The sequence below is a fragment of the Ptychodera flava genome, chromosome 12 (assembly GCF_041260155.1).
Source record: "Ptychodera flava strain L36383 chromosome 12, AS_Pfla_20210202, whole genome shotgun sequence".
Lineage (NCBI taxonomy): Eukaryota > Metazoa > Hemichordata > Enteropneusta > Ptychoderidae > Ptychodera > Ptychodera flava.
This window is the reverse complement of record NC_091939.1, coordinates 9,561,138-9,804,930: the sequence shown is the minus strand read 5'-3', so window position 1 is coordinate 9,804,930 and position 243,793 is coordinate 9,561,138. Positions and strand designations below refer to the sequence as shown.

The window sequence follows — 243,793 nt, the reverse complement described above, 5'->3', positions numbered from 1 at the left end:
CACGTGAAAAATCAACCGGTGCGGTTTCGCTTTCTCGAGTGCCGTCTGAGCCGACCCGTCGTCTCCTTTCTCAAAGGAGGATGCGTACTTGAAGAGACCTTTCATTTGTGTGAGTTGACTGCGGTTAGGAAATAGCGGGACAGTTTCTCCACCGAGGCCGAGACTTTTGTCACGCTCAAAGCCAAATTCAGAGCTAATCATGACCGTCCCAGATGACTATATCCTGGGAATCTATATTGGTTTGCAAATGCCGCGGAATATGCATGATATCATAAGAACTTGTTGAATTAGCAAAAATAACGTTTAGATCCTATCTATTAAAAAAAAACCCGGTTGACTCCCACATTCAGTCGCATGCACCGCGGAGAAAATTTAAAACCATTTAGTACTTTAGTATTTTTCTGAAAACTATGCAGAAGATTAATTCGAGTGACGATTTTTCAAAATAGTCGTGTACAAACTTATAGTCTCAGTCTGGTCATATTTAAAATATTTAATATTGACTGATTATCTATAGAGATCGTTAAAGAAGGCGTATTTCCAAAGTTCGCGGATAGAAAGCACGAAGTATTTTACAGGGAGAGATCAGAGTTTCTACTGAGCTCCACTGTGAGCAAATAAAATGATTTGTTTCCAGAGTTTTTGCCGTCAATTTTGGTAGAAACGGTAATGTGATCGCTAACTTCTAAAGAGACGGAGCAGGGTCCTCGATCAGAAAATAATTCTGCGGGAAGTCGAACTTTGCTGTAAAAACTTTATTGATTTAATCTTTGATATATAATATACAAGAACATTGATGCTACGCACGAAGGAAGGATAACTATGTCTTTATTTTGTGGGAAGCTGTTTCCTGATGGTGGAAATAAGTTTATTTTGATATGATTATTTGATTTTTTATCTTATTTCAAGGAAGACCAACCTTTTTTACGGAAGCAAGACTCCAAAAGTATAAATAAAAACCTATAACACAAAAATGAAAATGCTAATGAGAATGGAAACATACTTACATGTAAATGATTTATAAAATTTTATAAAATATATTCGAACACAAAACATCTATAATTTTAGATAAGTCCCCCCCCCCCCCCACAAAGCGTCAGAAAATTTCATACGGCAAATAGTTCTTTAACCGGTTCCATGATGCAGTGCGCGCCAGTGTATACAAAGCGTACGTTACGCATAGAACTTTTTAGCCGTAGGTACACGCAGGGTATGTTGCTCATAGAACTCTATGGCAGATTACACCCTGACCTATATGTTCGTCGCTGATGGATAGAATAATACACGGGGCATTATCTGGCATTGCAAATTTGTGCCGTTCTTCAATAACAATTCGTTGTACAACACAAATCAGTATATGTTTTCGTTGTTTTGAGCGTATATACGGTGTTTGATATAGCCACTACAATGCATTGTGGGATAACCGGGAAAGGTCTGTTGGTATAAATGGCAGAACTGCACGATTCGTTCAAAGCGGCTATGCATGGATCTCTGGAAGGAAGAGTCTGTATAGGCGTCTAATTTACTGTATAAAGGTTAAATTTACCGTGTGTTCAGTCTTAAAATTGACTAATTTCTCATATTTCTCCATGGAACATTGTAAGGTCACCAGAGAAATAAGGGCACGGCCGCACCGGACCGTTGTTGATACATTTATAAAATGTGCAGTGTCGACAAAGGCCTCTTTGGTCTACGTAACAAATCACGTGACAAATCACGAGACAGCATCATATCATCCCTTCAGATTTGTCGGAAGAAAAGATATCTTTAAGTTTTGACTTTTTGTAATGATGGTGTTGGGGATGTTCGGCGGATAAATAAGTTGAACTGTACCTGAACAGTCGATCACACAAACGATTTACAATCGCTTAACCCACATCATCGACATATGAATAAAATACAGCAGGTAAAAACTACAGGGAAAGACGATAAGTGATTTTGTAAAATATACTATCGATGAATCACCAAAATAGACTAAAAGAAATGCATAATAATTCATAATACACAGCGTGGCGTCATTCTCCGTGTAGGTTTTGGAGAGTTCAATCGTCTACATTGTAAAATATTCCATATAGGGCCTACTGGAGTTGCAAGCTACCTGCAAACGAAATAAGTTTTTTTTACCTTATTTTTTCCGCCGTTTGTTCGAATTCAATAAGCTTACAGTCTGAAAACTGAAGGGCTCTATTACCGGTTTCTTTCAAGATTTTGTTTGTTTCCAATGTATTGTGTACCCGCTCCTTGGTAACTGGTGTTGAATCTCCGTCGAAATGTCATATGGTGAAGCGTCTTTTAGGTCTTTTCACCCCGAATGAAGCGTGTACCACTCGCCCTAAGATATTTATGCTGGGTCTTGTCACTGTACATTTTATAAATGTATCAACAACGGTCCGGTGCCGTGCCCTAATATTTGATCGACTGATTGTGATACAAAGGAACCTATGGCTTACTAATGCTGTATTGGACTTATCAAGTGGAAGGCGACGAAAACTTTTTTTTTTCACTTAAAAATATAATGCAGATATTTTTTTTCATATTTTTCCCACTATTTTGATCAAAAACTGTAGGCAATGAAATGTTATGTCCACTTGCTCCAAAATTATTATAATAATTACGAAAAAATTCATACAAATTGGCAAAATGTTGCACTAGAATTTTGGCGGGAAATATCATAGCACTCAAAGGGTTAGATTTTCGAGACTCAGCATAAAGCCAATATGTCGACAACTTTCAACAGAGAAGGGAAACTGCGTATGAATGCAAAGAGCAGTGTTCATCGCACCAACTTGTTATTTGACCGGTAGCTGTAACATCCCGAAAATTTCCTCAATCATATCAACCACAGTATGCGCTTAGTGTTCTCCCAAACCATGCTAAAATGTCCCATACTTGGCTTTGACTTACTGTCATATGTAGCAAAACTCTAACAATAGTACCTTCCAAATCTAAAAAATCAAATGAAATATAATATAAATGAAATAACTGAAAATAGAAAACCACGTTTACTGGTGTATACACAAATGCATGAAATACCGAATAGTGATCAAATAGGCATGAAAAGTGTGATGCTTTTTCAGCTTCGCCTGATTGTGCAATTTAATGTCTGTACTGTTATAACATACCTTTAAGATTCAGGACTTGTGCCGTGGAAATACGTATATGGTTGGGCGTGTCACAACAGCGCAAGGCAGGGATGTACAGTTAAGTAAGTTTTTGGCACTTTTAGGTTTCTCGTGTTCCAACTTTCCTGATGAACATAGCCGATAGTCAGCTACCTCACATTGGTCAGTAATGGGTCCAATTCTTAAAAGCTCATCATTTTATATGTGTAGACATGTAGCCAGCTAGAGCTCTTTTTCTCTTTCTGTGGTTTTTTGTCGACAAAATTGAAATGTTTCTCGGCCTGGTGTCAAAGGCCGAGTTGATTCGTGACTCGTGGCCTGACAAAAATAGCCGCAAACATAGCCCCCGGAGCAAGAGGGTGTTTTGATTACGCTACGATATCCCTGGGAAAGCTACCTCAAACAATGCAAGACGCTAACGTGAACAAAACGCAAAAAATGTATGGTCACAAACTTCTTTTGGGAAAGAAGGTAGCCCAGGCAATACACCTCATCTTAAAGTGCGGCTGTTCGATGTCGTGAGATCCGAACCGGATGTATACGGGTGTCGTTCATAAAGTGTAAACAAACAACAAAATTACCCGGAATCGCCTTTTTAATCTGTCAAAATTTCACAGAAGCTCTCTCATTCAAGCCTGTTAATGCATCTAACTTTTATTTGCAAGAAAATGGGAGAAAATCGCACGCGACATAAACTCTCATGGGAAAGGATATTTTGTAAAACCATAGACCCTCGAGAAAAAACGTTTTTCTTGAGGATCTATGGTAAAACCGACCTACAGGAGTCAGGAGGACGCTGGGATACGGTACGGTATATCTTCAGGCCGACTTTTCTGTGGTGGGTCTGAGGTGAAGTGACGTGGCTGTTATCAAGCTATAAAGGTGAAGTACTAGCCATGTGTAGAAAAACGTAGAAATAATAATTGGTCCTAGATTGGCGTCACGTCGAGCTTTCAAACATGCATTCAAAGGTTAAGAGACGTGACGCATCAAAGACAAAACGTTAACTATTAAAAACACTTAAAATCAACTATGTGACAGTTACCGATGGTAGGGTTATTTCAAGAGTCACTGTCCCATTGGATGATTGTGTCAATGCTATCTCGTCCATTCGACAGACCCGATAAACATCACATTAAGATACATAAGTGCATATCGCAATCAGAAATATCCATCCTTTTATGTTTGTCACGTTAACTTTCGGAACGACAACGTTGTTTGTTTTTCATTTATTGCTGTCGTTGTTTGTTTCAACTACAGCTGTAGTGGTGGTCTGTTTGTATTGATTTGTCAATGGACCTTAGATTTATTTCCAGGGTGTATAGTTTGCACTAACTTACTTGTATTTTCATGTTTTTCTTTCGCCTTTTCTATAAACAAAGCTGAGTGATCTCAGAGTCTCTGTGGTTCATGCAGTCCCAATTTTTAAACTCAACGAAAGCGTCTTGCTGATAAACGAATTAACGTTGAGATGTTGGAAAAGTTCACGATTGCCGAGAAGCTTCTATGCAAAGTGACACCCATTGATTTCGCTCAAATATTGTGCGTTGTTTGAGGTGCATCTGAAATTGAGGGGTCACGTAAAACATACCGGAAGCTATTTACAATATGTCAAGACAGGACATGTGCTAGGAGAGGACAAAACAGTCTATGGAGACGACAAAACGCATGGAACACGCCTGGTCGTGGTCAGCGGCAGGTGTTCTGCTCTAAATATTCTAGTAGAGAGGCCAAATACGAAAACTCTTTCAGGATATTGGCAGACAAAATACAAGACAGCGGTACACCTTTGAACTGTTGACGTAAATACTTCGCCGTGTATAGGTGAGCTTCAACCAATCACAGGGGGGTGGGTCGGGGGGCAAGGGGCACTTAATTGTTGTAAAGTTGGTTACCTCCTTTACAAAGCAGATTTAGCCTATAAGGTAACTTTTTTAAATACGCTATTTTATAGCACCAATTCAAAGCTATCAGGGTATAATTTTCTGATAACACTAGGACAACTTTTCAGAGATAAAGTACGATTTATTGGCAAATCTCACATCACACCATAATTACTTGAGTGTCAGGCACAATTTGTTAAAATTTATCGTCACTGGGCGTTCAGAGGAGGTTTAAGTTTTAGAATTTAGTAATAGCGGTGGCTGAGGGTCACATTTTAGAGGATCAGCGTGCCTGCAAGTTCTCATGACCAACCCTCCCATCCTAAGAGTGAGTTACGATATTAACTACCGGTGATGGCCTGTTTTGATTTTCAGAAACACACACACACACCACACACACACACACACACACACACACACTCTCTCTCTCTCTCTCTCTCTCTCTCTCTCTCTCTCTCTCTCTCTCTCTCTCTCTCTCTTCTCTCTCTCTCTCTCTCTCTCTGCAATGCACCATAAACTCTACTTGGTGTTTGTGGTTATTACTGCCAGCGACCCTTTATCAAACATTGTTCATAATGTTTATCGAAATCTCGTCATATAATGTAAACGAAGATAAGAAGAAGAAGAAAAAGAAGAAAACAACAACAACAACAACAAATTACGCAGAACTTGGATACCCTACTGACCCTAATCCCCTTGGGGTCTTTAAAAACTGGATATATGTCAGCAAAATTTGACTACTTCGCTTCAAGATACACAACCACATTCTCGTTCTCTTATCAAATGTAGCAGTGCAGTGTTCTCGACCAGGGAGCAACTGCTACACTGGGTGCTAGGCTAAAATATACCCGAAAAGCGAAATAACTCGCGTTTTACAGTTGTAGGGTCACGTAACACACCAAATAAATGTAACATTAATAATTTTATCCGTTTTTATGAACTATGGATCGATAAAAATACCTAGCGACATGGGCATACAGAAAATAAGGGTATGACTAAATGTTCGATTAAAATACCGCTTTCACTTTCGCACCTTTTGTTAAAATATGTAAATAATAAAACATAATTTCAGAAGATTTACCAATGGATATGGCTATTGGATAGTCTAGCACGTGACGCGTGTATATAAAAGCGAATTTATTTTGTGTGCAAATTATATTCAGGAAACACTTCCAATTTATGGTGGAACTCGACAGAAATATGGACTTTAAGCCTTTTTGCAGAAACTTTGGTGTATCGCACCTAAATCATGTTACAATCAATCAGAGCTGACACCTTAAAAGTGTTGGCACATACTATCCTTACATAATCAAAATAGGTGCATGGCAAGACCCCTCCCTATAAAACGGAAGTTTTGAAGTACCAAACTCCGAAGACAAAATTAGGATTTTGAACCCCCCCAAAAAAAAAAACAAAAAAAAAAAAACAAAAACAAACAAAAAAAACCCAAAAAACAAAACACAACTCTACTCCCACGATAAATTGCTACAATGGGTGGTTTGGTTTTCAAACTATTTCAAAACAAAATCTGGACGGTGTTGATTCTGACATGCACACGCGGTTTCCATGGCATAATCGTAGCACGTGGTTAGTGCCAATTTGCGCACGAATACACAGGCGAACTAGTCTAATAAATATGATATCTATTTCGTAAAAATAATATCATAATTATGAAATATTGATATCCATAAAACCGTGTTAGTATTATATCATGGTCGAGCTTCCTTTCTGCGGAGCACTCGATAAAATCATCGCTCTGAAAGCCGGTGAATTTATGTATCTGTGTATGTTAAACTAGGCCGGGGCGTCCAATATACAGTAGAAGTTTTTTGTTTCACATAATTCATGTACATGTTCAGTGATTTGATCAAGTGTTGCTACCTGTGCTAAGCAGAAAGGAAGCTCAATCATGATGAAATACTTACATCCATATCAATATTTCATAATGACGAACATATTTATTACACTAACTTCTTGTTCTCCTGTGCGAACAGGGGTCGGGTCTGAACCGCAATGAGGTTTGTTCGTCACGCTTGCGGTAACTCATCCCTGCTCAGACTGAAGGGGTTCGTCATAAGCATTTTTCCCTCGAAAGATTGTTTCATATCTTTTAATTTCATTGCCCATACGCTTCTGTTTAGTATACACTACGGGGTGAATTTCGGCATATTTGGTATTCGGTTTCAAAAATACCCTGAAGCGGCGGTCGTAAACCCCTGGTTGTCGCGTGAATGCTGTGTTGGCATTGACTATTTGCGTGACTTCAATCATGCCCTCCTTTGAAAGATGGCATGTAAATCAATTTGTTCCGAAATGAAGCTGATTAGTCCGTGGGCTGGAGGGGCCCACCGTGCACCCCCCCCCCCATAAACCTACTACATGGGTATTTTTTTGTTCTTTGGGATCTGCTGAACTAGAAAAAAGATGTTAACATTGGATATTTTGGGATGCACTACCTGTCTGCACTGGTTTTTGATTTGTATGTACCGCAAAAAATGGCGAAAAATGGGTAGGGGTAGGGGGTACTATATCCTCCCCTAAATTGAGTAAACTAGCATGAAATAGCACAAACCTTACATTTTTGGAAAGCTCAGATAATGCTCTTTCTGAGGAATACCAACTTTAGCAAAATTAATTTGTGTACATAGAATAGGACGACTTTAAAATGAATTTTTTTGACAATTTTGAAATTTTTTACCCAAAATACCATGTAACAATTGTGATTTACTTTTTATTAAGCAAAATTTTCACAACTTTTTGTGTTTAAATTATTCATTTCGACATATTAAACAAGAAAAAAAGTGTTAACATCAGATATTTAACTATACACTACTTCTCTGGTGTCAATTTTGAATTGCGTGTATCTGTATGGGGTGTGCAAAAGCTAGGGGTAGGGGTACAACATTCTTTCCTTGATGAAGTAAACTGGCTTGAAATGCCATATACCTTATAGTTTTAGAAAGCTGAGATACTGGTCTTTCTAAAATGCATAAGATTTTAGTAAAAAAATATGACGTCATAGAATTGGATAACTTTAAATCGTTTTTTTTCTGGTAATTCAGCAATTTTAACCGGAAGAAAATACGATAACTATTGTTTCCTCCAATGAAGCAAATCAAACAGATTTATGGATGTTATTTACTAATTGCAAGTGCTGAAGAAGAAAATAAATGTCAAAATTGGGTATTTACAATGCATTATCGTCTCTACTCACTAAAATGGCAAGTTTTGCTACATTGGTATATCGTGAATGGGCATTTTATTGTTATGCAATGAAATAATGCACAGCCTTAAAAAGAAGACTTGAAAACGCACACATAGTCATATTGACATTTTCTCCTTAAAGTAAATAGATTGTTGATGACTGTCTATTTTTATAATTTACTTTTTAAATATTTTTTTATAAAATAATTTTGATAAGACGTATTTGGAAAATTATCTATGCCTCCTTGTCTTACTTATACAGCAAGCATTACTAACAATCTATTAGGCCGTGGGCTAGAGGGGGCGTCTACGTGCACCCCCCCCCCCCCCCCCCCACCAACCGCACAGGATAACAAACCTGTATTTTTCAGAAGCCTTGGGATCGCTAGAATAAGAAATAGGATTTTAACAGACAAAATATAGGGACTCAATAGCTGTTACGGTCATGTTTTGAAGGGTACCGCAAAATCACGATTTTGTGACCCACACGGATTTTTGTCAAACCTGTCTTCATGTACGTCATCTGCTGAGCTTACTATTTAACGTGACCTGACTTATGGGGTATCATTAGAAAGGTGATTTATTCTTCTTGATAATGGTATATAGCAATATGCAATATCTTCTATAGTTTTCATGAAATAGGGCCATAATTCACCCATACCCCAAAGTTTATGTCGCAAATTACTGTCAAAACTAATCTAAATTCTACCAATTATTTACCTAGACATAATACAAAGGGCAATGCTGTGTATTAACTTTGTGTTATTTGCTACAAGTACATGTTAGAAACCTGAAATAAACGTTTGACAGAAAAAATATTGGGATCCTGTAGCTGTAACAGTCATATTTTGAAGGGTTCCGCTAAATCACAGTATTACTGAATCACATTTGTTTTGTTAAACCTGTCTTCTTGTAAGTGTTCTGCTGAGCTTATTTTGAACATAAAGAAGCATATGCGGTATCATTTGAAAGTTAATTTACTTTTCTTTAAAATGATATATTGCAATATGCAATATCTTCTACATTTTCATGAAATGAGACCAAAACTTATCCCATACCCCAAAGTTTTATGTTCGCAAGTTACAGTCAAAACTAATGTCAAATTCTACCAATTATTTTCTAGAAACTTTACAAAAGGCAATGCTTTGTATAAAATATATTTTATTTGATACAGCGACATGTCAAAAATATGAGTTAGGCTTTTAACAGACAAAATATTGGGATTGAATGACTGTTACTTGCATGATTTGAAGGGTAGAGTATTACCGACTCGCACATGTTTTTGTTAAATGTGTCGTCTTGTAAGTCATCTGCTGAGCTTACATTTTACCATAACCTAGCTTATAGGCTGCCATTAGAAAGGCAATTTATTTGGCTTTAAAATGACATATTGCAACATACAATATCTTTTACAGTTTTCATGAAATAGGACCAAACCTTACCCCATACCCCAAAGTTTTATGTCGTAAATTACAGTCAAAACTAGTATTTAATTTTGAAAAATTCTATAAAAAAAGACAAACTTTGTATGAAACTTATTTTATTTGTTACAGAGACATTTCCAACTATGAAAGATACTATTAACAGGATAATTATTGCGATTTAATAGCTGTTAGCATCATGGTTGAAGGATAGCAGGATATGTTGCTGAAACCCGTGAAATTTTATTACACAGGTTTCCATGAAATTTATCTGCCAAGCTTTATTTTGTCCATAACCCAGATTGTAGGGTATCATTACAAACATTTTATCACTCTTATTTTTAGCATATCATAAAGTGCATTATCATCTTAAGTTGTAATGAAATAGCAAAAACCTCATCACCCCAGCCCTTAGTTTGATTTACAAACTACATCTGTTCTAAAACTTTGCAGTTTGCGAATTTGGGATATGGGGTAAGTTTTGGTCCTATTTCATGAAAACTATTGAAGATATTGCATATTACAATATGTCGATCGCTTTCTGGCAAAAATTGTCTTTCCAATGATAGCCAATAAGATAGGTTAAGGTAAAAAGTAAGCTCAGCAGATGACTTACAAGATGACACATTTAACAAAACACGTACGAGTGGGCAAGACTGTGACTTTACGGTACCCTTCAAAACATGACAGCAGCAACCATTCAATCCCAGTATTTTGTCTGTTAAAAGTCTATCTCATATTTGTGACATGTCTCTGTAGCAAATAAAACAGATTTCATACAAATCATTGTCTTTTGTCATATGACTAGGTAAAAGTTTGGTAGAATTAGAAATCAGTAGTGACAGTAATTTGCAATATAAACTTATGGGTATGGGGTAAGTTTTGGTCTTATTTCATGAAAAGTGTAGAAGATATTGCATATTGCAATATATCATTTTAAAGAAAAGTAAATTAACTTTCAAATGATACCGCATATGCTTCTTTATGTTCAAAATAAGCTCAGCAGAACACTTACAAGAAGACAGGTTTAACAAAAAGAATGTGATTCAGTAATACTGTGATTTAGCGGAACCCTTCAAAATATGACTGTTACAGCTACAGGATCCCAATATTTTTTCTGTCAAACGTTTATTTCAGGTTTCTAACATGTACTTGTAGCAAATAACACAAAGTTAATACACAGCTTTGCCCTTTGTATTATGTCTAGGTAAATAGTTGGCAGAATTTGAGATTAGTTTGACTGTAATTTGGAACATAAAACTTTGGGGTATGGGGTAAGTTGTGGTCCTATTACATGAAAACTGTAAAAGATATTACATATTGCAATATATTATTTTAAAGAAGAGTAAATTAACTTTCTAATGATGCCCAACTTGCCACGTTATGATAAAAAATAAGCTCAGTAGGCGACTTACAAGAAGACAGGTTTAACGAAAATGTATGCAATTGGCAATACTGTGATTTTGCAGTACCATTCAAAATATGACTGTTACAGCTACAGCATCCGGATATTTTTGTGTTAAAAGTTTATTTCAATTTCTAACATGTACCTGTATCAAATAAAACAATTTGATACAAAGCATTGCCTTTTGTATAATGTCTAGGTAAATAATTGGTAGAATTTAAGATTAGTTTTGACAGTAATTTACGACATAAAACTTTGGGTATGGGGTAAGGTTTGGTCCTATTTCATGAAAACTATAGAAGATATTGTATGTTACAATATGTCATTTTAAAGCCAAATAAATTGTCTTTCTAATGGCAGCCTATAAGCTAGGTTATGGTAAATGTAAGCTCAGCAGATGACTTACAAGACGACACATTTAACAAAAACATATGCGAGTCGGTAATACTCTGACTTCACGGTACCCTTCAAATCATGCAAGTAACAGTCATTCAATCCCAATATTTTGTCTGTTAAAAGTCTAACTCATATTTTGACATGTCGCTGTATCAAATAAATATATTTTATACAAAGCATTGCCTTTTGTAAAGTGTCTAGGAAAATAATTGGTAGAATTTGACATTAGTTTTGACTGTAACTTGCGACATAAAACTTTGGGGTATGGATAAGTTTTGGTCTCATTTCATGAAAAGTGTAGAAGATATTGCATATTGCAATATATCATTTTAAAGAAAAGTAAATTAACTTTCAAATGATACCGCATATGCTTCTTTATGTTCAAAATAAGCTCAGCAGAACACTTACAAGAAGACAGGTTAAACAAAAACTAATGTGATTCAGTAATACTGTGATTTAGCGGAACCCTTCAAAATATGACTGTTACAGCTACAGGATCCCAATATTTTTTCTGTCAAACGTTTATTCAGGTTTCTAACATGTACTTGTAGCAAATAACACAAAGTTAATAAACAGCTTTGCCCGTTGTATTATGTCTAGGTAAATAATTGGTAGAATTTAGATTAGTTTTGACAGTAATTTGCGACATAAACTTTGGGGTATGGGATAAATTATGGCCCTATTTCATGAAAACTATAGAAGATATTGCATATTGCTATATACCATTTTCAAGAAGAATAAATCATCTTTCTAATGATACCCCATAAGTCTGGTCACGTTAAATAGTAAGCTCAGCAGATGACGTACATGAAGACAGGTTTGACAAAAATCCGTGGGTCACAAAATCGTGATTTTGCGGTACCCTTCAAAACATGACCGTAACAGCTATTGAGTCCCTATATTTTGTCTGTTAAAATCCTATTTCTTATTCTAGCGATCCCAAGGCTTCTGAAAAATACAGGTTTGTTATCCTGTGCGGTTGGTGGGGGGGGGGGGGAGGTGCACGTAGACGCCCCCTCTAGCCCACGGCCTAATAGATTGTTAGTAATGCTTGCTGTATAAGTAAGACAAGGAGGCATAGATAATTTTCCAAATACGTCTTATCAAAATTATTTTATAAAAAATATTAAAAAGTAAATTATAAAAATAGACAGTCATCAACAATCTATTTACTTTAAGGAGAAAATCTCAATATGACTATGTGTGTGCGTTTTCAAGTCTTCTTTTAAGGCTGTGCATTATTTCATTGCATAACAATAAAATGCCCATTCACGATATACCAATGTAGCAAAACTTGCCATTTTAGTGAGTAGAGACGATAATGCATTGTAAATACCCAATTTTGACATTTATTTTCTTCTTCAGCACATTGCAATTAGTAAATAACATCCATAAATCTGTTTGATTTGCTTCATTGGGAGGAAACAATAGTTATCGTATTTTCTTCCGGTTAAAATTGCTGAATTACCAAAAAAAAACGATTTAAAGTTATCCAATTCTATGACGTCATATTTTTTTAACTAAAATCTTATGCATTTTAGAAAGACCAGTATCTCAGCTTTCTAAAACTATAAGGTATATGGCATTTCAAGCCAGTTTACTTCATCAAGGAAAGAATGTTGTACCCCTACCCCTAGCTTTTGCACACCCCATACAGATACACGCAATTCAAAATTGACACCAGAGAAGTAGTGTATAGTTAAATATCTGATGTTAACACTTTTTTTCTTGTTTAATATGTCGGAATGAATAATTTAAACACAAAAAGTTGTGAAAATTTTGCTTAATAAAAAGTAAATCACAATTGTTACATGGTATTTTGGGTAAAAAATTTCAAAATTGTCAAAAAAAATCATTTTAAAGTCGTCCTATTCTATGTACACAAATTAATTTTGCTAAAGTTGGTATTCCTCAGAAAGAGCATTATCTGAGCTTTCCAAAAATGTAAGGTTTGTGCTATTTCATGCTAGTTTACTCAATTTAGGGGAGGATATAGTACCCCCTACCCCTACCCATTTTTCGCCATTTTTGCGGTACATACAAATCAAAAACCAGTGCAGACAGGTAGTGCATCCCAAAATATCCAATGTTAACATCTTTTTTCTAGTTCAGCAGATCCCAAAGAACAAAAAAATACCCATGTAGTAGGTTTATGGGGGGGGGGTGCACGGTGGGCCCCTCCAGCCCACGGACTAGATGAAAGGCAGCCTCTTTACATCCAGAACAGCAATCTCAATGCCTGGTGATCGCATTAGTTCGCATGAGCTACTGTCGCTTGTTCTCCTTTGAAACTGTCCAGTTATTTGTTCAGAGATGGGGCTAATAAACAAACCTGCCCCTTTAAAGGGGCTGGGGTTTTCAGCCGCTTTATCTCTGAACAAACTGGATGACTGGACACAACTTTTACATGTAAATGAGAAAAAACTCAAAAACAGGCAAATAGTCGACGCGTCAACAAGCACCGTACCAATGCGAGAACCAGGGTTTGACTTCCCCAAAACTCCTTCAAGTCTGCAAGCATATAAACATCTGATTCAAAACAGAGTAAACTGAGTAAATTAAAGAGTAGATCGTGCAGTGAACGCGATGGCCATCGCGTCAGCCAGTATCTGCTGCATACGTCCGAGAAAAGCCAGGCGACTGGGCCTGTTATCTCCCATGGTGAAACCTGTACACTAAAACCCCCTCCCAAGTCGGTAGTAAAACCACATTTTCTCACAGATGATGGGTGCAACCTATAATGTCGGAGGGCTGGAAAATGTTATATTGAAGGCGAGGATGGACTTTTCTGAAAAAAAGTCGCTTCATGCATTGATCAAGAAAATAATCGAATGTCAACAAGGAGAGTTTATAATCTTTCTCTGTCCTTTCAGGCGAACAATACACAAAACTGTTTTCATATTCTTGTAAGTTGCTTGCTTTTCATAAGTATCCATCTCTCAGAACTGCGCAAGATTAATGCAATTTATTAATTTTCATCCCTGTTGCGTGTCGCGTATGTGCAATACTTTGTGTCCTATACTGTAACATATGCTGGGCATTCAACCCCTATCACGACCAGACGATGGTTCGTTCCCATTACAGGTACTCGCAGCGTTGCCTGGATGATCGATCACCTTAGATCGCTTATAAAGGCGCCAAAACCGTGTTCAATACCCTCTTCAGCCAAATTTGGTTCCCGTTGGTTAAACTCTCTATAAGCTTTGTTTCACACTTCTTGTCATCTTTTTTTTTCAGTGGCCAAGACGCAGTACATTTGATAAGCTTAGACTACTTAATTTAGTCGAGACCACTACACATATGCACGCACACATTATGGCACTACATTATAATGAATGTTTGTGAAGACACATATGTGAGATATGCCAGCATATTATTGCAATTATGGCTAGGCTGAAATTTGGCTGTAAAATAATTATAACCATCAGAGCATTTACCAAAGTACGAGAATGCGAACTTTTGATTCGCCATGGGGTAACTAATTAACTTGTTCATGACGAAAACATCGAGAATTGCAACGGGCGAACACAAGGTGAAGATATAATCATAGTTTGTTAGAATACCTGTAATCTTGCTTACAGTCCCGTCAGCAGACAAAACTCCGTTTCGAGGCGGGGATGTGGACGACAGGGCGTGGAAGTTCCCTGGATCCGTTACACAATGAACAAGTGGTCGTGTGACAAAGTGTATAAATATGTGCATGACCGGGAAAGGTAAAACACCACACACCTGGAGGTCTGTGAATTCAAGAGTTTTATTACTACCCAAAAACGACATACCTAGGTATTCATAGCTGAAAACAGACTGTAAACTGTTTGCAAAAAGCCCTCCGAAATGATAAATGTTGGTATTCATAGCTGAAAACCCGGAGTAGGATGTTTGTGCAAAGCCCTCATTCCCCATCTTGTCCATTCAAAACAATACCGCCGCCCCTACAACTGTCCATAAAATTCTCTCTCTTCTGGTGTATCAATATATCTCATTACTGGTAATCCAAAACATCAACCTATTTAATTTTAGATTTCTAGTGCTATTATTATAAATTAATATATAATTTTGGAAAGAATATTAATAATAACCTGGTTACTTTGAGGCTCCGTAAATATTGAACATGCATTTATTTTTAGGGTGGGACGTGCACTGTAAATGTATTTATAACACATCTTTATTATTCATACCTTCTTACTTCGAGATAGATTTAAATATTCCAATTACTTGAAAACAGAGTTTTGATTCTACAGTTAAGTGTACTTGAAAAAGTGGTTTCCCAAAAAGACACTCATTGCATATTTCAACATTTGGGATCACATAAAAACAATTCCTGTGGAAAATTTGTAAGACTGGTGCTGTAGGGTTAAGGGACAGATGATACAGAGCGGGAAATCAATAAAGTAACAGAGTCAACATCAAACAAACAACCAACTTCCATTTATCTATAGGGCAATCTGTCAGCTATATTTAAAGGTATACAGTCACCTGTAATCTAAATATGCCCATATATGGTCAAAGGGGCGTTCCTTGGTATTCAAAATGCCCATGTGAGGGCGCTGTTTTTAAAAAGCAGCCACCCGCTTAAAAGCTGTGATTGGTCAGATTTTCTCTTTCCATGGTAACTGTGGCAAAATTGGAACAGGTGACAGTAAACCTTTAATTCTTTTAACGTAGAATGGCATCTTCATTTAGTTTACATTTGTGGGGGCTCATTTTGAAGCTTACTGAATACATAAAGTTTTCAGTGGCATATTTTTTTGCAAAAATCAAAAATTTAATTTCTCTCGGAGGTGGCCATTTTGAATTTCTAGTAAATATTGGGTAATTCGTTTCACTGGTACCAAATTTTCCAGTATGAACCCTGTTTTTTTTTTTTTCTCCTGATTTCGAAAGGAAATGATGGAAAGTTTCAGTACAGAAAGTTTGAGGGAAAGTTTCAGTCTTTCAATTTCAAAGCATGTACTGCTGGGCATGTTCATTTGCTTGTGAGGAGATACCAGGACAGATTTGATTTTTTTTGGACAAAGACCCGGAAGTTTCATGACAATAGAAATGTTGACAATATTACATCACTGGATGTGGCACAGCTGCAGTGCAATTCTACAACCTGGAAATCGTTCCTCTAAAAGTCACACACAAATAGTGCCATTGCAGTTTTCTATCTGATACAATAATTACAACTTTTTAAAAATTGTGTCCTTTTTTGTGCACTTTTCATGCACATCTGCTTTGTTGCAAAGGGAAATGTTGGACAATCCTAATTTGTTTACACTGTTGAGTCAGACCATTACCACCGGATATGCAAAGGTGACATAGTTGAAAGTACATAATCCTCTTGTAATGCGGGAACTACCTTTGAAGTGGCTTGACAAATGCTGCAAACCACTCCAAACTTTTACAACAGTGAGTCTGAACAGATTGCTGTTCCAGTGACCTTTAACAGGTCTTGAGTAGTCTTGAATAATGTCCTCCATAAAATTAAATTGCTTTTTAATTTTCTGTATAGTCACCGGTACATTGGCTATTATCTGTAAAAACTTGAAATAATCCCAATTCTACTATCCTAATATAGTACGCTCCAAAATACAAGCTGTTTGATACAATATTCAAGTGTGAAATTCAACCTCCTACCCTTTGTACATGAGGATATCTAAAAGAAAAACATTTAAGTAGAATAAAGCAATATGAAGACAAATAAAACCATAAGGCAATACATAGGGTCATTATGACACAAAACAATGGATGCTGCAAATGCATGCATCTTGCTATAAATTGCTTTTTTTCCAACACTGCAGTTGAGGTTTATTGCAGAATTTTTTTTACATTACACGAACACAGCTAATGGCCCTGGCAAGCTTTATCCCGTACATCGTTTGGCAACTTTTCAATAATGGCCTTTCACCTCTAACTCAGAATTTTTCTGAAATTCATATTTTACATTGCATGTAAATGTGACAAGGTTTGTGATCTAACATTAAAATGTGAGGGTGGATTTTACATAGACAATGGGATTTCTTGGTATTGCCAATTACGTGAAGAACAGAGGAGCCGGTGAGTTGTGTCATGGTAAATATACTTCTCCAGGAGAGCTAGGAAAAATGTCACCTTAAAATTCATACTTTTTTAAAACTATTTAAGGTTAGAAATATGGGAAATTCAGTGTACTCTGAAAGTTATAGACTGTGTCACCAGAGGAGATAATGTACTCTACTGTCAACCACCTAACACTGCTGTTCTCAGTGCCTGAGTGAGTTACATGGGTAATACAGTCAAATTCGTGTACGTGTGTGGATATCAACTCCATATTTCAGATGGTGTCTAAATATGCTCCTCAATCCCCTGCAGTAGAAACAAAAACTTTTCTTATTACTGCCCTTCCAGATCAAAGCTAAGCTATCTATAACATTGCTAATGACCTTCATATCCTGAGTAAGTAAAAGTGAAGTACTACATTTCACTGTTCACATATAGTTTTCTTATTAATCGTTTGTAACCTAGGGAGTCATTAGGGTTGGGGCCAGTATAGAGTACATAGCTAGGGGTCCCCCAAACCCCCTTTTTGTACAATAGCTTGTATCTAAGGGTTGGCGTTCAAGGGTCTTTCAATGCTTAGTGAACAAGTATTTGTTCCTCAGAAGTCGTATCAAAATTGTAGTCCTTTTGAGTCATTTACAGAGTCTGCAAAGAAACCACTTACTTACAGTCAACCAGACTTGACATATGCTGAAAGTGCCTTGCGTTCATTTAGGATCAGAATGTGTAATATACACAAATGGCTGCTATCGGCCATTAGGCACCGAAGGAGACAAATTTTGTTTGTCTGGCAATGCTAGTAACGAACAGAACAAACAAGATGATGTTTCCTGTCCTAAAATGTTCATGTTCAATGAGTGAATTTTTCACTCTGCCCCAAGAACTCCTAACTCTGACAATACACATGTAATTGGCACTCAGGATTGGCAGTATCACTACTGCACATGCTCAGAGCCATCATATCATGGGGAACCTCATAAATCTTTCATAGAAGAATTCTCTTGGAAGAAAAGAACAGTAATCAACCCCAAGAATAAAGATGTAGAAAAAGTTATTTGTATTAAAAGCGTAGAACAGGGGCCTGGAGCACCTTTATTTCTCTCCTTTTCTAAATTGGCACTACGTATGTATGTGCAGATTGGCAGCAAAGTAGCAGGATCTTCACAGATCCTGGACATCAGGTAAATTTGGGGTGGATGTTTGTGACTTGAGTCCTGGGCTGGATGGTACGCTGCTTGCTGGTGAACTGCCGTACAGGGAGGAGACGGGACTGCTTGCACAGGTACGGTGTAACGCTTGAACTTGATTGTCAACTTGCCTATTGAGAGAGAGGACGGAGGAACGAAAGACATCAGTAAGAGCAGCGTCAAAAATGAGAAGCATTTTGAACTGTGCAGCTACTATCTGCGATTTGCAAGAATTAAGGATGTGTAGCAAACATGACATCCTACCAAAACATTGACTGAAATTTTTAAAATGCTCCATGCATTTTTCACTGTCATCACGCGTGAATATGCTTCACCAAGAAGAGGCTAGGCTCCACTCAGCAAATATGAACTCACAAATTGTACGCATAGATCACTGCGCATTATTCACACTGAGACACCAAACTGCTAAAATGTTGTAGTAACACTGACAGACAGGGAGAGACAAAGATGTTGTTATATTTAGAAGAACATCACACAGTCTATTGATGATGAGTACAATTGAGAACTACAGCTATGTGAGAGAGAGAGAGAGAGAGAGAGAGAGAGAGAATCTTTTGTCTTGGTACATAGCTAACTCTACAATTAAGACCAGTCAGAGTTGAATGGAGGAAACATCTGGAATGTTCACATTCATTCATCACTGAAACCAGATTAAACCTCCAAGCATGCAATGCTGAAACACCACTCTCGCTTTACAGATGCAGTACTGTACCAACACTCCATTCTCTTTGACCTTGGGCAAGCTAGGTCATGCCATCCTTTAAAACCACCACCAGAATTGATACACTGTCGCTTTTCAGTTCTCAAGTAAAGTTGCAAATTTAGGTTGCTGGTTGGGATTCTCCATGCTCACTGTACCATTCATACTCTACCAGTGGAAGATGTGTCAAAGTCTTTTGTGCCTCACAGACAAATTATTCAGACTTTCAAACTTTTGCAATACTTTTCTGGTGTACCCCTTGTGGGGGCTCTTTTTAAACCTCTTGGAGTAAGAAAATTTTTTACGGTCTCAGCCTTTCTAAAGTCACAAATTTTATTTTTTCCCACATAGTTAACACAGGGGTGGCAGCGATTTTGAATTTTGGATATCGGTAAATGTTAGGTAATTTCGTTCTATAGTACCAAACTTTGCCGCTGATTTTTATTCTTGATTTGGTATGAGAATTTTTGAAAGTTTCATTAAGGAAAGTTTTGAGCAAAAGTTTAAAGTCTTTAAGTTAGATGATGCATGCTATCTTAACAGGCTGTGTTGTCCACATCCTGCCGTTACTAGCTCACTTGCACTGTTTGAAGCATTCACCTTTCCTTCCCTCCCTCACCACCTTCCCAGTGACTGTGTGATAGTAGTCTAATTTTTGTCATCAGTAAATGACAGGCTGTGCCTGCAACCCTTTGCTTAGGAGCCTATCCAGTCCCCATTCTGAAAAAGGTCTGTGGAGTTATGGAGAAATGCCAAAAGTCTACCACTTTTACTTTTTCAAAGAGAGGGATGGCATTGACTGTTGATGACTAGCTGAAAGGGAGAATTTGAAGAATCAGTTTCACTCGAAAAATTTCAGGCAAATCTTTGTCCACTTTCCGACCAAACCAACCCAGACTTTGCACATCATCGGTGTGATCTGACATTTTACTTCTGGCAATCAAAATTCTGCATTTATAAAGTTGAAATTAGCAAAAAAATATTTCACAGGATGAAACGCCTTTAGCTCACGTGACATGTCACTGCCATGCTTAACCAATGATAGCATTATACCTTGTAAAGCTGTATTTTCAAAATGAGCTAAATTTCAAAGAGGTCTTCTTGGGTGATGTATTCACAACTTGGTGTTAGGTCTTGTATCAACATTTCAGAAAGAATGAAAACTTAACCTTCTCCAAAGCCAAAGGACGGTAATGTATCAATTGGTTGAAGGCCTTTCAATGCGTTTGGTGACAACGGTAACATGCAAACACACCTACGAGTACTAGACCTCTTGACATTTTCAGAGTAACAATGTTGCATTTGTTATCAAGGAGGCGGGCCTGATTCAAGTGGATAATTTACACCATGCCTCATAAAACACTGCCCCTATGCAGTGAAATTCAAGCACTCTCCACCTATTGACACACACCGATACAGATCATCTCTGTACTAAGACATGCGGCGAATAAATGTGAACCAGACTCAGATGCTGCCTCATACCATCCCATCCATGCAGCCCTTGTCTTTTTATTGTTTGAACAGGAACGCATTAAATGAAACTTACCAATTTCAGTTTGTCAGATTTTGTTCAAATTTGAAATGACATTCAAGAGTTTCATGGTTCCTGGGATGGATACAAGAATCAGTAATTTTTAAAAGAGTCTCCTAAAAATCTCACCAGAGTTTTTTTAAATAAGTCATTAGGCAGACTTCAATATTTCCTGTCAATCCTTTCACTGTTATTCAAATTCATTTTCCTCAATGAAATCTCAGATGATATTTTAATTACATTTTTCATTCCTATTTCGCACCTCTCTCCAGATGAGACACAGAAAAGAGATGTAAATAAAAAACATTGGCTGGAACAAATAGCAATTCAGCCTTGACAGAAACACACACAGAAAGAGGTGAGCATTCATGTGTTTACAGTTGAACAATAACCACTGTTAGAACGATGCAAAGACTAATGCCATGTTGGCAGAGTAGTACCCTAAGACAGACTCTTTTATATTCAGTAAAACCACTCATTATAGGGGTTGCAATCAGCTTTACTGAGACAAACCACACATGCTGGACCTATTGTCAGCGCATGATAAATGATAATGTTTTCTCATGTAGACTTTTGAAAAAGGAACAACATGTTGTTGGCACTACATCCATCACTTTTTCTTGTCTCAAACTCAAAAGGAAAATTGAGAGAACAGGGTTGGGAGGAAACGGAGACACATAATCTTTTCACTCACTTCCAGGACTGTGATGAGGTTTGTACGACATTGGTGTGTTCGTCCATCTGGCTTTGTAACAGGGACATCTGGTCCTTCAAAGAGCTCAGGCAACTTTTCAGAGCTAGAAGCGGCCTGGAAGAATACATGAAACAAAATGCACATTTTATTCCTGGCGCAATATTTAGTACTATACCCAAGTTCAAGCACTATAAGAAAGCTGCTGGGGATGTTCTCACATTCAAATGCAATTACCGTAATAATCAGCAAGGGCAATGCACACTTTCTTGAGCTATGTGAGAGGTCAGAAATCGATAGTCTGCGCCCCCAATCTGCGCTAGCGCATTTCAATCTGCGCTATTGATCTGCGCTCCCATTCTGCGCTATCAATCTGCGCTCTCGAACTCTCAGGGTACAGATAATGTATAGTGAGTAGAATTCAAAGAATATCCAAGGTAAAAGGGACAACATATTAATTATTGTTTTGAAAACTTGTATTTTTGTCCATTACTTGTTCCGAACGACTTTGCTCAAACTGTCTATAGTTAACTTTGTGGTAGATGGTTTGTTGCGTTATAAGTGTGTCCGCACAGTAGGTCAACCTAATGTCCCAAAATAAAAATACATGGTTGAATGCAAGTTTTTTCACTGGCTAACTAATTTTTCTCACTAAGATCTGCTTTACCTCAGTCAGAAAAGATCGGACTGAAAAGTTTCCGAGTTTGCCGAATCGGCACAACATCTTGCTGAGACACGCGAAGACAGAATTTGACTGTCGTGTCTGTTTTCAAAATATCTTCGCACAGACGTACGCATGAACTGTGTTCAGAAAGGTAGAACACGGTGGGACTAAGCTGTGGTCACTGAAAAGCTAGAATTGTCATTGTGGAACATAAAAAACAAAATTAAATGTCATCGTTGACGTGTCATAATGTTGAAAATCCAGTTCCAAAATGACTGTAATAAGTCACCAAAGCATCGGGAAAGTCAACTGCACAACCTAACCGACGGATCGGGTATTTCCCCATGAAGGAGCGACTTTGTACAATTTTTAAATATTGGTTATTTACTGTCCAGTATCGAAGTTTGACGTCCCATATATTTCTGTTATAGATAGATATATATTTCTGTTATAGATAACAGACTTGGAATAAATGTTGAGTCCCATATCAATACTAGACGTCACCACAACGACGTACCTTGTATCTGGGCACGCTGGGTCTGCGTGATCGTCGATTATCCGATTTTTATCGGCGATGTTGGGACTCTAATACCGAGACTACACTTGTCAAATCGCTGGTAATTCTATCCGATATTAAAATATCTGAGATTTCACCCATGAATAGATCTGGCTCAGCCCGGCGGCGTTGTCAGTCTCACTCTAACTTTGATACAAGCACTGTACGAAAAGTCACATTTGTCATATGCTTTACCTGGGTGATACAAGACTTGTCAAAACGCAGGTAAGTATATCCATGCAATGTAGGTGCTACTGGAGATTTCATGCTGGTTCAGCCCGACGTCGTCAGTCTGATTTTATTTACAATACTAGACAATACTAAAGACTTGTCAAATCACGGGTAAATATGCGATATATCAGAGATTTCCCCTCTTCTCATATCTGACTCAACAATCCTAATTTCCTGAAAATATCCGATATCACATAAAAGTGCAATGTCGCAGTATCCTAGTGTCTACGGGCTCAATTTGAAAATTAAAAGCTAAACACCAAGGGTGTAAAACATTTTAGTGGGCACTCTCGCCATACTACCAGCGGTAGCGAAGACAAATTACATGGTGTCCTTGTATGATTGCCTCGTTACGTCGTGTGCACTGTTGACAGTACAGTGGTCATGACTTTCTCTACCGCGAGTTCCACATATTGTCCATTTATAGCATGTAATATTTCACGCAGGAACCTGTCTGAAGGGGCTTCGCTACACTTCAGCGAGATTTTTCCAATCATAACTTAGTCAAAGGGGGCTTTTTAAACCTCCATGTTTTAAAATGAATCAAGTTTGCCTTAAAGTTGCATGCTCTCTATTTTCGAATTGAACGTGCCCTGTCGTACAACCGTTTTCCTTGATATAAGGTTGTAGCTAGTATTGGTAAAAAGAAGTCGAGTGCAACCGCCCAAAACCCAGAGTCATGTTTTGGCTAGAGTTGGATAGTTCGTCTTCACATCTGTAGAAAAATTTGCAGTAATCTCGAACGAATCTATTTAGTTTTCACCACTCAAATTAACTGTTTTATTGGCTTAGCTACTGTAATAGTGATAGTTAGGTTGAAAATGAGCTGATAGAGATGCTCAGCTTGTGAAATTATTGAAATTTAATACCGGGACATGCTCGTGAGGGATTGTGACTAAAGAAAGATTTACGGAGTAACCATTGTTTACAAGAGCGGAACTTCAATCGCAATGTTTGTGCTTGTTAGTTCAATCGTTCCGTATGAACATGGTTTCAACAATCGAAAGAGAAGGAGCACATACATTTATGAGAGAGTGTGTGTCTATGGGATTATAGTACGTAATTTATTATCTTTGCAGACGTGACACCACCTTGCCTTGATTATATCGGGACAGGTTGACGCGGTGACAAGGGAGTACATTGTCGTTTCTGACCTCCTCGCATGATATAAACATAAAGCTAGAACGGATGTCATAATTTGTTGATCAATGCCATCTACGATCATACATGAAAACAAGGGAGAAGCATTGAAAGTGCCACAAAAATTATGCAGTTTTAGTCGTGGGTCGTCCTTGTGGACAATTGAAAAAATTACTTACAGCTCGAACCAACCACTGAAGTTGAAATGACTGGTACAAATCAGAGTGTTCCAAGTTCACGGGCATTCACTTCTTGCATGATAGGACTACATGTAAATTGCCTTCTTGTGATCGGACTACGACATGCAAATCTTGAAAAATCGCAAACATCTCGAAAAATATATCTATCATTGTTTTTACTTGTCTTCTGCGATGTGTTATGGCATCAACTTACCTAATCATCACTGTCATAGTATCAGTTTCTTTGACATCATCACATCTCTCAGATTAGTGCATCTTTATTTGAGAAATTCATTGAAACCTCAATCGGAGTCAAACTCACAAGGTTAGCACTCGGTCAGAGAAACAATATTTATAGTGACAGGCCAGGCATTGTATTGCGTTATGTGAAACAGAAAGACATGATTTACATTTCCCTTTACGATTTTCGCGATTTTGTGCACAATTACTGTGAATTATTTACTTCCTGATCAGTACATAAACAGATAGCCATTGTGTCACGTCATCTACAGGTCACCGACCGCAGACGCGTGTATTCAGCTAGCTTGACGTCAATGGACGTAACTTGTCAATCATCATCACGGACATTGCGAACAGGCTAACGTCAGAATTGTCGAGCTCAAACGTTTTCTCTGAACATGAACAGAAATGCTCAATATCGACAGAAAAATCGTAAAAAAGTTTTTAAATAGTGACGGTAACCCAGCCCAAAAGTTTGTATCCACTTGCGCTTCCGTAGGCCATCCTACAGATCCTACAAACTGTTTCAATCAATGTCGCAAGGTTGCTGCAGTGCTGGTAGCAACTTGAAGCCTTGCCACTCCCTCTGCTGTGCGTTGTTGGGCTGTCGACTAAGTCGTCGTCGACTTGTAGCAAGGTCTACCATAATTGTAAGCGTACTTGACTTTGCGCTTACTACATGAACTTGATCATTGCTCAAGCTTTTTATATGAGAAAGAAAATTCATCGAATGTCTTCTTCATAGCCCTAGGATCCATGAGACTATAACTTCATGTCGTGCTTGATTCGGAATTGCATTCGATCGTACATAAAGATTACTCAATAACCAGTCTTCCTGACACTGAGACGGTATGGTGTACAAGTGTCAGTATGCTGTACAAAAATACAAATCTATTTCAACACTAGACCATGCCATGTCTTATCATCTAGCTGGCAGCTATATCACGGCAGTGTCATAAATGCCACCGTAATGACTAAAATCAAAACATTCATGGATCGATAGCGCAGAATAGGAGCGCAGATTGAAATGCGCTAGCGCAGATTGGGGGCGCAGACTGTCGATTTCTGACCTCTCACATACCTGCTTTCTTGGTTGGTCTAGTCGTGGTCCCTCAGGGGATTGTGCACAGGCTCAGTAATTCCTAAGAGATCAATCATGGCCTTCACAAGGCAAGAAACCTGCACTTTGTTACAAGGGATGCCCAAATAAACTATTATGAAGTCAATGGTGCCTGTGTGTAGTTTATATTTTTATGGCTTTTAAATTTCGCTGAGGGTCATTTTTTCATTTCCCTTATTTTTCATGTGCTCATTCATCAATTTACTTTACTGCCAGTTGCACAGTAAGGTATCAGTGCATACACCATTTGTTCACACCACCATTTCACGTTCCTCCACCCTACTGGAAATGGTATCAACCAAAGGTAGTCTTGTCAAGCCCTTGCAAAAATGTCATCAAACTAGAGAGTTGACAAAAATGTCTGGTCTGAAATAATCTAGCTTTGGCTGAATGGCAAATCCACCAGAAAAGTTGTGAAGGAATCAACAGTTGCCAATTTTTGAAAATATTCAAGAAAACTTGACCTTTTTTACAGGGAGATTGCTGGTGACAGAGTTCAATATGTTAATATAGTCTCACCGCCCAATCCCCTGCGAGTGCATTTTTTTCAACGAAATTGGCACAACCAAGCAATTGGACATTTGAACACAGCAGAGTTGGCAAGATTGTTTTTTGAAGTGCAAAGATATTCATCTGATGTCAATTTGACTCTTAACCATTTCACCCCCAGTTCCCTGTATACAGGTCCAACTTTACCATAGAAAACAATGGATTTGGGACAAACCATGGTGGTGAAAGGGTTAAGGGGGCGCTGCACAGTGTATTTTGATCCAAAATCACTTTTTTGCAAATATTCATTCAATTTTAATTAATTTTTTGACCCAAGATTAAAATATTTGTAGGGTTTACCTTCAGGAGATTGCTGGTGACAGAGTTCAAATGTTAATATAGTCTCACCGCCCAATCCCCTGCAAGTGCATTTTTTTCAACGAAATTGGCACAACCAAGCAATTGGACATTTGAACACAGCAGAGTTGGCAAGATTGTTTTTTGAAGTGCAAAGATATTCGTCTGATGTCAATTTGACTCTTAACCATTTTACCCCAGTTCCCTGTATACAGGTCCAACTTTACCATAGAAAACAATGGATTTGGGACAAACCATGGTGGTGAAAGGGTTAAGGGGGCGCTGCACCCAACACAGTGTATTTTGATCTAAAATCACTTTTTTGCAAATATTCATTCAATTTTAATTAATTTTTTGACCCAAGATTAAAATATTTGTAGGGTTTACCTTTGAGTTTCTACAGTAATCTTAAGTTACGTGATACAGAAGTGGTAATTTACGCAAATTTATGCAAGTCACCCAATTTTCTGGCTTCTCTTTTCTCCCAATTTCAATATTTCCAAAGAATTTAACTCCAATCTGGCTGAGTCAAATTTTCTCAAATTTTCACACCTATGTTCTTTTAATGCTATAAAAAAATGACTATTTTATTGGCAATAAAGTTCTTACATTTTGAATAAGAGCCATTTTAATTTTGCTAATCTTGATTTTAATAACTTTTTTGAGTGTCAGTCTTTCATTCCATGCCATTTTAGAATGAGGATAGACAATAAGTGTTTTTTTCTACACATACTCTTCTTTCAAATAAAATATTATATTTCAGAAAATAGTGTCAAGTTTTTTACTTAAATTAAGTTTCATCATTAATACCAAACTTGAGGGTTTTTACCCCAAATATACACCCCTTCATCCTTCGAGTAAACTATTGCTATGATATTAAACTTTAGATTCTCTGCTGTTTTAAATTATACAGTATGAGAGGGTTTCCTTGTCATCTAAGATGAGAAATATTCCTTTGAAAAACACTGTTGGCAACATGCAGCTGCACCTTAATTTGTTGCACAGTGCTTTGTGACTGTAACACTTCAAAGTTTTAGACAGGCCTTCAAATGGACTGGAAATGCTGCTCTTCTTTGAAGAAACCCTTGAAGCTTGATCCAGAAGATGGCAGCAATTTCAGTTTTGTTCGACACTTCAGAATCCAACTTACTTGCTGTCATCTTTGCTTGTGATGAGCTGGTCAGTGTTGATTGCTTGCAGGGCTGTTTCAGCTGTCAAGGTCAACTCCGGCACGGGGACATCAGGTGTTGCTTTCTCCTGTCCATCATGCTGCATTTCCTGGTTGCTGGTTTGTGGCAAATGGCTCTGTGTGCCAGTGCTCACATGGTCCACACTAGACTGACTATGCAGCTGGGATTTCAACATCTAGGAAATAATAGAGCTCTATAATTCAATTTTGCTCTCAAAGTGCATTTCGACATGGTACGATGATGTTACATCACAGGGCTTATCACTGAGGTATTACAGCAAACACTACAGCTAGGTATGAAGTTTTCTGATTGATTTTGTTAACAAAACTCACATAGGATGAAGGGTTCTCCAGGAGGGCATGTGAGGGGTGGGCCTCCCCTCTGTTTTTGGAGCATTCTATTCATATGTTAATGACAATACTAAAGAGTGCATTTTCACCATAAAAGCATATGTAAATTATGCGGTGTTCTGTAAATTGATCACATCTCTGTTTGTCAAGCTGTGAAGAACATTGTACCCTGCTGATGTGCAGCGTGCTCGGAAGGTTACATCTGATTGGTCGATTGTCACTATTCACAGCAACTTAGGGAGTCTTTTTGTATAATTTAATTATAACAGTAAGATTCAGCCACCCAATCGGATATCAGCTTCTGAGACGCTGCACATCACCCCATTGTACAGGATGCATATCGGAGCAGAGCTCATCCATTTGCATAACTTTTTCTCTGGAGTTCTATTTTTGTTCTCCAAGAATATCTCACTCCAGTCTAAGCTGTATGTGGCTGTTTATTTGTCTGTAGTGCACAAATATATGTCCACTGTGTGTAGGTCAGTCAGTCTTTCAATGGTGTCATCAGTACTGACCATCTGCCTGTAAGCCCCTGCCTGTCATGTCTGCCCGCACATGCGTATGCCTATTTCTCTGTACATTCTTGTTTGTCTGCCTGCATGTGTCAATCTCATTGTCTGAATGTTGATCTGTGTGACAGTATGTTCCTGCATGTCAGGCTGGCTAGTGGTACCTGTTAGTCAGTCTATTGGTATGTGGCTGGCCACCTATCTTTCTGTATTTTAATACTACAGAACCTGTGATGTATGCATTGTGAATATACACGTTGCTAATTTGCCAGTGCCAAACTTGTAAGCAAGAGTGTACACCGAATTATGCTGACATGGCTGTTAATGGCAATCTAAAGAATGAAAATTCCAGGATATCATTGCAGCTTGAAAGACTCATAGGGTTAGCATTTTGCTTTACAGCATGTAATGTTTTTATGATCATGCCTTCTGAAGGCTTTGTAAAACTGTAACTTTAACCCTTTGAGTCCCAAAGTCAAATTTTGTCGCTTTTATAAAATGTAATGCAGACAATTTTTTTTTCAGATCCCCAAAATTTTGATAAAAAACTGTAGCCAATAACAAGTCATGTCCATTTGGTCAAAAATTATCATACAGAAAAATTCATAGAAAATTGGAAAACTGATTCAAAAAATTTTGGTGGGAAAAATTACAGCACTCAAAGGGTTAAGACATTCCATATGTACCCTGTGCTTTGAGGTAATAAAACTTAAAAGCAATGTAGGGTGGCTGGTGCAAACCCATGTAAACAGGAAATAAAATCATGAATGTGTAACTGTACTGCTTGAGATAAGACTTTGAGAAGTGAATCAGAGATTGCAAGGTTGATATGTGTATCATAAAGTTTAGAAAGAGTGGGTCATAACAGTTTCAAGAGTATTCTTGAATAGATGTCACCTTGATACTTTAAGGCAGAATGCTCTTCAGGAGCATATATTCAGACTCTCAAACTTTTACAATTCTTTTCTGATCTACAACTTGTTGGCACTCATTTTTAAGTCTTTGTGTACAAAAAAATTTTCACCATCTTGGTTTTTCGAAGTCAATTTTAATTTTTCTCCATGGAGATAACACAGGAATGGCGGCCATTTTGCATTTAAAATATGGTGAATCGTTGGCAATTTGTTTCTCCAGAACCAAAGTTTGCACAGTGACCCCCGATTTATAATATTGATTTTGAGAGAGAATGGTTTAAAGATCCCTTGAGGAAAATTTGAGCAAAAGTTTGAGTCTTTCATTTTCGAGGCGCATGCTACCTTAAGGAAGTGAAACCTTGCACATAAGTCACTAGCTGAACACAGAATCCTGCCACATGTTTATAAAGTGCGTATATGCTAGACACCTGGTTCTTTTCCAATAACCTGTCTGAAAGAACACCTGGCAAACTGTAAACGACATAAAAACCCAACCACTCTTCAAACTGATAACATTTTCCTAACTTATTCACCCTGGGGAGGTTATTCTTGTTTAAAGGTCAAACCATTTCCCCTACCTGTTAATGAGGGGCTTGCTTTCAAGATTCAGGTCAATGAAAGTGATTTATCCAATGGGAGTGTTTCATTGTGACAAATTTCACAGCATTGGTGTACAGGTATTGAAAAGTTTTGCTTTGCTTGCGTACAGCTGTGGACCACTTCACAAGTTATGGCGCTATAAAGACATTTTATTCAGAGGTCTGACAATGAAGACAGTTAAACACATATCATGTAGAATGTTTCATCTGGACTGAAGGCATTGATTACTGTTCATGATACCGAGCATCCCTAATTTCCTGTAACTCCCCTTAGGTCAAACCCCTCAAGTGAAATGTAGAGAATGGGATGAAAAGCTTGGGCGGTTGTGCACATGTGAATTACGGTACTATGCGCCTCGAAAGTAAAAGATTTAAGACTTTTGCTCAAACTTTCCAATGAAACTTTCACCATCCTCTCACCAAATCAAGAATAAAAGTCAGGGGTTACTGTGCAAAGCATTGTACAGGAGAAATAAATTACCCAACTGTTACCGATATTTGAAAATTCAAATGGCCGTCATTCCTGAGTTAACTCTATGGTGAAAAATAAATTTTTTGATTTCCAAAAATACGACGATGAAAATTTTTCTTACTGTAATGTGACCTTACAAGTGATAGATCAGAAAAGAATTTAAGATTTGAGTATGAATATCTGCCCTGAGGAGCATTACACAAAGAAGCAAGGATATTTGCTTGGCATACTTTATTCTGTTGTACTGTGGCCTTCAGGATGCCCTTCAGCTCTGTCATCTTGGCCTGGAACATGAACTTCTCTTTACGTGTGCTGGACAGCTCATGACGCAGTGATTCCAACTCGGTTTGGAGGTCTGAAAAGACAAAAAAAAAAATATTGAAAAAAAATTATTTTCATTTTGTCAATTGGGATTGAATACTGCACAGAAATGGTAGGCTGAAAATGTCCATTCTCTGATTCCACCTGGTTTCTTGTTTTGCATCTACAAATGTTTTGCTTATCAACTGATAAAAAAACGATAAGAATTGTGATAAAATTTAGAGAAAGATTACACACACAAGGCCAATAAAGAGTATGAAAATAAATATGTCAAAAATATGCCTCAAAGATTGCCAGGTGTGACGTGAGAACATGTATCTCTGTTGAAAACTTGGCCCTATCGAGCAATGTAAACATGATTTATTTGGTAAAGTCACTTCAGAGGGTTATTTGAAAGCTCATGAAAGCAGTATGTTTGCTATAAACACTATTTAAATTCAGATTTTCCCTCTAATCTTATAGCTCTTAACTTTTGTGAGTGGAAAACATTGATTCTAATCTTGTCACAGTAAGTAGCCAAGTTGTAAGATAAGTAAACAGTGTACCATATCGTACTCCCTGGATGTGAGGCTATGAATATATGATAAGACTTTCCTCACAGCACCTTTGAGGTGAAATCAATGACCTACGCAGGATGGGCGATGACGGTTACAAGGGCTTGTTACCGTGGTAATCAAAACAGACTGTACAGAAATGGCAATTAATTATCTGTATTGAGTGATGATTGCTTGCACAGCTGTCAGGATTACATTTGTGAGTCACATCAAGAGGGTGTGGTGGAGCTCAAAAAGGCCCGTCTCCAAATGATTTTTAGCAATGAATAGAGTTGAAAGAAAAAAACCTCATCACATCACTGCAACCAGGGTAAACACACCACTTTGGCCTGTGGGCTACAATCCAATGGTGAGAACAATATCATGAAATTTGATGAGCTAGTTTCACTATGACATCTGAAGAGTGTTTGCCCCCCCAAAAATGAATGGAAATTGAACATGAATAGCTACTACAAGATGAATTCCTTTTCTTCTCAATTCACACATGCGCATCATTTCACACAAGGAGCGTTAAATGTCAGCAGATAACTGAATCGGACTACAAGAGTAACTGGACAAACAGATTGAGCAAACACAAGATTCGATTTAGAATAGCTCTCTCCACACACCATTTTCTTGATCTTCCTATTCACACACATGCATGTCCCCGACTCAAGTAGCATTATATGTTTGCAAATAATGTATCTGCATCACATCAGAAGCGGAACAAAAAATTAAACAAACAAAAGGCTTGATTTTGACAAGTCCACAATTGGCATTTTCGTTTGCTTCCCTATTCCCTCTTGGTTGTTGACAAATACACACAAAGCCATAAGCTCAAATACCTGGGCAATCAATTAGTTCTGCTTTTACGGTTTGGCATGACATGGTTAGCTTTGAAAGAAATTTGTACGCATTTTGAATGTAACAATCCTCATGCCAGTAATCCAATTGTCAACGCTGTAGTCTGCTCTCGCAAGTACCAAAAAACCCCCTCAGATGTTAAAAGCTGCCATGTACTGGACAGCTTTAACAATAGCTTGCTATAGCATGATTTTTCACTACCTCACAATTTAAAATAAATTCAAATTACACATCTTCAGGTCTGACTTTCTGGCCACTTCCCTGAATTACCCCTATACTATATTGGGGGGGGGGGGGTTTCAGGTCTGGTTAAAGTTATTTCACTTGGAAATGTAATTTTGCTATGACGATCACAAGAACACGCTGATACAAGTTTGTTCCTATTTGCTGGCTGATGTTCCATGTTCTTACAGTACATCTGTGACTCAGACAGGCCTCATGGAGACAATATCAGGATTAGCATGCATTTGTTGAATCAGTTGAAGCATGAAGCAGGTTATGGAAATATAGGTTCATTACCCACGCACTTGAAGCAATGCATAGATATATTATAAGACAGCGCACACACACCTTAATGCTAAATGTATACTTCATGTCTGAATGTTACAGTCTAGACTGGAAGTCACTCCTTTCTTCAATGCTCTTGGAAGCTTACAAACACCTCAGTGAAAAATTTTAAATTTCTGAAATTTTATACTTCTGAATACAACAGCTCTTCTCTCTATTATCAATAGAATACAGGGTCACTGTGCGAAGTGTGGGATTAGAGATATGCAAATTGCCACAAATTTACAGATGGTTGAAATTAGAACTACCAGTAACTGCCTTCCTTGAAGTTAACTCTAAGATCAATTAAAAAATATGTATATTTCCAGTAACCAAACTACCCTAACAAACCCCACCAACCCTACATATTTTTTTCGCATTTCAAAAAAATTTCGAGTAAATTTTGCCATATTTTATGGGTCTCAGCAAACAAAGAGAAAAAATTCCTCAGACCAAAGCTAATTTTTTAAGGAAACACACAATTATTTTATTTGGCCTAATGGAAGAATTAAATTTCAGATTTTCAAAAGAAGGAAAACAAAGATTTTGAAAAGTTAGTTTTCTCAACAGGTTTGAAAATGAGTCAACAATTGACAAGTGAAGCATTAAAACATTTTGACAATAGTAATACTTGTTCACTTCGTCACATTCTGACAGGCATGAAGATGTTAATTCCCTTGCAATCACAGATTGAATCCTCATAGAAATCGGTATAAAATTTATTAGCAGTTCTTTGACAAAATTAAATTTTTCAAATTTTCAGTAAAATTTAACATTACAATCACGCAAGTGATAGTTACACCTCATGTTAACTCACTTACAGTTCTTCTACATTCAATTGTGTCCTTCCTGCTCAAATTTAAAAATACAGTTTATGATGTTACCGGATATATGTTAGTTGTGGGTTTGCTATTCAATGGTGGATACGTATGGATTGACTTAGCCTGTAATCCTTTTGAAGGTATATCGGATGGAAAATACACGATAGTGTTTGGCAACCCTGAACAGTGGCTCGAAAATCCGAAGTATTCACGGATTCTCCAAAACAAAACATACCAGGAAAATGTGATTGGAATAGTTGTTGACGAAGCACATAAGACGAAGTGTAATAAAGGGAAAGTGGCTTCACACATCAGCCATCTCGTCTTGTATGTGCTTTGGTGTGTTTAGTGTCTGAGTTGTGTTTTGGCTGTTAGTGTGGAAATTAACAAGCGAGTCGTTAATTTTAAAATAAGCCATGGCGAGACGTGGGCATAGTCAGATGTGTCCTTGACAGCGGTGACTCTTTTTTCATCCCCACGTTTCGAAACCAGAGCGGTCTCTTCCTCAGTCGCCTAAGATATGTGTATATCTTTTTTGTTTTATGTCATGTCGATATTGTTGATCTCCTGTTCTTCTAGCAGTGAAGCCAGAATGCTTATGTTTGGATCGTAATGTGTTCGTTCGTTCATTGACTTGTTTCTAATGCAATGGACTTTAGTGTGTCGCTGATGTTCGTATTTCTTTTGCATGCGATGATCAATTGTTTAGGGAATAAATTCCTTAACGTTTCGTCCTTTTCTATATGCTCCCAGTTTTCACACAGAGCTAGTTTGATAGCTTGTGTCTTTATGTATGGGCTATATCTTGTTGTGAACACAAGTGTGTTTTTCGTTCTGTTTTTTGTTCGCTGGTGTTGTAATTGCGTAATTCTGGTGGCGAACTTTGTTTGTGATGTAATTCTAGAGATTTCATCCTGTTTGTAGCCACGTTCAACTAATCTTGCATTGAATGAATTGACTTTAGCACTAAAGTCATTCTCATTGTTGCAAGTTCTGATGTACCTTAGTGTTTCGCCTTTGATCAGGCCTTTAAAGGTAGATTTTGGGTGGCATGATGTTCTATGTAGGAATTGAAACGTATCTGTGGTTTTCGTGTGCATTCTTATGTCCAGTATTTTCTCAATGTTATGTCGTTGACCTTTGTATAACCACTGGATCGAGCTTTCAAACGAAAATTACCGGGGTTTTCGTCAGACACGATGTCATCTTGCAGCCACTGCAACCACTCGTGTTTTTTATTCAAATTCATTTTCATGATTTTTAAACGTCTGTTTTTAATTAGTTAATCAAAGAGCCGATTGTCCAGATAACATCATAGTGGCATCTTGCGGATGTCGACAAATGCCGAATCTCGCTGATAACATCAGCAGTAAACGACGTCACTTCCAAATTCTGTCCTAGCCAGCTCGTTATTCTATCGTAGTTTTGCCTTTCTATCTCGAAACATTCAAAACATATATAGGTGAGTTTGTCTGCAACACGCAACACTGTAATTCTTAATGTTGAGCGCGATAGAAAAATCGTTCAGTCGATGTGGACATGTTCTGTTGACATGTGCGAAATTGCCGCGACGAAAACTAGCCACAGACTGTGCCGTAATTGGGCATTATGAATATTAATGAGCTCTGCCCAGCCAAGTCATAGGCCAATCATGAGAAGGTCATTTTCAGTGATTGACTTGGCAAGGGACGCTAGTGACGTCACGGTCTCAGCTGGCAACCATTGACATTCAAATGAGCAGTTTTTACGATGCAGCTCGAAAAACTGCTCACGAGGCTAGACGGTAGTGGGTACGGAGGTACGGAGGCAAGCGGACGGAAAAGGAATCTAGGCTAGATTGATTGACTGTGAACTGCTATGCCTAGGTAGACTATCCTGAAGATACTATGCAGGAGATATGAACACAGGGGTACGAAGGTGTTAAGGAAGTATATGCCTTGAAGGTGAAAGACTTAAACCTTTGTGTAACACTTTCACCACCATGGTTTGTACCAATCCAATTCTTTCCTATGGTAAAGTTAGACAGGTACAGAGGGAAATGGGGTGAAAGAGTTAAACTTTCCTAAATGAAACTTTCAACCATTCTCTCACTCAAAATAAACAATAAAAATCTGTACCTCTCAATCTTTCAACCCACAATTTTCCTCAAATGAAAAGGCACGTAAAAGAAAATACAACTCACCAAACTGAAGAGGTAAAAATGTCAGTGAGAATGTGTTACTCTCTGGTGCCAATGAGATCCAAGTGAACTCAGAGAAGGCACTAACAGCTATAACCCACAGTAAAAGTGATAAGAATTTAAGTCATTAACCCCTCTTGTGATTGTAGAGAAACCACAATGCTTCTACATACGAGTGTTTCAAATAATATGTCTTCTGGGCACATGCCATAATATGAAGGTCAAGAATGCTTTTCACATATCATATTTTCAGGATTGAAACTCCAAGGAAGTTTGGAAAGCTTTGCTGATTTTGCATGACTACAACCCCACACTACATGGGAAACAGGGTTGACAGGTGCTAAAATTTTCAAGGACTTTTTGAAGTCCAAAATAACATTGTCCAGATATCATTTTGATCATTTTGAAAATAGAGTATTTTTACACATCATTTTCTGCATCAATTTTATGATATCATGACTGATCATCAAGTCATTATGAAAATTGTGGGTAGATTATCAATTTTTCAAGTCTTTCCAGGACATCAAATTCATTGTCACGAACTTTCCACAAGGCTTGAAATTCAAAGCCTTTCTTTAATAGATCGTACGGACAGACGCTGCTGGAGAAGTGCAATACTTTGAAAAGATGCCTAGCCTTGCAGACGCCTACTGCTTTATCCTCTTATATCACGCTTGGCTGCATAGCACAGACACCATGCATTGGAACTCAAAGGTGAAGCCACTTTGTTCTCAGTTTGTTCTCGGAAGCGGTGACCAGTACATATACCAAGGGATACATGACAGCCATTACCAAAAATACCCACCAACTGTGATTCATTATGAACTACAACTTTGCATGCATGGAGGCATATGTCTGCTTCCTAATAAAATGCCTGACTTAAGGATGTACGATCGGAAAAAGTAATGTCAATTTTTTCAAATGGGGATTTTTGAATACCTACATATGTGAATAGTCCAAAACTGGGAAAAAAAGATGGGGTCACCGCGCTTGTTTTTTTACAAAATGACATTAAAAATTCACGGTTTTTCACAAAATCACTAAAAATCAATAAAACAGGTCATCATTTTCATATTTATATCATGATTGCATTTTTCACGTTTACACTGTAAAAGAATAAAGAAATTATAAACCTAAGCTACTTTGAAGATTTTACTTACATTAAAATTGAGTTAAAAAGTCATCATATTTATTTTTTAACCAAAATTGCAACAAATATGCCCCAAATTTTAGGAATGGGAGAGGGTAATTTATCAATTATTGATAGTTTCTACTAATGTCAATTTTCTCAAACTTTGCCAAATAATAGCTCTTTTTGTGAATTTTTCAAAACCACATTTTGTTTAGTAGGTCACCGAGCTCGATTTTTCACAATTGTGCAAAATCCATGCTCTCCCGGGTTCGTCGCGCGAGGGCGCTCTTCAAATGCTGCTGACCTGCAGCGGCTACCTGCAGTGGCCTTGTACGTCCGTTCCAGGCATGGTCATGATTCAAGCCTACCTGTAAACTTCAATGAGAGGGAAATGACAGAACAAAGCAAAGACTTGTAGGTTCTTCTACTTTTTAGAGTCTATATATTAATACAGCATACAAAAAATGACGTCATATTTATTGCCGTGACGCTTATCGGTGGGGATTAGGTTGACTTCGCTGCAGGCTAAGTAAGTTGTCACACTACGTGGAGCCAGGAGCCGAGGCCGTTAACTTGGCGTTTCTCCAATACACGATGACAATCGTAAAGGCAAGCCCACAACTGACACAAGTGTCAGGCTAGTTCACTCAAATCGACAATGTGACGGCCATTCTTCCATTCTCAGGTAGGTCTAGCCTACTAGCGACACAATCATTGGAATTAGGCCTAAACCACGACCTGCTCTTGTATAGCGAATCAGACGTCACACTTCAGATTTACGGCTTACGCCATACAGGTTACGGACATTTTTTTCCTCTTTGCTGAATTCTCGTACCTTCCAGCGTGTTTTGAGGGCACGCTGAACATTTTCTTGGCGCGACTTTCCTTTACCTGCAGACGACATTTTGTACAACGCAAAAACGTTCGGAACGTCACTATGCGCGCGTGGTTACTATGGATACATTTCTGCGCGGAAATCGGCGCAGTACGCTTATATTTTTCCGATCGTACATCCTTAACAAACAGTTCACTGAACTGGAACACTGTATCAATCAAATTGGGATTCAGTAGAGCTTTCTAACTCCCCTGAAATAGAACATCAAACATTTTTTCTAGTATTACAAATCACAAACTTAGGGAGTCAATTTTCTTCATTCTGAAAGAGAGTGATTTTCCATGTCATGATCACTTGAGTTCAGTTTATGCTATTTTCAAACCTCAATTTTACACAAACGTACAATGCACACATATTGAGACCATAAACAAATTATGACATCTGGTATGTAAGCAGATAGAAAGCTGGAAATAACACTGTACCACGTAACTTTATAGCAAACTTACTGATATATTGTATGAGACTCTCAGAGGAATTTGTTTCCTATGAATGCTAAACCTTCTCACAACACAAGTCCATGTACTTTTTGAATACCTAAACAACTCAACATCAAGTACGGTAAATTGCAGACTTCAGCTTGCCACTGGCGATGACATTGACATTGTGAGTTGTATGCAATGGATTCATTTCTCACAGCAGAGGCTCCACTCATGTATATTATTTTGATGCTACATTGTAAACAAGTTTGTTTTGCATGTCACATTAACCTCTTGCTCATGGCTTAAGTAGGTTTAATGTACTCAAACTCATACATCAGTCTGATGTGGGCGATTTAAATTTAAATGTTATGGTAAACCTGTGGTATCCCTTGTACATTTCAAAAAAAAAAAAAAATTTGCAAGAACTTCACATATTAAACGTAAGAATGAGCAGCGCAGTTGAAAATTAGTTTTGAAACGCTACCCTATTAACGATGGCGTGGAAAACCCAGGAGCAGTGTTGGATGGGCTGTGTGTTTTAAAACATGTTTGAACTTCAGCAACAATTAGTTCATTTTCCAAAGTTGAACTCTTTTGAGAAAAACATGACAAGTCAAAGAGCAAATACTGCTTTTTGTGATCACTGCCAATAAATCTGGGGCGGCACATTACATGTACGAAGTATTTTGATGAAGGATGGTGAAGCAACCACAAGAATATCACAAAGTGGCTACATTGTTTTTCTTGGATATAGTCATTACCAGCAATACGCGTCCATCAATACAAAAAACCTGCAGGATTTGTTTTGATTCCCCTAGGGCAGAAAAGTCAGAGATCTGTCAAAAATAAGATTAGAGCTACTATTGTAATGGTCATACTCTATGAAAATTGGAGGACCTTGAAAGCTTTATGTATGTCCGTAACTTAAAGCCACAGAGGAATCACTAAATTACATGGAAATATATAAATGTACAATTTCCTGCACCTTTTTCTGGCATCCTTGGTTTACAAAACAGGTTTTATACGGTAAATAACTAGTTTATAGATATCAATTTCATTCTAAACACCAAATTTCATTATTATATACTTTTTTGGCACGGCTAGTATAAATATACATCCTCAAATAACCAAGTTCGTCGTATAATTATTCACAGAGATATCTTGTACAGTACTTCAAATTCAGGTCAGATTATGAACCCATCTGTATTCTCTTCAGTATGAATACATAATACACTAGTTAGTAGTTGGCAATTGGCAGCTTAAGTGACGTTAAAAAACTGGTACAGGTCTATGTTTTGAATCACATTTCAACGTTGGCAGTACCACAGGATTCCCCCATCCCTTTGTCACTACCCTTCTTTGAACAAACTGCATTTAAAAATTTCCTTTCTAAATCTTCAGAAGAGTAATACCTACATTGTATTTAATTCACTGACAGGTTTTGGCGTGGGTGGAGAAGTTCCTTTGCGGTTGGAAATGCCGAAGGGCAAACATGTTATTTCAAAATGAAACCACAATTTTTTGTCAAAGGAAGGATTTTTTCAATGACAATTTTAAGTTTTGTGGGCGCTATTCTTGCCTTGAAGGACTTGTTAATCAATCTAGATAAACATATTCAGGTTTTCTGTTCACAAAATCTGCATTTATCAAAAATAGAAAAAACACCATTTGACGATTGTACATGTTTACTTGCCTTCCAAAGGTTGTATGTGTATGCGTTTGAATGCACGAGCCACAGTTCAGATAAAACAATACACAATTTTAACAAGCCACAATTACCATCTTCTTTATTGTCAAATCTGTGTATAGTGGTCACACAAGGGACCGAGAAAACATGATCACAGTATTGAGGTGGCCTTTCCATAGAGGGTGGGTGAGGCATTACTTTCAGTGTAGGTAATTTGCCGAGTGGTATAGTAGGTAAAGATAATAGCAATAATAAAGCATTTAATTTCAGAAAGAATTTAATGCAGATATAAAATCATTCAGAAATTTTTTAAAGACTTCATACAAAGTTAGATATGCTGACCATTATACACAGGTTTTGTACCAAATTGGGAGCGATTACATGCGGTCACTATCCACACAAGAGAGGTGGTTGTTCTGTAGAGGGCCTTTAACATGCAAATTGTTTACAGGACTGCCACAAGATGACCACTAATGGGAGGTGACTGCTCTGTAAGGGGTGACCACTACGACAAGTTTGACTGTATTTACTGATTTGGAAAAATGTTTAAAGGAAATCCCATGAAATAGCATATGATAACTTTTGCAATGGTTTTACGATTTATTGCAGAGAAATCTTATCAAGCCTCTTTCCACCCAATCATGCATTCCATAATGTTGTTTGAGTGACAAGCTGTAGCTGGCATGAGTCCAGTGGATATGACGTTCTACAGTGCAGCAACTGTATACGGTATGCTGTTTCTATTATACATTGTGAGACAGCCTCATGAAATATTGAAAAATATTATTGAAAGTTGCAGTTAATTATCTATTTGAATCAGACTTGAATCATTGAAAAGAGAATTAGATTTACCGAAATTAACATTCATTGTTTGTCTCTCTCCAGCGATGTATATTTCCTTATTTTCCATTGTCATAAAATTATCAGATATGATTAGTAAAAGCAGTTAACCTCACCGCATCCGTTGTTTCACAAGAAAAGTTTGGGAAACACTGATTTTTTCTCCCACTCTACTTGTATATAATTATGTACATGTAGACTTTGAAGGGGTAAAATATAACTTCAAAGCTTCCAGAACAGCAATGATATTCCAAGCAATAAAGCCCACTGCAATCATAGACCCTCGAGAAAGTTTTTCTTGAGGGTCAATGCTGCAATCTACGAGGTATGTAAGACCCCAAAAATTGACAAAGTGAGCGTCAAAGTGCTCGATCGAGCACTTTGTGGAAAATGGCAAACTGAGCGTCAAACTGAGCGTCAAACTGAGCGATCGAGCACTTTGTGGAAAATGTCAAACTGAGCGTCAAAGTGAGCGTCAAAGTGAACATGATGGCGCCTCCAACGATAGGATGTGGTATAATTAATTTTGCCATCAGCTGTGAGATCGCGTCCCGCCAGGTCGATGTTTACATTCACTATGGCGTTACCCAATGAGTCGTCAATCCCGCAAAATGATTTGGTATGAGTTGACATTCCCTGTTACTGTTGCCCTGTTTCAGGTAGATAATCTTTCCGAACAGATTTCGCTTCAAGGCCATGACAATTATCATTTTTATACCTCTGCCTCGCTTACCGCCAGGATTACCGCTGCTCAGAGACTGAATATTCATGAAAAGTCATTTACCACAGACTGGAAGTGAATCATTCACACCTCTTCTACTCCTAACGATCGCGGAAATACCGCAGGCACAGCGCTAAATGGCATGAACGGCTACAGTTTGCAGTATTTTTTTGAGAGAGAGAGAGAGAGAGAGAGAGAGAGAGAGAGAGAGAGAGAGAGCGTGTACATCTACGTCTTGGTCAAATAAACTAGTACGTTGTCACTGTTGGGGAAGCTTATGTTCAGTTCTCTTCCATCTGTAAAATATTGCAAACTAAATACCGAACAAAAGGTGCATTTCACGAACACCCCCTAACATGCTTAGGTGTAATCGATGTCAAAAAAATAGTTGACAATTTATCAGATGTAAAGTTCAAGTTAATTACGACATCCAAATTTTGTTCAATTTGTGCGAGATCGGGAAGTAAAACTCTGGTCATACATCGGTAGAGCCATTCCATGATAGCAAATATCGACATCGCGTCTGGGGACAATTTGTCGTGTCTATTTTTATCTATATTTGATAGCAGCATGAATGTCCTTGTACTCAATAAAGAAGGCACTGAAATTACCAGTTAAAATTGGCTAACTGCTACGATGGGTTGCGACGTTTTAGCCACATCGTTCACCCACAACTACGTAACAGCCTATCACCAACCCGACATGCGAACAACCGGGTAGGCGAAGTTTATTCCTTAAATTTATGCCATTTTGATATTTATATGCCTACAGACTTGGAGCAATTCTACGATCAAGTTTATCATCACTTCATAAACACGTTCAATAAAGAAAGCATTCTGCTATAAAGTTCGTGTCAATAAATAAGCTGCTGGTATAATTGTTTTGAAGTCCGAAGCTCTGCATTCAAGATTACAGAGTGGTAGGTATTCTTTGAACTTTGAGCTAACAGAACGATGAATGTAAGCAAGGAATAAACTAGAAATATTTATGTGTTTATCACACGACACCTATGTTAATGTCTTGTGTTGATAGCATTGTAGTTTTTTACAGAGTGATAGAGATATTGCAAATCTAGTTGGCGCGATCACTATGAAATAATCAAGAAAAATATAAATTGACCGACATATCGACGTAGTTTACGGCTCTGCACGCATCGATATTACCATAGTCGCGACGGGGCCCGGGATATGTGCCGCTACGGACCACGCTTCTCTAGATAAAAATCACTCTGCATTTTGATGATTTTGAATGAATGTGTCTGTGGACTATTGTAGCTGCACAGTAAAATTTCTCAGATCATTTCTGCGCTGATCGCCATAAAATGCCGACGTTTTGTCAAGCGACGCCGCTCACCGGCACCATTTTTGTATATCCATGACGGCGATTTTTCCCAACAAAATTTTTGAGGGACATTTTACCAATTTTCATGAATCTTCCTGTCATTTTTTATAATTATACACTGTTTAAGTGTATGAAGAGAGTGTACGCGTTAGCATATGGCCGGCAGTTGTATCGGGCCAAGTGTCCTTGTAGCGTTTCTTATGACATCTACGTTACGCTTGAAACATTAACAACAACACAACAGTTATGTTCGTTGAATTTTATTGGTCAACAACAACAAAAACACGACTAATAAACATAAACAACAATACAAACAACAACAACAACAACAACAACAACAACCAGACTTCTGGGTTCCCTATGCTCAGAGGGTTGAGCCCACTGCAGCACTGAAAATTCCATGAACTTGATTTGTTTGAAGTCCTGTCAGGGTGGCTAAACTTGACTGACATACAGTTCGCGTACGTTCAATAATGATTCTACATAAATCAGACTTGTTATCCCAAGACTCTTGATGTTGAAAGGTCAATTTAGACGTTGCCTGAATAAACACATTGTCTGGAAATCGTTTGCTGAACGTGACACTCTATGCGATGATCGTTTTTTGGACGTGGGATTCTGTGCATGTGATGACCGAGATTTTCTATCCATTTGACATCACGATTGCCGAACAATGTCTTATCATGACAAATGTTTCAGAATTAAAGCAATGTGAAAGAACATCTTTCACCCGAAAAAGTGAAAGTTACAGTAATTTTTTCGGCTTCAGGCGTAAGCTTATGATCGGCTCAAAACTTTTCAGTCTCGGTCAACCCATAGAGAATGACGTATATTTGACCTCGCTCTGCCTGCCATTTGTCTACTCACATACATGCACACTACAGATAGTGATTGACATATATTGCTCCATCGAGGTCCGTCGACTGCAGGACCTTGACTCCTATCTCTTATTCTTTTTGACTACGAAGAGTAAACTGTAATTAACTGTAATTATGACACCAATATTGCGCGCATCATTGTAAACACGTTTTTATTAGCCAACTGGCAAATCGTGTACTATCCAGTACGCGCTAACTGAGCACCCATGCAAGCTATATTTCGCATATTCGCTACATTTTAGCACTCAGTTCTTCTTTTTTTCGCCCAGTTTGACGCTTACTTTGTATCAAACGCTGTTTGACACTCACTTTGTCAGTTTCCAACGCTCAGTTTGACGCTCAGTTCGACGCTCACTTTGCCATTTCCAACGCTCAGTTCGACGCTCACTTTGTCATTGTCCACGCTCAGTTTGACGCTCACTTTGTCTTTTGCCACGCTCAGTTCGACGCTCACTTTGTCGAATTTGGGACCCTTACATACCTGAATCTACACAATAATACTATCCCCATTCAAACATACTGAAGCCAGTTTCCTAGCTGTTTCTATTGTAAATTTAACAGTAAACCTGACATCCCTTGGGGCTGAACCCCTGAACTCCTTGACTAGTGTCATGAAACTCACCTGCAGGGCACTGCTTCTCGAGGGTCTATGCTGCAATCTACACAACAATACTCTCCCCCATTCAAATATAATGAAGCCAGTTTCCTAGCTGTTCCTATTGTAAATTTAACAGTAAACGTGACATCCCTTGGGGCTGGACCCCGGAACTCTTTGACTAGTGTCATGAAACTCACCTGCAGGGCACTGCGAATGCCATCCACTTCAATTTGCTGTCTCTTTTCAGCCAATGACAGCTGTTCACGCAGTGCCTCCACCTCGTGTTGAAATTGCTCATTCTCCCATGACAGTGTCTAAAGAATACAAAATACAAATGCAAAATGAAAATGTGAGTCACTAGTTTACCGTAAATCCTCTGATAGAAAGAGGTATCACTCCACTTGCAAATTACAAAATCATTGATGACAAGCTGTGATCAACTCTACATCTTTAGGTTACTGACTGTGTAACTTTCTATCTAGCTGAAATGTCTTTTTATGGTACATTCTTATTAGAGGTACTATGGGCCTCAAACATGCAAAACTTTTGCTAAAACTTTTCCTAAGTGAAACCTTTAACTGTTCTCTCACCAAATCAAGTACAAAAATCAAGGATCACAGCACAAAGTTTGGTACTAGAGAAACAAAGTACCTGACATTTACCGTTATTTGAAACCTAAAATGGCTGCCATCCCTGTGTTAACTCTACAAGGAATAACAGCATTTCGATTTTGAAAAAGAGTATGACGGTGAAAATTGTTCTTGCTTTATGAGCTTTAAAAATGAGCCCCCCACCAGTGGTAGATCAGAAAATAATTGTAAAAGTTTGAGTCTGAATGTCTCTGAGAGCATTTTAGCTTCACAGACACGGTAACATCTAGTTTGTCTATCTTCGCTTTGACAGATGAATAGGTTGGCTTTATTTACATCAAACAACTATTGCAGTGACGAACTCACAAATGCCCCCTGTTCTGAACTACACTTAATTTGCAGCAGTTCTGAATTTATTAAAAAATTGTGGTGATTTTTTTGGAGTTGGCTTTATATCAGTCTGGTGATACGCCAAATAGGATTTTATAATTTTCTTTTTAGACATGTGTTGAAATCATCAGTTTGTAGCACCAAAGACAGTCAGTCTTCCAAGCCACTGTTTACTGTGGCACTTTACTAGGACGGCACAGTAAATTCATATGGACCCAAACAACAGTGGCAAATAACAAGCAGATGTCCAGGCAGTTAAATTTGACGAGTTGCTTGCCTGAGAAAAACGATAACTGCCCTGTTAAGAATGTTATGCATACACTCCCCTAGTACATTAACCTCTGACTCAGCAAATCAAAGCTTACAATTGCTGTGGCTTGCCCGTTAGGCAGGTTAACTGTAAACATTTCCACCTGCCTGGCTACAAATGTACTTGCCCTGGACAGGTGTTCATTTCTTACTCTGCCTACAACCATTTTGAGAACTGAAAGTGTTTGAGAAAACATGCAGGAATCATCTTGAAATAGTGCTTGATAGAACTGTTTTCTCTCGCTTTCTTTTGTCAGACTACTGAAAAGCAAGGTGCAGTAATATCTGGACACCAGTGGACAGTCATTTGACCATACCAAATAAACAGGTTCTGTTGAACCATAGACAGCAGAGGGGGAACCCCCTCTACTGTCTGTGGTTGAACTGAAAGGGCAAAGTCACCCAAATTATTTGCTTTTGACGTCCCTATTCAGGGTACATTCACCATAAGGGCACAATTTTAATCTTCTAGAGTGGCTACTTCCTGACAATGATGCTTCAAGGTCACTGCCTTGTTTATCACCTGGTCTGTGCGAGCACAGCATTTTTTATATAGCTCTGTTTTTAGAATGCTGCCACTTTGAGAATTACAAACACACTGTCACCTAACATATTACATGATACAGTTTTTATGCATTTATTTGCTGTATGATATTCAGTGATACTCCGATAAACTGATGCTGGAGTGGCAAGTCATTGCTTTGAAAACATGCGTGGGTTGGCTGACATTTGCTGAACTTTTCATAGACAAAAATACACATCAACATTCATGAATGTCAACAAGCAGGAGCAAATACTCTGATCACGACAGAAATGGTCACAAAAGGTACACAATACAGAACAGACTGACAACGTCAATTGCTTATTCCTCTCATGGCTAGCTGTGTAATTGACTGGAAGAAAATCCCTTATGCTGGTACTATGAATGAATTTTCAGTGGATCTTAATGCTTAGCGAGTAAAAGCAAAGTCCTCCAGAAGCACATTTCAATGAAATTAAAATTCATATCACCTTCTATAGAGCTATTTGGGAGCATAACGATATATGAAGTTTCGATCACGGCAAGAAAAAATTGGCAAATTTTCATATGACAGAATGAATTTTTCATGTTTATTTTCCTACTGTCAGTTCATTTATCATTGCTGGTTCTATTCATGTGCAGCAATACAGCGAAAATTCCTCACCAGACAATCTGACCTATCCTGAGAGGTCACCAGATCAGACACCCCAGCTACATACAGCGAGTAAGATCACAGGTAATATAGTGCCCTCAAAGTCATAGTCTTTGAAAAGCACTGATCACACAACTTCAACAGAAGCTTTATAAGCCAAGGGGATAATTACAAACAGTATCATTGATGGTGGATATAGATTACCTGCATCTGGTTGTGCAGTACAGGGTCCTGTGCTTCCTTCTCTTCCAGTTGTCTCTTCATTCTGTCAACCTGTAAGCGGCTTCCCTTGAGATGCAGTTGGAGTTGTTCCTTCTCAGCTCTCTGCTGTCTCTCACCCTGCACATTGGCAAAAAAGTAAGGGATAATGGCTGAGACATCACCGGCAATGGTGCAAATATCCTGAAACAAAGGCCTTCTTCTGTTGAATTGTATGGGAAACTGGATGGAAACATGGTTACCCTTGTGGCGGTTCTCTAAAATGATGTTCAAAGCCTGACCTACAAAACTTACTTCCATGTGTGTATACAAATTTAGCACACTACATCAGATGTTAACTCAAACTGTGCCAAATGCTTGCCAAAAGACAGAGACTAATTGTTGACGAAAAGTCCATTTGGAAATTTTCCCAAGTGTTGACCAAACTTGCTGTGTTGTGGTTTGAAAAATTTATCCAATGAACCGGTCATTGTCTTGTACAAGTCTTGATAACAATCCTCCAGTGAAACTGACAATAGGATAGTCGCTGGATGATTCAATTGGTGAATGTGTCACGTTGGATTCTGAATGAAAAAAAAGGCAGAAAACCTATGCTCAAAATTCTAACCTCTCTTGCTTTCACAATGTTGTCCTTGGTGTTTTGCAGTTCTTTGGTCTTGGAGTCAAGCTCTAGCTGTAACTGTTCCAAGTCTGCGGTCATTGCCTGCGCCTGCCTCTGATATTTGTTCTTCTCATCAATTTCTACATTCATCTGTGGAGAATAAGTCATACATTGGTTTTCATTTCAATAAAAATAAAGGAACTTAGTGTTCCCGAAATGGATGTTGCTCACAGTATAATATACATGTTGGTGGGAAACGTTCTGAGCAGGAAAACATGGAAAGTCTTTAGGAATTAAGATATGGAAAGTTCACAGGGTTACATCACTATAATTAAAGTCAACTGGGTAGAAAAATGCAGTGCTGAACACTGTTACAAATTGCATCACTCATAGAGTAAGAACAGAGCAAGTTTTTCACTGCCAAACCACACTCACAAGATTTCATCAGAACTTCATGCATGGCTGTACAGTTAAGTCAAACAGGCACATTTAGTCTTAACTTCACAACTTTAAGGCTTACGACTGACTCTAGGTCTTCATGTACAACTAACTTTTCATACCTTTTTTTCAATTTTTTTATACTCTAACTCCCTTCCTCATCCAGCTTAAGAAAGCTTTCTTACCTTTCTTTTGTACTCCAAAGCACCAGATCTCTCTTTCTCCAACTCCTCCTTTAATTCATCCAGTCTCTCGTACATTTTTCTCTCCTCTTCCTCTTTTTCCTGTTTTAGAGTTTCCAGCTGGCAGGCCACTTCAGTGAGTGAGGACTCCCTCCTAGCCAGTGCCGTTTCCAGCACTGACGTGTGGTGCTTCAGAGCATCATGGCTTTGCTTGACACCTATAAGCCCACAAACATCAGAGACGATACTGCAGTTACTGCACTGTTGTAACCACCATGGCCATCAGTGATTGTGAGAAATACTTATTGGACGATGCACAATGACAGGTGAACAGGTCATTTGCCACAATTCTTGACGAGAAATGTCCCAATTACTCATATCGATAATCCCATTACACAAGAGCAAGTGATCATACATTACTTACTTGATGTACTTAATGATGCATTGGTACAGGAAAGAAAATACATTTACCAATGTACACAAACAAACTATGTAGACAAAGAGTATTACATAATTTGTTGGACTTGTCTATCTTTCACTTGCACTCATACAAACTTTGATATACATTTATTGTAAAGTTAAGATCAGTTCTGACATTTAGTTTGCAGTCAGCAGCTAGCGCATGTAATTTTAACAATGTCTCCAGAATAACAAATATCTATTCACATGAGTTTGTTATGGATTAACCCTTTGAGTGATTTAATGTTTTCCCACCAAAACTTTAGGGCAACATTTCACCAATTTTTGTTAATTTACTGTAATTTTTACGGTAATTTTGGACCAAGAGGACATCACATTTCATTGACTAAAGTTTTTGATCAAAATTTTGTCAAAACTCTGAAAAAAATAGACTTGAGTATATTTTATAAAGGTGACAATAGTTGACTTGGTGCTCAAAGGGTTAAAGATGATACAGAAAATACACAAGAGTCTTACCAGCCAACCTTCCACGTTCTCTTTCTAATTCCAATGCCATTTTCCTGTTGAAATCCTCGGCTCGTTTCTGGTGTTCGCTCTGTTCTCTTGCAGTCTGCAGATCTCTCTCCAGCCTGGCAATCTTACTGCTGTATTCATTGGTGTCATCCACCATCCTGACTTGCAGCTCATGCAGCTCTGTTTCCAGAGTCTGCTTCCTGATATACACGGTTTCCAGTTCCACCTTCAGGGACTGGACCTCGGCTTCCAGCATTTCCTGCTTGTCGGCCTTTGCACTCTGCACCTGGCTGTGCACACTCTGCAGCTCCAGCTCTGCTCTCTGCTTGTTCTCCATGGCCTCTTTCAGTTTCTTGGTCAGCGTGCTGACAGTGGAGTCGTATGACTTCTGCTTCTCTCTGAGCTCCTTCTGTGCATTGTTGAGATCTGCGTTGAGACGGAGCAGCCGTGCTTTCTGGTCGGCGATCTCTCTGTGTGAGCTGCTCTGCTGCTCTGCCAGTGTCTGCTTCAGGTAGTTGTTCTCCTCAATCAGAATGGCGTATGTCTCCCTCTCTGCACTCATCATTTCAATCTGTCCCTCAAGGTGTGCCTTTCCTTCCAACGCTGCCTGCAGCTCTGACTTCAGGTCGGAAATTCCATCCTGTGTTCTCAGCAGCTCCTTTTCCAGGCTTTCCTTCTCCAGCTGCGCTGCCTGGTAGTTGTTTTCCAGATGCTGGATCCTCTTCCCCATGGCTGTCACTTCCGCTTCAAGCGAACCCTTGCTATTCTTCAGCTCTTCAACCAGCTTGCTCTTTCCCTGTACATCCACACTGTAACTGTGAGCTGTCTTCTTCTGTTCAGCTAACTGCTGCTTGGCCTCCTCAAATCTGACTATGGTCTCTTGCTTCTCTCTCTCCACTTCCTCCAACCGTGTCACCTTCACTTGTAGTTCTTGTTTCATCTGTTTGAAACTCTTCTCCACTTTCACCATATCTGTCTGTAGATTCTGACAGGCTAAATCAAACGATCTCTTCTCTTCGTTTGCGGTGGCCAGGGCTGTCTCCAGTGCTATCTTCTCCTCCTTCAGTTGCTGTACCAGCTCATCCTGACTGGAGGTCTCCGTTCGCATTTCCCTCAACTTGACCTCGAGATCCACACATTTGGTTTCCAGTGACTCTATCTGGTGGTCCCTAGAAGTGATTGATTCCTGAAAGACAAAAAAAGTTGAATCATGGTCTCAACACTAAAGCTGTGGAATCGACTGTTGACATATTGAGGAATTAACATTCTACGGAAAGTTTTTGATAGGATTGTTTTGCAACATAAAATCAAAACAGTTGTTCCTTACCTGTGCTAGTGTCAATCGCTTGACAAGTTCTTTCTTTTCTTCTTCCAACACAGCTAGCGCTGCTTCTTTCACATACAATGCTCTGTTTGTTTTCTCCAGTTGCTGTTCCAATTGGACTGATGTCGTAATCAGGTTTGTTAGTTGGTTTTTGTCTTCCTCCACTTTCATCATCTTCAAACTGACAGCTTCTTCTGCTGCCTGTCTCTCTCGTTGCATTTGCTCAAAGGCCGCTTCTCGGTTCAACATATCCGTCTCAATGGCCTCTAGGTGCCTGGCCAACATTTCCTTTTCCTGCAGCGCCCTCTGTTGTGTCTCAGTGAGTTGCTGCCTGATTCGCGCATTCTCGGTTTTCAGGTTCTCGATCTTTGTTCCCTGTGTTACTGCATTGGTGCGTGCCTTGGCCAGGTCCTGTTGTAGCTTTCCCTTGGCTTCCTGGGCCTGCTGCAGCTGATCTTGGAACCACTCCTTGGTGTTCACCAGCGCCTGCATGTCAGTTTCCAGTGAGGCAATTTCACCAGCCGACTGCGACGACTCTTGTTGAGCTGCCGCAAGCTCATGCTGTAGTGTGGCAATCTTTTCTTTCAGCATGGAAACGGACGTCTCTTTGGTTGTGATATTGATCCGTAGCTGTTCTAATTTCTGGAAAAGCTTCTCATTGGCCTCCTGTGCTGACTTGATCTCTGCCGTCAGTTTTCTGATGCTGCTGTCCTTATTTTCCAGGTTGCTCTGAAGTTCCAATACCTTCTGCTGAAGCTGAGCTCTGTTCTGTTTCAGAGTTTCTAAGTCTACAGCAAGGGCTGATCTCTCATGGGCTGCATTTTCGGCTGACGAGCTTTGATTTCGAAGCTGTACTTTGAGAGCTGCGACTTGACTCTGGAGCTCGGCTCTCTCCTTGATGGCTCCTTCTGCCTCGGATGTCAGAGTTTCTAGTTGTCCCTCCAGCATGGCCTTCTCTCGCATCAGGGTGTATGTGTCTTGACTGTGATTTTCAAATCCACTTCCACTGTGAAATGGATGGACACTCTTGCCAGGTTTAGTGTTCTGTACACTCGGAAAAAGTCGCTGTCCAGGGACGACGTGTCCAGGTCCATGACTGTGTCTGAAGCCAGATCGCTGCTGTGACCTTGGAGTTGACATAGCACCATCACCTGGGTGAGAGCTGGTTTCAGAGTGGTCTGGAGTGTTGGCTTGGTTCAGATCGATTCCTGAATCACTGTGGCTTTCATTGTGTGGTACTTCTGGTTGCCATCCATTACTGACACTACTGGGTGTCTCTCACTACTCTCACTGTCTCCGGCTGATAGTCTGTCTGCTTCATTTTGTGGAAGACTCATTGGATACTGCCCCTCTTCTTTGTTCCCTCGCCATGAGAAAATCGAACTGAAGAATGACCCTGACCGAGATTTGCTGTCTGACTTGGGTGAGTGAGGGGCACTGCCTGCAATACTGCTATCTCTAGAGGGCGCAGTTGACCCTACCTGGCTGCCAGCATCGCTGGTATTGGACATAGTTTCTAAAGCCTGATTAAGATTGGTGATCTCCGTGGATTTGAGGCGTTTCTTGTGAGACTTTTTCGACTTCTTGGAAGACTTTTCAGTAGAATCTTTACCTCCACTGATTATACTGTCTTTGACGCTCTTTGTCGCAATGATGGATTCGACAGGACTGCGGTAGAGAGCACCGCTACTCTCCTCATGTTGTTGAAACCTTGATCCCATGGCGGACATGACAGCAAGCCCAGTGTTCTGACCAATTAACGTTGTTGGTGTTGGTTTCATGGTGGCAGGGGCTGCTTTTGGCGTCGTCCGTCCACTTGCTTGCCCTTCCTCCTTGGTCGGATTGTTCTGGTTACTTGCTTCAAGCTGTGATTTTGATGGTGTCTGCATCATCTTGTTGCTGGCTGCATTTGTTGATAAAACCCCTTTCCCTGGAGAGACGTCGTGTTGCATCTGTAAAGGTCTGAATGATTCCGGTGCAGGTAATTTGGTTGGCGGCTCATGGACACTACCGACCAACTGTGAACAGAACGGTTGTATGAATAATGGTAACTATTAATGGTATGGACTGGAAATTGGCATGTTACTACAACTGCATGTCTTGAAAGCACAGCGAGTCGGGTAAATGAGGGTTACATGCAAAGATAATATTGAGAGATGATATTGTGAAGCAATGTGTGCAATTTTGCTTTCTTTCCATTTTAACTTTTTGTTGCTTGTAGCAAGTGTATGTAACAATCTTTCATGCAGCATCGAGATTGCTATCACTTTTGGTACCAACGGTGGGACAGTTTCTCACAATGTTTGTTATACAGCTGTATAGGGAGTCTACAACAATTTCACAGTGTGGAACATTTTCATCTAATCATTTGTTGATGGATACACTATCACTGGTCTTCACTATGGTGCTCTAGGATGACTGGTGAGTCTTTCACAAAATGAGGTTTTCTGCGGAATACAAATTTTCTCATAGCTGACTTGAGAATATATTTAATAAAAGTTATTTCATACAGAGGCCAGTTTTTTCTCAAAATGGTACCTCATTATTGCTTGTCCTGCTATCAGCTTCAGCCACTGTCTGTGTGTCTCCTATCAGCTGCTGCTGTTGTGGTTCCTGTCCTTGCAGTGACTGTCGTTGTTGTTGTTTTTTCTCCCTGTACTCTCTCTCTGCATTGGCGATGACCACGGCGATCTGTTCAGCAGTGGCTGGTTTGATGTTTGGGTTACCTGGAGAACATATACAACAAGACAATTAGAATTGTAAATAGGCTGTCACTGACTGTTTTCTAGTATCTTCGAAACTTTGAACACAACCTCAAACCTGTCGTTTAAGGTAGTATGCACCTCGAAATTGAAAGACTTTAAACTTTTGCTCTAACTTTCTCAAAGGAAATTTTAAATCATTAATTTCTGAAATTGGGAATAGAAATGGGGGCTCACTGTGCAAAATTTGGTAGTGGAGGGGTAAATTACCTAATATTTACCGATACTTGAAATTCAAAATGGCCACAATCCCTGTGTTAACTCACTGAGAAGAAATACAGTTTTTGATTTTCACAAAAGCCAGTGAAACCTTTAGTTACTTCACGAGCTTCAAAATGAGCCCCAACAAGTGGTAGACTGAAAAAGTATAAAAATTTGAAAGTCTTGAACATCTGTCCCCGAGGCACATTCTACCTTAACTAGCAAATTTTTCACAGCAACTGTGCATCAAAAAGGTGCCAATGACCATCGCTCATATTTGATATTTCAACCAACTAGTATAAATTCTGCATGGTATTCTTGGTGAACAAAAGCTGCTGATTTCAATTCAACATTTTCTGCACCATCGACATTGGCATATTTTCTTATTCAGCAATATTTAAATGAAAATCTCATTAATCATTAATGCTATGGACTATGACAACAAAACTTCAAAAACACCATGCCAATCCATATCTCAAATATCTCGTATATCACATCTAATAAATTACCATAAATATTGTAAAATTAATTTAGAAATCGTGAAATTAATCTAGGTAATGGCTTCTCTTATTATTCTTATTACTCATATTTATCCATGCAAAACTATATGAATTCCATAAAAAACAGGCATGATTTTCATTTGCAAAGGTTATGTTTTCTACACCACGGGCTATTGACAGACTGGCAACAATATAGCCTTTGGGCAGAGTGATGTCGTGTTACTGTGCCAAGCGATGTGCTACAAAGACATGAACTGTAATCTGCATAGGATTGACAGACTCTGTGCCGGCAAGCCTACACTGGCAAGCCACAAGCTGACGGTAATTTCACTGACAACGGAAGAAATATAGTGATATGAATTTTAACAAACATTTTCACTTAGTTTTGAAAATCTTGTCCAAGGATAACAGCTGTAGTTTGTACTTTTATCAAAAAATTCTGTTTCCTTTTCAGTATCAACTATCTTGGAACTTTCAGTTTTCATTTTCATTCGATTTGTTTTTAACATTAAATTTAACTTGTTTGCAAAGAAATGTGCATTGTAGTGACCCTGGTCATCCTTTAGATCCCTAACAAAAATATCACACAGGAATCCTACAGGACGAAGTCCCACAGAAATCTAATTAGATTTTTTTGACAGGGGTTTGATTTTGGTCGTGTACGTTCTATCATCTTGAAAAAGACATTCCATGGTAGTCTGGAATGGAGTTTTCAGTTGAACGGAAAACATGTAGGATTTTATGCAACACTTTTGTGTTGGATATTTTTTAAATTTCCGAAAAGTAGAACAAATATGGCAAAGCTGTGATATGCCACCACCTTGTTGTTCCCTCTAACATTTTAACAAGCATAACACCTGATTAAAGAATTGAAAATAAATAAGAAATGTTCATAACTGTGCCTAAATTAAACAATGACAGAAAGTTTGTATCATCACTCGAGGATTACTTTGCAAAGTTGCTCCGTATTCATGATAGGATATTACAACACATTTGGAGTTCATCTCTGATGGAAATATTGATTGGGCAAGGAGCTGTACCATGCTTTGAGGAGCTCTGTTGTACTGAACCTGTAAATGATAGATTATTTTGCAATGCTACTCCCCTTCAAGGCAACCCAGCAATAGAACCGCTACAACACACAGTATTCAATGTACAAGCAGTTTTATTTTACAAAGCATGCACACCTAATAGGTTAAACCCGGAATTCAAATGGACCACAGTACAAACAAATCCATGTATTTCCATATGTATTTGTACACATGAGTTTGTTTGTACCACCATCCAAGATATTCTGGACATACTGAGTCTGTGGAACACAGTGCGTCCTTTTTTATTCCGGAGTTGAACCATTACTACTGTACATAACATGCTATTTTTTTTTAATCACACTGGTACCCATAACATTTTCCACACACCTCATCCTATTAGGCAAGAATTATCCACCTGGCTGGCTAGTATCAAGCTCTGATGAAATCATGGTGATCAGACAACATGTGAGCAAACAGTCAAGCGAAATTCGTGACAGAGACAACGCACTTTCACAAGGAAATTGAAACTATTCATTTTATGTGTGTGAAGTAGTTCACTGTTATGAAAGAGCACCACTACAAAACAACATGAAAGCTGACAGTTATGTAATTGGATGGAAAACTTAGCATTGCTATCTTTTTTTTGACCTTTGAAAGGTATTTGTGTGGTGATACCAGGTCTGCGGTATTGATTCATCAATGAAGGTGTACACCCTTCTACTGTACAGTATTTATTACCTCTTGGCCAATGCATTCCTTGAACGTCAAACAGATGTTCCTTTTGACAGAATGAAGTCCATTTGACTGAATGATAAGGTGTGTTGGCTACAAAATGTGCTTGATGTTGACAAGAATGTCAGTGTGGCTGTTCTACCCTACAATGAATGCATGCACACGTGCACTTAACTACTAAAGATCACACATGGCAAATTTCTATCCGAAATATCCAATGATGTTAGTGACAGTACAGAGCAGTTTAGAAGAGATAGGAGAGACAATGTGACGGAAATTAATTGAAAAGTGTGGCTTTGTTACCTATGGAAGACTGTTGCAATGCTAATGATCCTGATGTACGAGCTAGGGCTTGCAGAGTGTCATTGGTCGCCCCTGCTGATAGAGGGCGCTCTTCTCTCTGACTACTATCGCCAGATCTCATGGTGTCTTAAATGTAAGCATCATATAGAAAAATTGGGGAGTATTTATAGAACAGAGAAAATGACAGCTGTTAGTCAGGTTGACGGAAATTGTAGTGACATGTAGTCAGAGTATACCTTTCAGATGACAAATACATGAGAAAGGAGAAAATTAGAAAGAATTTTTCTGACATAGATTACATGTTCCGGATAGGGACATCCCACAAAATTCATTCTGAGGCTGCATGCATATTTTTCAGCAAATTTTCTTAAGATCCTCAAACATTTTCCTATCAAAATTTGCGAGAAAGGAGATAATTAGAAAGAATTATACTGGTATAAATTACAGATTCTGGATAGGACTAATGGGAATAGGGCACCCAACCAATCTGCTGCATACATATATTTCTCCATTTTCTCAAGCATTTACTATTTATACCCTAGCAAACGGTTATGACATGATCTTATAATATGAATCCTTTTTCAAGCTTGCAAGTTTTGTTGTCCTGAAACAGTGATTTGCTTTGGAAATGAGTGACAATGACATTACTACAACAATCTTTCCAGTTCTCTCATTTTCTTCTGAGTTTAGTTTTTGTGCTTGGAATTTGAATCTCACTGAGGTTTACCTTGCAAGTTTAGTTCTTTCAAAATGCCATAGAGGGTCTGTGGTTAAACCGACTGATGACAGTTTTACCATCATTTACAAGAAATGGAAAAAAATTAGATAAGTGTCAATCTGGTTATTGTGTTGTGGCAAACTTGTATTTCATATAAATCAGTAAGACAACAGTCCTGAGGTGGATGGAAACCAATTTTGAGGCATAACTGTTAAAAAAGTACTAAAATTTAAGGAGCTTTCAAGTCCTACATAGACTGTGGATTGGGAATAAACTACCTTCACTGAATATCTGCACTTGGAACACTTAGGTGATATAAATGCCTCATGTGAATACATATTTATGTGTATTCATTCACAAATGAAAATTACATACTGAGTTATGGATTAAAAACTGAAAAAATCTCATAACAATATAGACATCGAAATTTTACTTTGTTATTAGTAATGTAGATGTTGGAAACCAACATTTAAACTGGAAGGTTACATTGGAATTAAAGTTTAAATATATCAGCTCTTTTTTCTTTCTATGTCAGCTAAACATTTGACATGTATAAAGAGTAAACTGCACTTATAAATCTTTGATTGGAACACAGCAATATTTCAGAGAGGCCAATCTTTCATGAGCCAGGATGATTCCATTCACTCAGTTGTCGCATTTATATTAGAAAGATGGTGTGAGCTAAATTTAGAAAAGACATAATATGGAAAAGCATGATTTTTATATCGTCCAATCCAAGTGTCATCATCTGTTGATGGATTATCTTCTTGTCATACTAATCCTGTACAACTGCCAGCCACGTACACATTGTACACATAGGCGACAGAAAGGCACACTTCTATTTCAGTCTTAATTCAAGTAACTGTGGTAAAATTCACAATGTTAAAATTTTTACTGAGGATTTGGACGCTGCTGGGTGGGAAATGTTACTAATGTGTGAATTTAAACATTGTTTTTGAAAGGAATATTTGTGGCATATTTCTGTTCCTCTAATCATTACCTTTTGATGTTAGTGTATTCATCTTGCTAGTGCTTTATGAATAGCTTTTCATGCAGAGTTCAGTTGGTGTCAAAGACCATATGACAGTCTGTCACATTCCAAGAATTAAATATTGAACACTGAAACTACTCAACATAGCAATGTGATGTACATGTAGAACTTATTCGGTAAAATTATGCCTTGGCTGATACACAAAAACTAATGTGTTTCCATTGAATTAATTCACAGCATTTTTTGTCACTAAAATAAGAGTATGAGATACCTTTATTTGAAATGAATTTTTCAGTACACATGACAAAATTACTGTAACTACTGATGTTAAGTTTAATGTGGGGCACTGATTGAGTAAAATGTTGAAAAATGTGAAATATTTTCAAAGGAAATTTCCATGTTCATCTTTAGAAAAACACAAAAAAAGATATCATATACCAGTATTGGGAAATAAATTGGTGGGGTGAATGCACTTTTGTTCATTGCTGAGATAGAGTTAGAGTACTGGTAGAGTTAAATATTTTGATGTCCTGATAAATTTGACTATTTCAATGAGATAAACAACTGATCATTCTCACTGTCAAATACATGTTTCTAGACTGTCCTATATGTTGTTGTGTATTTAGGTACGCTAAAGGACTTATTCTATACAGTTTCTATTCCTTCCGATATGATCTTCAAAATGGCCGTATTTTGGGCTAGGTTGGTGGCAATCAGTCTCATCCTTAGTAAGACTCAGCACAGGCTGTATAATTTGTTGGATGCACTATGCATTGGTTTGCAGTCTGAATAAACACCAGCCATTTTATTCAAAAGTTCATCTTGCAAGTAATAATTGTGCAACGTTCACAAACCATGCAATATCAAAGTCAGTAACAAATATTTTACATAAAGAAGTGCTATTCGTTATAGATTATCTTGATCACATAGAATGTAATAAATTGTCTTTACAAAGCTCCAGTGAGGCCAAGATTCTCTATTCTGTGCTTTCAATTAATACTGAACATGAACTTTAACAATGTACAATACATCAACATGAGAACAAGGACACAGAAAGTTGGAGTTTAAAATGTTATTTTCACCAGGCAATAAGAGCACAAAAATGTGTTATATATCTATATATGTACATAATGACTAAATACATTTACTGGTATGTGTGTTAATAAACATATCATAATTCACAGGGGAGTATTTGATATACTGCATAATGAATTGAATTCCATTCCCAAAACATGGATACTTTACCTGCAATGACAGAGTGTACCAGTTTTGAAATGTCTACATTCGCATTCTTGTACACATCAAGCGATTCAGGGCCACCACTGTCGCTGTGTATGTCACCTTCAGTACCTAGAAAATAAATGAAAGAAAAAAATAAGAACACTTAGAAAGAAGGTCAAAAAGCTATGCTTTTTGCTAATTTTATCCACCAATGTTCCTTTTAATCATAAGCAAGACCTTTGATCCATGAGATATCTCCTATCATGTTCTATACAGGCAGTCGACGTTGACGAACAAAAAGATCTTCTTTCTGTACAGTGCTAGATTTAGAACTCAAAGCTGTCCACGGTACAGGACAAATGACAAGTGAAATCCCATGAAAAGGATATCTTCATTTCAAAATCTCAGCAACATGAACACACAAAATATGTAAGACACAATGCCTTGGTTTTCAGTAGACTCCAATGCCTCCATTCTGGTCCTGCAAAATGCACTATCTCTGAACTCTTTTATGTAATCACTATTGATTGTTACCTTAGTTCTTTGACCTCTGATAAAAACATTCAATCAAATGCAAATTCACAATAAAAACAATGTCTGCGGTGGATGTTCCATAAAAATTTAATTGCCACAGTGAAGAGAAGATGGTCAATTTATGGGAAGAATTAAATTAATGATCCACAGCTCAATTTAAATTCTTCATCTCTGGTTCAGCAGGGGTTTGTAGACCTGTTGCTGTAATGTACACTCCGACCTTATACAGGACAGTTCTGTTTACACAGCCCTTCCACAGATAACCCACAGCCATCTTGCAGTACTCAGACTGGAAACTCTCATCAGTACAAAGAAAGGTCATGTATACTCTTTGACACAAACCATAACAAATCATGTTTCCCAGATATAGACACCGTCACACCCGCATATCATCAAAACTATATTCGACAATATTGCCTCAGAGCCTTAGAAATTGGGTCAACAAAGGAGATGTGCATGCAATGGTACTGGTACATACACAAATTATCTTCTTTGAAAAATTTGTTATTTTTATCCTGGGTATTGGTAAAATGAAAGGACCAACAGCACCAGTATCTCCTAAAATAATTTACACCAATTTGGACATCCTTCCCGAATCAACAACAACATCAAGCTGTGCTTGAAGCAGTCTGGAAAGAGAAACTCTGTTTTTGTGCAGACACGCACACACATATGACTGAATACAATTAATATTCGTCTACTACAGTACTATGGTGAGTCACTACCAGTGCTGGCATCTAAATTTATGTGCAAGTTTCACACCAATAGTAATCCCTGTTGCTATTGCATCATTACCTTACCTTAACACAGCATATAACATATTAAAACATGGAAATACTGATCAGATGATCTCTGCTGACACTCAAATCTGAGTGCTTTCACAGAACAGGTGCCTGACCACAGGTTAAATATTTACCAAGCTGTTGGCCAAATCTCCAGCTGAAAGGCCCACCTAGCAATGTTGTCATCAATCAATAGACGATACACGTATTTCTAAAATACCATCAATGGGTACATCTGTGTCTGCACTATCAATCAATCTGGCATTGATGAGCTGGGCCATTCACTTCACATATTAAAATTAATGGATATTCCACAGAATAGATCAAGGTCATTTCAAAATTCATGATCTCATTGACCGTGATCATCCTTAGTAGTAGCCTCTGGATTTTTGTGAACTGAAATTTGCCATATTTTGAATGAACTCAATGTTTTTATAGCACTGCAATTCTGAAAAGTGATAAATTCTATACAAACCCATGTTATCATTTTATTTCCAGTCTTCAGAGTCAGTAAGTCAACTAGAAATATTCCCAGTCTTTTATTTACCCCTTCTTCTGTAATATTGATAAATATAGGTTTGGGGATGGTCACAGAATTTAGCACACATTGTCCTGTGCCTTGCTTTATGTAGAAACATTGAAAAATATATCTCTAACAATTTTGATTGCCTTTTCTGTAGAAGACAAATACTTGTCTCCCTACACTACATCATTTTTTGTTTTCAAGACTGTTGTGGGATATAACATGTTGAAAAATACTTCCTGAAAAAAACTTTCTAATCATAGGGAAGATCACGGGTAAGTGAGGTTTCACAGCTGAGAGGAATGCAAGGGGGTCTGGGTGAAAAATAATAAATAATTTTAGTCAATAAAATAAATAACTAAATACATAAGTAAATAAATAAATATATAAATAAATAATATCTTACCATTGAGTTTACTACTGAGGTTGTGTTGTCCTGGTGATTCTACAACAGCTTCCATGTTGTTTTGCAGTACTGTTATTTTCCCTGTCACCTGTTTCAACCCCACCTATTTCAAGGTTGATTTCGGTTTCCCTAGATGCAGTTTCAGTGACTGACAAGTCTACAACCAGACGTTTGATCTCCTTCTCCAAGTCACTGAGTTCTTGTGTAAGTTCCTCAACGCTTTGCTTTTTAGGTTCTCCTGTTGACCTAGCTGCTTGTTGCCTGTGGTCCCTTGGTATCACCTGTTCCACCGGTTCACCGTCTAAAGTGATATCACTCACGCCCTCCTCTGTGATTGGAAGTGCAATGGGTTGGAAAACTGCGCTGTCACGACTGTCCCTCCTACCCTGTGGATTTCTCTCACCGTTTCTAGCACTATCCAAAGAAACACCGTCACCACTACCTACCGAACCAACAGAGCTTCGCCGCACATTCTCTACTGACAATCTCCTTCTAACCTCTTCCGCCAAGTGATGAAGGTCTCGCTGGGGGAAATAGCTGGTGTCAAAGTGCACTGGCTGGCTGTCTGGCTGGTTGTAGTTTACAAACCCAAAAGTTGAACTCCTGCTGGTACTGCTGGTGTGACTGTGAGCTGAAGGGGAATCAGGACCTCTGCCAACCGCAAACCCTGGGTAAACACCTAAAGAACCACCCTCACCACCACTACCACTCACCACAGAATCACTATCTGTATGGTTGCTGGCCTCTGACATATGACCTTTGACCTCAACACTATTGGGGTCAATGGAGGTCAGAGAGCCTGAAATGTCAGTTTTGTTGGGAGTTCTCTTTTGAACTTCTCTTATCAATGAGATTGAATTTTCAGCAACTTTCTCAAGTTGAGATGAAGGAACTTTTCTAGCAAAGTGCTTTGAAGTTATCTCGGCTTCACTTGAAGTTTCCTCAGACTTTGGTTCCTTAAAATGATCACTGCTTACAGAACTGCTACAATTTTCCACAAGTGTAATCTCTGCTTGTGGAATTTTCTGATTCCTATGCGGAATATTTGAATTCAATACAGTGTCTGAATCTCCTGAGCTGCTGCTTTGTCTCCGACGTCTGTGCCAACGTTGTATATCAGTGTCGTAGGCAACCAGTACATCGAAAGAGTCTAAGTCTGCCTGCAAGGCTTGCTCTGGTAAAGTGTTGTCACTCTCCTGTGTGATTTCTTCTTCGATCAACGAGTACACTGGGTCCATCACACCATGGCCCAGCCATGAACGCAGATTGGCACTCCTACCATACCATCAGCTTAAAAGAAAACAGTGAAAAAAAAATATTGAGTTGCAGCAAAAAGGAAGCTCACTAAATAGGCAATTTTCAAATCTGATAAAATGCTCACCAATGTGGTGGACACAAATAACCAAACAATCCCGATCCACAGATACCTCAGGCTTTACCAAAACTACATTACAAATAAATTAATAACTTTATTTGTGTAACTTATCAGTTCCTTCTTGGGGTTTTGTAACTTTGTAACTTTTTCATGCATTATGGTTTGCAAGTGCAATATTATTGTACCCATCTAAGAACTGCAGTTAATTTCCATGCTTTACAGCATACATACAGAAATGAAAAATACACTGTGAGTCCTACAATCTGTACATTGAAATGCATGTACTCTTTACCTTACTATTAGCCTCTGTCAAACACTTCTTTTTACATGTACAGTAACTAGTATCCGTTTTTAGAAAATTTAGCTAAGTCTATCTATTCACTAATTTAAAGCGCAGCTAATTTAAACCTTTCCCTGTCTTTTCAGTTAAATCAACAATCTGCCAATTGTAATTGAAAATCTAATAATGGTAAAACAAAGCATGCAATTCATTCAAAGTGTTTTGACCAAGAGTGAAGAAAGGCACGACCAACTTTACTTCAGTGTGTCTGAGTCACATCCTCTCTACAAGTTGAACTTTCAATAATTTTCAACTTTCTGTCACACTGCAGTGACAAATATCCATGAATATGGTGAACTTTGCATTGTATACTTTGATGATAAGTCCATCAAAAACTTTTATAAATGTAGGTTCACTAGTTGAAAGCAGAGACAGCACTTTATTTTGCAAAAGTCTAATCACGAAGACATTCATATTCAAGCAGAATGCTGGTAACTAAAATGGATGTTTTTTCTACAAAACATAGATTTTACTTGAGTCAACCTGTGATGAAGGTAACCAATATAGCAAAAAGTATTACCGTATTACAGTAGTTACATAACTGCTATTATGGCCAGTTCTTTCTGTAAGTGTCTTATGTTGCTGTCTAAATGGTGGCTAGTTTATTCACTCAACTAAATCCCCTTCAGAAATACAATGGACTCCTTGCTTTTAGCGTTTAAACATGTAGGGAAGACATTGTGACAGAATCTTTATTTCTAATGTGTAACCATTGAAAATAGTGAGCTATAAAAATGTTTAGTAGGACAATATTTTCATGGTCATCATACTAATTTGTGTATTTTTCTTCTCACAGAATTTCTAAAACAGATATTCTGTCAGTTTTGGTTAGTTGCCAAAGGGCAGCTTTTAGAATTTCTGAGCAAACATTTCCTAATCGAGGTTAGCATGACTATGTGACCCTAAAAAGGCATGCACTCCACCAGGCGCTAAAAGAAATTTGTTTTCTTTATATTTAGTTTTAATGTAAACCAGCTTTAAGCAGAAGCTGGCTCCCATATAAGGACACAAGTAAAAGTACAGTCAGTCTGCATAATTCAATGTCTGGGTTTAAGAAGAGAGAAATGCATCATGGGTGATTTTCCTTTTCAAGTTTTTTATCAGTAGTAGACACGCTGAAAGCTTCCATGGTCATTTGCTTTTTAAATTCAATACAAGAACAAGACTGAGGATCAGTTACATCATTTGTAGAAGGTGAATTCACATCCATTAAACTCGTCATGCTGATGAGGTGAGGAATTATGCACCAGACCGACATTCATTGGTCAAAATAGCCACATGCCACGAATTGAGGTCAATAATATGGAAAGTTACCACGTGAGAAAAGAAAACTGTAATATTGCTATGAACATTGCTGATATTACTTTGCTTCCACCTTAAGTTTCTCCTTCCATCATACTAGCACTGACATGCCAAATCCTATCCTTATGAATAATATTGAAATAATTAATATTTCACTTCTAGTTGAAAAAAGCACAGGGTGCTGAGGGCTTTTCAATTCTTTCCCTGAGATGTATACTCTTCTAATGTACGTCATTTTTTCCCTCTGGTCTGATAACAACAAAGCAAAGTAACGGGCAGGTCATAAAACCCATTGTCATATCATAACAATGACTGCTGTTCTATCATAACAACCAATGACAAGACACGGTGTTTGTATTTGAGCCAACCGCTTGTAATTGCCTGTGATTTGTCCAGTAATGATTGAAATGATTAAAGAGACTTTTTAATGGGTACCTGACACATCTTACATGGTAAACTTTCTCACCTGGATAGAACCATACTGTCTGTGATAGAATATAACTCTGACCCTGTTGCTACCAACAGGTACAAATAGTTGTGGCTATATAGTATATAAAAGACTATGTTTATGGTGATACTTATTTAAAATCTTTAAGTAAAATGTGCTGCAATAAAATAAAAATTTTGAAATGAGTTCAAAGTGTCACAATAATTTAATATCATATTATTGTGACGGCTAATAAAAGTAATTGTATCTAAGGTCTTTTATATATAATCGTTTATGTTTCTGGAGAACAATCCTCTTTCTATACTATTCTCATTCTCTGAATGCATATCTTACCAGACCTTGGAATCTACTGTGCACCTGGGTTATCTGTCAGAAGGTATGAACTAACCAGTATTACGGTATAATAGTAGTATTCAGTACTACGAATTAACTAGTATTATAGTATTGAAAACTATTTTTATCTTATTTACCCCCATTCCCAGTAAACAGGTCCACAATCATCATTGATAACAATGGGTTTTGGCTAAACCATTGTGGTGAAAGGGTTAAAAGGTGGTATACATGTACTTATCATACACTCTTCGAAACTATTCGAAAAGTGCTTCAACTTTTTTGATAATGAGGTTCAGAAACTCTTGTCCATGTCATTGTTGTTGAATACTGGGTCAACGTATATTTGCCAAGTATACAGCATGGAATGCAAAGCACACACCAGCAGAGCCAACCGTCTGTAGAATGACTGTTTTTTCTCCTTAGAGACAGGTAAAAGCTATCCAGCAAATACAAAGTACCATGTGAAATACATGTATTGGTAGCAAAAACAGTGATTCAAATAAGTGTAGTGCTCTCCTGACAACAATAACTTTGGCAAGAAAAATAACTATACTGGTTGCTATCACAATACTCGCTTTTTGACAAAATGTAAAGAGAACAATAAAATTTGAATGGGAAAATAGGAGTTCAACTGCATGTATACGTGAACATCTTCAACAATTTTTTTTTGTCGGGAAGCAGTAATTCTTTCATTACAGGTATGAACTGGTAAATTTACATAAGTTATTGGGTTCTTATTTTACCTTATCGTATAGATTGTAAGAAGGTATGGTTCATACCAGTATTTCCTTTAGCAATATATTGGCAAGGGTTAAGACTGCATGTATCAATTTAAAGATATGTACATTACCTTAAGCTTTAGCCTTTTTAAGTGCAAACCATTCAAAATAAGTATAAAGTTGAACATAAAATATGGCCTTTCTCTCTTTGACCCTACTACATGTTGGTTGAATGGTTTCTGGTTGGTCAGGTGACACAATTTCTACAACCACACCCAAACACTTGGTGCGGGTCATAAAACACCAAGCTTGATTTTAATGGGGCAGGCATTTAGGTAGAATGTGCCTCAGGGACAGATATTTGGACTCTGAAACTTTTACAATACTTCTCTAAGGCCAAAAAAAGAAAAAGAAATGTTTCTGGTCAGCGCGCGCGTCACTTGAACAACAGCGCGTCACCCTTTTTTTTCTGTTTGTGACCGGCGGCCGTGGCTGACACCAAACCAAAATGGCTGAAGAGAAAGAGAAAATTCTTTGGGGGGCATGATCAGTGACTACATGAACAGTATATATGTGACTATATTGATAAAACTATAAAACAGACCCTCCTCCCTCCCTTGAGGGGAAAAAAAATAAAATAAAATAAAATAAAATGCGCGTCGCCGCACCATTTTTTAAAGAAAGACCTGACCAGAAACATTTCTCTTTTTTTTTGGCCTAATCTAGTTCTACTACTTATGGGGGCTCATTTTGAAGCACATGGAGTAAATAAAATTGTCACTATAAATCAAAAATGTAATTTTTTCCCAAAATATCAGGAAATTTGTTTCTCTGGTATTGAAAGTTGTATAATGAGTCCCTATTTTTATTCTTGATTTCGAAAAGGAATGGTTTAGAGTTCCCTTATATTGAAAGTTTGAACAAAAGTTTAATAAAGTCTTTCAATTTCGAGACACATACTACACGTACCTTAGAGTAAACATTTTTTATACATCACAAGTATCAGTGTAAATATTTAGGGGTTTTCATGTTTAGTATAAATTAATCATACAATTTACTTCGAAGTTATTTAATGTTTTTTCAATGAACATTTTTTTATTTCTTGCGAAAATGTCAAAGAGAAAAGTAATAATTTCAAGAAAATTCAACATGAGTAAGCCGAAGGAGGTCACAAACATGTGAGTGACTGTCATAAAAAGGTTTTTATATGATTTTTAATTTTGAATGATTATTAAAATATGCTGGTACAATTTAACTTATTTTTTCACTTGTTGTGTTGACCGGTCATTACATGGTATGGCATGTTAACAAAGAGAAATAGAGCTGTTCAATTTTTCCACAATATTAATACTTTTATGTGATGCCTAATGAGGGCCTGTGATATTAACGCATTGTATGAGATTTTTGGAGAAAACAGATGACTTTGAGAATGTCACAGTTGGACTGGGTTGATTGCTGGGTCCCGAATGCTACACAGGTGTTGGCTCAACAAGTATAGATGACTACAATATTTGAGGGCTTTCTTGCTTTGAAAAATGTCGTTGTTCAGTACTATTGGTAATTGCTACTTAAGTCCCATCTTTCCTGGACCCCTCCCCTTGCTGCTATAGTTCACTCCCCATGGAATTACTTTCTGCTTCAAGTTCACCAACCACAGACAGGACAGAGACTCTCTGAGAGAGTCCTCTCTACTGGGTGTTAAGGTACTAATAAAACTCATCCTCAGCATACAGATTTCCATACCATCCCAGACCATTAAGCTGTAGTTTTGACAGCAAGAATCGATGTATTAAAGTTTTATTTTAACTTCATTTACATAGGATGAAAGGACTTCCATCATCTGCGATGGAATTTTCGAAGATAGTGGCAGTTGTTAATTCAGTTCATCGTTTGAAAGAGTTTTGTGTCGTCTGGTCTCAAAATTTGATGAGATGACTGAACACGGTGTACAGTAAATGTTCCGGAACACTGACATGATAATGTCAAAACTGGCGTCAATACTAACTGGTGAACAATAACAAGTTGGACATATTGAAACTACATAGAAAAAAAGAAAAGAAGAATCGAAAGTCCAAAGTGTACATTTTAAAAGTGACCGAGTCTCGCAAAGTGTACACGTAAACACTTGACTCAAAAAATCTAACTTGTTCATATTTATGGCTATTCATTTACTCTTAACGCTAGAATGAATAGAGGAAGTTACAAACTCACCAAGAAGTACCTTTGAGACTTCTGTCAATTGATGGTACAGCCAAATTTTGGCCAGTATTTGTCCGAGTTACGAGTTCCTGGACGATTTGGAAATGTAATACGATGACGCGTCGACCCGGAAGTCAGTCCTTGACGAGAAAACACGAGATTCAAAATGGAGGCTTCCAGTGAAAAACACGCAAAGCACACGGTACGGCAGATGTTTGTTTCTTTTAACCAGATACAGTATTTATCGCGGTCCACACTTAGGTATATCGTAAATCAAAGGCACTCGACGTGGTACACTACATACACCGGCGTAATACAAGCGCTTGAAGTTGAACTTATGTGCATTGTACCATTGTTCGGCCCAGAGTTTCGTGTAGTGCATGCCAGTGGCGACATGTGCACGGTTTAGGGACTGATCAGTTTCTTCGGGGGGGGGGGGGGGGGGTGGGGGTCCACCCTGTTATTGACTTTGGTTATAGGGCTCACCATGTTTTTTAAATGCCCAATAGGGGGCCAGTGTGTTTTTATTTTTTTGACACTGGCTCATACTTGCTTGCCTAAAATGCATGTTTAGAATATTTCAGCACGCCCTTTGGTTGCATTACTTTAAAATATCAAACATATTTTCCAGCATGCCCTTTTGCCACATGACTTTCATATATCAGATATATATCAGAGATATCTGGATGTTTAATACTTTTTGGTGCACCCTTTGGTCGCGGTACTTTAATTTACCAGAGATATATGTCAAAAATAATCTGATGTCTGTAAATTGAAAGTCTGTTTTGAAAAGTTTACTAATCATCATGAAATCTGCAGTTCATATGAAAAGCATGACAAGTTCTTGATACTCTTCTGTTTCTCAATGAGAATTCAATAGTAGAAAGCAGCATGCACTAATATTTCACCATCACATTTTTCTCACAACAGTTCTTGACATCTGGTTATGCATAAAAGTGTGGAATACATTCACAGCTCATTCAAAATACTGTATTCAAACTTAAGAATTGACACTTTTAAGTTCCTATCTTACAACTGATAAAACAATAATTTCATATATATACATATATATATATATATATATATATATATATATATATATATATATATATATATATATATATATATATATATATATATATATATATATATATATATTTATGGATTTATATTCCACCTTTTGTTTTACTTTTGCCCTGCGCAGGGGGGGGGGGTCACCCTGTTTTCAAAAGTTTGAATAGGGGATCAGCCACTTATTGATGTCAGCAAAAAGTAATCCCCTCCCCCCCCTCTCCCCAGCTGGAGAAACTGACCTGTCCCTTACGGCATTGTGGCATGCAGCAAAGTGAAATTTGTCTTGAATCACATTAAAGGAAAGCTGCTAATGCTAGTCTACAGTATTTCTACCATCTTTACACTCAACGCTCTAGCCTAGTGCATCAGGCTACAATACTGTTATTCAGACCTGCTGAAGCAGGCATAAGCCATATGTGTCACAACCTTGGCCTAAAGTAAAACAAAGTACTACAAGTAGCCCCGGTTTTAGACCACTGTATCCCAATTGAATATTACTAGTAGTTACTCAGACACATCATGTATACATAGAGTAGAGTGATTATTAACGATCATTGTATCTATATTCTTGTTGTTTTACAGAAAATTCTACCTTGCTCAATATACAAGAGGCGATTCACAGATTGTAAATGTGAGTGAAAAGTACATTAAATCATCTCTAGCTTTTGCTATAGTATTGCTATCACAACAGAATAATGTCAGATCCTACTGGTATCTTGCTGTAATGATCTATCCTGTTAACCAGCAGATCAGCAGAACTCAGATCCAGCCTGCTATTTTCAATGACATATTATGTAGAGGGGTAGCCTTGCGTACCGTGCTGTGTGTTCCTGGCGTTATCCAGCCCTGCTCGCATGGGCAAATCTGGCGGACGCGGTCCCGATTTGGACCACGCACGAAAACTACCTTTTCTTACTATTTGTGGCTGAAATCAGCTTTTTTCAACTCTATGCGTACCTAAATAACTCAATCGTTTACAGACTGTAAAAAATTTCTCTCATGATGTCCCAAAACCATTAGTTTTAGCGGTAAAGCGGTCAAGGGTCCAGTGGCCAGTCATTAGCAAGATATGACTGGCCACTGGACCCTTCACCGTGAATCGCTGGTAAACTTACGGTTTGGGACATCATAAGAGCAAATTTTTTTGCAGTCTGCGAGCAATTGAGATATTCAGGTAGGCATAGAGCGGAATTGAGCTGATTTCGGCCGGAATAATTAGAAATGGTAGTTTGGACTGTGTCCGCCAGATTTGTCTATGAGAGTTAGCAGGGCTGTGGTGGGAGGCCGCATAACTCTGGGAACACACAGCACGGTACGCAGGGCTAGTAGAGGGGGAAACGGGGCCGCCAGGAAAAAGTCACAGCAACATCACTGCAGCTATTCTCCCCTGTGTTCACATCAATCAGTCGGTGTATTTTGTTACTGAACACATGCTGGCTTGTGGTGAATTTGCCTGTCCAAATGGTAGGTGGCTCTCTCAAAGAACAAAAGTGAGTTTCTCAAGCAACTTGCACAGTTTACATCACAGTCACACACATTTGTATGTAGTACTTACCAAATTTTCCTATCTTTGCATGTTTGCAGCAATAGGGAACTGGATCCATTCCTTCTATGTGTACGGAAAATCACCAGAATGTGATCAAATGAAACTGGATTATGAAATTTGTAAAATATGGGAGAGGACGGGTGATGAAGAAGCTCAGGTAAAAATTTTACAAAGCACCAATAGGTTTGCATATGGCAATAAATACATGAGTTAATGGTGCATGTGTTATAAGAATTGCCCTAACTTGTGAGGTTACAAGTCCTGTTTTCAGACTACGTTTGATGAAATACTTTATGGTTTGAACTTAAGAAAAGGTGGGCTTTGATTCACCAAACATGCCTAGCATATGGTTCTTCAGTATTTGCTGTTTTATAAATAGCAACACAAAGAATTTCATAAGTGGATTTCAACAAACCAGAATTAATTTTCTTCAACTTTCTCTTTGGCTATTTTTAAGCTAATGAACTGGTAAGTTTGTTAGTTTGTGGTAGAGTATGTTCCCAATAGTTAGTAATTAAGTGAAAACGTGTTTGCAGGCTAATTGCTATAGTTCTGTAGCCCTCAACTTGCTCCCGTAATTTTGGGTGACCAACCACGATCACCAGGTCAAGTTGAGAGCTATGGAACTGCTGCAAGCAGGCCAATAGACCCTTGGAAATGTTGTTATGTAGCTTAACTTACCATCACAATTAAGCAAGAAGTAACACAACATGGAAAGTTGCTCAAAGCTTTCGCTGTTGAAGCTCCTTTCTAATGAAATTTGATTAATCCTTGATTGAAATGTTCATCACAGGAGAGAATGATGGAAAGAGAGTCACAGAGACAAGAGGAAAAGAGGAAACGCCCTCCAGTCTGGGAACTGCGTACATCTCCACCTGAAGACTGGCACAAGCCACTACCTAATCAAGAAAGCTGACATGAAAAAAGTCAAATAGGGATTAGAAGAAAGAGAGAATTAAGTTTCAGATGGGTTTAGTGCATTATGCAGTGAACCTCAAATGACACAGGCTGTGACATTGACCTGTGTGGTGTGTATGGTACCATCAAAGTCACAAGACTTCTGTCATTAGTGTATATTTGAAGTTTGGTTTAAGTTGGAATAATCTAAACATAATTCAGGGAGGATATATGACTTTTTAACCATCAATTGAAGCAGAGTATAAAGTAAAAATCCGTCTTTAGGAACACCACTCTAATTTAGGACACTTTCCAGTAAGGACAGATTTTTTTAAAGTTGAAACTTAAGGTTAACAGAATTGTACCTTTCTGCAAATTACATCTCTCTATGAAGAGGAATTGTTGCTGTTAAAGGGTGCCATTACTGTACAGAATTCACTGCAGATTGTAATACAGTGTGTGTAGTAGTGATAGATAATTACTGTCAGTGAAAATAATACACAGTGATGGATCATACTTCTATTTTGAGCCCAGCTACAAAGACAACATGCTGACAACACCATTTGTTCTCCACCTTAACCTGAAAAAGAAATTATTTTAAGTTTTCAATGTGGATACCCATTAAGTCAACACTGTACATGTCCCCCACTCTATAATCTAGGTTTGGTAAAGCGTACAGCAGTCTTCTAGCCTTTTTTGAAAGTACCGTATTATTTAATGATCTGAAATTCAGGGTCATGTCCACAATTGGTGAGTCTAGGAAGGCTGTGAAAATGGCTGCATAAAACATACATAGATTCTGCAATGACAGCTATGCCAAACTCCATTATTATAGTACATGTGTAAATACATCACTGAAAGAAATGATTTGGAAATTGCCACAGGAATTGCGCCAGACCTATTTAACCAACAAACTTTGATAATGAACGCTGGATCCTATGTCTGTTGTTTTACCAGGAGAAGTGGGCAATATTTTCTTGTGTGTCCTTTGCATTTGTACAGATCAATCATATATTTAGTTCTTGAATGGCAAGTTTTAAAGTAGTGCAAAAAGAAATAAAGACTTTATGAAAACCATGACTCCAAATAAATAAATTTTGATACACAAAAGTGTTTGATTTTGTACTGTCTAATCAATGTGATGTGTTTCTGAAAAGCAAGGAAGTGATCACCTACTTTGATGTCTTGAATACATATATTCTGCAGCACCATCTTTGTCAAGATGGTTCACTGAGTATCACCCCGACTCCTGACAAAGGTTTCTTTCAGAAAACTGACTTTGACCTACATATCATCAAGTCACAGTTGTTGAAATATTAAATTCAAAACTGAGTAGGTTTACAATATCGTTGTAATAAAAGTTCAGTTTATTAAGAAGAAATTCTATTGCGAAGTTTGCCAACTTTATGATCCTACAGTGTAACAGCTCATATACCGATTGTGTTTTCCAAAACCTGTAAAAGGACTCTACAAGACTTTTAATATTACAAACCGAATGATAATGTGTTAGGTCTTTAGCTTTCGTTATTGCATGCCATGGTATGTATGGACAGCATATCTCATCATCTAATATTATTATAATTCCGTTGTTGCATGTGGAATTCTTCAGTAAAATTTCTTAAATGTGAATGAGTGCGGTTTGATCAAAATGAGTACCAGAGCCAATTGACACCGAAGACAGAACATGGTTCTAAAGTTGATGAAATGGAAGCTGTATTTGTATCTGATTTTGCAGTAGTACAAATCGAATTTAAAGTATTTTATTGCAAATATTTAATGTTCTAAATATTGAAATAACACAAAAAAGGACGAGTGATTTTACCCCGGATTTTGACGGAATGGAAATGAAATTCGACGGACGGAGTTGGTTGATTACCTTGACCGGTGAGGGCGTTGTACATTTCAAAATGGCTGCCATCATGTGCACATGTGTCTGTAGATCGAGGACCACAGTTTTAGGACAATTCTTGGGCAGGACACTTCTGAGAACATCTAAACCGATAATAACAGGTAAAGAGGGTTCCTCAAATGTTGCATCAATGTCTTTCTTTTCCATTCTGCACTCTGTATTCGCCGTTACGGTTGGATGGAGGGAGGCAGGTCAGCTGAAGCTCTGAAGCTGATACAATAACTCTCTATGACATTTGTACACTAAATTTCAGTATGCTCTCGCGCTAGTGTGCATACTTAAATCATTCTTCCTTTTATATCATTGTATCATTTTTCAACCACATCTTCCATAATGTCTCAGTGTATGATTCGAACATCTATATTTCTCGTTAACTTGAAATTCAAAACTAGCTGTTCAGAAGGAGAATGGCTCATGGACGTCTATTTTTGTACATCCATGATTGCCTGTAAATTGTAATGATCAATATATATATATATATATATATATATATATATATATATATATATATATATATATATATATATATATATATATATATATATATATATATATATATATACATATATATCCAATATTAAAGTTTATCTTACCAGTTGAAGTTTTGTTGTTATACTAGTAGTCCATGTGTTCACCATGACATAGCCCTGCGTACAGGTCTGTGTGTTCCCGGCGTTATACGGCCTCCACCACAGCCCTGCAACGGTTCATGGAGATGACTGGAGACTCTGCGGTCCGGATCCGGACCGCAACGAAAAAAGTCTTTCTGGCCGAAATTCTGCTCTATCGGGGCAAAATCCTTTCCCTGCCTACCTTTACCTCCTAACCGACCCCAGAATAGATGCGATTAACTTCTCCTAATGTCCAAAACCGCTAGTTTTCTGAAACGCAACGTACTCGACAAGTTGTTTACCCATGGAGATCGCCATTTTTAATCTCGCTGCAGAGTCCCCAGTTATCTCTATGGACCGTTGCAGGGCTGTGGTGGAGGCCGTAATTCAGGGTTCTCCCCAGCCCAAAACAGCGTCGCGGCCCGCGACGCTATCGTTCAAGCCCGCGACGCTTTCGATCTCACCGCGACGCTATCATTGTTACCCGCGACGCTATGAGGTTCAGCGGCAAAATGTTCACAATGGCACCTACTGGTCGACGTCCGTACGATCACACAAAAGGAAGACAGATTATTTGTAGCTTCTTTGTTTTACAATGTCACTAGTTATTACTCCTTTCAATTTGTATGAAAAGTGTTAACAACAGAACAATTTCACACGTCCCACCCTTGACGGTACCGGCACCGACCCATCCAAAGAAATTGTAAAGCTAAAGTAAAGGACAGAAAAAATTGACAGCAAAAGTCAGCGACGATTTCCGCTCTTAATTGACGAAATATTTTCAAATCAAACTGATTACACAATCCCTAGCTACAGAAGTGGCAATTTGGTGAAATTTCTGTTTGTCTCACATCTTGAAATAAAAGTAAACTGGAACGAAGACATCATCTGATTATGTATGCTGCCGATCAACAGCATAGCATAGCATAGTGAACTGTCTGTCACCGCGCGCACCGGCATGGGTTGGCTGCACGTACAAGCAACTCAACTTTCCAAGATCAAACGGTCAGTATCTTGTGAAAACAGCAACATAGCAATGAAAATTGTTATAGTCAGTGGTAAAAACTCTTAACAGATGGAGTGTTACATGTAATTGAATGCAAATGAAGAGAATGAAAACCCACATCGCCTATGCGTGCGTGAGTGAAAATACTGTAAACAATGGCGGATGTGACATCAGAGTGGGACTCTTCTATTTTGGTACCGGGGGTGCGCAGTATCAGAGAACCCTGAAAAAACGTAGTATTTTCCTGGCGATGCTGTCACGGGAACTTCGATGCCTCATTGTTTTACATCTTTTAATAGTTTCTTTGATCTGAGCAGTTTTACCAACTGTTACGGTATATTTTACTCTGCTACCCTTTCTTTATTGGAGCATGGAGGTAGCAGATGGGAGTTAAACAAGGGTAGGAGCTTATGCAACTTAGTAAGGATGTACTAAATTTTGAAAAAAATCAGTATTTGTCAATTTTTGGTGAACACAAACTATATGCAAATTTTATGCAAATATTTGAAACCTAATTATGCAAATATTATGCAAATTAGCCGCTACTCTTTAAAAAAATCCTAGGGAGAACCCTGCGTATATAACGCCGGGAACACACAGACCTGTACGCAGGGCTAACCATGACAGTGCAAGGTCTTGTGTCATATGGTTAAAAACAAGTAGTATAACAACTGATATAGTATTCCACTGTTTTTACTGTAAGTTTTATAAGGAAAACAGTTCAATTTATGCGGCTATCTTTACCTTAGAGTTAATGAACGACAAAATCAAATAAGTTTATCCATAGGTAATTATGCCTTATAGCTGTGAGAAAACAGCGGTGCTGTGGTGTATCCATGATGCTCGGCAAAAAAACTGCTGCGAGCTAACCCATAAACTTTATTGGTAGTTTACTAGGACACCGATTGATGTCGCTGATTTAGCTTGTTAGATAATAAAATATATTAATCTTTGAATAAATCAACCTGTACCCGCTTTATCATTGACTGTCTATGACTCATTCTCTGCTCCTGCAAGCTACCTCATCAATAAGAATGTGCATTTTCAACCATTTCCATGAGCCATCAATGGCTCACGGAAACAGAGTGCAAAAAGACTGCTATACATTAAACCTAAACCCAGCTTCTGAACAGCTAGTTTTGAATCTTTTTGTCAAGGTAGTTAGCAGGAGTAGGGGATGAGTTGTAGGTAGTAAATGATAAAGTGGGTACAGATTGATTTATTCCGACAAATATATATTTTATAATTTAATTATATTATTTGTGAACTTAATCAGCGACACCCATCAGTGTCGTTGTAAACTACAGATAAAGCCCATGGGTTTGCTCGCGGAGGTTTTGTGGCAATGACCCCTGGCACAAGCATGATAGATATGCAACAGCTCCTCTGCGTATTCACAGCTACCGTACGGTAATATGCCTTAACTTAAAGTCTGAGAGTGAAATATTCTATTTTCAGAACCCAGTGTATGCAGTGTGTCACACTGGCTGAGAAATACACATGGTATCTGGAGAAAATGAGAAGGAAGCATGAAAGGAAATTTGGACCTCCTCCACCAGTGCCAAGATCAGAGCACATAGAGTTACCATGGTAAGAAATTAATGACAGACATCCTTACAAATCAACCACTGTTCAACATAATCCATATATGACAGAGGACTCCGCTTTATGTTGTTCTACTGATACACAGTACAGGGATAGAAATACTTTTTAGCTCCCATAGCCATATGTATATATGGCAATGGAAGCTATTCTTATAGGCTAGGGAAATGTCTGTATGTATGTATGTCTGTATGTCTGTATGTCTGTGTGTCTGTATGTCTGTATGTCTGTATGTCTGTATGTCTGTCCGTCAACATCAAAAACTCCAAAACCGCTGCACATTTCATCTTGATATTTGGTGTGTACATGGATGATGGGCTGTAGATGAGATTTTGTTCAAATGAAGTTGTCATTGCCAAAAATATGCAAATTAAGTGAAAAAATGTAAAAACAGTCAAAATTGAAAATCTCAATAACCACTGAGCAGATTACATGAAAAATTAGCATGTAAGTACTTTGGGCTGATCTGAAATGATTGTGCTTTTTTTGATTTTTTGATATTGTTGAAAATATGCAAATTAGTGCCAAAAAAGGCGTTTTTGGTAAAAAATCTTCTTCATAACCGCTGGTCAGACAGCTTTGATATTTGGTATACAGGTCCCTAGGGATAACCCAACTTGGATTTGTTCAAATTGTGATGAAATAAGCAAATCTGTATTTTTAAGGAATTTTTTTGTCATTTTTGGTCAAAAATTTATTTCATCAAAACCGCTCGTCTGACAGCTTTGATATTTGGTATACAGGTCCCTAGGGATACCCAATTTGGATTTGTTCAAATTGTGATGAAATAAGCAAATCTGTATTTTTAAGGAATTTTTTTGTCATTTTTGGTCAAAAATTTATTTCATCAAAATCGCTCGTCTGACAGCTTTGATATTTGGTATACAGGTCCCTAGGGATAACCCAACTTGGATTTGTTCAAATTGTGATGAAATAAGCAAATCTGTATTTTTAAGGAATTTTTTTGTCATTTTTGGTCAAAAATTTATTTCCTCAAAACCGCTCGTCTGACAGCTTGATATTTGGTATACAGGTCCCTACAGATAAACTAAATATGATATACAGAATATATGTTGAAATCTGCAATTTTGTATTTTTGGTGCAATTTTTTGCCATTTTTGGTCAAAAATTATGTTTCTCAAAAACTACTTGTCTGATGCCTTTGATATTTGGTATACAGGTTCCTGGGGGTTCTCTTAGTGTGATATAGTGAAATTTGATGAAATCTTCAATTTTTGTATTTTTGGGTCAGTTTTTGCCGTTTTTGGTCAAAATATTTGTTTCTCAAAAGTTACTCATGTGATAGCTTTGATATTTGGTATACATTTTTATACATAATTATGATGAAATCATCAATTTTGTATTTTTGCAGCTAATTTTGCCATTTTAGGTCAGGCCATCCTGAAATGAGCTATCAAAGATCTCAACCTTCTTCATCAATACATATGTCACAAAAAGTTGCTCTCTACATAACACAGCAGAGCTCTGTCGACCGTTGGGTCACTTGTTAGCTACCATAGCCATATGTATATATGTTTACAAGTTTACATTTTATTGAAAATCTCAATAGCCATTGAGCAGATTAGATGAAAATTAGCATGTAAGTACTTTGGGCTGACCTGAAATGATTGTGCACATCTTGGGTCAGTATCTTGGACTTGCTATTTTTCATGAATTTTTTTGTAATTTTCTCAAAAAATCTTCTTCTCTGAAACCACAAGTCTGATTGATTTGAAACTTGGTATGGAAGTGCATAGGAGTGACCTTTCTCAAATCTGGGCAAATTGTGGTGAAATTTGCATATTTGCATTTTTGGGCTATTTTTTTCATTTTTGATCAAAAATTTTTTTTCTCTGAAACCACACGTCTGATTGAGTTGAAACTTAGTGTAGAGGTTTTTACGGGTGACGTCAGTAAGATTTGATCAAATTCTGGTGAAATTTGCATAATTTTATTTTATTGGGGGAATTGTTTCTATTTGTGATAAAAAAATCTTTTAGCTTGATTTTAGCTTGTTTTGATAACTATATTTAATTTCTTGTGGCAAAAGTTTGCCACTGGATATGAAATCAGGTGGCAATTATGAAAAATCTGGTGGCAGTTTAACACATCATGTGATCGGTATAATAAAACATTTTGTCATTGCGACATACTCTTTCTAATTTATAAATTCTTGAAAATGTGGTTAATACACCTCACAAAAAGTCACCCATACTGCAGGCCTCAAAGAAAATTTTTTAAACTTACTGGCCTTGGGACACGTAATTTTTCATTTTTGCTTGCCCGAGAGGAAAAATTACTTGCTCTAAATTTCTATTGATTGTACCTGTAATTTGTAACATAGTTTGGGCATATTAAGTGAATCCAAAGACTGAAAAAGCAGATTGAAACATGAACTACATTTTGTTAAAATGAAGGACCATTATCAAATCTGAAATGTAGCAGAAGAAATGTGAAAATACTTTTGTCTTTTCTGTAGATTTGGCCATCTAGAAAACATCATTGAACTTGAAATTTTTCCACAACCTTATCCAAATTAACATCTTTGCATAAGATTAATAAGATTGTGTGACTTTCAGATTTTCTCCATTAAATAATGTCTTTAATTTACAATGTGCATGGCTGGCTGCTGCTCTTTATTATCAAGCTGAGATCACAAACAACTGCTCTGCTAGTGTTTATCTGCCAATGCATACGCACATGTACATCTGCAACCCTTTTACCTGTTTACATGTTTGCTCACTGAGCACAGCCGTCTTTCAAAGTTTTATTTTGATAAATGTATTCGTGAAGAAAGCAGATTCAAGTTTCGTTTTCGTTACTCTTCAGTGCAGATTTGTTTTCTGTAAGTGAGAGCCGATCCCTAACAACCAAGGTCACGTAATTTGAAACTGTCTGCATCTCACGCACTACGTAGCTGCAATATGTGGCCTCCTTGGTCGACTGAGCCCGTTTCGACTACGATGTAAACTTGTACTTTTTCAACCGGGGGTTGATTAATGCGTTTCACACTAAGCATTGCCGAGATCCATGGCTCCAAATAAAGTTTACATCCATTTACCAAGCACAAGGTGCAATTACACTCTCGAGTGAAGTCGACCGTCATACACTTGCACAAAGAGAATGGCAACCACTGTCAAGGGCATACCACTTTACGGCACACATACAAAACAGTCAGTTCACTCAACGTACGTTGGAGAGAACATGTCGCAAAACTCTAATTTTACGACTTTTTGTGTTTTACAACAGCAGGAACGATTATTTTGCGATGTCGGGCGAATTTTCAAGGGTTTTCAGAAAAAAAACCTTCTCAGAGTTGAAGGACTTACAATGATTGTAGGCGTGTACAGACGTAATGAAATACGTTTTCAAGCTTGAATTGTCCAGAGCTTAGTTAATTCAACCGCTGGTGCACTTGCCCGTCGGACGGGAAGCATATTGATTTTACTTGCCCGAACGCAAAATTCACCAGCCACGGCCGGGCATCAGGCGATAGGAATTTTTGAGCCCTGTACTGGCTAATGAATTGCAAGTATTTATTACTTAAATCACGCAGGCTGCGGTTTGGCTTTGTTTTCAAAATGTCACAACATGCTTTTATCTTGTGCCCTATGACTAAATATGCGGCTATCACAGAGGGCAACAACATGTCAAGTGTACAAAAGCTGCTGTCATCGATATGGAGATTAGCCAATCACAAGTTTGGATTCACGCTATGTTTTCATTCATGCCAAAATGTCGCAATTAGTGTGTTTTATTTTGCTAATGAGTTTTTCCGCCGTCAGACAACGCGTATAACTTCAGTGTTCCTTCATTCAAGCCGTAGGATCGATGACAAGATGACCCAAAATTTAGTGGCAGAAAAATACCACCAGAAAAAATTTTGGTGGCAGATTGACAGGTTTTGGTGGCAAATGCCACCATTGCCACCGATTATTTCGAACACTGACAGTATCAAGTGGTTGTAGAGTGGAAGTTAGATTCTCTCACATGATGTCGTTGCAGCCCTTGATCTCAGCCTTACAACAGTGCATCCTCAACAGATCAGTGCATCGAGGGCTACAGGCAGGCAGGTTTCTTAGTCAGACTATGAAACAAAATTCAATAGTTGTAGATGCCAATACAAGGTGAAGGACAGGGCCACATGTAGCCAGATTGTGTATAATATGAGGGGTTGTGTTGGAGGTTTACGTGCAAGTACGATATGGCAAAACACAATTGAGCAACTCCATTCTTTTGCATTGAATATGTGACTGTGATCACAGATAATGAATCTGCAATGCTAGTCTTGGTTACTCCAATGAAAAACATTCATATCGGTCTTTTATAGGAAATATTAGATCAAGCCAGAAAGTCGTGTAATTTGAATGATTGATGACTACAAAGAAAGTCTGGTGCCGCTTTCTGAATTTCCACTCTATGAATGACAGGAACCATAGGACTTATGTAGGGCGGCATGTGCCTGTGATTTCTGTCACACAAAGTGTAACTGGAAATGTTAATGAAACATTAATTCATCAAGGCAGGCAGGCATTAACAAGGCTTTATCCCATAAATTTCCATAGGGATTACAACAGTGAATTGTATGGCTTTGGCAAAAGGCTTGGCGAAGATTTCAATGAACACACTCTGAGAGTCGCTTTCACACACAAGGAGTTTGTGCAGCAGGAAGCTGAGAAAAGGAGAGAATTGGGCATGGAAAGCAGCCAAACAGAACTCAATTTGCAGGATAATGAAGAGCTAGCAGAAATAGGCAAGCTTTGTACTCACAAGTCATTTCTAAGGCCCCTTTTTCTCAGTGTCAAGGTCTTAGCAAACCATTGAAAACAGCATGACATAATTGTACCAAAGTATGGAAATATAAAGAGAGTCTCATTAAAACTTTCAAACACATCAGGACGCACCTGAAGGAGACTGGGCCATTCTTCCTTCTGAAAATAAATGTGGTTTTCAAGGGGGCCCTCCATAGTCATGCACCTTAGGATTATTTTTATTCGTAAAATTATTCATGATGGGCCAGTCTTACCCTTTTGAGTATGGAAAGAATGTAAAAGCGCCCTCAATCAGTGCGATCAAATAACTACTACAACATCAAGAATGCTACTTTACTAATGTATTCTATTCCTTTTTTTCAACACAGGCCAAGATTTTGCTTCAGAATATATCAAATCATATCTGAGATTGGTATATCCAAATTTTCCAGACGAGGGTGTAAAGTAAGTATTTCTCTATAATGGTTCTACTCTAGAAAAAAACGCACAGTGTTCTACCGACCCAGAGCCTTAAACAGGAACTTCCCCTATAAAAGCCGGATTATCGTAAATCCATACAAATGTAAAAACGCCACGTTACTGATCAGACATGCCATGTTTGGTCCCGGAATTCATTAATTTTGCCATGTTTCAGGCGTTCGTCGTCATCGAATCTTGCATATGATATGTAAATATATAGTAACTAAACGAGTAAAAAATATACTGAAACAATGTTCCGTTTTTTGTCGGAGAATGCACATTTGTCAAAATGTGTTCCCTGTACGACCAATTGATCCCTTTTTGCATATGTCATGAAAGTGCCCATCATGATTATTCAAATTTATCATACGGTCAAAGCAATGTTATGTATGTATGAGAATTCAAAACCTCCCCCCCCCCCCAGTGTATGCAAATCGCTGCGTCATCAGCAGTGTTCCCTCTGAGGTTTCGAGAGGGTGCGTAACTTGAGATACGCCTGATTGCCTCACAGCTGGGTCTGTTCATGTATATGCTAATTTATTGAGGTACGTCACAACGTACAATGAACGTTGGTGGCAATTGCGCCGCCAACGGGCGCTAAACTCGAAACGCGGAAGTAAAATCTACGCTGAGATTGCGCATTTCGTCCTGAGTTATTGTTTCCAAAACTAATACCGATTGAAATGAATGAGACTAAAGTTGCGCAAAACATGAAATTTCACTGCGAGAGCAGTCGGAGACACTGCACAATTAGCGCACAAATAAGCCTTAGCGGGAACACTGGTCATCAGTAATCCCCCTATTGTGCACCCACGGTCCTGTAACTTCCCATTTAAGGTAGGCATACCCTTCAGTAGGAACTGTCAGATAGTTCAGCATACATTTCATTCTGTGTGAGCCAATAAAAATAATAGAGGCTGCTTGCGTCAAGGTTGACGGATAGCGCAGACTTGAGTTTTCACCACAGTGACCACAACCAATGGAAGTGATACTATTTTCCCCCACAGATCTGTGAGTGATCACCTCACTGGAGTGGAGTTGACGTCCCATATTGGTAGTAACCTTGGAGCTGAAGATCTTATCCAGTATCCCGTAAGTACAAAAGACGTGCCTTTCGACATCAGATGAAAAAAAGACTACGAAAAACAACTGATGCTCTGGATTTGTGTATTGCATTCAATACATTTACAGTGATTGCGTTGGAGCTCAGTCTGATTGCATTGACGTACCAAAGATGACAGGGGGACTCTGATAACATTTCCCAACTTACATTAGTGTTTTGGTCAAGATAGGGGTTCCAAGCTCTTTGTATGTGGCTTCCCCAGGCATATACAGTAAACTCAGTCATACAAAAACAAGGCAGAAATATTACTGATGATCTCAAACCATTCGCCAATGTTCAAAAATCTTCACAAAAACATTGTGAGCTGAAAGTGTTGCATCATTGCTCATTAGATATATCTTCCACGATATAAAAAAAAGAAATTTCCTGTGTTCAGAAGATTAACAATTTCCCACTTGCTTCTTTCGTTTCTGTTGTCTTACTTTGCATATTCTCTGTTTCCAAAGATCTATCCATACCCCAGGGAAGTTGTACAGAAAACACTACATGCTGTGGTTGGAGCACTTCTGGAGCAGGTAATGGAGTGCTCTTACAAAAATAAATGAACTTCCAGCATTACTTTGACATGATAATTATAGTGAACCGGCGTTTCCTCTGCGTGTTCATTGAAGGGGACACCTTGTCACTTGGGCAGTCACTGTTGATGTTGATTTTGGTTTCCCAGGAAGCGCTTCCAAAATATCATTACAGTAATCAAATGATTACATTTTATTGCGATCGGGATCGTCACTGCAGCATACCTACACAATGCGCTTAGATTTTTCATAATCCTGTTATTTACTCAGTGTTTCAAGTTCTGCTTTCAAACTTGACCCATATCACAAAACATGAACATGAAATTGCACTAGTATCCATGGAGACTGAACTGCCACCACATCATTGGCTGTTCTTTTGGATGCGTATACTCCACAATCTGCATGTCACCAAAGCTGTATGACAGGTGATATTTTATCTTTTCTGAGGGAGTATTATAACTAGAAACAACAGCAAATTCACAGGTCACTACACTATGCACTTGGGCATGGTCACTCCACAAAAGTGGCTTGAGTCACCCTCATATGTATGGATGTCTTTACTTCTGTGATTTGTGCGCTATTTCTGTGCTGTCAGAAATTTTCAGGGCAGACAATGGCTCGAAATGCATAATTTGTGCAATTGCGCAGTCAAGACAAAACTCAGGTGAATGGTGGTACAATTTCACCAAGCATCGTACCAGTAGAAAGGAAGTTGCGATGAAAATTTCTGTTTTAAGATACACCTTTCTTTTAACATTCTGAGAAGTAAAGATTTAGGTTTGTTTTCTCACCACCCAAAGTTGTACAGACTCCATATTGAAACATTTGATGTCAGATCAATAAAGATGTCCATTCATGTCTATTGTCACTTGTAGTATTTTGAAATTTGTATTGCTACTACTCCAGTGGTAAAATGATCAAGAAAGTTTACAACTATTACGTAAGCATCAATTTGAAGACATGATCACAAATTTTTCATGTTCTTGCCATCCTAGGGAGCAGATAGGGCGGGTTTGTTTGTTCGTGATATGTTCCTTCCACAACTGATCGGCAAGGACATCAATGACCTGTGGAAAATTGAAGATCCCATGACTATCCTGGTGAATATCCTGGAACAAAGAGGTCAAGGGTTACCAGAAGCCAGGTATGTGTGGATTTAAGTAATGTAGCACCAGTATATGGTGAAAGATAGTACAAGATTAGGGGCAGTTGATAATAAAATAAACCTGTAACAATTCAGAACTCAGAGAAAATAAAAGTGATCTCAGAGAAATTTTTGTTAGCCAAAGTTTTCCTTACACAAAATTAGCAAATGGAAAGTCTGGCTTTGATGGAAAGTGTGGCCATGGATTGTTCACTGCATGTATTATGTAGAATCTTATATCAAACCCCATTCTCTTGGCCAGATATGTCTGTGCAATGAGAATACTCAGCTTACCTTTGCTTCAACCACAGAATGATACGACAGACTGGTTCATCAACTCTGGTTGGGATGTACATGGTAGGAATTTACAGTGACAAGAAATTGCTGGGTTTTGGTAAGTGGTAACCCTCATTGTTGTTATTGGTAGACCATGCTAGTTCTCTCAATAATTATCCAAGGAGAGTCAGTCCAACCACAACCATTTAAGTTGTCAAGGAAGTGTGGGAATGCTTCAGAATCATGACAGAAAAGTTGAAATTATAAATAGGCAGTTTGACATGTTTCTAGTCTGGAAAATCTTCAGTGTAAAGTGATCTTTTGGCAACTCTCAAGATGTCTTCATCGGGATGAGGCTGGTGAGATAAAAGTTTGTACTCAATCAACAGTGAAAAACTGAAGAATTGTATACAATAAAATAGAAAATCAAAATATAATTCATAAAAACAAATATGGCTGTAATTAATTCACACTAATTCCTTATAATAATCATATCCCATGTATAGCGTAATATGTCCGACTTTCATACCTTCTCGGGACATTGTCCATGTTGATGTTCATAGCTTTTATAGGGAAAGTTGTGAAGAAATAGTCCGCCCCCTGTGTCAGTTTACAGTATTTGAAAACCTGTTGATCAAAGGAGGCTTATGGTCCCCAGGTATGATAAGTTAAGGAAACAAACATTTTTTGATTGAATAGGTTTCATTGTTTATCTAACTTTTCCCCCCAAAACACCAGCTCCTGGTGAGTCTGTGCTGGAAGCTGAAGATCAAGCAACCAGAGTGGCCCTGAAGAACATCTTTGGAACGAATCCGGAATCATCGCCACCAATCCCCGTGGACGGAAATGCGGGAAAACAAATGCATCACTCTGCAATCGAACATTTGCGGCAACAGAACAAACTTCCACAATTGCAAAGTGGACAACAGGTCAATAGGACAGCACTGGCGAAGTAATGATCATCTGAAACACCCCTAATTATTGCAATGTGATAGCCCATACTGTTACGTTATACACTTTGTGGACCGTTCCATTCTGTGAAGGATACAGCTTGGAGGGTAGGATGTTTTGCAGATGGATGTCATCAGAGCCTAGAGGTTTACCTAGATAATGTTGGTTGTCTAATGACATAAAAGTGACTTGAGTGACCTAAGGAGTCATTGTTTGCAGTGACCTAGGGAGTCATTGTTTGCTCAGTTACAGGGACAAAGTTGCTCATTTTTACCTTTTTGTGATATCAAAAATTCATAAAGTCACTCGGTTGACAAAATGACGACAATACATAAGTGCAAAAGTGTCAAATATTCCCTCTTTGCAAAATGTAAACACTTGAATTTTTTGTGACCTCGAGACAATACAAACTTCTCCCATGCCAACTTGGTTTCCTATGACAAATAAACATTGCCACAATGTAAATCAAAGCTGCTGTCCTTCTTTACATGAAAGGCACCGCCAATCAAGATCTCATTACAAAAACTTGCGCATGATATTCAAATTTTTGTAACAGTGTATGTTCAGCCACGCATGGTGACAGTTGTACACTGAAATTGCTTTACGGTAGAGAATAGAATGTTTCACTGAATGTTCACCCTTGTCTGGCTGCAATTAGAGTTGAAACTGTGTACAGTTGACTATCATTTCATCAGCATGTTTCAAGAAGTCAAACAACTTTTCACCTCAAAAAAAAAATTGATGAAAAAAACTCAAAAATGAGCAACTTTGTCCTTTAAAGGCAACACTGACTCACTCTCTCTGCAAGCAGAGATGCTAAATTATGGAGGAAAAATCTGGTTTTTGCATCAGAGATAAAAAAAAAATGTACACAATTGATAAGACTGAAGATGCTTTAATACCATACAGCATACCATACAGCACTCTATAGTCAAAATGATTGAAAGCTGACCTTTAACCCCTCATTGATTTCTACAGAAGAACTACATTGTGTACCTGGATCAATCTTAAATAAAAAAGAGTGCGCAGAATCTGTGCCATTCCAGTTTCATAGCTTTGTCAAGTTATTTTCAGTTTTATGGTTGAATGTCATTGAAATAAAGAATATTTAAAGCAATGACATCGTGTATGTAATGGAGAATGTCATTGTCATTTTCTCATGCCTATGAAGTAAATAAACTTTACACAAAAGAAATATACATTTCTTTGTAATATTAAATAAGCTAGTCTCTATTAATTACCATGAAGTTTTAGTGTAATACGATTGGAGCTTCAAACAGGTGATTCTGGTCAGTCATCCACTATACACACAATGTTGGCTCACACAAAATGCAGTGTAACAGTAATGTGGCGCAAGACAACAAACAAAGATTTGTCATACGTTGTAAGTGACCTGCAATTTACCAATCCTCTGGCCCAAGTTGAATCATTGTAAAACGCATGCTATTCCCAAGATCCCTGTATAAGTTCCACAAATCCGAGATCAAATGCACTGAGAGAAATATGATTGGTATGATAGGATTCCCAGGGTAAAGTTCCTCATAAATTCAGATATCAAAAGTGAAAATTTACTGACAGTTCTAGAAACTTGCTCTTCAGTGCCTATACACTCTTCAAATATCACAGTTGTATTTGTCACTGGGAACAGGTAATTGTCTGTGGTTTATCCATCTGCAGTTCAGTTTATATGTGTGCTGTTGTCTTTGAAAATACTATTTGAGAGACGTTGATTGTCCTGGGTATAAGTGCATTCAACATTACTGCAGTAAACCTGGTAGGGGGTACTCTTGATATTTTCATACGGGGGTGTGCCACCAAAGTTGAAAATATTGACCCATGTATATTCCAAAAATATGACCCATCGTTACAGATTTCCTTGACAAATTTGGGGAATTTTCACCCTTTATTCTGTAGGATGCGAAGGTTTTCCTAATGCATGGGACATTTGCTTCGTTATCAACCCATGTTAACGGGATGAAGATTGACCAGTGTTTAGGGATTTTTTCGTGAAAAAGTGACCCATTTGGGCAGCACATACTGGTACACCTTTTCTAGGGGAGTCCCCCAGCCTGGGAGTAAATCTAGGCACGCAAACGGAGACTTTGATGCTTGAAGGTGTGTACAGTATTTGATGTATATTTTGCTGGTGTATTTTTCAATTTGAAAATTACATCACTGTGTATAGTAAGACCATGCGATTGATGAGAATGCTTTTAAAAGTAATTTTGATGTTTCAGAATCATAGATCTCCAACATTCTGAGAGGCTTTTGAACTACAATCTCAGGGGGGGGGGGAGGAGGGTCTTCTTTCAACTGAATTCAACTTGTGAGGCATGAGCTGTAACCATCTGGAAAGAAATAGATAATAGCATAAAGGATTGGAAAGACTAAATGATTTCAATCACGTTTCTTTCATTATAGTTTGTGTAACTAGTATACTACCTTCATGTGAACCTACCAATGGATATATGATAGAAGAGACATAAACGGTCAAAGGTGAACTGTAATCAACGTAATAGATATTTTGACATTTCTGATAAACTTTTATCTGATGTATTTATTCCAACTGATGCTCTTTGCTGTGCTAATGTGCATTGTAGTAATACTGATCATGCTCAGAGCATATCCAATTTTTACGACAATATTATAGATTGTCTTTATTCTGCTGGTATGGAGATATCTTCTAGTCACTGTAACAGTACCAAGTATATGGTTCCTGGATGGAATGACCATCTCAAAGAAATTCATTCTATTGCAAGAGACGCTTTTAAATTATGGCGTGAAAGTGGCAAACCCAGGCATGGTCCGTTATTTGACTTCAAACGCTTGACGCATGCGCGTTTTAAATATGCCTTGAGAATCTGTAGGCGTAATGTTGAGCAAGTCAAAGCTGATGCAACTGCGAAAAATCTGAATACAGGGAATTATAATAAATTTTGGCATTCCGTTCAGAAAATAAATGCAAAATCTCCACTCAGGCCTAATACTATTCATGGTTGTAGTGGCGATGCCAATATTGCTGAAATGTGGAGTAAACACTTCAGTGATCTGTTTAATGTGGTCCATTCAACAAGAGAAAAGGCATCTGTTCTTGATAGTATTGATGGTTGCAAAATGGATGATACTATTCATATATCTCCCACTGATGTTAAAAATGCTATTAGTAAATTACATTTGGGGAAATCGGCAGGGCCTGATTTCCTCTCGCCTGAGCATTTTATTTTTGCCAGCAAAAAGGTGTATATACTTTTGAGTATGTGTTTTACTGCCATGCTTTTGCATGGTTTGTGTCCTCATAGATTCTCTGCTACTATTTTAGTCCCGATTATTAAAGACAGAAATAGTAACATTACTGACAAAAACAATTATCGGCCAATCGCACTGTCAACAATTGCTTCGAAAGTCATGGAATTTGTTATTCTGGGCAAGATTGATTGCTATCTTGATTCATCACACTACCAATTTGGTTTTAAGCCCTCTCATTCTACTGACATGTGTGTATTTGTTTTGAAAGAAATCATTAGCTATTATAGGAAACGAGGTAGCAATGTTATTATTACGTTTATGGATGCTTCTAAGGCATTCGATCGAGTTAATCACTGGACACTCTTTAAAAAGCTGATCTCTAGAAATGTACCAATTCTTTTCGTAAGGTTTCTCCTTATCTGGTACAGAACTCAGAATATTTTCATTCGTTGGGCCAATTGCCTATCTGACAGTTTTACAGTAGTCAATGGTGTCAAGCAGGGAGGAATTTTATCTCCGAAGCTTTTTAATGTCTATGTTGATCATCTTAGTACAAGACTAGTTAATTCAAAAGTGGGATGTAACATAGGTGGTGTTTTCATAAATCACTTAATGTACGCTGATGATATCTGCTTGATCAGCCCTTCTGTCAAGGGAACTCAAAACTGGTTGACATATGTAGCCACTATGGCGACCTGCATGACATTACTTTTAATACGAAGAAAACACAATGTATGTGTGTCATTTCAAAACGCACTCAGATTGTACACACTCCATCTGTTTATCTTATGGTATGGAAATTACATTTGTAGCAAAGAAAAAGCATCTTGGGTATTTGGTGACGGACCAGTTTAGTGATAATGAAGACATTGAGCGTCAAAAGAGAGCATTATATGTATCTGCAAATATGCTCTTAAGAAAATTTTCATTATGTTCTTTGAATGTAAAGTGTAATCTTTTCAAAGCATATTGCTACCAATTATATGGTGGTAATCTGTGGGTTAATTATACTGCTGGTGTCTTGAAACAAGTGAAAGTTGGTTACAATAATGCAGCTCGCATTTTTCTTGGCTATGAGAGACGCAGTAGTGCAAGCTCTATGTTTGTTTCTAATAGGATTGATAGTTTTTATGCTCTTTTACGAAAGCAAATGTATTTTCTGATGAAAAGAATATCTTACAGTGAAAATACAATTGTAAGAATGGTTAATGATGTACTGTTTTACAGTTCTGACTTGCGTAACCTGTGGAGAAAGTCGATCTTTCATGGTTAGTGAATGAATTTATATATGGATAGTATATCCAACACCATTTTTTTTGTATCATAGTATCTGTATTTCCTTTGTGTAATTTATATGGACGAATGTTGTCCGAAATAAAATAATAATAATAAAAATAATAAATGAAATAATAAAAAATTACGCCTGTCAAGAAGTATAGTGGCCTGCATGTATTAGAGATGAGCATTTTCCTGTGTCAGCATGAAGCGCCCTCTATTATTGTTTGACCGTCACTTGTTTTCTGTTTGTCGCCTCGCTCGGATTTCTTCAGCGAATTGTCCCTTGATGTAAAAAAGTAAATTTCCCACAAAACTTCAAAACATTCGATGGCTCATGATCAATGTTGAATTTTTAGCTAATAGAGTGCATGAGGTCATGCAGAAGTTCTGCTTGAAAGCTTTTTCTTGAAGATGTCTTTGAAAAGATGCACATTTACTCTCAACTTCAGACGTGAACTTTGAATAATATGTCAAGGTATATGCACATAGCACTAAAGACGCAAAAATGAACTATGTTAGAACAGTTATTTTTACGCCGACTGTGAAAAACTGATTGCTTTGTTTTGATCAAAGGAACAGTTTTTGTCCAGTTTTGCTCAGAGATTTGTTCCATATTCAGAGAAAATAAAATGTGAGGCTCACGTACAACAAGCGTATGCAGCCGCTATAAGTTTTCCATGGGCAATGCGTAGATAAAGCGGACACGGTATGGCGCGTAATCCATGCCAAAATTAATACCTTACATTTGAGCCAACTTCATTCAACTCTCGCTCAGTGCGACCCAACTGTGGCCACCTTCATTCGGCTCTCGCTCAATGCGATTCAACTCTCGCTCAGTGCGACCCAACTGTGGCCACCTTCATTCGGCTCTCGCTCAATGCGATTCAACTCTCGCTCAGTGCGATCCAACTGTGGCCACCTTCATTCGGCTCTCGCTCAGTGGACCCAACTGTGGCCACCTTCATTCGGCTCTCGCTCAATGCGATTAAACTCTCGCTCAGTGCGACCCAACTGTGGCCACCTTCATTCGGCTCTCGCTCAGTGCGACCCGACTGTGGCCACCTTCATTCGGCTCTCGCTCAGTGCGACCCAACTGTGGCCACCTTCATTCGGCTCTCGCTCAATGCGACCCAACTGTGGCCACCTTCATTCGGCTCTCGCTCAGTGCGACCCAACTGTGGCCGACTTCATTCGGCTCTCGCTCAGTGCGACCCAACTGTGGCCAACTATCGCCCAATTCCATCCAATATTGTCGCCAACCTATCCAACTTTCACGAAACTCAATGCGACTCGTAACTTCGGAAACAGCTTTCAAAGCAATATCTTTGGTACTATGATTCTATTATAATTAACAGACAATATTCATATCATTAAAAAAATGGGTCATCTAATATTATGAAGTTTAAGGACATTTTGAATGAGAAGACTTACACAGTAGGCCTACAGTTGGTTAGGGAAATAGTACATTGAGAATAAAATTACTGTAAAGGGGAGAAAAATCAAAAAAATCAAAACAGAATTAGAAACTCTGTTAAATACAACGGGTATGGGAAGAATGACATCATTTATTCTTAGACTAATAATCGGTATTAAATATTTAAGCAATAAAAGCACACCCAGCAACGGTATACATCGAGATTTTGACCAATTCACGACATATGCACGAGTGATAGCGAGAGCATAAAATAATAATAATAATAATAATATTGTTTGCTTGTAAATGGAGAATTTACATCACATTTGTGGTAATAAAAATGTAATACAAAAATAAGTTAAATTTTTTCTAAAAGGGATCTAGTCGAAATTGAGCGGTATACCGTCGCTTGGTTTAATGTATTGCTATTGGAAACAATATTTGCGCGAACGAACTCCTAATCCATTGAAGACAACAGAATTATTTATATAGCTAGACGACGTGATAACAAGAACTTTGTTGGAACTGTAAATCTGGACTTCCGCAACAGACTTTTGGGTTGAATATTTGGATCCCCCAGGACAATGACAGAAAACATATGAATATATTAATGACGTCATGTGACGTCACTATGATGCCCTGTGACGTCTCGTGTAGTATGGCAAAGTTGGTCACTTTAATGATGGGTTGGCTGCCATGAACCACATTCTGGCACGGTCAATTTGAAGTAAAATCAGAGTCGATAACATAACATAGAATCACCTTCACATAAGTAAAGTAAATGCAATGGACTCTAAATCACGTGTGATTTGTTTCAACTCAAAAGTGTCTTCATTTGAATCGCATGCTGTGGCGCCCATTTCAAAAATGGTTCGCCCCAACCAAGCCCCCCAAACACGGAATATCCCCCGACACGAATGCGTTCAGCTCAAAAGCAAGACGATGCAGAGTCATCAAATGAGTTGAGCTTCAAAGGTAATCTAGGGAGCATGATTCAAACGAGTCGCGGCGGAAAGCGAATGCATTACACGAGTCGCATTGAGTTTCGTGAAAGTTGGATAGGTTGGCGACAATATTGGATGGAATTGGGCGATAGTTAAATGAAGTTGGCCACAGTTGGGTCGCATTGAGCGAGAGCCGAATGAAGTCGGCCACAGTTGAATCGCATTGAGCGAGAGCCGAATGAAGGTGGCCACAGTTGGGTCGCATTGAGCGAGAGCCGAATGAAGGTGGCCACAGTTGGGTCGCACTGAGCGAGAGTTGAATCGCATTGAGCGAGAGCCGAATGAAGGTGGCCACAGTTGGGTCGCACTGAGCGAGAGTTGAATGAAGTTTGGCTCAAAATGTAAGGTATTAATTTTGGCATGGATTACGCGCCATAGACACGGGTTGATCAGTTTCTATCTTTCGATTAAATTATCAGGGGATAGCGCGAACGCAGTCCCCCACTACCAGAAATTATGCACCCGAGTCACCCACATTTGGGGTGATCGCAAGGGTCAACCCGCCCGGAGTGCAATGGACAGGCCTCGCCCTGGAGGAACCGCCTACGTGATCACGGTTAACCTCTGTGCCAGGTAAGTATGCATTTGTAGGGCTTCGTTCAGTCTATATACAAAGACTTTTAAACTTTGACTACGGTTTCATGGTGAGTTAACGACAACCAATAGGAATACAGAATTGCCAACCCCCTTGATGTGATCCTTTTGTTATTCAAATTTTGGTATAAAATCCACTTCCTGTAACACACGCTTCACGCTTGCCGGCATGCCGCCGTGCCAGCGCTCACAGTTTAGTTTGCGGCTTGTAAGAGACGATCGACGTACATGTCATACTGATCATTGCTGATACTGACAATAACTTGTCCTCATGTATCACTTTCCTACGGCATCATTACCAATAAAATCCTCCCGTTAGCGCGCAAACGTGTTTGCATGAAGTGTATATACTACCGTGGTTGTCGTTTACTTGTAACTCACCGTGAAACCACAGTCAAAATGAAGCCCTACAACTGCGTGATCACGTAGGAAGTTCCTCAAGGGCGAGGCCTGTCCTTTGCACTCCGGGCGGCTTGACCGTTGTGATCACCCGAAAGGGGGGGGGGCGTTATTATCCCCTTATTATCAAATTACAAAAAAAAAAGACAGTAAAAATTAAAAAGATAAAAAGTAAAAGATGTACACAGCCAGTTTTTATGGACGGTTTTTACAGCGCCGTCTCCTTGATTGATAAGCTTATCGCTATCGTTATTGCTACAATAAGCTTACGTTGAGAGTGAACCTCACATTATCAGAAAAGGAATTTAAATCGCGCTTTGTTACATGTGTTTGTTTGTTTATTTATTATTATTTTTCAATTGGCTATATGGAACGTCCAGACAAATTTTTATTAGAAGTAACACTGTACAATAGTACACAGTGAGACCTCTCAGGTTTAAACATTATTTTAATCCAAATATGAGACAAAAATAATTTCTTTGTTCAAACAAAGTAATCTGTGATGTGAGGCGTAGCCGCGCTATACAGCCCTGCCACGCCATGCAGCGCTATGGGGCATAGTTTTGGCTTGTTTGGCATCTTTATGTCGTCTTTAGGCAGTATGGACGTCGACGAAGCCTGAAAGATGACGTTGAGATGCTATGGCAAAATTTTGGCATGATACTTGATACTCAATTTCTGAGAGGTTCCAGGAAAGAAAGTTTCGATAATACCGTGGCCGAATCTATAGGCTCGACAAATTATTGTAGATGGACGCAGGATTGTCTGTCAAGAACGTCTACCTTATCAAAATGACTAAATATGCAATGTGCTATGAAACAGTCCATTGGTTTCTCGTTTGAATAATGCTTGAGAATTAGAAAATCGAGTGATTATCCTCGTGGCAAAAACTGTAGACCTTCATCTTAGGTGGGTAAATCTTCCGTAAATTAAAACTTGACAATTCGCACAAATGTAAACACTTTCCTTCTCACGAAGGTCAATATATATGCGAATAAATGCACACAGGACATTTAACTTGCTTTTCCCGAACTAGGAGACAGTACTGAAAGATCACACTAGCACTGAAAGTCAAGTACCACACCGCACTGACCGATCGACGACTGGTCAGTGCGGTGTGCTACTCGACCGTATCTGTGAAGTGTGGGGGCAGTCATTGTCGTACACACTGATAAAACTATATTCCTTTTAGTTTTACATGAAGAATTTACAGAGTTTACCAATCAACATTGGTCTTTGAAGTCGATCTTATCAAATTGTTTAAATTACCAGACAGGGAGACGGGCAAAATCGTGTGAATATAGCGGCCGTCATATTCAGTAGCCTTATAAAACGAAATAATGCTAACACTGACACTGAGGGCGCTATGATCAGCCACGTTGAAACTGGATTCTGCGTGTTGATGTCATTCCAAAGGAGGAGTTTCTGTTCAAACTTTCACACTCCGGACAAGCTGTTGCAAAATTGGTTTTGAAATTTAAGGTTATTTCAGACGAGATACACTAATTTGCTTCAAGGCCGTGGCCAATAGAAGTACAAAGAAAGGCTGTGATATGCCAAATAAAACATCTGCAACATTGGGTTAACTTGAGAATGTAAGGCTTTTATTCCAGATAAAAGCTGTAAACATACATCTCGGTACACTGCGTACATGTTGACAGCAAAAATGTTCTATTCAATTGTACGTAAAAGGAGTTATCAAGTTTTCCTTAAATAACAAAAACGACAACAGAATGTACACAAAAAGGAAAATAACAATTAATGTAATAAAAACATGGAACTTTAAAACACTGTGACAAAATATTTTAATCACTGCATACAAAATCGCACATTTTGTATAAATACTTATTTATATAACAGACTGATCACGAAAGAATGCTGTCCATCGTTTAGTTTTGGGGAAAGACACTAAAATAGGAAATAAATGTAAATCTTACAATGTCAGGACAAGCTAGCGAGGTATATTATCTTTCAAAGCTGTGAAAAATGTCCCTTTATTTGCCAGAGCTTGATCAGGCTCAGTTGAAAAAATCTTTCCTTTCTTTCTTTAACCCTTTCACCCCCAGTTCCCTGTGTACAGGTCCAACTTTACCATACAAAACAATGGATTTGGGACAAAACCATGGTGGTGAAAAGGTTAAGGGTGAGAGGCAAGTGGGAGGGATATCATGTTAGGTTGAGGAATCTCTTCCTGGTGTTATTTTGTACTGTTAGCATTGCAGGTGTTTAAGTCTAGGATGAGTAATCGTGTAATTCATAAATGTCAACAATGTCTCTACATCCCTGGCGTCTTGAAGCATGAAAGCATTGCAACTTGGGCCCCCAAAAAAATGCAGAAAAAGAAAATTTAAAGAAGTTTGCTCACTTGTCAAAATGGCAATTGTTGAAGTCTGTAAGAACAGAATCATCTTCAGAATAAACTACAAGTGAAATGTTGATTTCATTTTCAAACAAGTCATCGTTGATGACACAGTCCCCACTTGTTAATGGGTATTTTGATTACAGGTCCTCAGAGAGGATAGAGTCCTCTTCATTAGGTCTGTGATAAAAATACTTTTGAATGAATTCGCTCGATACATGTCTGAGTTATGGTTCAGGACATGAAAAAAATCGTAACAAAATGGTCGCACAGTGGCCATATTGGATCGCATCACAAAACAAATTGATGTACATAGCTATGACATTGTCGATGTCCTTGTACCAACTTTGAATAAAATTGGTCGAAACATGCGGATATGCCTGAGAAATGGCTCTGTACATGAAAAAATCGTAATAAAATGGCCGCCTGGCGGCCATATTGGATCGTATCACAAAACAAATGCCGTGCAAGCTATGACATTTGTCAATAAGCTTGTACCAACTTTGAATAAAATCGGTTGAAATGTGCCAGAGTAATGGCTCTGTACATGAAAAAATCGTAATAAAATGGCCGCCTGGCGGCCATATTGGATCGTATTACAAAACAAATCGATGTGCATAGCTATGACATTGGTCGATGTTCTTGTACCAACTTTGAATAAAATGGTCGAAACATGCAGATATGCCTGAGTTACGGCTCTGTACATGAAAAAATCGTAATAAAATGGCCGCCTGGCGGCCATATTGGATCGTATCACAAAACAAATTGCCGTGCACAGCTATGACATTGACAATAAGCTTGTACCAACTTTGAATAAAATCGGTTGAAACGTGCCTGAGTAATGGCTCTGTACATGAAAAAATCGTAATAAAATGGCCGCCTGGCAGCCATATTGGATCGTATCACAAAACAAATTGCCGTGCACAGCTATGACATTGGTCAATACGCTTGTACCAACTTTGAATAAAATCGGTTGAAACGTGCCTGAGTAATGGCTCTGTACATGAAAAAATCGTAATAAAATGGCCGCCTGGCGGCCATATTGGATCGTATCACAAAACAAATTGACATGCATATCTATGACATTGGTCAATGTCCTTGTACCAACTCTGAATAAAATCGGTCGAAACATGCCTGAGTAATGGCTCTATACATGAAAAAATCGTAATAAAATGGCCGCCTGGCGGCCATATTGGATCGTATCACAAAACAAATTGATGTACATATCTATGACATTGGTCAATGTCCTTGTACCAACTTTGAATAAAATCGGTTGGAACATGCCTGAGTTATGGCTCTGTACATGAAAAAATCGTAATAAAATGGCCGCCTGGCGGCCATATTGGATCGTATCACAAAACAAATTGACGTGCATATCTATGACATTGGTCAATGTCCTTGTACCAACTTTGAATAAAATCGGTTGGAACATGCCTGAGCTATGGCTCTGTATATGAAAAAATCGTAATAAAATGGCCGCCTGGCGGCCATATTGGATCGTATCACAAAACAAATTGACGTGCATATCTATGACATTGGTCAATGTCCTTGTACCAAGTTTGAATAAAATCGGTTGGAACATGCCTGAGTTATGGCTCTGTATATGAAAAAATCGTAATAAAATGGCCGCCTGGCGGCCATATTGGATCGTATCACAAAACAAATTGACGTGCATCTGTATGACATATGAAGTAATCCTTGTACCAAGTTTGAATGAAATCGCTCCAGGCATCTCAGAGATATCTGCGTGAACGGACGGGACGCACGGACGGACGCACGGACGGACGCACGCACGCACGCACGGACATGACCAAACCTATAAGTCCCCCCGGACGGTGTCCGTGGGGACTAAAAATCTGTCAGCGGTTTACAGTTCAGTGATGTTTTTTCATGGTGTTTTCCTGGATGGGCCGAAAAGTGGGGGAAAAAATGTCAATGCAGGACGAATATCTGTTTACACATTTACATCTCATCAATGAAATTTTGAGGCTCTTGTAAAAACTGACCATACCTAACATGTTCACTTTTGACATGTTTAACGCAAAGTGAATCACTGTTGGAATGGTTCCACTTATAGTAGTATTCAAAATGGTGAAAAAAAAAATAACTGACAATTGTAAACAGAGGCTTTCATCTGTCAGGACACATCTCCATTCATACTATTGAGATGTTCCTTTGTGCCCAGTTTCATTGTTGATTTATCCTTGGCTACTTGACAAGCATGTCACGTTGCAGGACCAATGGCTTCTTCTCTTGTAAACAGAGAGAACCCCACCGTTCCCGTCACATGGTTGCACACATGCGCCACAATGCTGGGAGGAAGCTATTCTGTTGTTACAAGGCTGAAGGACACATTAAAGCAAAGATAGGCTTGGCTGGGCCCTGCTGTTCATTGGTTATGCAATTGTGCTTTATCACCATCACAGAATGCTAATAAACACTGCCTGACTCGGTCAATGCACCCTGGTCTATCATACTTTCCTGAAAGTATTTTGTTCTTCTACGCCTTCTAAAGATTAAAGTTGTTGGTATGAAGTTGGAGACGTACTTGTTGCATCTCAATGAACTCCTCATTTCAAAAAAATGCCAGTTTTACAGTTTTGGATGGAATGTAATCCAAAAACTTTCATCACCAAAAATTTGGGAAAATCACACCAAATTTGAGCATTTATTTATGGAAATGGATAGCCTATGATTTAGCCATGTATCTCATGGCTCTGTCGACTCAAAAAAAGTTGAATCAGAGCAACTGTCAAAATGACTGGCTGGATTCTGCACCAGGAAAAGGGTGAACACCTACAGCCCGAATCTACGATGAATCATTTGAATTTCACCATTCCAAAATAGCTAATCTACAGTTTTGAAAGATCGGAATTTAGGAGTTTAATAGGGGAAGAGAGCATAACATGGCAGGGAATAAATCGTGTTCCTACAGTTCAACATTCTTCCTTTTGTTTTAAGTATCTCTTTCAGCTGATCATGTTGCTATGAGAATGTTTGACTTTCTGTGTGCATGACGCCATGCGTAGGCGAGTTGGAGCAATAGCCACCATCAACAATCTTAAACGCCACACTGTGGCCTCATCGAATATCGAAATCATCAACATCCACGTAGCTGTTAGCCAATCAATACCTCTGAATGGGTTTGACTACGCAATAGATGGACAGAAGGAATGGCATTATCAGAGTACAAGAATTTCCAATTGCAACACCACTACACATAAATTTAGACGCAACGCGTCAGTCCAGAGTGCACTGACCCTGTGTGGAGAGGCATCATCTATTGCTGGGATGGGCATTCATATTGACAGCCTCTACCACAGAAATTTGGCTAACAGGCACTGTTCAGAAATAAATGATCCATAGTTGCCGACTGCTTCGTAAATAATATTATCAACACCTCAACTAATGTTACATCTCGATGTCTTGAAATATCTGACATGAGCGTAGGATTGAATAGCAAGCTCCAAACACAAGGATATTTTGATTGTCTGGTTTGACGTTGAATATAGCTGATTTCTCTGACTACGTGTTAGATTTGTTCTTATGTGTTACAGCAGGTTGTCTGAAACTGGGATGACAGATGGAGAAAAGGGAAACAAACAAAAAATACACAGGATGCTGCAAACTGTAAAACATCTGTTAATTTTAAATAATTGATGCACAGATTTCAATTACACTGGTCTTGTTAACTGACTCTGGTCTCCATTAATCACACAGAAGCACATGTAACTAGAAGACACTGCAAAATCCATGACATCTATTTATCCCCTACAAGCTAGAAAGCACCTTTGAAATTGGATGAGTTTGAAAAGTGGAATGTTGAATTACAGGTGCGACGACCTTTCAACTCATTCACGGACCAATCAAATATCAGAGTTGAAAGGTCAACCAATGACATGCTTCATATGAGAAAAAGACATTTACAGCAGCCATCACTGAGTAACAAAAAGCCTTCACAGCTAGTAAGATTAGCACACATAGATGTAGATTGGGTTAGAACTTTCACGATCCAAGTGAGTAGTCTCCGGCATCGAAGCTAAAGAGGACAGAGTACGATGGGAAAGCTTCGCACAACTTTAAAATCAAGGAAAAACAAGATATCTCAAATTCTGAACAGATCATAACACAGGTTGACAAATAACCGTACATGTAGCAGTGACCAGAAGAAAACACTAACGTCCTGTAGACTTCTTCGAAATCTCTGTAACAATCACAACAGAGTATCAACTATGAACACAGAATACTATACCCCAACTTTTCTTTTTCCCAAAAAAATTATTTGGTCCAGCTAATGGTGTTTCACTGGTAATTGGGTTTCTTTTTAACCTAAGCTTTGATCACAGAGAGGTTAATAGCAATCTGGCTGAACATCAAGTACAACAGGTATCTTATTTCTTAAAGACGGCTAACTTGCCATCATATAATCCTTAAAAGACTACATATATATACACAAAGAAAATATGATACTATAAGTGGCATACAGGCGCAGTCTTAACACGACTGGTTCTTGTTTGGCTCGTATACCGTCTCCCTTATGTACTGTCCTCCAAATCTTTGAACTCAAAAACACGTTGTGGCTCTGCTAATTTCGCTACAGACAACAGTACACTTTCAGCGGCAGCTTTCATTTGCTACTTTCCACTTCACTTTCTTTGCATTTTCCAGTTTAAGTCCACATCCATGGACATCCACGATGCACAGCAAACAACCAATCAGATGACAGCTTACTGCTGAAAGATCCTCACTTTCGCGTTACACAAATCAACCAATCACATGATAGCTTACATTTTTGAAGCTAACTTCTGTCTCTTTTAAGTAAATGACACCATCCATTCTGCACAATACAGAATATAAATATTTGCACTTCAAGGTAGTTTCATTTTCATAATTCAGTTTCTGTTCACATTCTTTTTTCAGCCACGTGTTCCAGACAACTTCTCTAGATCACGTCATCATGACTGAACAAAAGCACGTCAACAACACGTTCCTTTTTTTTTGGTGTGTTTTCTCAGTGTGTTTCTCAAACTGTCTTTATAAATAGGAAATAGAATCTCTTCTTTAAAAACTTCACATAAATAAACTTTTATAGCAAAAACTAAACAAAAGAAAAAAAGGTGACAAAATTCTCTGAGTCTCCTTTTATACAGTTGACAAACAGTGATCGCGGTTCTTCAGTGCAACAGGTAATGTCTGGGTACTGGCATTACAACACCATAGGAAAACACAGCGACCACAAAAGCCCGGACAGGCAGAACTCACATTACATGTAATGTCAACACAAGCGAATATCCACTCTCAGACAGGCATAATTCCTTTAGTAATGTCCTCTTTGTCTTTTTTGAGCGTTTCCTGTTGTAGCCATTCCAGTGTTGGGAGGATGGGTGGGAAGTTTCATGAATCCCAGCCATTGTCTTTGATCATGTGAGCCAACTCGATGATGTATTTGCCTTCTTTGTACTTCTGACTGGTCTCAAAGGCATGCTCCTGCGGTGGGGAAAAAGATGAAAACAATACCTGTTTACTTTTTGACGATAGTGAAATATTGTTGTTGTTTCCCCCCTGGAGTTCTTTTCCTCATTATACTTTACAGAGGCTAGCAAATCAGGTGAGCTGCGGTCCCTGACTTACATGACTGAGCTGATATCCCTGACATCCCTGACTGAGTTGAGATCCCTGATTGAGCTTCATCCCAGAGAATCAGCTGAGATTCCTGAGGCGAGATACCGGACCTGACTGAGTTCAGACATCCCTGACCAGGCAAGGGACAATGCAGCCGTTCAAATATTGATCAAGTAAAAAGTTCCGGAAAACATGAAAAACATGGAATGTTGTAGGAAGAGAAACTCTCAAAATAGATGATATACAGTTATCTTTATGTTTGATACCATCTTTAATCATGAACATGGAAAGTGGAAATACAGACGCATGACTGATCGTATGATCTCTGACCCTTGACACTGGACATCATCAATTTCAAAAATTTGGCGAGAATACTTACATATTTCCATCCCAAGGTAGTCTTACAGCATTCACAGTAAATATCGGCAACGGCATGTAGGCCGGTGAGAAGAACTCTTTCCTCTGCTGGGCCACAGCCAACATTCACTCTGTATGCAAAAAAGTGAATAATGATGATATAATGACCAAATAAAGACAATGCAAAACGTACATGAACAAAACAGTAAACGCTTGCCATCAAAAGAAATAAATAGAAATTGGGTTCATCATTAACAACATGCACACGCAATTATATGTGTTTGTGTACATGAATGTAAACAACATACAAAATTTAATGGACTATTTACCATAACGTGGAAAATGACTTTTTTACCAATGCTACAATTATTTCACTTTTACACATGTATTTTAATATTTTACGTAAGTGGACTTCATCCTAAAGTATATTCAATTCAATATTTCACAATACACTAGTACATTGTATTTTATAATTGCGTGGTCAAAATGTCTGTTAATTTCAAAGGAGTTTTATGCAACAGATACAAAGTACGTCCTGTCTATTTGTATTGTGTGCTGACGATGGGCCATGCATTGTGAGCATAAGTAATTTGTGTTTGTCAAGAAATCCAAAATGCTGAAGTTCATATCATTCTTCATTTGCTCAGTTCAAACAGCTGCTGCTGGAGTGTTGGAGCAACATGTTTGCCACAATTTCTTCTATGAGCGACTGCTCTCTCACCCCCTGGCCGGCTTGCTGCATGCACAACCATGTGTGAATTTGATTACACCACTGTCCCTCCACCAATGGTGGAGGGACGGTGATTACACTAAAATTGAGTCCCCAAAAGTCAGCTTGTTCAGTATCAAAATAGAAATCATTTCAGAACACCTGGGAAAAAAGCGTCTGCATAATTTGCAGCAATTCATCATATTTAGAAGACCACCTGGATATAAATGCTGTCCTGACATTGACAATAACTCACTGAATACACAAGTACCATGGTTGGTAACTTAATCACATCGAGACTTTAACATCTGTACTTATGAAATGCACAAAAGTCATGAAATTACCCCATGTACAAGACAACAAATGATTCTGGGTGTGACATCAATATATATTTGCTTTATAATGTCAGCAACTCGTAACACTAAAAAGTCCCTGGTTTGGGATCTCATTTTCATCGAACTCCCTTTCTGGGATTTTTTTTGTACACATTGTAATCACAAGATTCTAATTTCCTGGTTCCTCGAGCACTGGTGTGATCTGGGGAGACCGGAAATCAAAAGTGAGACACAGGCTAGCTGAATTACTTACACTGAGTTGAAGAGATAGGCACGACCTTGACTACCCTGGAAAGACTGCAACAGAAATGAAAAAAAGGTCGCTGTTAATCACATTGCTATGCAACTAAACCACTGCATGCTCTCTTAATACCCTCCTGTATACTTTAATCCTTTGCCCAAGTTCATAAGTCACCACCAGGTCAAGTTGCATAAAAACCAGTGAAGTGCAACATGTCCCGTATATTGCATTTTAACAACAACTTTAACATTTGAAGGCCCCTGAAAACATACATGTACATGCTCTTCACATGATTTCTATTGACTAAATCTGCTATAACATACTATGCACAGTAGGTGAAATACGTACGGCTTTCTGCTCGATATGCCTGGCATGTAAGTGTTAAATTTTAGCCTACTTTCTCTAAGTTAATAATTGTGTTACTTTATGCCTTACTTAGCGATAGCACGGCTGCTACACTGTTGATATTTTAGCTTTTATAGCTGGGATTAACACTTTGCATCGCAAACACACTTCAAAATGCTATTTATTTATGGCTTTACTGTCTCTAGACAACACTAGATATCATTACGAATCTTTTTCAGCTGATATTTGAGATATTTTTGGCTGTCATGAATAATGCATAAAATACTGTATGAAAATTTTAGCATACAGGATAACTATTGAAATCATAAACATACATTAATATAAATTATTTACATGCGATATTTGGCTAGAAGGAATTTTACAACATTCAAATATCATGTCACATTTTGCTACTCATCATTTGAATGACTACCAAACAAACTGTGTATTCCCTGTTTACATGCAAGAAATGTCACATGAATGATTCTAAACCAAAGGTTGACCGATTCTGTGATATTTCTAAATTTTGTAACCATCTAAAAAATACAGGAAAAAATTCTGTTTCTGTCATCTTTAGAGATTTTCTGCTTTCCATGTTCTGGATAAGCTGTATAAAATATTCCAACACCACAGTGTGCGGAATGACCATGGCAGAGAAATGCAATGGAGAGACTCCAATCTCCTAGCTTTGATACATTTTTCAAACACAATATAAGACACACTCCCATACACTTCCCTGCTCTAAAACAACACATAGACTATGATGGATGACACTTTAGGTGTGTAGGTTGAAGGCTGTGTTTATTATATGAAAATGGAACTGATCGCATACTAATATTTTGCTGATACAAGTTTCTATTTACACAGGCAACTGATCAATTTATCCTGTACCAATGCTAGAGCACTGTAAACTGACTAGAAATAGAATGCTTGTAAAGATCCACCTTGCGAACAATTTTAATTTCATGATTTCAACAGGTTTTTCTATACATTCACACTACCGTACGCATTATTGGGATTAAGCTTTAGCATTTCTGCATACTTAAGGCTCAGTATCAATCCAATTTGTCTGCTGGTGTAAACCATCCCACACATTGTGCAGCATGTCCTATATTCAATGATCGATTTTCACATGTACAAAATGCTCAGTACCAGCAGATTTTGGATGTTCTATTTTGCGGCCTACAGTTACCAATGCAATTTAATTTTAATCATTATTGATGTTATTATGGGTGTAGGCTTTGTTTTGTGGTGGCGTAATCGGAATCTCTGCATGTAAACATATTCTGTCTGCAATATCAAGTTACAGCTCAATGTAATGTATCTGTACTGTATGCAAACAGAAATATATATACAGGAATTTTAGTCCCCATGCCATGGCCACTATGACATTCTCCGATGCCAAAAATTTCCTGTCAAAAATTCGTTTGTGTTCTAGAATTCCATTTTTGATCAAATATGACCTAATTTTCAAATCAACTATACCACTAAACTGAAATTTCAAGATGTGCAGATATTATCAGATTTTCTTTTGTTTTTGTTTTTTGTTATTGAAAAGTATAATTTGTAACTCACTTTCACTATCTGCGCCATATCTCAATTAAACTGCCTATGAAAATTGTTGGTAATTTATCACCCTACAACAAAATGGGTCGCAGTTAAACGGAAGAGTAAAAGGGGCAATTATATCGTGGTTATTCCACTTTTTAGAGGGTAGGTTGACTGTTATTACAGATTCACATTAGCGTCAGTGCAACATAAGAGGAAACAATGCAATGAGTTTTACATTCATCTCATTTCTGCTAATTCCTTCAAGTAACACTCATATAAAGGGCAGTGGTTGTAGGATAAAAGATTATTATTATTGTAATTATTATTATATTATTGTTGTTGTTGTTGTTGCTAATATTATTATTATTATATTATATGATTATTATTACCATAAGAATTTATTCATAGCATTTTCGATATCAAGTAATTTAGTTACGTAAATGTTTTGCTGTAGAATAACAGATTGTCTATGGTTTAAATACTAGATGTGGTTCCTTTGCATATGGCCTTCATCAAAATGTTACCCTACGGGGTTTTTTTTGGAAGTACCCGAGCAAAACCTCCTGTACATAATGCCTACTATGGACGCTGCATTGTTATTACTAGATGATGTAAAAACAGCCTCAAATATCACACTTGTGTTATCTTCAATCATATGCAGCTGATCAGTATTTTGGTACACTGCGGTGTCACAGTGCCCTGGTTTAGTGGACAATAATCTCCCACCATAAACACAGTAAGCCACTTATGTACAAGTGTGAATTGGCTTAGTCAGAGGGGAGGTTTACAATAAAAGACAGCATATGCCCCTTCGAGAAATCTTCTGAAAGAGCGTGGTCAACAATATACATGTAGATGAGTTCTAAATCAATTCACCTTCATTAATTTAAACAAATACATGCTTATCTATGGGTTTCACATTACAGCAATATGTATACCTGTACATGTATACTTCTATAAATGCATGCATGACATTCTCTCTCTCTCTCTCTCTCTCTCTCTCTCTCTCTCTCTCTCTCTATATATATACATATATATATACATATTCAAAGTTAGTTGACTCATGGACTCAAACAAAATTGAAATATTGACAAATTGCAAAATTATTTCTGACAATACCATCCAATTGTTATTCTCATCACATAGTAACATATTTGCCTTTATGAGTCACTGAACTCATCTCCCATCTGCATCACAGAGATTTGGTTTCAGTTTACGACGCTGCAAAGCATCCCAATTCTCACTAGTTTTTGCATCGTCTGTCTTCATTTCCCAGACTGGATTAGGTATTTCAGATTTTTCCCCCATGGATTGATAATGCATAAAAGATGAACGCAGGGACAATCTGGCAAGTGTTTTTTTCTCTATTTGACAGGACAAGATGTATGAAATGACAGGGCCTGTTTTGCGGGACAAGCTATTAATATGTGCATATAGAAAACGATGGTTTGAAAGATTGCATGCATGCATTATTGATGATGTCTGCAATACAACATTGAAAGCCATATATTTAGAATGAAATCCACTAGTACAGGCGCAATGTTCTCTTTAGAGAATATCTGTCTATTATTTTTTATTTTGTGTGAAAATGAAAAATGTGTGAACCCTGGATAATGAAACTGACAAGCCCATAAAACAATTTACATGAGTCGACCTTATGTGGTACTGCTGCAAAAAATGATTTCTTGCCATGACAACAAGAAAAAGTGTTTTTTATGGCATGTGCAATTTTTTTTTAATCATAACCTTGGGATGGAAAATATTGTATTAATCTTGTTTTACAGAGAACTCGCTCGTTCAGCCGTCACCATGGTGATGGCAGATTCTGTCTCATACATCAGAATTCAGGGAAGCCATTGTAATGTTGTGAGACTGATGTCTGGGGTCTTGCAATGCTGACTGCTCGTCTAATAGGCTCCGTTAAAATGTTGGGTTTCTCAAAGTTAAAAAGAAATTACTGAAAAATCTTCTGAAGGGAAAGACACTAGAAATGCTGAACAAGTTCATTTGAGGCACGATTTTTCCCATACAGTTTTAACCTGTTCACCCCCAATTCCCTGTAAACAGGACCCCACTCACAGCATTGATAACAACGGCTTTGGGCCAAACCGTGCCTAATGTGCAGCGTCTCAGAAGCTTTTAGCCAGTTGGATGGCTGAAGCTCATCGTTCTTATTTCTAAATAGCTAATTGGAAATGCCAATTAGGTTGAAAATAGCCATAGTTTCAGACTATGTAAGTTGCTGTGAATAATGCCAATCTACTAGTCACATACAGGCATCTGACACACTGCACATTACCAGAACCATGGTAGCAAAAAGGTTCAAGATAAGAAATCCATAACTTAGCCTGTCTTGGGAACCTTTGATACTTCTCACAAAATACTCTTTCTTCTGATAACGAAGTCAATGTATCACAAAAGTAACAGCTACTGAGCTAGATCGGCTTGTCATATTTTCATTCTGCCATCTTTGTGTGAGGGTTGTGGTGGGTTGGGAGCTTACACACTGAACGTGTAGACAACTGCTTTGGGTGAGACTACCAACTTACAAGTATCCGTCCCAGGGGTGACAATACCGACTTGCAAGTATCTGTCATATGAGACAGCCTGCCCTGGGTGGATCGAGCAATTATGGATGACATAGACAGATTGCCAAGTCTTTTTAATCGATCTGTTTCCACAGTAACACCACTGTTGCCATGGCAATTTCTGCACAGGAAGCAACAGTAACGAGATGGGGAGGAAAATGTGTACTAGGTGATCTTAAATCATCTTACAGATAACAAAACATCCAAACAAAGAGGGTGATTAGGACAAGCCTTCAGTAATTGCCGATACCGCTTGTATGAATCTTGTATCTCAAACGGGCTGTATGCAATTACACATTACAGAAATGACTTCCATACCACTCCATACAATGTGAAGTACCGGGTGGAATATGGTCTGCCTACTGTATATCTCGATCATGAAAGCCTTTCCCAAGGGAGAAAATGAACCATGGTCTATCGTCAACAGATCTCAAAACTTGTAGACAGCAATGAAAGCTGCTTGCATACGTCATATCAAAAGATATTTTGAGCACAACCGCAAGTATACTTCACGCCAGTGCGACTAGACAATCCTGGAGAGTGTACAATGCTGAGGACATGTATGCCTTAAGAGGTTTATCTGCTGCAAGGAAACTCTCCCATCATTGTGAATAAGTCTAAATAACTCTATTTTTAGACATTTCTGTGCTTCATGATACATGTATGCACAACATTGCTTTGTCATTGAAACCTTCATTGACTGCAGCTTTTTTCATAAATTTCCAAATTTCCAATTTCCTTCCTGCTTCAAAAATCTTCTCTTACAATTTACTTTTCAAGACCAAAATCACGCAAATATCTAATACAATTGTTTTTTTCTTTTAGAGTACAAATTTTTTTGAAATCTGTATATATCTAATATTGAAATAAGAGAATTTTGTGATTTAATTTACATACTTCATATTTTTCATTGTCTATTTTTCATTTTACAAATTATAGATGAGTATTTTAGAGTAAATTATCTCACCACATATTAACCTGTCCACCCAAATTCTCTGTAAACAGTGACACTATTCTGGGCGATAGACATGTAATTGTGTACAATGGCCTATGTTAAACAAGGAGTTTCACTTATATGAATTAGTACTGTGTCTCTAATACTATAATCTCAGTGATTATGCTGTATCCCTTGAGAAATATCTGAAACACACAAAGCATATGTTAACCCAGGTGTAACTTTCCAATATGCAAATATCTCAATACCATGCAGATGGAATGGATCCACAGGGACTTGGGAAGTCAGTGGCATCTGCCGTACTTCAAACGACAAACCTGATCATATTCATGTCCCTTCTGCGTTTTGAAGTCAATGTGTATCACAGTATTTCTTTTCTAAATTGATTCAGATGATGAATGTAGCAATGAAAATCAACGCACATCACAAAACTGATCAGTAAACCAAACTAACTCATATCACAATCTGAGAACAATCGTATGCCGATAGAAAAATACCGCAGCAACGAAATATCTTCAAATTTTATGTCTGAGGCAGAAGGAAACACTCAATGCCAACCTCTCTTTGTGTACACAACAAATGAACAAAATTAAAGTGTATGCATTTATACTCATGACAACTATAGGCAGTACACAAATATTTCTGCTGGTAATAAAATATCGGTGTACCATATTTGAATTGTAGTCTGTACATATTTGCATCACATCTCCACTAACAAACATCTGGTCGGTAGTGTTGTTCATGTTTCATGTGCCCACTTCAGATTATGCCCTTGTCCACAGATTGAAAACAAATCTACAGGTTCATTTATCACTGCGTATTCAGAACAAATATTGGGATTCTGGGCACGTTTATACAGATCAAGCCTCGGTGAATATTGAACAGCAAATCTAATAGTCTCGAACTGTAGTAACCTAAAAATCATAAATCCTTGCACACAAAAAGCTCACAGGATTTCGCTGCTGTTTGGGAATAAAAACGGACTCTTTCTTGAATTTTTGAAATCACAGAAATTTCTGTCTTGTTCACAATATGCAGAAACTGCAAACCATACATCATGTCCTCTTTTGCGGAATGGGGATATATATATATATATATATATATATATATATATATATATATATATATATATATATATATATATATATATATATATATATATATATATATATATATATATATATATATTTTATATATATATATATATATATATATACGTCGCATTTCAGAGAAAGATCTTCTGACTTTGGTTCGCTGATGACGGATGTCTCTTAAAATTTTCACAGGTAATCATGACTTTAGGCTGGCCACAGTATTACTGACTGGCAACAAGTATATCATAATACTCTGTCAACCTTTACACTGATATGCAACACTATTCAAAGGACACAAAGGTTCACAGGAGGCCAGTCAGGCTGTGCATTTCTGCGTCGACTGCAATAACATACAAAGGTTCATCGGTGACATGACTGATGGTATTATCCAATCATCAATAATTTCATGCCAGAGCAAAGGTCATTGCACTCGTGCTGAAATTTCGTCTCCACAACAAAAATTGGAACTGAGAATTTTTTCCTGAACTGTGATCATGGAAAAAGCTCCACATTAAACACTACTCATGGGAATAAAGCATCCCGAAAAACATGAAACTATGGAAGATGGTTTGATCTGCATGTACATCAAATATCGATCACGCTTTTAAATCCAGTATCTTTATGGTAATTATGAACTGTAAACCCCTAAACAAATTAATCTTAAGTCAAATTTTGTTATTAAGTTGAGACGAAATGAAGAGCAAAGATTTATACGCATTTAAATTATTACATACCCTACGTTTTCTTGTTACATCACAAGGAAAATTTAGCATTTTTGCGGACGAGATAATACAAGTAGGTTAAGCAGATGCTAATGCATAATTTACATAATATATTGTTTTACAAGAAAAATTTGCTTCATTATCAAATTGTGAATAAATTACTGGAACAAAATATGAGTATTCAGAGCAACAAAATCCAAACAAAAAACCAAAGAGGGTATTACGTTCAGTTTTGCTTATTTGGCTTGATTATTTCTTGATTTTTGTGACTCTTAACTTAAACAATTGTCCAGTATTGAGACACATGCAGAGTTGTTGGCTATGTTACAATAGCCTTGATATTTGCTCCCGAGATCAAATAAATCACAAAATCTCAAAACAGTGACACAGACTGTAGAGTGTTGATAAAACCATCTGGTGGAGACACAAATATGTTTGCAAAATATTTAGTACACTGTTGAAAAAATGTTTACACAGTCTTAGAACACATGTTGCTTGGTTACAGGCTGCAAACAATTTTAGCGCTTGTTGACAAAATTGCTCCTTCAGTCAGTAAGACAGACAATCCGAATGGTCTGTTCATACAGAGACGTACTGAATATACAGCTGTACACAACATAACAAATCATGGTTGAGAGGAGAGCTTCACCATTGATGCAGTGATTTAAGAATATTCCTCTACCAATTACAGAATGAACAGGTCAATCAAGTAACACATCTTGAATAACACTGTTTCAAATAATTGGTCGAATGATTTCTGAATTTCACAATTATCCTTTATTTAGCAGTTTTCTTCAAAGAAATTTCATACTTTTGCTTTCGAAGAAAAGACACACTGGAGGAGCGACACGAATGCTAATATACAATTTGCATAAAACAGAAACTGTAATTTAACAGTAATTTGCATCACAAAAGATAAAATATAAACATCATCCGTCATATTCACAGTAACATAGTACCCGGCACATTACCATTTCACTTGTACAAATGTTTTACAGGTTAATCACAGCATGTTAACACGATGACATCTACACCATTACAAAACTACGGTATGGAATGTTCACGGTATTATTTATATCAGTTAATAAACTATTGCATATAACTTTGACAAGCACTAATGATGGCATCAGTGGAGTGATCAGGTTGCCAGGGTTACCAAATAAATTCATATTCGGCTGAGGCAGTCGACAGGTCAATGGATAGTGCAGCAGACAGCAATTTCACAAATATTTGCCATTCAATAATATTAAACCAAACGGGATTACAAATTATGCTGCACTCACAATGTTGCCACTGGTTTTGATTTTACAATGCACAGCTTCATGTGCATACAACCGCTCTAACCTATCATTTGCAGCAGACAGGCAGAAATATGTCATTTTACTTGATGGTTTAATGACATCGAAGGTAAATTAATCATTAAATTTATGACCACACTAAGTGCATTCTGCAGTATGATTAAAATTATTTGCACTGCCTAAGAAATCTCTAACTCTCTGCTATTCTCTGACTCATACGATGTACTTGATATCTGCACATTATTCAATCTGTCTTTTGTCTCTTTTAGCATCGGTATGTGTTTTTCAAATACTTTCTCGCATCCCGCTCTGCTACAACGCCAATGTGGACAATCCAGTCTAATGCCCATCATATCATACTTCCATGGCAATCCTCACATAGTGCCAACAAATCAATATTTGAATTTCTTTTCCATATCGTTATATTTTCTTTATTGATCGGCTTGAGTTTCAGTATCTATTTGTACTACACCATACCCAAATCAAATGGCTCATTAAATACACAGTTTAGAATTGATATACCGGTACACTAACACTGACACAAAGTCTATGCAGATATCAGAGTGCTTGATCATACATGCTCAGTGTCTCTGTGAGTACCTTTTTGCAGTTGTAATTTTGCATCTCTATAAATTCTCAGCAACATCCCCCAACCTCTCTCTCTCTCTCCGTCCCTCTCTCTCTCTCTCTCTCTCTCTCTCTCTCTCTCTCTCTCTCTCTCTCCCCCCACTTCTGCCCTTTGCCCAAATTTTACAGCTGTCTCTCTCTCTCTCTCTCTCTCTCTCTCTCTCTCTCTCTCTCTCTCTCTCGCTTTTGCTCTTTGCCCAAAAACTTCAGCTCACCTTTGAAATAAGCTCATCATGATTGGCCAGATGAGCTCTGCAGTGAACACAGCTGTACTTGCGATGGCATTCAGGAAGGTAAGCTTGAAATGTCTTCTTCACCATTTTGACACTTCACCTTGATATGTAATGATCACCTTAAACTTGGCAGGAACATTAAAACCCCAAATTTTTTTTATATTTGTCCCTTCGAATGAGTAACAAAATTCTCACGCCAGGCTCTGTCCTCTGTTGAGGTGAGGCTAAACACAGGTTCTGCCTGTGTATGTCGGGGATCCACGCCAGTTGAAACGAAAGGCTCCTCTTATGTAAAGAGATGACACATAGACTGATGCAGGTTACTATGACGACCTCGTCTGTCGGCTATTACCAGTCCAATGAATCACATACGCTAATGGGCGGATGATCTGTATGGATGGAAAGGGAAAATGACATATAAATCAGAACTGACTGCACTGGACAAATTCATGATTTCCAAGGTACATGTATTGCAATAATAATCACGGCTGTTTTCTCCATCCACTCTTGACTAGAATTGAGAATCTGAGTTTTTTTTGCTTATCTGGCATGGAAAATACACTACACTAATTGAATGATGTTCTCGGTTCTAAAATGATGTACAAGACAGGATGTAGCCAAGGTTGCCATTACAGAGATGTTCTATTTTGGCCAAATGCTCACGGACACACGTTTCATGCTGTAAGGACAACCTGAAAGTATTTCTCCCTGTGCCAGCTGATTGATTGCCATGGAGATGAATGATAGTAAATTGCATGAAAGGAAGTGGTGGATATCTGGAGTAATAAACAGACTGAAAAACACTGATCTGAAATCCTTCAGCATCCCTTTGTCTTGATCAGTCCTGCCAGGAAAAAATTTACCATTTGAATGAATACCACAGAAGACAATGGGTTATGCACCTTGCACTTTTTACATACTGCCAGTAGGTAGAGCCCTTTTTTTCTCAGCTAGGATTGACTGATCTGTACAAAGGGAACTAGGGTAAGGGGGGAGCTGTAAAGACTGAAAAGAGTATGAGAAAGTATTGAGACAATATGCATGCAATTAATTTATACCGAGTGGGTTTTCAATGGTGAGGACCTGTACAAAGGGGTCTGGGTTAAAGTGGTAATATAGCACAATGTGAGTGTAATCTGAGTGTGTATGCTGGTCCAGCCATGGCAAGGACCATACTGATGAAATTCGCAGAAGAGGAAAAGATGAATATCTGCTGTAACTTTTTTTAATCATGGCTTGGAGTAGGTGCTGAACAAGACTGATTTGGGGGATTGATATTAAAGATCACATTCTTCCTCTTTTTTCATGACTGGAAAGAGCTTCACAATGTGACCTGGCTGGAAACATTTCAGAAACTGCAATACAAGGTTTACACACTATTTGCAAAGCCAAAAACATTGAATAAACCGATTCTCGCGTTGCAGAAACTCAAGAACAGCAAATTACATTGGTCTTCTTCTACCAAGCTTACAGACTTTAACTACCCAGTACTACAAAGGGTCATACATACAGAACAGGTGTTTCATAGAAACTGCAATATTTGCTCAGGATGGAAACAGCCCAGCTGGTCACGACAACATAGGGATTTTTATCCACGATGTCTTATCAAATTTTCTGCTTCTGTCAGCAGTTAGCATGCATTTTATTGTGTATCTTTGTGTTCCAAAGCTAGCATATGTTTGACTTTAATGACTGTAGACTAAAGACACAAGACAGAAATCTGTCATGACTCCTGTTACCAGATACCAGCATAGGTCATCCATGGCTAAATTGTCAAGCTTTCATGCTGGCCGTCAGCTATTTCAACCACAGGGTCCTCGAGCTCCGGTGATGATGGTGATCAAACATTTAAAAATGAAGGAAAATAAAAATGTATTTGGACTCAGTAAAGTTGTTGTTGTTGTTGTTGTTATTGTTGTTGTTTTTGTAGTTGATAGTATTTGCAGAAAAGGACAAATTATGCGCTGCAAAATTCAATACAGCCTCACTGTACACATGGAGGTAAGCTGCCTCCATGCTATACACATGCGCTGCAAAATTCAATACAGCGATATTGATGATGATGATGATTAAATATTTAAAAATGGAGAAAAATAAAAATATATTGGACTCTGTAAATTTGTTGTTGTTGTTGTTTTTATTGTTGATAGTATTTGCAGAAAAGAACAAAGTATGCGCTGCGAAATTCAATACAGCCTTACTATACTATGCGCTGCAAAATTCAATACAGCCTAACTATACATGTGCGTTGCAGCCTAACTATACTATGCATTGTAAATTCAATACAGCCTAACTATACATGTGCGTTGCCGCCTAACTATACTATGCGTTGCAAATTCAATACAGCCTAACATTACCCAAGGTTGTCACTTCATTGCCACACACTTTTTTTTCAATCGCCAAAAATGCACCTAGCAAGCATCGAAATCGGTAAAATTCGACGTAGGGTCAAAGCACATTGGTCCTTCTCAATCATACTCAAACATGTTTACCTCTTACCGATGAAAAGTCGAGAAATCAGCAGGTTTTTCGGCGCATCTGGTCGTCTCTCACATTATAGATTTAAAAGACCGCGCGGTACATTAAGTCACGTGGGCGCATTTCAAATCGAACCAATAGCAGAGCTGGATGGGCCAGCGTGAAAACTGGCAGTAACGTAAGTTTCTTACGTCTTTTGAAGACTATGGGTGACACTGTCTGCGTATGAAATTCTGGTAACTTTAACAGTTGCAGTTCACCCATAGCAAGAGAACGTTCTTTCCAAAGACGTGAGAAACTTACGTTACTGCCGGGTTTTCACGTCGGGCCCATTCATTCAGTACGGGCTTTGCTATTGGTTCGATTTGAAATGCGCCCACTTGACTTAATGTACCGCGCGGTCTTTTAAATCTGGAATGTGAGAGACGACAAGATGCGTTGAAAAACCTGCTGATTTCTCGACTTTTCATCGGTAAGAGGTAAAAATGTTTGAGTATGATTGAGAAGGACCAATGTGCTTTGACCCTACGTCGAATTTTACCGATTTCGATGCTTGCTAGGTGCATTTTTGGCGATTGAAAAAAAGTGTGTGGCAATGAAGTGACAACCCTTGGGTAATGTTAGGCTGTATTGAATTTGCAACGCACATGTATAGTTAGGCAGCATTGCACATGTATAGTTAGGCTGCATCGCACATGTATAGTTAGGCTGTATTGAATTTTGCAGCGCATAGTATAGTAAGGCTGTATTGAATTTCGCAGCGCATACTTTGTTCTTTTCTGCAAATACTATCAACAACAACAACAACAATAATAATAAAACAACAACAACAACAAATTTACAGAGTCCAATATATTTTTATTTTTCTCCATTTTTAAATATTTAATCATCATCATCATCAATATCGCTGTATTGAATTTTGCAGCGCATGTGTATAGCATGGAGGTAGCTTACCTCCATGTGTACAGTGAGGCTGTATTGAATTTTGCAGCGCATAATTTGTCCTTTTCTGCAAATACTATCAACTACAACAACAACAACAATAATAACAACAACAACAACAACAACAACTTTACTGAGTCCAAATATATTTTTATTTTTCTTCATTTTTAAATGTTTAATCACCATCATCATCGGAGCTCAAGGACCCTGTGTTTCAACAATGAAGAGCAACAGAAAATAGAGTAGGTCAGAATCAGATGAGCAAAAAGTGTATCACAGTTTGCACGTAAACAAATTTATGCATGCGTCCTGCACACTTCAAGCCAAGCATGATAAAATTTGACCCTTGAGAATGTACAGAGCAAACCTGATCAGTGGCAGTAATCTTAATTATCATCAGTGAAAAGTGATAAGTGAGATGAGTTGACGATGAGATGACATGATTGTCATTGTAATTCAGTCCAATTCACTTTTCCTTTGTTACGAAATCTTGTTGAAAATGTGCAACTCTCATGAAAACAAATATGCTTCATTTTTTTCTGTCAAGTACAATACATTTTGACAACATCCTGCAATATAATCCCAGCATGCCCTCTGATTTAGATTCCTGAATTCTCTGCACAAATTTGGTAATTTCCAGGAATACTTTCCAATCATGCTCTGAACCAGTAACTGTAACATGACTTTCTTGACTCGAAAGCCTTGATTCAGTGGTGTTCATAGAGTTGGCTTGGACAGTTCATTGAATATTATCCTGTAAATATCTCACTTTGGCAGCGATTAATATTTACTGTAAATGCATAAACCGTCATAAATATTACAGTATATATGGTCACATTTCCTTGCACAGTTTACAAAAGGGAGATTAAATTTTATGGTAAAACAATGCGAGTGAAACTCAATATACGGGCATACAGTAACTCACTGGGACAGTCCCATTTAATCAATGTTCTGAGAAAAAAAATCACACCACCATATTTTTTGCTATTCTGCACCAATGACCTTTATCAGCTGTTGGCATATTTCCAATAATCGTTCTTCATCAAGGATATGATAACCAACCGTTGTGACTGCGCCGGAGAAGGACATCAGAACAGTGATCACCATGACAACGACATGTGTTACCTTTTCAATGTATACTCTCATTAATTAATGAACCTCGGCACCATCGTGGAGCTTTAAATTTTCAATTTTAGGAAGTCGACTGGCCGCATGTCTTGTCTTAAAAAGACACAATCTTATGTAGGTTGCAAAGAGGCTCAGTATCATACATATCCTTCATATATCATGAGGTTATAGTCACTGCATGAATGACATCATGCGATTTTACTGCAGTCACCAGACTACGGGGTAATTCCCTCTTATCATAATCCAATGCTGTGCTGTGGTTGTCTGGTCTGCCAAGAACCCAACGATCAATATGATACACGTACATATGTCACATATTCTTTGCGCTTTCCACTCTTTTCAATAAGTTTTCCAATACACACAGGTTTTGTAAAAAAAAATGCTACCAGCATCAGCTGTTGCACTTGCTTTCTCATTCATCAACAGATCTGCAGTTTCTAAGCCTCCAGACATTCCTATTCATGACAAAAATCCAATTTAAACTTGTTGCCTCTGTTGACGGAATGAGGAAAGCAACTTGCCCAAATGTGCAGATTCAACAACACAATGAAGTTAAAAGCTCAAATAGCTGTTTGCAGCTTTTTTGTACGTAAATGGCCTACGGGATGAGGAAAGCTTCTATCCCGGGATGACGACCTTTACCTAAGAGCTATCAGTTTCACTTCTCCAAAGACCGCCATAGAATCAGCAAAGTCCTTCAGACTGAAAAGGTCAGCAATTACTGGACCCTTTTCCACGCTGTCAGTTCTCACGCAATTCACTCCGTGCACTGTTGAATATTTACCGCAGCCTCTCCTGTACATTGGTAGGCTAACTTAACAGGCAACCCGTAATTTGCACTTTACAGCATCACACAGAACAAAATTTTCATGCAATCAACTCTATCTTGGTATCAGAAGATCACAGATGAGCTCATAACACAACCAGTATAATCTCCAATGCTGCTACCACATGCAACTTGTAAAATTTTAATATGTGCAACTGATTTGTCACACGGATAAAGGAGTTTCGACAGGTTATCAATTACCTTACTTGAAAGGCACCAGGAAGTGAGACAAAAATCAACTTCCCGTTTGCAAAGTTTTTGCGAAAGTATAGCAAATTGTGCTCAAAATAGTACGCTTTCAATCTCAACAGCAATTTTCAGAACCACTCTCATAAATTTCAAACTTTGTGTTATCGTTTAAGAACAATTTTCAATACGCCTTTTGAACAAAGAATCATTCTCTCTTTTTATTACACAATATTTTACATAATTATGCACGTCTCTGAATACTCCAAACAAATTCAATGATGTGCCAGATTTTGCATTTGTGGATGGCATTTAAAAGTGCATATTCAAACTGCTTTTCTGCCAAATACTTATAGTGTAATCTACAGCTAGATTTCTGTAACTGTAATGTTATCATCACACTTTTCCACTTTCTTATCACAAAATCCTTTGCCTGATGCAAGTCACCGAAACCTATATGATAGTTATGGAGTACACGAATAATTTTGCTTCTCCTATGAGTTAGGATGGTTGGATCAAGTCCTTTAATGAGATATTTCACTTTCTTAATCTCTATTGGATACCCTGAATATAAACTGACAGCCTTCCTTTTAATATTTTTAACTCAACACTAATATTTCTTCCAACATTCTGAAAATACATTTTTTAATCAAAATAATTGTTCATCAAAATGTTATCTTTACAACAGTGCTGATTCAACATGGTCGAACTCTGCATAAACTGTATATACATTTTAACACTCAGATTATACTGCAGAATTAATAACCTAAATTCACCACGCATTTCAGATAAAACATTACGCCTGGAGCTAGAAATATTTTGGTTAAAAATGGAGACTGCCTTAGATCATGGATTAAGATGATTTACTGCTATTTTTAGTGAAAGGACAGCAAGTAAAGTCAGTGAAATCTAAGACAAACTGACCTTTATAGAGAGATATGCTCTTTCTGAAACCTTTTTTTCTCAAAGATTTCATGAAGATAGACAAGCAGAACTGTCAATGAAAATTCATCAACAACATACCATAAAATCTTGAGGTGGAATAATGAAAAGAGAACTTAAACATGTATGAAATCAAGAAGTGTCTCTGGTCAATATTTGGTTATATTTATTTCCTCTTTTTAAATTACAAGATGTACATCTGCTATTAGCTTTAAATTCAGGATGGACTTCGGTATTTCTCAATTAGAAATTGAAATCTTCTTGATTTCTCTATTAGAAATTTAATCTAGCTGACAGATATTAGATTTTGCGTGCTTTCATCACTGGACAAGCATTACCGGAACTTGACGCTTTTTCATCACAGAAAAATTCCATACTGGTATCTTGGCTTTCAAATATTTCATCGGTGCCATAAAGAAATACTGAACATGAATTGAAGCACAGTATTGAAGTGCTGTACATGACTTATGAATGAAAATACATTTTTACACTAGCAATACTAAGCTGAAGGTCATGGGTTAACCGAGTACAAAAGAAATACATTCTCAGACGCTACCTACATGTATATCTGGTAGACATTTTAATTTCTATAATTGTTTGAAGTGGGTTTATTTTTGCTTAATCGATAATCATTGCTTGCATAAGTTGATACATTCCAGTTATCAGTGTTTATAATATGAAGAAGCTATAATTCCCTATGCATATATGGGCATTAATTCTGAATCCTATAAATAAGACTTCCTATGGTTTTTGTTCTTTTCAGTGCTACGTCATACATCTAATCAGTAGCTTTGCGTCAGTCGTGCAACAAACCCTTCATTAACATCAGAAGATGAAAGCAATTAGGAGAACCAAATTGGGGCAGTAATTGGTCACATGTCAACATTGCCATAATAATCGTGCTAGGTTGAAGCACTGTACATTACATGCTAATTACTGGACATTGAAATATTTGCAAACAGCTGATGCACTGAAACTATTGACAATGGAAGAAAAATCCACAACATACTCACAGTGTCCCTCCTAGCCCAGATCTCAATCATAATTTCCATGAAAATAATTCATATTTATGTTGAAGTCTTCACACAGGCATAAGATGTCAATAATGTCTTCACATGAAACAGAAAAACCTTTCCCCTGGCTAAAGATAATTATTAGTTTCTCATTTGATATGACTTGTCACTTGCGATATACAAAAGGATTGTCACTACATTTTGACTTATTACCTGTCCACGCCTATTAATTAGCATTAATGAATATACAGCCCACGTTTTCCTGTCTGCGTTGTAGATTCAGAGCATCATGATAATCTGGTATAATTTTTAACATACTAATGAATTAAATTTCCAAGTTTGTGAAATTTTTTCATGTTGATAGAAATCGATGTTAGGTATGCAAATTGTCTGCCCTACCATAGACCCTCGAGGGTCTATGGCCCAAACATGTTAATTGCAATGTGCTATACTGCTGTCACTGATGGTTTCTACAAACAGGCTGAAAAGCCCAGCAAAGCCCTGTATACATTATTGCAGGCAATGTTGCCCTAGTATGTGATTAGATTCAGAAAACAAAATCTGTTACCAGCTTCACAATACCCACCAGTGTCTCCTCTTTGCAAATTTACAGCGTAAACTGATGCTGAATGAAAATGGGACCGTGGAACTAAGTCTTTTGGTCATGCAAATGGTAATGACGTGAATTGCATCAGGTATTTTCCTGTATATGTGTACTTCATTTTGCAAAGTTTGAACTTGTAACTTCTGTCTACACAACTACAGCGCTTTCACACACATCGATGTAATTATACATACCTAAAAACCTATTTCCATCACCAAATATTGGACAATGAACACTCTTACAAAAAACTATCGGAGTTGAACTTCATACAGCCCATATGATGAAATTTCTGACCAAACTGAAGGAAGTTGATTTAATAAATGTGGGATCGGTAAACTATTTTCACTATTGTAAAATATTTTTGGTCTGAGTTGCAATATTTGTTATATCCAGTATATATTTTAACTCCCACTTGATAAAAGAAATCAACAAAAGAAATAAACTCATCACAAAATATCATAAAATTGCTCATTGATCATGTTATGCTTGGGTGACTAGATCTAGGCTGATAGATTGGTTAATCTCATTTTTAATGAGGAATACTCAATAGATATTTCATTGCTTTCTTTTGTCACTTTTTTAGACAAAAAAATAAAAAGACCAAACTATTTCATTTGTTGCTGGCAGCCATCCATGGCCAGAAACTCTTTGTTTCGACTACAGCCCAGACAAAGACAGGCAAAAGCTATTCTGGGTTGTCAAAGCCTGTCTGAACATGGCACTTGTCTATTCAATGACACACTGCACCAAACAACAGACTCTCTGACCAGCACTTTTCTCTGTTTTCATGGCATGTGCCACCAGACAAAGTCATCAGATAGGGCAATCCACATAACCGTTTACAAACACACGACTGACATAAAATAAAATGACCTTTGCTGGATATAAAAGACAAACAAAGAACTTGCTATGAAGCTTGCAACTTGGGCATGGATTTCAACTCTTGCCATCAACCTTGCTACACTGTTCAACCCTTTTGTTTCAAACATTAACCCTTTCATCCCCAGTTCCCTGTATACAGGTCCAACTCTACCATAGAAAACAATTGATTTGGGACAAACCATGGTGGTGAAAGGGTTAAACTTCACCTGTGCAAACCTTTATGCTGGTACATTGACAAACTGTGAGGCAGTGTAAGTCAAACCCACCAACCCCCTGTAAACAGTTCACTCTTGCTATTTAGCTTTACTGCTTGGTCACGAGCGTCATTTCATTCTCAAAAGCACGGCAACTGTGGTAAAAAGGGTCCACCGTCACACAAGATACTCGATGCCAGAATTCATAGATCCCATTCCATGGCCAAAATTTGAAACTCTCGAGTCTCATGCCACACAATTCAAAAAAGAATTTAGATAAATGGTTCCACTACGATCACGGTATTTCTCATTCAACAGGACCATATCAGATCATAGACAGTCTAGCGGAAGATCTTTCATTTCTTCAAAACATTCAAAAGAATACCATTCTGACATCAAATTATTTAATGCAGCATTGTCTAATAACTTTTCCTCAAGTCTCTTATGGCTTATAACAATGCAGATGACATACAAGAATGATCTCTTTCACAGCCCCATATCTATGAGAACCTCCTGGGAAAGACAAAAGCAAATCAACCTTGTGGAAATAATATAATTTGTTGCAAGTGTCTGACAGTTTATAACAATCTTATCCTTCAAGGATAGATCAACAGCTATTTTTGTATCACCCTGAATGACCTCTTTGAAAACAAACACCAGAAGCCATGAACCTTTTATCCTGGCAAAGGCCACCAAAAGATTGCATGTCAAGATTTGTTATGGATCACACTGCAGGGAAAGAGATGAGTTCCCTGTGACCTCAGCACAGGAAATCCCTCATCAGCATGTTATTTACATAGTCTCAATCAAGCTGGCCAATGTTTTCACAGAGCAGCTGACCCACAGTTATCATAATGAGGGGGCAAAAAACATCTTGGGATGACAAACAGTTAACTGTCTCCCTATCAAGCAAATAGAAATTTGGCATGGTAGATTCACATGTTTTATTGACCAGAGTTCTGCATTTCATTGGTAGCAAAATTGTATGACTCTTCTAAAATGAGAAGTTGTCAGACAAAATAATACAGTTGTGGTCCTGGTATTTTGCTCTTGCACTAATTCTTGTTTACACAGATATTTTACATCCTGCTGCCAGTTAGGTTGAAACTTTAATTGATCCAATATTTGCTAAAAGCACTGAGTTAGATCTCATTTCCACCTTCATGGTACAAATGACCAAATATTTAAGTGTTCAACGGTAAAATATGGACCTATACACAACTGCCAAAGATAAATTATTCAAAAAATTTCAGTTCAAGATGTCTATAAAATTTTGCACCTTTTCTGCAAAATTGTGACTTACAGTAATTTCTGGAAACAAATGTTATATCTTGATTCATTTATATGTAGGGCCAATCGACAGAACAATCTCAAATAAGCCTTGAAAGCAACCACGAAACAAGCTAATGCAATTTAAATATTCATTAAAAGTTCAATTATGCGATAGAAAGACCTGAGCATCTTGACTTCCCTATTACCATCTGGCCATGGTGAGCTGCATCATTTTTTCCTTATCAAAGAAAAAATGCAAATCATATTTGTACGGACACTTTGCTAGGTCAGACAACAATGTTTTCCACAAGGTTGCCCTTTTGACTGATAATGCGAGATTTATCAGATATGTTTCCGAGGTAAACAAGTCAATTTTTCATGTTGGAGTATTTATTTTAGGCCAGCCAATGACCAGTCACAGGGAACTTCCCCCCTAGATGGATGACACTGATAACGTTGCACTGTTCAACCCTATGACATCATTGTGTTTTTCTGCGACCCTTATCGAGTGGCTGTCCAGAAATAGGACACTATACTAACACAACAATACTGCTCTCCTTTTTTTTCTTCGCACCCATCAGAGTAACCACCAAAATATTGATGAGTGCGTGTGACGAAGGTACAGGGTCTTTCTCGATAGGATTTAATCGTAGGGTCCCCTTTCAGACAGCAACCTGGTCTTTTATGAAGTCTGATTAATATTTAACTAACGCCAGATCAATAACAAAGGTCTTGTTCACAAGGGTCCCCATAGTGTCCTCCACCTCTACTACCATAGCATGGCTCGATTCGAAGATAAAACAACAAGAATTTTCACGAAAGCGTAAACAACATAGCTGCAAACGTGATAAATACACAAATTATTTTATCTGTTCATACTTGCAACAACAAAAGAAATTATTCAAATGTAGACACAAGGCTGTAAAACCCTTCCCTCATCTGTCCATTCCAGTTCATCATATCACTAGGTTGGCTTGTGGGCTTCCTCCTAGAGAGACAGCCACGGATACACACTATCAAAACGGGCAGGAAACATGACATTACTCTGCCTTGCTGACCGATGACGACAAGATGTACATCTAACAGCTACTGCTTTGTTCTATGCAATGGACTACTCTCTTCCTTTGTAACATCTGGCAAGCAGACTCTCTTGCAACCTCGACAGACTCCCCTGGACTGCTTGTGATATAAAAATTGTAAAACATTCAACTAGGAACAATACTCTCCCATATGAAAGGGTTTATTTTTAATTCTTTGTCAAAAGAATTGTGTGTGGTATATTATGAAAACACTCAAGTTGTGCAGCCTATTGTTGTGACGCTTTGGACGGCACTTGTATTTGTGGCCTTCAAAACTTTGGCGTATTGTTTCCTGATCGAGGTTATTTTTGTTTGGGCAGAGTGGAAAATCACGGGTGATCCTTGACTATAAAAACGTGAGGCCTGCACAGCCATGCGTTAGAGGAAATTATGGGCAAATACAAATCCCTATACTGCATGAACAACAACAACTGCAATCCGTTTCCGTCACCAGCTGACAGCAGATATTCGTTCTCGCTTCTCGGCAACGGTCGGTCGACGATCGCAACTGAATGTGATCCAAAGATAAAGACTTCAAGTGGTCGCGAGCTCATCGATATTCCAATATGTAGGTTTTTTAGTAGAGTCACTACCCCGAGAAAAAAGAAATATGTACCGTCACAACAAAACGGGCCTGAACAAAGACACGCTGTGCGAAATAACACGATATCGAATTGACATGTCTGCCATCACATCACAAATGCAATCTGTTGTACTTCGTACCATACGAGAAAACTGCACTTACCGATCCAAATATGGCCTACATTCAGACAAATGGAATAGCTGACAACATGTAGGGATGATATCACACTACCCTCGACCTAAAGCGACTGACTTAACCGAACAGTTAACAGAAAATTGCTGCTGCTTTCTTCTTCACGAGCTCGTACCTGCAATGATGTTATGGGAATACTTTAGCGCGGAGACGGTGTTTATTTCACGTCCACGGAAAATGTATGACGACATATACCATGTGACTGGGATATTCCAAAGTTTTGGAGATGTGTTATGTTTTATGTTATTGGTTTACAATAAGTTACTCAGGAGAAACAAGTGTGTTGATGACACTTCGATTTAAATATTCGGAAAAATATCAATATCGTTGGGCTCTTCTTATATATTGAGTGAAAAATATAAAAGTTTTATCGAACGCCACTGGGCAAGGGAGACGTCACACCCCTTTGATATATGTAGTTCGGTCGGGATCCCTTTACTGACCTAATGCAAATTTGCGGGTCATGTTATGGTTAAACTGGACGTCCAACTGAACTGATCGTGTACCAGTGTATTGTACAGGCTAGCTAGGAAAGACAAACGTGCATGAGAGACGGTGTCGTATCCAAGCCGTTTCGCGGTCTATAAATCTGTGGCCTGTTTCGATTACATTTCAGTGAAGTCTTTCAAGTGCGCAAGCACGCGATACGGGGACCGTGGTGTAGTGCTTGCGTTCCCCGAGAGCTCTGCATGCATACGCAACACGTTCGCACAATGGTTGGCGACGTGTACATTTGACAACAGAATAAGTGAAACCGTAACATGCAAAATAATGTCATCTCGTAATTTCTCAGGGGAACGGTGCACGGTAAGTGTGTAACTGGGAAAAGAGAAGGATTAGGAGGGGGCAGAGGACGTCCCAGGGGGCACATCTGCCTTTGCCATCGGACCGGCCGTTTGTCAGCGTGCTCAGCGTGTGGTGAATACCGTTGATTCAAATACCGACTCAAATACTGTTGTGTAGGCCTGGGCCTAAATCATATAATGTATTCATTTTACTTTAGTTGCCATGTATACCATGGAGGTAAAAAGAAGATCATATTTATCCAAAGTAAACAATAAAAGAACAAGAACATACAAAAGTTTTGGTGACGGAAACATGTGCAAATATCCCATACAACGTCAGTCACCCACAACACACGTACATAGCGATTAAAAAAGACAGGCTTACTTATAGAAGGTACAACAATTTAAAGTGAATACAACAATGACAGAAAAATAAAGTGAATGACATGCCTATGAAGGTCTGCATTACTACAAAAGCAGCGGATGGCCAGGTGTTTTTTTAGGAGATACTTGTCTCAAAACCATTTGAAAAAAAAAACATCATGAAACGCGCCAAACTCCCCTATCACGTTCACACCAGTATGCTATCACTGAGAACGATTCATTCCAGACAAAATATTTTCGACTTCCATCCTGTAGTGAGAAAGATAAACGCGCGGCAACGGATGAAGTTGGGGTAGGGGGATTTCCGTGTTTGTGTTCGAGAGAGATTATTTGTTGACATTTCTGGTTCATCAGGACTGGGAAATTACGTAACTTCGATGTACATGTACTTTGGTGTCACAACTGATCATGATCAAGGTCTCCACGACACGTAGAAATATTTGACCATGGTAGAGTCACAGTATTGTGATCTCTAATAGACTGCATAGACTGTCTTGATGTGTAAATCAAAACGTCATTTTATCGCCGAGGGAGCATGAAGTCCAAACCGTAATACATTGCATAACTTCTATAATAATTGATTACTTTTTGCTATTTATATTTATTTACCATCTTTTCAACACCATTCCTCAGCGTATGCATTTTCCGTTTACTCAGAGTCCACAACTTTTTAAAAAAATGCGATTCTTGAAACTAATTTAAAATTAATTGGGTGAAGTAACTCCAGGAAGTCGAAAGCGTAATGTTCGACTCATAGTACATATATTGACAATTCTTCAGAGAGTACATGACTACAGGTATAGACAGCCCTTTCCATTTGTGTCCAAATTCCGGTAAGTCAGCACATGAAAGGCTGGGAAATATTTCTCTGCGGGTTTCCCTCTATATCAGCAAAACGTTAGACATCCAAATAGGTGAATACATATTCAGTCCCTTCCGGCAATAATACTGGTACTATTAAAAATTCTCCGTTCAGTTCTCTTGCCCCATGTTCGTCAGATGGTATACAATTAAATTGTAATCGGCTCATTGACCTGCAACGATGAGTGTTAAATTCATCGGTGGTCGAAGACAAAGAATTTGGGAGCCCAAATTCTGACCAAGAATGTGCACGTGCACAGACGCTATGACGAAACACCACGGATGTAAATAGTGATTTACATTCCTAGTTTGTCTGCTTCAACCTTGTGTGTGCATGTTTGAACGAGATACGAAAACATTGCGCAATCATGTTGAACTTTGATGTGTACACGGTGTCAATTTGTCCGCGTGCCAAATGGACCCGTGCCGTTGTTATTGTCCATTAAGCTTATGTCTGCAACTGCTTACCTAGCCAATTATAAAACATATCAAATATTAAAAATGGCAAACAAAAGAGTTTTGGAAAGATTAGAAAGAGCATCATCGTTATTACTGCTGTTGCTGCTACTGCTGCCTCTCAACAATATTCTTGATTACAAGGGCATTATTAGCAATAATAGTGCTGCAAAGACTGGTTTAAGATCTATAAGACACCTTAAAAAATTAAATATTTTTCTCTGGGATGCGCACGTTGTACAGGAGTACATATATTTTACCCTGACGTGGACGGACCCGATGTCCGACTCATAATTTTCTGGAGATGCATGGTCAGCTGGAAATTACGATAGACTAAGTAAATATGATTCGACATAAATTGTTCCTGCAATCCACTTGACCTTGTTTTATAACGGGAGATACCTCAGCATGTGATAAAAGGATCAACATGAACACAGCATCAGGTGGGCATCCCCTGTATATATTTGTATGAAACGTCACGGTCATACTTCAAAATGCATGAAAAGTATACAGGTCACTGAAGCATGTGGAAAACGTCGGCATGAGTTTACGCATATCTCCTCACATGACTTTCGCTCTCGTCCCAGCACATGTCTAATAAAAAAGTAAGAAAATAAATAAATCAATTTATATATATATATATATATATATATATATATATATATATATATATATATATATATATATATATATATATATATATGTATATATATATATATATGTATAATATATATATATACGAATTAATATATATCTAAGCCTGTGTGTATCATCACATACTATACACACAAACATATATCTATGTCTGTGTATCTCTTGCATCTGCCAATATTGTAATACATACATACCATAGGCGCACGACGAATTTTAAAATCAATTATCTGAATTTTTAATGTTGAAACATGCATTTTATTAACAAATGTGCAAACGGAAATCGTGCGGCAAGATTTTGAGGCATACAGTGAACAGTGCCCATCACTACACTACAGTGCAGTGCACGGCTGTGGCCGTTTAGCTCTGCTGTTACTTATAGTATACACTCGGCCAATTTTAAAACCACTTGTCTGTAATTGAATGGTGAAACATGCATTTTATTAATAACTGTGCAAACAGAAATCATGCGAACAGCTTTTGAGACATACTGTGAGCAGCGCCCAGAACACGGCTGTGGCCGCTCGGCTATCTTGTACACATTACTCTAAAGGTACGAAACTATTTGGAAAATAATTTAAATAAAATCCGTAAAATAAACGTTGTTGGCAACCCTGGGGATTTAAACTTCTCTGTGTTGTCGCATGCGTGGTACCAAATCGATCGACTGGGTTCTTGAAACACAAAAACTGCACCGGGCCATGTAATTGCTGGTAAGTCGCTAAATTTCACCTGCGGACAACTCCCGTGACACCGCCATTTTGAAGGCTATTCCTCAGTACGAATAACGATGACGTATTGGTTTAAAGGAAAGTATGCGCACGCGTCAACTTCAAGCTGCACACTTTGAAAATGGCGCTGGCAGGGGACTTGTCTGTAAAAAAACATTGCGCTAATTATCAGCCGTAGTTAGGGCCGATGTTAACTTTACAAGTTAGGAAGCCGATCGATCGATTTTTGTAAGTATCCCCTTGATTATGTTGAAGTTTGAATCTCGAGGATGGCCAATAACCGTTAATTTTGTCCAATTTAAAAATAATTTTCCAAATAGTTTCGTACCTTTAGAGTAATGTGTACAAGACAGCCGAGCGGCCACAGCCGTGTTCTGGGCGCTGCTCACTGTATGTCTCAAAAGCTGCCTGCATGATTTCCGTTCGCACAGTTATCAATAAAATGTATGTTTCAACAATAAAATTGTAGACAAGTAATTTTAAAATTCGCCATTTGTATAATATTAGTAACGTTAACAGTTGAGCCATGTAGCTACCTCCATGGTTGAGCTAAGCGGCCACAGCCGTGCACGGGGCACTGTTCACTGTATGCCTCAATAGCTGCCCGCACGATTTCCGTTTGCACAGATTTTAATAAAATGCATCTTTCAACATTAAAATTACAGACAAGTGATTTTAAAAGACGTCGTGTGCCTGTGATACATACATGAGAGTGTGTGTGTGTGTGTGTGTGTTGTAGTGTGGGTAGAATAGATAAAGAGTAAAGGCAACGGTTCTTTATTTTTTATTGTTCCACAGAAGTGAACAGTTTCGACAGGTTTTACTAGATAGTGGTCACGTCACATTTTTTAGAATATCAGCTATACACGGCATGTGTATGATCATCGCTGTTGGGGACTCGTCACGGGGAAAGTTTTACAGTTGCATTGTACTGGTGATGTCAACACGTGCACAGTTATAAATCGAAGGGTATTTACCCAGGAGGCAGTTAAGTTTCCACGAACTATGACGTCATGAGTGCCGGGTGTTCAGGTAATTGTTACGTGCGACAACTCTTTACCTCCAGCGATCTCGCGATTCCTGGCACCAAAGTTCATACATGTAATTTATATACACCGTATGAATTTCCGTAGATTACTAATACACGCATGTTCTGCCCCTCGGACTCTTCTTCACGGATATGCATGGCAGACGTGTCGTGGGCAGCCTTGATAACGCAAAGAGTGCTATACATGTGTGTTTATTAATGAGGCAGATGAGGGGGAAATAGAAATACAAAATACAGAAAAATATGCTCACTAAAACGAGGAGGCAACGTTAGAATAAAGAGAGTATTAGAAAGTGACGAAACATAATTTGGAATGACATAGGGTAGGTGGGCGAAGTTAGAAGATGATCGTTGGACCTGCATATCAAATTCACTACACTGGGCATCGTCCGCTCGCACAGGTCCATTACCGGGAAGCATCCAGCTGCCCTGAGCAAGACCTTTCAGACCTTAATAGCAAGCGAAGATGCACACTGGGGAACAATCACAACAAAGGCCTACCCCTTTTTACGAATACCGTTGCCCCACGCATTAATTTTGATTCCTACAACAGCTGAAATACCCTCATATTTACATCCGCTTTTAGAACATGAGAAGGTCAACTTCCCGACATAAAACTAGGCTAAGACTTTCTCTTTGTTGTTGTGGAACACAGAATATAGTCTGACCCTTTTCACCGAAATGAGGGCACAGGATGAGCGACGTCATTGCATTGATTTTCAACAGCGGCGTTATCATGGTTTGTTTGTTTGCAATCTCCTGTGTTTATGTGCAGATATGATGGTTCAACTACCTGTCGTTACAACTCACGTCGCATGTGTACTGAACGTCTTGGTTACCAGGTCAACAACCTCTCTTGATAAGGATTAGAGTGCGCATGTGCATGTCACTGGACGTTCGCGAGCCAAAAATTGCTTAAATAAAAGTCGACAACAAATTAGAAACAGCAGCGATCACTTGATTGTGTGTCCGTGCCTCGTCTCCGGCCGTCATCTTGGCATAATGTAGCTGCATTGATTTGGCGAGAACCGCAGATTCAGGGTAACTTGTACTTTGTGATTTACGCGTGTCATCACTGTGAAATGTTTGTCAGGCCATGGAGGTAGCCTCTATGGTCAGGCAAAGTTACTTCAAAATCCTGTTTAAGTATACCATTCAGTTTGATGCTTTGATGCAGTAACTACATAAATCATTACATTTAACTTCGTCCACTGGATTAGCTGAAATGCCAAATTGTATACAGTACAATGAAATCTCTGCCATATTCTACCTCATTCTATAATAAACAGTACTGGAGTCGTTTCTATACTGCCTATGCGTATACCTATAAGTTCAAAATTTCTCAAGTAGGATTAACCTGGACATTAATAATTGAACCATTTCAATATGTAGAGGTCGTATCGTTATCAGCACTGTATCGGTTAGACCTCCAAGAATGGCCGATCGACGAATCAACCATCATGATCGTATTCCTGACTACGTCTAAGGGGTGCGATGGGGGTCGGTGGAACTGCACATGTACAAGTTTCTTGTTTGCAAAATAAAATGCATTTCATGCAGGATATCTAGATGAATTACGTCAACATTGTGGCAACATTTAAATTTTACGCTGTACGTTATAACAAATATGTTTAACTTTCATCAATCTCCAAAGCACCTTGGATACAGTATTACAATAGATCGTATGGGTTCCACACGGCCTCTGAGCGCAGTGCCGACGACTACCCGTACCGAACACAACCCTGATGTGCACTGCATCTTACTATTTCTTTACTCGGTAGAGTTGACAGTCACACTCAAAATTACATTCTTTTCAACTGACGATACTCATCGTATAGTTCAAATAAGATCAAAAAAATAATTTCAAGTTATACAAAATGACAAATATTGCTCACTTTCCGAATTTTTTGGGACACAGTTTTGGCCAAAGACCAAACATTCCGACTGGAATTCTAACACGAAAGTACACGTGACCAGGGGTCCAGCTGTATTCCATTTTTGTCTTTTTTGTGTCATCTCCTTCTGATGATTTATGCAGCTATCAGATTGGATCAGTAAAAAACTTACTGCACGGAAAGCCGCCCCTGCATTGGTCCCACGCACAGATTGAAAATAGCTACTTGATGGATCCATGTAAAATGTGTATATAGGTCGCTACCGATCCGTTTGTATGAATCATACTCTGATACTGTACGCCCCATTGTGGGTTTATGATCTAATTTTGTGCCTCAAATATCCGGTCTGCTACCGACACTCAGAGAGATACATATTTAGAAAACTCATTTCATTCATTTATACTGGCAGTTTATTCACAAATAACTCATTGCCGAATCATTGTCATCAACAAGACGAAAAATGGACAAAGACTTTTTCCTGAAAAACCCGCTATCATTTGGTGTCTTTGATAGTTTGAATGGCAAGTTATTGTTAACACACGCAAAACAGTACAGATACCATTAAATTTATGTAATTGTGTACAACATGCATATTTCAAGTAGATATTCAATTATGTAGGAAGGATACAATTTTAACTTATATTTCTAATAGATTGGGCACATCACGTGCTCTCGATGCGGGCACGTGGTGATACGTGAGCTCACCGTGACGGCTGAGAAACGCGCTCGGACTATTAAGCTTTCGTATAGGTGTCCAATTAATTTCCTGCGATTAAACGTATTTTATTTTCATCGGCTAAAACGAGCTGCCATTTGTACAGCATAGTCGTGGACCGAAAGAGAATCTCATACATGGCGCCTTGCTGTCCCAAACGACTCTGCGTTTCGAATGAAAATTAACATTAACTCGTGAAACAACATGCCGTTTTGTTGAAACCTTACTCAGAGAAATGTTGAAGCGTGATGCAGTCCGGAAGCTCGTTCTGTTATCCTTCAGGTCCTTATGGCATTTTAGTCACGTTTTCCTCTTTTACGTCATTGTTAATGGCTAGAGAAAGTCATCACTACGCTTTCTAGAGTACAGTCATTGACTGCGTGAGTGACGTGTACAACAGATGGCTGTTTAAAAATCAACACCTGCGCTCATAGACATATATCCACGGCCAGCAGATGACTTCATCTCATCATTAGGGTTTTTGAGAATGGCATAGTTGTCCCTCTGCTTCTGTCCCTGACATTTTCTTCTTTTCTTAAGCGTCAAACCATATCTCTCTGTGTTCAGGGCTGTCTCTCTCTGCCTTTCTAACCTCCGTTTGTTTCTGTTTCTCTCTGTCTGTATCACTGTCTGTACGTGACACCCCGATTTCCCGTCCATTCATTCTCTCACCTTCAATGGCCTTATGGACAGAATTTTGACTGTGTACACTTCACTACGTAGTGTACGTTTGTTTGTTGCAAATTTCATCATTTCGTCAAGGGCGAATTTCGCTGCAATACAGTTACTTAGTTTGCTGGCCGTAATTTTTTCAATATGCGCAGAGAAACCGATGAGTCAGATATCGTAAATTGTATCCATATTCGTTGCACGCAATGCTTTTGCCCTTCGCGTTTCCATGGAGGTCTCTTTTATACTTCTGTTCACAACACACTTTAAAAACACTCCAAGAGTACACTAAAAGGGTGAACAGCCAACCCAGGTTAATGTCGGGAGGTTAATCCTGCACCCTTAACAGCCGGAGTACTTTGGACAATCCCTTGCCCAAGGCCGTGGATTCACTGACACAGACTGTGTCTGGATCCTTTGACTACAATAACAACACAGGTACAGCAAACGATTCTTAGGTCAAGAAGTCATAATAAATAAATGTCATGTATTCAACATTTTATCGTACACGCCCTTACCTCTGAGGGCTACTACTAGGCTTGTAGGCCTATAACTAAAGTTTTTAATACACGATATTTATTTATCATAACTTCTAAACCAATGTACTCAATGGTAATAATGGACAACTGCGTGTGGCTGCGCAGTCAACATTGAACTTTGACCCCTTTATTTTCATTGAGGTTTGTTTACGCAAACACAGGTGTTTTTCCCAGAGTTTTTGTCTACATACGCGATGTAATACATGTATAAAGTGATAAACAGTAAAAAAACTTCAATGTTTCGCTTTTCACAAGTAAATGCCTATGAAATTAAATTGTCATAACGTTTTGTTGTAAACCTCTGGCCCTTGTGCAGTTTCAACACTCGACGAACCAAAGGTTTATACCAAATAGACCTGGAAATGAAAGTTCGATGGGGAAGATATGAACTTTTCATCGGCCGTAATCAGCCTGGCAAGAGCACATGGCGTTGCAACTTGTTCCTACTCTCCGTGGGAGTGTATGCTACCTTGTTTGGCAAACATAACTTGATGGGGGAGGGGTTCCTGTTGTTTTCCGGACCGAGTAACGGTTTCGTGAGTTCGTGGTAGATGGACTATGGTTCAGGTTAGCAACAGTGTCGGATATAAACAGTTCTTGGACGCGTGTACCTCTAAAGTTCAAGTTATTTTGAATTATCGTGTACCGTCCGGACGATATGGTGGACAAATGTCATGGATTGTAAGATTACCAATTCTATAAACCCAATTAGCATTAGGGTTTGCTGACCAACTACAAACAATGTTGTCATACAGTACGATCGCTTATTTCGTTAGAATGACGGCACAAAAATGGGGTCAAAATGCAAACTACAAGCAGATTTAATATCTAGCCTTCTTTTCAATCCTAAAATTACGTACTTCTGAGTTTAAACCGATGACTCGATACAAGATGACATTCCATCTCATTAGTACCAGATCGTCAGAGACAGGAAAAATCTGTAATCGACAAAATTATGAAACCTGCTATCAAGGACAACCATGATAGGATGGGCTAAAAGCCGTAATAATGGTCAATTTGTGGAAAAACATTGCCAAGAAACCGAAGAAACCGTTTCACGCCATAGTCTGCGAGATCATAGGACGATTTCAAAAATCGTGGGGTGATCTGTGAAGCTCGAGTCATGGAATGTGTCATCATACCGCCATGTACTTTTCATGCATGAATGTGGTGTATGGTGTATGTTTATAATGTGTAGAAGGATTAAATCTAAATAGAGTACAAGATCATTTCATCGCACTGAGCAAGCAACCGTTAACCACTCTCTCCTGTAATGAGCGCATAAGGTTCAAAAAATTACCATAGATATAGATATCCCCCGATGCACTCAGGCGGCTGGCAGCCAAGTCCATAAAAGTTTAGTGCCGGTGAGCATTCTAATATGTAATGTACACTTTTTATTGAGCTTCTCTGCAGAAAGAAAGTCGATAGCCACCTTAACCTTGACGTTTTGATGATCTCAATTGTGGCATGTGTTTTCATTTTCATTACGGCAGTCTTTGGATCTGCAAGTGAGACGACACCTCGCTCACCCGACTTTTAAACACCGTCATGACGTTGAGTAGCCTTAAACATGATCATAACGTTTAGTACCCCGCAGACATGCACAATATATACATACATACATACATATATATATATATATATATATATATATATATATATATATATATATATATATATATATATATATATATATATATATATATATGTATGTATGTGTGTCTGTCTGTCTGTCTGTCTGTCTGTCTGTCTGTCTCTGTCTGTCTGTCTCTCTCTCTCTGTCTCTCTGTCTCTCTCTCTCTCCCCTCTCTCTGTAACAGATGTCTCTCAGATATCAAAAATTTGCAGATAAGTACGTAATCCATGTGCTTCACAGGAATGGGAAGTGCTCTGTTACAAAAAAGTAGCGCAGTATATCATAAAAATAAAATAGTTTTGAAGTAGATACATCGCAACAACTTTTATGAGATATTCCTACTACCTGCCTTTTTCAAAACGATGAAATTAAATTACTTTTTACCACCAAACAGTAAAAAAAACATCTTGTCTTGTCTTGTCTTGTCCGACATTATAATTTGTCTGAGCTGGAGGTAAGTGACCGAGTTACTGTCATTGTCGCCTTTTTCTAAATTTCCACTGATGGTTTCGTCGAGTAAAGGCGTTTGAAACTACGTTTGACCTTCTTTGTTTGCTCTTGTAAAACTGGCCGAGTTCAGTGAGCAACAGTCTATATCAACATCCTGCAGCCAAAAACGATTCCATAAGTGTGTCTACATCAGTGTATCGCGACGGCAACAACAATGCTCAATTCCTCTCTGGTGAACGAAAACAATACTCGAGGCGATTCTTGGGCCATGGACTTAAATTGGCGGAGGTTTTGATGATGATGGTGGTGGTGATGATGATGATGATGATGATTTAATCGTGTTTTTTTGGTTGTCTAAACGTAAACACTTCTTGTTTCGCCCTCGAAAGGACTTGTCAGCTGTCTCAACACATTCAATTGTGCACATTAAAGGTATACTGTCACCTGTTCCAATTTTGCCACAGTTACCATGGAAAGAGAAAATCTAACCAATCACAGATTTTAAGCGGGTGGCCGCTTTTTAAAAACAGCGCCCTCAAAGGGGCATTTTGGGAACGCCCCTTTGACCATATATGGGCATATTTAGATTACAGGTGACTGTATACCTTTAAGCTGTGTAAATATTGTGGATTAATGAACAATCACATGTGACATCATAGACCGACTCGTCTTATTGGCAAGTCGGAAACTCGGCATATTGACACGATTTTTAGAGAAGGAAAAACGTAAGTCACCGAATGATGGAAAATACTTGCATAAAAAGTTACAGCTAATGAAGTCTTTAAAAACGCGATTTGATTATATTCACTGGTGTTGAGTTGCCTTTCTTTGCCACAGCACAGTGTCATTCGGACGAAGAAGAGAAAGCTTGAATGTGTAGGCAGTTCACACGATTTGAAAGAATAGGGTAGTATTATTTGACCACAGACAATGGGCCTCGATAAATAAGTACGTCATCACTAAGTTTGGATTCGTGCATGGGGAAATCCCGCCCCTACTTGTGTCGACCAAGAAGCACCTTTGTTCTTATTTTCTTTCGAGTGATTTTATGGCATGAAGTTGACTGTTCATTCAGCAAACCATATAGTTTCACAAAAATACCCTTGGACAATGATCGTAAACCAACGATATTGCCAGGTAAAATTCATGCGTTTGGCGTTGTATAGTCACACATTGTAAAGTGACCCAGATTTCAGCACAGTAATTGGCAACAATTAAACCATATTCTTTTTCTATTTTAAACAATGGTAGGCCGTATGATTATGAACAACATTACCGTTTTGGCTTTGCTCTGCGTCAAGACTCATTTGGTCGTCTGTTTCAAGTAATCTCCCACCTTCCAAGGCTACCTTGAAATGAGACGCCTTACAATATTCAACAAAGGGGCATTGAAAGCTAAGTGAGTATTTGCGAAAAACTAGAATACACTTATATACACACATCGTCCTTTAATAGCAACACCCTTTTTTCAGTTAGTCTGATAGGACAGACGGCAAGTAGGCACTATAGCATCTGACAACAATAACAGCAACACGCACAAGTACCAAGCTTCTTACATTTGAAAAGCAACAGATGCGACCGACAAAATATGCATAAAGACAAGCGAGAAAACAGAACATACATCGACTTCAAGCACTATCACTAGACTTGGTTCAAGTCGGTGAATTAAAAAAATATATAATAATTTACAGATTTTTCTCTTGTGTCTCTTCTATTTCATACAAACCATACGACTCTCTACTGTCTATGTACAAACCTAGTTAAGATTTAGCAGCCCGTCCAGTCAGGTTTTCCTAGCGATCGAACGCGTTACCATTGAGTCTGCGCAGTAGCGAGTTAGTTTCTGCCTGATTCCCGGTGAAACTCCATCGCGTTCACTTTATTCCCATTTTTCATATGAAAGGGGACGCATTCACCCCACTCATACGTTCACAAATCACAGACTTGAACCAAGGTCTCATTACCACCTAAATATTGATGAAAAGGGTGTCGAAAAAGCGTTTCGTCACGTGAACTCTATATTCTGTAACCTGTACGGTGTTTTGTAATTCTTTTCACAATTAAACATCTGTCTAGACCTTGATACAACCTAAATGATCCTATGTTTCAAATGAAATATGCGTTATAGGGAATACGTGCTGGGAACGTGGGATATACGAAACAAGATTTTGGGAAAAGTCAAAAGTTTCAACTATAGTAGTAAGTGTGATCATCTGCGTCTTGACAGAAATCTCAGGTTTAATATATCTGCAAACTGACGTCTTATTTGGTGTGACATATTTTTAGAAAAATGTCTAAACGGTTTGTACCATGTCTCCCTCCGTATTTTATGCAAATAATCTTACAATATGTCAGACAAATTTTTACACACTTGCTTGCCTTCCCGTTATCGTCTCATTGTTTTTTTTATTTTCTGCAATTAATAGATGTATGAGTACTTTTAAGGAGATTTTACCGTCTTTTCCTGGAGTGACGTTTTTAATTACTCTAACAAGTTCAAAGTGGATATTCGCGCATGACCATAGACCCTGGTGCGATGATTTGACTGACAATGGCTGAAGAGATACGTATGGCGAGTACGAAACAGGCATCTCTCTCTCTCTCTCTCTCTCTCTCTCTCTCTCTCTCTCTCTCTCTCTCTCTCTCTCTCTCTCTCTTCTGATGTTCTTTAAACGCGTAAATACCCGTTACAACAATAGCAGAGCATTACTGAAAAACATTCAGTAAATTAAACATTTCAGAGGACAGCGAACCATGTCGACTGTTACTAGGGCCTACCCGCAGTAATAAAAAAAGCCCACGCCATATTGATGTTATATCAAAACAATTAGTAAGCGCTTCAGTATAGGTCAGCTCCAGAATCCCAAAATAGTACCAACAGAACTGGGACATCAACACAATCAGACAATAGAGTTCTCATATTGCGGTCGCGTGTTCGGGAAAGTGGTACACGTGATGTAAATAGGTCACACCATGGTCAAACAAATTCTCCCGTCAAAGCCCTATTGACATGTGCAGCCAGTTCTTTGTTGACACCACAGTCACTCGTGATCTATTCAGCTCTGGGACTATTCGCCCCATAGACGTGTTTACATATGCGAGGGTATTTTCTCGCTTTTGTACACACGTCGATGGGGCGAATAGTCCCAGAGCTGAATAGATCACTAGTGACCGTGTTGACACTTTCGTTAAGGCCGTCACAGTGGGGGTTTTTCCAGGGTATTTTTGTTGCATGCGTACGATTTCTGCGTCTCTGTTTCCTCCTCTCACTCTGCTTCCTTTACACTCCATCTCTCCGCTTCTGCTGTCATATGTGCACGAATTGTATATACATACGTGACTTGTTCCAGTTTCGCACCCCACAACTTTCCTCGGCGATTTTGTGTGGCGGGGAAATTGGGTCGTGTGTGTTCGAAACCAGTACAGCTTTATTTTTACTTTTAATCCTGTGTGTAGCCCTAGTTTCGAACTGAACACCACTTGGTATCGAACCAGAAGGATACTTACACTCTCTCTGTTTTAGTTTTATTCAGTCTATGACCTCTCCTAAGTTTAGGAGAAGTTTAGGTGGATAGGGTATGTACCGAAACTTTGAAGACGTCCTGCACTGGTTTTCGTTCACTGAAAGGTAAATAAAGCACGTCTTTGAGCGAAAACCCATTTGGGAACATTTTTCGTTCCAATGTGAAATAACATTGGTCGTGGAGATGTTTTACCTCCATGCATCGATGCACTGACTAGGGCCATCCGTTGTATGGTTTATTTATAATACACGGTTACGAGTGGTTCGATACATAGCGGCCGCCGAGTGGTATGCATAGAAAAGTAGGTATGCATACCACGCTGCGGCCGCTATGTATCGAAACACTCGGAACCGTGTGCGAAGCCTATAGCCTTGCGTATACTACCATCCCTGCATCCAGGTAGACGCTTCCACCGAAATGACCCTGAGAACATGTCCAACACTAGTGTCACCGTATGTGTGACATCGGATATAGAAGCATAGACCCTCGAGTTTTTCTCGAGGGTCTATGATAGAAGTCACGTTTCTTGTCCCGTGTAGAACCTGGCAGCCTTCACGCTGATTCCCACGTTCCCATTACGTCATCTGCATATGAAAGTGAAAGCGGAAAGACGCAAGCAATGTGCGAGGCCCAGATACAAGTTCCCTGGTTTCTGGTCCCGGTTTCTGGTACCACATGAAAACTTTTTTCTTGTTCCAGACGAGGAAATGTGTGCCCGAAGAAGATTTTTTCTACTGTGTTCATTTTGGTTGACGCCATGAATGGACCACAAGTGTATCACTGATCATAGCCCTGCGTACGATGCTGTGTGTTCCGCTACAGCTAATAGCCCCGCTCACCACAGCGGGGCTATTAGCTGTAGCGGAACACACAGCATCGTACGCAGAGCTACACTGATCACAGTCTTTCCTGAATAGAGGGACGCGCTGATCAGAATTCCCCCTTCTTGATTGTGAAGCGCTGTGATATTTTGTTCAGAGAGAGAGAGAGAGAGAGAGAGAGAGAGAGAGAGAGAGGGGGAGATAGGGAGGGAGGGGGACTGCTTCCGTTATTGTTTTGAAATTTCAAGGTGATGAGAATTAAATGCGCATTTCAGTCAAATGTATACAGGCTCGTTATTCACATTGTAACATTACGCAATCGAGTTAAATTATAAATATTGACCTCTGCAGCATTCTCCGACGAAGACGGGTTTTTGCCAACATGCGTTCACAATACACAATATCTTAGGAAAACGAGCTGCGAGGTTGCAGGATGGTCACCGAAATAATTATGACGACTCTGTCGAAACTTGAAAGTGAATGAACAAAGTACCTCTGCAGTTTATGAGAGTTTTGAGTGCAATAAACTTGTATATTGGACCAGTGGTCCAGTGCTCTTTGTTTTCTGACTCCTACGGTTGGTTGTTCGACATCCCAAAACGTGTATTAAATGTAAAGCACAATCCCTCTATCCATGGATAGAGGGACTGTGTGTTAAGTGACCATATAGGGAACTCAAGTCTCCGGCGTTTTCTTGTTTGTTTGTGTTTTGCTCGTTTTACGAATACATAAATATGGCAAATAACATAGCTTAAACATGAAGATGTAACTTATTTTGGAATAAAATAATAAATAAAACATAAGATGTAAAATGAAAGCTAGAATAGTATGCACGCACTCTCTGCCCGGACGATCTTGAATGTGTTCATCCGGGTTGAGTGATAGTTCGGGCAGAGTGTGCGTGTTGTTCTGACTTTCACTTTAAAAGCCTGACACCGATATCTCCATGAAGTAACGAGGTGTGGGCAAGGAAAAGGAATGGAAAGTATTCGTAATTCATGACATAGGTTGACATCGACAGTCAGTATAATAAGTCTGGTTAAGAACACGTTCGTTTAGGTCTCAATAATGTATGCGCATCTTTGTGTTTTCAGAAAGGACGTGTGTTAACACCACAAATTTCAACAGCTGTTCCATAAACTGTGCGATAGATAGACCACATTGAGTTTTGAATTTGAAAGAGAATGAAGTCTATGAAAGAAACTTGTGAATGGGTACATCTCCTTCTGTTTGAATTTTGCCTGTTGTTTTATTTCTCGGTGCCAATACAAAGACGCTGAATTGAAAACGCCGTGACAGTTGTTGTCAAGGAGACTTAATATCCTCTTGTAGAAGAAAGACCGATTATTCGCAATCGATGTGTAGTTTTCTCGATGAAAAGGCTTAAATTTTTATCAAGACATTCTATAGATCGAGGTCAAGGTCGGGTCAAGTTTACTGACGTCATGGATATTTTGATCTTTGCCACATGTGGCTGTACGAGCGTGTCTGACCACTTAAAGCATTCCTGTTGTCAATTGAAATCGGTTTGCCCTGTGACCGATGTCGGCTCTTGTGTATCCGTTTCCGTCCATCTGAATGAGTCGGACGTTTTAAGTGAACAATTAATACTTTAAAATTGCCGGCTTGTCAATTCTTGTTGAAACAGTTGTGGCACTAATTTTCTCTGGGACATGTTCATACTATTAAGATAGGATCACAAGTAAAATACTTCACAAGATGGTGACAGGCCATAAAAATCCAAACCGTTACAGGATCTTTAATTTGTCGTTTAAAGTGGTGTTTTATGAAAGGTCGGCGACAAAGGAAAGACGTATAAACACCGCTGTAAGCAACTTATCCTATTAACCAGTCCTCAGACAATTTTCCAGCTTTGGTTGTGTATTTAGGGTATCTGCCATTAAATCTTTGGAGGTACCAGTAGGTCAGAATATTGATCTGTATCTGCGTGCGCGTTTCAGGATCTAACTTTGTTCAATTGTTGCATATTATTGACAATGTCACGGCCCCTTTGTGGAGGGACCGTGACAATGTTTTGCAGAATTCAACACGTCTTTGCGAGCGACAGTTGATATGAGAATTTTTTGCAAAAGGTATAAAGCTGCTCATTTTTGCCGACCCCCTCCAAAGATCTTACGGTGGATCCCTTGTCTGGTCGCTGTCTCTTCAGGATATTGTCTTGCCGGTTGGCAAAATGTGGTGCAATAATATAAAACACAGTTAGCTTTTACGAGAAAACGTAAAGTGGTTTTCATGCATAGTATATAAAGCGAAAATCACTGAGCGGAAGTATTCTTAGCCAACATTATTGATTTCTGCCTCATGTTCGGACATAAAAAAATTTGTGCTTTCTCACGCAAAGTAGAGCGATGAACGACGTTCACTTTCGATGGACGGCCTCCATTAACAGCAAGCCCGTCGCTACCGTCGATGCATTTCCAAAACTGGTGGTATTTTTCACTTCGGAGTAGATTGGGCAATTTGTCATTACATTTACCACAGAATTTCTCATCTCGATAGGGTTTGGCAACGTTACAAGTATACTCATCGGTGAATTTCAATATATAAACGTGCAGCATGAAGTAATCGTAGCCTTAAGCAGTACAGTGGTAATTTCCACAACACATATTATTCGGCTTAACAGGGTTTGGGCGAGCAACTGCTTCGATAAAAGGAATCGATGGCAGTGCATCATTCACTGGGCATGTGAATTTGATGTAAATCCAACGAATTTGCCAACCACGTTGTCTTTATCACGTTTTTGCATCAGGGCTCCGATTGTTCAACCACTTTCCGGGTCAGAGAGCACGGGTTACACGCAGGAGACGGAGATTCTGAACGGCAAGTCGTCCTGTGCATCGATCGCATTCTTTCCTTATTAGCACCGTATAACTTTGATGAACTGATGGAATTAACCAGTACCCTTGACATTTTCAGATCACTCTGCGTGAAATTAGTCACGACATATGCGTGCTAAACTTGACTATGTCGCACGGCGTGAAATATTGACATATCTACTGCACTGATTTTCAAGTTGTATGTCAAGTATGTATAGCTTGGAAATATTTACTGAATATTATTTTGCAGAATGGCGATCAATGCCAATCAATGTCGAAGTATACCTCGGGATTTGTTGCTATCAAAACATCGGTTATTTGACGCACTTTTCTGTGGCTGCAGTTTTTGGCCCGCCTGTGTTTTATCTGTCTAAATCACAATTGTGGGTAATGAAACCATTGTCCTTGGGTTAAAGTAGGGTATTATATATATATATATATATATATATAATATATATATATATATATATATATATATATATATATATATATATATTATATATATATATTTTGTTATTAAATTTGTGTTATTTATTTATAACACTCTGCTTTTAGTTTTAGTATCGAGCACTGCGGATATAATATATATATATATATATATATATATATATATATATATATATATATATATATATATATCAGCTCGATATATGCTGCATACATACATACATACATGCATACATTTTAATTCCACTACCTTGTTCGAATTATGTAAACTCGAAAGACTTATCGACTATACAAGGCCGAGCCGACATAGTATACGCCTTCACAAGCCTTCTGTGCGTTCTCTGAAGGTCAAACATATGGCGAAGGACCTGCTGTAGTAAATATTACGGGGCAAAACAAGACCATTGGCAGTTCATCTCCGTCAAATAAACGACAGAAGAAACAACATTTGAAAACCGTCAAGCATTCGTCCTTCAGTTCAAAGCACTCATTTATTTTAATGCATGTTATCTTATGCATTTAAATTGTTATTTATTTTTGCACCGGAAACGTCAAAAAGAAAAGAAAAAAAAAATATTTTACGTCCGGAGTGACCTTGTGCAAATCCTGGGAACGACGGCATTAAAAGTGTAATTGGTTTCTCTCAGGGGATGCTGGTTCAATGACCTCTTGAGGTGAACCAAGTCGACCGTGCTGTAATTGCTTACCAATGAGGTGAAACACCGACGGAGCTTTGTGTCCCATCCTTTCATGTCAACGCTTACCTAAAGTAAGTGCAAGACACCGAAATATGATATGCAGGCACGGTTTTGAGAATGCGGCAGCAGGAACTCTTCTCGCGTCTTCCTCAGGGTTTGTAAAATTCAATGTCTGTAGTGAAAATGGATCATTATTGCATTGAGACGGAATTTGCCAGCACATAAAATATTTTTTAGCACACTGAACTTTCGCAAAGCGTCTTTTAATTTGACGAGGCATTAGCCTAGAATCCTCTTCCGTCCGCTTGCCTCCGTACCTCCGTCCCCAATACGTAGTGGGGACGGAGGTACGGAGGCAAGCGGACGGAAGAGGATTCTAGGCTAACGGGGCATATGCTTTTCGAAATTACCACACTTTTTCGGCCGAAGTGCTTACAAATATGTTTTTCAATTATCAAAAAGCTGTAACATCTTTAAAGCAGTATTTGCCCCACCGAGTTTTTTTTTTCTGTGATTTGAAGGCCTTCCTAAAATAAGCAGATCACCTTTTGTCGACATGAGTATGGGACACTTTCGGCCTTCCTTGTCAATAAATGTGAATTCCAAATGAATGAAGTCCCTTCTTAAGTGCACGGTGATAAAATGTTTTGCTAGCTCGTCTTTGAGAATGTGGGACAAAGTATATGGTTTTAGTGTGACAGCTCCTGTACGATAAAAGACACTCTTCCATGTTCAGACAAGGACGACCAGTCTATATTTTTTCGAACAATGTTTCTGTATCTCGTCCAGTGTATAGCAAGGAGGTGGGGTCGTCATTGAAAAGAAAAGTCACGCGCGTATAAAAAAGGAAGTTTTTTATAGCGCCAACCGCATATGGTCTCACTTGGTCGACATCATATTACATGCCGGTTTCTGAACTGTATCATTTTGCATAACTGGAATGTGTCTATGTTGGCGGAACCGGGTCTCGCGGATGTTTATCCGAGTATATCCTTTTAAACTCTGGCATGAAGTATTGTGCAATATCAAGCTTGTCCCCAAAAAAGAAGCCCTACAGCTCGATAGGTAACTCGTGTGAGATAGATAGATAGATAGATAGATAGATAGATAGATAGATAGATAGATAGATAGATAGATAGACAGACAGACATACAGGTAGGCAGACAGACAGACAGACAGACAGGCAGGCAGGCAGGCAGACAGACAGACAGATAGACAGATAGATAGATAGATAGACAGACAGACACAGACAGATAGGTAGGTAGGTAGATAGATAAGTATAGGTAGGTAGATCGGTATAGGTAGGTAGATGGATATCTGAATAGATAGATATATCAATCGATCGGCTGATTGATTCATATATTGCTATTAGGTTAAAAGCTATCCTTTGCATAATTTGACCAGCATGGTGCAAGTACAAGTTAATGATCTGATATTTCATCTTCGAATCCATAATAAATTATTACAAGTCGAGGCCATGTTGACAAGGCTGTTTCTAGGAAAATACATTTATCATTCATGTAGTCAATTATCGAAGAGGTCGACTATTGTAACGTAATTCTGCCCCGCTTACATCAAGAACAGATTAGAGAACCCGATGACATTTATTTTACAAGAAAAATGCGGCTATACTCAAGCAAATTACGGAGGGCTGAAAATCATGGTCTGCGTTCTGCTTAAGGTAGAACAAAGAAAATGCCACTGGAACAGAAACCCACGCTAATAGTCAAGGCACTTGTAGATACAACAGCCGGTGCTACTTTCGGTGCATGCGATATGTTCCTTGTTTGACGTTGGCATATTATTTATTTGATGTAAAGTCTACTCCTGCCCTGAGCTTTTATCCTGCTGTTCCTCAAGATTATATTTATTTTCCTCTGGCGTTTGTTCCCTGCTCTTAACACAGTTGGTAACCGCGTCTTTGGTAAGCCAGGATCTCTCTGTTCTTTCGGAAATGAATTTGTCAGAGAAGAAGCCTACACACAGTGACAACGCCCCCTCGCTCTCTCTCTCTCTCTCTCTCTCTCTCTCTCTCTCTCTCTCTCTCTCTCTCTCTCTCTCTCTCAAATATAAAATGTGTATAATTTTCTTCTGACATGATGTAAATAACATTAAAAGTAAGAATTTTCTGATTGTCTCTGTCTCTGTCCCTCTTTGTCTCTCTCTCTCTCTCTCTCTCTCTCTCTCTCTCTCTCCTCTTTCTGTCTCTCATATATTCTCTCTCTCCCTGTCTGTCTCTGTCTGTCTCCCTGTCTCTGTCTCTGTCTCTCTCATATCAAAAACATAAACTCTGCAAATTTCCTGCTGACATGATGTAAATGGCATGAAAATTAAAGCTTTTAATTTTCTCTGTCTCTCTGTCTCTGGCTGTCTTTGTCTGTATTTCACTCTGTCTGTCTCTGTCTCTTGTCTGTCTGTCTGTCTATGTCTGTCTCCCTCTGTCTCTGTCTGTCTGTCTATCTATCTGTCTGTCTCAGGTCTAATACAAGCTGTCAAGCATTCATTTAACCCCACTCATAATTAGGGACCGTTCAGTTTTTATGGCCGGGGGCCGGCAAAATCCAGGGGGGGGGGGGTTCATCGTAACTTTGGAATCTGCGAAGGGGGGGGGGGTCATCGCTTTTTCACCGGTAGGAAAGGGGGGGTCACCACATTTTCAAAAACATAATACCTACAATAAAGTTCCCTTTATGCCATGACCATGATCGACCTTCTTTACGGCGGGCTGCCTTCGGCGGCCCACAACAATAAATATACTTTATGTATTACCTATGACCCTCTTAACGGGCAGACGCCTTTGGCAGCCCACTCCAATTAGGTCTACTTCATGCAATGGCCATGATCGACCCTCTTTACCGGCAGGCCGCCTACGGCGGCCCACTACAATAAATTGACTTTATGTAATACCCCATGACCACCTTCACGGCCGGACGCCTTCAGCGGCCCTGTCCAGTACAGTTTACTTTATGCAATGGCCATGATCGACCCTCTTTACCGGCGGGCCACCTTTGGTGGCCCACTAGAATAAAGTTGACTTTACGTAATGGGCCATGACCCTCTTAATTAATCGGAGGGCTGCATTTGGCGAACCACTCCAATAAAGTTTACTTTATACAATGTCCATGGACATAAGTTGTCTATGGAAATGAATGAAAAATTGCCTTGCAGTCGTCCTAATTAACAAACGTTTACATGGATGTGGCTGAGAAGTATGTGCACTGGCATCTCTGGTACACGAATAAAGTGCACCGCGTATCCGAGTTCAATCCAAACCGTGCGGGTATATGGGTTTTGGTTATTTTTCAGCAAGGGGGGGGGGGTCATCAAATTTTTTCGTTCTGACAAAGGGGGGGGGGTAATCTTTTTTTCACGAAAAATGCAGGGGGGGGGGTCTATATTTTTTTGAACACCGACGACAAGATTTTGCCAGCCCCCAGACCGTAAAAACTGAACGGCCCCTTACAGGGGAGTGTCAATGTTTAACAACTTTGGAAAGGGTGCGCGAATGTCAAAAAATGAGGATAGGGCGAGGTTCACATTCTAGAGGTAAGCCTGTCAAATTCTTACGGCCCACCCCATGCAATTACTGAATGTTCCCTAAAATACTTATTATGTGATTGCTACCGTAAAGTTTTCTTTGACAATAGTACTAACACACCGATACTTCAACATTTGAGTCCCTCACCACTGTCTATCGTTTTGAAACGAGGCATTTCATTTCTTCTTGAAATAAACTAAACACACAAAAAAGACACTCTCCTCAGCTCTAGCACATATACACGTATTTCAATATACCCACTTTTGTACCCCTACCCAGTTCAACAATTACTCAATAATGCTAACTGTAGTAACGCTATCATATACCCTTGTGTAATCTTTATGTAAGAAGAATCCTGCTCTGTTAAAGTTTTATAGAGTATAACAAGGCCGTATACTGGCCGTTACTAGTAAATGTTTATGCGAATTTTATTGTATCTGCACCCAGACCCCACCCAGACATGCCTGGCGGCTGTTATTAATAAAACATGGTTTTGTCCACAGTCACTTGTAGTTCGATACATGGATACTTACAGGGGCCTTCGCCGCGTATCGAGCCGCAAGCGACTGCGGCTTTATCCAATTCACGTGCATGTAGCGTTGTCGTAAAATTAATGGTGTAAAACAAATACGTCTGGGGAAGCTGTGCTGAGAGCCGTAAACTGTCGGAAGAAAATTGATTGACTCAATACGGATGTTGTTTAAAATTATGTACATTTGCAAAAAACAAAAGTGAATATATCTATCTAGTCTTTTCAGTGGGGTTGATTTTTACTCGCCAACATGTTTTACTGTACAAAAAATGATAATACTTCTTTGCATGCCTTATACTCTATCGGACGCGCCGTAGACTACTGTTTCCAGCATACAATTCATATATGTTCAATAATTTTTCAAGTATTGCAGAGCAGAAAGGAAGCTCAACCCTGATGTAATACCAAACGGTTTTATTGGTGATATTAATAATTAACAATATCTCAAAAATATGATATTAATATAACATTTTTTAGACTACTCACGCCTAATGCACCTGAGATTACGTAGCCCACAACTTTCCTCGGCGATCTTGGGTCCACCCCAAACTCCCACCCAAAGTGGCCGAGGGCTGAAAAGACAAATATGTCCAGTTGGGTCTTATCAGCATCTTCCTCACAGAAATTTCTACCAATTTTTAGGATATCGATGGAAAAGAAAACTAGCGTAGCCTGTACGTATATTATACATCTCATGACATTCAAATACAGTCAACCTCAAATTCTCTTCACTTTGCACAATCGTTCTGGTGCATTCGTTCATTAACCTTTGTTAGACGAAGGTGCGGAACCGGAGCGATCCCGCAACACTTTTACAGCTTGACGAGCTGGCCGTGCGTCATCGAACCCTATCGGGCGTCAAAATCAATGTAGGCAACTTTACTCTTCGGCGTCTTTCTGGCGAAAAGAGCTCTGTATGGTCGGAAATGTTGGAACTTCGTTTATCATATCAACTGTGCGGTAAAACGTTCACCATTCATGTGTTTTACCGCCCTCAGGTACAAGAACTGAAACTCGACGTCACATGATTTAGGTATATGCTAAATGTCTCTACCTTTAAGGTTTTCCGACGATATCAAAGCACCTGCAAGAGTACTGAACTTTTAAATCTGCAATTCGATCCGTTATTAGTAGAATCTACTCCCATGGTAACACGAAATTAACCGTACATAATTGTGTGTACTCCTGAGGGCGTTAGCAAATACCACTTCTTGCTTACAGTGGATGAATATTTATCGGTGAATAATTTATTAGAAATGGAGAATATTACATATTCGAGCAACAGAAATTATAAGTGTGTATGTATGTGTGTATGTATGTATGTATGTATGTATGTATGTATGTATGTATGTATGTATGTTTGTTTATATGTATGTATGTATGTATGTATGTATGTATGTATGTATGTATGTATGTATGTATGTATGTACGTACGCATGCCATATATGCGCGTGATATAGTCATGAAATCTGTCTACCAATCTATGTGTGTCTGCACCTGTACATTACATCACAAGTATGTAGCAAAAATCTATTACCACACACTTTGGTGACTTTCTGTTTAAAACGTTCTGTTTATTCTGTGTTTACATACACCCGTAAACACATCCGAAGTAGAATTTAGCGTTCATTTTGCAGATCGATTTAATTTCGGAAACTGGCAGGTATGATATTACACATACAAACATATACATATATAGACAGCCAGATAGTCGCAGTGACGTCAATGATGTAATCTTATCCCACCTATCTACTGGGCCACCTAGTAATAAAACTTGTACAGATGGAGAGCTCCATGGATCGTCATGTGGACTCCACGCACCGTCGGGGTTAGACTTTAACATTAGGTCTTTGGAAAGGGTGTACTTTACTTTCAAACAACTGAAAAAGATGTTAATTCGCTGTTAAAGGCGTATCTAAGCTCATTGGGTTTACGATACAGGAAACAGGGAAGACAGAATCTGTGTAAAGCCAAGCTACGAATTTTCTCATGGTACCGCCGCCACACCTTTGCCTATCGGCGTGAGGAAGTGTTTAGCCACAATATTTGCAGGAATTGGCGTGATTACTAGTACTCTGACAGTAACGCATGTTTCCAATACTCAATCTGCGAAACGTTTATTCTGCATTTAGGGACCGTTCAGTTTTTACGGCCGGGGGGCCCGGCAAAATCCAGGGGGGATCATCGTAATTTTGGAATCCGCAAAGGGGGGGTCGTCGCTTTTTCACTGGTAGGAAAGGGGGGGTCACCACATTTTCAAAAACATAATACCAACAATAAAGTTCACTTTATGCCATGGCCATGATCGACCCTCTTTACCGGCGGGCCGCCTTTGGCGGCCCAATACAATTAATATATATTATGTGTTACCCATGACCCTCTTAACAGGCAGACGCCTTTGGCAGCCCACTCCAATTAGGTTTACTTCATGCCATGGCCATGATCGACCCTCTTTACCGGCAGGCCGCCTGCGGCGGCCCACTACAATAAATTAACTTTATGTAATACCCCACGGCAATCTTACCATAAAATTCCCAATTGAAGCCGCGCCTTGTATTAGAAACATTTTTGAGGGACCCCTGGGATCACGCACTGAATAATGGTAATGGCCGCGCGCCTAAGCTTCAGCGGCCCTGTCCGGTAAAGTCTACTTTATGCAATAGCCATGATCGACCCTCTTTACTGGCGGGCCACCTTCGGTGGCCCACTAGAATAAAGTTGACTTTACGTAATGGCCCATGACCCTCTTAACCGGAGGGCTGCCTTTGGCGAACCACTCCAATAAAGTTTACTTTCATACAATGTCCATGGACATGAGTTGTCTATGGAAATGAAGTTAAAAATTGCCTTACAGTCGTCCTAATTAAGAAACGTTTGCATGGATGTGGCTGAGAAGTTTGTGTCACTGGCATCTCTGCTACACGAATAAAGTGCGCCGCGTACCGGAGTTCAAATCCAAACCATACGGGTAAATTTGACATATGGGTTTTGGTTATTTTTCAGGAGGGTCATCAATTTTTTTCGTCTGACAAAGGGGGGTCATCTTTTTTTCACAAAAAATGCAGGGGGGGTCTATATTTTTTTGAACACCGGCGACAAGATTTTGCCGGCCCCCCAGGCCGTAAAAACTGAACGCTACCTTAGTTAAGTTTATGTCATGTGTGAAAATAAAAAACAAAGTAATACAAGCATTCTTTGGTGATGGCGTGGTATCAATTGTAAACATAAACCCTTGCGGTGTAGTTAGGGACCGGTGACACTTACAGTAACCGACAGGGCGGTATTTTTTGGTCAGGGGTCATCAGGAGAAAATGCAAGTATTAAAAAGTTGGTGGGAATTTTAAAACTTATCATCAGAAGTGGGGAGGGGTTACTTTTGAAAAGCTCCCCCATCTTAACCTGGCAACCTTTTCTTAATAATAATCAACCAACAAATCCATCTACATATCCATATCCCCATACCTGGTTTGTCTACATCATATACCGCTCTTTGTGTTGAAAGGAGCTATTTGTGCCATTTTAAAGACTTATTGAGTACAAATATACTGGCTATTACCATACAATCATCAAACACAAATGGAAATCTCTCAGCCACTGGCCGAGAAAAGATTTCCCTTTTCATTGCGCATGCTCTACTCTCAGTGTGCTACGTCACTATCAATATCACTGCCACAATTAAAACTGTTAGTTTTATCCAAAAAGAGTTCATGGTTTTTATCAAGTTCAATTCTATAATTATTTATGGGTGGTGTTGGCGAAGAATTATTCAAAATAGTACACTGCGCTATATGTACAGACATGTATCTTATCATATGCCGCACTGGTCACTAACATGCTCTAACTACTTGCTTAGAACTCATTTTCTCTGGGACAAATTGTACACTGCTCTGTTTTTATACAGACAATTCTTCCATAAATATGTCAAATTAAAAAGACAACAACAACAACAAACTAAAAAATACAAACAAACAAACAAAACAAAACAAAACAAAACAAAACAAAACAAAACAAAACAAAAACATAGAAAAAACTACGTCTTCAGCGTCCAAATCCCTTATTTGGAAGACTGTCTCTGTTAATGTATTGTATTTCAAGTCTAGGAGATTATCAAGGTTGGTTTCGTAGAACTTGCTCCACGTATGATGTTGGGCAAGGCCGAAACAGTACCTTATGTTACTGTTCTATTTGGAAGCAGGTGAACCCTCAAAATTGTCCAAATACAAGCACTGACGATGCTATCTTCTTGTCTTTACACGATTAAATAATTTTCGCTATGTTATAATGCTTTGTATTTATACCAACTTGCCCATAGAGATGCACAATTTGATGTGTTTTTTTCGCTGAAAAAGCAGAGCAGGCCTACATTTCTTCCAGGATACCTTTCTTTTCACATTTTAGTCAGAACACATTTTTTGGCTGGAAAAATATTTTGACTGAAGAAAGTCAAAGACAAGAAAACTGTTAAAAAAAAATTAACAGTTTGATTTGGCCGAAATAGACTATTTTGAGTCTGACCGAAGATGCTGGCAAATCGATTGTACGGTAACAAATGTCATACATTTATAGGAGTTTAACTTTTTCTTTCTGAAGAGAGTAGGCCAAAAAATTACCTGTACTTAAAAACAAAAGTGTATGATCGGAAATTGTACAGTCTCCTCCAACAGGATTATTTGTCAATCATCCTTAATGCTGATATTTTGTTATTCAGACCTCGAAAGCGCAAATGTTGTGTAAAACTTCAAGTGAAACAAGGTAATTCCCTGTAGAACGACCTTTTATTGTGGCTTTTCTTTAATTTTTTGAATATTGGATTGCTTGTGTCAGTCCTATAAGTCTACTTGTTTGTTGTGTTATTCCAGTATTCAATTCAGTATCGCTACGGTGACAATGGATTGATGCTTGCATGTTCCGGAAAACGTAGCAAAGTTGTTGACTTTGAAGATGTGATTTGAACGCCCTCAATACTACAAAAAAGCCATGTTGATATTTCGTTGCCCACCTTGCGACTCGGTTTTTGTTTACCTGCTATGGATGGGTCAAATAAATTACCATACAGCCATGTGAGCTAACTTAGCCAATCAGCAGCTAACATCGACTGCAGCTTGTCAGAATTCAAGATGGCGGCCGAGGGTGAGCGTGCTATGCCTGAAGTGGTTCGTGGACAAGTATTCGATGTCGGACCGAGGTATACCAACGTAGCTTACATTGGAGAAGGAGCCTACGGCATGGTCTGGTAGGTCAATATGTTAATTTTCTGTGTTTTTCTCGTCTGCAGCGATTATTCCGACGTGCAGGTGTCACGCCCTCCTCAATATCGAATCTGCCCAGCCTGTCGCGTCTGATGCCATCGCTGGCCTCGTCTTGTATTTTGCCTATTCAACTTCCGCCGCGGCTTGATTCACGTTTGTCCCGGTACTTAGTTGTAGGCTGCCGGGAGAAAGTTACAGACGATGAGTCGTTCGTTTTCGGATTGTGACACCAGCTGTCGTTGACTGTGACCTCAAAACTGGGAGGGCATAATGGCTGGGTGAAATTTTGCGATTGTTAGGCTATCGGAACCTCCTTCGAGCGCCTGTGCCCATAATTTCCTACCTTGTAAGGTCTTTTTGGGAAAGGCGGCATAGGATGACATCATCCTAAAGGTACGCCCGCCTTCGTATTGGTTTCGTTTGATAGGGGGAATTGTCAAATTTTGTAATTCGGATACGGATTTCATAAGTGAACGAACCGTTATATTTTGAACTACGCAAATGTAGCACACTCATGAATGGAGATTTGTTCACGCAAATGTTGCACAGCCTACAGCTACACTCCCCCATAGTTTTACAGTAAATACTCTATTGTATTGACAGTTTGAAGTGACAACTCTTGCGGTTTTAAGGCACTTGTTGCCGGACTTTTGAAATTGACAGAAGTTAGTGTGGTGGTGATGTTGTATGTTTTTTTTTTTACCTCAGAGTTGATTTTGACATCTCGCATCTAGTTCTACCCTCATGGTTTGACCAGAATCCGCCAAATGATTTTCCTTATCTCTGCGACAGTCCTTTGTGGAGGGACCGTGTCTTTGCAAATTATTTACCCCCTGAGATCCACCGCACAGCAGACTGGGCGACGTCTCTATACGTAGCGAAATTATCTCAATAGTGGTAATTAACCTTAAGCAGAGTAAGTAAGCTTCATCATAAGAATTGTTATGATAGTGGCATCGGTCATACCACAGCCCCTCACACCTCTTGCAATAAATGAGGGCAGTGTGTCAGTAAGTGCCACACCATGTCACTCAGCTTGGGTAGTTTTTGCTTTCAAATCTATGAAGATGACAGGTTCAGGCCATCAGAGTTCATGATAAGGACTCGTTGACCCAACAGGTGACATTTTTTTTCAATTTCATAGCTTGTTCATGATCATGCAATGACTTTGTGTAATATTTTGACACTTGTACATTAATGTTCGTTGAAACCTAGGACAAGATGACATGGAGTAGAAACTGATTCCAAATGTTGTGAATGAATTAATATTGATCAGAAGATAAACCCCTCCCCTTTCCCCACCTTTGAATAGACATTGTCACAAATTATTGTCTGTGATATATGGCGCTTCCTTTGAAGTTGTTTCTGCTGTGTGACCACTATGGCCACAAAAATATTTTACCAACTCACGGTCTAATTTGTAACTTGATTTTTTATTGATGCACAGACACAAATAAATCATTAAGCAAAATAGCATGTATGTATAGTTGAGTATTGATGTGTCCAAAAAGGGTAGATGTACTCTAAATATCACCTTGTAAAATGGCAAATTTTACTCAGTTCTCTTCATCTCTTGGTGCGAATTCTACTGTATGCATAGCTGAGCAGAAGCCATTCAGTGATTTTGGTGGTAATTCAGGCATGTTAGTTTACTTATCATGATGGGTTGTGAGGTCATGACCCTATCCGTGTGCCAATCACTGCAATCTCCCGACATAGCTTGTACAACCATAAGTTAGTGTCTCTGTTTTCCATGTTACACTTTCAGTTTCTACTTCTCTGTTTACCTAAAGGAATTTGGTATCTCATGGATTGACATCAGTGAATTTGACAGCTCTGCCTATGATATATCGGTCATGAATGCACGCAATGCGTTTGTGTACATATATTTTACATGCCTGTCTTCAGCTAGGTGTAGATGGCCTTATTGTGAGGAATTTCACAAATGTCTATCACACAAGTATCTGTTTCAAAAGCCCTGGACATTTTACGTTTTTGTTTTTTCAATTTTATCACCAGTTGTAATTTTCACTGGAGATTGCAGTTTTATTTGTATGTACTTGCCTGTGTACTGAAGAGAGGAGATTGATGCTACATCATGTACCGGTACATTTTACAGACATTGTGCTTACTTTGGGAAACAGTATGATATTTGAAAGAGGCAAATGGATTGTGTTTTTACAGAACGTATGATGGTAATTTTTATTAAATTTGTGATTATTTATGCTACATTGGTTATTCCTGAGCACTTTCACCCTTTTCCCTGACAACGGAGTCAATTAATTTGCATGAATTTCTAGTACATACCAGAATTGCTTTCCTCATTCTACCTACCTACTGTACATGTAGCTTTAATAATACAGCACGCAGTAGAGCTGCATCAGCTTGTGGTTCCTAATGATTCTCCAGGAGTCTTAGTAAAGAAATACACAACTTGTAGTGTTGAATAAAAATTACAAAAATTATGCAAGATAGCCGTTTTTTTACTGAATGATTCGCATTGCAAATAATTGTGCTTTATAGATGAACTGTAGTTTCTCACAAAGCGGCAGACTTGATCATCATCTTCCAGTCGTAACTTCTTGAAAATCATATGGATCTTCTCATTAGGCCCATTCATTACCAGGTTTTAAATTACTGTATGACGTTTTCAACAGGTTAGATGGACCTAGTAGTGCATGGAGACAAAAAGGGAAATGAAAGGTTAGAGAAGGAACTTGATGACCTGTCTGCTGACCATTCACAGCAGGTCTAATTGTTATCTTGGTCATCTGATGGTATCATAGGGTGCCTGTCAATGCCACTGTCATCTGCTGTAAAAATTCAAACTGTAAATGCTCATTTTTGCCTTCTTTCCTTGCTGTGTATGTATCTATATAGGATGTATGTTAGTGTGTATATAGACTGATGTTGCACATGTATGTTTGTAGGCTTCATGGTTTTCATAAACCAAAAAAGTGCTATATTGTTATCTGTTCTTATCACATGAAGACTTCAGTGATAGGTTAATCAGGCTGAAGTGTAATCTTTCTTGCCACCTACGTTGCATTACCGGAGTTTCCCTCTTCAGCACATGCACAAGACATTGGTCTAAAACTTTAGCCTTCAGTGGCACATTTTCATTTCCAGAGGTGGACTTCTACACGTTAACAAGGGATTGACTGTTAACGGCGATCATCCTCGACGCAATACACCTGTTCTTTACATGTATACCTCTCTGATTTACACTTTGCAAGCCCTCTAGGCTCAATTGAATTTTAAGTAATGGAAACAATTTGCATTCTGCTTTACCTTGTCAAGATTGTTCCTCTGCAAGAATCTTTTTTCTGGAGCAGATCAGAGAATAATTTGTACTGATGAATAAAAATAACCTTGAAGACCATATCCGGCATGTGCTGCCTTAGGAAAACGTGTTTCACTACATGATTTCCAAGGTTGTTCCCATTGTCAATTTTCCCCTTTGTTGATTCTGCACTCTGAAAAAGAAATGTTTGGAATTTGATTGACACAATTGAAAAGTTGGTAGCAATGACATAATCAAGAGTTAATGGATCCAATATTACAAAGCGTGCTCCCAGACCAAGGTTACGTTCCATTAAATCTCTGAATATCAGGTTCTGTTTACATGGAAAGCAATATTGTGTTGTTTTTGCGAGGTCATTCTGGTGAAGTTATGTACTTTCTTACCGTGAGCCATAAATTGTTTATCGTCGCTTATTGATTGTTATTGGCAATGGGTCAAGAAAAGCCATTAGCTTAACCTGACAATGACATGTCAACTCACATGCTGTGGTTTATGATAAATTATACCATACAGTATATTGATGGCACAAATGCAGCGATTTGATTGGTCGAGACATGAAAAGAACTGTGGTATATTTGCAATATACCATGGTTGGCAAAAGTGCAAACTCTCTGGAAGTGCAAAAATCCGTTTTTGACTTTTCATCCCAGAATTTCATCATACTGTTATGATATAATAAATCATACTCAGTGATCGTATACCACTCAATTTTGACCAGTTCACTTCATATATGCAAAAGCTATGGTGAGTGCATATATGAAGTGGACTGATCAAAATCTCGTGGTAAACCAACCATTGCTGGGGGTGCTTTATTGCTTTAATCTCATTTGGGTCAAATCAGTAAAAATCACCAAAAAAGAAAATTAAGAGGCTGAGATAATCCCTTGTGACACATGTTAACAGGCCGAGTCAAAATCTTAGTATTAATCTATTTCTTTGCAAGACAAGTCAATGAAGATAGGTCACTGTAAATATTTGTTTTTCTGAATATTTCATGGATTGTCAAATGATCAAGTCTGTGACATAGTTTATATAGGACATGTCAAATCTGTGGAAAATTGACATTGTGCAAGTAGTGTTGTGTGATGTTGATGTTGAAGTCCTGTATTTCTGGTTGTAACCAACTTGATGTGATGGTCGTCTGTGAACACTGTAGGAAGAAGGTATGATTATAAAGCAAGATTTTATCACAACAAGCTATACTGACCCAAATACCCCTCATTTCTACATAACAAGGTCAATCACATCATTTGAAAGTTGCGGTATGAAACTATATTATATTCCAAAAGTGGATATCCAACAAGGTGAACGATAGCCTCTGTTCCTTTGGCATCAGTATATTGAATAATGTTCATGGCTTAAAAACAGCATGAAGAAAGTAATGTTAGTAATATTCATATACAAAATAGCAAATAGATGTTTAGGATCATGATAATAGTGTTTACAATATTGCTGTTTTTGAATATAATTATATAAAAGCACCTACAATATTTAACCCTTTTCCTGCCAAGTCGGTGAAAATCCGCTTGAAATTCGGTGTAGCTAGAATCTGAGCAGCCACGGCCGTTATCCTGCCAAGGCGGTGGAAATCGGGCAACTTTTTGGTACCCCCTTTCCTGCCTAGTCGACGGAACTACGTGTAGCAAACCCTTGCTCGCGCTAGGGGTTGTTCGAGGACAGGTTTTGGGCGAGGAACGGCGTTTGCTCTCGAAATGGGTTCACAGAGAGTCCAACGACAGGGAAAGGTGCGGAAGCTACCCAGCCAGTCCCCCACCCCGGTGGGGGACTGTTTTTTTTTGGGGGGGACGAGTAGCGTACTTGGCAGGTTAGCACGTTGACGTATTCTAGCGGAGTTTGGGTTAACTTGGCTCTGAGGCACTACATAGATTGCGGCCGAAATTGACCGTCTCGGCAACGCTAATCTGTAAGGCAACCGCCTAAGACCGCCTCAGCTGGCGGTGCAATTTTTGCCAATGGTGCGAGACGAAAATCACGGACTTGGTCCTGATTGACGGGAAGTGCGGACGGATTGACGGACTCGGCTTTCTGTAAGGCAACCGCCTAAGACCGCCTCAGCTGGCGGTGCAATTTTTTGCCAATGGTGCGAGACGAAAATCACGGACTTGGTCCTGATTGACGGGAAGTGCGGACGGATTTGACGGACTCGGCTTGATTAGTCCCTGACATGGAACTGATCCGAACGGACTTGAGCGACATTTGTGAAGGGTAACCACCGCTTTTAACCGACTTGTTACCTTCTCGAAAGGACTACCCACTCAGATGTCGGACGTTGTCGGCTGCACTTGGCTCTAGACGTTCAAGCCGTGCAACGAAACACACCGCCTCAGCCTTGCCATTCAGGAACATGGCCTCAAAATTTGATACCATTGTTCACCGACTTGGCGGCTGCGGTTAGGTGCGTGAACCGTTGTTCACCGACTTGTTACGCCTATGTTGTCCCTGTGAAGTTCGGCTAACGGCCGAGTCTAACGGGAGTTGGCAGACCTGTGTTTGGTTTATACCGTAGTATGACCGACTCAGGTAGAGGTACCTGTCGGTATATTCCGAGTTTTACGCACTCGGGCGTCAATGACGGGTCGTCATCACCGCTGATGACGTAGACGTGCTGGCCACGTTATTTGAAGGAGCCATGTTTGCCCAACGGACGAGGCCGAGACAGCCGTTGACAATTTTGGCATCCTTCATCTTTGACCGCCTTAGTTGGGTAAGCCGCTCGGCAGGCGACGGTTATGACCTAAACAAGCCGCTGAAGCACTGTTCGTTGCCGTACAAGAACGAGACGGCCAGTCCATTACTGCTTAATGGGCTGTCGGGTTGGCTTGTCACCGACTTGGATGACAATACGCCCTGCGCAGGCGTACTTAGAAGGGACATGAGGTTAAAGATACGGGTTTCCCACCCGTACTAAACATGGGCTTGGGCCAACGTCCTTGGGTGGCAGGTGCGCATGCCACGTACCCAGCTGGACGGAATGTCAAGTTGAGATGCTAATGACATTGACTATGTTATGCTAAGTGCTCGAGGGATTTGCATCGCAAATGAGTATTATTAGCATATCAAATGGTGCAGACAGGCAATTTACATGACGGGTAGGAATGTCAGCGCCGGTTGGTGGACTGATTGCCGTAGGTCCATTATAATAACAGGTGGATGCATATATTAACACCCCTGCGTCCAATCATGTCCAGGGCTTTGTTTCCCTGTGGCTTTAAAAGGGAGGGACCTGCTAGTCTGTCGACACTGTTCCAGACATGAGCTTGACGGACCGCAGAAGTTTTCTGAAGGCGAGCAGACGACTGAAGCTCAAAGATGCAGAGTCTCCGGGCGGTAGTGGTAGCGATCGTTGTGATGTCCCTAGTAAACGTTCTAAGAAGTCGGGCAAGAAACGCTCCCGTAAGGCGAAGCTATCTCCGGCTGAAAAACCCAGTGGTAAGCGTAAACGTAGAGCGATCGTTCTGCCGATGAGGATGATGACGGGTCACCGGTCACCAGTGGTTCTCACCCGGCTGCTCCGGGAGAGACTACTTCACCTGCAGAGACTACATCTGCTCTTGTGGGAGATACTTCACCTGCACAGACTACCTCTGCTGCTGCTAGTGAGACAGTGAGTAACGAGACGGCTGATGCCATTGGTTCTCCCCCGGCTGCTCCGGGAGAGACACCACCTGTTGCTACTATGAGCCCTCATCCTGCGTCAGGAGAGGTTCCTGTGCCCAGTGCGAAAGAGCTTGAGTCCTCGTCATCAGCAGAGGCTGCCGAGCCCGCTCCTGCCATAGTTTCGTGTGCTGCGATGTCCCCGCCGAAAAAGATAGTGCGGAGGGTTCGTTATCAGGATAGCCCACCTGATTTTGAGCCAGATATGATCCTTGATGCCGCTACGGGCGAGTTCAGGCCCAGACGCCCAGACGACGGTGATATCACCGCTGAGTCCGACTCGGAGGTTGACGAGGATGCGGCAGAGGACGATGACTTTTATGACAGGCAGTATGTAGGTGAGGCAAGCTCTGACGACGATGATGACGTTGCTGCTGTGTTGGCGGAGGACGACACCCCTCCTGTCTGGCGTATGTCGGAGACTACCGATGCTAATATATTTGAGGAGACCGATTTTGACCATGAGAGAGGACCGACTTTCACCTTGCCCAGCCACTCCCGTGAGCTCGATTACTTTTTTAAGTTTATTCCAGCTACACTGATCAGATTGGCCAAGGACGAGACTAATAAATACGCCAAATTCCACCAGCGATATATCGCTAGGAAAATAGATAAATACTGGCGTAACGCTGACTACCGAGAGGTGCAGGCGTTCATTGGCGTCTTAGTCTGTATGGGTGTCGACCGTAAATCATCAGTGGAGGATTATTGGTCTAGCGATCCCTTTCTGAGAAAACCAGGGTATTTCTACTGTGATTACCCGCAGTCGCTTTCAGCAGCTTATGCGATACTTTCATCTGGCAGACCCAGAGAACGATCCACGTCGTGATCCTGATGAGGCACGCCGCCGACGTCGGTGTCAGGAGGATCCCCTGTATAAAATCAATTCATGGATGGAGCCCATAGTTGACCGGTGCGTAAATAATTATAAGATGGGTAGAGAGATCTCCATCGACGAGGGCATGGTGCGATTTAAGGGCCGTTCTAAATTTAAGCAGAGATTACCGCATAAGCCTGATCGAGACGGTTTCAAGATATGGCAGCTGTGCGACTCCACCACTGCATACATCGCTAACTTTGCACCGTACCTAGGTGTGAAATTTCGGGATCGGACTGATGGGAGACGGCAGGAGCGAGGTGTGGTGAAAAGAATTACGATGGAGCTGGTCCAGCCATTCTGTGGATATAATCACAGCCTATTCTGTGATAGCCTGTTTAGCACGGTCGTTACTGCTAGAGAGCTGATGGAGACCGGGATCTACATGGTCGGGAGTTTTAACCGCCGTAATCGTCGCACCATGCCCCCTCAATTAATTCCGCCGGGTAAGAAGAAGCGCCTTCCTCTGTCTGTTGGGGATATGAAAGCCACGACCAGAACGGACTCTCGTCTTAACATCACTGCTTATCAGGATAGTAACGCTCAGGTGCTGATCTTGAATACGGTCTATCCACCCTTGGAGTGCGTGCCAGTGGGGGAGGGAGACGAGCGGCGACAAGTGCCTCTGTCGCTGTATAATTATCGCCGGTACATGGGAGGCGTCGACCGAGCCAACCAGAAGCGCAAGTACTTTCACACTGGGCGCAAAAAACCACAGATGGTGGACATATCTGGCATGTTACCTGATTGATGTTGCCCTGGTAAATGCATATATATGCTTCAAGCATGTACACCCTGATAGTAAGCTGACCCATAAGATGTTTCATCTGCGTGTCGGGAAACAACTCATTGGCGGTTATTGTGGGCGATCGCAGCCCAGTGTGAGAGAGGTCGAGGCCACTGTTTCTCTTGCCTCGTACATCAATCCACAAAATCAGCCGATGCACGTTGTCAGCCGTTTGGAGGGGCGGCAGAAATGCTGTAAAGTATGCAGCAGAGAGGGTAAGACCACTGCGAGCGGACGACTGTCTGAGACGTCCAAAGGATGTAGTCTGTGCGGGGTTCATCTTCACGAGGGCGAGTGTTTTGCGGCTTTTCATCATCGCATGATGCTACGAGGTAAGAGGAGCATTGGCGTGCAGACCTCTACTCACACAGCCCCGACGACACCCATCAGCAAGAGAACCCGACGTAAATAACGGACAGGGGACAGCTTCGCCTAACAGTGGCTTGACTGTATTCTGAACACGGACCATGATCACATTTTGAGCACGGTTGTGCCGTTTGTTTGTGCTTTACGATCCCGCTGATTGTAAATTGAAACACGGATTATTTTGTACAATCCCCCGATTGTAATCTTTGTAACACGGACCATGAACTCGGACGTCGAGACAGACTCTGAGATTTATTATTCGGCATAATGTAAATTATTCCCGAATAAAATACTATCTATGGATCGCATATTTTCGTTTGTTTTGTTTAGACGGATTATTTTGTACAATTCCCCCTATTATAATTTTTGAAACACGGATCTGCCACCCCGATTGTAATTTTTGAAACACGGACCATGCACTCGGACGTCGAGACAGACTCCGAGATTTATTGTTCGGCATAATGTAAATTATTCCCGAATAAAATACTATCTATGATCGCATATTTTCGTTTGTTTTGTTTTTACCCCCACTTTCGTTTTGGCAGATCCGTAAGGACGCTATAGTAATGGATGAACGTGCGTTGTATCACGTGGGAGGGGCACAGCCCAACGGAGGCTGTGCTCGTGCGACGTAGACGTTGTACCAACCATCTGTCGTTGGGGTTAGTGCATAGAGCAGTTGCACTGTCCAGAGCTAAGGTGGTACAAAACTGCACCTTAGTAACAACTGCACAACTAACCTGTTAGGAAACGGTAACACTAACGAGCTAAGTGTTCACTGAACTGGCCAAACTACGTACACGCCTTCCTTCAATGGCGGAACTATGTCGTTGACACTACGTCAAAGCAGACTGCACTGTGCGACTCTTCCAAGTCGTTCAAAGTACGTGGCCAAGTGACACAACCCAGGGGAAACAGGACAGGTTTGAGGGTGCTGCCGCACCCATAGCACTAACCCCTGGGTCTTCTACTAACCCACGAGAGAGGTGACGTTTCCCCGGTGTGGCTGTGCGTGCCGGCGAACGAGCTTTACTTCCGCGAAAGTAAGCTAGAAAAGGGCATAAAAGTGCACGTCCCCCGGGGCAAACAACGCCCGTGACCTCGTCATTTTCTGGACACAACCTCATCAGCGGTTGCCCCTCTATACGGGCATGCAAAAATTTTTGAAGTCTAACACGTATATGGTCGGTAATCGTACCCCGAAAATGCGGTATTTTCCCGCCAAATGCCTGGCAGGAAAGCGTGCAGGAGAGCCTATCTTCTGTAGACACGGAAAAGGGGGCCGGTTTTGACCGACTTGGCAGGATAACGGACAGGGGCGCTCGGCAGGAAAAGGGTTAACTGTGTTGTAAAGTTTTGTAGTGTTGCGACATGCAGCCGGGACAATCATACCGATTGTGTGTACACAATCACCAGGTCTGGCCTATTGAAATGTAAATTCTGAAAAATTCCAGCATGCCGCGACAGAGTCTGCGGAGTGGTTTAGGTTGCACCTGAGTAATAGTGTCATGTTTTGGTAAGCAAAAAAGATTGTGAAAGTATTTGCCATCTTTGAACTAATGAGCGGCAATAACTGAGTGCACAGTAAAATTTTCAAATGACCTGATTTTGTACTTGCTGAGAGATGATGTGTCCACTTAGAAATAGCGAGTGGTGCCTTGGTAACAGAGTGATATTGACATCAGTTTTCTTTTGCAAAATATCGGGAAATCTGTCACCATAGAGATGGCAAGATAAGTCAATATTTTCTGATTTGTAAATACACATTAAAGTTTTAAAGATGTGCAGTTACCAGTTGTGTTTTTCAACCCTAGCACATAAAACAAAAGACTATTTTTATCAATCAAGTATTGAAAAATTGTGCTTTTTTCAATCCAGCATTATGGAGTGGGTGTAGCAGCACAGATAAAAGGGGTGAGCAATGTACGTGTATTGAACTGTGTTTGTGAAATTCGATACCTGAAATAAATATATCGGGCTATCTATATTGAAATCGACTGTTTTGTAACTAGAGTGCAGTCGCTATATTTGTAAAAGTCAATATCTGATGTAAACACAGCAGTGACAGACATGGCAAAGGTTGTGTTATAGTTCTCTAATTAAGGCTGAGCTTTGGCTTGAGGGTTCAATGTTTTGAAATATGTAAACGAAAGCAGTGGTGTAGGTAATAGGATACAGTCTTTAAGGACAGTATTAAATAAACATAGTAATTCTGAAATATAGGGTCAGACTGGAGTGTGCTTACATGTGCTGTGTTGTGGGCAATGTCAGTTGTCACGCTCTGTTCCTCAAATTCGGTGTGTGCCATTGAGGAATTTGCTGCGGACACACTTTCTTTTGAGATATTTGAGCTTTCACGCGGTCAGCATCACGCCATGTGAATCAAACTTACTAGTGCTTTACAGAAAGTCCAGATATGGATGCTACCACTGAAAGCATGGCAGTTTTACTCGCCTTGGAAAGGCAGGATTGCTATAAAATTGAAAGGGCGTCAACGTTCATCCCTTGCAAATTGCACCGGGTCATGTTAGGGTCACTGTTCTTTCAAGTCTGTGCAGTTTGGGCCAGCAAAGGAGGTTACTGTGAGAATAAAAAATGCTCTGAAAGCATCTGACTGACTGCATTTGCGCTGTCAGAAAAGCAACTTTTCTTTTCATGCGTATGACAACCTCTTTAAGAAAGGTGCATTCAGCTTGTGTTCCTCTCTGCACAGTCCAGGCACTCCCCTTGCTTTTCATTCACTGTCTGTACACAGACGACATACAGTAGCTCAAGTATTGTCCTGCTTTTCTGTGTAGGTCATTGAAACACATCACAAAACGTGCCACCAGTTCACCAGCCTTCTCTTTCACCTCTTTGTATAAGGTGAAACTCCATCAAAGGACTTTGCTGTTTTCCGCCGGTGCTCCGATCAGTTTTCAGTGGAATTCGGAAACACCTTCCACGTCTCTGACCTATAATTATGCATATTCAAATCATTGGTTGTTGTCATGAATGCTATGTTATGCACAAGGTATGGTTGCTCACTATAAGGTTTGTAAATCAGTGCTACAAGCTGTCCGAGTCAAAAGTGTGGAAATTTCACAGTTTATTCCATGTCATTGGTAGTGCTTGAGTCAGTTGATGAAGTACAGCTGAAGGTTGTGAGCAATCAATTTGATGGGAATATTCAAATTGCATTTCAAAGTGGTTGAAGGTACCCAGAATTTACGAGTGCTGTGTTTAGTAGGTCAGTGGAGGTCACCGGAGTGAATGGACACGTCAAGACAGTGGCTTGACAAACGGAAACTAAGGATCGATCATCTGTCGTAAACTGTGTCCTTTATAATCGTGACAAAAAACTCACCCACACTGTGATTATATTGTCCACCTCAATAGTCAGAGTCGTGTCGAACACCTTGCATATTTATCTAGTGACATCCTTGTAAGATGAGATGCTTTACCTTTCGGAGGCGTTGTGGGTAGTATTTGTGTAGACAACATGATGCTGGGGTAATAACTGCTTCATAGTCATACTGTTTATGATGTATCAACAAGGCCAACTTGGTTTAACCTGTTCACCCCAAATTCCCTATAAACAGGTCCGCATTCACCCCTGATAACAATAGGTTTGGGCTGAACCATGGTGTTGAAAGGGTCAAAGGTAGATTGCAAGGTGGACAAATATTCTGACTCTCAAATTTTAACAATATTTTTCTTGTCTACTTTCTATTTTGAAGTTCTTGAAGTAAGGAAAGTTTTCACGGTCTGAACTTTTCCCTAGAATATATATGTAGATAGATTGTTTTGTTTTGCAATCTATTCTCATTCTTAAATGGCAGGAGTTTAAAGATTTAAAACAACCTGATTGAAATGACTCTTCAAATGTAACACCTTTATTCTTGTTATTCTTGCGGTTATAGTATTTAACGAACATAATTTGAAAATTTCACAAAATTTGATTAAGCCAGAGTGGAGTTAAATTTTTTTGAAATGTTGAAAACAGGAGAAAAAGAAGCCAGGAAATTTGGTGATTTGCATACATTTGCATAAATTTACACTAATTTTTTACCAAATTTATGAATGCTTGTCATTGAAAAAAGTGAACCGGACCAATATTTTAATCTTAGGTTAACAAATTCCTGAAAATTGAGTGAATCGTTTGCAAAAAGTGATTTTGAGCAAAATAAGCTGTGTTATGTGCAATGCTATCTTAAAAGTTGTCTTTTGACATGTAGAGAGGGTTAGGGTGAAAGGTTAACCAGCAGCTTCTCTCTATAGCCAGTGTTCCTCGAGAGCAACTCGCATGCAGATGAACACACATTGCCAAGAGATGCTTTTGACGAGGTTTCCATGGCTGTGCCATCTTGCAGTATTTGTGATGGTTTAGGAATTTTACAAATTTATCGGCATACACAACACATTTTGTTGACATTTATTGTGATTTAAGTTCACAACTCTGGTCATTACTGATCAAGCTGACATGAAGGAAAGAATCCAGTGGTGCGATGTGGTTACAACTCAAAATAATACCATGATGATAAGAGTTGGTGAATAAGTAGAATAAGTACTAATTTGGATAATTTCCTATTATGAAGGTAGTGTTTTGAGGTTAGTTTAATAGGTCATCATTGAATTGCAATACAAATGAAAAACAAAACAAAACAGTTCTATGCATGGATAACTAGCTGACCGACTTAAATATTAGGAAAGAGAGATAGTTCATAGGACAGAGACTATGGAGTTACTGGACTATGCAGTACATCAATAAGGAAGTGAACGTTATGCTTGATTTCCACCCTGTCATGAGAATGTAGTTGAGGGGGGATTGTCTCCTTGATGTGGTTAAGCTGCACCTGGGATTCTGATTTCCTGATATGATAATGAGTGAGATTTTAAGTAAAGAGAAAACCACAAATAAATTCTCAATGCCTCTTCAGTGCGATTCATATTGTCTTCATGGGTTGAAATTTAATCTGAGAATTCCTTATGTTAATAAAAACCTTGTAAAGAATTGACTCAACATGCATGCATGAAAAACCTTGTACAAAGATTTCTAAATTAATTAAAAAAAAACTGGGTGTGTCATTGTAAATGAGGTGGTTTTCTGTGTACCCCCTTAATTAAAGCTGTCCACAAACAGGAAGTTGTTGATGTGGGCCTTCTAAAAATGGAGGTCAAACAAGTGCTTTATTGTGAAAAAATTGGCTTTGAATGTGTAGAAATCCTGTTCAAATGCAGAATTACAAAGATAGTAGCTGCAAGTAAGTAAATAAAAAAATAAAATCTATCTAGAAATAAAAATCGCTAATAGTAGACAAAAAAGTAATTTGGCAGTATTGGTTTGTGTTGTCTGCTAAGTAGCAAACACACACACACACACACACAGACAAACACATATATACATATTTTACCAGATACGCATTTCTATAGCACATAATATAATATAATAGCACATATTATTCTTCTTCCAATATTAGAGTGTGGCTGCATATGAAGCTTTCAATGATGTTTTATTATCTAAGTTGTAATACAACAGGCTGAGCTGGCGTGTACCTGAAGAGAAGCCATAAATTACTGTGTTCAAGGTGGCATTTGTCTGGCATGAGGGAAAATTGTTGTTTCCAGGAATGCAAGAAAAAGAGAGCTTTTCCAGGAACAGGTGCTGTCAAAAGCTATTTTGTCACACCAGCAAGTCTCCCAAATGTAGTTTGAGGTTAGAGGCAAAAGTTCAAAACTAATGTGTTATCCTTCTTCAGAAACCAATTTTTGTTCTGACAGTCTTAAGTCAAGGAGCGGATTTTTCAGTATGTGTTATTGTTAGTTAGTTTAAACTGGATTATTAAAAAAAAAATAGTTTGCAAAAGATATTTATCCATCAGGACTACTCGGTTGAGTTGTATTCATACACTCTATGACCCACATCTAATACCTAAAATCCTGCCATTTTAGCATTCATGCAAACACATAAATAGCTTGTCCATTTTAGAAAATCCTTATGTATACAAAATTTACCCCTGAATTAAACTGTCTACATATTTTGATCACTTCAAAACATGTCACGTTATCCAAAATAAGTATTCACTCTCTACTGTATAATAAGTATCGTACTTTATATTATTGTGGTAGAGAAGTTGTACTGTATATGGAGGAAGTTGATAAGTATTTTATTTTTTACATCAGAGCCACATCCTACTGAAGGAAGGATGCTCTAATTATATGTACAAAGGATTTTCTAATCTGCCAAAAATATTTTGTTATATATTCATTATTTTTAGCTGCATTATTCTAACATTTGCTAAGAAACAACAACACTCTGGGAAGTGTTATCACTGTTGTATTTCCAGCAGGGGAGGATTGTTTTTTAAAACCATAGGAGAGAAATCAGTATTTGAAGTTTGAATGAAAGGTTAGAAAATTGAGAAACTTCTTTTCAGAGAAATTTTTGATGTTGTCCATGGTGATTTTAAACCATGTTTGCATCTCGCCATTATGTTGTGTACAATGAGGATTTGCATGGTGATATTTCCATAGAGTATTTAGGACTGATAGTTTTGTTTGCCCGAAAATTTCAAAATTGCCATACGTTAAACTGAATAAAAATGTGGTGTATCTCCAAGTGAGGTTCAAATTTGGTCAAAACGGTATCAATTACACAATTGTATGGTGGAGTAGTACAAATAAGATGAAAAATTTAGCTGTGCACTGAATCTACCATAGTGTTGAACCCCAGGCCAGTCAGTAGAAATTGTTACCCAGAATTCTTTGCAGTGTCTTCAGAGCACATGAAAAAATGATGGAGTACGTCATAGGTTCTCATATGACAGTATCTGCTGCATTTATAGACACTTTATTTTCATTAATAATTTATATGCTTCAAGCTGTATTATAGCTTAGTTGGCTTATATATTGATGTTTGGCAAGGTACTGGAGGGGGGTTGGAAAAAAAACTATGCAAATGTGTTTTAGAACCCTGGATGAAATCATTATGCAAGTGCCAAATCCTCCCCGTGCTGCAGAAAATTTGTATTGTTGAGTGAGTTTTCTGTCCGTAATAGACAAGGCTTGTTGAATGTCGACATGAATTACCTGCAGTCGCTCAAATTCAAGGCTGCCAAAAAACAAAACAAAACAAAATAAAGCAACCCTGCTACAGGACAAAACATTAATTCAGCCTTGCTAAAAAGGACAAAATTGTTAAACCAGCCTTGCTTTAGGACAGAACAGATAAACCAGCCCTGCTATAGGACAGAACAGATAAACCTGCCCTGCTATAGGACAGAACAGATAAACCAGCCTTGCTATAGGACAGAACAGATAAATTAGCCTTGCTATAGGACAGAACAGATAAACCAGCCCTGCTATAGGACAGAACAGATAAACCTGCCCTGCTACAGGACAAAACAGATAAACCAGCCCTGCTATAGGACAGAACAGATGAATTAGCCTTGCTATAGGACAGAACAGATAAACCTGCCCTGCTATAGGACAGAACAGATAAACCTGCCCTGCTATAGGACAGAACAGATAAACCTGCCCTGCTATAAGACAGAACAGATAAACCTGCCCTGCTATAGGACAGAACAGATAAACCTGCCCTGCTATAGGACAGAACAGATAAACCTGCCCTGCTATAGGACAGAACAGATAAACCAACCCTGCTATAAGACAGAACAGATAAACTAGCCCTGCTAAAGGACAGAACAGATAAACCTGCCCTGCTATAGGACAGAACAGATAAATTAGCCTTGCTATAGGACAGAACAGATAAACCAGCCCTGCTATAGGACAGAACAGATAAACCTGCCCTGCTATAGGACAGAACAGATAAACCAGCCCTGCTATAGGACAGAACAGATAAACCAGCCCTGCTATAGGACAGAACAGATAAACCTGCCCTGCTATAGGACAGAACAGATAAACCAGCCCTGCTATAGGACAGAACAGATAAACCAGCCCTGCTATAGGACAGAACAGATAAACCTGCCCTGCTATAGGACAGAACAGATAAACCTGCCCTGCTATAGGACAGAACAGATAAACCAGCCCTGCTAAAGGACAGAACAGACTAACCAGCTGTGCTATAGGTCAGAACAGATAAACCAGCTGTGCTATAGGACAGAACAGATAAACCAGCCCTGCTATAGGACAGAACAGACAGTTAAACGAATTTGTACTGTGTACAGCTATGTATAGACTGCTCTGCCAAACATCAGATGTTTGCATAGAATTCAGTGGGGTTTCATTCAACAGACGCCATATTATACATCAACATTATATGAATCCATGGTTGAGTTTAGGAAAGTACTTCATCCATAATTGACATAAAAATCAGAAAAGATTGCCTCTTTAATTTGAGACCTAGAAATTTGCGGTAGTAATATGCTGCAATCACAGAAGCTAAAAATGATCTATTTGTTGTAATAGCATACTGAGTATCTGAGATTATCCCGAACAGAAGTTAGTTAATGACATAGAAATTTCTGATTTTCTGAAAATTTTTGAGTCATGAAAATTAAATCAGCACTGAGTTAACCCTATTAGTTTATTAGTAATAGTAGATACATTTTGGTGATCTTGCCCTGTTCGCAGTTCGATGCTTTTATACAATCAGAGCCTGTTGCAAATTTTCATGTAAAGGTCATCAAGTAGACATTATCAGGACAATGCTCGCCACAGCTAGGAAAACTAGTGGGAAGGCTAATTTACATAACACTTTTGCATTTTTTTTGTAATGAAAATGCATTCAATTGTATAGTCATTAGTATTTTTTTGTATTGTCATAAACATATGAATGGATTGATAGATAAACATCGGGATTGCCCACCCCTCAAAAATCCCATAGTGGAGAACCCTGCATCTTTGCAGCAACACATTCAAACATTCCCTGAGTCACAGAAAAAATACTTCAAAACAAACAGTCGTTAGAGATTACATATTTTATTCACCTTCAAATGCTGTATGTTTAAAAAGGTATTTTCGGAAATTTTTTTCCAAGACAATAACTGTTTCTGGAAAGAGCTTTAGAATTGTCGATCACATGTATTGATTCAATTACCTCACAGAAAACCACAGTAAAGCGTGAAATGTAAGGCCTTCAACCATGTGAAACAAGAATTAGATTATTGCTTTGCGTGCCTTTATGTTTTTGGAAGCCTGTGCCATTCAAATACAACTGTATGTGTGTTTTGTTTTAACATCATGATCAGTGGGCAACAGAACGAAATCGTTGACAACTTGGCACATGTCCTTCAAACAGTGTCTCTTATCCCGTCATTGGAAACTTACTGCATCTGTACAGGATGTGAAGTTCATTATTCCTTTGTAATGGAGGAAGGAAGCTTAGTAATTATGTATCTTTGTAGTAGGATGGTTTTATGATTCTCAAGGATTCATTTCCCCAAGATGGGAATATTGCAAAGGAAAATTTCATCCAGAGACTTTTAAATGAGCTAACTAGAGGTCTTACACCTCCCACAGAGTGCCAAAATTAAGGATAGGAAAATTATATCATGTTTGTGAGAATGGTAAGTTGCAGGTAGTCAGCATATTTTATGTGAACACATTTAACTTGCAGACGATTAGTATATTAGAAATATTACATATTATGATATAATATCAACCATGGACTGCGTCAATCAGCAGCCTTGTAGCACAGAGCAGATATTTTTAATCATTCGTTTTTTTCGGTATTTCCCAGCGTCAGAGTCAAGCTGTTCAAAGTCAACATCAAAAGCAAAGTACCCAGATGATATCTATGACACACATCATTGTGAGCTCACTATTGATATCAGGTCAAGTGTAAATGTCACCTGTGTTTACGTGTGCATGCATGTATACTTTATGCCTCAGCAAGACTCTTCTTCAAATGGTCAAGTCCGTGAAATAAAAAGAAGAAGGCGTTACATAGCATGAGTAATGCTTTACTTTTTTAACCTGATAGTGACAGATGAGCTTGGCAAGAAGATTACATTTCAAAAGTTGTTTCTATAAATGTGTTATAGTTTAGTCACGGCAATATACCCCATATGTGAATTATTTCAGGCTAAACGTCTACTGTACCTAGCCCAGGTCCGTTATTGTTCGTCGGCCTGTATGTGACAGTTAGTTGCAAATCTCTATGAAGCATGGATCAGCTCATTAGATAAGGGGAGCAGATCACATTTTTCAAAACAAAATGTTTAAGCAAACGTGACTGTTTTGATTTTCATGCGAGGAGAATGAAGCTGCCTTGAAATCTGCAATCTTCTCGAACCCCCTGCTGTACCGTAGGTATCGAATGTAGTCATGGCGATTATGGTGGCCTGGGAATCTGATATCCTGAAAGTGTTTTATTAGTTTAGTTTCATTATTTTCGTATCAGGGTGACTGCTTTCCCCCGGGTAATGCTTGTTAATAATTGTCAAGCATGATCAAAGAGATATATATATAGTCAATGAATTGAAATTGTTAAGGTTGTTATTTCGTCAATTATCATTAATTATTTACAGTTGACATTAACTTGATTAAGCAAGCCCCTCGTTAAATGTCAGGAAAACAAACCCCATTGCAAATTTGTAAATAACAGTATTTTGTGTAATTGTTAATGTCTGTGTATAATGGTTATTCCAACAAGCATGGATTTTTATGTCCATAATGGAGCTGTTGTTCAAATTAGCTCTTGTCAAAATGCTGAGAGTTAAGTTTCTGGTTTGTGGATTTGACGCGGAAAAGTTGGCATCTTGTTATACTGCTTGCTTGGCAAATCTGTTCATTATATACTTGTAGATTAGAAGTACAAACCATGTCGTTTTCAAGGATGAGAGAAAATGTAAAAATGGCACACTGTCCGTGTAGCTGACAATGAGATGCTAATGATATGTGTAGTGTACAAGTTTAAGGTCTCCTCGACTAACTTTCAGCTGGTTGCTCACTTTCTACTATTTTTATAGTATTTTATACAAAGTCACAGACTTATTCTACCTTCAACTTAAAACTGGTAGTGGTTTTGTAGTTCATTCTTTACTATTTTTCATAGTATTTGATAGCCGGTATCAGACAGTTTGTATTCGTGTCGGCTACATAGACAATCTGCCGTAAAAATGACTGAGGTATTCTAACTCTCGCTGTGAAACATAATCATGTCAATGATGAGTATGTATCAGTGCTCATATATCCTTGAGAAGGCCACCTGTTAACCCTTTGAGCGCCAAAGTCAATTTCTGTCGCCCTTATAAAAATATACCTCAGTCAATTTTTGTCAGATTTTTGCCAAAATTTTGATAAAAAACTGTAGGCAATAAAATGTGATGTCCTTTCTGTTCAAAATTATCAAAAAAATTATAGGAAAATTTATAAAAAATGGTAAAATGTTTCACAAAAATTTTGGTGGGAAAAATTACGGCTCTCAAAGGGATAAGAATAGCCTCATCATTCCGCCCCCCACACATATATGGAAATGAAGACACAGACATAGAAAATAAAAGCAAAGACTAATCACTGATGATGCATCTTTGTGTCGTTGTCATAACATTTGTACTTTGTATAGAGCTTTACCTTCAGACAAAAAATTAAAAGGAGTATGTTTTCAATATGATTTACATTTTGTGGTGTATCTAATTTGCCCTTGACAACAAGTACAAGTGTGTTTATTTTCAGCCATGGAAACAATTTGCTCTCTGCTTGATCTCATTAGCGTATGTTCCCTTCTACTTGGAACAGGTTTCACCGAGTGTCAGATTTTCTGTCCACAGAGCATTACCACTGCCAAGCCAAAGTCAAAAAGAGCATTTTGTTAGTAAAAATGTTTCACCTATTTCTGTGTGTTCTGTGATTTTCGCAGTTGCTACATATCTGTTTTGCCATCAATTTTTGCGCAGACGTGCAGATTTGAAACTGCTGTGTAGTTGTTGGTCCTACTCATGGAGATTAACCCTTTTCACTTGTATGGTTTGGCCCAAAGCCATTGTTATCAATGGTGAGTGTGGACCTGTTTACAGGGAATTAGGGGTGAACAGGTTAAACTGTTTGCCTATCTCTGTTTTTTTCTTGAGAGCTGACATTCAGACTTCCTCTCAGGTCAAACTTGAGATAGGCATATGTACATTGTATTATGTATATGTATGTCTACCTATAATGTTTGTTGTTTAGTGGTGAAAGTACATGTATGATATAAACTGGAGCCTCTAGAAAATTACCAACTAGAACAACAACTTTTGCAAATAAGGCTTAAATTTGGGACTTTTTAACGAAAGGCTGGTGGCCTGAGTTAATGAAATAAATGCTGACTATGAATGAATCAAGGAAGAACAAGGCTCATGTTTTCACCATGGTACATATTAGATCCTGACTGGTACATAGATTTCTTCTGTAGTTCATGTACACTTACCAACTGTAAGCAGGCAATTGAAAACTTCACGTGTAAATCAAAGTTCTACAGAAGTAAACTTAAAACTCTGCCTAGACAATTGTTACATTTAATTCATGACTTTTTGCGTCTTTTACTAGTTGAATAAGCTCATTAGCTGTTCAACTTGGCTGCAGTGGACCTAATTGCCCACGTGTGTTTTGGCTGAGATGTGAAGGATCTCTGCATGGAAGACTTCATGCTGATGTTTTGTCTGTGGAAAACAGCAATTGTTGTGCCCTCTTACCGAGTGGTGAAAGTTGTCAAAGAGGAATTACGGATTGTGTTGCCTTTTGAAACAATCAGCATTCCCTGCATTAAGATCGGTATGTGAGAAATCTTTTCAGTCGGTATTTGATGGAGTCAGGACAAAAGGAGGTCTGATTGTGTGTTATCTTGTTGCCTGCACCCATGCTCAACTGTGTCACGACATATTGAATGGTGTGGTACTCCAAAGGAATGGATATGAATACCAAAACGGCAGAAAAGTCCGTAAATTACACCGTGTCAACACTTAGCCTACCCACCCTGCCTGCTGAAAGCAGTGATGAATGATCAGTTTTTCAGTAAGAATGAATTATAATATAAACTGATTGCTTTGTTTTCATATTTTGCTCTTGGTCAGTTGCGTATCCCATGTGATTAGAATCTTTGTTGGAATTTGTTGAGAAAGGAACTCAACATAGCTGTGACAGGTTTTTCAGAATCAATACTGTTGCATTGACATTGAATACGGAAAAAGGGGTCATAGGTCACTGAATGACATCATAGGTCACCAGAAGAAGAAACAAATTTGTTGTGACATGCTTTCTGAGAAGCTGGTATCCTTAGTCATGAATGATTGACTCAACACCTGCTCTGAACTAAAACACAGCTTGCTTTCTGCGGTATGAACATCTGTTTTGCATGGATGCCAGTGTGAAATATTACTCAGTGACTCCATCTCAATTGATGGAAGACTGCTTTCAATGGAAACTCTGATCTCTGCAGTGAGTGCGTTTGTCTTGGAAATAATTAGTCATCCAGTTTTCAAAGAATAGCGATGAGAATACAAGGTAATCGACGGGAAATGAGTTCATGTCATATCAGAAACCAGTGATGGGACTACAAATCTCAGGACTGTTTACTTGTTTTGGTTCGGTTTGCTGCCAGATGCTGCAGAGAGGAGCCACAGCAAAATCAGAATGCCAGTGTAACGTGGGATTTACAATTGGAATTGTATGACAGGCCAAACGTTTGCCAATACAGGGTTCGTCATTCTGGTTCTAATCATGGGCCATATAATAATCAAGCAAAGAACACAAATGATGAAAAATTTGATGAACTAATGAAATTCTGTGTTGTAGATGCAGTGTACTAAAGCATTATATATGTCCAAGTTGGTATTGTAATAATCTAGTACCTAGATTGGGCGTTTCCAGTTCTGCAAACTTCAGACTGTCATTATAGCTGCATCACAGATACTGGTAAAATCTATTCGATATACAGTAAGGTCTCATTCTGCAGATTTTTACAGCTTTGTTTGTTGGGATGTTTTTTATGTGCAATTATCTTCCCCTTCCAAATCAGTTTTTCCTCTAGGGTTCTTTCTTTTAAAAGTTTCATAATTGTGCCAAATATGTGATTGATAAATAGATTACAGCTATATGGACTGTGAAATCATTTGGACATGTGCATGTTATTGTGACAAACGCTCAATTCCTTGCATTGCAGGGTGTGCCCATCGTTGCAACTGAAAATAACGTTTGGTCAGATTAGTCTTTCTGGGCATTAAACCAACCCTTTGATGAACTTGACTGCAGAACCTGACGAAATGGGTGACAAAATTATGTGTGAATGAAATACGGATGTAGCTCAAACAACAGCCCATTTACAAACCCCACTAATTAGTCCCTCTCATGCTGACAGTAGGATTTCAGATTTAGTGTGTTTGTGGTAACAGTAACGTCAGCCAGTGCTTGCAGAAATTACCCTTTCAAGGGCAATCTGTATTAAATTTAATTTTCAAATCAGTACGAGAGGTTTTAAATCTCAGCCCAGAGTTGGAATCAACTTCTCAAAGGATTACATGTAAGTCATTTCTGCAGTCTGTAATGGTCTTAACAATAATCTTTATATATCTGTAACAGTACCCTTGCATTAAACGCTTGGCATATTTTGTTGTTTTTGTGCTAAATATAGTGCCTAGATTTTCAAAATGTTATTGCGGACTAGATCTGACCCAATTTGTAAACTGATTGATGTGGGTCTGACAAAAAGGTCTTCAACATACTGTTTTGATCTGTGTTGACAGGAAAGTCATAAATTTACACAATCCTATGAAATGGTTTTTGTCGGTAAGAGTCAGATTTCATTGTTGTTCAAATGTGCAGCAGCTGTAGGGTTTCATCAGTACTCATCACCCCTAGTTTCATGGGATGAATTCAGCCGTCCCCATGTCTTTCTAGGCTAGGATTGGCTGTACCACTTTAATTTAGGGTTGGTCGGACAGGTTGAAATTTTATTAGGTTTTATGCAGCAAGGGAACAGTCTTGTGAAGTACAAGCTGCTGGCACCTCTGTGTGACACGACGGTTTCTGTTGTAGAACAAAATTTTAAATGTGATTAACAAAGTGGCCTAGTTTCAATCTCACAGAACTCACTTCTCAGCCACATGTAAGGGTATCTACTCCTGTTTTAGCTCCCTCCCGAATAGTCGCAGAAAATTGACAGACACCTGTATAGTGGCAATGCTCAATATTCTTTTTCAAAAATGCTATTTGTACGTCGAGGGGTGAAAGTTGAATGTTGAAGACATGTTATGTGAGTTGAATTGAAGCAGTCAAGCGTGTTCCATTGATAATGTATAAGGGCGTCATTTATCCAATCACACAGTGCTGTAAACATCATTTGTCAAGTAACATGGTGTTGGTCACTGGAAGGTACCAGTGGTATACACAACAGAATATATGCCATGCCAGTGTCTATTTCCCAGGGGTGCCAAATCATTTGAATATCAAAGGGATTAGTCATTATCATATGAAAAAGAAATATTTGCATATCAGAAGAAGACAGTTAGCCTATGGACAGTATTAAAGTCTACTTGTAGCTGTTTGGGTGTTTTGTTTTTTACCTCAGTGGAGGGTCAGTGGGATGTGCATTCCACAGGCTTTTGTGCAGGTATTTTGTGTGTATTGTAGAGCACAGGTACTCGGCTAGCTGTTTGGAAAAAACGTGTCCCAAGTGATAACCTTGATGATATGGTGGCTGAACCCCTTAACAAATCAGTAATTACTATCGGGATGATCCACGTATCCGGTGTTACAGTGCTTGCAGGGTCCTCTTTGCAAAATTGTATAATTATCAACCAATTGTGGTGGCGAATTATGAATTTAATTCTGCCCCCTAAATTAAAATGCAAGAGTTACATGCACCAAGCTGTGATATGTGTATGTGTCTGCGATCATCTTTTGGCTGGTGGGGTTTCCCAGTCTCATTGAGGGTTGTCTTTTGCTAGTCAGTTGTTGGATGTCATGCTGATGCTATGGACTGACAAACTGTGATGCAGAATGGGGCAGCATTCCAGCAGGGGTACTCACAGTGCATTGCAGGTGGTGCTGCCATTATGAACTTCTGTGTTGTTTTGTTTATGGCAAGTATGATGTCATCAGTTTGTGGCGATACCATTTCTGCTATAGTGTCCCAGAATGGTACCATTATTGCCAATCTAGAAAGGTTGTACCATGAAGCTGTTGCATCAAGACAACAGTGACTTATTGAAATGAAATCAGTTATGGTTCGGTGTACACTATCTTGTGTAAACAAATAAACATTTTAAGAAGACAATAAAATATTTGGCGTGATGAAATCTGATTTGTTGATGACACATTTTATTTAAAATTTTTATACGCAAATGGAGCAAATGTATATTATTGCTATTTTTTTATTTTGACTTGTTCACTTTGTATTTTATTACATAAATGTATGATCTAATGCTTTAAGTGTGACATATTAGTATTCATCTAAGTAAAATATTGTTGAGTTTCAAATTCAGAGAAATTGATTGATTTATTGTGCACTGTGTTAAATGAATTGGGGATGGAATGGTAATGGGGATGGAATTCAAATAATGCAGTCTGAGTTGGTCACTTCTGATCTTCAAGTGTAAGGACAGAAGATTTCTGTGCAGAGTTGAACTTGAAAATGGAATTCATCCATGAATGAAATGATGAAACGTTTGGGATGAGCTCTTTTAAGAATCACTCACACCAAACACGTGAAAAAAGGTACTGTCTTGATTTGAGATCCGGCTGATTATATATTGACGCAATAAAAAGGATATTTTCACGCATCACTGGGTTATTAAAAAGCGCAAGAGCCCAGAATGGTATTTATGCGTGTGATTGTCAACCTCAGCTGAGTGTAATGTAGTTGATATTGATTTATATTCGATCAATCATGACTGCAGTACTGTAAATGAGATTTTTTTGGGACACGCTGTGATGTGACATACATTATCACAAAAAATAAAAATCACCAAAAAAAATCACTAAAAATTATTATGTGAGCAAAACCAGTGAAGGAAAGTAAGACTCTTCTGTCATTTTAAGGGTCTCTTGAAATGTGGAACTACACTGCAGCATATAAAAGATTCAGTACTTTTTACTGGTTGTAGCAGAATTGATTTGCCAGTTTTTAGGTGAACCTGAAATGTGTAGGAAAAGGGTTAATTTACGTGAGTTTGTAGACTGTGTTTATGGCCAGATGAGTATGAAATGATCTACTGGTATTTTGAATAATGTGAGTGTATTTTGTGAAGAATTTCCTTGATTATATATAATAGTCGTGACATGCAATCTGCTTGTTAAATGACGTATGGTTCTGAAAATTCAATAGCATAACCTCTAGCATCACCGCCGGTAAAACTGCCAATGGCAGGACAGATGTGAGCACCATCCTTTTGCTGTAAGTTTTTTGAAATGTTTTCTTTCCTGTGTCATGGAAGTCTGTAGAGGTTTTCAGGAGTCAAAGAGCCATAGCACAGATCTTGCCTGAATAGATATTTAATGGAATGGACAAAAACGTAGTTTTGAGTAGGTAGGTACGCCGCTTTCAAGGAGTACTTCACAGAGCTGTTGTGAAAGGTTACAACCATTGGCACTCCTGAAGAAAACCATCTTCACTTGCCACGGCCTGCTGTTCGGGCAGCTGGATGCTTCCCGAAATCAGGCCTTGGCCAATCGAGCCCACAGACCGTGGTTTTTATAGCGCCACCACACAACTGTACGAGACCTGTAACTAGCCAATCAGCGATCGCTGTCGTTGTTTACATTTCATTTCTAATTCTTCCCGTACGCATTCAAAGCGAGAGTGTAAATTTGTAACACTGTCTTGCAGCTGAGATAAAGTATTCACTTTGGCGAAACATGGTTTACAAATGTACCTTGATCCAACACAATCGTCAAGTCCTCCGCAAACTTTGTTTAGAATGCTAGTAAGTGACTGGGAAACGTTGATGTGAAGATTGTTCGTCGATCTATATAGCAGTTGCACACTCTGCACTTTGCCGGCGCCATCTCAGATTTCTCTGTTTATGTAACGCGTGCTGTGATTGGTCCGCCTGATTTTCAAGTTCTATCAGATTTCCTTCGCACAGTATATCAGCATGATCACGCAGGGCGTAGTTAGTGGAAGACTCCTGTCTGGCTAACCACTCGTGCTGGCGGACGATGGAAGAAAAGTGGACCCAATCTTCATCACTTAGGGAGCCTCCAGGACTCTCTAGTATGATCAGATTATGTTGATTTGTAAAACTGTTCAGTGTGGGCCCTGTCTTCTTCATTCTTGCCAGACAGAGTTGTGGTAATACACACTTGTGTGATGTAGACAAGTTACCATTCAAGAGATGGTGCAGTGTATATGTACCTCTAGAGAGAGCCATTTGTGTCAACCTGAGCATGCTCCAGGTCAGAGACAAATCTGACACATATTTGACCAATCTGTGTGCTAGCATTCCAGACCAATCAGTGAGCTTGTTACCAGTGCACATTGACCAATAGTGGCATGAGCATAGAGTAATCAAATCAGCTTTCATGGACTGGATGAATTCATGTCCAGCAGGTTGTTGTTATGGGCAGACCAACCAACATGTCGTCCTGCTCAACAGGTCAACCAAAGTCCACCGTCACGACTATCATTCTTTGTACAGGAGCAATCACGCTATTGACCGCTCTTGTATTGAAATATAAATGATGATTGCAATATATGATGAAGATGGGAAAAAATCATATCGAAATTTTGAGTCTCTGGAAGTGACATCTTTTCACATCATGTACGAATTGTATTGAACGGATTGTATGGATTGCTTTTCATTTGAGTGTTTCTATAATGGTGTGCCACCCTTTGCTGACGTGAAAAGATGAAACAGAAATATTAATTTTGGAGGTCATCAAATTCATATTGAAAATGGATATAAAAAGTTATGTAAATATGTATTCAATGATGTTTATAATTGTCAGAATATTGTTGACTGTTTATGAAATATGGATACATTTAATTGTTCTGAAAGTCAAAAGATTGTATTTAAGCAATCAGTTATGTGCTTGTGACCTTCTGTTGTTGTGCAACTGGTGTTTGGATAGTTAATGATCGGTTTTGACCCAAAAATTGAGTTTCGAAAGAATATAGTAGAATATGAGTGTTGGTGTGTGGCTGGTCGTGCAGGTGACCTTGTTGACATTTGTTAGCAGGGCAAATACTCTCTTCATGAAAGGGCAGGCATGTATTCGCAATAATTCTGGGACTATCAATATTTTATTAATGACTCCCCAACTGAAGCATTTAGATCGTCTTTGGTACAATGTCATCCTGACTTTGTCCGTTTAGTGGCAGTTGGCGTTGTGTTGCTAGCAAGTTGGAAAATTGTTGGAAAGCACAACTGCAGTATGGAAGGCAACCTTTAGCATTAGCATTCATTCTCACAATTCAAATTCACACTGGATATTCTTTGTACAAATATCAAAGAAACGGATTTAGGTGTGCCATGTGAATGTCAGTGGAGCATAATTTATGCATGTCCAGTGAAATTTCAATTTTCCTAAATTTGAGGACAGGTTAGCATAGTTTGGCACGTTAAACCATGAATATTCTTCAAATGCGTTTCATAGTTCTTCTTTTGTTTTGTTTTTGTTTTTTCAAGGGGGGGGGGGGGAATGTGGCCTATGATTACATACAATTGTATATGAAAACAATGGTAGTATACATGTACGGACAAAAGTCTAATCTTACAGTGGCCACCAGAGAATTTGAAATGTGTCCGGCCATGCTGATGAAAACCCAAACACAAATTTTTTGAAGTTTTCTTTTCTCAGTTGTGAAACAAAAGAACAAGTACATTCGTTGGTCTGCTCATATTCTCAATACCACCTTCTTTTGATTGTCATTCCGTTCTCCAATAAAACCACGATAGACATATTCGAACCCATATAGACATATCTCTCGTCAGACAAAGTCACCTTTGCGATTATAGATCAATGACATTTATTTCTAGACTTTTAGCCGGTGTTGCCTCTAAAATGAGCTTCATCTGTGGATGTCGAATCGTCAAACAGTGATATTTTGTTAATCTGTTAGGGAATTCTCAGAATCAACATACTACCCACTGGGTATTCTGTTTGGTTGCCATGGAAATCACCGCACTGTAGGTTGCCTGCCATCCGAATTTGCTAGTTTGGCAATAAAATACTCAACCATGATCGACAGATAAAAACTAATAATACACTCAGCTAACAAAATAACAGAAATAAATCTTGTTATGAAATTATCCCAAACAGTATGATCAGCAATCATCAGATATTTTTTGCAAATTTTCATGACATCTATTTCCATCTTTTGAAATTATACAAGGGTGAATAATTAGATAATGAGTCATAATTGACATCATCTATGACAAGAACATGCAAACATCTTGCTTTGGTTCTGATTACACTGGGAGATATTGCCATCACAGCCTTTGTATTGCCCAGTGGTGCCCATAGTGAGGATCCCAGGTTAAACTCTTCGATTCTGTTGTCTATATATTGTAATTGTGGGACAAAGTCACTGATTTTGTTGGAACTTTTGCACCAGCCACCGCTGAAAGTAACTGGCTTTGAGTGCACAGTGAGAAATCTTTAAGTGAGAAAGTTGATTCTTTTTATTGAATTTTATTGCAGATCAATGACCCTTTCACTCCCTGCACCCTGTATGTTGACTCACCCTTGCATTAAAAAAATGTGGTGGGGCTAAACCATGCTAGTGTGAAAGGGGTCAAAGCATTGTTTAATTTGCACCTTGAAGGGGTAATTGATAAGGTGTTGTCAAAATAAATTGATAGTAAACAATTGTTGACATGAAAGATGTTCAATCCCTGAGATTGTAATTTTGCCCTTTAAATTGTTTGTGTAGTGTACAGTATGAGCAGTTTCCTTCATGTGCATTATTTATTTTGTTGGGATGTGGTAATGAAGTGATAATTGTTTGACTGACATCTTTCTCCGTTGTTTCTTTTCAGCTCTGCTATTGACAACAAGGCCGGGGAGAAGGTCGCCATCAAAAAGATCAGTCCGTTTGAACACCAGACATACTGCCAGCGAACACTCCGTGAAATCAAGATTTTAACCCGATTTAAACATGAAAACGTGAGTAATCCCCGCTGTCGGCACATTACCAGCTCTGGGATATGTCTGTTGGAGAAGCTAGATGCATCATGTATTGAAAAGTCGTGATAGTGGAAAGAATACTGACAATACATTTCAGAAACGCATTAGAAAGATCTTTCACTAGATTTCTTTTCTGTTTGATTTCATGGTGAAATTTACAACAAAATGGTGAAAATCGTATTGAAGGATGTTTGTGTACATGATATTTGGAAATTACAGAAAAAATGAATGCCAACACAAAAGCATCCACCAACACAAATGACCTGTTTCTCGGAAGTAACTTAGTGATCAGCAGCATGGAGATAAATAAGTACTCCTGTTGAGATTGAAAATAAGTATTTCCATTGAAATGCCAAGAATATCTGCATGGAAATTGCAATTTTTATGAGGTTACAAAATCGGTCAGTATTGAATATTAAATCTTGCAAGATGGATTGGCTTCATAGATAGCGCACCTGCTTGCCAGCAGCTAGGGTCAAAGTTCAGCAGCTCCCGCAGATATTCCCAGGTAAACCTGTGTGTAATATATTGGCACAGTGGTGTTTGTGAAATAAAGAATAGTGGATACATCTTCATTACACCCTGTATGAAGCATTGTGGATGTTGTATGCATGTATCTTATTTGCCCCTTTTTTGCCTTTCGTCAATTTGATGCATCCTGGGAAGTAAAAATTTTTGATGGGCTGGGTTGTAAAAAAGACTAAACTTTAAATTGGTTTCAGGTTAACTTCTGAAAAAAATCAGAGACCCTTTTCGAGGGTTTGTCAACTTATGGTGAAATCATAAGCCAACCAGTACACCATACAGGAGATGGCATTGAACTGTTGGCAATACGGGAACTAGACATGCTACGTAAATTGAGAGTTGCCAACACCGTCAGTTGTAATTATTGCCTACGTGGTAATATCAGTCAATAACGAAGAAATCAACTCGTTCAAAGTTGAAACATTGTCTTGAAGGAGGTTATGCGTAGACAGAACAACGCCACTCATCTACACACATCCTGTGAACTGTCCTGAATGCATTATATGCAAACATTGCTTGTGCTGATCTGGTGGTGTTGTTTTGATTACCTATGGCCTCCTTCCAGACAATGTTACAACTTTTGCAGAGTTGATTTCTCTGTGATCCATGGATATTACCACTAGATAGTGTCAGCAACTTCTCAATTTAGAACATTTGTCTAGCTGCAGTATTGCCAGTGGTTCAACACAATCCAATGTGCATATATATCATCATCATAGAGTTGAAGGGACAGAGGGTGACTTTGGAAAGATCCTAGTTTTAAATGATTTTGTAATTGTCATACTACAAGGATTTTATCACAATAGTGAGAAACATTTTCATTCCTTCAAAATGGAAATAATTTTGTTTGAATGATTGCAACTTCTTCCTCCTTTTACCTTGACAGATTATAAATATTCAAGACATAATCCGAGCAGCCTCCATTGATGCTATGAAAGATGTGTATCCTTTACGATTACGTCATGCTGCCTCTGTCAGACAATCTTATTTCCTATGCCTACAAGTTCTGATACAGAACGTACTTGATGGCAGTTGACGTCCAAATGACAGAGTTTTTATAGCTTTTGAAAGGCCAAAGATTCCCTCATTTTATCATTCAATGAACTACAGTGATGACATTAAAATGAAATGTGTTAAATTTACTCCTGATAATTCTTATTAGACTTGTAGCAATTTCCTTACCATAACATTGGTTCTTGGTTATTTGTAGCGTCTCCAAACTAAAAGTTCCCAAGGGATTTAAAGAAATCCAATAAATGAAAAAAAACACCAAAATGACCCTAAAATATTTTATGAGCACAACTGCCTTGTGTCTGTATTCCTACATTAGAAAGACAAACCTGACCATCGGTGGTATTGTCCCATTTAATACTAGTGCAGTTTGAAAAAAAGGATGATTATTCGGTGCAGAACTAGACTTACGTGTGACTTTTCTGTATCATGAGAAACGGTCAATGTAAAATGGAAAGTGAACAATAAAATTATGTGATGTCACAACAGCTTTCAACAATCATGTTAAGGTAGTATGTTTCTCGAAAGTGCAACACCTAAACTTTTGCTCAAACTTTCCTCAATAAACCTTTCACCCATTCTCTTGCCAAATCAAGAATGAAAGTCCGGGGGTCACAGGGTTTTCTCTCGACTGCGCGATTGCGCAAATTGCGCATTTCGAGCCATTTTCTGCCCTTTAAAAGTTACTGACTTCGCGAAAATCGTGCACAAAACACAGCAAGCAAATACGCCCACATGATGGTGACTCAAACGCATAGTGTAGTGAACTGTGAATTTGCTATTATTTCTATTCAGAATATTCCCCCGGAAAAGACAATATATCGCCTGTCATTCAATTTTGGAGACATGCATACCATGGACGCATCGAAAAGAAAACACAGTAAAGGACATAGTTGTGCTTCAGTCTCCATGGATACTAGTGCCATTTTATGGTCATGTTTTGATAGGATATGTTGTTTAATGTCATTAGTAAGCATTAAAAAATACTGCCCCTCAAATGTTGATGAATGGGGCAGAAATTGCCCACTTCAGTGAACATGCAGAGAAAACACGGGGGTCACTATGGAAAGTTGTTTACTAGAGAAACAGATTACCTACATTTATCAATATTTGAAATTCAAAATGGCAGTCATCTGTAAAGTAACTCTACGGGGAACAATGAAATTTTTGATTTTCGGAAGACTAAGATGGTGAAAATCTTTCCTACTCCAAGCGCTTTAAAATGAGCCTCCACATAGCACAAGCAGTAGTACAGAAAAAAATTGAAAACTGTGAGAGTCCGAATATTTGGCAGTGAGGTGCATTCTACCTTGACTGATTCCAGAAAATAAAAATAATAATAAAAATATGAATGCACCAAGTGAACCATTGAAAACTGTTCTGGATTCTGAGTAATGTACCAACACCAAGGCGTTTTACTCCCTTGTCGTCTGTGTTCTGACATTTAAGTATGTTCTGCAGTTAAGCACTAGTTTCATATGTGGGCTGTCTTCGATCAGTGGGTGGCCTTTGGCAAACAAGTGTGGGTGGGTTGCGTATCATCAAGAAGTAATATGATAGAGATATGGCTTATTGATTTGGAAATGTTATTATATTCCTTCAGGGAATAGTATTTCATTCCGTCCGTGCCTAAGGGCAAGGGGGGGGGGGGGGTTTAAACATGTTTCCTGATAGTGCTCTGCTTATGAAATGCAGACTTTTCTATCATTGCCATCACTAGTTTTGGTCCCAAAATCCATGTTATTTTGAATGAAAATCGTCCTAAATTCCTTTTCCAAAACGTTGCAAAATATCAACCCATAAGTATGTCATATATAAATCTTCAGTATGACTGTCTCGACAGCTGCACCAGTCTTGTAGGTATTACTTTTCTCTTGATTTCACGATTGTCATTGCTAAGGGATAATCAGGAAATGAATTTTCACTTTTTTCCACCCTTTCACCCCCATATTCAGTGTGTGGGTCCACCAGTGTGATTGAAAACAATATGGATTGTACCAAAGTCTAATGGTAAAAGGGTTACATGTAAATCGTTATCTTCATTATCAATGACTTTTGTCCACCGTCTTGCAAACCCTGTATGCTTCCTTGACCGTGCTGTCCCAGGTATATTGTCCAGTGTCTCATGGAAACAGATTTGTATAAACTGTTGAAAACACAGCAATTAAGTAATGATCATATCTGTTACTTCCTGTATCAAATATTAAGAGGGCTCAAATATATCCACTCAGCAAATGTACTTCATAGAGATCTTAAACCAAGCAATTTACTGCTGAACACAACCTGTGATCTTAAGGTAAGTCAGCTCTCTACTCTCAGATGGCTTTTGTGTCAAGACTGGAGAATGCTGATATCCGATCTTGTGTCAAGCCTATGCTGCTATATTCTTTTAGCAGGTTAGACTTTACAGAAGATTGTTTGTTTCCTTATAGTTCAGTGATATTTTGTAGCACGTTGTACAGTATTAAAGTTCACCTTTTCAAGATAACGATGTTGATCATATACTCTTGTACTTCCCTGTATTTTCACCACGTGTTTCTTCAACCAAAGATATCTTTAACCCTTTTGCAGCCATACAGTATACTATGATTTAGCAATTGATGAAAAGTGCCATATGTGATACTTAATGGTAGGTTCCATCCTCAGCTGAGCAATGAAGGATTTCATTCCGGGCAGCCTACAGATTTCTGTTCTGTTGCGGGCCATTATCGCCTGCATCGTGTCTGTTTTCTTGAGTGGATTGGAAATCCCTCTGAACCTGAGAAGTAGTCATTACCGGACCACAAACTCCCAAACCAGAAATTGAATCATAGCAAGGGCAAATAAACTGAGAGGGTTGAAGAAATCATCACAAATCAACATGTGGAGATTTCAAAGAGTGAACAATTTTGCAAAAACTGTTACTTATTGGTACTGATGCGGCTCTTTTTTCCATTTGCATTATATTTTCACAGATATGTGACTTTGGTCTTGCAAGAATAGCGGATCCCAACCATGACCACACTGGTTTTCTCACAGAGTATGTAGCAACCAGGTGGTACCGAGCACCGGAGATCATGTTGAATTCCAAAGGCTACACCAAGTCCATCGACATCTGGTCCGTTGGCTGCATCCTTGCCGAGATGCTTTCCAACAAGCCAATTTTCCCAGGAAAGCACTGTATCCTTGGTCTTTGCTGTGAGACTTGTTGCATTACTTTGTGTATGTGTTGATGTGAATGTTTAATGTATTCTAGTATGTGTTGGTTGTTGCATATGTATGTATGTTTGAATTATACTGTTTGTGTATATGTCTAGTTTGTAGGGGTATTAGCTTTAAAGTTTGTGGTAACATCCACCGTAGTCAATAGCAACAGTGCTGTTTTTGGTCAGGTGTTCGCTTGTCCTTGCTTTAATGGATGCTTTGGCCTCGTGCCAAACATCTCGGTCTTCTATAGAACTGCATGGAATAAGTTGTCTGATTGTGTCAGGGTGTGGTCTGTCCACGTACCGGGGTAGATTTCCTGAGAATTGATGGATTAGGAAAGCATAAAAAAGAGGAAACAAAAAAAAAATGTAGGCAGTTGTCCACCCTGCTCATCCTCTAAAATAATGGCGAAAGAATTAATTTTAAGATCCTCTGGCAATGAACAGTTCACTTTAATCTATTGTTTTGTAAGCATCGGTGGGATACTGAGTTTATGGCTTTTAGAAAGAAGCATTTCCATGATATTACTGTAACCTAAGAACGTTATCGACGTGAGTTTTAGAATGATCATGAAGTATTTTACGTTGTGTCGCACAACTATCATTGCCCCGTTGCATTGGATTAAACATCAAAGAAAAAATCCAGAAATCCAGAATTTTTCTCCAGGTGCATCAACATCTCTTGCGTATCTTTACATGCTTGGCATTATGCTATCATGTTTTGACGTGATGGCCTTTACACAGTTAACCTTATTCTTCGTAAGCTGTTTTCCCATTGCACGGAAAGCAGAATGATAGATAGATTAATCTTGTGTGATTACTGAAAGGAATCATCAGTTTGTAATTTATTTGTAACCCTGTATTTGTGTCCTGTTATCACCATGGTAGCCTGTTACGATAGTCCATGCCTCAAAACTGAAAGACTTAAACTTTTGCTCAAACTTCTCTCTGCAGAGTTTCAACCGTTCTCTTTCAAAATTAAGGATAAAAATGGGGAAAGAGTGGAGGAGGTGTCACCATGCAAGTGTTGGTACTAGTGACACAAATTACCTAATGTTGAACAATATTTGAGATTCAAAATGGCTGCCATCCCTGTATTAATTATCTCTATGGGGAAAATTAAATTTCTTATTTTCACAAAACTAAGCCGGTCAAAACTTTATTTACTCAATAACATTCAAAAGTAGTCCTCACAGGTGGTAGACCAAAAGATATTGTAAAAGTTTTAGCGTCCAAATATCTGTTCCTGATGCGTGTTCTACCTTAATACAATGATTTGCAATTTCACTGGCACGACTGTTTCATCAGACTTCCTGCAAGGAAATACTTAGGTCAACGTGCATCAATTCAGAAGGTTATATCTGATTTGTACATAATCATTATTTACAACAAGTTAAGGAGTCTGAAACCAAGGCTAATATACAACTGATTGGCTGTTTGGCAGTGGATCAATAATGACAATGAAATTCAGCCAACCTGTACACTGCGGGATATACTTCAGATTACTTTTTCAAAACGTTCAGCAATACAGTGATATTAGGGTTGCTTTCAGTGTAATAACTTATCAAAACAATGATGCACATTTGAGTCGGAAACGTTGAAGTTCTATCCTTGGTGTCACTTAGTGCCCATCAATGTCATTCAAACTAAAAAATAATATCACTTAATAGCATCGGAAATGGATCATGTGTGAATGTCATCCAAAATGGGTTTTCAAAATCATGATCAGATACAGCTTATATAGTTTTAATGGAAACTGGAGTGATGGGTTTCTGTCTGGCGTCTGTGTCTGTGTGGGTCTACATGTCCTAATGTATGCATAAAATGCATCGCGTCCTAAAATCTATGTAATGTTTCTGCCATTATACGGAACCAGTCAGATTTGATTCACGTGTTGAAAAAAGAAAACTTTTATTTCATCAGGAAGCCTCCTTGATTCCATGAAAAAGTATTTTTTTTTAATCTCTAGCATTGTTATTTGATGTTTCCTTGACTGGCACACCTCATAGATCTGGATCAGTTGAATCACATCCTGAGTGTGCTGGGTTCTCCAACTGCCGAAGATCTCACATGTATAATCAATGACAAGGCCCGGGGCTACCTACAGTCTTTGCCGCTCAAACCCAAAGTACCCTGGACCAGACTGTACCCAAGGGCTGACCCCAAAGGTAAGAGACACAGGGATATAGGGAATCTTCGGCCCAGTGGGAGTTTGTTGGTGTCAACGCTGTAATGAATATTTTCAGACCTTACTTCCACTGTCACCCAAATCCTCTCCAAGTTTATGGTTGTAGACTTTCCTCTTTCCCTCTGCCTAGTGAGATGCCAAACTTTGGTAGCAATTTGTTGCAATTGTAGGAATAGCTTATATTTTTATCAACAGCTTCATTTTACATATCCTAGTTTATGGATTATGAGAACTGATCATAAAATTTGACAAGTAAATTAAGAGCACATATCTACTATGACTGGACATCTCCACTTCATTGAAAAAAAATTCATCAAACAAACTTGTAGGACAGTAAATTTAGATAACCTTCAACCAAACAGGTTACAACACAATTCATGAGAAAAACTTTTTCTTGGAAATTCTTCATTTGTATGATTTAGCAAAGTGGACAGACAAGGACAGCCTACAGTGAAAGTGTTAAGTGTGCGTGCTGCACTAGAATTGTATGTGTCACTGAAAATGTGTGTTTACCTAAGGCTATTCAGATACTTCATAATTGCATATTTAACCCTTTGAGCACCAAAGTTGATTTTTGTCACCTTTATGAAATATAGCCCTGTCAATTTTTTTGAGATTTTTGCCAAAATTTTGATAGAAATCTGTCGCCAATGAAATGTGATATCCGTGTGGTCCAAACTTATCATATAAAAATTACAGAAAAATTCATAAAAATTGGTAAAATGTTGCGTTAAATTTTTTTTTGATGGGAAAAAATTACAGTACTCAAAGGGTTAAATGAAGTGTTTACCCTGAACTAGACAGAAGTCACTAAAGTAAACTGCCTAATAAGTGGATTTAGAACTAGAAAATAGCACAGGTATTTCTGTGTGTTTTAACTTGACCATAAAGTTTGGAAGATTTTTCTTGTCAGTGTTGGCACTCATGGCAGGTCTAATAAACGTTAGAAAGAACAAGACACAATTTGTGATCAGTATTTTGATAAGAACTATTATACATCTGCTATCTATTGAAATCTTTATCACCAGTTTCATGATGTAAAATGTAATAAATCAGACTGATACAGATTGAAGTTCTTAAGTGCATTTATGTCACTAAGCTGATCTAATCCGGTTATGAGCTCCCTAATATCATATTGCTTTGACCTGTGACTTTCAGTTAGCCAAATCAGGTCAGGTAATGGCCTGTAACTGGAGCCATGACCTCTGACCTCTAGTGAGCCAAATCAGATCAGTTTCTGGCTTGTAATTGTAGCCATGACCTGTAACAATTTTAAGATGTAACTGAACTTCATATAACAGAGTTCGTTCAAAACGCTGTCATGTAGAAAGTTAATATGAAATGCATGTGTCTATTTTGCTTATTGAAGATCGTCTCAGCCGGAGTTCCTTTGAAGAAAGAAAATTTTGAAAAATGAAATGCTATTCTTTTTGCACTGTCTGCAATTTTGATTGTTTGTGTTCATGAATTTTGACAGATATATCCACTGGTATCGTGACGGATATATTTTGTAAAACAAGATAGATTACAAAATATTAGATTGTCACTCTGAAAGATTGTAAATTGAGGTATCAACTACCTTTAAATTAGTTCTCTCCCTGTGTATGGTGAACAAAACACAGACTTCTCACCGTGGTAATTTTCACAGGCTGGTGATATAAAGCCAGTGCTATCATTAAAACCTTTCAGAACAGTTAGCGCATAAATTAAGGAAATGAAATCAGAGAAAGTTGGCTGACAATTTTAAACTACTTTTGCCAGCCCTTAGGATGTCATACAGTTGGTGTTTGAAAATCATGAATTGGTATATACACTATGTAAGGCCTAGTGTGTACATGACCAAGGATAAAATTAAAGATAAAAGTTTATTATAATTAGAAAGGTTTATTGGTTTAAACTAATACCATATTGACCAATGCGTGATAAAGGATTAGATATGGTCAAATACAAAATACAGGGAGTGGCTAATATTATTTTACTTTCGATGTATTTCTCAGGATTGCTATTTTGTAAATCTCAGTTTCCTTTTCTATGTTCCAGAAATCAATTTCAAATGCTTGGTGTGCAACTTGCCAACACAATCTGTATGTATGTCAGCTATAGTGTAAATGTTGTCAACTGAATTTTAGTGTTGACTAGAATTCTTTCGTTGACGTACGCATCATGAATGGTGCACAGTGCATTGTGTGAGCAACGCTAGTGCTCTGCATTTCGACATTCTTCGGTTTGAAGCAGAAGAAAGTGAATGTATTTTGTAGAACAAACGTAATGAAAATATCTTCAAAGGTTACGGCGACCATCCCTGGAAGCATAGCAGGAACAACTCCAAAAAGTGATTAATTTCCATTTAACGTCCCCTACATTGAATGAAATTGCAGTGTTTCTGAAGAGCAGGTTGAGCAAACTTTGCCATTTAGAGGGATGACTTCCCACACAGAATGACTTAGTGATGGCTTGTTGAATCAGCCTCATCTATAAGATGGTTGATTTTATTCAGTGATCTAATTATTGCCGCAGTGTTTGGGACATTCAATCTGATTTCCAAATGTCACAGCACTTCCTGCAAAAAAACGTTATCTGATAGATGTTCAGTTTGCCAACCCCCAGGAGGCGGGAGAGGCTTTGTTGGAACTTTTTTGCTTGAGAAGATAAAAGAATTCATAAATATCAATTGACTGAGCGAGGCAAACTTTTTGATGAAGAAGAATGGCTGCAGCTTTGATGATTGACTCTCCAACCTCTGCGTCCCCTGTTTCTGTGTGCATCGGCCCAAAGTTGCAATTCGCAACAATGGGGTAAAACCAACTTTACAGTGTTGACAGGGTGAAAGTTTTCTATGACATCACAATCGTCCTTGAATTGTTCCTTGCTGAACAAAATTTGTTCAGCTCTTTGACAGTTATTTCAAATTTCTCTGTATTTCTGTAAAGCAATTGTTCTGTCATCTTCCTTTCTTAAAAAAAGGCGTTTCTGTCGCAGTGTTTGCAATAACATGTAATATCTGTCTTCAGTCAATCTTTTGAAATAGCAATTTCTTGCTGTAAATGAAGTACAGTTGATATTTTTAATTTTCCGTCAAATGTAAGAAAGTGTAATACTCTTTCTGTTTTCATCCACTATTCATGCTAGTTCTTTGAGTAATGTGTCATTGATAAGTACAATTTCATGGAAATTCTCTCCCCAGCTGTTTCCTCTATTGCTGCCACCCCCACCCATCATACGATAATACTCTGAGCCCTCTGTGGAAGGCACATAGGTTATGCATGTATTTGGTTTTAAATATGTATAGCATTTATTACAAAGGGTAAGATAGTTTGCTTTTAAACATGTGTTAAGAGTCACATGTCCAGCTTTCTATATGAATATTTGATGCAGTTTTGCAGAACGTACAAAAAACCAACTATAATTTTAAAAAAATGAAATTGTCGGCTACAGTCAATGCAGTGTATGCAATCCAAAATGAAGCGACAAACTCCTAATCTTTGTCAATGATATTTATCGGAGAAATTAAAAATCAAGCATCTTGTTTGTGGGGAAAAACTTTGCTTTAGAAAATCTACAATTTGCTGGTCAAGACTACGCATACACTTCTGTTTATGTTGTGTGATGTACAGAGTATGTTTTTTGAAGGGCGGATGTTTCGTAAGAGGTTGATAAAAGGTTTTGGGGATGAACGAGTCGTGTGTGGGAGAAACTAGACAGGTGAGAAGGAGATAATGTAGGATTAATCGAAGTGTTGTTTTTGAAATAATCCTTTGCAGTAAAGCTCTCTCTGAAATGCCACTTCGATGTTAGAGTGCAGAGTCCGAGAAATTCAAGAACACCCAGTACTTGGTACAATTTTGTAGATGATTTGTGAATTTAGGAAGTTTCAATTGGTTGCAATTGGAAACAGAAAATGAGAATGTGGCGCTGATTTCATGAAAGTCATATTTTGTCATGGAAGCCCAGGCAAATCGTATCTCTCATCTCATTGTGCCGTTTGATTTCAATTACATTGCGCAGGTTAACACAGTGTCATGTAGGTCATTTACCCCACACTCATCATGACCTGAGTTCAATCAGTCTAGAACATTCCCAAGGTCACTGCCCTTGATGACCTCACAACCTTGAATTCAATTAGTCATGTTTGGAATGTTCTGGAAAGTTGATTAGTTGTGTAAGGGAGATAATTTTAGAACAGTAATTAGCATGTCAATAAAAGTTCTAGATTGTTCTTACATGCCTTTATAAAAGGGACGTGCACAGCTTCCAGTCAGACTTTTGGGATCGTGTCTCTTGTGTGTTACTAAACTCCAGCAGTAGTCATTCTCAAGACTTTTCAAGACCTTCACTGTCAACGCTGGATTTATACTGTGGTCTTTGTGCAGTTTCAAGCCTGCAAGCCAAAGGACTGTTCATTCATCCGACTGACTGTTACAACTCTGAGACTGGAGCTCTGCCGTCCCAGCTGAGATAAGTAGTCTGTACACTTTTAAAGCTTGTACTCTGTCCCTAACTTAGCAATTAGTTTTGTTTTCGTAATAAATTTTGTTTAAACGGAAACTGCTGAGTTCACCCTTTTGTTCGTTTTCTCTGCACGTAACAAATTGGGGGCTCGTCCGGGACGAATATTTTGAGCCGTTTGACAACATTTTGACAGCCTTTTCAAAACTACTGTATACTGTGAACTCAGCGAAATTTATCATGGCGGAATTTAAACCAGAGGAAATGGATGACCTTGATCAGGACACATTTGATTCCCTCAGAAAAGATGACCTCATAGCACTGGCCAATTTCCTTAAAGTAGAAGTCAAAAGATCTATGCGCAAGAGGGAAATACAGTACCGTATTGCCAAACATCTAGTTGATTTAGGCCAATTTGAGGAACCACCCTGAAAGATTATGAGCCCGAGTCTACCTCTGAACTCAGAAAATTAGAATTAGAATTGCAGACAAATTTGGAGATCAAGAAACTAGAATTACAATGGAAAAGAGAGACAGGCATTAGAAAAAGAAAAAATACAAATGCAATTAGAAATGGAAGAAAGACAGAGAGAGAAAGATAGGCAGGAAAGATTAGAAATAAACGTTTAGAGCTTGGACAGTCAGGAAAATTCTTCCCTTCAGACAAGTTTGACATCACTAAGCATTTCAGGTTAGTTCCCCCTTTCCAAGAAAAGGATGTTGACAAAATATTTCTCCATTTTGAGAAAAATTGCTCAGAGTCTGAATTGGCCTAAGGAGTCCTGGTCTATGCTTTTGCAGAGTGCTTTGGTGGGTAAAGCCAGAGAAATTTACATTCAGTTGTCAGTAGAGCAGGCTTCAATTATGATTCTGTGAAGGAATTAATTCTCAAGGGTTATGAGTTGGTGCCTGAAGCGTACCGTCAGAAATTTAGGGATTGTGAGAAGGCGAAAGACCAAACTTATGTTGAATTTGCTCGAACAAAAGAACAACTGTTTGATCGCTGGTGTTCTTCTGAAAAGGTCAGTCAGAATTATGACAAATTACGACAACTTGTTTTGATTGAGGAATTTAAAAGGTGCATCCGGAGTGACATCAAGACGTTTATCAATGAACAAAAGGCAGATACATTAGAGGTTGCTGCACGTTTGGCCGATGATTATTCATTGACCCACAAATCTTCATTTCTCAGCAAACCATCCCAGTCCTTTTCATACAGAAACAATGCAGGTAAATTAACTCCTCCTTTCATCCAAGAATTTTTCAAAGGACAGTAGAAAATCAAATGACAACAGTTCACAGAGTTCAAGTAACACTCCCACATCATCAGATCCCAAGTCTCAATCTCCTTCTGACAAACAGTTCGGTACACTTTCTTGTAATTATTGTAAGAAAGACGGCCATTTAATGTCAGAGTGTTTCAAATTGAAAAGAAAACGTGAAGGTCAAAGTGGTCAAAGTGGATCTAAGCCAACCGGCTTTATTTCTTCATCAACTCAATTAGAGTCTAATAATGTGTGCAACACATTTTCTGAGGTTAAACCCCTCTTATCCCCAATTAATGAGGTCAAGGTCAATTCTTCTCAAGATAGCATTATGGGTATTTTCGAACCATTTATTCACGATGGTTTATATCACTTTCTAGTGATTTCTCTTCCGCTACCCCTGTCAAAATTTTAAGAGATACCGGGGCTTCCCAGTCTCTTTTGTTGGCAGATACCCTGCCGTTTTCTGAAAAGTCATTTTCAGGTTCTAAAGTTCTTATTAAGGGGGTAGATTGCAATGACTACATTCCTGTTCCTCTCCATAATGTCTATTTGTCTTCGGACTTTGTTTCTGGACCTGTGGCTTTAGGTATTAGGCCTTTTTTGCCTTTTGAAGGGATTCACCTTCTTCTTGGAAACGACCTTGCTGGGGACAAGGTCATTACTAATCCACTTGTGACTGATAATCCTAGTTTAGATCAGGATCCAGAGCCAATGAACAAGAGATACCCGATTTATTTCCTTCATGTGCTATTACTCGAGCCATGTCAAAGAAAACTTCCGAGAATCAAAATACTCTCAAAATAATGTCACAGATGTTGACTTAAATGACACCTTTCTCAGTCAGGTGTTTGACACGGATCATTCCGTTATCCCTCGTGGATTTGAAACTTCCAGTAAAACTTCTGCTGACCAAAGTCAGACATTTTCTAGATCAAATCTCATTGCAGAACAACACAAAGACCCAGATATTTTGTCTTTGTTTGACAGGGTAGATGATGAAGGTAAAACTTCAGATAGCTCTGTTTCCTATTATACAAAATCTGGTATTCTCATGCGTAAATGGAGACCTCCAGATGTTTTGGTTGATGACGATTGGGCTATAAAACATCAAATTGTGGTTCCAAAGCCCTACCGTGCTGAAATATTGCGCCTGGCCCATGAAACTCCCTGGGCTGGTCACTTAGGAGTCAGGAAAACTTATCATAAAATTCTCAGTCACTTTTATTGGCCTAATCTCAGGCAGGATGTAGCACATTTCTGTAAAACTTGTCACACATGTCAAATGGTAGGAAAGCCAAATCAGTAGGAAGCCAATACCATTCCAAAGGCCCCTTTACAGCCAATTCCTGCATTTCAAGAACCATTTAGTAGGATACTAATAGACTGTGTTGGGCCCTACCAAAAACAAGATCAGGAAATGAGTACATGTTGACAATTATGTGTACATCAACTCGGTTCCCAGAAGCCATACCACTGAGAAACATAAAGACAAAGACTATAGTGAGAGCTTTAGTCAAATTTTTCACTTTATTTGGCCTCCCTAAATGTGTCCAGTCCGATCAAGGCTCCAACTTTATGTCTGGAATTTTTCAACAAGTAAGGATCAGCTAGGCATTAACAGTATAGGTCATCCGCCTATCATCCAGAAAGTCAGGGTGCTCTTGAGCGATTTCATCAAACTTTGAAAAACATGATTAGGACCTACTGTTTTGACACAGAGAAGCAGTGGGATGAAGGAATTCATTTTCTGCTCTTGCTGTTAGAGAGTCAATTCAAGAGTCTCTTGGTTTTAGCCCATTTGAGCTTGTATTTGGACATACAGTCCGTGGCCCACTTAAGCTCGTTAAAGAGAAATTCCTATCAGACGATGATGATTGTCTGAATATTTTGCAATATGTGTCAGATTTTCGTACAAAACTCTCTAAAGCATGTGAATTAGCCAGAGAAAATCTTGAGTCATCTCAGCAGTCAATGAAAACCAATATGATAAAACACCTCAAAACGGAAGTTTGAACCAGGTCAAAAAGTTCTTGTTCTACTTCCAATTCCTGGCAAACCACTCCATGCTCGTTACTTTGGGCCATACCTAATTGATAAGAAATTGAGTGATTTAAATACATCATAATAAACACCTGACAGGCGAAAACAAAAACAGCTATGTCACATAATATGCTTAAGCCATATTTGGATAGGGATAATCCTACTAAAACAAAGCTGTCAGTACAGTCAGTTCTGGCCATTATGAAGATAGTGATACTGAAACTGACTTGAGTGAAAATACTCTAAACTCAAAGCTGGGCTCGGTCAAGCTTCAGAACTCAGAAATCCTGGAGAAGCTGGAGTCTACAAAGTTGGCACACCTCCAGCCAGAACACCAACAACAGCTGAAAGAACCAATCCATGAACATTTGTTCCAAGATGTTCCAACGAGGACAAACATCATCTACCACAACGAAGATGTCTGCGACAGTAATCCAGTGGAACAACATCCAGACGGACTGAATCCTGCGAAAGCGAATATCTCCAGGAGGAAGCCAAGTATTTGCCGAACAATGACTTTATCGAACTCAGTAAAAATAACGGACTTTGCCGTGCATACTTTATGCCAAATTCAGTGCATTCAAGTTTTCCAACAACAAATTGCAAGAAGATAGTCATGGGACATCCTGTTTGCTACTTTTCACGCAAATTTAACAAATCTCAGAGAAACTACTCTACAATTGAAAAAGAGTGTTTATTTTGATATTAGCTTTACAGCATTTTGAAGTTTATGTTACTTCTTCAAATCAGCCAATAGTGGTTTATATTGATCACAACCCTCTTGTTTTTCTGCAGAAATTTAAAGGCAAAAATCAGAGATTGCTAAGATGGAGTTTAATGTTACAGGAGTTTAATCTAGACATTAGACATATCAAAGGCAGAGACAATTTAATTGCAGACTGTCTCTCTCGTATTTAGAGTTTATTGTTGTTCACTTTCAAGAAACTTTACTTTAGAGTAAAACAAAATTTGAGTACTTAAATCCTTTTCAAGATTACATTTGTAAAAGAAAGATTTTTCTTTGAAAAATTTTCTTTTTTTGAAGAGGGGGTGTGTATGTAGGTCATTTACCCCACACTCATCATGACCTGAGTTCAATCAGTCTAGAACATTCCCAAGGTCACTGCCCTTGATGACCTCACAACCTTGAATTCAATTAGTCATGTTTGGAATGTTCTGGAAAGTTGATTAGTTGTGTAAGGGAGATAATTTTAGAACAGTAATTAGCATGTCAATAAAAGGTTCTAGATTGTTCTTACATGCCTTTATAAAAGGGACGTGCACAGCTTCCAGTCAGACTTTTGGGATCGTGTCTCTTGTGTGTTACTAAACTCCAGCAGTAGTCATTCTCAAGACTTTTCAAGACCTTCACTGTCAACGCTGGATTATACTGTGGTCTTTGTGCAGTTTCAAGCCTGCAAGCCAAAGGACTGTCATTCATCCGACTGACTGTTACAACTCTGAGACTGGAGCTCTGCCGTCCAGCTGAGATAAGTAGTCTGTACACTTTTAAAGCTTGTACTCTGTCCCTAACTTAGCAATTAGTTTTGTTTTCGTAATAAATTTTGTTTTAAACGGAAACTGCTGAGTTCACCCTTTTGTTCGTTTTCTCTGCACGTAACAACAGCAACCTGCCGTACATATATTCTCTGCCTGCGATGTATTTTATTATGAATTAGATATCTAGGTAAAGGCAGGGAAGGCACGGCATGTGAGAAATTGGGTCCCTGGAACAGCCGCCGGGAGGAGACAGCTGAAAAAGTGGCGGTGCAATTTCTCCGTATTTGATTTCAATGTAGAGACAGGATGCCTGGCGTTCTGACGTGGCATTAGCACGTTGAAATGCGTCAGTGATCTCATTGTTGGTTTAGGTGAACTCATACAATATAGAAGCAGAACAATACAAAGTGGAAAATTTGATTTTATCTACCATGAACCACTGGAATATTTGTTCTCCCTTCACTGATGGAATGCTCTCATAGAAATATTGTGTTCTTTTTGTTATGAAATACATAGCTCAGTGTGTTGACAAATGAAAGGAAGTGCTCAGCAGAATTTTGTGTATTTTTTAGGCAGAAACATATTTTTTTTGTATGATATATGAATATTCACTGTTGATTATCTCATCAGACTTGCAACCTTACGAGATATTCATCTATACAAATTCCATAAATGAACAATAACATGGTTTATATTATGTTTGCCTACACAGTCACTTTAAAAAAATGAAAAATAAATAATAACACAATTCAAGCATAAAACTGGATTAGATATTACAGGTGTACATTTCTCTACCCAGGCCAGTATATCATTGACCTAACTCATCCAGTAAGCTAACCGTCCCCGTGGAATCTCAACCATAGTCCATTGACATGAGATTTAGGGACATGCCTACAGGCTTTAGAATGCAGTAATCCGTTTCACACATGCGTAAGCAAACACGCCAGGTAGAGATTTCAAATGGCATCCTTTGTTTGGGCTAGGTTTCATGTGACGTGGTGCGTGTTAGCTGTGAGTAGATGCAAAGGGACTATCAAACGTATGTCATGCCAGTATTCAAATACATTGTTTGTAGTTTTAGTTTCTGGTTAAGCCGTGTTGTGTACTTTGCCAAAGAAAAGACAGCTGTCATCTTTTTTTTGAACAATTATGATTGAAATGTACAAACCATGCATTAAGCAGATTCATGCATGTAAATCAGGGTCAAAGGTTACTGGGTACACTTCTTGATTTTGATATCTGAGTGAAGGTGGTAAAAAGTTCAACTACATTAGTGATATATTATTTAAATCATCATGTATCTTCTATTAACTTTAGTGTAAATTCTTTTTTCTCTTTCAGCCCAAGATCTGTTAGATAAAATGTTGACCTTCAACCCACACAAGAGGATCACCGTTGAGGAGTCACTTGCTCACCCCTATCTAGAACAATATTATGACCCTGCTGATGAGGTAAGTGTTCACCCCTGCCTAGAACAATAGAATGACCCTGCCGATGAAGTACGTCTCTTCCGGCTATATGGCAAAATTTTGTCCATGCTTTCTGTGAAAAGGAAGTTTCTTCTGTCTGTGTGTACAAGCACATAGCTTTCAAATTGATCACTGATGCTGGGTTTTACTGATAGATTTGCTTGAAAGCAGATCTAGCTGTGCATTGCGATGAAAAGACCGTGTTTCTGTGTTTGCCAAACGTGTACTTCAGGCGGGTTTTTTGTTGTATAACAGCGAGCCTTGGGGGTCAGAGTGACAGGAGAAGTTGTAAAAGGGGTATAGTTACCATTGCTACAGAGTGCATTGATTCTCTGCATGATCACAAAATCTCAAAAGAGCTTGAAGTTTAGAAGATTTGCTTGTGATTCATCTCAGTCCCTAGTTTATTTGTCAAGAAGTCGTGCCATGGTATAAAACAATACATTTACAAACCTTGTCAAGTTGTAAATGTATTCAATCCACACACCTGCATATTTCCCTGAACAAAGAGGCAGTTGTACTGTCAGAAACAACCGTGTTCTATCAAAGTTCAGTTCTGACAGTGGTTGAGTTATGTCTTTGCAGCAATCAGACTGCTTTAATCAATAGTTTAAAGTCCAGTACTGAAAATTTTCTGTCTCATTGTGCTCTGTTTTTTGTTCCAAATCTGGATGAAAAGAATGAAACCCTTATATTATTATTATATTATTAACATTTCTTTAAAAACGCACTAGACATACGTCACAGTGTGCTGTACAGAACACGCAATGGATATGAAAAATTTACAAAATACTTCACGCAAATGGCAGGGATTGATTCAACCCTTGAATCTTCATTTTGGAGTTTTATTGTTTTCACCGTCAACCCAGCTTGTTGTCATCCAGTGCAACCATTTTATCTATGGTAACTGCGGTACATCCTGTTGTTTTTCTGTGTAATAGTTCAACCTATCTGTAGGGTGGGGATGGGTTAGAATTAGCAAGGTAGCTCAAATGACAGATTGTTGCTGCCCTGGCTCAGGGCCAGGCCTCGCTACAGACATGAGGAGCTCTAGTATCTCTGGAATTGTCAATGTTTCACCTTTCTTCAAACAGCCTGTCGCAGAGGAACCATTTGACTTTGAGTGTGAGTTAGATGATCTGCCCAAGGAGAAGCTTAAGGAGATGATATTCAACGAAACCATGTGTTTTAAAGGCTAAGGTAAGTAAGTGCACGTGGGCTCGATTTCCCATTAAAAGCAGAGTGGGCACTGTCAAGTAGCCAAGCATATATCTCCATAAGGGGTGTCAGGATCGTTTGTATTAAAGAGTGAGGGCGCTTTTCAAAGAAAAGCTTTCTTAGCTGGTCTTCGTAGGCAAATAAGATTTGTATCTTTTTTTAGTCGACAAATATTTTGGACAGGGATCGTATCAGATGCACATACATTGTGAATCCTGTCCTCATGGACATTGCAGTTACAACACTTTTCTATAATACTCTAGATCTTCCAAGCTGACATTAATAGGTTGAATAGAGTTGTACCTTTCTGTAGAGGACACAAGCCGTTTTCAGTGTTAATGCCTGTGAAAAAAGACAGGCTTCACCTGTATTGTCTTGCATGAATTGGCCAAATTTGAAGTCCAGTGGAAACTGTAATCACTACAGACTCGAGATCTCGAAAAATGACTTTCTTTGCATGAGACATTAGAGGGTTCGGAAAAGTACCTCAGAGGTACTTTTTAGCTCATATTTGGTATGTATATAAATACCAAAAAGAGCTTATATGGTGAGTTGTTGGCATCTGTATGGCTGTATGTATGTATGTGCATATGTATGTATGTATGTATGTATGTGTGTATGTATGTGCGGATGTATGTCCGTCACACTCAAAAACTCCCAAACATCCACACCTACCATCTTAGTATTTTTCACATTGATTCCCAAAGAAGACTCACAGGGTACTGGTCAATAATGTTTAAATGATCAATCATTTTCAATATATTATGTAGGGTAAAAAAATTTGTATTAACACTGCTGAAGTTGAGTGAATTCAAACTTCTGCATGTTTGGTAAATAAAGAGACTTCACATCCATTGATGGACTGAAACTTCCAACCCTACATGTGGGCAAGTGCGTTTCATATCTAAGATATCAGCATGCCTGTCCAGAATAGTGAGACAAGTGATGCCTGTCCAGAATAGTGAGACAAGTGTTATTTGGAGCCTTAGATTTCTAATTCGTTGCCATGTTTTCTCTCTCTGCAGTGTCAACGACATTTTTGATGGTAGAGCATGTAGTTGCTGATGATAGAGAAATCCGAGAAGAAAGCATCGATTCTCTGTTGCTACCAAAAGAAGACAGAGAACTTTCTATAACCCTAGAAGTGATCTTATTTATATTTAGCGAAAAAAAAAGAGAAGAAGAAGAAAGAAAAAACAAACTTTTAGAATAATCAGAAATATATGTACGGTGTAATGTGCTGTATTTACACATATTTTTTGACAAAGTCTTGAATTTCATGAATGCGCAGGAGAGGTGTTTAGTAGAGAGTGAACGCTTGTAATCCAAGTCTGAGCAAAATTGACTTCTATACTCTTGGGATTTCATTTGTTTTGTTATTCGTTCTTAGAGAGTGGAATTGTGAACATAGTGGCGTGTGTATTGTGCCATGTCTTCATCACATTGGCTTTTGCAGGGGAATTTGACTGTTGTCCAGTTGGTGGTTTTGATGTACTGTTGCCAAGTTGCACGGGGGAACGAAGGGTCGGTTCAACAATGGTGCGTGTTCGTGGACAGACCTGTGTGATGCAAGAGGTATCAGTCACTTGAGGGCGCTGTGTATGCTCATGTGAGAAAACTCTCAGTTGATCTCTTGACGTTGCCGTGTGTATTCCTCTCTATGACATGGATAGCATGGCAGTTCTGACCCTGATCATGTTTGTAATTACATTGCCATAAAAAATTATTAATCAAATGTGCCTGCAAAAAAAGTTTAGTGTATAGAGTAGTATGTTTGATGCTGATTGGAAACATTTCCGGGGCTTATTTGTGAAGAATGTAGTGAAGTCGCCCCACATATTTAGTTATATCTGAACTCCGACCCCTATTTGCATAACAAGGGTTGGTATATTGTTAGATAGGTCCAGTATGGCATACTGTAAAAAAAAAGAATTCGTATTTTGTGTGTTCTACATGTAAGGCAGTGTTAAAGCCCATTAGCCGTCTTTTTGCATTTTGTCTACCAACAATAATATCATCCAGTTTTTCCAGAGATGTTTTGAATTCCCCTTATTATTAATCCATACTACACTGTCCTTGAGAATGTCACAGTTTCAATCTGTGGGGACCGATTTGGTTGATTAAATTCAGGTGCTTGTCAGACGTATATATGCACCAGCCATATTTGAGTTGCAACTCAAAAAAAAATATTAAGTTGTTAAAATCCAAGTATGCGTTCATTGGAGTGTCTGTGGTCACAGTTCAATAAGCACTTTTACATAAGTTGCATTTGATTTCAAACCATCTCCTTGAAAAAAATAAATGCAAGAAGATACTGCTAATGGGACTTTCAAGTCATTGTTTGCTTGGAATCGAAATCAGCAAATCAGAGAAATCTCTGGATGCCTCGACTCTGATCATGCAGAGGAATCACAGCAAACAAGAGATGACTAAATCCCCGCTCCGTCTTAATCACGGAGTGGAGAGTGTGTATATGAATGATTTTAAGGCTTTGTCCATCTGAAGAGTGGGCAACAAAAATGACGGCAATGTCATCGACAATTGAATGAAAAATGCATCCATGTACCTGAAATTACTAAAGTCATTTATGATAAGTGTTTTTTACCTCAAGACTTGTTTCAGTGAGCGTGTAAAAATTTCCAAATTTTTTGGACTTGGGAAGGTCTTTTCCATGTATCTGTTGTATGTTTGATTCCATTTCCTAGCCCTCTGTAAACTCCAGAACTTGTATTTTTAGAATGACATTGAAGTGTAGTTTTTGTCTATTGTGAAGTGGGAATATTAATCGATAATGATAGTAATGGAATCAATCAAGTGAATTTAAATTTTGTGCACGTTCTTTGTGCATATAATGTACGAGAATGTAGACATGAGGAAAGCTTCCTGTAAAGTTTTGATAGAAATCCTGAAAGTGAGTACAAGGGTTGAGGTGAGTTGGGCAGAGTTCATTCAAGACTGAGCAGTACTGGGAGTTTCCACGACCAAAGGTATCCTTTGCTCTCTCTATTTCCTTTGTCCAGTGGTCAGTACATGGTCCAATGAGTCACCAGCAGGAAATGATGTTACTTTAGTGTAAAGAGCCCACTGCTGCTTGAACCACAAAGTAATCGAATCGTAATTTTTCAGGGGCAGATTTCCCCCGTTTTTGTTCTAAAGATATCCCTAATGAAATTCCAGTGACGAAACTTTCATAGAAATTGACCATAGAAGCTTCTGCGCAAGATTTTTTCTGAAAAAATTTACACGCTCTCAATTTTTTTGTCCAGGAGTCTTTTTTCTCTTTTCTCAATCTCTGTTCAAAGGAAATGTGGTGACCATGATATCTTTAGCCGTGTTCAGCTCTGGCAAATTAACAAGCAAGAAAATTGCTCTTTTTCCTGAAGGAAAACTTGTGGAAAACAAGTGCAATTTTAGTGTTTCAGTTGATTGAGTCCTGTAAAATTTATCTACTTTCTGAAAAAAAAGAAAAAATCTTGCAAAATGATCACTAATAATAAGCAAGCTTAATGCTGATTTGCTGTAGTATATGTATGTATATTGTAAAATTTTTGATCGGTGTATTTAGTTTGTACCTAGTGAGGTTTGCCTGTGTGCCGAATGTGCAACATGGCGTATGCGCCCCCTAGAGGCCAGATAATAAATATGTTTGTATTAACAAGACAAAATATGTACATTGTTTGTGCAAGCAATGTAATATGGCAAGCCACTCAGATGTGGGTTTTCGACCATGGTCTTTTCATTGTCATTCTACTTGAGACTCGTTTGTGTATTCAATACAATATTACATACATTGTTCCTCAAAATATCTTTTCACACACTGGGGGTCTTTCCCAAGCTGATGAAACTGAAGTTGATCATGGGGAAAGAACGCCAAGATCTGGGTGTCTTGTTCATTTCATAACTCTCTTTTGAAGCAATGAAATCATGGAAGCTTTTTCTTCTCTGTAACAAGAAATGGAAATTTTTGCAAGTTAGCACTTGCTTGGCAACATAACATATAAATTTCTGAAATTAATTTTTTTCGAAGTCTTTCTCATGGGAAATATGAATTTCACTCCAGCTTCTGTGTGTTAAGTAATCTTACCAACAATCACCCATTTTCAGATTTACCACAAGTGGAATTCATTAGCCATCGCTTCCAAAGCACAATGTCTGTGTCACTTAAGCCATTAAACTTGCACAGAAAAACACCTCTGATAGTTATGAAAATGTCGGCTGAGGTTCACAATCCCCCGTTTGTTCTATTACATGGGTCCAACCATACCATTTTAAACCACAGGGTCAAACAATATTTGGTGGCTAAACGGGGGTTAATATCTAGTATGCTTATATAAATGCAAATCTGAGAATCAAAAGAAATGTAGGAATTGCGGTATGTAATACTCTTTTGTAGTTTTTCAAAGAGGAGTTGAATTTTTGACATAACGATAAAAACGCCATGCTTCCAGATTGAAATCTGAAACGGTATTTAATCCAAAATGCTGAATTGCTATTACTGTATGTTTCATAGTTGTTCACATTGACATTCACACACACTGAAGAAAAAAAAGAATAATTGAAATAAACTATTTCATTTTTATCAAATGTGTAAGTTTTTGTCTCATCAATATATAGTTGTGAGTGAGTGTGTATCGAGAAATTTGCATTCATTCGACACTGCATTATTCATAGTCACATTATTATGTTAGTATCAGGCCAATATAACCCAGCGAGTAAGGGGACTGGATTCACAAACGATGGTGAGTTGATGACCCGTGTCTTGCCCAGGGAATTGTAATTTACCATCACAGCATGGTGAGTTCAAGACTTGAGCATGGGCTCAGGCATGTCTGAGATGTCTGTGTGGACGAATGGACGGACGGAGCCCAGTCTACAAGTCCCCTGGACTTTGTGGGACTAAAAATAGATTTGCTTCTTGTAATGGCATGGATCACATTGAGGTTGTTACATGTTATATGAGTTCTTCATTCCGGCATAGTGTTCAATGAAATCCTTGGCATACAAGTATTTCCATGTATAAAAGACTCAACACACAACCCCAACAACTCGCCATATCATATCACTAAAATTACAGACTTGTGAGGATAGCTGCCTTTCGTTTATACACTTTAAAATGCTAAATCAGAAAAAAAGGCATTTTACAGACGGTCACAATTCTAACTTTCCAAAATATAGCATTATATATATTGAAGTAGAAAAGAAAACTATATAGCCACAGAACCTGCCTGTTCCACGTGTCAGGAAACAGAAATTAAATACTTTTTGTCGTCCTTAGGTCTGATTTTGTAAATAAAAATTGACAGGTGAAAGTGGTAATAGAATACAGTAATTTTACTGTAAGGTATTCCAAAGATCAGGCAAGTGCATTCGACCACTTTGCATGACCTAAGCTACTGGGACTTGTATCAATAGTAAACCGTGATCACACCCTTCTGATGATACAAACTGATGTACCTCTGCCAACCCTTGCTGAAACAAGCTTGGCATCAGATGATGATGGTCATGTATAAGCTGGCATTCACAACTATTGTATGCAGTAAACCACTTCCTATCCAATCTATGGGCCAATCTGTTTTTCCAGGGGAGTTTTCAATGCTGCCAATCACTTTATAACTTAACCACCATTTGACAAACTTGAACTGCGGATATAGCATGAAAAGACTGGAGTGCTGTAAATCCTCTTCTCTGCTCTGAACAGTTAGTATATGAACAAACATATGTACTGGATTGAAATAAATGATTTATTGCATCATGATATTTGAACATCATCTGTATTATCAGCCTTGGAGAACAAACAGATCGTTGTCCATTGTTACTGCTTTGTAACTCTTGTCAGCTGGCATCTTCCTAAAAAACTTTGTTCAGAAGCTTTCACCTTCATTTTTCTAACCTATATGGCATTATTTCATTCATGTTTATTCAGACTATAGTGGTTTACTTCAACAATGTACACGAGCTATGTCAGATAAATTTTGTAGAAGTCATCCATTTTACTGTAGAGATTTCACAGCCAAGGTTTCATAAAATAGGTATGTTATGAAAACTTTTGAAATGATTTATTTATATTGTGCTCATTGCTCTACACTGCCCTTTGAAAAACTAAATTCAAAATACGTTGCATTGTACATGTATACATGTTTACATTTGTGGTTACTGAAGATGTCCAGTAATTTGATCCACAACAAGTATAAAACACACACCTGGTTACAGAATTACTTTGTAAAATATTAACTTTGAATGTCCACAAAATGGAGATTTTGAACCGGCAGCTGCATGTACATATTTATTTCACTTGAACTTTATGTTGGATGGGTCATGTGACCCATACATCTTTTTGGTATCTCTGGTTTTCCTCCAGGAAGGTTAGATATTTGACTGCCTCTGATCGGTCCATATGTAATTGACAGATGTCAATCAAAGCTCTGTGCACATCGTGTGCCATGTGTTTGGCATCACCACAAACATACAGACAAGCGCCAGCCTATGATGAAAGTATGGAAAGAGTAACAAAGTTGTTAATAAAAGTATTTTAAAAATAAAAAGTATGTTTGTGCAGTTGGTGATTAGGTGTATCCACTCCTATATCACAATACAATAACACTTCTGTGTCTCTGTTTGCCTATCAGTATGTCTTGAACTGTCTATATGTCTGTCTGTCTCAATCCAGGAATGGTCATTTTCCCCCCTCAATAATTTACCTGTAAATAACTCCATATCATCCGTGCATCTTCCCTGAGTAAATCTTGGACATAGACTTTGTAATTCTGGTCTCGTGAAAATGCAGTTCTCAAAATGACATGTCCCTGAGTAGCCCATGCCTCTGCACGAAGGGAAAAAAAAAGACAGAAATAGTGATGAGAGGCTTTTCATTCCTGTAAATTCAAAAACTGCGTCTCCCAGGGTCAAAGGTTAGACTCAAACTTCATGGCAATGTTAATAATTTTCAATTCCTAAAATGGTGAGCACTATGATTTGTTTCAGAAATGATTTTTTGGCTACTCTAATCAATTCCACATTCCCATGAGCGATAAGCAATTATGTTTAATAGTTAAGAAAAGAAGAATATGATAGTACAATGACTGTCCACATGTTCTATGCATCTCAGTGGTTAAAATTAAATGATGCAATTATGAACAAAACAAAGTTGTCATATCAATGTGAACTCAGGCCTGGATGTGAACTGATCAACCTGGCAACCGATACAGCTCTGCTGTACATTTTTTGTGGTTTTCATGAATTTTTCGCAGAAAACAATGAAAACAATTATGCATCTGTTAAAAAGTAATTATATAGGAACATATATCCATTAAGAGATTAAAACAAATCTACACATAGGACAATTGACCAAATATTTTATATAGACAAATGTCATCATTATTTGAACTAATCTAAATGAGGTTATCTCTGTGAACCTAAAAAGGTGTTGGACAAGTGATTTCTTTACTGAATATGTTTGATAAAAAAATTACAAAAGATATTTAAAACAATTTAGATTTAAAAATATTATTCAAATTTGAACAATTTTATGGAATTGCATTGCAAGGATGCAAAGCAACCAGACTTGTGACATCAGACGCCAATGAACAGTCACATATATGAGAAAATCAATGACAATGAAGGAAATACACCAAAATTTTCTCATCTTGTGTGCTATTTCAGACTGCAAAATCTACTCTAGAGGGCGCTCTTGGTCCTTGACTTAACAAATTTATCACAGCCGATTTAGGAAGCAAGATATGGGCCTGGGATATGGGTCAGCAGAGACTGTGTTACCATCATAACAAGATTTTGAAAGTGCCATTGAATATTGAGGCAGGCACTCACTTTGCCATACATGCATATATGATTTGGTGTTTTTGTTTGTGATATAAAATTGACTGTGATTGGTCAGTGAAATGGTAGCATCACTTACCTAGTTCATTTGCATATAGGAAATCCTTATGTTCATGTCTGCAGCCAAAGAACAGTAAATTGGCACCAGTGGCATTTGAATGAACTGGAGGAAAGAAAGAACATTTCGGAGTGTAACCAATAATGTGATGAAAAGTTATTCAAAATGAGAATCTAGACTTATCTTGCTACCATACCACAAACTGACAGTGAATTCAAGCTCCATCTACTGTTACTGTTCAGGTTGTTGATGTCTATCAATTTTGTTTGTAGAACATAGATTCTCTTGTTCTACTCCAATGCCTATAGTATTCAACTTTTCAACACAGCCTATACATGTGCATACAGTATGTACAATGTCATTGTTGACAACAGAATTTCTGAATGGATTAGAATTCATTTTTTTGCATATCACATACAGAATATTACAAATAAAAACATAACCTTATTTTCAAGAGCAAAACTACAGAAAATTCTAACAAAACTATAGCCATTATCCTTTAGTCCTATCTTCTATATGTCATTCTACAGGCATGCCAACAGCCCAGTAATATGAATTATGTTTTTTAAATGTTTAATACCTCTCTCCTGAATGAAAGCCCTGAAGGGAGCTATGCCTGTTCCAGGGCCAATCATGATGATTGGCAACTGCTTGTTGCTAGGCAATCTGAAGTCAGGGTTCTGGCTAATGAAGACAGGACATGTCTGCTCGATGGACAGTCTGTCCTCCAAGAATGTTGTAGTCACTCCAGTCCGTTGCCTGCCCAGGGTTTTGTATCTGACCACTGCCGCGGTCACACATGCAATGTTGCTGTCCTGGAGGTTGATGCAACATAACATAAAAGATGAAGAAATACTTTGACTCAGAATTCATTGAAAAGTCTTACATGTCCAAAAAGGGTACTAGGTGTTCACCGTAACATTACACAGGTAAATAGCAACACCATGACAGCCACCTAGCTTTACACACTTCTAGAATGCATAGAAACATTTGAGAAATTTATGGCATAGTCTTCATTTACATGTTCAGGAAAAGATCAGTTTGACTTCATGTATCCTCATGTTTGGCAAAATAATTCTTCAGCTCACATGTTTCAAATTGTTTCAACATGGTATTACTACATGCTGATGCGGGATAAATATTTGACATTTACCAGAAATACTGATATATTAATTATGCTGAAGTATTACAACTTTTACAAATATGGTTGGGACAAACAGGGTGTGCATTTACATGTAAACACTACTGTGTTACAGTATTACTGGGTAGACAAAAGGACATCATGGTACCTCATGAACATGCATATATCATACTGGACCAAGTACTTCTAAAGCTGAAAGCACTTAAATGTCTGAGAAAAAAGCAATCGATCATGTGATCTGAGAACTAAAAATTTTTTACCACAACGGGTGATGACGATATTGAGTAGTATCTTGGTTGTAATCCTCTCAAGTTTTCCAGAACTTTGTGAATCTTCAATGTACTATCGTCGCCCATCTCAAGCAGTACATCAGCAACTTCACGTTCTTCTAGATACTTATGAAGTTTCGCATTTTTCTTAGACAGCTGGGAAAGACACAGAAAGTGGACACATAAACAAAATCACAACCTGTATGATTCCTGTTATGTTGAGCAGCAATCACACCGAATGCAAAATCGGAGAAACGTAAAGGATATTATGGATTTTTGGGATGCTTGTTCTCCATAGGGACTACCCTTATCTCCCATAGGGACTACCCTTATCTCCCATAGGGACTACCATTATCTCCCATAGGGACTACCATTATCTCCCATAGGGACTACTATTATCTCAGTCAACTCATATTAACTTTTCAATGAACATGTGAGATCAAATTTACCTTGCACAAGTTGCATTAGATTTGATTAACCGTTTGAGCGCTAAAATCAAATTTTGATGCCTTTATCATATGTACACCAGTCAATTTTTTCCTAATTTTTGCTAGAATTTTGCTGAAAATCTATGCAATGAATTAGGAAGTACACTGAGGCAAAAACTTACTCCATCTCTGAGAAGGTCCATTCCAAGTTTTTTCTTAATTGTATCACTTGCTCCTTCCTGTAGTTCCTGGACCAGCTCTGGTTTCACATGTTTCAAATCATAGTATTTCATTAAAGCCTTGAGGAGTGTCAACCCTCCCACTATTGATATGAGAGAGAGAGAGAGAGAGAGAGAGAGAGAGAGAGAGGGAGAGAGGTGTAAATCTTAAAAGAAAGTATGTTGAAATGAATCCAATGATATTTATTTTGATATTGACAATTTGTAAAATTATATGAAGCAATTGAGAATGCAGTGATATGGTCAAAACCCCACAACAAGTGATGTAACACCATACAGATTTATTGTAAAGATTATCTTAAATTACAAGTAATTAACTGTAAAATACTGAAACCTGTGATACTGACTAAAACACAGGACATGGAAAGTATCCTGTATTGAATGAATACCATAATAAAACTGACAAATATACATTCAATAGATTCAGAAGTAAAGTTTCACAAAAAATAGCATGGAAAATACTGTCTTATTCCACTTCAACTACCCACTGACCTGCTTTTGGAAGATAAGCCCATGAGGGAACATCAACCAGTTCCTCTCCTGTGCAATGCAATACTTCCAACAGGTACTGAACTTCTGTTGGGTCATTCTGTGGGTAGATGCCCAGCGCATCTCCCGCAGTGAACGACAGACCACTGCCCTCTAGGTTGAACTCACAGTGTATCGTTTGTTTATCGTCTGCTGATGTCATTTTTGTCAGGCTTCTCTTTACCTTAAAAATTGTGGGAAAATTATTCAAAGACGTGAACTTCTTGTGAGCAAGACCATGGTCACTCCACAAAACCGTACATAAGTAGACTAAAGGCAAGATTCTTGTTTTCTGTTTGGATAATATTTTTGAAGCATCTACGGTGAATAAATGGCACCAAAATGTGCTGATGACAACAAACATTGATGAAAATAAATGTAAAACAGCTGGAAGACTACTCAAATCTGACAAGAAGAATCAAACTGAATAAATGTGTTTTGTTACAGGAGAAAGTACAAGGAGACAGTACTAAGGTTTTCATCTATTGAAAAAAAAAAACTTTTTTGAAGCAGCTATTTTCTATTAATCTTGCTGTTGGATCCATAGACTCATACAAAATAGTAAGCAAATAATATATTTGGGGAATAAACTTAGCAGTGTGTCTGGTCACATGTCCATTCAATCAATGGAAAGATCCCCAATCATAAAGAATGTCTCTTTGAGCTGCAATGTCCTGAGAGTTGATGGCTGCATCTCACCTGCTACAATTTATATTTTGTATCAATTATAACTGCATCAAAATAGAAAATCATAAATACAACTTTATTGAGAAAAAAGGGAAAAAACTGAAGCAAAAACATTATCATTTTATAAATATATACCGTAAATCTAAAGTGCTTTGAAATATTACTTAGGATGATAAAGCTATTGAGATAAAGCTAACAATGAAGCTATTGATAAAAACGTACATAAATCTTAACTCACAATCATTTTTGCCATGAAAGGCCTGTTTCTGTCATGTTGATCATTATTTCTGGGTAACCTTGGTGATAAGTAATCAATTCTTGTCTCTATGGCAACAGTTGCCAAGGCAGCTATGACTTTCTCTATCCAATCACTGATGACTGACCAGTCCTCCATGTCAACATCTGACCTTTGAACTATCGCGTTGGCTCCAAGATATTCTAATCTAGGGGCATGGAATCAATGAAATGACTAGTTAGATTCATGTCTTCATAGTTTACTCATGAAGTTTCAAATTTATGCTGAATTTTTCCACCATTCAAGCTGAATGTTTTATACATTGGAAAAAGTTACCCTTGAAACAGAATAAAATAGAAACTCGGCAATTGTCAACTTTTTCAGTTAACAGACTTGCACTTTCTCAGAAAATATATTGAACAATCATGAATGAGGAGAATTGCGAACAGTTTCTAAATGTTAACCAACAATTGATTCAATTGAATTTGAACTCCTCAACTGGCCTACATTGTGAATTTTCGACTGAATATAGTTACAAATGATCAAGTATTTTTGGCAATATCTATGACAGAAATTGTTCTTCCTGCTTAATTCATCCCCGAACAGAATTGTGTGATTTTCTGTAAGTTTCCATGGTAACCACTGTGACACGCTACACTTTGCCACAAATCACAGCTCTTTGTGAGTTAATTTTGTCTTCTGAAATAATGATGCAAATACCCAGAAACGATGCCAAGACTCTTAACGTAAAGCAGTGATTACTACGGTAACACAACAGCTCTAATATCAGCCACTTTGAAGGAAATACTTTATTATTTTCTATGTTTTTTGAGTAAGTTCTTCACATACCTCTGATCTACAATCCTGCCAGTTCGACAGAAGTGGGGGTAATTTGAGTCTCCAAGAGCCAAAACAGAAAACTTCAAGTTGGACAATTTGAGTGTGGTCCTGGCAAGACTGTCATACCAGGCTCTGGCATCAGTCGGTGGCACTCCTAGATGGTAAGATGTGATGACATGTAATTAACAAGTACACTGTACTGTATGAAGACCAAGTACAAATTTTGTGAGTTCCCACAGCTTATAAATTACATCATCAAAGTGTGAGGCAGATGTAATGCTGAAATAGTGTCTAAAACCTGGAGATTCTTGATGTTGTTTGAAAATTTGTGGATGTTAATATTGAAAAGCAAACCGGATCACTTGCTTGTTACACTTTGTAACATTGCAGTTTACAGTGACATCACTTTATCTTTAAAAAAGCCCTAAGGAATACTAACATGTTTAGCTGACTGGGTATTCTATTCTTATGCATTTTCATCTTCTTCAAATGAGGATTTAAGAAATTATAATAAAAAGATCTTATAAAATTTCAAAAGTTACAAATTTACTAATCTTCCATTTAACAAGTCATCGTTGATGACACAGTCCCCACTTGTTAATGGGTGCTTTGATTACAGGTCCTCAGAGAGGATAAAGTCCTCTTCATTAGGTCTATATACATATGATAAAAATAAAATTCGCTTGATACATGTCTGAGTTATGGTTCAGGACATGAAAAAATCATAATAAAATGGTCACACAGTGGCCATATTGGATCGTATCACAAAACAAATCAATGTGCATATGTATGACATAGGTCGATGTCCTTGTACCAACTCTGAATAAAATCGGTTGAGATATGCCTGAGTTATGGCTTTGTACATGCAAGATCATAAAAAAATGGCCACAGATGGCCATATTGGATCGTATCACAAAACAAAGCAAGTGCATATGTATGACATAGGTCAATGTCCTTGTACCAACTTTGAATAAAATCAGTTGAGATATGCCTGAGTTATGGCTCTGTACATGAAAAAATCGTAACAAAATGGCCGCACGGCAGCCATATTGGATCGTATCACAAAACAAATTGATGTACATAGCTATGACATTGGTCAATGTTGTTGTACCAACTTTGAATAAAATCGGTTGAAACATGCCTGAGTAATGGCTCTGTACATGAAAAAATTGTAATAAAATGGCCGCCTGGAAGCCATATTGGATTGTGTCACAAAACAAATCGACGTGCATCTGTATGACATATGAAGTAATCCTTGTACAAAGTTTGAATGAAATCGCTCCAGGCATCTCTGAGATATCTGCGTGAATGGACGCACGCACGCACGCACAGACGTACGAACGCACGCACGCACGGATTCACAGACATGACCAAACCTATAAGTCTCCCGGACGGTGTCCGTTGGGACTAACAAGATTTGGCACAGGAATATCTCAGGTATCTGAATTAGCATTAATATTAATTCCACCCTTGAACGCCTGTGGATCAAACCTGGGGATCCTGTCGATGGATATCAAATGCAGGAAAGAAAACGGCCGTCACACAACCATTTTTGATCGAATCATTACAAAAATCAGCGTGCATATATATGTGATAGAGATTAATATATGTACCAACTTTCAATGCAATCGCACCCAGTATCGCTGAGAAATTTATGCAAACGAACGCACAGTCGTCAAATATTGGAAACAAAATGGCCGCCACGCAACCATTTTCGGCTGACTCGCAGCGTGTTTGCAAGGTTATATCTGATTGGTCGATTGTCACTATTCACAGCAACTTTGGGAGTTTATTTGTATTATTTCATTATAATGGTACGATTCTGCCAACCAATTGGATAACAGCTTCGAAATCGCTGCAAGTCGGCCCGCCATTATACACCAGATCAAAACAAAAATCAATGTGCATATTAATAACATATAGAGTAATCTATGTACCAAGTTTGAATGGAATCGCTCCTCGCATCACTGAAAATTTGCATGAACATACGCACCGACATCAAATACAGGAAATAAAATGGCTGCCATGCGGCTATATTGGATTGGATCGTAAAACAAATCGACGTGCATATGTATGGTATAACTAATAATCTTTGTACCAATTTTGAATGAAATTGCTCCAGGCGTCTCTGAGATATCTGTGTAAACGGACGGACGCACGCACGCACGTACAGATGCACGCACAGACGCACGGACGGACGGACATGATCAAACCCATAAGTCCCCCCGGACGGTGTCCGTGGGGACTAACAAACACAGGTTATCCATCAGACAGCAAAAACCAACACCACATGAAGTCATGACAACTTCATTTACTCACCATCACCACTGGTTGATATGACAACGAACATGACCTCTTCTTGTTCAAAGTCAATTACCTCATGGTCTTTTGCATTAACAAGCCTGACTTGAAGAGAAGCCTCATTGGTTGTTGAATATTCTTCTATTCTGTGGGGAACCAAGCAAGATTAATGAAAAATTCTTGAATGTTGTTTGTGAATTATTTTTACCTATCAGCCCCAAAAGCAGGCAGTGAGTGCATATTAAAATCTCTATCTTGGAGGAATACTTGTATATCTATCATTATTTGACGTGACAATTTCAGACTTTTTAATAATCAGGTAAAGAAGTAATAAAAACCAAATCTATTTTCATGATGAGCAGGAGATAATTGTATATCCATTTTGTAAGCTGTCGTTTGTTAGTTTATTTTGCAACAGACAGTTTTACACAGATTTTCATTGGTAAGCACATGATGGCTGGGTTTTGGCTGTATTCATTTAAAGGTGAATGTCATTGCAAAACACTAGCTACTTGGTAGAGCACAAACAAAATTTTTGTTTAAACAAAATTTTATAATGTACCAACATGAAAACATCAAGAAAAATCGTGCTACTGGAGATGGACAAATATCATGAGCTATGTAAGAAGGCTCTCACCTATCAAAAAGCCTTTTTGAGACTTCTTCAGCAAATCCATATTCTGTCCCACACAGTATCAGAAGCTGTCTACCAGCATTACTGTATAACTTCTTGTATTTGTCTTCTGACACATTGTCTCTTCCAGCCCCAGAGGTCTCATCTGAGTTCAATTATTGTAACATGTTATTTTGTGATAAAATCTGCACTTGTCTTGATGACAGAGATCAAACCAAACACTACGCACTAAAGCCACAATGCTTCAATGGTTGTACAGGTAAGTGCAATTTTTTGGTCACAAATCAATGACTGTCCCGCTGAGACAGAACTTTAGAAAAATTGTCTCATATTTTGCAATGTTACAAGTTGTCAAAAGAAAGAAAGATATTCGTATGTTTTTATTAACAATTCTTTTCAATGAAAGTCAAAAGGTCATACTATGGAGATCAAGCAAAGAATGGCATGCATTGAGAATTTAAATCTTTGTGAATGTATGTAACTTCCTTCTGAAATAAGAGTGTGTATGGAGAGCTTAGATGTCAGGAATGAGATGAAGATAGTTTCAGGATTCACAACATATAACCACCTAGCTTTACACCAATGCACTCCAATTTTCTTGAGAGATACTCCTGTAACCTCCAGTTGCAAAGAGGAAGACAGGAAAAGGGTATGCCACTGACCAATAATATTCAAAAGCATGCAAAGTATTAACATAGCTATCAAAGTACATCTTTTGCTCTGAGACTTTGCATTAGTGACTGGAATATTGGACAGAGAAAAAGCAAAATTATGTATATGATACTTCAAGTATGACAAATTTTGGTTGCCTGAAAGAGCTGCAAATAATGCAGATGCTTGTATAATGTTTTAAATGGATCATGTGGGAGTATAAACTTTGTATCAATGGATGACTTTATTTGCAAACAAACTGCAAAAGTAGAGGCGGGTTATATCAATAGCAAAACAGTGATCTGTTTCATCTTGCATGTCAAGCTCATCCATCTATTCCAAAGTGGTGGAAAACGAAAAAAAAAACCAAAAAAACAAAAAACAAAAAACAACAAGCGACCTAGCGGCCGATATAGCTCCGCTGTGTTTATGTACAGAATAACTATTTTTGACACATGTTGATGAAGAAGGTGGAAATCTTTGATAACTCAATGCAGTGCCAGAAAAAAGTGGCTAAAATAAGCTGCAAAAATACAAAATTGAAGATTTCATCATACTTTGAATATATCACATCCAATCATCCCTAAGAACATGTCAACCAAAGCTATCTGATGAGTAGTTTTTTGAGAATAAAATATTCTGACCAAAAATGGCAACAATTGACCCCAAAAATAAAAATTGCAGATTTCATCATAATTTCAAAATATCACACTTAGTTCATATATAGAAACCTGTATACCAAATTTCAAAGCTGTTAGACCAGTACTTTTTGAGAAACGCATTTTTTGACCAAAAATGGGAAAAATTGCCCCAAAATTCAAAATTGCAGATGTCATCATTATTTCAATAAATATCATTTAGTTCATCTATGGAAACCTGTATACCAAATTTCAAAGCTATCAGATAAGTAGTTTTGGAAATACACATTTTTGACCAAAATGGCAAAAATGCCCAAAAATACAAAATTACAGATTTCATCAGAAATTCAATATATATTACTAAGCTTATCTGTAGAAACCTGTAAACCAAATTTCAAAGCTATCAGACCAGTACTTATTGAGAAACACATTTTTTGACCAAAAATGGCAAAATTGCCCCAAAATTATTTCCATAAATATCATTTAGTTCATCTGTAGAAACCTCTATACCAAATTTCAAAGCTATCAGATGAGTAGTTTTGGAAATACACATTTTTTGACCAAAAATGGCAAAAATTGCCCCAAAAATACAAAATTACAGATTTCATCAGAAATTCAATATATATTACTTAGTTCATCTATAGAAACCTGTATACCAAATTTCAAAACATCAGACCAGTACTTTTTGAGAAATACATTTTTTGACCAAAAATGGCAAAAATTGCCTTAAAATGCAAATTTGCATATTTCTGCACAATTTGAACAAATCTGAAATAGATCATCCCTAGGGACATATGTACCAAATATAAAAGCTATCTGACCAGTAGTTTTGAAGAAGAAGATTTTTAAAGATTTTTTTACCAAAAATGACAAAAATTGCCTTAAAAATACAAATATGCAAATTTCACCACCATTTGAACAAATCTGATTTAAGTCACCCTAAGCAAACTGCATATCAAATTTCAAAGCAATTGGACGAGCGGTTTCAGAGAAGAAGATTTTTTTACCAAAAACACCAAAAAATGCCCCAAAAATACAAATATGCAAATTTCACCATGATTTGAACAAACTGAAGTGAGGTCACCCCAAGTGAACTGCATATAAAATTTCAAAGCAATTGGACTCGTGGTTTCAGAGGAGAAGGCAATTGTTGACGGACGACGACGGACGACGGACGCCGGACGACGACGGATAATCAACCTATTTGATAAGCTCCGCGTCGCTGACAGCGGAGCTAAAAACCACACACACACAAAAACCCTACAATATAGTTTAGATAAATAAAATAAATAAATAAATAAAGCAAGAAAAGTGGACATTATATGTAAGCATGTAGATTCTACAAATAATTCTTTACCTGTTGTCAAATCAATGAAGGCATCAATGGTGTTGTTACTGTATGCACTGCCTGATGACTGAATCAGCGTCAGTATGACGTACACACACAGACCTGATAAAGCCAGTGTTATAAGCCAGAAGACAACCATCAGGCCTGAAAGATTCAGTACAGTCTGAGTTCAATGAACTTTATGGCGACCGGCCTGTATGAGTGTTTTGACGTTTACCATGGGATGGCCAACTACAACCAAGATCGGGTTGGTCAGCTAGTCACGAGCACCACGGTTGGACAGCTTTGATGGGGTAACCGAACAAACGTACTGTGACAGATATGACTTGAGAAGTATTGAAGTAGACGTGATCAAAACCTAGGTTACTCTTCCCTCATATTGTCGTCAGTTGCACACCAAACTGGTAAAATGTCATTTCTATTTATGGAATGTGCAATTGTGGAACATAATTTGGGGAAAGTTTTCAAAGGAAATCGTGGGTAGTAACTTCACCATATATTTGCAGGATCCTTTCATCAACGTCACCATCGCCGGGTCAGTGAACATTTCTCTGATCCGGACTTTGACCATCAAAGGGCGGGATGGGGGCGTAGCCTTGCTCCAACAATGTCATCGACGGTGGAAACATGGATGGTTTCTCGCGCGTCAATTACTGTAATAAAATTAATGTACGCCCTAAACACCACAAACAAAACTTGATCCGAAAATCCAAACAAATATACTCTGTTATATCACATGAATGATGGGTGAAGGTTTATCCGTCCACCTATGTCGTTCACATTCGATACTGAACTGAAGATTATTAGCATGGCACCGCACCAGAGGAAGGGAGACGTTTATAATTTCCATCTGCATCTTCTTACGATGATGCATCTAAGTGAAGGAAAGAAAAAAGAAATACTGGACTAGCTTCTTGAACGCATAGCTGCACGAATATATTGTACCATGGCGCGTGGATGGTGCTTTGTACATGTGGGGCATCAAAACATGCTCGATTCTCCCGCCATCATCCAAGAGCACTGTAAATACACTTCCGGGTTAATAGTTCACCGACTGACAGGTGATGTGACTGCGCTGCGCGGTACATGACTGTAAAGACTGTGTGGACGGTCTCCGTTCGCAAGTGTTTCTTCCGCTCAAACTGATTTCATAATTCATAAATGATTGCGATAATGGTTGTGCTATCTATATTCGCCGGGTATGTGCTGACGTCTGTAGTGCTTCTCCGCTACCCAAGACTCTTACACAAACCGAAAGAAATTAAATTCAAGCCTCGAGTTATAGGACATCGTGGAGGTAAGGCTGGACTTTCTTGAGCTCTCGCTCTTGTGGCCATAATCTGTGCATGTGGGCCGTAAATGTTGCACGACCAGTGATTGTAGTTAGAATCGACATCTCAACGATAAGAAATATATTTTGAAAACCTTAGGTTGTAATCAATTTTACTCGATCACGTATTGTGCTCTATATTGCATTGCTTATGGGTAATATGAGGTGAAATTCTGACTCACATCGATTTGCCTTGGGCGCATTGTGAAGGAGAATGACTTGCAATATGAGACAAGGCTATCCGCTTTAATATACTTTTAGTTGCCGCAAAACTATCCTTTCCAAATTAAAAAGGAAAATGATAGCCTGTTTCGGAGAGTCCTGTCATTTATTTTTAATTTTTTAAATAGTTTGCAGTTGAGAATTCTTCCAAAACACGATTTCCACCAAATTTACGAAACTTTATGCCCAGTCAATGTAAACCCCCACCCCCCCCACCTCGGGGTTTAGTGGGGGATTTGAAATTAGTCCTGTGAAATCTGCCAAATGCCCCACCCCCTGGGGCAAGACAATCCGGAAAATCCCCACCTAAACCAAGTAAATCCCCCACATACGGGGGTGGGGAATTTGTAAATTCCTACACACAACCACTCTTTGGAATTTTCATTTCATGTCGTAAACAACCTGCATCAATATAAAAAGTTCATGTTCAACTTTAGAACAATTTTATCATTTAAAACAGGGTTTTGTGACATTTATGCTGTTCACAAATGTCTATCACAATCAACACAAATAGATCCAGGAAAATAACATACTTTTCGCATTTGTTTTTCAGCCACTTATACTGTGACCAGATAAAAGTGTTGAGGTGTCACAGTCACGTCACCTATTTTGGAGCAAAAATTTACAATATTTTTCAGTCTAGTTTGCTTGTATGTTGTCAGGCATAAACATATTTCAGGCTAGAACAAATGATTTAATTAGATCAAAACACCAGATGTATCACACAAGACATGTCGCCTCAATAAACTAATAAAGCTGATAAACAAGATACATGATGTCCAATCTCACAAGTGCAGCTTTTTTGTCTTCTCGCTCTCATGCTACAAGCACAATGACACATTCTACATCAGTCATGCACTGATTTAAACAAGCAGAGGAATGAAAATTCATAATGATCCGTGTTTATTCATCATAAACACGGCAGAAAGATACTGTGTAAAACTCAACAGAACAGATGATCAGAATGATCACACTGATGAAACAGAACTGTTTCCCTAGCTATATGGGTCATCATGAAAAATTTGATAATACATTTAGCGGACATAAAAAGGAATCCCGTCGTGACCGAACATGTTTTCCAAATACACAAGCAATTTAAAGGGACAAAGTCGGCCATTTTTCATGAATTTTGTTTGATGTGAGATACTACTTATATGTTTGACATGTCGAAAGATACCGAAAGAATGGCTGACCATGCTATATTCGACCCCGGTTTTAGACACGATACATGCAAACCATCGCGAAAATGAATTAATGGTCATGACCATTAATTCGTTTTCGCGATGGTTTTACTTAATTTGTATAAAACTGGGGTCGAATATATGTATGGTCACTCATTCATTCAGTATCTTTCACACATGTCAAACAAAATAAGTAGTATATCGCATCAAACAAAATTCATGAAAAATGGCTGACTTTGTCCCTTTAAGCTTTATCAAAAATAGAGTTGACCCGGAGGTCTTTTTAGTGCTGGACCATGTCGATGACGCATCGTGAACATCCGAAATGTCACGCTCACGTGGGAAAATGCGGGAAATTTTGCGTATGGTATGTTCAGTTTTCCAAAAAATAAGAATACACGGCGGATGAAAATCATTTATTTAGTTATCGATATTTAAGCCATCAATCACAAATATACTGTCATACACACCTCTGAATATTGCTGCATCGCGTTCATCAATAGCCAGTTGAAAAGCTGCTTACCGGCCCACACGGCCTTGACAGCCACCTTTCGCCATGCTACCGCTCTGAACAACAACATCCATTACCAGGGCCTGAAAATTTCTGTTTTTTCCCACTGGTCCAGGACCAGTGACCTTTTTTTTTTTTCACTGGTCCAAGGTAAAATCCACTGGTCCTCAAAAATTTGCATAACAATACAAGAATGATTCATTTCTCATACTCATGTTATATATGCATTTCTATCAGATTTGCTTGGGATTTACATACAGCATAAACTGCCAATCTTTTTAATACAGACACACTGCATAAACATTTACTTGGTAGTTTTCTCAAGTTCTTGTACACACACTTGACATGTTTTTTACTATTGCTATAAAGTTCACTTCATTTTTATAATTGCCCAGCGGTTGATTCTTTTCCATTTAAATTGTAAAAAATAGGTTGAAAACACCAAATATCTGAGAGGGACTTCTTTTTCCTTTGATAGCAATAGCAAATTGCCATAACGCTGTTTTGACAAGCTAGGCGGTTCTTGTTAAGGTCAACTACAATCGAGCTAGGGGGTCTTGACTATATAAAGAATTCAGCATGGTGACCTTCTAAATTCAGAAGCTTGCTTGCCACGGACGATCGGAAAGTTGTAATGAGACTCCTTCCAGAGAATTTTACTGCAAAATACTACTTTAATAGACAGAGATATATATATTCACACAATTTTGGGGTTGCTGATATTTTTAGCTGAGGCTATGGTCTGGTTTTTACCACATTAAATTTTACGTGTAAAATGGGGTCCTACTAATTACTGCCCGTGACTGCCCGTAGCTGCCCGAGGACTGCCCGAGAACTGCCCGAGGACTGCCCGAGGAAAAAGTGGGCCAAATTTCGCCCATTTTAACACTAAAACCAATAGGTTGAACTTAAATCATGCCCAGCAACAAAAAATATCATTGATTTGGTGTTTTCTGTAGCGGTTTTAGAACCCGAAACACGCCGGGCTTTCGACTAGAAAGAAATCCCCATCTTGCTTGTTGAGATCATACCATTCAGTGCAAGGGGTGGTAGGCTGTCAGGCTGTACGCGCTCGGCGAGGTGTGCCAACCTCTCGAACTGATGGTATGATCTCACTATCGAGCCTGCGACGTCCTTCAAGCCCGGCGTTTTCCGTGTTCCAAAACTGCCGGAGAAAACATCAGGTTAACGCCAAATCATGATATTTTGGTTGGCTGGGCATGATATAAACTGAACCTATTGGCCAAGTGTTTAAAATGTGCGAAATTTGGCCCACTTTTTCCTCGGGCAGTGCGCGGGCAGTTCTCGGGCAGTCCTCAGGCAGCTACGGGCAGTCACGGGCAGTAATTAGTAGGACCGGTAAAATGAGTACGTGCATGGCCCGTCATTTGATTTTTGCAGTGCAGTGGTAGTGGACGCACATACGCCTGGCTCATATCATGAATCGCAAACTGTAATTGAGTAACTGATTTTCCTTTAGAGTTTATGTTGTGATGAAAGAAATAGACTAAATTTTAAATGTTTGATCGACTTAAAGACGCGATAATTATTGTAATTTTGTACCTATAAGACGTAGTCTCTCAATGGAATGGGCTCTTGGTTTTAGTGTAACTGGCTTTAGTGCGTCTCTGCTACCTCCATGGTTTCAGTAACTTCGGTATTTTTGGGGGGGACGTAGTTTCCTAATTTTTCGTCAAAAAGACACTAGAACACAATCGGGAAAGCACTGGACATTCCCTTGCAAAATAATTTGGCTCCTTTTTTGTATTGGTCTGCAGACTTTTTAGGGGTAATTAGTACTGTTCGGGATCTCGGGTAATTTTCAGGCCCTGCATACGTGCGCATGCGTAGTTATTTACGAACATATTCTGGGCCTGTCCGTCAAAAGGAATAGGGGATCAAAACGAGGCAATTGCCCCACCCCCCTCGGGCACAGTTTCATGGCACACACGGTCTATTCCCCCACATTTTCCCGTATCGCCCGAGGTGGGGGGGGGGTGGGGGTTTACATTGACTGGCGCATTATTCTTGTTTGAAAAACAGTAGGATTGCGTCACATATATACGTATGTATACCCTTGTTGCCGCCGCGTGAAGATACATTGTGTTGGTATTGGTATATTACATGCCAAGTCCGGAAATGACCCACTGCACTTGGCACCCAGTAGCACCTAATTTTGATATGAATTACTCGTAAATCTTGTAAATAGGGCGATAAAAATGATACCGGAAGCTGTAATTTGATGCTTACTCAGCTGTACGCGTGCGGCGAATGCATATGTGAACAAACAAGTCCCATAGGTGGCTCAGAACTTTAACTTTAATCACTTTATTGCATAACAACACACTTCAGAAAGTGCGGTATAGCAAGAACAAAACTAAACATTGCATAAAAACATTGTTGTCTATGTCTTTACCTGCAGCACGCAAAGGGGTCATGTGTCAAACCAACAAAGTTTCATATTTATGATCTAAAGAGAGTTCCCTTTGTATGCTAATTGTAAAACATTTATTGCTCATGGTCTAAAGTTCTTTGTTTGGCAATTTCTGTTCTAAAATGGTCAAAGTTGTCATAATTGTAATTGAATGAACCCTTTTAATGATTCTATGTAAATATAACAATGCCCGGCACATGAAATGATTAGTATCGATTGGCTTAGTTTACATGTACCAGTCCTTACATAATCAATAATATATATTATATATATATATATATATATATTATATATATATATATATATATATTATATATATATATATATATATATATGTATATGCTTATTCAGGTTTAAAACTTGTAGTTTTTGACGGTTTAAATAAATCGTGTGGAATGAAATCTGAGCACCTGTATATTTTGCTGAAGTAAAATATGATCCAATTACACATTGGTGAAGGTGCCATGAAATTGATGTGAGTTTATTAATACCAATTGGCAAACTGCCAATGATATATATAATTGAGATATACTGACAAAGAAGGAAAATGTTTTGGCAGCATAACTGAAAATTGATTTTAAGTTTGGATAAGAGAATAAATCAGCAAGGTTAAACGAAATACAAAAAGTAAAAATTTAGACAAATTTTGAGAGCCAAATGGTTATTTATTGTTTTAGAAATTTGATAAATCTAGTTTGACTACTCTATTTTTATGAAGCAAAACCAGATATTTATGCTCTCTGTGTATACTAAACAATCCATTGTGAATAATTGACTGAATTTCACGGTTGAATCGGCAAAGTATACAGTGATCCCAATCAGCCAACATTTTTCATCCAGAATGTTTTGAGCTGATTGAACTGGTCTGGTTGAAACTCCCGGCTGTTGATGTTATGCATCACCAGTAGAGCCTGCAGACGTTTTCTGGTTTACACAATGTGAAAAATACTACTGCATCTAGGAAAATCTAGATTAAAACACATATCTGATCTAGCACTGTGGTGCAGTGTTTCGTAACAAAGATTACCAAATTGACAGAAGCAGCTGTACTGCAGTCCTGGGAGTTCAACTGCAAGTAACATACAGAACTTTTAAGGTATAGTTTTTTTTCAACAGTATTTCGTTACACATGAAATTTTCAAATTTGTTTGTTAATGTGGTATTATTTTACACAATAAACATTTTCAACCTCCCATGTACAAAGTCTGAAGTGTAGAGTACGCAGTACACCCACACACTTGTATGTGTGAAATAATGACAGAATGAATTGTGATTTTTATATTTGAATTTATCAAATAGATGGCTGTATATACATTGATATATACCTTACTTCACACTTTTATAATCCACATAACAGTGACTCAAATGTATTCTCATGTGCCGTTCATTGATGAACATCGTATTATTTTTATGGAATATTGTCTATCATTGAAATCCAACATAACTCAAAAATTTAGAAGAGGCATGTAGTAAAAACATAATTATTCTATAAAGGGACTATCATGTAATAAAATATTATAGCTAAGCCCCAAAAAGGGACTATGTCATGTAATACAAAAATTATAGCACTCAAAAGGGAGTATTTTGCTGTCAAGACGGGAGACCATTTGCTCTCTGGACGCTGGATGACTGGGTTACCTGCCCTCATGTGCACACTTCCTGTTTGGGCTGTAATTATCTACTTTAGAAACAGCTAAGCTTAGGTTAGCCGGCTGCATCCTGAATCTTTCATGGAAAACTTTTGTTCAGGGGACAGTCACTGTACTTTCCACTGTCTGCTTTCAGATTTGATCGGATTTTGTTTCTTGTTTTCTCAGTGAAAATGAGTGTAGGTTTGTGGCTCAATGCTGCTGTTTTTGCTGACTTGGCAGATGTTGAATTGACAGGCCTGCCTGGCAGGATAAACGTTATAGCAAATATTGGATTGCTCATCCTTGTCAGAATACTCAGCCGGACTCAGCGCACTGCCAAATGATAGCATGTGCATTCATGCTGAATCTCCTGAAAACCTGAGGACAGGTTTCATCAATGACAGTTGTAACATTATAACACGAAGAAACCTCAAAAGCTGCTTGAAGCCTCATTGTGTCATGCTATTATATGCCACGGATCATAGACCTAACGCTAGGCCATCATTGCCTTGAAGTGCACTACTACTGATGCACCATGCACCTTGATAGTAATATGCATGTAGGCTATACAATGACCATGAGAAAATCTCTGAATTGTTTTCGAGGAAATGGAGACTGAGCCTGGATTCCATTGGCTGCAGTGTGTAATTTATAATTAAAAGTATGGCAAACATTGATCATAAAGGGCCACGTGTAGCAGTTATTTTTCACTAGTGTTTTGCTTTTTATATCAACTGCAAGTTCTTGTTCTACTTTTAAAAACCTGTTGAAAAACCCGAGCCTGTCAGCGTAACATTTCTGTGTGTAGAATGCACTGTAATTGTTTACATTTAAATTCTAGCCTGGCCCAAATTCACTAACATTAAAACTTAGTAAAACTACACTTGCGTATACCTTAACTTGACAAGCCAAATGTTATTGCTGCGTGTAGAGAGTAGAACAAAAACTGTAGTTGACATCAAAAATAAAAATAGTGAAAAAGTCATCAAAAGGTACAGCTACTGGGCCTTTAATGTGTATGTTTCACCAGCATGTTGAAAGACAAGCAGCTATAACAGCAACAATAATTATTCAATTATTATAAGCTATGAAAATAATGTAATAATTGTATCAACATGACAGGGTCTTCTCCGATGTACAGACAAATTGTAAGTCATGGCTCATTTAGGACATGGAGAATAAAAGCTCTGGATTCTGAAAAGTTTATGTCAGGGCAAATCTTTGAGATAAGCAGATGTTTGTGAACCGTATAATGGATCAGTTGGCCTCTAGAGCAGAGATGGATTGTATCATGCTTCAAAGTAGATTTCAATTAGTGACGTCCATAGAGCTCTGGGCACCATATGCAGGTTTCAGTGTAAGATGGGAGTTGCAGGCCATTTCTGGCACTGTGTCTGTAAGGACTTTCTAGCCAGTGTGATCCTCAGTGAAGTGTTTGCCTCCTGACCTAGTCTGCCCACTGCCCCCGTCTCTTAGTTCCAAACCATACCTTTGTTGGAAACACAAGGCTAATACAAAACTTTCTTTTCAAAGGGTGAAACATTTTCATATTTTTACACTTTATGCACATAAAAAACCACTGTAGATGTTTGTATCGTTAAGTTTCCATAAAACCTACATTTTTTTGTTTCCATGACTTTGCTGAAGCCCTGTAGCATGATCCTAGAATTCATTCTACAGTATATAAGTTGTATCATTCCATCTTCAAAAAGGCAACATTATATATGCTGAAAGATATATATATATATATATATATATATATATATATATATATATATATATATATATATATATATATATATATATATATATATATATATATATATATATATATATATATATATATATATATATAAATATGTATATACACACACACACACACACACACACAAATGAACATGTACACATACCGGTACATTATGTGTACATACTGATTTAGAATATTTTTTTTCTAAATTTTCCGTAGGAATACATGATTATCCTGACAATACAGCAAGTCATGCATCCCGTTAATCTACATAATCTATACATAGTCTGGTTGATATTGTCAAATGAGCAAATAATCCAGCTTAATATGATGAAGAACTGATCTTTGTATGTGAAATTTTCAATCCCTTGAATCGTCCTTTTTTTAGCAGGGCAGTGTTTTATTTCATGCCTACCGGTACATCATTGATAATTCCATTGCAGCTATCAGTAAATGCATAGCATTTGCAATGGAAGACAGTATATGGCCTCAGTTAGGGTTACAGCACTTGATTGCGATGGGTCAAATTATTATGTTTTCCTTTCTAGTCACAATTTCTGAGAAACAGTGATGGTCAAAAAGCTCCCACTGTCTCTGATTTCACAGTCAAATCACTTGTTTCAGGAAAAGATGATTATTAGATTATAATTATTTATATAGCTTTAATACCCGAAGATGGCTTACAAACACATATAGACATGTATTGCTTGTTCATCGTGTACACGTAAAAACTCATACACAAGTGCACATATATATTGGCACAAAAATGTGTGTTGATCTAGCCAACATGAATCGTCATTATTTCATAAAAATTAGGGTTCTCATCTTGTTTCAATGTCAGCTTTACATTGCCTTCATTTGGGAAGACATGCAGTTCATAAAACTTGTGTTTTCAGATGACCTTCAGTTGTTGCCAAGCTGAAGGTCAAATCCGAATGGGAGATAACCAATAGGTTTCATGCTTCACATTCTTTAAAGCAGCTTGTTGCAACTGAAGTGATGTTTGACCTTCATGGAAGAAAATATTGCATAAAAGATTGCGGTCTTATTTGTTTTGATAAATGCTGATCTCTGACCTGCGATGTACTAGACTATTTAGTGATCTTTGATCAGTGTTTCTTTTGCAAGACTGATCTTATTTAAACACTTTGGGCGCTGTAATTTTTTCCCTCCAAAATTTTAGTGCAACATTTTATCAATTTTAATGAATTTTTATAATTTTGGACCAAATCGACATCATGTTTAATTAGCTAAATTTTTCATCCAAATTTTTGCAAAAATCTGATAAAACTGACCAGGGTACATTTTATAAAGGTGACAAAAATTAACTTTGGTGCTCAAAGGGTTAAATTGCCATCTTGCAGAGTGCGATAGAAAAGTGGTGGAAAATTTTACCATATTTTATATGACATCAGAGGGTTAGCTTTGCATCAGTCAGAGTAAATTAAACTCATTTATTTTGCAGCCAAATTGCGTAATAATACCAACTTGAATGTATCCTTGCTGAACTTAAGCTGAAATTATCTGTCGTTACAGTATTTCCAGAAAGAACATAGTCATGAGTGGCTATAAAGTGACATGAGACAAAGACTAGAGTCCAGTGACACTCTATTGTAATTGAAAAAAGTAATGGCACATTTGTGAAAGGCATTAGGTAATCAAGTACCTTTTTAAGAAGATCAATATGAGAGTGAATACAAATTCAATATCTCCGCTTTTTATTGATTACAAAGGTGTTAAGTTCAGAGCTTTATGCCGAGGCTGGTAAAGTGCTATTTTGGTGGCAAATTTTGCACTCAAGCACAAAGTATCCCATTTATTGTGAAAAGTAGTGTCCTGCATCTTGTATGAAAATAAATGTGAAATGTAGATAGCACATTTTCATTTTGGTATAAATACAAAACTGTTGGATGAACCAACTTCTGGATGAGATATTCCAGTTAGAGTACATCTAGAAACGGGGTTAATCAAACACAGGATTTCCAAATTTTCCAGCCATATCCTAATTTCTGTACAGGACTATTGGACTTAAGATGCATTGTCCAATCTTTTTGTTCTGTTCTTAAAATTCATCTCTTCACTGTTCTTTCACTAAATGTATATCGCAATGCCTGAAGTGTTCAACTTTTCTAAACAGACTGGTTGTGTAAACGTACAGATGCGTTTTTGCCAAAAACTGAAAATGTAGTGTAGTTTAGAATTCATTTTTACAAGTATGACAAAATTGCTTAATTTTGTCTCCCTTCTACTGTCTATGATATTGTACATACTGTACATAGTGTGTTCTGTCGGCAAGGCTAATATTTTGTTTTTCAATGTACTCTAGTGAAGAGAATGAGAAGAAAATGTACTTCACAGAACAAAAGTAATGAAAATATCATCTAGTTCAACATAGCAGTTGCCCCTTGTCTGTCAGATATTTGAACTCTCAAATTTTCACAATACGTCTCTGATTTATCACTTTTGTGGGCAATCCCATTTTGAAGCTCTTTGAATAACTAAAATTTCCACCATCTTATTCCTATGAAAACTGAAATGTATTTTTCTCCATTGAGCATGGTCCCTCTAGAGGGACCGTGCATAGAGTTAATTCGAGGATGGCGGCCATTTTGAATTTCAAATATCAGTAAAGGTAATTAATGAAGTAAGTTTATTTCTCTTGTACGTAAATTTGTACAGTGACCCCTGTTTTTTCTCATTTTGAAAGAAAATGGTGGAAAGTTTCTTAAGGAAATTTGAGCAAAATTGTAAGTCTTTCACTTTCGAGGCATGTATTATCTTAAAACAATCCAATTCCGTTAAGTTATGACACACGCATGTTAAACCCCAGTGGTCTGGTCAATGGCAGACTACTCATTGCACTCTTTGAACCCAGAAAACTTGTGCCATTATTTTAATTTTAATTCTGTGGCGTTTTTCTATAATTTCATTTCAAGCTGCAACCTATACAAGAAACAACTTTGAAGGAAGCAGTATTAAATATTTATATAAAACTCTTAAAACTCTTAAAATTTAATTTTAGCAATCAACTTGTACTTTGGATTATTGACTTTCTTACAAATAGATCACAAAGGGTGTTTGTCAATGGTATTTTGTCAAGTATCATTCAAACAAATACAGGTTCTCCTCAGGGTTGCGTTCTGTCTCCTCTGTTGTACATCCTTTATACTGACGATTGTAGAAGTACACATGAAGGTAGCCATCTTGTTAAGTTTGCTGACGATAGTGCTCTGCTTACACTTCTACAGGGATCAGAATGTCATCATGGTCCCGCTCTTAGTGAGTTTGTTGAGTGGTGTGATAATTCGTATCTAAACTTAAATGTTAAGAAAACTAAGGAAATGATAATTGATTTTAGGAGGCAAGAACGCAACCCTCCTACGTCCATTGTTCACGATCAAGAAGTCGAGATTGTTTCGAAGTATACATACCTTGGTTCAATATTTGACAACATTGAAATGGGATCATAACACCGATGCTATACTGAAGAAGGGGCAGCAAAGATTGTACTTTTTAAGGAAACTGCGTTCATTCATGGTTGATAGACAAATTTTATCTCTTTTTTATAAATCTTACATTGAAAGCGTTATCTCATTTTCATTCATTTGTTGGTATCAAAATCTGTCTGTTAAAAACAAAACTTCACTTGATAGAATTGTTTCACTTAGCTCAAAACTAATTGGTATACCCCAGAGAAGTCTTTCTACGTTTTATAATCAGCAAGTACTCAGGAAAGCCCGCTCAATTCTTTTGTCTAGTGATCACATTTTATCAGCAGAGTTCGACACACTTCCCTCTGGTCGGCGTTTTAGATACCCGGCTTGCAGGTCAAACCGGCGCAAGTTGTCATTCATTCCAACCGCTGTGCGGCTTTTAAATGATTCCTAAACTGTTTTTTGTATAGTCCTGCGTCTCCTACCGTTTTGTAAATTTGTATTATATATTTTTGATGTTGTATTTGAGCCATGCTTTTTAATTGCCCGTGTTTGGGATAAATAAAGTTCTATTGAATTGAATTGAATTGAATTAATATACGGCAAATTTTCCTCGGGTATCATGTAAATTAAGAAACAATGACCACCCTTCAGACAGTAATATTGCACTGATTGAGTCACTTCAATATCATCCATTAGCTAGACCATACTGTGAACTGATAATGAAATTCCTGATAATGTCTTATCAAGATTTTATTTAATTTTTAACTTTGCTAATTTTGATAAGATGTCACATGCCGAGCCAAATCTCGTAATCCAAATGTGTAGAAACCAGTCAAATTGCTCTTTGAGCTTAGATTAGAAAACATGTACCACATATAGTAATTTTGGATTATCGATCACTGTACTAGTTCATGAGGCAAATTGGAAATATTTCTGTATTTCCTGAAACAGATTCAAAAATAACATGTGAATATAGCAAGTTTCGCCCCTTTCTTCAGGTCACAGTGAACATTAAAAAACAGAAGAAAGTTCCCAACCAAACAGGAGGCACGCCACAGACAGACAAATATTTCTCATTTTGGCGGTATGGCTAATAGCTGTCTCTAACTCAAACAGTAAAGTATGTAAATTGAAATTTTCTAAATTATTCTCAATTTTGTATTTCCCATACATCACAAAAAGTTATGCTCATGTATATGTAAATATCATAATTTTTCACTGCACTGATAATATTAGCAATGCCAAATTTCTGAATGGTAAAATATGCAAATTTTGTTAATATTTGAATAAACTCCTGTATTAGTAATATGGTAGGATTTTTGTCTTACAAGTATAGCTTAATGATTTTCACCTGCCTGTTTGTTTTTGAAAAAATTCAAGATCATTTGACACTCGAAAAAAAAAAAATCTGTGAAAATTGGACCTCGACAATATTTCAAAGTGCTTGCCAATGAAAAGCGCAGTGGTCGTCGCGCTGCGCATCCTCCTGAGGGGGTCCCCCTCTGTTGTAAACAAATCCAAGAACGCCGCACATGTTACGGGTTGATTGTAATGTTTGCGATATTGCCGCTTGTTAAAATGGCGGCTGATCTGTCACAAGCATACCAACTAACAAATGTACACGCAATAAAAGGTCAATTAATCTAAGTTAAATATCTGCTGAATATTGAACAATAATTGCACGCTGGATTGAGATCACATTTGCTCATGATTTTCTTGAATCAGTTGAATGGGGCTCGGCTACTGTTATCGCTCGAGCCATAGAGCTAGACGTACGCAGTACGCATGTATACGCCAACAGACTATCAACGACCGGGCTCTAGTTTCGACATCGCTAGCAAGGACGAGAGCTTTCATTTCAAGAGGCCCGACAGGAGTACAACAAGTTGTACAAAGACAACAACCCAAACTACAGAAATCTACAGCTCGCAGAGCAATGCCCGCTGCAGCAAGAAGCATCTCTGCATCTGTTCCGTTCCGTGGTCTGTATGAACGTCCGTGTCAAACCGGGTATATGGCGCGCTACACTCGGCTGTGGAGAATCCAACTCAACTACAAAGTTTACCCCGTTTTGGGGTGCAAACGAGAATTCCGAGTACAGGTATCAAGTCAAGCGAAGGACCTTTCATAGGTCTTCTTGTTATGTGGGGGTTATCTCACTTGAAAGAGGATTCAGACCTACCCGGCAATCAGGAGGTACAACAACGAAGTTTGCCCAGCACCGGTAGGCCTACACCAGCTAGCGGTTGGATCACTGCCATGACCGTGCACAGGACCGGGGCACAGGATCTCTCGATACGTCTATGCACGGTGTAGCCGTGCAATTTTCCTGCCAAATGCCGCGAAAACCCGCTCGTTTTGTCTATTGTTTCCTGTCATTTTACTATTTCTTACCACGTAATACTAGGAGAAGTAAGACATGGTGATCAACAGTTGGTTGTGGGCCAAGTCGTCGCGGGCCGGCCGGTACGTTGTGGGACCGGATTCTCTATATCCGTGTACGTCAACGCGGTGACCGTCTCCCAACACATCCTGCTGCTGGCTTGCCGATCATGGTCTTGAGTGTAATTTTTGTGTTAGGCATTGTGCTTGTTGCTGGTCTACATATATAGGCAATGTTGATCATTTTAGTTATGTATTTTCACTGTACTGTACATAGCATTGTGTAAACACCAGCGTGATCGCGCGCGATCAAACTTTTTGTTCACTGTGTCTTCGTACAGTAAACTCAGCGACATAATGTGCTGAGTGTAGTGTCCCAATGTTCGTAGCTCTACACGAGTTTATAGATAGAAATACACCACTGAAGTTCGTTTCCGATCTTAATATTTTACTATTGCATGATGTTGAGTCTTACAAAGGCCTTAACAAAGTGGGGGACTGCTCCCATCTCACTCCTATTGAAGTTGAGAAGACTTATGTTTACAAAAATTTATGTTTATCAACAAAAAAATCACGCACAGCGCAGCGCGACGACCCTGCGCTTTAAGCTCGGGGAGGTGGTGTTTGATATAAACTAAAATGTAACACATTTTGAAAACGCTTTAAACTTATCAGAACAAGTGTTTTAAATGAAAAAGGAAATACAAATGTACATAATTGGGGGCCCTCTTTGTTCATTTCGTAATAGTAACCATAGCAACCAGTAGTTATTGAACATCATTGTCAATCAAGTGACTTGTGTGCTGTAATGAGGGAAATCAGAAACTCACTTTTTCTCGTTTGTGTTCCAATTTGACCAAAGAAAGTCTTTGACCCCGTTTGCAGACACGAAATTAGGAAGTTATCGTAATTTGGCTCCTGTATGACCTTAACTCGACCTTTTCAGTATAAACTACCAGTTTGGTTAAATGTCTACAACAGCCAACTATATTCACTGAGATCGCTACCACTTAACCATTTGTAATCCTTTGAAATCAAAAATGCACGTTTTTCTTGCAGCAAAATATTTAAATCCTACATAACACCAAAATCTTGGAATTTTAAGGTCTTGGTTGTTACTTATGAAGGGCACTTGAAATGACCTGTTTTCATTTTGAATTGTGAGAATTTACAGCGACTGTTCATTGCATGTTGGCCGTTAACCTATAACCATATGAAATTGATTAATACCTTAAGAGAGATTTCATAATTCATAGAAATTTGCCTAAGGCTGGGAAATTGTAGAGATTATTGGAAATTCTCATAAAAATAGTCTATGTAAAATGATAGGACTTAAAGAGACAGATCATGTGGTGACCAGAAAGAGAATTGGCATTAATGAAGGATTTGCATTGGAGCTTCAGCTGGTGATAAATTGTACCAAGATTAAAGTGCAGAAAATAATTTGTAGAAGCAATTTAATTTGTATCAGGCAAACTTGTGACTTTGTGCTTTTAAAAATGTTTGAACTGAAAAAGAGTGCTGATAATGTCTGTTTATGTGAAATTTCATCAGTAATTTTATTGCTGCCTGACTATTCCTATAGTGAGATACAGTTATCCTTAATGCAAAGAATCGTTTAGAGATTTCTTATCAAGAATACATATGTGCGTATGATTGGAAATACTGAACTGACATGATCTGATAAATATGAACATGTAATTGAAATGTGATATATATTGCAATAATGTCTCTTTGTGTTTAATCTTCAAAATTTGGGCTTTATTATATATTTCCTTGAGGGAAATCTCTGTCCCCTTTTGTTTTCATTTCACAGTGACCCGTTCTGAATTGCAGAATATGCCTGCATGGAAGCAGATAACCATACTCAAACTTTTACAATGGGTTTTAGGTCTACTACAAAAAATGTAATTTTTCCCCCTTAGAGTTAACACTGGGATGGCAGCCATCTTGAATTTCAAGTGTCGATAAATATCGAATAATTTTTTTGTCTCGTACAAAATTTTGCATTGTGGCCCTTGATTCTTGATTTCAAATGGAAGTGGTTTAAAGTTTCTTCATGGAAAATTTAGACAAACTATTTGGGTCATTCAATTTCTAGATATGTAGTACCTTAAATAATGTCTCCAACACAGTATCCAGGCATAAAATACCTCCACTCCCTTTGGAGGGCAAAGGTCAAATGAGACACAAAAGGTGAAAAAGGATCGTCAGTTTCCTTGAAATGGGACTCATTGAATCTCATGTGTACATCATCTATGAATAACACCTAAACCTGAAGCAAATATTAGTAGAAAATGATTTTGAAATGTTGCGGCATTCTCTGCACTGTACACGCCTCATGAAAAGTACCGGGCTGGCTAGTACACCAAAGCAAATTGCAATTACATCCTATATCAAAGGAAGAAGCTTGAGTTACAGATATAGCCAGTCTGGTATTAAATTTTTCCCAGCAACTATCTGAATCACTTCATAGTCACTTGGTTGCAAACCTGATTATGTAAGTCCTAGTATTTCTTTTATCAATGATTAAAGTGAACTGAATGAAATTTGACTCCATGCATCCATTTGTTGTGCAGTACTTGATCACGACATAATATACTGAAATATCTATCAATTGCTATAGCGATTTCTTAGAATTTCCCTTACATCTGGCTGACTGTTCGCATCATTTAAAAGTTGCCTCGAGTATACTGAAAAAATAATTTAGTTTTATGATGTCTTCCTACTTCATAAATGGTGGTTTCAATTATTGTACGAGCAAAGTGGTGTCTATTACCACTGATGCATCGGTACAAAAATGTCATATCTTGACTGTCAAGACATTGAAGATATGATACATTCACGGTACAATATACATTACTTGATACAAACTGTCCCCTCCCTGTATTAAAACTATCAACAAGATCCAATACTAAGATTTTTGATGGTGCAATAAAATGTTGACACACATTATGTCTATTTTGATTATATCGTCATTACTGGTTGTATATTTATTTTGAGCTAAAATATGCTGTTCTTTGTTATTTTTTGTACGACTGCTCATGAGAGTGCTGAAGGAAGGAGAATGAGTGAGCATGTTATCGGGGGCTCTAAATGCAGTTGAAGACTAAAAGACTTGCTCAAAGTTTCATCAGTGGAACTTTCAATCATGCTCTTACTAAATCAACAATAAAAACTAGGGGTCACCGTGCAAAGTTTGGGACAAGCAAAACAAATTAGGGGTGGACCATTTGATATCCTGGGGGGGGCTTGGAAGATTGGTGGAGAGCCATTATTTTTTTTCCCACGTGCTTCACCATGAATTATTTTTTTTCTACAGGGCATATGCTGGCAACTTTTTTTTTTCACTTTCCTTCTTCGAGATATATTTTTTTTTACCAAATTTCGGTGCAATGTTTGTTTGCTTGGTTTTTCACACCCAGTAACAAGATGCTGTTCTATCGCACACAGACTATATTCAAGAAACTAAATAAAGATATGTAAATACATGTACATTTTTGATTCACTTTACAAAAACATATTTGTAAATTCATGTACATTTATGGCATTTACTTGTCAGTTTGTCCTTACATTGAAGTAGCCGGGTAATTTAAGAAAGTAGACGGGTGGACTGCGAGGGAGCGAAGCGACTGATGGCGAGTGAGCGTAGCGAACGAGGGGGGGGAGAGCGCGAGAGGGGGGTGTCCCCCCTCTCGCAAGGCGAAAAATGAAATTTTGAGTGGAAATGGTTTTCTCTGGTGGCATCTGAGGTGACATTTACAGACTGAAACAGTACTTTTGTTGTGTGTCTTAGACGTGGCTCACATACAACAAAACAAACAAACATGATTTTGTTTGTTTGTATTATTTATGACACACTTATGGTTTTATTTGCAGTGAAGATGTAACATTTAATCTTAAATCACCCGCTGTCTGCTCATTTCATTGCCCATTTCCCATTCTTCATTACCACATAGTAGTTTCCCCAAAACCATCAAACTCATTCAATTCTAATCAAAACACATTCGCTTTTGTTAAGAAAAACATTGGTAAAGATAATTCACTATAACAGTGTTCGCATTTACGAATAAAACATGCGTATATAGAAAACTCATAACAATGAAAAAATGTGTAGAGAGTCGATCCAATGCGTAATAATATTACGCATTGGATTGAGTCTCTACGCATTTTTTCATTGTTATGAGTTTTCTATACGCAAACGATAATAGTAAAATGTTTGCAGGCTGTCTCTCTTCTTGTGGTATTTTGACAAAATCCATACATTCAGATTTACACATTTCTGGAAAACACTGGTGAGCAATTTCAATTTCAGCATACTTCCTCTAATCAGAAGGTCATGTATACTGTACAATTGTTCATATTCAGTTATTGTTCCTCAAGCTTGAAATGGTTTATGCTTTATAAAACTCCAGAGCTACTGCTTGATTTTTATTGATGCTGCAGTGTGCATCGAACAATTGCCAAGATTTTTTTTTTTCCGAGTCGCAATGGTCCATAATTGTTTTTCCATCAGCCACTTAAAGCCAGATTTTTTTTTCCGAGCAACTCCACCTGGCATCTTTTTTTTTCCCCCAAATCTTCCAAGCCCCCCCCCCCCCAGGATATCAAATGGTCCACCCCTTACCCAACATTGCATGTTTGAAATTCAAAATGGCCGCCATTCCTGTGTTAACTCTATGGGGAAAATTAAATTTTGGATTTTCGAAAAACTAAGATGGTCAAAGTTTTTCTTTCTCCAAGAGCTTTGAAATGAGCCCCCACATGTGTTGGATCAGAAAAGAATTGTAGAAATTTGAGAGTCTGAATATCTGTTTCCAAGGCGCATTCTACCTTATCACATATTTTACGAAACAGAGATAAACTTTCACATGATAGACCTGAAAATCTGCTTCCACTGGTACTTCATTCCTATTTTATTCAATAACATGGTTTGAGCCATTATACAGGGAAATGGGGTGGAAGGGTGAAATATAGCATTCTGTGATGCACTTGTGCTGGCCATAGACAATTGAATGCTGTTCATATATGTGGAGTACATGAGGAAAAAATAAAATATGTTGAACTGTTCTGTATTGTTGCAGGTGCTGGGGAAAATTTAGAAAATACACTTACAGCATTTAAAAGGTCAGTACAAAGTTCTATGTTGTCAGTCATAACCTTCGGCAAAGAACGATGAATTTCGACTTTTTTTCAGAAAAAATTCTTCAAAAAATCACCATGGATATCAATGCATTAAAATTGATACCTGAAGATAACTGTGACCAACATGCTGCTGGCAAGCTAAATTGACTCTCATGGATCTGTTTGATTCAGTTAAAAAATGACAAGTAAATATGTACAAGAATGTCTCAGAAAGATGAATGTTTGAAAATCAAACTTAGCATAGTGGTACCCGTATATTGAAATTTTTTAGTTGTATGTAATGGTTAGTGCATTACATTGGACATTATGCTACATTTGTGTTTACAAGGATTGGAGTTTGTATAGCGACTCTTGAACCTGGCAGGAAAAAGGTCAATAATGGCAGTCATTATTTGTGCTGGCTCATTGCTATGTGCGTTCATCACATCCGTAATAGACAAATCAAAATCACTTTCCACTGTGAGGATCCGTCAACACTCGGGCATACATGTGACATATGTCAACCATACACTGTACTTCCAAAAAATCGTCTTCCCATGTTCTTAAATTATTATTCCACTCAATTATCCATGCGGCAATGTGTCATTAACATCATTCCGGACTGCCAGCCCTCAAGTTTTGTCTCCGTGCACATGAAGGTTTTTTTTCGGGTGGCTATGATAATGCCTCAAAATTTCTAAGTTCAAAGCTGGTATGTTTAGGGCGGTTATGCTTATGCCTCAAAATTTCTCAGCCACAAGCTTGTATGTTCGGGGCGTTATGATACAGCTTCAAAGCTTCTCAGTCTAAAGCAGGCGTCTTTTAGGTACGCCCGCATCATACCTAGCCATGGAGGTAGAAAGGGGGTAGGACTGCTCACAAACCAACAACACACCAGTTTACACAGTGGTTTGTCTTAGGTTTGAGAAGGGTATGTTGTAATCTTTTGGGTATTGTTCAGGTGCTGTATGGGTAGACCTTAGGCGTACCCCAGTGCCTCTGACTTTGGTAAGGGTACGTTTGATGCCTTCAGCTATCATTGCTAGCAACACTTAAAATGCACCATTATTATCATGACACATAGTAACAAACAATCTGGGAGATTATATTTTTTGTCAAAAAGTTTGTTATCTGAACCTCAATTGTTCAGTCTCTAAGTTTTGTCTCTTCATCCCTCACGCATGTTTTTTTTTTCGAATGACTGTTTTTTGTTGTAAGTTCTGTTTGAATATTCCTTCCCCTCCACACATCTGTGTCACCTATTCACATTTAATTCAACATCCATTTCAAGCACACTGTAATAAAATCACTCTTTTTAATTGAAATGATAATTTAAAATCACAATTCAGTGCATCAGTGAATTGGAATTCACCAAAATGCCATATCAGTTATTGTCCAATGTCTATTACAGTGGCGTGAAGGCTGGTGTTGAAATGCTGGAGCTGGACTGTCAGCTGACCAAAGACGGAGAAGTTGTTGTTTGCCATGACAACTGCTTGGAAAGGATCAGCGGTGAAAACGTCCTCATATCAGATTTAGACTACAAGGTAAGTATTTAGAAGATGAACTTATTCAATGCTCATTACCATCACTTTATTCCAAAATTAGTTTGTTTCTCAGAGTTCAGAAAAGTTTCAGATTTCTTGTCATTGTAATTGATCAGCAGTACAGTAAAAGAACTTTAATACATTCAATTTGCTAGTGTTTGATTAGGAGGTACCTAAAGACAATTTACTAATCTTCATTTTGAAACAGTGATATCAAGACATTTTGGCAAAGCTGGTAAAAACTTGATAGTATTCAGACAATGTTTTGGTCTTTATTGATTTTCAATTTTGCAATCATACGTGAAGGGATTAAAATATATTTAGGTCTGTTCAAGTTGCACTAATTCAACAATCAATTTATATTTTAGGATATTAAGTCAGCTATAATATTATTGTACAAAAGTATAATAGGTACAAAACAGCTTGTATGTACATATTTGCAGCTCTAGGTATTCCTCCCATGGCGGTGGATGGCTTATTTCCTGTCCATAATTTATCACATCTCACTGACATGCAAAGCATGTACACTCTCATTAGAATTCATTGACGTAGGCTGCTCTGACAAATTGGAATTCAAAATCTCATTTTCACTGGCAACATTACAAATCGGGATAGCCATCTGCAACGTCATGATATTCAGTTAGTCAGTCATCTTTACATGTATAACGTAAAACAATGTGACCTAAACTCTGCTGTCACATCAACAGCATACTTGTCTGTTTGATGTCTTTGGTTTTTTCAACCCCTCTACCATAATGGTTTGGCCCGATCCTATTGGAAACTGTCGTTGGAACTGTGCCTGTGTGAATTTCTTGTTTACAAACAATTAATGTATTTTGTGTATGATATCTAGGTGCACCTCATCATCATAGCTGCAACATTTAAATTATATGATGTAGATTATGACAGACATGTTTTATCTTTCACCAATCACCATCGTACCTTGGATACAGTGTTTACATTGGTGGTATGGGTCCCACACGACCTTTGAGCACAGTTCCGACGACTGTGTCCCTTTAATTAATGAAATGGGCTGAAAGTATTGAAGCATGTCTGAAATCAGTAGTTGATTATTTTGTATATGTTGTTTCTAGGTTGGTAGGGATGAAATGTACTGCCATCTAGGGTACTGTCACTGTTCTGCTTAATCAGCCCCAAGGTCACTTATTTACTGAAACATTTGATTGGATAGTAATTACAATGACAATATCACTATTTCTGTTACAGGATCTTCCATTGTTGAAACAGAATTTAGAGGTTACATTTACGAAAGGTAAGTACAAGTGATATTTCCTCTATAATCTTCTCTGAAATATGCACATGGAAACTTGAAGAAAGTGAAAATCACTACTTTTCAAATCCTGAAGATCTGCAGTACAGCATTTCTATATACTTTACTGTGTTTCTTGAACATAAGAAACATCTGGTCTAGTCTAAGGCTGACAGCCAATGACAAAATAGTATTCATGGATTTAGCATTGAAGTCATCCCTTGACAGATGATGACAGTCATCTGAACAAGTGTTTGTTACTTTATTACCCCTGATAATTTGAAGTGAATCCCTAGAGTCTGTCCTTTTGTAGTAATCTTCCTTTGTCAAGTTTCTCCTCTCTGCCACTTTGGGCAATCATATTTCTCAGTGACAGTGGATGGAGAATTGAGATTTGAGATGCATTTTCAGATTCCTGGTTTCGCCATTCAGTCACACTTTTTGGGTTTGACCTGTTTACCCCCCAAATTCCCTTTATACAGGTCCACAATCATTAATAGCAACGGTTTTAGGGACTGTTCAGTTTTTACGGCCGGGAGGGGGGGGTCATCGTAATTTGGAATCCGCGAAAGGTGGGGGTGGGTTGGTCATCGTAATTTTGGAATCCGCGAAGGGGGTCATCGCTTTTTAGCTCCGCTGTCAGCGACGCGGA

General features: G+C 38.4%; 8 protein-coding genes, 1 long non-coding RNA gene and 1 other non-coding gene across 12 annotated transcripts in view; 4 read left to right on the top strand and 6 right to left on the bottom strand.

Annotated features, from left to right (window-relative positions):
* Nucleotides 1–15,167: 15,167 nt before the first annotated feature.
* LOC139144925 (golgin subfamily A member 3-like) lies at nt 15,168–51,668 on the bottom strand. The gene is made up of 10 exons (XM_070715756.1): nt 50,532–51,668; nt 49,208–50,390; nt 48,275–48,489; nt 47,658–47,801; nt 47,036–47,170; nt 44,568–44,684; nt 30,826–30,950; nt 27,712–27,926; nt 21,589–21,702; nt 15,168–18,773 (listed from the first exon to the last, which is right to left on the bottom strand). Exons 1-7 carry the CDS (start codon nt 51,666–51,668, stop codon nt 30,870–30,872), a joined length of 3,012 nt encoding a protein of 1,003 aa, XP_070571857.1. The 3' UTR covers nt 15,168–18,773; nt 21,589–21,702; nt 27,712–27,926; nt 30,826–30,869.
* A 56-nt stretch (nt 51,669–51,724) lies between these two features.
* Nucleotides 51,725–68,092, bottom strand: LOC139144927 (pinin-like). Of its 3 annotated transcripts, XM_070715757.1 has the most exons (6): nt 67,961–68,092; nt 61,233–62,522; nt 59,012–59,116; nt 56,058–56,183; nt 53,067–53,254; nt 51,725–52,546 (listed from the first exon to the last, which is right to left on the bottom strand). In XM_070715757.1, the coding sequence occupies exons 2-6, from the start codon at nt 61,285–61,287 to the stop codon at nt 51,725–51,727; spliced, it is 1,296 nt and encodes a 431-aa protein (XP_070571858.1). In that variant the 5' UTR covers nt 61,288–62,522; nt 67,961–68,092. The 3 variants fall into 3 exon arrangements, with proteins under 3 accessions (XP_070571858.1, XP_070571859.1, XP_070571860.1); XM_070715758.1 differs by lacking the exon at nt 56,058–56,183; XM_070715759.1 differs by lacking the exons at nt 61,233–62,522; nt 67,961–68,092 and adding an exon at nt 60,322–60,433.
* LOC139144928 (synaptic plasticity regulator PANTS-like) lies at nt 68,003–72,578 on the top strand. Its single transcript, XM_070715760.1, has 4 exons — nt 68,003–68,150; nt 69,605–69,653; nt 70,607–70,725; nt 71,362–72,578. The coding sequence occupies exons 1-4, from the start codon at nt 68,115–68,117 to the stop codon at nt 71,482–71,484; spliced, it is 327 nt and encodes a 108-aa protein (XP_070571861.1). The 5' UTR covers nt 68,003–68,114; the 3' UTR covers nt 71,485–72,578.
* A 782-nt stretch (nt 72,579–73,360) lies between these two features.
* LOC139144924 (large ribosomal subunit protein mL44-like) lies at nt 73,361–87,028 on the top strand. The gene is made up of 9 exons (XM_070715755.1): nt 73,361–73,475; nt 76,450–76,581; nt 81,159–81,346; nt 81,734–81,809; nt 82,832–82,916; nt 83,394–83,462; nt 84,458–84,606; nt 84,918–85,000; nt 85,621–87,028. Exons 2-9 carry the CDS (start codon nt 76,460–76,462, stop codon nt 85,836–85,838), a joined length of 990 nt encoding a protein of 329 aa, XP_070571856.1. The 5' UTR covers nt 73,361–73,475; nt 76,450–76,459; the 3' UTR covers nt 85,839–87,028.
* A 6,163-nt stretch (nt 87,029–93,191) lies between these two features.
* Nucleotides 93,192–93,356, bottom strand: LOC139146899 (U1 spliceosomal RNA). The gene has a single exon (XR_011555606.1). It is a non-coding gene; the product is annotated as a U1 spliceosomal RNA (small nuclear RNA).
* Nucleotides 93,357–99,503: 6,147 nt separating this feature from the next.
* On the bottom strand, nt 99,504–125,284 carry LOC139144923 (protein yippee-like 2). Its single transcript, XM_070715754.1, has 5 exons — nt 125,096–125,284; nt 112,787–113,193; nt 103,404–103,447; nt 102,129–102,237; nt 99,504–101,614 (listed from the first exon to the last, which is right to left on the bottom strand). The coding sequence occupies exons 2-5, from the start codon at nt 112,889–112,891 to the stop codon at nt 101,522–101,524; spliced, it is 351 nt and encodes a 116-aa protein (XP_070571855.1). The 5' UTR covers nt 112,892–113,193; nt 125,096–125,284; the 3' UTR covers nt 99,504–101,521.
* A 28,127-nt stretch (nt 125,285–153,411) lies between these two features.
* On the top strand, nt 153,412–207,079 carry LOC139144921 (mitogen-activated protein kinase 1-like). Its single transcript, XM_070715753.1, has 9 exons — nt 153,412–153,578; nt 183,498–183,624; nt 185,057–185,112; nt 187,288–187,477; nt 188,136–188,340; nt 190,376–190,534; nt 201,150–201,259; nt 202,372–202,477; nt 203,521–207,079. Exons 1-8 carry the CDS (start codon nt 153,463–153,465, stop codon nt 202,474–202,476), a joined length of 1,068 nt encoding a protein of 355 aa, XP_070571854.1. The 5' UTR covers nt 153,412–153,462; the 3' UTR covers nt 202,477; nt 203,521–207,079.
* On the bottom strand, nt 155,920–166,084 carry LOC139144922 (uncharacterized). Its single transcript, XR_011554874.1, has 3 exons — nt 165,950–166,084; nt 156,886–157,070; nt 155,920–156,262 (listed from the first exon to the last, which is right to left on the bottom strand). It is a non-coding gene; the product is annotated as an uncharacterized lncRNA (long non-coding RNA).
* Nucleotides 207,080–208,217: 1,138 nt separating the features above from the next.
* On the bottom strand, nt 208,218–220,593 carry LOC139144920 (NADPH oxidoreductase A-like). The gene is made up of 12 exons (XM_070715752.1): nt 220,335–220,593; nt 217,692–217,833; nt 217,073–217,200; nt 214,763–214,907; nt 213,917–214,121; nt 212,956–213,175; nt 212,407–212,546; nt 211,788–211,952; nt 210,967–211,201; nt 210,408–210,491; nt 209,194–209,315; nt 208,218–208,976 (listed from the first exon to the last, which is right to left on the bottom strand). Exons 1-12 carry the CDS (start codon nt 220,462–220,464, stop codon nt 208,809–208,811), a joined length of 1,884 nt encoding a protein of 627 aa, XP_070571853.1. The 5' UTR covers nt 220,465–220,593; the 3' UTR covers nt 208,218–208,808.
* An 826-nt stretch (nt 220,594–221,419) lies between these two features.
* LOC139144919 (lysophospholipase D GDPD1-like) overlaps nt 221,420–243,793 on the top strand; it is a 32,507-nt gene continuing 10,133 nt past the window's right edge. The window contains exons 1-4 of the mRNA XM_070715751.1: nt 221,420–221,622; nt 240,285–240,327; nt 241,736–241,871; nt 243,099–243,144. Coding sequence (XP_070571852.1) covers nt 221,487–221,622; nt 240,285–240,327; nt 241,736–241,871; nt 243,099–243,144 — 361 coding nt within the window. The 5' untranslated portion in view covers nt 221,420–221,486. The remainder of the gene's footprint in view (nt 221,623–240,284; nt 240,328–241,735; nt 241,872–243,098; nt 243,145–243,793) is intronic.

Excerpts from the sequence above, each read along its gene's own strand:
- LOC139144927 (XM_070715757.1), bottom strand. The coding sequence starts at position 61,287 with ATGGAAGCTGTTGTAGAATCACCAGGACAACACAACCTCAGTAGTAAA. Across the intron at positions 59,117-61,232 it reads CCTCAGTAGTAAACTCAATG|GTACTGAAGGTGACATACAC; the intron begins GTAAGATATTAT and ends TTTATTTTCTAG. Across the intron at positions 56,184-59,011 it reads GGTACACTCTGTCATTGCAG|ACACCATGAGATCTGGCGAT; the intron begins GTAAAGTATCCA and ends CTTACATTTAAG.
- LOC139144923 (XM_070715754.1), bottom strand. The coding sequence starts at position 112,891 with ATGGTGAAGAAGACATTTCAAGCTTACCTTCCTGAATGCCATCGCAAG. Across the intron at positions 102,238-103,403 it reads GCCTATCTCTTCAACTCAGT|AGTGAATGTTGGCTGTGGCC; the intron begins GTAAGTAATTCA and ends TTTTGCATACAG. Across the intron at positions 101,615-102,128 it reads CTACCTTGGGATGGAAATAT|GAGCATGCCTTTGAGACCAG; the intron begins GTAAGTATTCTC and ends TCCCCACCGCAG.
- LOC139144928 (XM_070715760.1), top strand. The coding sequence starts at position 68,115 with ATGGAGGCTTCCAGTGAAAAACACGCAAAGCACACG. Across the intron at positions 68,151-69,604 it reads AAAAACACGCAAAGCACACG|AAAATTCTACCTTGCTCAAT; the intron begins GTACGGCAGATG and ends GTTGTTTTACAG. Across the intron at positions 70,726-71,361 it reads CGGGTGATGAAGAAGCTCAG|GAGAGAATGATGGAAAGAGA; the intron begins GTAAAAATTTTA and ends TGTTCATCACAG.
- LOC139144924 (XM_070715755.1), top strand. The coding sequence starts at position 76,460 with ATGCAGTGTGTCACACTGGCTGAGAAATACACATGGTATCTGGAGAAA. Across the intron at positions 76,582-81,158 it reads GAGCACATAGAGTTACCATG|GGATTACAACAGTGAATTGT; the intron begins GTAAGAAATTAA and ends AAATTTCCATAG. Across the intron at positions 82,917-83,393 it reads AAGATCTTATCCAGTATCCC|ATCTATCCATACCCCAGGGA; the intron begins GTAAGTACAAAA and ends CTGTTTCCAAAG.
- LOC139144925 (XM_070715756.1), bottom strand. The coding sequence starts at position 51,668 with ATGTCAACTCCAAGGTCACAGCAGCGATCTGGCTTCAGACACAGTCAT. Across the intron at positions 50,391-50,531 it reads AGCGATTGACACTAGCACAG|GAATCAATCACTTCTAGGGA; the intron begins GTAAGGAACAAC and ends TTTGTCTTTCAG. Across the intron at positions 30,951-44,567 it reads GCATTCGCAGTGCCCTGCAG|ACCTCCAAACCGAGTTGGAA; the intron begins GTGAGTTTCATG and ends TTGTCTTTTCAG.
- LOC139144920 (XM_070715752.1), bottom strand. The coding sequence starts at position 220,464 with ATGGTTGTCTTCTGGCTTATAACACTGGCTTTATCAGGTCTGTGTGTG. Across the intron at positions 211,953-212,406 it reads TGGACCTTCTCAGAGATGGA|CTGTCTAAGAAAAATGCGAA; the intron begins GTAAGTTTTTGC and ends TGTCTTTCCCAG. Across the intron at positions 209,316-210,407 it reads CCTATATGCAAATGAACTAG|AGGCATGGGCTACTCAGGGA; the intron begins GTAAGTGATGCT and ends CCCTTCGTGCAG.
- LOC139144921 (XM_070715753.1), top strand. The coding sequence starts at position 153,463 with ATGGCGGCCGAGGGTGAGCGTGCTATGCCTGAAGTGGTTCGTGGACAA. Across the intron at positions 183,625-185,056 it reads CCCGATTTAAACATGAAAAC|ATTATAAATATTCAAGACAT; the intron begins GTGAGTAATCCC and ends TTACCTTGACAG. Across the intron at positions 201,260-202,371 it reads ATTATGACCCTGCTGATGAG|CCTGTCGCAGAGGAACCATT; the intron begins GTAAGTGTTCAC and ends TTCTTCAAACAG.